At 39.4% G+C, this 288,358-nt stretch overlaps 9 protein-coding genes across 39 annotated transcripts in view; 5 read left to right on the forward strand and 4 right to left on the reverse strand.

Moving 5' to 3' along the window:
* The first annotated feature begins 259 nt into the window (after nt 1-259).
* On the forward strand, nt 260-2,550 carry LOC143724043 (2-oxoglutarate receptor 1). 2 transcript variants are annotated; one of them, XM_077217084.1, is made up of 3 exons: nt 260-406; nt 1,211-2,266; nt 2,393-2,550. In XM_077217084.1, the coding sequence occupies exons 1-2, from the start codon at nt 404-406 to the stop codon at nt 2,210-2,212; spliced, it is 1,005 nt and encodes a 334-aa protein (XP_077073199.1). In that variant the 5' UTR covers nt 260-403; the 3' UTR covers nt 2,213-2,266; nt 2,393-2,550. The 2 variants fall into 2 exon arrangements, with proteins under 2 accessions (XP_077073199.1, XP_077073200.1); XM_077217085.1 differs by having other exon boundaries at nt 1,217-2,266.
* Nucleotides 2,551-16,556: 14,006 nt separating this feature from the next.
* hs6st3b (heparan sulfate 6-O-sulfotransferase 3b) lies at nt 16,557-122,021 on the reverse strand. Its single transcript, XM_077215178.1, has 2 exons — nt 121,102-122,021; nt 16,557-17,680 (listed from the first exon to the last, which is right to left on the reverse strand). Exons 1-2 carry the CDS (start codon nt 121,644-121,646, stop codon nt 16,966-16,968), a joined length of 1,260 nt encoding a protein of 419 aa, XP_077071293.1. The 5' UTR covers nt 121,647-122,021; the 3' UTR covers nt 16,557-16,965.
* A 1,727-nt stretch (nt 122,022-123,748) lies between these two features.
* Nucleotides 123,749-160,092, forward strand: uggt2 (UDP-glucose glycoprotein glucosyltransferase 2). Of its 6 annotated transcripts, none has more exons than XM_077216204.1 (41): nt 123,761-123,853; nt 124,632-124,765; nt 125,554-125,636; nt 125,765-125,895; nt 126,101-126,213; nt 126,343-126,520; nt 126,694-126,790; nt 127,356-127,428; nt 127,576-127,676; nt 128,748-128,847; nt 130,022-130,082; nt 130,492-130,583; nt 130,718-130,871; nt 131,122-131,241; nt 131,477-131,562; nt 131,958-132,093; nt 132,392-132,523; nt 132,818-132,982; nt 133,152-133,275; nt 133,473-133,571; nt 133,921-134,015; nt 134,791-135,000; nt 138,567-138,698; nt 141,166-141,293; nt 141,393-141,488; nt 141,876-141,978; nt 144,031-144,110; nt 145,268-145,457; nt 145,778-145,936; nt 146,149-146,234; nt 149,260-149,344; nt 149,466-149,548; nt 150,460-150,483; nt 151,918-152,016; nt 152,104-152,188; nt 152,940-153,122; nt 155,643-155,803; nt 155,976-156,090; nt 156,187-156,303; nt 159,031-159,187; nt 159,298-160,092. In XM_077216204.1, the coding sequence occupies exons 2-41, from the start codon at nt 124,644-124,646 to the stop codon at nt 159,318-159,320; spliced, it is 4,578 nt and encodes a 1,525-aa protein (XP_077072319.1). In that variant the 5' UTR covers nt 123,761-123,853; nt 124,632-124,643; the 3' UTR covers nt 159,321-160,092. The 6 variants fall into 6 exon arrangements, with proteins under 6 accessions (XP_077072322.1, XP_077072319.1, XP_077072321.1 ...); XM_077216205.1 differs by having other exon boundaries at nt 123,770-123,853; nt 124,635-124,765; XM_077216207.1 differs by lacking the exon at nt 150,460-150,483 and having other exon boundaries at nt 123,749-123,853; nt 124,635-124,765.
* dnajc3a (DnaJ (Hsp40) homolog, subfamily C, member 3a) lies at nt 159,820-166,320 on the reverse strand. The gene is made up of 12 exons (XM_077216210.1): nt 166,110-166,320; nt 165,368-165,478; nt 165,095-165,219; nt 164,912-164,986; nt 164,069-164,221; nt 163,297-163,478; nt 162,937-163,056; nt 162,295-162,400; nt 162,078-162,198; nt 160,981-161,113; nt 160,728-160,876; nt 159,820-160,639 (listed from the first exon to the last, which is right to left on the reverse strand). The coding sequence occupies exons 1-12, from the start codon at nt 166,189-166,191 to the stop codon at nt 160,479-160,481; spliced, it is 1,518 nt and encodes a 505-aa protein (XP_077072325.1). The 5' UTR covers nt 166,192-166,320; the 3' UTR covers nt 159,820-160,478.
* Nucleotides 166,321-180,672: 14,352 nt separating this feature from the next.
* On the forward strand, nt 180,673-186,179 carry fdx1 (ferredoxin 1). The gene is made up of 4 exons (XM_077216891.1): nt 180,673-180,968; nt 183,102-183,226; nt 184,538-184,667; nt 185,742-186,179. The coding sequence occupies exons 1-4, from the start codon at nt 180,814-180,816 to the stop codon at nt 185,869-185,871; spliced, it is 540 nt and encodes a 179-aa protein (XP_077073006.1). The 5' UTR covers nt 180,673-180,813; the 3' UTR covers nt 185,872-186,179.
* A 207-nt stretch (nt 186,180-186,386) lies between these two features.
* arhgap20 (Rho GTPase activating protein 20) lies at nt 186,387-195,085 on the reverse strand. Its single transcript, XM_077216889.1, has 15 exons — nt 194,805-195,085; nt 193,698-193,774; nt 192,910-193,077; nt 192,079-192,228; nt 191,882-191,923; nt 191,676-191,760; nt 191,512-191,589; nt 191,355-191,421; nt 191,066-191,224; nt 190,515-190,696; nt 190,050-190,214; nt 189,386-189,516; nt 189,016-189,196; nt 188,790-188,901; nt 186,387-188,136 (listed from the first exon to the last, which is right to left on the reverse strand). Exons 1-15 carry the CDS (start codon nt 194,874-194,876, stop codon nt 187,028-187,030), a joined length of 2,778 nt encoding a protein of 925 aa, XP_077073004.1. The 5' UTR covers nt 194,877-195,085; the 3' UTR covers nt 186,387-187,027.
* Nucleotides 195,086-199,123: 4,038 nt separating this feature from the next.
* rnf17 (ring finger protein 17) lies at nt 199,124-264,222 on the forward strand. Of its 8 annotated transcripts, none has more exons than XM_077216952.1 (37): nt 199,124-199,231; nt 199,424-199,539; nt 212,415-212,524; nt 212,675-212,762; nt 214,924-215,004; nt 215,289-215,392; nt 215,507-215,675; nt 216,199-216,275; nt 216,423-216,497; nt 226,165-226,349; nt 226,471-226,575; nt 226,694-226,852; nt 237,261-237,432; nt 239,323-239,449; nt 239,750-239,916; nt 247,350-247,482; nt 247,567-247,720; nt 247,888-248,003; nt 254,216-254,330; nt 255,266-255,377; nt 255,534-255,758; nt 255,844-255,988; nt 256,067-256,179; nt 257,809-257,899; nt 258,005-258,117; nt 258,201-258,448; nt 259,936-260,099; nt 260,237-260,356; nt 261,066-261,146; nt 261,274-261,396; nt 261,473-261,529; nt 261,658-261,765; nt 262,113-262,236; nt 262,454-262,592; nt 263,234-263,420; nt 263,760-263,857; nt 263,943-264,222. In XM_077216952.1, exons 1-36 carry the CDS (start codon nt 199,177-199,179, stop codon nt 263,853-263,855), a joined length of 4,554 nt encoding a protein of 1,517 aa, XP_077073067.1. In that variant the 5' UTR covers nt 199,124-199,176; the 3' UTR covers nt 263,856-263,857; nt 263,943-264,222. The 8 variants fall into 8 exon arrangements, with proteins under 8 accessions (XP_077073067.1, XP_077073068.1, XP_077073069.1 ...); XM_077216953.1 differs by having other exon boundaries at nt 212,678-212,762; XM_077216954.1 differs by having other exon boundaries at nt 212,415-212,512.
* A 2,513-nt stretch (nt 264,223-266,735) lies between these two features.
* On the reverse strand, nt 266,736-275,640 carry cpap (centrosome assembly and centriole elongation protein). The gene is made up of 15 exons (XM_077215104.1): nt 275,521-275,640; nt 274,073-274,462; nt 273,689-273,803; nt 273,321-273,468; nt 273,142-273,223; nt 271,488-272,805; nt 270,872-270,995; nt 270,604-270,769; nt 270,238-270,492; nt 269,969-270,044; nt 268,003-268,184; nt 267,662-267,802; nt 267,372-267,456; nt 267,151-267,271; nt 266,736-267,059 (listed from the first exon to the last, which is right to left on the reverse strand). The coding sequence occupies exons 2-15, from the start codon at nt 274,436-274,438 to the stop codon at nt 266,867-266,869; spliced, it is 3,372 nt and encodes a 1,123-aa protein (XP_077071219.1). The 5' UTR covers nt 274,439-274,462; nt 275,521-275,640; the 3' UTR covers nt 266,736-266,866.
* Nucleotides 275,641-276,219: 579 nt separating this feature from the next.
* The window catches only part of mcf2lb (mcf.2 cell line derived transforming sequence-like b), a 21,314-nt gene continuing 9,175 nt past the window's right edge, over nt 276,220-288,358 (forward strand). For 9 of the 18 annotated variants that reach the window (XM_077216795.1, XM_077216805.1, XM_077216799.1 and 6 more), the window contains exons 1-11: nt 281,850-282,044; nt 283,080-283,163; nt 285,159-285,273; nt 285,351-285,441; nt 285,643-285,756; nt 285,852-285,968; nt 286,659-286,808; nt 286,916-287,040; nt 287,699-287,813; nt 287,922-288,041; nt 288,188-288,358. The exon at nt 288,188-288,358 is cut by the window's right edge and continues 21 nt beyond it. In XM_077216795.1, the coding sequence (XP_077072910.1) occupies nt 281,951-282,044; nt 283,080-283,163; nt 285,159-285,273; nt 285,351-285,441; nt 285,643-285,756; nt 285,852-285,968; nt 286,659-286,808; nt 286,916-287,040; nt 287,699-287,813; nt 287,922-288,041; nt 288,188-288,358 (1,296 nt within the window). In that variant the 5' untranslated portion in view covers nt 281,850-281,950. Of the gene's footprint in view, nt 276,492-281,849; nt 282,045-283,079; nt 283,164-285,158; nt 285,274-285,350; nt 285,442-285,642; nt 285,757-285,851; nt 285,969-286,658; nt 286,809-286,915; nt 287,041-287,698; nt 287,814-287,921; nt 288,042-288,187 lie in introns of those variants that run through there. The other 9 variants (XM_077216813.1, XM_077216811.1, XM_077216804.1 and 6 more) reach the window with 5 other exon arrangements.

Consider the following 288,358-nt stretch of genomic DNA (forward strand, 5'->3'; position numbering starts at 1 on the left):
CAAGGACTGCACATATTTGTTCACTGGACAAGACAGGCGTAGGCCTATGTCTGTGAGAAATGTTGAGAACTGCAGTTTTGTGAAATGATTAATCACAGACCTTCCACTGCCAGTATATTTGTATGTGGGCTATAAAGACTTTTTCTCATAAAATGTTTCAGGAAATGTGTCTGTATCAGGAGGTTACAGGAAATGTTAAATAGTAACTCAAGGGAAATGCCCACTGCTGTGGACAAGACTCATTTCACGCGCATGTGTTTCTTGGGAGTGTAGCAGACAATACTAAAACACATATGACACTTGATAGACAACCACAAATCACTGAAACTCTGCTGATGACTGTGTGTATTCATGATACTGCATTAAAGATTGAACAACTTGAGGAGAAAGTGAGCACTTCATCATGGTGAGTGAATATTAATGCAAAATGCCTTATATTGAAAAAATTCTAAATTTATAGGTTAATGGTTTAGATTTACAAAAAGAACCAGGATTTGACATTGTTTTTTTATGGTACAGTACCCTAATATCAGGATTAAACATGACACAATGGCAATGCTGCTGTATGTTTATTTGGCCATTTAACATAGTATTTCTGCAAAATGTTAATTTGGTCATACCGCCATAGTTTTTGGACAGCTCATCGGCTCGTCTTTCTGTTCGCAGCAAATTTGATTATGCTAATATTCGGAGAATATTCACGAGTTCACACTTACATACAATTAGAGGGGGTAAAGTATAATGCGTATTTGGCATGCTGTCCGGGGGGAAGGCTCCGAGCTCGGAGTTCGGCCCGAACCCACTCCCCCCCCACAACAAATACTGACATGATATGTTAATGATCTGTATTTTAGAACGAATATTGACAAAATATTTCTGATTCACTTTACTGATGTTTTTCATTTATTAGTGTTAAACTTTTTAAAGTGACTGTTTTCGTGACAAGTAGGCTATTGCAAATTTGGAAAATTTTACTATAGGCCTACATCTCGTTCATGAAGAAACATGTTGTTCAGTTCGTCATGTGAATTTGTTGTGTAAATGATTCAGTGACTCATTTTTAATAAGCAAACTGCCATTCGACTTCGTCAAATAAGGGAATGAATCTGAACACATTTTTTTGATGAATGGATTCAAAAGATTAGATCTATACATTTAATATACAAGATGATAGAAAAACTGTCACCTCTTTGTATTTGATTTTGAAAAGCAACAGAAAGCAATGGCAGGCCTGGAACTGAATTCAACTGACTGTCCTCCCATTGATGACTACATAAAGAGTTATTATCTGCCAGTGATGTATAGCATCATTTTTGTATTTGGATTTGTGGGAAACTTCCTGGCGGTCACCATTTACCTGGCAAAGCTTCGACCCTGGAAGAGCAGCTGCATTATAATGGTGAACCTGGCCGTAGCTGATCTGCTGTATGCTTTCAGTTTACCTATGCTGGTCCAATTTTACATTTACGAAAACTGGATCTTAGGGGAGTTCATGTGTCGTTTCATTCGCTTCTGCTTCTACTATAACCTCTACGGCAGCATCCTCTTTCTCACCTGTCTCAGCATCTTCCGTTACGTCGCAGTTGTGCATCCATTGAAGGCTGCTGAGATACGGAGGAAAAGATGGGGCATCTTGGCTTGTCTGGCTGTCTGGGCCGTTTCGCTGGTGGAGATCGGCCCAATGCTGGGGATGATTACTTTAAAGCAAGAAAACAACATGACACAATGCGTTGACTTTGCCAGTAATAATCCATTGGTGGTGTGGTGGTATGGTTGGATACTGACAATATTTGGATATGTGTTGCCATTGCTGGTGGTGTGCTGGAGCTACAGTCGCATTGCAGGTGCTCTGGGAGGCAGCATATCCAGAAACAGGCCGAGTCGTTCCCGAGTTCGCATGCTTACCATTCTGATTCTGGTGGTGTTTGTGGTGTGCTTCTTGCCATATCATATCATGCGTGTACTGAGGGTGGATAGCCTGCGCAGCGCTGGTGTGTCGTGCATGCAGAGAAGAGGCATCCATGCAGCCTACATCTTGTCACGACCCCTGGCGGGCCTCAACACCTTCTTCAACCTAGCACTTTATACACTGGCAGGAGACAAGTTTCAACAGGCTCTCTGGAGTTTTGTGCACAGGGAACGTACGAGCAGCGCCATTTCTGTGATCCACACACCAAATAACATGTCAAAGACAGACCTCCTGAGGATCTGATACATGGTGTCCTACATATTGTATGCTATACATTAGGGGTGTGTGTGTGTGTGTGTGTGTGTGTGTGTGTGTGTGTGTGTGTGTGTGTGTGTGTGTGTGTGTGTGTGTGTGTGTGTGTGTGTGTGTGTGTGTGTGTGTGTGTGTGTGTGTGTGTGTGTGTGTGTGTGTGTGTGTGTACAGTATTTACACGCACTATATGTTTCAAAATTTGGGGTCAGTAATTTCCCATTACGTCTTCAGTGTCAGATGTTCCTTCAGAAATCATTCTAATATGCTGATTTGGTGCTTTAGAAACATTTCATATTATCATTGTTGCAAACAGTTGTACTGCTTAATATTTTTGTTAAAAGCGTAAAAAAATTTTCAAGAAAAGTTCAAAACACCAGCGTTTATTTGAAATATATATATTTTGTAACATAAATGTGTTTTTTCTGTCACTTTTGATCAATTTAATCCATCCTTCCTAAAAAATATGTTTTTTTTATCTTACTGACCCCAAACTTTTGAACAGTAAGTGTATATATGTGTATTAGCATCTTAGTACATAGACTTGAACAAAATTTTAAGTAGTGGGTTATAGTGTTTTAACTATATTACAGCTGCTTTGTGTATCTTGAGCTATAAATATTAATAAATGTTTAAATGAACATAATACACTGTATATGTTACTGTCAAACAACAAGGTAACGTATGCAAAAAACCTATTTATTAAAATTTAAACTTTTGGATTTTTTGATTGTTGGTATGAGGTGCAAACTCAAAAATATAAGGACACATACATGAACTATAATACGATATAATGGGTCATTTGGGTCAGATGCTTTCTACTAATTAAAAACGTTTCTCCACTGGTCCATGAGCATTCCACTCTTGCTGGGAAATCTCCACTGACAAACGCCTACATAAAAAAAAATAATTCCTGAATGACTAATAATCTTCACAGACAATGGACACAACAGTTAGGGCAGCTATTCGACTTCCAGAAGTATATCAGTTCAGTAGGCATGAGATATGCAATAAGGAACTGTAAGCAGTCTAACATTTTTTTCAGTTCAATCAAAACATTGCTCTCTGTTCTTCAGTTGTGTTGCTCCATTGTGATGTTTGTAAAGGATTGTCAGAACCAACTCTTAAATGAGCTATTTTTTTTTTTTCATTTTTCCAATGCCAAATACAGTAGACACCATAAGAACAGACAGAAGACATCATACTGTAAAAGAACAACTTGTGTGCAGATGTCTAGTACTACTTTTTTTCCATAAACTACTGTTTTATAAACATTGTGAATTCGGACATACTACTTTTTTTCTTACTATATAGTAGGAAAGTAAATATATTCGGAAGCAGCCTATGACTTGTAACCCATGCAGAAAGGGCCACTAAACTAAACTTTTATACAAGATTTGAGTCACAAAGATCAATAAAATTTGCTCCACTGTTATCACAGTTAATCAAACGAACGAACAAAACAAACCTCTGCACCAAAACTACACACTTACACAAATGCCAGGTGTCTTTTTTTGTCCCCAGACACTAATAGCCTAAAAAAAAAAAGGTGTTCTGAAAATATATTTCTGACAGTTAGCCTACCTAACAATTAGATGACACAATTTCTGTCAAATACTTTGAAAGGCACTTATGCTTCTCAGTTGCCGATTTCCTTTTAGAAATAGGTCTACCTATAATCAGGTTTGTATTGCTCACCCATTGAAGGAAAAAAAATCAATAAAAATGTGAAAAGTATATTGTTTGCGTATTTTAAGTTTATGCAGAGTTAAATTAAATAAACCCTCATTTTATGAGTAATCAATGCAGAAATGCATTTTTAAAGTGTTCAAGCACAGTATTCTTGACACGATGCAAACAACTGGTAACATTATAACATTGGTGGAGCTTCTCTGCCCTCTAGTGGTTGAATCACGAAGACAGAGAATATGGCACATTTGAGATTTTACCCACCACAGTTGCCCCAACATGTATTTAAATGCCACACTTTCTGTAAAACACTTACATTACAGTAGATACAAAATATCAAACCAAATAGCACCTGCAAACAAATGATGCCAGACCTTTGAGCAGAGCTAAAACTTCACTGAAAATTCATGTGAAATGAACAAGCTAATTGCGCTTCAGCCCCGGGTCAATATAATTATGCACACTCAAAAAAATAATTCATTGGATGAACTCAATTAAGTTGTGGGCAGGATATCCATCCAATGAATATATGTAGCCCCAACTCAAACTGAGTACATCCAATTCAACAGAATGTAAATTAGTTAACCTAACTCATTTGTATCAAATAGATGCAAAAGAATATAAATGAGTAACTTGATTAACTTATTTCTATCAAATACTTATTACTAACCAGACTGACTTTATTTCTGTCAGATGTCTACAACAGTTTTATTGAAAATTAACAGGGGTTTATAACTATGTTTTCCATTTAAAGTTACCATAACAGTGATTAGTGTTTCTATTAGTTGGGCTCTTAACTCTTACTATATCTGTTGTATTTTTAGGCTGCTGTGACAGTGTGTTTGTTAAACACATTTGGAGCAGCAAAGTAAGCTAAAGTGAAATGAGATCAGCTGATGATGGTTACCTGTTGATGGTGTTATAATCATTATGAAACAGAATGATTTACTGAGGTTTTTATAATCTAACCATTATGTTTTCACGTTTTTTCACAAAACATACCTTGTGTTACTGCAGAATGAGATCAAGGAATATTGTAACACTAAGTTTGAAGACTTTAACGAACATGAGCACGAAAAAGTCTGTTTCTGATGACACACACAGACATCAACAATCAGCGTATGAATTTCAACAATGGTGACAATCAAAAGTACTTTGCTGCAATGCATGCTGGGTACCACGATAGTACAAAAGTCCCAGCATGCATTGCAACATGAATAAATTATGCAGCTGAACTGTCCTATAATTTTGTTTGATTCTAAATATTTGCTTTTATTTTCTGCTGTTGTGTTTGTTGTGAATTAGTAGCTTTTCAGTGATGTTCTGAATTAATCTGTTTATCTAAATATTTGTGATTGTCACCATTGTTGAGATTCATACGCTGATTGTTGATGTCTGTGTGTGTCATCAGAAACTGTTTTTTGTGCTCATGTTCGTTAAAGTTTTCAAACTTATTGTTATAATAATGCTTGATCTCATGCTGCAGTAACAAGGTTTGTTGTGAAAAAAACATAATTGTTAGATTAAAATACCTCAGTGAATCAGTCTGGTTCATGATGATTATAAAACGTCCTGGTTGCGTATGCAACCCACCGTTCCCTGAAGGAGGGAGCGGAGGACGTAGTCGACGGTCGACTGAATTGGGATATCGCTAGAGAGCCTGTCTTCTTCGAGTACTATTGAACGAGCCAATGTAATTGGCGTGCGTGATTCGCATCACACACTCCGCCCCCGCGGCGCGGGTATAAATACGGAAGTGGATGCACGCACTAGTTGCTTTTCGCTGAGGAGCCGAGAGTAACCCGGGGTCAGCGGTGGTCCAGCGGTAGTGGCAAGGGGACTACGTCCTCCGTTCCCTCCTTCAGGGAACGGTGGGTTGCATACGCAACCAGGACGTTCCCTTTCAGTCGAGAACGTCAGACGTAGTCGACGGTCGACTGAATTGGGATCACCCATTGAACACGCCACTAACGCTGCCACCTTCCAGTGCCTAAACCAAAGCCTCCTGATGCCCCCGCAAACTTAAGGCGGGGAAGGACAGGGCTTAGACCAGGGAAGTCACTGCTGTTCCTACAGGACCACTGGGAAAGCGTTCCCCGTACGTTGGAAGGAAGGGACGCTGCGGAAGCCACATCCAACCCAGAGGGAGGTAATGTGGAGAATACACATATGAACTGGGCGGAAACCGGGCAGTCTAACATATGGAATGTCACTGGGGTGGCTCCAGCATAAGACGGGGGGAGACACACCGGACAGTGACGGCAGAGAGACTCTGCCGAGGGAAGACACGGGCTCACCGCAGGGAGCCGTATCGTGGAAGAATACACATATGGGGTCACCGAAGGGACCGCAACATATGGACCCAGCCTAACACAGGTTCCACACTGCTTACGAGTGGTAGGCCTAACACCAGACGTTCCGCACGTCCGACGTCGGAGGGGTGTGGAGGAACTCAACAGGGTACAATTTTAAGGGAACTCAACTGGAGTAGAAAGGCGCACGTATCCGTCCATAGGAGGGGAATGGCGCAGCAAGCCGACACTTGAACCGGGCTCACGGTGAAACTGGCTTCATGAGAAGGGAGCCCACGTGAGGCAGTGGTTCAACTAGGTGTCGTCCAGCCCCCAACTCTAGAATCTGTTTTAGCAAAGCATATCGTCAACGCCCAGGCGGAGCACTTTACACTCATCATAGAGGAGCTCAACACCTAAGTGGACATGTTGCATCTCGGATCTTTGCCGAAATGAAGGCAAGCACTAAGTGCAACTTTGCATGGAAACAGCCTTCCCTCTCTGCTGAATTCCAACAGATATTTGAAGAGCTGGTCTGAGGTCTATGACTTGCATTCTGTACACGTCCAAGCGAACGGACAGAGAAGCCAGGGCTGGATCTGCCTCCTCCAGGGCAGCGCTTGCAGGCTCACCACCTGCTCCTATTACGGGAGAGGTAGGAACCTTGGGCACAATCCGAGCCGGGGTCTCAGCTTGTGAGAGTTAGCCGGCCCAGACTCCAGGCACAATACGTTGACCGAAAGCGAGCAAGTCCCTACCCTCTAGTAGAGACCACGCGAGCAGGAGAACTGATATAACAGAATTTTTAACTCACTGCCTGCAGTGGCTCAGGGGCGGTCTCTGCAGTGCAGTCGCACCAGGGACAAGGCCCAAGAGGATAAGGAGGGACACAAGGATTTACAAGACCTTGCTCCTCAGGAACCTGACGATAGAACGTGCTTCTGCATACTTCTGCAACACGATGAGCGTCGTTTAAACACCGAGGCAACATCATTTTGAGGGTGAAGGAAAACAGCCTACTGCAACCCATTTTGCAGGAAAGAGAGCACTGAAGTGATCGAAAGCTTTCAGGATCTCCTCTGGAGAGAAGACGCACTCAACGACTAGGTTCCACTTCTAAAGGCGTAAGCACGCTACCCAATTCTAGGGGGTGCTCGCAGAAGTGATGGTAACTATCACATGTTCTTGTAATAGCCACCTGAACCTCCGCGTTCAGATGTAAGACCGCCCGGAATCTCCGGGGGAAGAACGCGTGTGCCATCGTGCCCCGTCCCCGAAAGAGTTTTCAGGGGAAGTCAGGAAGGCTGTTGAAGGGAACCAGGTCTAGTTGGGCCAATAAGGGGCAACTATGAAGACCTGTTCCTCTCCTGACTTGGCACGTAGGTGCAAGCGACGGGAGCAAAAGACAGGAGCATTGCTCAACACAACATGTGAAGATCACTGGGCTTCAGGAGCATTTTCTGCTCAGCACTTGGGTGTGACAAGTTCACTGAGCTTCAGGAGCATTCCTGCTCAACACCTGAGTGTGATAAACTCACCGAGTTTCAGGAGCATTTCTGCTCAACACTTGAGTGCGAAGAACTTCACTGAGCGACAGGAGCATTTCTGCTCAGCACTTGAGTGTGACAAGTTCACTGAGCTTCAGGAGCATTACTGCTCAACACCTGAGTGTGATAAACTCACTGAGCTGCAGGAGCATTTCTGCTCAACACTTGAGTGCGAAGAACTTCACTGAGCACCAGGAGCATTTCTGCTCAGCACTGCGTGTGACGAATTCACTGAGCTACCTGTGATGAACTCACAGAGCTACAGGAGCATTGCTGCTCAACACCTGAGTGCGATGAACTTCACTGAGTTTCAGGAGCAATTCTGCTCAACATGAAGAGTGATGATTTCACTGACTTGAGCAGGCGCAAGGCGACCATGAGTCGCAGTCACTTTTAGAAGGCTCACTGGGGTTAACGCATTTCTGCGGGCCCCTGGGGCAGCTGAGACCCAGTGTTTGTCCAAGGGTAGTCCGCTCGGTTTACCCAAACACTGGCGGAAAAATAAAACCGGGGGGGCAACTGAGCGGCCCCGGAATGGTCATGACCCAGCCGAACCCAGGGGATGGAGTCTCCACTTGCCCTGGCTATAACTGTCGTGAGGCTCGATGGCGGCACGATTGAGTAAGCGGGAGGAGTGGAACAAGGCGCCCTCAGAAGCGTCTGACTCCAAGGAGGAGGTGACGGGTGAGTTTGTGACATGCAGGGGAAGCTTGCGCAACGGTCGCAATGTCTAACAACTCGAGGCACGAATGCCCGTGTAGTCAGGGGTCGCCCAGGCCCCCGTTAAAACACGCCCTTTGTACATGGCCCCTCTGTTGAAGAGGGTTTGGTAGCAGACCGGGATGAACTATAGTCACACAGGGTGAGCTGCTCTGCCACGGTCACCTTGGGACTCGATCGTGAAGCTAGCGCTGAAGCAGTCACATATGGAGGAAGCCAAAGGCTGCGACTACCATATACCCCAGGAGCCTCTAAAAGTTCTCTCAGTGGGACCCTTTCTGAAGAGGGTTTGGTAGCAGACCGGGATGAACTATAGTCACACAGGGTGAGCTGCTCTGCCACGGTCACCTTGGGACTCGATCGTGAAGCTAGCGCTGAAGCAGTCACATATGGAGGAAGCCAAAGGCTGCGACTACCATATACCCCAGGAGCCTCTAAAAGTTCTCTCAGTGGGACCCTTTCTCACTTCAACACCAGCTGAACACATTCTCAATGGAGAGACATGTTGGATCGAGTACCTCTCCAAAACTAAAAAAGAGATACTCAGCCCGTGGGCGAGATTACTCTCTTCCAGTTGACCTGAAGATCCAACGGGCTCTGGAGCACTCGAGGGGAAGGACACTGTACTGATACTCCACCCTTAGACGCAACACACAGGATGGCCTGCGGTGCGGGAGGTAGAGATCTGAAGCACATGTCTTTCAGGTCAAAGCTGCAGACCAATCTTGGGCCAAGATGGTCACGACCCACCACCTAGTAGCACGAAGAACGAGTTTACAACTGGCCTTCGTACCGGCTGGAGGAGCGGCTATATCAAATCCTTCGCCAGCAGGATAAGATAAGCACGCACAAGTCAGGAGCACTGCTCAACACTCGGTGTGATGAATATCACTGAATTTTCAGGAGCACGTCTGCTCAACACCTAATGTGATGACTATCACTGACTTGAGCGGGGTAGCCGAGCCTGAGGTGGGGCAGCAAAGTAGAGAGAGTGGTGTTAGTGTGCTGTGCAACACTTACCTGTCTCCACAAGCGGCAGGGGGCGCGTGAGAAGGCGGATGACCGGGTCCTCAAACGCACCAAGCTGCCTGCTGGCGACCAAGGGGGAGCTGAGGGGTGTAAGGCTATACAGGGTCACACCCGCCTGACTGGCCTACTTGGGACCCAGGAACAGATGAAATTGCTCTCTCTTTGAAGTGTGGGTACCGCTTGCTCCGCTTTTTTTTTTTTTTTTTTTTTAGGGAGCCAGCGGCGGAACAGACACACACACAAACAAAAGGCTCCACCCGGCCCTCACCCGGGGGGAGGGAGTGATCGTGCCACTCCAAGAGCATCTCCTCCATTCCTGGGCGGCCCGCTCCGGAATGCTTTCGCTGTCGCTTGCCACCTGGCTTGGCAGCGCCTGGAGCGGACTGGGCGTCTCTACTGCGGCCGGCTCCATGCTAAGGCCTGGGTCGAGGCTGCTGCGACGGGCCAGCAGGAGCGGCAGGCGGGGAACGGCCAAGGCGACGAGCAGGCGGAGGAGCTGCCACCGGCGGCGGGTGGAGGCAGCAGCTGGCCACCGGGGCAGGATGTGCCGGATGACCTCCGTCTGCGCTTGAGCGGCAGAGAACTGTTGGATGCAGTTCTCCACCGCGTCGCCGACCAGCCCAACCTGGGAAATTGGGGAGACCAGGAACCGAACCTTGTCCGCATCCGCCATACCAACCAGGCTGAGCCAACGAAGGCGCTACTGGACCACGAAGGTGGACATCGCCAGACCGATCACGCACGCTACGACACCCGCACCCCGGAGGGTGAGGTCGGATGCTGGGGCACTGGGGCGGCGAGCTGAGAACCAGCGCGGCCCGCCCCAAGATACCAAACTCCAGATTCCAACCGAGACTGAACGGGACACGGTGGAGGTTCCACTCGAGCCCGGCAGCCTCGGCGGCCCGTTTCAGCATAGCTGATAATTCTGGATCCGGCTCGGGCAACATTGAACTCCCGGAGGGAGACAATGCAGCCGAGTCATCATCTCTAGAAGTCAGCTCACCCTCCGATGCTGCAATCGGCGTCCTGTCCTCCAGGGGAGCCCCGAGTGAAATCGCTGGCCCACCCATTACAGATGGACCAGCAGACAACACAGGAGGCTCCAGTGGTTGCAGTGGAAGGGAGGAGTGAGGAGCCCACAGGGAATGGTTACCGGGCGGGACATCCAACACTATCCTCCGGTCACCCATCCCACACAGCACCCGAGGGTGGGGCATGGTAATGGGGACTCGCTCTCCGCGAATGAAGGCGAGTCTCGCCCTCAACACTGTGACAGTCATGTTCCCACAGTGAAAACATGAGCTGTCCACAAAAGCTGTCTCAGCGTGCTGTAAGCCCAAACACGTGACACAACAGTTGTGACCATCAGAGAGAGACAGGGAACGACCGCACCCAGAAACGCACGGGCGGAATGACATCTTGAAAAAGACGCAAACGCACCCGTGTTGCTCTTTCAGAAAATAGGACCGTCACCAGTGCCGGAGCACACAGGGGAATGACCGCGGCAACACTGAACAGAGAACTGAAACAGTGAAGCACTCACTTTTCCGCCCTCTAACCAGCCATCAACACACACAAACATTTAGAAATTTGTTGCTGTTAAAACAGCAGTTGAGAGCTCAAAGCTCGCGATCACCGCTGCACTCGCGCTGTAGAACACCAGCACTGGGAGAGTCTTCCTGAAGAACACCGACACACTCGCTCGTTGTAGACAACAGCACTCTCAGAGACATCAAACGATCGGCTCCGAAGCGAAAGGCAACTAGTGCGTGCATCCACTTCCGTATTTATACCCGCGCCGCGGGGGCGGAGTGTGTGATGCGAATCACGCACGCCAATTACATTGGCTCGTTCAATAGTACTCGAAGAAGACAGGCTCTCTAGCGATATCCCAATTCAGTCGACCGTCGACTACGTCTGACGTTCTCGACTGAAAGGGAACCATCAACTATTAACCATCATCAGCTGATCTCATTTCACTTTAGCTTTCTTTGCTGCTCCAAATGTGTTTAACAAACACACTGTCACAGCAGCAAAAAAAGACAATAGATATAATAAGAGTTAAGAGCCCAACTAATGGAATCATTGATCACTGTTATGGTGACTTCAAATGGAAAACATAGAGTTAAACCCCTGTTAATTCTCAATAAAACTTTTGTAGACGTCTGACAGAAATAAAGTCATTCTGCTTAGTAATAAGTATTTGTTAAAAATAAGCTAGCCTCTCTCGTTTATATTCTTTTGCATCTATTTATTACAAATGAGTTAGGCTAACTGATTTACATTCTGTTGAATGGATGTACTCAGATTGAGTTGGGGCTACATATATTTATTGGATGGAAATCCTGCCCACAACTTAACTGAGTTCATCCAATGAATATTTTTTTGAGTGGAGCTATTCATAATTTTTTAGTTAAACCAATTAAATATATTTACACATATGATCTTAAATAGATATATTTAAATAAAGCAAATTAGATTTAAATGTGTCACCTCTAAGAAAGGCTTGAATCATTTTTTTGCAGAAATATGAAATATTTATTTGAGCATCACTGTTAAATAAGGGGTCATAAGGGGTTATTTTTAATATCATATTGCACTTAAGTGAACAAAGCAATTAAAATACATTGCAACACTGATATTTCAGAACACGAACACATACACACAAAAACTTGCATTGTAAACCTCTTTTGGCCACACAATAAAGACTAAGGTAATCAAACAAAAAACACAAATAGCAGGACAGATTCAAGTTAAAAAAAAAAAAACATGGAACAGCATATACAGAGAAAAAAAAAATTCCACTTTACAGTCCTTTTCTCTCTTTTTTTGGTCTAAAATCATATATTTCTAGCATTCCAAAACTTTAATCTGTAAATGTAGCATTCCTATTTTCTCCATAACCACAATGAGCAATACAGACAGTTTATTTGCTTTTATGTATAGAAAAATAAAAAAAATGTGAATGTGTTTACATTATTCATTTGCACACAGCATCTGTGGATATAGTTTTTAAAAGGTGCTATAAAGTACAGACCAGAAAAGTTTTTTTCTCTTACCGCCAGTGGTTCAAGGATTTAAAGAGCATTTCATTCCATGTGACTTGGAAGTTCTGGCTTCAGAAATATTCTCCCAGACAGTAAAAGTTTTAATGAGGACTACAGAAATGTGTGAAACAGCACTGGGGACGAAACAAATACTGACCCATTGATTTAATCTTCCTGAAACTCTTTTGTAGCATAATGCAGTTCCATACTTGATTTATCTTGTGTACAAACATTCCTAAAGTCTTTATATTGCTCCATTCCAAGTCAAACATGAGCTGAAGTATTATAACCATCATAATTAGACAAGCAATTGAAGTATGAACAATTGGGTGCGATTTTGTGACTTTTTTTTGTGATTTTTATTTCACCATTAGAGGGCATACAAATGTGATGTGTTTTCACATTTCATCTGTTCATTCATTATTTGCATGGCCTCTCATGTTATTAGCATTCTGTTTTTATGTTAATTTTCACTTTTAACACACAATCTCAAAAAGAGTTTTAAAACAATTCATTAATGTGAAAATCATTAAGCTGATTAATGTCCACTGATTAAGTCCACTTCTAACAGTTATGGCAGAGGATGCAGGATGGGTTTATTTTGTTTTGGTTTGTTCATACTTTTATTTGCAATTGTACAACATGAAGAATACCATTCTCACTGTCTTTTTTTGTATAAAAAACAGTTGTGCAACTGATTCTCCAATAAATCATATGACAAAAAAGAAAACAATGAAGGAATTTTTTTTAAATATCTTACATGGTTTACAGTAGCAACTGCAACATTTCTCTGCTCATATTGTATGTCACAGATGAGGCTCTTGTTGTGGTGGTGTCTGCTAACCCTGAATTTGCACGACATTTCATTGAGAAACTACCAGAGACTACAGATTCTCAGTAAAGACTGTCTCCGTGCAGTAAGTTTGATTCTTAAAAAAAAAAAAGAGAGAGAGAGAGCTCAGAGAGAGAGAGAGAGCTCAGAGAGTGTCTTCTGAGAATCTCTACTGGCAACAGGCTTGGGCATTAAAACCCTGTCAGCATTTTTTTCCATTCACTATCTCTAGCTGTTTTCGAATGCAAGAACACAGCTTTAGTGTACACACCCCTCACATTGTAGTGTTGTACCTTTATAATACTCTTTATAATATAAGTGGTGCAGGGTTTGTTCCTTCAAGCACAGATCCACCTTTTTCAGCTTTTTCACCTTTTTCTTTTGGATTGCAGTCTATGTACATTGCAGTCTCGATTTCATTGCACAATAATCTGCAGAAATCTTGAGTAACCACACCGTAAAAAAAAATCTCAGTCAGTATTTTTGTCATGTTTTACAATAAAAATATTTAGACTCTCAAAACAAGATACAAATGCAAAATGTGTATACTTACTGTAATAAATAAATGTAATGTGAAAATGTTAGTTGCTAACAAGCTGCTGCATTTCATTGGCTCTGGACTTGTACTCTGCACAATGACAATAAGTTGAATCTCATCTAACAATTTTTTTTTCTGCTTAACTAAATAAAATAATACATTAAGATTTTGAGAAAAGATACCTACACTAAAGTTTGGGGAAAGTAAGATTTTGAATATTTTTTTTTTAGATAAACTTTTATTCAACAAGTACATAAATCATTGATCAAAAGTTTAAACGCATTTATAATTGTTAAAGATTTCTATTTCAAATGACTTTTTATATATCACAGAATCCATCATGTTTTTTCCCCGAAATTAAACATTTAAATAATGAATCAATACAACATCAATCCTTCTTTCAAAATGCGTTTTTGTCTTACCCTGACTCACTATGGTAAGCCTGTTATAAGTGTTTATATTTTAAACCGGTTTGAATGGTTTTTGCAGGAAATTGTGTATGTATGTCACTCATCTGCCCGTCTCATCCACTGATCTTTATAGAGAACATATACAGTAGATCAGTGATCTTGTCACATCCGTAAATAGAGAAAAGTTTCTCTAGCTATGGAGTGAGAGTGGCATAGGTTGTCGCAACGAACAAGAAAGGGTGACATGGGACCAGTCCCAATTCGCCTACTTATATTCCCAGCTTACAACCTAAAAGTATGTACTCTTTTTGTGAAGAAAAAGTAGCCTACATACTTTTGAGTGTGTAGCAAAACAGTAGGCAAGCTTTGGGACATACTGTCACGTCATCTTTAATGGACAGATCTGTTGCTTGCCGTAAACTGCCCAGTCAATCATCTTGTCACAGTTAAAATCCTCCATTCAATCTAATTTGATTTTCCTACCATTTCGGAGAGCACGTTCATCTGCCAGTCTTTAATGCTGAGACTCTCCTCGTGTGTTTGCAATTTGAATATAATGATGCATTTAAAAGTTAATGGCTAAACGTATCTTTACAAAAGTTCACAATGCTGCTGCAGATGCAATATAATGTAAACAACGTTGAATAGATACATCTTCGTCAGGTTAGATACTGATAATTAATCACTCAAACCCCTTTATCTAAACCTCTCTACATAACCACCGGACTCGCGCGTCCTTCATGTCTGTAGTTTTTTAACACTTTTCACTCGTGTTTGTAGTTCTAACCGAATCCCCGTCCAACGCGCGATGGGTTGTGGGCAATATTAGCCGTTAGAGTGTGCAACGATCTGCACTTCGATCGGATCTTGACCGGAAATAGTAGACCATCCAGGTATCTTTGGAACACTCATTTCAACATACTACGATTTGGGACGTACTAATTCTATTTTCGAATACTATTTAGGACGTATGCGAATTGGGACTGGGCCATGGACAAAGCTAAATCTCCAACTTCCGGGAATCACCCTTTAAAAAAAAAACAGAACAGAGGAGAGTCGACAGCTGGCAAAAAGAGAACGTTCCTCATAAAACGAGAATCAAGACTGGCTTGGCTTTTGGTGATGGCGAGACCTGGGGACTTTAAATGTTGTAAAAATTTCTCAACAGGCGAGTAATAAGAGCCAGAGCCAAAGCACAACCAAAACAATGTTCTTTTGTAAAATGCATGCAGTTAAAAGGATAGTTCACCCAAAAATGAAAATTAGCCCATGATTTACTCACCCTAAAGTCATCCTAGGTGTATATGACATTCTTCTTTCAGACAAATACAATGGGAGTTATATTAAAAAATGTCCTAGCTCTTCCGCGCTTTAATGGCAGTGAATCGCTGTTTCTGTTTTGAAGTCCAACAAAGTGCATCTATCCATCATAAAAGTGCTCCACACGGCTCCGGGAGGTTAATAAAGGCCTTCTGAAGTGAAGCGATGCGTTTGTGTAAGGAAAATACCCATATTTAAAACTTTATGAACTATAATCACTAGCTTCCGACAGACGGCTCATCGATTTACGGTGGAAGACTAACCCCTGACCCGACGCACAACGTAATGACGAACGCAGAAGATCAGAGGAAAGAGCAAAACAAAACTCTGGCCGTGAATAGACATTTTGAAGAGAAATGTCAGAGGATTTCTATATAATAGAAGAGGAGCTTCAGTTTGTTTTACAGCCCTATTTGTTTAAACCGCAAGAAGCTTATGATACTCCTACATCCTACGTCATATACCTATGCGTCACAGGTTACTCTTGTGGCGCAAGTCGACTTGCGTAGTATGCGTACGGTCGTCTGGCAAAGCTAGTTATTTTAGATTATAAAGTTATAAATATGGGTATTTTTCTAACAAAAACCCATGGCTTCTCTTAAGAAGGCCTTTATTATACAGAGCCGTGTGGAGAACTTTATGATGGACAGATGCACTTTTATGGACTTCAAAACAGAAACGGCAATTCACTGCCATTATAAGGCTTGAAAGAGCCTTACACCAAGGAGGACTTCAGAGTAAATCATGGGCTAATTTTCATGTTTGGGTGAACTATCCCTTTAATATTTTATATATATTATACAATATATATATATATATATATATATATATATATTAAGATAAGAAAAGATATAAGAGACTTCTTTCAAAAACATTAAAAATCTTACCAACCCCAAACTTTTGAATGGCAGATTTTAGATTTTTTTTTAATTCAACTTTGCCATCACAGGAATAAATTACATTTTAAAATATATTAAAATAGACAACAATTGCAGGTATGCATCTTCAAATTAAAGTTTTCTCTACCAATTTTTGCTTTGTCGATTTAAGCATAAATTATTATTCAATTTTGTTTGATTCTATGCTAAAAAACGAGAAAAGTGATTCATTCTAAATATATTCTTTAAAAAGAATTCTTTAGATCATATTTAATAAATAACACAAGACAAAAATACTGCTCAAGGCAATTATTTTTTGCAGTGCAACAGGCTTCACGATCAGAAATTCATTAGAATGCTAAAGTTCAAAATGTGACCTACTCTTCCTCAAGTGGTTCGTTATGTATTCTGTGTCCTAGTGCATGTTTCCAAGAGATATCATATCACCAACGAACCACTTGGCTGGCATAGTCCTCAGTTGTTGTGACCTGAGGTTGGTTTTCCACACTGGGCTGTTTGCTCTGGTTGACTCGTCGCTCCCTAAGCCAGCGTCTTTCTTCCCGCCTCTTCAATCTCTCCTCCTGCCGCTCACGCTGGCGGATGAACTGGTATCTCTGCAGGAAGAGGTCCTTGGCATACTCGTACAACTGCATATCCAAAAAATTAAGTCGCTCTATGCGGCTGCGCATGTCGTCGCGCAGCTCCACGTTGGCGGCGCGCGTGCTGTTGATCTGTGTAAAGGCTGAAATGAACCGCAGACGGAAAGTGCGCTCGAACAGGTACTGCGTCTTGCGCTGGAACTCCGTCAGGCCATAGAAGGCCATGTTCTTCAGGTTACTCTTAGCGCTGGCCAAGAGAATGGGGTTCCGTTCGCTCTCGTTCATGGTGGAGAGGTTGTAGCAGCCCACCAGGCTGAGATCGGCCAGCATGCGCACCTGCCGGTTGTTGGCCAGGTTTGAAGGGCAGTCCATGAACTCGTTTAAAGTGACCCCCGACCAGTCATCTCCGTTATAGCAGGTGGGCAGCTCGTCCTGTGTGGGAGAGCGGCCGTCACACATGTGAAGAGAAGTCTTCCAGGTGGCACCGCGCTGCACATGCTTCCATTCGCTCAGGTAACGTGACACAGGATCTCGCAGCATGGTGATATAGTAGAAGTTCCTGGAATGATAATCACAACGTTACTTCAATAAAGTTATCTTTTTATTTTGTAGAAAATGTTGTAGAAAAATGCATTAAAGTATCTGAGTAATGTTAAAGGTGCAGTCTGAAAGAATGTCGAAATAAGTGCTGCAGTCCAAATTCAAAATATCGGAGATCGTTGTTTCTCCCGCCACCTGCTCCTCATACTTCTCAGACTGGACGGCGCTCACACGGGTTACCACTTGTCAGTTTGAGCACACGCAACAAGAACGAGCGCAAATGACAATGAAAATTGGCAAATTGGCAACGTGCAGTATCCCACAGACCAAAACAAAAACAAACATTCCAGCCTGGAAACACACATTTCAAAGTAAAACAACTGACTGTAGAAGTGTTTTTCAGAGAAACGAGTATGTGAACTTATGTTTCCTCAATATATGCAAACATATTATGCTATTTGTATGCTTTAGTAGAGTGAAAAAAAGTTACAGACAGCACCTTTAACTTAACTAAAGCCGGTTAGGCCTGCAGGATTTGGGGACAAAATTAAAAATTTTAAAATTGTAATAAAAATAAAATAAAAAAAATCCAGATTTGCTGTGCTTTTTTGTTGACCTTATGATAAACACTTCTCATAACAAGTATGGGAAGATGGGTGCATTTCGCATTCCCAAATGTGCGTTAAAGCAAATTTGTCATTTATGTTTTAGGACAAAACATGAACGTCTCTTTGAGTAATGTTAACCACAGGTTTCATTTTACTTATAAACTGAAAAGTTTTTTAAGTGTGGGACTTAATGGACTAAATCGCTAAAAATGTAACGTAAATAGATACTTTCTTAATACATTGCTAAACTACAATTTGTCGTGTGTATACTTGGATCCTTGTGGTATTTCAAGTCCTTTTAGCAACTTGCTAGCAATTTAATTAGTAATTTATGTTGTAGAACAAAAGTTTCTTTAAGTACCATAAACAAAATACTGTGTGTTACTCATTACTGAAAACTAAAATAGTAAGATGAGTATTAAAAAAACCTACTCTAAAAACCCACAGGAAATTCCAGTGGGTATCAATAGAGAATTGGCTGTTCTGGTAAGCAAATTAGCATAATGAATAAAAAGCTCTATCCTGCAGAGCTTTATGTGTTATTCTTTTTAATGAAAATCTGTGAAAACTGTGATGAACCTTATCAACCTGTCATCTAACCTCAACATTTCAGTCATACAATGTAGACTAATCCAATAGCACTTCAAGCACAGAGCGGCTGCAAAATGGAACATTATTTTTACACGCATCACTGCATCTCTTACAGAGAAAGACCATATTCTCAATCCTTGTAAGCCAGAGCACAGCCACAGAAGAGTGAAAAAAATTAAACATGTCTCAATTAATTCATCTTCAGCAGTGCAGCATGGAGGGCATTTGTAGGTTAAATAGTGATATAGTGAATTGATTACTTAAAATTTAAGAAAGAAAAACAGTGTGAATACACTACTCACACTATTATACAACAAAAAGGCATTAGTATACAAATTAGGACACACCTAAAAGCTTATCCTACTAGTTTAGCATAGCACAAAATTTTCCATTCCCAACCCATTTTACAGAGACTACAATAGGCCAGATAGGCAACATCTTAACATGTTGTACCCACAACTTATTCATTTGTACCCTTTATTTTAGGAAAATTGTGGCAACGTTGTATTTCTTTGTTTCCTCATTTTAGTTTAGTTAAATCATGGCCACAATTTAACAAAAACAAGGGAACAAATTAATAGAATGTAGCCATAATTACAAAAGTTGTGTGAACTTATTCTTAATTTGTTTTTCCCTTGCATGTCATGTGGGGGGCTCCGTATATTGTACTGTAATAGTGTTCCCTTTCGAGGGAACTCCAACTGCGTCGAATGACACTTTGGGGGGAACGCCCCTCAGCGTAGCGCCTCTGAAGTATGAATGAAACTGAGCCGATCTCTGATTGGTGCAACGTCATGACGTAATGGGTGACGGCAGATAGGCGGAAGCTATAAAAGCAGCCGGCACACATAAGATGTCAGCTTTTCTGTTCTTCAGCAAGCGCTATCTGTGACTGTTTGTCTTATTTATTGTTGTCTGTTACTGAATGAGTGAAATGGCGAGTGTGAGCTTCAGGAAGTGTGTGCATCCTTGCCCTCGCTACATCACGGGCGGGGACACACACCAACTGTGCACACATTGTTTGGGAATGCAGCACGCGCAGGCAGCTCTCGAGGGGGCTGCTTGCGAGGATTGTGAAAAGTTGACAATCCGTGTGCTGCGTTCCCGGCTGGCTATCTTTGATGAAGATGGTCAGCCTCGCGAGCCCCGTGGTGCGGGACCCGCGTCCGCTGAGGCGGCGCGGCGACGCTCTTCATGGGGCTCGCAAAGAGATCTGTCCGGGGATCTCGAGGCTGCTGAGGCACCTTCTCGGGATTCATCGGGCAGTTCTGATGTCCTCGAGCCTCGTGCAGAAGCCCGCCCCGTGGCTTCTTCTGCGCGAGTCGAGGATCCGATGTTTGAGCTGTCTGCCTCTGAGGAGGTTGACGTGCTCAGCATCGAGGGCGGGGATTTCGGGGACGACTCGCCGCCCTGTGTCCCCCCGTATGAGGAGCTGATTGAGGTTGTTTCCCGTGTGGTGGCTCATTTAAATATCAGCTGGCCACAAGAGAGGCAGGAAGCGCAGACTAAAAGTAAACTGGATGAGCGCTTCCTGCAGCACAGGGAACAACCTCATCACCGAGGCTTGCCGTTCTTTCCCGATCTGCACAACGAGTTGTGTAGATCGTGGAAAAAACCACACTCTTCTCGTGTCTCCAATCCCCCTATTATAAATTATAGTAACATCATGGGGGCACGAGAGAACGGTTATGGGATGATGCCGCGCGTTGAACAGCCTTTGGCGAATTATTTATCGCCTGAGTCGGCATCATCCCTTAAAGCCCCGGTGCTGCCCACTAAGCCGTGTAGAGACACATCAGCGCTAGTGGGCAGGGCTTATATGGCTGCGGGTCGGGCTGGTGCGAGTCTTCACACCATGGCTATGCTCCAGGCGTACCAGGCCGACCTTCTTAAGGACATTGATGAGGGCGAGGGTCCAACTCCGGAAGATATTGCGGAGTTGAGGAAGGTCGCTGATTTGTCTCTCCGAGTCACCAAGGAGACGGCCCGCGCTGTCGGTCGCTCCATGGCAGCTATGGTGGTCTCGGAGAGGCATTTATGGTTAAATCTTACGGGCATCAGGGAGAAAGACAGGGCTTTCCTCCTTGATGCCCCGATTTCGCCTTCTGGCCTGTTCGGCAGGTTTCAGGAGGCGAAAAGACAATCAGCGGCCTTCAAACAATATCTCCCTCGCCGCTCAGTGTCCAAGAAGTCTGCCCCCAGTGGGCAGCCGCAGCCACAGCCATCAGCCAGCTCCTCCGCCTATAGACAGGCTCAAAAACAGAGCGTCGCGTCTAGAGCCCCCCCTCAAGGAGCTTGGGGGCATAGACAGCGCTCTCAGGCGAAGCCTCAGCCTAAGCAGGGCGACCTGAGGGCCGTCCTGCAGGCTAAAAAGGCTTCGTCAAAGAGATCTTAGCTACTCTAGGATCTCTGCGGGCAGCCCCACCTGTGGTGGAACGACCGAGGTCGTCTCCTTCACGGAGCCCGCAGGAAATCGATGTTGCTCTCCCGCCGTTAAACACGCTTCGGGACACATCGGTATCCAGCGAACGCAGGCTGCACTGTCCGCCCCACAGGCTTGCGGTCAGGCAGCATTCGCGTCCGCCCATCGAGAATCGTTTTCGGTTCAGCCCTGCCGGGAATCCGCTTCAGGGGGCCGAGAACGAATCCCGATTAATACCCGAAGCCAGGCTCGAGAGCCTGGTTCCCTTGGTAAAATATTTCGATGCATGGAAAAATCTGGCGAATATTTCTCCTTGGGCCCTGCGCACCATTCAAAATGGGTACAGGCTGCAGTTCAGTTCCCGCCCACCCAGATTCAACGGGGTGGTCTGGACTGTAGTCGACCCAGTGCAGGGTCGGGTATTGGAACAGGAAGTAAACTCCCTGCTGGCAAAGGAGGCTATAGATCGTATTCCTCCACCGGACAGGGAGTCCGGGTTTTACAGCCGCTACTTCATAGTTCCCAAGAAGGATGGGGGGTTGCGTCCAATAATAGATCTCAGGCACCTGAACCGTTCTCTGAGGAGATTCAGGTTCAAGATGCTCACTATTTCCATTATCGTGAGTCAAATTCAGTCCGAGGATTGGTTTGTCACGATAGATCTAAAGGACGCATACTTCCACATATCCATCCTTCCATCTCACAGGAAGTTCCTGAGGTTCGCTTTCGGGGGCGAAGCGTACCAATATCGGGTTCTTCCGTTCGGCCTAGCTCTCTCCCCTCGCACATTTACCAAATGTATGGATGCAGCTCTGGCACCGCTGAGGCTTCAGGGCATCAGGGTGCTCAATTATATCGACGACTGGCTGATTTTAGCACAGTCACAGGAGCTGGCGGTTCGGCATCGAGATGTCGTCCTCGCTCACATCCAGAGCCTGGGGTTGAGACTCAACACGAAAAAGAGCGTGTTGACACCAGCCCAGAGAACTACGTTCCTGGGAGTGGTGTGGGACTCGGTCACGATGCGGGCACAATTGTCTCCCGCGCGGATCGAGTCCATCCTGACCACAGTGTCCAGGATAAGGCTAGGCCAAGCCATCACTGTGAAGCACTTCCAGAGAGTGTTGGGGCTCATGGCAGCAGCGTCCAGTGTCATTCCATTCGGCCTGCTGCACATGAGGGCCCTTCAGTGGTGGTTAAAAACCAAGGGGTTCTCCCCGAGGGGAAACCCGTTCCGCATGATCAGGGTTACGCGCAGATGCCTTCGTTCCCTATCTATGTGGAAGAAAGCTTGGTTTCTGTCCCAAGGGCCAGTGTTGGGAGCGTCATGTCGCCGGAGAACCGTTTCGACAGACGCCTCCCTCACGGGCTGGGGCGCGGTCATGGAAGGCCGCTTTACGACAGGCCTATGGCAGGACCATCATGCCTCCTGGCACATAAACTGCCTGGAGATGTTGGCGGTGTTCCGAGCTCTGAGGAGCTTCCTGCCGGACCTCAAAGGTCATCATGTCCTTGTGAGGTCAGACAATATGTCGGTAGTGGCCTATATAAACCATCAGGGGGGTCTGAGGTCTCGCCCTCTATGCAGACTGGCGCATCAGATCCTCCTGTGGTCCCAGGGGAAGTTGTTGTCTCTAAAAGCAACATTCATCCCGGGGAGTCAAAATCAGGGAGCAGACATCCTGTGGAGACCCCGTTGTGGCCGGCCCGAGTATGGTTCTCCGACATAATATTGCTCCTGGACGGCCCTCCATGGGAGATTCCCATCAGGAGGGACCTGCTGACACAGGCAGAGGGCTCAATATTTCACCCTCGGCCCGAGTTATGGAAACTGTGGGTCTGGCCCCTGAGGGGGCACAGTACCTAGAGGCCGGCCTATCAGCTGGAGTAGTGGAGACCATACTCAGCTCTAGAGCTCCATCCACGAGGAAATTGTACGGCCTAAAGTGGAACGTCTTCACCGTTTGGTGTAGGGAGCGTGAGGTGGACCCAGTTAACTGCCCAGTGGCTTCAGTGCTGGAGTTCCTCCAGGATCGCTTTTCCACTGGTCTTACCCCGTCCACATTCAAGGTGTACGTGGCTGCCATTGCGGCTTTCCACGCTCCTCTGGGGAGACACCAATTGGTCGTACGTTTCCTCCGTGGGGCTTGGAGGATGAGACCTGCGGCTCGTACCAGGGTTCCCACTTGGGACCTGGCAGTGGTTCTCGAAGGACTGGCCGAGGCCCCCTTCGAGCCGCTGGAGTCGGCTGAGGCCAAGAACCTTTCGTTGAAGGTGGTCTTTTTGTTGGCCATTACTTCTCTGAGGAGGGTAGGAGATCTCCAGGCACTCTCCATATCTAACGAGTGCCTGGAGTTTGCTCAAGGCAACATTAAGGCCATTCTTCACCCTAGGCCCGGCTATTTGCCTAAGGTGCCGTCCAGTGCGGCACGGCCTACGGTTCTGCAGGCTTTTCATCCTCCACCTCACGTGATGGCGAATGAAGAGAGACTTCACATGCTCTGCCCTGTCAGAGCACTGAGTATTTACATTCAGAGGTCCTCTTCATGGCGGAAGTCGGACCAGTTGCTGGTGTGTTTCGGGTCGCCCAGAAAGGGGCTTCCCGCCTCAAAGCAGACCATCAGCAACTGGATTGTCCAAACGATTTCCACGGCCTATCAGGTGCGCGGTATGCCTTCACTTTTGGCCGTGAGGGCTCATTCTACCAGAGGCATGGCGTCCTCTAGAGCCCTTCTCGCGGGGGCCCCCATCCAGGAGGTCTGCGATGCAGCAGGATGGGCTACCCCTCATACCTTTATTAGGTTTTATAGTTTGGACATTCCGTCTACACCCGGCTCTCTTGTGCTCGCGTCCTAAGTGTGCCTGTGAGCAGCTTCACACTAGGGCAGGCAGGGCGCGTTGTGGCGTAGTGGGTACTCGTTCCCCCAAAGTGTCATTCGACGCAGTTGGAGTTCCCTCGAAAGGGAACGTCCTCGGGTTACGACTGTAACCCTTGTTCCCTGAGACGGGAACGAGAACTGCGTCCCTTGGCCACGCCTTCCCCTGCCTGGGAGCGCTTGCTTCATCACAGAAGCTGACATCTTATGTGTGCCGGCTGCTTTTATAGCTTCCGCCTATCTGCCGTCACCCATTACGTCATGACGTTGCACCAATCAGAGATCGGCTCAGTTTCATTCATACTTCAGAGGCGCTACGCTGAGGGGCGTTCCCCCCAAAGTGTCATTCGACGCAGTTCTCGTTCCCTTCTCAGGGAACAAGGGTTACAGTCGTAACCCGAGGACGTTCTTCTTAGTGAAACAATATGCATTGTGGAAACTGACTGAAGTGGTGAAAAGTGGGTTACAGTACATCATGCCAGAAGGGACCCAGTGCAAATCAAAGTTTGCTAAAATGATGTCTAAATAGTGTAGCGACTGAGACGGATCAGACACAATTATTTGTTATATTTATAAGTCATGTTTGAATCACACTTAAGGTTGTTTGTTGTTTTGCTCATAACTGGAGTCCCTAATCATGCAGATTTTGGCTACATGCTCTGAGTCGTACTGTACAGTAAGAAAGTTATTTCCCATACCACGGAAAGGATACTTTCTTAGAATTAATAAACAATTAACACTCAGTGTTTGCTGGACAAACAGATTTATTGATTGTATTAATTCTGCTACATTAAGTTAATTATATTAACTGATCCAAATATTTATAATTAATTATAACTAGGTTTTTTGCTATCTTACTAAATAGAATAGCCAACATGGTCTAATTTTGTGGCATCATTTTGATTAAAGGAAACCTATAATGCAAAATTCACTTTTACATGGTGTTTGAACATATATATTTGTAGGCGGTGTGTGTACACAACCACCCTATAATGGTAAAAAATCCACCCATTCCTATTTTTTAATCCCCATAAATCATAAGCAGTGTTTGCATAAACCGTAAACAAGCCGTTTGCAGATTCTAGCAGTGTGACGTCACAAATGACTAGGCCCCGCCCATGATTGCAGACAGACTCTGCCCTATTAGCATAGAGCCCTCCCTGAGTTAGCTGTACACACTCCGTCATTTTTATCTCCTCGCATTTAACAGCAGCATTCAACTAAGAAATGTATTCTTATTAAAGCTTCTTAAGTTATTCAGTCAAGAGCATTGAGTGATTTTCTGTTTTTCTTTTGTTGTTTGATTCATATTAACAGTACATATAGCAGTAAGTACTGTATATTACGCTGCTTTCACTTTAATACACAGATCTAATATACACATGCAATTTCTTTACTTGTTGTTTACGTTCAAAGACATAACTGTGTGTATGTGAACTTTGTGTGTTTTTGACATAACCTTAAGTGTATTTGACAGTTTAAGCGCAATAAGACGTGAAAGAGAACTTAGTTTAACACTCACGGGACACGCTGTCTGACAGCTAGCTTTCTGTGCGCGTGCTTCAGGTGTGTGCGCCCAACCAATAAATTAGAAGAATATCGAGATATGATAATCAAAACCATTGATAATTAAAGTTTTTGTTTTAGGCAGAGTATCATAGGCAACAGCTTTAAAGGGTCTGCCCTCTTCTGGAAAATGGGGTGGGAAGCTGCAGCATAATTGCATTTAAAGATATATGCACGAAAACAGCACTCCTTCCAATCAGACACATTCTGGGGACAACTGAGACTTATATTACATCCTTTAAAAAGGGGCATAATAGGTGCCCTTTAAAGATTATGAAGACAAATTGCTTTATTTGGAATAACATCCACAGTGAATCATTCACAATGCAGCATGAAAGTGCATTAAAAAAAGGGCAAAAAGGGTTCATTTTTATTTGTTCAATTTATTTAAATATGTGTTTCTATTAACAGAAGTTACAGCTGTATTTGTTGCTGTAAAGAACTGACAAAGGTATATTCAAAGATTCAGTAAATTAGATCACAACTGTTATATTTTGCGCTTACGTTTGAAAAACACGTGAGGGAACAGATGCCACCAAAGTGTTATTAGCAGCAGGCCAATGCATTAATGAAGAGAGAGGAACTAGGCACAGGCATGGCCTGATGGAGAATGGGACTGAAGCAGGTGGCGACTGCCTCTGCGCTGGGAAGAATAGTGAATGAGGCAGTTCTGATGTTCCCCCAGAGATGACAGACGCCTGGGATAGAGAATGCAGCTTCTCTCTCACCTTCTCTGACTCCAGAAGCTTTCAAGGGCTTTGACTGAAGTGTAGTCTACTTCTGACTACATAGTTTGTGTATTCTAGTAATCTGGAACTAATTTAATACCAGTTCATGTCAGTCAATAATCTGCAAGATTTGTATTACAGTTTAAAAGTGAACATTTAGCCCAATGTTGTTTAGTATTATTGCATATAGTTAAAGTTTTCTGAAGGTTCCAAAACAAAATCACCTAGCAACCATACCTTAAAATCCCTGGTAATAGCACTAAATTTGGCACACACCAAGTCAAAACTAAATATCAATAGGAAAAATATATTCAACTTTTTTCCCATTGTGGTGAGCAGGACGAGGTCAATGGCCGTGAGAGAGCGGCGCAAGGCCGGTGGCGTGATTACTAATGAGTGACACCTGCGCGACGCACCGGTCTCGTATCTCTCACAGAGGAGCGGAAGCATAACAGGAGGAGCGACAACAGTGAAGAACGAGAGAGGCCAGTGCCTAGATTAAATGTTGTGTTTTGTTATATGTGACAGCAGTCGTCCGTGAGGGGCTGCTGTCTTTACTTTCAGTTTGTATTAGTTTATTTATTTATTAAAGCTTGTTTGAATGTTTGCCGGTTCCCGCCTCCTTCTTCCAATAACATTGAACAGCGTTACACCCATGTTTACATCAGCATGAGTTTTAAAATCACATTTCATTGGTTCAGACTCATGCCATTAATAATTCGATATGAATATTCACAAAGTTGGAATGCTGCACTTTAAAACGATACCAACAAGTTTGGTATCGTTTTAAAGTGCAGCATTCCAACTTTGTGAATATTCATATCGAATTATTAATGGCATGAGCTTTTGGTTTTACCAAACTATGGTTTTGGTCTCTTTTGAAAGGGGACACGTTGAGGTTTTTTCCTAAACAGTCAGAATAGCTGTAAGTTTTACTGGTATTGAGTAATAGAACTTTGAACACAATAAAAAAGGGGGATAAAACGTTCCGCCTACATTGTTTTTGTAAACAGATGCCTGCAGATAATTAGCTGGGAGCTATTAGCAGGAAAACACAATGGGATCACAGCATGAAGTCTACCAAGCCCAAATTTAAAATTTGATAATACCTTAGAAAATGAGGGTTTTACACGTATATCTAAGTTTATGTCTAGGCGCTTCCCAAAAAAGGCCACTTGGAGACTCCAAATGACCCTTTGTAACCACAGACACGTAAAATGCTGCTATTCTTGAATGCTTTACTGTACAGTCATAATTTTGGGCTCTAATGAAAGGTTACACTTAGAGCTATTCTATTCCTTATCCAGATTCGCTGTTAATAATTGCTGACACATAGTAACGAACAACCAGGCATATATACACCAAAATATGTTATATAATACAATAAAACACTTGCTTGTCGAGAGTGATGTCTCCCAATTCACAAACATCTCTCAAAGAGTCACGTATGTATACCATGTACACTTTACGCACAACGCACGGGTCAACAAAAAAACTTTTTTCACGGTCTTCTGTGGTCGATATGTTGATCTGTCCCACTAAAACTGCATATCAATCTTTTCAGAAGTTCATTGGCTATCAGATAAGCCAGTCATGTGCAAACTCTGATGCAACTGGATCTATCCAAAGACATAATAAATACATAGACATATTTTCTAGTGGAATGAAATACTGAATAGAATTGCGAGCTTGATTTTATGTTCACAAATTTTTTAATGTCAAACTCACATTAGAGAAGGATCACATCCAGAGAGGAGCAAATTTTTAGATTTGACTAAGAATTACAAAGACCTTTTTTTTTTCTGTGGATAGATTTTCATGTTGGCTAGTGTTGAAACCAATTTTGATTTCATGCAGACTTTATTGGTGAAATATGTAATTTCTTAGCCACCTCTTCTTCCCTGTTTTCCTTTGTTTAGACAAACAGGAAAACTCACACCGTTGGCGGAACCAGTTGACATGCCGCACCATACAAAAAATAAAAAAAGTTCTTATTTGAAATCATGTTTGTAAATTAATCTAGATTGGAGAAATTATTCTAGGAAAGATATTCTATGCATTATGTGGCGAACAGGACGACCGAGGGACGTGAGAGAACGGCGCGATGCCGGTGGTGCGATTGCTAATGAGCAACACCTGTGAGCACACCGGTCTCGCATCCATCACGGAGGAGCGGAAGCATAAAGGAGGAGCGACGACGTTGATGATCGAGAGAGGAACAGGCCTGTATTTTAGTTGAGTTTTGTTTTTTGTATTTGTGTTTTATTTTAGCCAGCAGTCGTCCGCGAGGGACTGCTGGCCGTTATGTTTATTTTGGGTAAGCCAGCAGTCGTCCACGAGGGGCTGCTGGCGGTATTTTAGTTAGTTTATTTTAAATAAAGATTATTTTGATTGTTCGCCGGTTCCCGCCTCCTTCTTCCCTGAACATTGCTACACTGGTGCCGAAACCCGGGAAGAGGGAGGAACGCGCTGTCAGAGAGTCCTCGCCGCTGTGGGGAATCCGCGGTGCCATCGAGCATGGGGCGGGAGTCGCCGCCGCTCGCCGTGGGCCGGAGCCTGCTGCCATCTGCCGAACGAGGGGAGGAGCAGGGAGCGGGGGACTCGCGGCCATGGACGCTCGAGGCGGTGCGCTGGAGTGAGTTGCCGGTGGGACGGTCGTGCTTGCTGCCGGCCGCCTGGGTATTGGAGGGGCGGCTGCCATCTGGGAGGGAGAGGAGGAGTCGCCACCGCTCGCCGTGGGCCAGAGCCTGCTGCCGTCCACCAGCGAAGGGGAGGAGCAGAGAGCGGGGGACTCCTGGCGTCTGCCCAAGGCACCCGAGGAGCCGTCGCCGTCCACCGGGCGGCGGATGAGCGTCGAGCCGTCCACCGAGGGCTACCCAGCGTCATCGCCAGGGACCGCGGAGGAGATCGCCCAGCTGGTGGGGGACCAGATGGCAGCGCGTTGTGGGTACCCGACCAAATGTTTTTTTCCTCTCTCCCCTCTCTCGATCTGTCGCTCCTCATGCTTCCGTCTCCGTTTCCCTCGACTTGTCGGTCCGTACCCCCCAGGGATCGCCGCCGCCGGGGGGAGTAGGCACAGGCTCGTGGGTACCCCCCGGGACGTGAGAAAACGGCGCGAGGGCGGTGGTGCGATTGCTAATGAGCAACACCTGTGAAGCACACCGGTCTCGCATCTCTCACGGAGGAGCGGAAGCATAAAGGAGGAGCGACGACGTTGATGATCGAGAGAGGAACAGGCCTGTATTTTAGTTGAGTTTTGGTTTTTGTATTTGTGTTTTATTTTAGCCAGCAGTCGTCCGCGAGGGGCTGCTGGCCGTTATGTTTATTTTGGGTAAGCCAGCAGTCGTCCGCGAGGGGCTGCTGGCAGTATTTTAGTTTGTTTATTTTAAATAAAGATTATTTTGATTGTTCGCCGGTTCCTGCCTCCTTTTTCCCTGAACATTGCTACACATTACTTTTAAATTCCTATGTGATAATACATTAAACTACAAAGAATGGTAAGGAAATATACATAGAAGTGATGCTCGTATTTGTAACTGTGTCAGTGGAAAATCAGTAGCTAGCATTACATGATAATGTAGTTGTGTGGGAGAGGAGACGTGTCAGGATTTAGCGCACACACATACAGGCTATAGAGGGGTGTCGGGCTTTAGGGAGTGATTAGAACCCTGCCGGCAGCAGCTGTATTCGGCTCGTCTTTCAGAGTGGGTGGAGTGCAGACACTCTCTCATTAGCCTGTCCCAGGGACACAAGGACATGCAGGAACTGGTGTCAGAACAAGCCAACTGCAAAAAAGGTCATAGTGAGCACCATCAGTGTCATAATATATTAGCCTCAAATGGCTCCAGCCTGGCCCTTTACCTCAGCCAGGCAAAGCCCAGGCTAGGCGCAATTGTAGTGAGCCGTGCTTAGTACTTTCTGCTCGATAATACGCATTTGACTCATACCCCACACACATTTCACGAAGCACCCATTGCTGCCCACAAAATGTTACTGAATAACTGGGAAATGTCTTAGAATATACTGCCTGTCTCTCTTGACTTATAGTAGGAATAATTGAGAAAAAGTGATATTAAAGTTAATAGATGCTGAAGCTACGGCTAAAATCGGTCACTTGTTCAAACTATTTTCTACATGGTGAAGGGCATAGGGAACGATTCAGACAGTGTAAAAATGTTTTCTTTACTTTTAAGAAATAAAAGTTTTATTTCTCATAAATATGTTTAAACAATACTGTATGTCAATGTAAAAACATTAAATATATATATTTTGACTTTTCTGGAAGAAACAAAAGTCACTCAGGTTTGGAATTAACATAAGTATATAAAGTTTTGACTGAACTATTTCTTTAAGGAAAGTTTGCAGCAAACAAGCAAAAATAGCCCAGTCGTTCATCTAAAGTAGACCAAATGTGTTTAGAGATTACTTGAGGTTTACCAAATGTCTGAAATCAGAAGACGAGGGAAGCTCTTTAAATCCAGGGAGAGCGATCGTGGAGTGGAACAATGTGTCTCAATAACACTCGGCTGTCAATTGACTAGAGGCGACATGCCAAACTCAGCTCAGCACCGCAGTTTTCAGAGTGAACTATACAGGAAGCATGACAACAGGTGAGACTGAAGAGATGAAATGTCACAGAGCATTAATGAGTGACTCTAGAAAACTCCTCTGAGGATCTGCAAATAGACACGCTATGTTCAAACTAATCTGGACCCTTAGTTTCAAATGAAAACACCATATCATATCACATCAACTGCATAAAGTACAGCACCAAACAGGAACAAAAAAAGTACTTTCTAATAGCATTGTGCTAACTGAAACAGTCCAGATAGAGATCTACATTCTCTAGCTGTGTCAGTTTCAGACCTGTGTGTTTTGAAAGCCTGTAATTACCCACAATGACACAATCACACTGCTATTGTCTATCCAATTACATGCTACCAAACAGCCAAATATATGTAACCAACAGAGGTGGAAAGAGTAATAAAATATTCTACTCAAGTAAAAGTACTACTACTTCAATGAAATTTTACTTAAGTACAAGTAAAAGTACCGGTCTAAAAATCTACTCAAGTAAAAGTAAAAAGTAGCTCATTTAAAATTGACTCAGAGTAAAAGTTACTGAGTTACTTTTTTAACAGCGGGGGTGGGGTGGGGGACCCTCCCGTGTAGGGTTGTAATGGTATAAGATTTTCACAGTATGGTAACGTCTCAGAAAATATCACGGTTTACAGTATTAATCAATTGTTAAATAAATAAACTGTATTATTAAATCATGGGTATTATTATTATTATCATCAGTTAAAATGACAGTTAAATTAATGAAAACAGGATTTTTTTTTGGTTGAACAAATGCTTTTATTATAACAAACTTGAAATAATTTGTTTATTAAAATTTCAATAAAACATGTCTAATCAATTAAATTTGATAATTAATAATGAATTAGATTAACAACTTATTTTTAACATTAATAATTTATTAAAATGTTTAAGAATAATATTGTCCTATGAAATGTATTTTATTCAGAAAATTAATGTTTCTTTTTATTAGGGTGATATTCGAACCAAACCGAAGAACTGCGATACAGAACCCACGATTCGAATGGCGATACTCTCATGGCGTACCGAACACGCCCCGCCCTGCAAGCTACCCCGGCCCCGCCCAGCCCGGCTAATTGATTGGACCTGGAATCAGTGTTGCCAAGTCCGCTTATTATAAGCGACTTTGGGCTTGTTTTGCTGTAAAGTCGCTTACAAATATTGGTAGTCGCGGATCGCGTTTTTTTTTTTGGGCTTGTTTCTAAAGTGTAGATGCTTATTCGAGCTTGTTCTCAGCTCGTTGTCAAGCAGATATTTTCTATATGTTATTTAAACGTAGGAGTTTGTCTTGCCTGTTCCCTCTGTCTCTCCCCTTTCCCCACCCACATCCTGCTTCTAATTGGCTCTGACCCAGATGGCAATGAGTACTAGCCAATCAGAGGCAGAGCAGGGCAATCGTTTTTTTTTCTGGTTAGGAAAACGTCAGTGAGTGACGTTTAAATGAAAATACGTGCGAGTCGCGACCGTCGCGACTGATGGTGACTGGGCTGTAGGAGAGTTTTTATATATAAATTATATTTTAGATATTATAGATATAGATATTATAGTTTAATATTGTTTAACCCTTTAACTGTCACTCCCCCTTTTTTCGCATAGACATGAAAATCACTATTCAAACTTAAATGGTTGTAATTCAAGAATGCTTTGGAATATAGACCTATGGTTGGTCTTGTTTTAAAGAAGACATTTGGCAGATTAATGTTGAAGTGAAGTATTATGAAGTTATGAAAGTGAAACAGAAAAAAAGTTATACAAGTTTGAGTTTATGAAAATGAATAATGTAAAAATATAATTATTTATATTTTATATAAAATATATATATATATTACAAAATATATTTTACTCTAAAACTGCCAGAAAATGTAAGCCAAAAATCTGAAGAAGTTGTGTTCCAAATTTTAGGTTGATATCTCAAAAAATTGAGCTTTCAGTAAGATTTTATTTGGCCGCAGTACCAACATTTTTCACTAGATGGACAGCCAAGCTTCATTACAGAAGAAAAATAAACTACCGTGTGCAGTTTTACAAAACTAGGCACAGTTTAACAATCTGTCCACATGGATGTAAATTGACAATCTGTACCCACAGTTTAAAACTATCTGTCACCACGGATTGTAACAGTAGCGGCAGCGCGGAGTAAACGCGATCATCTCTTCCTCAGTTACAGAATAAACATGAATGGACACCTGAAGGTATGTTGAAAAATACAGTATACTTACTGAAAGGCATCACAACTCGTGTAATCGCTCAATCAGCGTTTCAGCAGCGCAAAGACGTCAATGCATAGCTTGTCACTAGCATTATATTTATTTACCTCAGCAGGCTAGTGATTAAGTGTCCACAACTTGTTGGTTCCTAGAGAAATTAACTCTTGCACTAAATAAATGCACAATATTATCCTATATATTATATTTTTACTTAACCTGTTAATTATATCTTGATTATTTAAAGTACGTTTAAAATATCTTTAATGAAAATGACAGCAACTGTGTAAATTATTATATTTCAATAACAAATTAGAGTAAAGTTAATGCAAAAACTGCCTTATGTTCAGTTTACATGTTTTCATACAATGTGTTGGGTGTTGATTATTATATCTAAAAAATAAATAGCATCTAAATTTAGGCTCTGTTGTTAACCTTTAATGTTATAGTAATGTGCGGCTCCCTATACAGCATTAGCAGATTTTTAATCCTTGCAAAACGTTTATTTGTAATTGAATTAATTTAAAGACAAAGACACAATTTTTTCATTAAACCACTGTTTAATTTTTTTTTTTAGCTTTCTAAACCGAACCGAACCGAACGTCAAAACCGTGGGAAAACCGAACCGTCAGTTTTGTGTATCGTTACACCCCTACTTTTTATGATTTAATCCAAATATATTATCAAAAACGGTGGTAGGCTAATCAAATGTAAATTTAAACTTGTGTCCTTTTTTTTTTTGGGGAAGCGCTGCAAAAAAAAAGATTTACTAAATTAAACCATGGACAAAAGAAAATATTCCTATAAATAATGTTCAAATAAAATGTATTATTATTGTTATTATTATTATTTTGAGAAGTAGGCTACGTTCTACTGTATGCCTACAATAGTAATATATTTATGTCATAATTTCTCCTAGTAAAACCGAACTTTTATTTTGACGGGGTGTGAAGACCTGTTAAAAGTGTATTTGACAATGGATTTTCTCAAATAAAATTATGAAAATGCTCATTAGGCGTTCTCTCAGAGCAGCTCTGGAAATGTTCATGTATTCCTCAAATTGTTTGTGAGACGCTGAAAACACCATGAATGTCACGAGTACTTGAGTATGTAGTAGACAAACGCAGCTCAGCAGAACAAATAGGGTTATATATTTACTTGCAGTATTTTTGTGCTTAGCTTAAATATCCACAGACCATGTCGCGATTGGATTTATTGCACAGTTCTACTTTCCATGTATTCATCCATCCATTATTTTGCATGTTTTACGTGACATCTGCATTAAGTGAATTCCATTTTCATGACTGGATTCTGGGATTCCCTTTGCATCACGTAAATCGGGACATACCTTTATCTGCAGGAGGGATGGTGTCCTATATCCTCTTTTTGCAGCCACTTTGTGTCCACATTTTTTGCAAATTGGATATCTATCCTCGAGGACAACCACGCTTTTTTTCTACTTTTCATACTGGCCATAATTCGCTTGGCGCTTAGCTTTCAGCTTCAGCTGGGTCTGCGTCAACTTTTTTGCGCGTTTGTTCTCCCGCCCTTCAATCAATTCAGTAGTTTCCGGAGTGTGTGATTTTTTTTTTCCCCCTTGTATTATTATTTTTTACTCAGTAACGGATATGATTTCAAATGTAGCGAAGTACAATACTTCAAAGAAAACGTACTTAAGTAAAAGTAAAAGTACAGATTTTAAAAACTACTTTAAAAAGTAGAAGTACACAAAAAAACTACTCAATTACGTAACGCGAGTAAATGTAATTCGTTACTTTCCACCTCTGTATATAACCCTATTTGTTCTGCTGAGCTGCGTTTGTCTACTACATACTCAAGTACTCGTGACATTCATGGTGTTTTCAGCGTCTCACAAACAATTTGAGGAATACATGAACATTTCCAGAGCTGCTCTGAGAGAACGCCTAATGAGCATTTTCATAATTTTATTTGAGAAAATCCATTGTCAAATACACTTTTAACAGGTCTTCACACCCCGTCAAAATAAAAGTTCGGTTTTACTAGGAGAAATTATGACATAAATATATTACTATTGTAGGCATACAGTAGAACGTAGCCTACTTCTCAAAATAATAATAATAACAATAATAATACATTTTATTTGAACATTATTTATAGGAATATTTTCTTTTGTCCATGGTTTAATTTAGTAAATCTTTTTTTTTGCAGCGCTTCCCCAAAAAAAAAAAGGACACAAGTTTAAATTTACATTTGATTAGCCTACCACCGTTTTTGATAATATATTTGGATTAAATCATAAAAAGTAGGGGTGTAACGATACACAAAACTGACGGTTCGGTTTTCCCACGGTTTTGACGTTCGGTTCGGTTCGGTTTAGAAAGCTAAAAAAAAAAATTAAACAGTGGTTTAATGAAAAAATTGTGTCTTTGTCTTTAAATTAATTCAATTACAAATAAACGTTTTGCAAGGATTAAAAATCTGCTAATGCTGTATAGGGAGCCGCACATTACTATAACATTAAAGGTTAACAACAGAGCCTAAATTTAGATGCTATTTATTTTTTAGATATAATAATCAACACCCAACACATTGTATGAAAACATGTAAACTGAACATAAGGCAGTTTTTGCATTAACTTTACTCTAATTTGTTATTGAAATATAATAATTTACACAGTTGCTGTCATTTTCATTAAAGATATTTTAAACGTACTTTAAATAATCAAGATATAATTAACAGGTTAAGTAAAAATATAATATATAGGATAATATTGTGCATTTATTTAGTGCAAGAGTTAATTTCTCTAGGAACCAACAAGTTGTGGACACTTAATCACTAGCCTGCTGAGGTAAATAAATATAATGCTAGTGACAAGCTATGCATTGACGTCTTTGCGCTGCTGAAACGCTGATTGAGCGATTACACGAGTTGTGATGCCTTTCAGTAAGTATACTGTATTTTTCAACATACCTTCAGGTGTCCATTCATGTTTATTCTGTAACTGAGGAAGAGATGATCGCGTTTACTCCGCGCTGCCGCTACTGTTACAATCCGTGGTGACAGATAGTTTTAAACTGTGGGTACAGATTGTCAATTTACATCCATGTGGACAGATTGTTAAACTGTGCCTAGTTTTGTAAAACTGCACACGGTAGTTTATTTTTCTTCTGTAATGAAGCTTGGCTGTCCATCTAGTGAAAAATGTTGGTACTGCGGCCAAATAAAATCTTACTGAAAGCTCAATTTTTTGAGATATCAACCTAAAATTTGGAACACAACTTCTTCAGATTTTTGGCTTACATTTTCTGGCAGTTTTAGAGTAAAATATATTTTGTAATATATATATATATTTTATATAAAATATAAATAATTATATTTTTACATTATTCATTTTCATAAACTCAAACTTGTATAACTTTTTTTCTGTTTCACTTTCATAACTTCATAATACTTCACTTCAACATTAATCTGCCAAATGTCTTCTTTAAAACAAGACCAACCATAGGTCTATATTCCAAAGCATTCTTGAATTACAACCATTTAAGTTTGAATAGTGATTTTCATGTCTATGCGAAAAAAGGGGGAGTGACAGTTAAAGGGTTAAACAATATTAAACTATAATATCTATATCTATAATATCTAAAATATAATTTATATATAAAAACTCTCCTACAGCCCAGTCACCATCAGTCGCGACGGTCGCGACTCGCACGTATTTTCATTTAAACGTCACTCACTGACGTTTTCCTAACCAGAAAAAAAAACGATTGCCCTGCTCTGCCTCTGATTGGCTAGTACTCATTGCCATCTGGGTCAGAGCCAATTAGAAGCAGGATGTGGGTGGGGAAAGGGGAGAGACAGAGGGAACAGGCAAGACAAACTCCTACGTTTAAATAACATATAGAAAATATCTGCTTGACAACGAGCTGAGAACAAGCTCGAATAAGCATCTACACTTTAGAAACAAGCCCAAAAAAAAAAACGCGATCCGCGACTACCAATATTTGTAAGCGACTTTACAGCAAAACAAGCCCAAAGTCGCTTATAATAAGCGGACTTGGCAACACTGATTCCAGGTCCAATCAATTAGCCGGGCTGGGCGGGGCCGGGGTAGCTTGCAGGGCGGGGCGTGTTCGGTACGCCATGAGAGTATCGCCATTCGAATCGTGGGTTCTGTATCGCAGTTCTTCGGTTTGGTTCGAATATCACCCTAATAAAAAGAAACATTAATTTTCTGAATAAAATACATTTCATAGGACAATATTATTCTTAAACATTTTAATAAATTATTAATGTTAAAAATAAGTTGTTAATCTAATTCATTATTAATTATCAAATTTAATTGATTAGACATGTTTTATTGAAATTTTAATAAACAAATTATTTCAAGTTTGTTATAATAAAAGCATTTGTTCAACCAAAAAAAAATCCTGTTTTCATTAATTTAACTGTCATTTTAACTGATGATAATAATAATAATACCCATGATTTAATAATACAGTTTATTTATTTAACAATTGATTAATACTGTAAACCGTGATATTTTCTGAGACGTTACCATACTGTGAAAATCTTATACCATTACAACCCTACACGGGAGGGTCCCCCACCCCACCCCCGCTGTTAAAAAAGTAACTCAGTAACTTTTACTCTGAGTCAATTTTAAATGAGCTACTTTTTACTTTTACTTGAGTAGATTTTTAGACCGGTACTTTTACTTGTACTTAAGTAAAATTTCATTGAAGTAGTAGTACTTTTACTTGAGTAGAATATTTTATTACTCTTTCCACCTCTGGTTATATATTTACTTGCAGTATTTTTGTGCTTAGCTTAAATATCCACAGACCATGTCGCGATTGGATTTATTGCACAGTTCTACTTTCCATGTATTCATCCATCCATTATTTTGCATGTTTTACGTGACATCTGCATTAAGTGAATTCCATTTTCATGACTGGATTCTGGGATTCCCTTTGCATCACGTAAATCGGGACATACCTTTATCTGCAGGAGGGATGGTGTCCTATATCCTCTTTTTGCAGCCACTTTGTGTCCACATTTTTTGCAAATTGGATATCTATCCTCGAGGACAACCACGCTTTTTTTCTACTTTTCATACTGGCCATAATTCGCTTGGCGCTTAGCTTTCAGCTTCAGCTGGGTCTGCGTCAACTTTTTTGCGCGTTTGTTCTCCCGCCCTTCAATCAATTCAGTAGTTTCCGGAGTGTGTGATTTTTTTTTTCCCCCTTGTATTATTATTTTTTACTCAGTAACGGATATGATTTCAAATGTAGCGAAGTACAATACTTCAAAGAAAACGTACTTAAGTAAAAGTAAAAGTACAGATTTTAAAAACTACTTTAAAAAGTAGAAGTACACAAAAAAACTACTCAATTACGTAACGCGAGTAAATGTAATTCGTTACTTTCCACCTCTGGTAACCAAACTATATGCTTGATATTAACAAAGGGTTTAACTTTCTCTTTTGACTTGGCAAACGCTTGCTGATGAGGAAAAGGGCTTGAGAAAGCCCAGTCTTTTGTCTGTTGCTTGAAGTGTTGTGACTTTTTAAGAGGCCATATCAGCTAAGAGAGAGAGAGAAAGAGAGAGAGAGACAGACAATTTTCTTTAGTACTCCTTACAGGAGGCATTTCGTAGCTTATTGTATGATACAGCAGTTTGATTCAGCTGCAGAGCACCTGTTTTTCTGCAGTAAAATCTCCTCAGATGTGCACATCTTCTGGCCTTGCTGCATCAGATGCAGTGAAGTTCACAGCCGTCACACACACGTGAACACCAGCAGAACACAAAAATACACACACAAACATCTGTAGGGCCTAAATACGGTGGGGCTTCAAAAGAGCAATACATCCTACCAAAAATCTGACTATTTTCACTTTTTGTACTGTTGAATTATTGAAAATGCATGTGCACAAAAGGTGGTAATAATACGGTCATGGCTTGGAGCAGACTGGCCATTACACTTTGGGTGGGAGATGAGCTCAATAATTTAAGGGTCTGTCTTATTCTATATTAATGTTATGATGAAAACTAATATGTTGGCCAATATCATAAATCAATGCAGTTTTTGCCTGTTTTTGTATACACATATTCAGAGTTTTATATGCTGCAAATCAGACATTAAAACAGTAGAGTACAATAGATAGACAAATACAAAGTTCTGTCATGAAACTCTAGATGGTGACGCAGGCTGATAGGTCCTTAACTCAATCTGCTTTCACATAATTCTCTATTGGGCACAGCTGGTTGGTTCCTGGATGTATCAGTAGCCAATGTGCTCACGTGCTCAACCTTCAAATACTTGGTCAGCGTTTGCTATGGCAGTTTGCAGCATGCTTTCAGAAACCTTCCCCAGCTCCACCTGTATAGATCTGCTACATGTATTCATGTATGCTATTGTTCAGCAACAGCATGTCTTGCTCACTCAAAGCAGCGTATCGTGTATGTATTGGCAGTAGCAAGTCCTGTACTTGCTCAGAAGCAGCATAGCAGATATATTCCGCCAAGACCAAACATATTAACATATTAACTGGTTATTACCTTTGGAAACCTGCCATTAAAAGATTAGTATCACTAAATACACTCACCTAAAGGATTATTAGGAACACCTGTTCAATTTATCATTAATGCAATTATCTAATCAACTAATCACATGGCAGTTGCTTAAATACATTTAGGGGTGTGGTCCTGGTCAAGACAATCTCCTGAACTCCAAACTGAATGTCAGAATGGGAAAGAAAGGTGATTTAAGCAATTTAGAGCGTGGCATGGTTGTTGGTGCCAGACGGGCCGGTCTGAGTATTTCACAATCTGCTCAGTTACTGGGATTTTCACGCACAACCATTTCTAGGGTTTACAAAGAATTGTGTGAAAAGGGAAAAACATCCCGTATGCGGCAGTCCTGTGGGCGAAAAATGCCTTGTTGATGCTAGAGGTCAGAGGAGAATGGGCCGACTGATTCAAGCTGATAGAAGAGCAACTTTGACTGAAATAACCACTCGTTACAACCGAGGTATGCAGCAAAGCATTAGTGAAGCCACAACACGCACAACCTTGAGGCGGATGGGCTACAACAGCAGAAGACCCCACCGGGTACCACTCATCCCCACTACAAATAGGAAAAAGAGGCTACAATTTGCAAGAGCTCACCAAAATTGGACAGTTGAAGACTGGAAAAATGTTGCCTGGTCTGATGAGTCTCGATTTCTGTTGAGACATTCAGATGATAGTCAGAATTTGGCGTAAACAGAATGAGAACATGGATCCATCATGCCTTGTTACCACTGTGCAGGCTGGTGGTGGTGGAGTAATGGTGTGGGGGATGTTTTCTTGGCACACTTTAGGCCCCTTAGTGCCAATTGGGCATCGTTTAAATGCCACGGCCTACCTGAGCATTGTTTCTGACCATGTCCATCCCTTTATGGCCACCATGTACCCATCCTCTGGTGGCTACTTCCAGCAGGATAATGCACCATGTCACAAAGCTCGAATCATTTGAAAAATTGGTTTCTTGAACATGACAATGAGTTCACTGTACTAAAATAGCCCCCACAGTCACCAGATCTCAACCCAATAGAGCATCTTTGGGATGTGGTGGAACGGGAGCTTCGTGCCCTGGATGTGCATCCCACAAATCTCCATCAACTGCAAGATGCTATCCTATCAATATGGGCCAACATTTCTAAAGAATGTTGAATCAATTGTTGAATCAATGCCACATAGAATTAAGGCAGTTCTGAAGGCGAAAGGGGGTCAAACACAGTATTAGTATGGTGTTCCTAATAATTCTTTAGGTGAGTGTATATATTTATATATATTTTTTTTAACAATGTTTCAAACATACAGTATTTTGCACAGTCAAAACATTTGAACACAGTTCGTCCAAAGACTTTTCAGTCGATTGTCTGTGGACAAAAGAACCTGACACATCCGTTGCAATTGTTACAGTAAAGATTTTTGGTTAGGGTGATGTGTCTTCTCCAGTCACCTAGGAAAGCTGATGTTTTTGCACAGAGACAGCATTATGATTGTGGCTGAGAATGCACTCAGCACCTCTGTTGACTTCTGCCCTTTCCTCATTCAGTTTTCTTCTTGTGTCTCACAGCCATCAGTTATCCCGTGGGACCTTTCCTCTAAAGGTTGCTGGATTAATCACGCCTCTGATTCTGCTGTATTTCGCACAAATCCGAACCCCCCCTCCACTTCTATCTCTTTTCTTCCGCTCTGCATTCATCTATCACTTATTCTGTCACAGTCCCCATCTCCGGTTCTTTTGCCTTAATTATTGGTATCAGATTTGACATTTTGTCTCAGTACAAGGATATTTTCTGTGAAATTATATTGGGCCAGAGGATAAACCTACGGATAAGGAGGATCTTTCATTGCTGTCTGAGGCAAAGAACAGAGGATAATAACTGTAGTGAAAATAAAAGTGATTTTCCTTGTAAATAAATTTGAGCTCAGATCTGTATCAGTAATTAAAGTGTTGCACATGAAGACACAGTAGCAGAAAAAGATATGCATTTTCATGACAAAAAAATAATACTCTGTGTATCCATTTTGTCAGTGATATCTTTCCTGTCTCCTTTACAGGTTTAAAGACCCAAAGAACCTGGAAAAGTAAAAAAAAATCTTAATAGTTTCTGTAGTATTCATGATTTGTACATTGTATTGTGTTGTGTTGTGTTGTGTTGTATTCAATAGATATTTAACAATCTATTAATTCTGCAGGTCAGTCTGGAAACTCAACATGCAAAAAGTTTCAAAATTGGAAGGCCTTCCATTAACAAAGTTCCCTTAAAATTCTGCATGAAACAGAAACTGATATAGTCTTTTATTCCCTATTGTGATATATCCGAAACAGCTTCTCGAGCAAGAAAAAATGTATAGGGTGTGACTTGATTTTGTCCATTGAAAATTGATTGTCAGATCTGTTTATCAAATCAAAGCAAAAAAGGAGACAATAAATAGTTTTCTGTTATCTTTCATATTTCACTACCAACAAAATAGCCCAAAAGCATAAATAAATAATGGGAAATGGGAACACAAAATTATCTGTAAATTATAGTATAAACAAATATAGTAAAAATAGTTAATAATATAGTTTTTGTAAAAATCTAACAGAAGCATATTTACACCACCAAGCTACAAACATCTGACTGAAGAAATTTCCCAGATAACTTAAGATAGCTTCCACAACTATAAAAAATAATAATTTCCGGTCCAGTTTGTCAAAATCTTTGTGCTTTGTCTTCGTCAAATGTTTAAGGGCTGTTGAATTTTCATTGTTCTTCTAAATGTTGTGTTAAGCAGTCAAAATGTTTTTTTTGATAGATCTGCACTTGCCTCTGGTAGATCCTCAGGCCAAACAGCAGCTGTAATCCCAATACAGTTCCCCAGCACTCCTTCCCTCAGGCCAGAAACTGCATTACCATCTACAGTACATACTCAACGAAGTTCAAATAATGAAGAAAACACAGTCCGAAGCAAACGAGGGCATACAAGGTATAGAGTCAACATAACCTGGCAATTGTAACCCATTTGACTTACACAATGTGACATATTTAGTGAAACACGATATACAACAACAAAAAATGACTGCATCATGAAAATGTATATAACATGTGGTCAGAGGGAACGTCTACGGTTACGTATGTAACCCTCGTTCCCTGAGTAGGGAACGGAGACGTTACGTCGGATGACGACGAATGGGGTTTCGCTTAGAAAGCCTATCAACTTCGAGTATTACAAAACGAGCCAATGGCAAAGAAATGCCATGGGTCTGCGGAATTTGCATGGCGTAACTCCGCCCCACCTCGTGGGTATAAAAGGAGGAAGCCGGCAGCAAGCAGATATGTTTCTTCGCTGAGGAGCCAAGACTGAGCTCAGGCGATCCCCGCGGTACAGCGGAAAGTGGCAGGCAGACGTAACGTCTCCGTTCCCTACTCAGGGAACGAGGGTTACATACGTAACCGTAGACGTTCCCTTTCGTTGTCACTCCGAGTTACGTCGGATGACGACGAATGGGGTTACCAGTCTAATCACGCCACCTTCTCAGCTGTCTTCCAGTGCCCTGCGTAAATCGAGATCCCTGTCAGCCTGGACAAAGGACTCCATATAACACAGGAATACCAAGGTACACTGGGAAGCATATCCCAAGCTTAGGGGAAGTATGCAATTAAAGCCAGCCCGGAGGGGGGGGACTTAGAGAATACACATATGACCCGAAGCATATGGGAAACACTGGGGTGTCCAGCCGCAGGTGGAATATTTCAACCCCAGGGGTGGCAAGGTGGCTTGCCAAGGGAAAGACACACGCTCAGAGGGGCTTACAGTGGAAATACACATGTGGGGGTCGCTCAGAGGAGGGACCATGCACACGGGAGGCACCTAGCCGACGCACAGGCAATAGACACTGGCGCCGACGTCAGGAGTGCTGGAGGAGCTCAGGGCTTTCGGAGAAGCTCACCTGAGAAAAATATCGCACGTATCCAGTCCGTGGAGTGGAATGGCGAGCAAGCGAAGACACCTGAGCGGGTCCGGTACTAGCTGGTTGAAGCGAGTACACGAGAGGACACAGGCTCCACTCGGAGATTATAGAATCTGGCGAATGTGTTAGGTGTCGCCCAGCCTGCAGCTCTGCAGATGTCTGTTAGCGAGGCGCCATGCGCTAGAGCCCAAGAGGACGCCACACTCCGGGTGGAGTGGGCAGTCACACCAAGGGGGCACGGTCGACCTTGCTGCTGGTAAGCCAAGGCAATGGTGTCCACTATCCAGTGAGACAACCTTTGCTTGGAGAGAGCCTTTCCCTTCAGCTTCCCACCATAACAGACAAAGAGCTGGTCTGAGGTCCTGAAACACTGCGTTCTGTCTACATAGGCGCGGAGAGCGCGTACTGGACAGAGCAGTGCCAAGGCTGGGTCTGCCTCCTCCGAGGGCAGCGCTTGCAGGTTCACCACCTGGTCCCGGAAGGGAGTGGTAGGAACCTTGGGCACATATCCAGGCCGGGGTCTCAGGATCACGTGAGAGTAAGCCGGCCCAAATTCCAGGCACGCTTCGTCAACGGAGAATGCGTGCAGGTCCCCAACCCTCTTGATGGAGGCCAGTGCAACCAGGAGCGCTGTCTTCATAGACAGGAACTTAAGCTCGACTGATTGCAGGGGCTCAAAGGGAGCACTCTTCAGGGCAGTTAGAACCACTGAGAGGTCCCAAGAGGGAACGAGAGGAGGACGAGGAGGATTCAGTCTCCTCGCTCCTCTCAGGAACCTGATGATCAGGTCGTGCTTCCCCACCGACTTACCTTCGATGAGGTCATGATGTGCGGCAATGGCGGCAACATAGACCTTCAGGGTGGAGGGAGACAGCCTTCGCTCCAGCCCCTGTTGAAGGAAGGAAAGCAAAACACTGATCGAGCATCTCCGGGGGTCTTCTCGGTGAGAAGAGCACCAGTTGACGAAGAGGTTCCACTTCAACGCATAGACGTGTCTCGTGGACGACGCTCTAGCGGAAGTGATGGTAGCCACCACCGCTGGTGGTAGGGTACTCAAACCTGCCTCGTCCCATCCAGGAGCCACACGTGGAGGTTCCAAAGATCGGGACGAGGGTGCCATAGGGTGCCCCGTCCCTGAGAAAGAAGGTTCTTCCTCAGAGGGATCGGCCAGGGAGGTGCTGTCGCGAGGAGTACTAGTTCGGGGAACCAGGTCCGGTTGGGCCAGTAAGGGGCAACCAGAATGACCTGCTCCTCGTCCTCCCTGACCTTGCGCAAAGTGTGCGCAAGAAGGCTCACTGGGGGAAACGCATACTTGCGGCCCTGCGGCCAGCTGTGCGCCAGAGCATCCGTGCCGAGCGTGCCCTCGGTCAGGGAATAGAACTGGGCGCAATGGGTCGAGTCGTGAGAGGCAAACAGATCTATCTGCGCGTCCCCGAACTGGTCCCAAATCAGCTGAACCGACTGGGGATGGAGTCGCCATTCTCCAGGGAGGGGCTGAAGCCGTGAGAGCTCGTCGACTGCACAGTTCAGCGCTCCGGGAATGAAGATGGCTCGAAGCGACCTCAGATGCTTCTGACTCCATAGGAGGAGGTGGCGAGCGAGTTGTGACATACGGCGGGAGCGTAGACCACCTTGATGGTTGATGTACGCTACAGTGGCGGTATTGTCTGAGCGGACTAGTACGTGTTGACCCCTGAGCAACGCCCGGAAGCGGTGCAGGGCAAGGCGTACTGCCAACAACTCGAGGCAATTGACATGCCACAGCCGCTGGGGTCCTGTCCAGGAGCCCGCAGCAGCATGTCCATTGCACATGGCGCCCCAGCCCGTGGTGGAGGCATCTGTTGAGACAACAACATGCCGGGAAGCTCGTGCCAGGGGGACACCGGCCCTGAGAAAATCGAGGTTCGACCACGGGGTGAAGAACTGACGGCAGGTCGGAGTAACTGGTACTCGGAACGTGCCGTGTTGCCATGCCCACCTCGGGACTCGGTCGCGAAGCCAAAGCTGAAGCGGTCTCATATGAAGCAATCCGAGCGGCGTGACCGCGGCTGCAGATGCCATATGCCCCAGGAGCCTCTGAAAAAGTTTCAGTGGAACCGCACTCTTGCCCTCGAATTGTCTTAGGCAAGTCAGCAGTGACTGCGCGCGCTCGCTCGTAAGCTGCGCGGACATGGCGACCGAGTCGATGTCCATACCGAGAAAAGAGATCCTCTGCACGGGGCAAAGTTTGCTCTTCTCCCAGTTGACCCGAAGGCCCAGACGGGCTAGGTGCCGGAGCACTAGGTCCCTGTGTTCGCAAACCTGATCTCGAGAGTGAGCTAGGATCAGCCAGTCGTCGATATAACTCAGGATGCGAACCCCTTGCTCTCGAAGGGGAACAAGGGCCGCCTCGACGACCTTCGTGAAGATGCGAGGAGACAGGGCTAGCCCGAAAGGGAGAACCGCGTACTGGTATGCCTGCCCCTCGAAAGCAAACCGGAGGAACGGTCTGTGTCGAGGAAGAATGGAGACATGAAAGTAGGCGTCCTTCAGGTCGATCGCTGCAAACCAATCCTGGGGCCGTATGCATTCGAAAACGCGTTTGGCGGTGAGCATCTTGAACGGCATCCGGTGAAGGGAGCGGTTCAGCACGCGCAAGTCCAGGATTGGCCGTAACCCACCGGTTTTCTTGGGGACAATGAAGTAGGGGCTGTAGAAGCCGGACCTCATCTCGGCTGGAGGGACAGTCTCGATTGCACCCTTCGCCAGCAGGGTGGCAATCTCTGCTCTCATGATAGGGGCATTGCCACCGACCAAAGTGGAGCGGACTCCCCTGAAGCGGGGAGGAGACCGTGCGAACTGAATCGCATAGCCGAGCCTGACGGTACGCGCGATCCAGTGGGACAGACGGGGAAGCTCTAGCCAGGCTCCCAGGAATTGAACCAACGGGATCATGCGAGCCACAGGCGTCCCCCCGGAGGGGCAGCGAGGCGGAGTAACTGGCCCAGATGTGGACGGCATAGCGGCCCGGAGAGGGGGCACAGTTAGCAACCGCACCCTGGCAGAGGGGGCCAGGGGAGGACCAGGCTGGTCGTCCCGCGGGGGCCTGCTCTGCCAGGGGTCTGGCGACAGAGGGGGACAGGGGCGAAGCGGTCCGTGGACGGCACGCCGTGTCAACCGCCTCTGGGACAGAGGGGGGCGAGGAGAGCACGGCTTGTGGGCGGCGCTCTGTGTCGCCCGAGAACTCTGTGAGCTCAGGGAAGAGGGGATTGTTTCTGTCTTTAACCACATTAGGGTGCTGCCCACCCGTGGGTGAGCAGCGGGGAGTGGAGAACAAAAGATTCTCCCCCGGCCCTCCACCGGGGGAAGGAGTGGTCCTGCTACCACCTCCTGAGAAACAATCATCATCCCTGAGCAGCCCGTCTCAGGAGCGCCGCTTGGCCCGGCGTTTAGCGGGGGGCGGGGCAGGAGAGGGCTGTGGCGCCTTCTTACGGCTTCCTCCGCGACCGGCCCTGGGTGGAGGCTGCTGCGTGGTCCGGGCGGGAGGGGCGGGAGCCGCAGGAGGGCGCCCTCGGCGGGAAACAGGTCGAAGCGTCTGCCCGGCCGGCAAGGTGGAGGCAGCAGCGGGCCGGCGGGGCAGAATGTGTTTGATGGCCTCGGTCTGTTTCTGGGCAGTTGAAAACTGTTGGGCAAAGTCCTCAACTGCACCGCCGAAGAGGCCGGCCTGGGACAAGGGGGCGTTAAGCAGACGGGTCCGCTCAGCGTCCCGCATGTCAGCCAGGTTCAGCCACAGATGTCGCTCCTGGACCACAGCTGTGGACATCACCAAACCCAGGGAGCGCGCGGTAACCTTCGTCGCCCGGAGAGCAAGGTCGGTCGCAGCGCGCAGCTCATCAAAGAGCCCTGGGTTTGTCCTACCCTCGTGCATGTCTCTGAGCATCTGGGCCTGGTAGACCTGCAGAGTGGCCATAGCATGCAGTGAAGCAGCCGCCTGTCCCGCCGCTCTGTAAGACTTCGCCACCAGGGTCGACGAAAATCTACAGGCTTTGGATGGGTGCTTAGGCTCGCCCCGAGAAGAAGCACTCTGAGGACATAGTTGCATGGCAACAGAGCGTTCAACCGGGGGAAGCCCAGTGTACCCACGGGCAGCTGCCTCATCGAGGGGAGGAAAGGCGGATGAGACCAGCGAGCGGTCCCGAGAAGACAGGGGGGTCTTCCAGGACTTCGAGATCTCATCATGCACATCCGGGAAGAAAGGTATTGGGGTTTGCCGAGGACGAGGGTCGGCGGCCTTACCCAAAAACCAATCGTCCAGCCGCGAGCGCTCAGGACAGGGTGGAGGCCTCCACTCAAGTACGATGCTCGCGGCTGCCCGGGAAAGCATGGCCGTCATCTCCGGATCAGACTCGAGCACAGCCGTATGCACACCGGAAGGTGGCAGCTGTGACGAGCCCTCACTTCCAGAAGAGTCAAACCCGCCTAGTGATGCTGCAACAGACATGGCATCTTCCTCTGTAGCTTCAACTGAAGCCCGCGGGCCACCAGAGGGTAGACCCGCGGGAATCAGCAGTTCACTAGCGGGCACCGTCATTGAAGAGGGGGGCTGGGGTCGCGGACACATAGTCGGCGCCTTGTTCCAGACCGTAACCCTCAGATCACCCTGGCCACCAGCCGCAGGACGGGGGGTGGATGAGGGGACTCTCACTCTTGCGAGTTCACGGAGTCTCGACCCTTAATGACGCGATGGTCATGTTCCCACAGAGAGAACATGAGTCATCCACGAGCGCTGCTCTAGCATGATCAATGCCCAAACATACTATGCAACGCTCGTGCCCATCAGAGTCCGATACCAATCTGCCGCAACCAGAAGTACACGGGCGAGACATCTTTAAAAAGACGTGCCACGTGTAAGCTCTTTTAGTGAGAGAAAACTCAAGTGTTGAAGCACCCGGGGAGAAACGCACCGACTGGCAGACCACTGCAACAGATCAGCAGGAAGCACGCTCTCGCCGTAGATCGCCGTCACACCAACACTCGAGGTACTCGTTTGTAAAGCTGACAATTCAGAGATGGCTTGTGGAGAGAAGAATACACTTGGCTCCGAAGCGAAAACATATCTGCTTGCTGCCGGCTTCCTCCTTTTATACCCACGAGGTGGGGCGGAGTTACGCCATGCAAATTCCGCAGACCCATGGCATTTCTTTGCCATTGGCTCGTTTTGTAATACTCGAAGTTGATAGGCTTTCTAAGCGAAACCCCATTCGTCGTCATCCGACGTAACTCGGAGTGACAACGAAAGGGAACTGATGACATCAGCCAAAACAGAAAATATTTCAAGAGGAAGAGCAAGTTATATCTTAATAAATATTTTTATGAAACACTACAAAGACAAAGATTTTTTTCTTTAGCATAACATGCAGCACAATCGCCCTCAATAGATTTAAGACATGAAAATGATTTTTAGACTTAAGTGTATGGATGATGGATACAAGAGGTAAGGCAAAAGTAATGCATATTAAATAAGTCATTGCACTTAAGATTTCACATTCTGCAGTGACATTATAATAGACATGCTGCCCTAACAGCAGAAATGTCATTCACAATCCTCTGCCTCAATATCATTAGTGCTCTTTCTGGAACGCAGATACAAAGGGAACCATATAAAAAAGAAAACTGACAGCATTTTTCCTTGCAAAATAAAGTTTGTATATATTAATGTCTCCTAAAAGCTCAAATTAACAGTTTCAGATGAATGTTGAAGAGACATCTTTACAAAATCGGTTCATCTTTTAGTGCATTTGAATTAGCATATGGTTATAATATATGGTTACTGCTGAGAGCTTGACTACTGTCACACATGAAACTGCTCTTTTAATTCTTCAAAATAATTCATATAATGTTGCATGAATTATTCTTGAACTGATTAAAGTATTTAAAGGGAGAAGGCCACATTAAAAACATCCATTTTAACATGAAATTACATGTTGATGTTAAATCCACTATTGTTCAATAAAGAATTGTTCAATCTATACTGTATTTAATGCCAATACATCAGAAGTAACTGTATTAAATTACAGAAAAATTAAGAAAATTCCTTACTTTACTTTTTACAATAGAAAACATTTATTTTATATTTGAATATTGCATTAGAGACTTCTATCAAAAACATTTTTTTTTTTAAATCTGACCCCAAACTTTTTAACATGTAATAATACATATGCATTTTAGGCAATGATCATATTTTAATCTTTGTGCAAAACTACCTGCAAATAATTCTATGAAATCATCCAATTAATTATGTGAGTTTATAATGAGAGGATCTAATGATGGATACCCCTTATCCATCATATTAGAACAGAACTGCATCATGTGTGCATATGTTGCCCAATATATAGTTCTGGCAGGTCACATTAGTCAAGCTCGCATCAGCTGACTCTCAGCTGATCCAAGTCTACATATACAACGCCTATCACAGCATCCCCATATATAAGGTCCATTCAGTATTACAGTAACAAGTACATTTATCAAATAAATATTAGTTGTGTTTATTCGAAGTGTTGTTTTATTAGGCTACTTTCCCCAATTATCAGGAAATTGTTTATTACACTATTTCAAAAGCAATTTGGCCATTCCATTAAATTCTCATAAATGTCTTGAAAAACCTGAATGATATTTAATAACCAAAAGAGATTACATTTTGCTATTAAACTTTCAAACTGACTGAAGGTGTTTTATTTTCTACTCGTACTTATCATCTTTATTGCAGTTTAAAATGGCATAACAAATCTAATGAGCCATCTGGCAAATGGAAAATGACACAAACACGAGAAGATATGGAATCTGTGCCCATCTGCAAAATAATGGTTGATCCCATGATGCTGTCCCTAAGTAAAAGTTTCCCAAAATAAAAATACTCTGCTAAACTACAGACACTTAAAAAAATGTTGTTAAGTACAGTAACAAAGTAAAAAATACTTTGTAACTGTTCACTACTGCTAAATATTCAACATTTTAATTAGTAATTGTAGATCTTTGCAAGTTAAATCATGACACAGGTCTGATGAAACTAACCTGACAAATTCAGATCGACTGAATTGTAGATACAAATGTACACAACATGCGCTCATCGGTTTCGTCTCTGTAGTCTTACACTGAAACAGTAATGCGCTCGTTTCTGCTGCTCTGCCATCTTCTCCTGTCGTTGCTCTTGACAGAATGGAGTGTGAGCCTGGAAACATGCATTATTTGTAACGGATATCATTCCCTCATGGTGCCTGTACTCCCTCTGGCAGACAATAATGGACCGTTTTCCAGACTCTCTGAATCTCCTTCTGTCTCTTTGATAGTGACGGAATGGGGACGGCATGTCACCTGGGAAGAAACAAGAGGAACGAGGGGTCCTTCATTTACTTGTCAGGAAGCTGGCATTAAGGTTAGTTGACATGGTGCGCATACTGAAAATGGCACTCGCTGGCAGTTACAATGCAGCAAGACAAACCTGCCCTTCGGCCCAAGAGCATCACGACAACCGCATCACTGTTTAGAGCACATAAAGGTGGATCGGGTACTCTTCTGCGGCTTTAAAAAAAACAACCTAAATATGTCTCAGCTTGCTATTCTTAGCGGATATCCGAGTCTGTTCTGGTTTGATGGTTTTTGGGCACTAGACCAGCTGGCAGACCAACTTAACCAGCTGAACACCAGCCAGACCAGCAAGACCACAGCAGGGCTGAAAGTCCATATTTTTTTACTCATCCTCCCTATTTAAGTCATAATTAAAGGAATAGTTCCATTAAAAAAATTAAACTGTGTTATTATTTACACATCCATGTCATCCCAAACCTATATGACTTTCTTATAAGAAAAATATTTGAGGGAATAATAATAATAATAATAATAATAATAATAATAATAATAATAATAATAATTTGACATGATGGTAAGCAAATGATGACAGATCTTTTTATTTTTCGGCAAACTGTGACTTTAAGTGTCTTTAAAAGCAATTGCCAAAATTTGTCATTGTCAAAAGGCAAAGATGGTAGTTCAGGTTTGTATTCCCTTACGAAAAAGAAGTTTATTCAAGTGTGCTATTAGTATACTTCTTATAAACTAAAAAAATAAGAAAAAGACCATTCAGCCTATTAAATATACTTTTTTTACATAGTTCATATACAGTCTTATGAAACTTACATTGTTTGAAAATATTGATATAAAACAGATATGTTTCTAATTCTGCGTATCTGAATTTTTGTGTAGGCTAGTCCACTGGTAGTGTATATAGGAATTTACTTAAATTCTACTTTACTCTTTCCCCACCATTGACTGAATTTTCCAGCTATCCATGTTTTCACTGTTATACGGTGGGGGCGCTATGACACATATTCTAGTACAGAATCTCCGGATCAAAACACAGGAGAAGAAGAAGCTGAAACGAGTGATAGAAGATTGCTCACTCAAATGTAAAATAACCAAGTGGGTAATCCCTCAGCCGGAAACTGAAGCCTCCCTGAGGGCCGCCATTGTAGCAGACCATCACCTGCTGTTAGCATTCCATTGACTCCCATTCATTTTGGCGTCACTTTGACAGCGAATAACTTTACATCTGAGGCGTCCAAAGACTTCATTTGTCCATTATTTATTTCTAAAGAAACACGACAATGTATAAAAGGCTCCATTACTTTGTATCTTATACGTTATGGCCCTTTAGAAGCCGTTCTTGTAAAAATAGGCTAACGATTGCGTCATAACCACGCGACTCTCTGTCGCACAGTAGAGAAATTACCATATAGACAGGAGGAGAAGCTCGCAGGCAATCTTTTACTGTCTATGAGGCAATCGGGGGGACATAGAGGCATAAAGTCAAAGGAGAAGCCCATAAATAGAGAGTCCATAAAAGCAACGGGACAAAATATTTCAACAACGTTTTTGAGGAATTGGAAATAATTTGGTGTGTGGCACAGCTACTAGAAGATATACAACTGTCAGACAGGTTGCTCACGTCACATCTACGTCGTCAAGCTCAGTTTGAGCCTGCGCAGTACGCTCAGCCATCAGGAAGTGAGTGCTTCGGGCTTCACTTTTCTCCGTTGAATTCAAGGGGGTCCCGTTGTCCATTTCTTTTACTGTCTATAAAAATAACATGATCATCAATCATTAAACAGCATGTAAATCAAAACTGCTTGATGTTTCCAAATGAAATGAAGCGTTGCAGATTAAGAGAAACCGACTGTGAAGCTTTGGGGGTGTTGGACTCAATCTACTCCATCTGTGTTTTGATCATCGTTCAGAATCTGATCAAGGCATAGTCTTTGACAAAAATGAGATTTTGTCAACTTTTTTGTTTAAAATGTTGCCTTTCTTTATGAAAGTAAACAACATTCAAGTGTTTATAAAAAAGGATGTATGAAACTAATAAAATGTTTTTAAAATTAAAGTACAGTTAAAGGTATTTTTCAAGTATTTAAAAAAATAACATTTGAACATAGTAGTATAGTAGTAATATATAAATAGTAAACTATCAGTATAATGTTAAGTTTTATTTCTAAACACTCAATTTCTAATAGCACTTCGTCAAAACGGACGAAAACGCGCTGTGGAAACGCGTTGGCTTAGTACTTTTTGACCCTCTCTGCTATTATAGTTTTTCGATATGGCGGAACTACATGGAAGCCTCCGTGGACCTACCCGTCACATGTATATAAAGATAATAAATTCTTCATTTACGAGGATAAGTCAGATAATTGGCTGAGGTATTTGTACAGCATTTAGGACATATTTAGGAATAAAAATATTGATTTTAGATAATAAAATACCTAAAAAACTACACATTGTCCCTTTAAGTATACTTCATAAAATGAACTTGAAGTATACTTCTTTTTCATAAGGGTTCTCCTACTCTTAGAAGCCCAGAGAAAATAAGACAATATGAATGCCTTCAGTTTATGCTATATACATAAAATATTGTGCTCCCTTTGAGAGGAAATAACAAATCTGCTTTTGTGTGAAACACAGGAAAGCACTCAATACATGGTGATGACATACTTTTAGTTCTGGAGGCTCTCAGCACCACCAACCCGTTTTTAGAGACTCTAATCATCTCAAGTTTTCAAAAGAACTGGAAATGGATCAGCCATAAATCAAGCCAAGTCAACTGAGTCCTTTTTTATATTACCATTACCCAATTAGCACATTACATGTAAATCATCAGGAGTGTCACACCCACTTCCAGTTGTAATAATCCACCAAAACCAGATCCTTAATCTACTTTGATCCACCATAAATGAAAAACAGGCATTTTTGTCATTACAACTGAGTAGTATCAAATACTTTAGATATAAAAAGACGGTGCATGCATATTACTTATAAATGGGAGAAAGTGCAATGCACAATATGGCGGAATAAGTCCCGTCTTAAAACTAAAAGAGCCAAAGTTAAGTCATCGCATCACTGCAGCTGCATGTTAGTTAATGAGTCCTTCTCATTTCTAATGTGTGCATCTTCGTTTCCTTTCCTCGCTTCCTTCCTTTCCTTGCTTCCTTTCCTGAAGTGACGCATGATTGATCAAGAATATTCCAATATAAAAATAAGCTTTCCTTCGATTCCTCCATCCTCAATTTCTTTCCTTGCAGCCTTCCCTCACATCCTAAGGGGTGGAGCTAAGATGCAAGGAAAGAAATTGAGGATGGAGGAATCGAAGGAAAGCTTATTTTTATATTGGAATATTCTTGATCAATCATGCGTCACTTCATACTAGCGTCATAAGCTGCGCTCAGAGGATCTACCCTTATGTTGTTAAGGTTTGGATATTTAAGAAATTCTTAATAAATAATAATAACGCAATATGCCCTGTTGAAATATGGTTGTATGGTTTATCTAAACTGCAAAGGAAAAGCATAAATTAAAATTATTTTGACAGATGTGAAGGGAGAGGAAAATTTATACGTGCATCAGGTTTGTACATGCAACTTTTATCACAGGTCACAGGCTGGAGGATGGAGGAACGAGGAAGATCAATTTGAGTATTGAGAAGCACCCAGTGTTTTGAGACGCTAGGCCTGCACAGAAATGCACATTTTACAAATAGTTCAAATGTATTGTTTTAGAATAAATTCTAACATGAATAAAACAAAACATAGTGAAAACATACAAAATAAAACATAAAAAATAATGCATGAAGCTAGAATAAAAAAATTTTGTTTAAAAGCAGAGGGTCTGTTTTTTGATATATTGCATGTTCAGATATTCATTCAACAAAATATTTTGACGGCCATGAAATTTTTGTGAAAATTATCAAAAATGCTAGCGGTGGCTTTTTTAAACCGCTGGCAGGGAAAGAATTAATCAAATTTTTTGTCTCGCCAATGTTTAAGACATCAATATGACTTTAAATCACAGCTGATATTTGCACATTTTACCAGAAAAGACTGTCCGTTTTGATTGTGTATATCTGATTAATGTTGATTTTGTTGGATTTTAGACTAGCATATAGAAAGTACATAAGCAAATAGACACCTCAAAGCTTAACACACATGGAACATCCACAAGAATTACAATTTTAATTTCATAGGGTTTTTAATGATGTCTCAAACCATTCTTTGTTGTGCAGAAACATGAATGTAATGACCTCACTGGTCATTTAGGCCCACTGAGGTCAAGGCAGGAAAATGAATGTGGCACATTTCAGAGAGCAGCAGGTACTTCCTCTGATTAAGTTTAGCTTCACTCAGCATCACCACAAAGCCGAGTATTTGCATTCATTGTATTAGAAGCATTCCTTCTGCGCAAGAATCAATATCTTTGCTTAGAGAGAGAAAGAGAAAGAGAGAGAGAGAGAGAGAGAGAGAGAGAGAGAGAGAGAGAGAGAGAGAGAGAGAGAGAGAGATAGAGAGAGAGAGAGAGAGAGAAACTAAGGATAAAAGAGGTTTAATCTGAGATCTGCGGCTCAGCCGCATGTCTCCGTTTCCTGCCAAATCTGTGGAACAGCAGAGCGCTTGGAAGGGGCTAATCTCCATCCTACTGTTAGGGAGGGGTGTGTCTCTGTGTGTGGCTTTATTAAAGCTACAGTTTGGGATTCCTCAGAAGTTGGGTAAATCTGACCAAACCTCTATCTGGGGACATCTTTAATTGAAAAAAAAAAATGTTTTGCTTAATCTAAAAAGCGAAGAAAAAAACTTTTCAATCAACTCAATAAAGAAGAGAATTACTCAACCCAACCACACTCACATTGACATTAAACGATCCCATATACAAAGAATGTCTAGGTTACTAATGTAACCCCCGTTCCCTGAAGGATGGCACAGAGATGTAACGTCGGACTGATGTCATGGGGTCCCGCCTGGGGACCGGCACTCCCTTTATTCATGTTTTACTGAGGAGCCGAGACAGGATCCCGGCCATTCAGCGGTGGTTCAGGGCTGTGGCAGGGGGGACGTAACGTCTCCGTTCACTCCTTCATGGAACAGGGGTTACATTAACAACCTAGACATTCTTATTCAGTCAGTCATGTTCAATGTTAAGTCGGACTGACATCATTGAATCCCTACCACCTGAGTTGATATCGTCTGTGACTTTCATCGCCTGGAGTCCTTGTCCTATGTTTTCATCATGGTCATGTAAATTCAGATATTTCTGTTGTATTTAGTATAAATTTACCTGTTTACATTTTATTCTGTCACTCTGATTGCAGTGCCATAGTGTTTATACTTTCAGTAAGTCAACTTAATAATGATGACTTTTTTACTATAGGAATGTCAAGATATTAATTCAAACTTGTGAACTTGAAGTGAACTTGTAGGTATGCTGATAGTTTACTAGTCAAATACTTTCAAGTATACTCTCAGTAAGACAGTATACAAATTACTCACAAATTACTAGTTTAGTAATTTTATTGTAAGTTTTCTTTATGTGAAGATAACATCATACTTATAGTTTACTATATTATTTTGTTCCTATTAGGTATACATGTTTTATACTTGAAATATACCTTCAACTGTACTTTAACTCTTTCCATTTAAAAATAACCATTTTATTCTAGCTTCATGCATCCTTTTTTATCATAATTTTAATGTGGATAAGTTTAATTTAAAAAAGCAACATTGAAACCAAAAACTAAATCACATTTTTGTCAAAGTCTATGTCCGGATCGAATTCAGAACAACGATCAAAACATACACTCAACAAAATTATAAGTGCAACACTTTTGTTTTTGCCCTCATTTTTCATGAGCGGAACTCAAAGATCTAAGGGTTTTTCTATGTACAAAAAAGGGCTATTTCTCTCAAATATTGTTCACAAATCTGTCTAAATCTGTGTTAGTGAGCACTTCTTCTTTTCCGAGATAATCCATCCACCTCACAGGTGTGGCATATAAAGATGCTGATTAGACAGAATGATTATTGCACAGGTGTGCCTTAGGCTGGCCACAGTAAAATACCACTTTTTTATACTTAAAATTAAGTATATTTCTGAGAAGGACATAAAGTATGGTATATTTCTGTAAAGTACTGTACTGTAAGTATACTTTCTTAATTTTAGTTTAATTATACTAATAGCAAAAACAAACTTCTTTTTCATAAGGGTGAGCAAACAGATTGATTCCTGGAACCGTTGCCACTGACCGCTTTAACGTCCGCAGTGGGGCTCGACAGCCTTAGTCAAACGGGTTGGCGCATATGGTCGGGTTGTGGAGAGGTTGTGAGAGATTGTGGTTAGGTCAAAGGAGCAGCCTCAGCAGCAGGAGGGATGTAAAGGTCAGTAAGCTGGGCTGAGTTGAGTGGGGGACAGAGGGGGTTGACTCTGGGATGCCAGAGTCACTGTCGAGCCCTCTTGAGGTGTCGTGGGCTAGTCGACGAAACACTGAGGACGGAAGGTGCCCACTTGAAGACCCTAGAGATGTCCTCTACTCTGCTCAATCCCGATGGTTGTCATGAGGGGACCGTACTGTGGTTGCAGCCGTTGTGTGTGCAAATACACTGCAGCTATTAACACCAGACAGAAGGAGATTCACATCACCATTTGGAAAAAAGCGTAAATGGATGGAGAAGCATAGGTTACTGTAAAGCTACGTCTTAGTTGGTGCTTATCTTGGCGAAAGCCGAGTACAAATCAGCATGAAGTTTTAACATCATGTCTCGTGTAATGGAAATCATGAAAATCTGGATACGTCCAGTGACTGCGGTGAATAGTGCTGCTGGCAACAAGGGAAAGACCTTCCGACAGCCTGGAGAGACAGCTGACAGGAGGAAAGAGACCCCAATGGGGCTGGTAAGGGTTAGCTACCCTTGTCGGCGGAATCCAGCTCTGTGTTTACAGGATGCTGGAGACACCCGCCCAAGGCTTCTGAGAAATTAAAGAGGAAAATACCCCTAGAGTCTGCGAGAGTGGGGGCGGAAGATGACTCAATGTTGGACAACATGGTTAACGACTTTGGAATGAAAACGGATATGAGTATGGAGAGTACTTCACAAAAGACTAGTTCAGGTTCTGCAGTTAGCAAAGTCATTGAACTCCAAGCTTGTGTCTGTGGCTGGAGCAAGGCGACAACGGTCAGGGGTTTGAAGATTCATCAAGGGAAAATTAAAGGCTTGATTAAAGACTGGTACAGTTGAAAAGAAGCTGGATAAATTTGGGGATATCATTTTACCATGGCAATGGAAGTAATCATTAGGGCATCAAAATGGGTAGTAGGAGGAGAGCGCTTGGCTTCTGGGATGCGACTACCACCAATCAGAGCATATATGGATGACATGACAACCATGACTACAACAGTAGCCTGCACTAATCAGTTATTGGGCAAGTTAACCGATAACATAGAATGGGCACGAATGCAATTTTAGCCCTCTAAATCAAGGAGCATCTCGATAATTAAAGGCAAGGTGGTAGATAAAACATTCTTCATTAATGGTGAGGCAATACCAACAGTTTCTGAGAAACCGGTGAAGAGTCTTGGGAGATGGTACGGCGGGGATCTAAAGGACACAGTTTGAGTGGGAGAAGTTAGACGACAAGCAGTGGAAGGGTTGAAGAGCATAAACAGCTGCGCTATACCACGGAAACTAAAACTCTGGTGCTTTCAGTTTGGTCTACTGCCGAGGTTGCTGTGGCCACTGACTGTGTACGAGGTTTCTTTGACAACAGTGGATAAGCTGGAAGCATTAATAAGTTCATATATCAGGAAATGGTTGGGAGTTCCACGCTGCCTCAGCAGACAAGGTCAGACTGGAAATGACCTTAGTAGAGTCACACGACAAATGTGTAAGGGAGGCAGCACCTGTGTTAAAAACTGGTAAAAAATGGTCAGCAAAGAAATCGGTGGAAGAGGCAAAGGATGCCCTTCAAATTGGTAATATCGTGGGGCAGGTACTGCATGGAAGTGGGGGTTTTGGGCTCAGTTTAGCTCCTCCTAAATGACACAAGGCAGCCCCTGCTCAAAGGAGGAAGCTCGTGGTCAACGAGGTGCGAAAGCAGGAGGAGAGGATGAGGTGTATAAAGGCCATTTCCCAGGCCAAGCAGGGAGAGTGGATGAGATGGGAGAGTGTGGAACAACGCAAGATGGGCTGGCAAGACCTTTGGTCAATGGAAGAGAGTAGGATCAGTTTCCTTATCAGGTCAACTTATGCTGTTCTCCCATCACCACAGAACCTAAACCTCTGGGTAGGAGAGGATCCCTCTTGTCCTTTGTGTTCATCACCTGCCACATTAAGGCACATTTTGACAGGATGTAAGGTGGCTCTTAGCCAAGGTCGGTTTACTTGGCGCCATGACCAAGTACTCCGATGTTTGGCTTTAGCATTGGAAGACAAGCGTAACATAACCAATAAGTTGCCACCTGTTCTAGCAAAACATTACTCACAGAAGACAATACTCCTCCCCCCAGGCGAGCAACCACCAAGAAAAGTTGTTAAAACCAATTCTCGCTCAGGACAACTGGAAGCTGCTAGGGACTGGAAAATGCTGGCTGATCTTGATCAACGGCTTATTTTTCCACCTGAGATTGCCACCACTAACCTCTGACCAGATATTGTTTTGTGGTCTGGATCAGCACGCATTGTTCAACTGATAGAGTTAACAGTGCCATGGGAGGATGCTGTAGATGAGGCATATGAGAGGAAGAATGCTCAGCTGGCCACTGAAGCAGAACAGCTAGGATGGAGAGTCCGAGCTTGTCCAGTGGAAGTGGGTTGTCGAGGATTTGTGGCACACTCCAAAACCCGGTTCCTCAGAGACGTCGGATTCAGTGGCCAAGAGTTGCGTCGCACAGTAAAGAACTTATCTGAAGCAGCAGAGAGGAGCAGCAACTGGCTGTGGTTGAGACGGAAAGAGTCTGGCTGGCTGTGTACAGGCCGCCATGCTACGGTTTCGAAAAATTCTTGAAAATTTGATGAGTCTGTTGGTTTATTTGTATAGTTTGCATAGTAATTACAGTTATTACGTTCCTGTGTATTTTGCGTGAATGAGGATTGGTGTTTGGACAGATATTGTGTTTTGCGGTAGTATGCCATACAGAACCGTTGCCACTGACCGCTTTAACGTCCGCAGTGGGGCTCGACAGCCTTAGTCAAACGGGTTGGCGCATATGGTCGGGTTGTGGAGAGGTTGTGAGAGATTGTGGTTAGGTCAAAGGAGCAGCCTCAGCAGCAGGAGGGATGTAAAGGTCAGTAAGCTGGGCTGAGTTGAGTGGGGGACGGAGGGGGGTCACTGTCGAGCCCTCTTGAGATGTCGTGGGCTAGTCGACGAAACACTGAGGACGGAAGGTGCCCACTTGAAGACCCTAGAGATGTCCCCTACTCTGCTCAATCCAGACGGTTGTAATGAGGGGACCGTACTGTGGTTGCAGCCGTTGTGTGTGCAAATACACTGCAGCAATTAACACCAGACAGAAGGAGATTCACATCACCATTTGGAAAGAAGCGTAAATGGATGGAGAAGCATAGGTTACTGTAAAGCTACGTCTTAGTTGGTGCTTATCTTGGCGAAAGCAGAGTACAAATAAGCATGAAGTTTTAACATCTACTCTCGTGTAATGGAAACCTGAATATAATTTCATTTTATTACACTTTATTCATTGGAAACAGCCTTTAGTGCTACTATGATACTATTGATTACTCTTTACATCTGATTTGATAACCACATACAGTATTTATAATTCATAAGTGCCCATTTTCTGACATGCACACTTTCAGCAAACATCTCTAAGATGATAAGCAGCTCATGTTCTCCAAAAAACTCACATTTGTAGTAGTATGGATGAAAAATAATGCCAAATGATTTTGAAACAAAAAAAGCCTGTTGAATTGTACTACTTGAAAAAAATATGCATTGCATTAACCATGCTTGTATTTGAATGCATTGTATTTTTAGGCCTTGCATTTTTATGGGCTGAAATTTAGCATTTAGGCAGTTACTTGAATAAACAAAATGTTCTGCACAAAAAAAACTAACAAACAAAAAAAACAAAAAACAAAAAAATGCACCCATAATAATAATAATAATTAGCAGAATATAACTTCAGGGCTATAAAAAGAGATGTTCACATGTGGCTGTCAAAACTACATGCAGAATAATGATCCTAACATACACACCCACTTCCTCAATCTCGCTGCTGAAAATAACAGCTTAAACCAGCCAAAGATATAGTATGCTGGTCTCCAAGCCAGGCAAAGCTGGTCTGGCTGGACATGTTGGTGGGTTTTAAAGAGGTTTTGAGTAATTGTTCAAATGACTATCTTAAACTATCTAACAGATAAACAGAAGAACAACCTTTAGTAGTTACAAAGTAAAAACAACATACACTCCGGGGCTTATTCTCTAATGTTATGGAAAGAAAAAAAAAACATCATTTGAGAAAGATTCCCTTCACTCTATACTTTTGAAATCCTCCCATCTGGGCGTAGACTCCAAATTCCTATGGCTAGAAAAAAAAAGTTTGTTCCAATGGAAACCGTCTTAGGCTAATTTAAGCTTTTCTTTTTCTTTTTCACTTAAGACTCTCGAACATCACTAAAAATGTATTAAAGGTTTTATTATATCCATGTGAGAACATTTCTGATGGCAGGACAAATGGATTTGGAATTTGGTATAAAAATTGGTGAGAAAATTGGTTCTTTTTGGTGCTTAAACTACAAAGAACTAAACAGATTTGTGTAGGATACACTAAAAGTTAAAATTTGTAAAGCCGGTATTGAAGTTCCCGACCCTGCATGAGTGAATTCCAAAAGACCTCAAACAAGTTAAACATTCACAGATAAAGAGTCCTAGACTGTGTCCCACAACACAAGTCATTGATAATGAGATGCTTTGTTAAACACTGCAGTTATTGATGTTGTGTGGAGCTGTTGGGATTCAGGGATAAGCGATTTATCCCTGTGAGCTTGTTGCCCTGACTGCACAGAATACAAAAGGCATGAGTGGGGCCAAGAGTCTGATTATGACAAATGAAGGCGGTTTCAAGGTGTTCGCTGACATTCCCTTTGGAGCACTCAGATGTGCCCGGGCTGGCCCTTGCTGTATGCTCTCTGAATGACGATCTGCATCTGTATGGCTTAATTCAAATGAAGAAAAAACTGCTTAAATGGCTAAGCAGATCTATGGCCACCCTGTTGATATCTCTGTATTAGAGCTGCATGATTCATCTAAATAAAATAAAAATTGTGATATGGCTTAGAGTGATTATCTAATCGCTGTGATCTAATAAATATATACACTGCATATTTTAAAGTAAAGCGCAGCGCTGTATTCTTTTACACACAAGCAGCTCATGATACTGCGTTTTCAGTGTCTCAGAGCGTCTCAGTTCACAGTAAATGCTGTAAACTCATTTCTTAATCTAGTCCGACTTTGGGTTTGCTCAACATGAATTTGCGAACGCAACAGGCAATCATCTTCCCAAACATGTAATGAGAAGAGCTTATAAATGGGCTGTTGTCTAAGAGAAGCCTTTAAGGGCTATGCGATTTTCCATCAAACTAAAACCTTGATGGTTTGATGTTTGAAAATGAAGAAATTAAGACTGCCATACATATTAGTAGCATACTTTTACAGTATGTACTGTAAATTTATATTCTTTTACTTAATTACTCAAATACTTTTTTATTTTACAGTGAAATATTATAATAGTTATATTTCTTATTTTGTTCAATACTTCAATTTGGTAATAATAAATAATATTTTAGCAATAATAATTGTTATATAATTTTATTTTACATAACATTTATTATTATTATTATTATTACATAGTCTTATTGATAATCACACAATCTCTGGCCAAATTGTGCAGTCATTGAGACTGAGGAAAAAAAGAAAATAAAGTACTAATAAAAAAGCATTTTAATAATATTTTTTTGCAATCACAAATTTGATCAGACAGCTGATAGTAGATTTTTCCCCAAATCATGCAGTCCTACACTGTATAATGATACATTACAGGGTTACAGGATTGATTGCATGGTTGAGATATGATACGATTCGTTGTAAATATATAATGTAAACAAAACCAAGGGGATTTACTGAATCAATGTAAAAAAAAAAAAATTCTTAAAACAAGTTATATCTATGCTTGCATCCAAAACTATATACACCCCACCCACCCACATGACACATGCCAACACACAACCCCAAAAATAAACACGTCTTCCTCACTGTCCTCTCCTCCGTGAGGAGAACTTTCAGTGGCAGCCTGCAGGAGGAAATGATGTCTGTGCTGCTCGGCTGTGTCCTTGAGCCAGACTGGATCTGACTCCTCCGAGCCTAATTACCTCCGAGCATCCCATGCTGCAGAGCACTTCTTTAACCGCCCGCCTCTCCTCTGTCTTTCTCCTATAGCACTCTCTGTTTTGCTTTGCTATTATTTTCTTGTCTTGACTAAGCTATTGTAATCTGTTCCTATGGGAAAGGTAAATGTTGTTTATCCCCACTGCGCAAATCCACTGCTGCACAAATGAATAACACAAATGAATGTTTTGTGAAAGGAATTATTTTGTGAAAGTTTACTTATTAGTAACCTCCGCATCTGAGCTGTCTCTTTATCTGTTTTTTTTTCTTTTTGTGTCGTGACTTGTGTGTTTTTCCCGTCTTTTTCCTATTTTTCATTAAACAAATGTCCAGTTTTCATCGCAGCCTTTCAAAATATGGACTACTAAATTTGCCAAAATGTGCAGTATGGAGCAGAGCACATTGCAAGGAATACTGTCTCCCACAATGCACTGCGCTTAACGGCCATTTCCAGAGTGAAAAATTAACTAAAGTAACACCCACAATGATTTTTACCATCATTCTTCAGGACACATTATGTGATCAGACTGCTAGTTGCAAATTTTTACATACATTTTTTTTTTTCAATCAGCATCTTTATTTCTGAGATAACAGTGCCACTCACAGAAATACACTAAAGAACAGCATTTTAAGATTTCTCGAAAGTGCAGTTCCCTTTCAAGGGAACTCGAGCTGCGTCAAAAGCTGTGGGAACGCCCCTGCGTTGTGCGTCATGAAGCACGTATGGAATCAGCCCAATGGAGAGATGGAACGTCATAGGCGGGTGACGTCATCGACCAGGAAACTGTAAAGCACCCCATAAACACAAGCGCAACAGCTTTTTGTGCCTTCAGTCGCGCTATATGTGAATCTGTCCCTGTGTGAATATTGTCTGTCTTTACATACTCTGCACCACACAAACAATTTATATATATATATATATATATATATATATATATATATATATATATATATATATATTTATATATATATATATTAAGAGAGATATGGCGAACGAACAGCAGTTTAGGAAGTGTGTCCTTCCCTGCTCACGTTATTTTACGAGTGGGGATACACACGTTCTTTGTGTTGTTTGTTTGGGAGTGTAGCATGCCCAGTCAGCTCTCGAGGGAGCTGATTGTGAGCATTGCGAGTGTCTGCCATTAAGGACGCTCCGCTCCCGCCGGGCGCTCTTCGAGGAGAGCGGTTCGGTGCACGCTCCCCGCGGTACGGGTCCCGCTCTTGCCAAGGCAGAGCGACGACGCGTATCGTGGGGATCGCAGATGGATCTCTCAGCGGGGTTAGAGACAGGCTCTGCCTTATCTCTCCCTTCACCTTTGAGATCCAGTGCCTCAGACCCGTGTTCGGAAGCACGCGCTGCGGTTTCTTCCGCTCGGGCTGAGGCACCAGTTATAAATGAGGGAGATGTGGAGGATTCGCCACCTTACACTCCCGAACGTGATGAGCTAGTGGAGGTATTAACAAGAGCTGTAGAAAAACTCAGCATTGTATGGCCAGTGACTAGACAGGAGTCTGTTTCTAAATCAAAATTAGATGAGAGATTTTTGCCGTCACAATTGCAGCCTCCACGCCGGTGCTTGCCGTTTTTTCCCGATCCCCACACTGAGGTGTCGAAATCGTGCAAAAAAAAAAACCGGTGTCATATAGAGTGTTTAGTCCCCAGACTTTAACATATTCTAATATTGTGGGGGCAAAATCATATGGTTATTCGGCTATCCCTCGCGTGGAAGAGACGCTTGCGAGTTTTCTCTCCTTCGAGGCTGCGTCATCTGTTTAGGCACCGGCATTACCCACCAAGCCTCTTAGAAATATTTCGGTTTTTGTGGGTAAAGCGTATTCGGCTGCGGGTCAGGCTGCGTCATGTCTGCATACTATGTCTATTATGCAGGCATACCAGGCTGACCTGCTGAGGGACGTGAGTGAGAGTGAGGAGGTCAGTGCTGAAGTGGTTCGCGAACTGCGTCAGGCTGCTGATTAATCCCTGCACGCAACCAAGCTCTGGTGGCCGCAGAAAGAGATCTGTGGTTAAATCAGACAAATATAAAAGAAAAAGAAAAAGCTTTCCTTTTAGACACTCCTCTCTCCCCCCTGGGTTTATTTGGCGATGCTGTAAATTCTGTCATCGATAAATTCCAGGAGAAGGAAAAGCAAACAACAGCTTTTAAGAAATTTCTCCCTTAAAAAATTCATGTCCCTGGGGCTGCTGGGCGGGAACAGCCCCGGCCGACTGCGAGCTCAACATATAGGGCGCTGAAGCAGAGTGTCGCGTCTCGTGCTCCCCCTGCTGGACAGTGGGATCAGCCGCGGCACTCTCAACCGAAATCTCCCAGTAATAGAACTGATCTGAGGACAGTTATATTAGCTAAGAAGGCTTCGGCTAAGAAGAAGTCCTGGCGCCACGGCGCGCAGGACACTGAGGGTGGTCCCCACCGAGGCGGAAAGGTGTTCACCTCTTTCTACGGTGCCCATTCTTCCTCTGTGCCCTCAGGGGCCCGTTCTGCCAACCCCGCCTTCATGCCGGGGCGCAGACGGTCCCAGCGAGCGATTTCCCGAGGGACGCTCGCTCCATCTGAGGAGGGTTCCAGAGCGGTTAGACCAGTTGTTCCCTGCCGGTGTGCCGTTACAGGGCGCTGTGTTTGCTGCTCAAGTTACACCGGAGGCCAGTCTCGAGAGACTGGTACCCTTATGGTGCGTTCACACCGGACGCGAATAGCGCGTCAGACGCGAGTGATTTCAATGTTAAGTCAATGCAAAGACGCGTTACGCGGGTAAAAAATTCCTGCGGCGCGAATGAGGCGTAGAGCGCGGTGCGGTAGACGCGAATTCGCCTCATTCGCACGTCAAGTTCGAGCGAATGGCGCGAATTAAGCGTCTGGCGCGTTAAGCGCGTTACGCGCGAATGATTTAGTTAGTGCTATTTGTGCATTCACGCGTTTGACGCAAATTCGTGTCTGCCGCCCGAGTTGAAAAATCTGAACTTCTGCGTCAATTCGCGCCGCGTTAACCAATCCGGAGCCTAGCTGCATGCTGCTGTCACGTGGTGAAGTATCTGGAGGCTTCAATAAATTATTTTGTAATATGAATGGTTCTAATGCACAACAAAGCAAATATTTTATCACATAAAACTTGATTTCAATATATAAGACATATTCATTTTGTATAGAATGCTATTTATTCCATATCTAGATTTATGAAATATTATTAATGTAAAGACAACCAACATACTGCATAAGTTCGTGTCTGGACAGTGTTGTTCGAGAGAGAGATAAAAATCACAGGACAGATTAATCACTTTTGGAGGCTGGCTCCATTTATCATCAAAACAAAAATAAATGACAGATTAGGTGGATGGGGGCGAGGGTGCTCCTCGCTCCGATGCGGGACAACAGGTCATCAAGCTGGGCGCGGGACAGGCCCGAGTATGGTTTGCGGACCTGATTTCTCTCCTGGACGGCTCTCCCTTGGAGCTCCCGGTCAGGAGGGATCTACTCTCTCAGGCGGGCAGCATGATATTTCACCCCCGCCCAGTATTGTGGGCTTGGCCTCTGAGGGGGCCCAGCTCATGAACTCTGGTCTCTCAACCGAGGTTGTTGAGACCATTCTTCACTCCAGAGCTCCATCCACGAGGGCCTTGAAGTGGAAACTCTTCACTTCTTGGTGTGGAGAGCACCTTCTCCACAGGGCTATCCCCCTCCACACTAAAGGTGTATGTGGCGGCACTGGCTGCTTACCACGTCCCTTTCAGTGGAGTTTCTCTTGGGAGACACCCGCTTATAACTCGTTTCCTATGGGACGTGGGTATTAGCGTTCCCACAGTGTTTGACGCAGCTCGAGTTCAACGTCTCGGTTACGTATGTAACCCTAGTTCCCTGATAGGGAACGAGACGCTGCGTCATTCCACCATACTCCCGGCATTCCCGCTAGCGCTTCCTTCAGGCCAATCAGAAATTGTTGCGCTTGTGTTTATGGGGTGCTTTATAGTTTCCTGGTCGATGACGTCACCCGCCTATGACGTTCCATCTCTCCATTGGGCTGATTCCATACGTGCTTCATGACGCACAACGCAGGGGCGTTCCCACAGCGTTTGACGCAGCGTCTCGTTCCCTATCAGGGAACTAGGGTTACATACGTAACCGATACGTTTTTTCTTTGTGCAAAACTTTTTTAATGAGAAAAACTTTAGTGAGTGCACCTTTATTTAGGAAATTATTGTGTTAAATTAAGGCTCTGGAGACAAATCATGTGATCCAGTAAACAAAACCCAAGCAGGAACAATGTATATACCCTATTCAGCTGTTAAGTATAATTAAAAACTTTATTAATAGTGGGATTACTGCGGAAGCTTCAGAAGACCTAATTACAATTCTTGTAACCCCAAATGAGTTTATCGTCCCTGAAACAATTCAGTACACCGTCAACAGTTCATTCAGGGAGCCAAACATTTACTCCCTGATGCAAAAACAGAATGTTTTTTTTTCTTCACAATGATGCAAAACTTTATACAAATTAGCAGCAATGCAGTAACTAACTACCAGTCAGTGGGAGTGCATTTTTGGGTGAACTTTAAAATGGATGTATGACACAATTTTAAAACTATTTAAATAACATTTTTTCTATTTTAATATATTTTAAATGTAATTAATTCCTGCTAAGGCAAAGCTGAATTTTCAGGAGCCATTTGGTCTTCAGTCATTCTTCAGAAACCATTCTAATATGTGGATTTGGAGCTCAAGAAAAATGTATTATTATTATCAACGGTCCAAAGAATAGCATTTATTTGAAATAGACATATTTGTGACATTATAAATGTCTTAACTGTCACTTTCGATCAATTTAATGTGTCCTTGATGAACAAAAGTTTTCTATTTTAAATTTTTTCTTTTTTTTAAAACCACAACTTTTCAAACAGTACATATAAAAGCTCAAAGCTAAGTGATTTGAGGATCAGACAAGACCAGTTATCTCCAGTTATGACCAGGAAAACCCTACCTGAGCCACAGACACCAGTTTCAGCCCACACTGCCGCCGTGTATTAAGAGTTAATACGCCTCATCTGTCTGTTGATTTGCTGGCCGTGAATTACTGGTCCAGCTTTGATGTCATTCTAATGCCACTGTATGAAAGATTTCAGATAAAATAATGGAAGCTTTGGTACATAAGCTCGTTATTTCAGGGGATTACTGGGACCGAAGCTGAACGATCGTTTTCATTCTCTGTTGCAAAAACTAGATTACCTCTATACGATTCTCCACCCTTCCCCGGCAAAATCTAGAACTCATATTTGATTTCCTATTGCGGTCGTGAACTCTCTTCAGTCTGCAAAAAAGAGAAAGCTGAAGTGTGCGTGTGAGTGAAACTAGGACTTCCCAACTAACAAATAACACTCCCCAAACAACTTCCACGTCATAATTAAAAAACATGTCAGAATATTTACCACCTGTTCTCATGTCACACATATGCACTGCACTTAAGAAGTGACTTTGTTTTCTTGTGAATAATGAAACAGCTTCCTCATCTGATGCTGTTGATTTACAAGACGTGGATTTAAAGAGGCTGTCATGACATTTTTTGTATTCTGGAAAAGATAATGATATGCCCAATTCCATACAATCTAACACACATTTTTCATTCCTCTCCCTTTTTCAAAGATCAGCCTTAACGGTTGTCAAAGTATGAATCATTAACTCTAGCCGCCTCAAATTGTAATTACTAGTAGTTAGTTCCAATTAATGATGAAACAGCCCAGTCTCACAAGGGAAACTTTTCTGTAGGGATATTTAACTGCAAACCCATCAAAATGACACTTGTATTTGGATGTAATGGATAAAATGATTACATAACATAATATTACTGTTAATTTAATTTTAGTGTAAGAAAAAAAAGCATACTCAATGTAGGAAAAAACACATAACTTAGTTGCTCATCATTATTCCAAAACAAAAATCCCTTTTTTGGGGAATGAACTCTGAACTCTTGAACTCTGAATGTTCACTTTTTAGGAGTTGTTAAGGGATCAGTTTTGCCACTCAGCTGATGTGTTGAAACACAGAAGTGTGAAAGCAGAATGCATAAATATACATAATTTGCAGCTCATCTGTATATTTGTGTACAGTGATGACAGAGGATGGTGCGCTGCCTGCATTCAAGTAAGGTTTGACAGCCTTGGGCAGTGCAGAGAACTGTGACGCCGATCCCCTCTCCTGTGAGCGGAAGATAATCCTGATGCATGCTGGAGACCTGGATGATTCCACAGCCCTGCAGAGCTGGACCGCAGCCCAAACACAAACTCATGCTCAAACACACCATCAAGAATGCAAATAAATACACAGATAAACGCTGTACACACGGTTTTTCACGTGCATGCTCACACCAATAAAAAATAAATCACATAAACAAACAAACAAAATGGTCCCACGTGCACACAATCTTGCACTTCACAAATCATGACATCAGGGTAAAATACTCGCTATTTGAGTGGGAATATAACACCGCTGTCTGTGCATCTGCCATGTGTTTCCATTACCGCCACATGAGGTGCCACAGTGTGATTCTCATGAGAGAGATTTGTGTGTGTGGGAAGCCGAGAGCCAACAGTGATGGTTCCTCCTTACCTCATTACACAAAAAACATCTCAGCTAACAGTCAGCAGGACAACAATGCCACTGCTGATATATTCTCCTATTTTCAGCTCTATCCTGCATCTCTCGTTCCTTCATATATTTATTTATTTACATTTTATTGCCGAGGTGACATTTAGTTTCCAGCTCCTGCCTGGTATGATTGTGATTTGTGTGTAATTATAGAAAATATGTGGGCCGAAATTGGTCTTTTCCACAAAAGTAACTTAAAACTGGAGATGTTTCTCTGATATTAATAGTTTAATCTGATTACTTCCCTCGAATGTTCTGGTAATTGATTTGAAACGTAATATCTTGCATCGAATTGATCCATGCTCAGTCCCGATGATGATGCCCTCCAGAAATTGTGTGTCAGTGCTGTCCTCAGAAACCATAATCAATATCAGAGAGGAATTTAATCCATTGATCTATAAAACACCTTGAGCAGGACTGGAATCGATAGTCCTCCAGTTGCATTAGAGGTTATACCACAGAACGGTCCCAAACCACTAAAATGAGCGCCAGTGAACAAGGACCAGAACAATCAACTGCATCAATCAACCAATTAATAATCAATCAACCTGTTACATATTCGAGGCGAATTAAATAAAATCGTCACACTGCAACAACCAGGCAAACGATTTGCCAGTGGTCGTGAACATGATTGTTTCCTCAGGACAAACATGACTGGTGCCCCGTTTACACGAAGGGAAGCCGCAGATATTTCCTTGCGGTTTGGCCTCTCATTTACACGAAACCCCTGTTATCATCACAGAAAACGATTATTTCTAAAAACTCCGGCCAAAGTGGAGATTTCTGATAACGCCGGTTATGTGTTGCCGTGTCAACTGGGTGAAACGGGGTTTTAGGTTCTCAAACATCACATTATGCGCCAGAAAATGCTTAACTTCATGCGAGCGCCCAGTTTGGCATAGTTATGATGGCGCTCGACGGCGTATTTAGGCGGGTATGTAGATGACAACTTTTTGAAAACGATGTTGTGTGCACAATGTTATTATTGAAAATGGAGGGGGGGGGGGGGGGGGGAGGGGGGGATATTCGTTTCTCTAAATACCCAGCTGTGTGTAAATGTGGCGTTCCCGTCTAAAGAGTAAAAACGCAAATCTGCTAACTGTGGCTCTCGTCGCGTACGCGTTTACGTCACAGGCATGCGCCAGTACAGGAAAATAACAACCAACATGTCGGATTATTTCCATACGTCGTACCTTCAAGTTGCCCTAGCAGCTCTGAAAAACGTACAAGAGTCTTTTCAGCAGTTGTAAAAAATATTCTCAGATATTTGTGTTGTTGTGTGGCAGTGCTTCACATTGCCACCTAACCGCCTGGAGTGCATACTACATCGAAATTTCACACACTTTTGCGTCACCATATGCATGCGGATTTCCTCCCAATAACGCTCGTCTAAACGCAGAATAAAGTGATAACGCAACGCCACTTTTGCGTTTTCTCCTCAGATTGTTTCCGTGTAAACATAACCTCAGTGTTCCATTTGATTATTTTACAAACAATCGTCTGGGGAGATTTACTAAAAATTAAACACACCTACTATTATAGTGATGGGAATATATATTTATTCATGGTGATTGTTTGTAAACCATGTTTGGACTGTTTTTTCGGTTATTATATTTAATATGTATTGTGCACATTATGTTTTTTATTTAATGTATGATGTTTCTTATGTATTTTGTTTAAGGTTACTCTACGTGACCTCGTAAATTTCCACTTATAATACAATGTTTGAATTGAATTGAATTGGGAAGATCAGATCATTTTCCATGAACAAATCTTTATTCTATTAATTTCTTTAATCAGAATTGAATTACAATGCTACAATGCTTTCAATAGCCCAAATTTCCCAAACAAATCTATGCATGTCAACTTTGATCATCATTCCTACGCTATTACCTCTGCTATTCGTCTGATTCCAAAGAGAAAGTATGTCAATCAGGTAACTCAAATGTTTTTTGAGGTGTTTTATGAATAAGGTGCAGTCCATAAAGAGCTTAATTTTTACATATTAAAAAGTATGACATGTATGATAGTTACTTTGCAAAACAGCTTTGGAAACACAAACAACCATTGTAATAAATATGTAAGCATTTAATTTGGAAGATGTAATTAGAGGTGAATTGAGACTTTTTAAAGATCGATTATGAAAAATATTAGTTTTGCATGTCTCTAACTCATGTGTCTTGAAAGATGAGTTTTAGTTTTGTGTGTTCTTAATCATTCAATTTTAAAGTTTTTGTTCTGAGCCAAATTAACCTGCCAAGTGTAAGCCATCACACCAGATGGACACAGACGGATCCTGCAGCGTTTGGTGCATCTGCTCAATTGAGCTTCAGACGGAACGTCACACTGAGGTCGTTCATTACTCACACTCGTCACTCATGTATCCAGAACCCAGATTTAGACCGCTTGTTTGGCCCGAGATGACAGATCTGACGTACATAGGCAGATGACTGGCCATAAAATTGGAGAAACTGAGGGGAGCAACAGTACCTCTCTCATGGGAAAATGCTGATGTGAACTTACCCATGAGTCCCTGCTTGCCTGAAGCCGTGTTACACCTATCAGATGTGAAAACTTAAAGGACAATTCCGTACAAAAATGAACCTAGGGCTAAATAACACATTGGTACCGAGTCGACCGTTCTATGAGATGCGTTCCCTTTCGAGGGAACTCAACACTGCGTCGAGAATCGACACTTTGGGGACACTCCCTTAGCGTGCGCCTCTGAAGTAAGAATGAAACTAATCCAATCCTGATTGGTGTTGCGTCGTGATGTAACATGTGACGGCATAACCGGATGCATAAAAGTGACGCTGACACACACACACATCAGCTTTAGCTCTTCAGCAAGCGCTCTCTGTGAAACTGTCTGTCTTATTTGGTGTTGTTTGTCTGTGCAAAGCTCTGTATTATGGCGAGTGAACAATACACTAAGTGTGTGCACCCCTGCCCAAGATAATATATATGCCACGGGTGGGGACACGCATCAGCTGTGTGTGTGTGTATTGTTTAGGAGCGCAGCACGCACTGTCAGCTCTCGAGAGGGCTGCCTGTGCACACTGTGAAGCACTTCCTATTAGAGTGCTGCGCTCCCGCTTGGCTATATTATTTCCTGATGATGGCCAGGCTCGCGATCCCCGCGGTTCGGGTCCCGCGTCCATTGAGGCGGCGCAACGGCTTAGATCGTGGAGATCGCAGAAGGATCTCGCGGATGAGAACGAGACTACTGAGGCACCTTTTCTCTCATCATCCGCAGATTCTATGACACTCGTTCACGACGCAGAAGCCCACGATGCGGCTTTTTCTGCCCGTGACGAGTGCCCAGTGCTCGAGCTATCTGTTTATAAGGAAGTAGATGTGCGAGCAACATGAGTCACACTCGCCGGCTTATGTTTCTGCTTATGTAGAGCTCGTGGAGGTTGTGATGCGTGCGGTGGCCAGACTAAATAAATTTATAAATAAATATATTTATATATATAAAATATATGAGCTGGCCACAAAAATAAGCAGGATGATCCCCGTCAAAATGAACTAGACGAGAGATTCCTGCAGCACCGTTCACAACCTCAGAGCCGGGGCTTACTGTTTTTCCCAGATCTTTATAAAAATATAAATATATATGTGTAGATCCTGGGAAAACCCCCATTCTTTACGTATCTCACCACATTCATTATATGTTTATTCGAATGTGGTGGGTGCGAGAGAATCGGGTTATGGCAAGTTGCCGCAGATGGAGGAAGCTTTAGCGTGCTATCTTTCTCCTGATCCGGCATCTTCACTTTAAGCCCCGGCGCTGCCCAACAAACCGTGCAGGGACACCTCTGCACTGGTTGGCTGGGCTTATATGGTGCAGGAAATCGATGTTGCTCTTCCGCCGTTAAAAACGTTTCGGGACACATCGGTTTCCAGCGAACGCAGGCTGCACTGTCCGCCCCACATTTTTGCGGCCAGGCAGCATTCGCGTTCGCCAATCGAGAATCTTTTTCGGTCCAGCCCTTCCGGAAACCCGCTTCAGGGGGTCGAGAACGAATCCCGATTAATACCCGAAGCCAGGCTCGAGAGCCTGGTTCCTTTGGTAAAATATTTAGAAAAGAAAAGGTCAGGCTGGTGCGTGCCTGCACTCTAGGACGATTTTGCAGGCGTACCAGGCCGATCTTCTTAAAGATCTAAGTGAGGCAAATATTTCCTGTTGGCCCCACTATCTCCTTCTGGCCTGTTTTCCAACGCTGTCACTACAGTCGTTGACAGGTTTCAGGAAGCAAAAAAAAAAAAAAAAGAGAGCGTTGCCTCTAGAGGCCCTCCTGCGGGAGTTTGGCAAACAGAGGAAGCACTCTCAACCGAAGTCCTCCAGCCAGAAGGGTGACCTGAGGGCCGTCCTTCAGGCGAAGAGGTCCTAATTGTAGGACCTCTGAGGGCTGCCCCCCACCCCAGGATGGCGGACTGAGGACAATTTTAGATCTAGGGCTTTTGAATCGTTCTTTGAGGAGATTCAGGTTCAAAATGCTTACTATTCCCATTATCGTGAGCCATATCAGATCCGAGGACTGGTTTGTCACGATGGATCTAAAAGACTCTTATTTCATGTCTCCATCCTTCCATGTCACAGGAGGTTCCTGAGGTTGCTTTCGGGGGCGAAGCATACCAATATCGGGTTCTTCCGTTCGGCCTAGCACTCTCTCCCCGCACGTTCACAAAGTGTATGGATGCGGCTCTGGCTCCATTGAGGCTTCAGGGCATCCGTATACTGAATTACATCGGCGACTGGCTCATATTGGCCCAGTCTCGAGAAATGGCAGTTCGGCATCGAGATGTCGTCCTTGGCCACATTCAGAACCGGGGGTTGAGGCTCAACACTAAGAAAAATGTGTTGGACCCAGCTCAGAAGACTACTCTTCTGGGCGTGGTATAGAATTCGGTTACGATGCGGGCACGTATGTCTCCCGCTCGTATCGAATCCATCCTGGCCATGGTGTCCGGGATAAAGCTAGGCCAGGCCATTACTGTAAAGCAATTTCAAAGACTGCTGGGCCTCATAACAGCGGCATCCAACATAATTCCTTTGGGCCTGTTTCACATGAGGCCCCTTCAGTGGTGGCTCAAAGCCAAGGGTTTTTTCCCCAAGGGGAATCCGTTCCATATAATAAAGGTTACGCGCAGATGCCTTCGTTCCCTATTAATATGGAAGAAACCTTGGTTCTTGTCCCAAGGGCTAGTGGTAGGGGCGTCATGTCGCCGGGAAACTGTTTCGACAGACGCTTCCCTCGCTGCCTGGGGCGCGGTCTCGGACGGCCGCTTTGCCAGGGGTCTGTGGCAGGACCATCATCATTCTTGGCATATAAATTGCCTAGAGATGTTGGCTGTGTCCAGGGCTCTGAGGAGCTTCCTCACAGACATCAAAGGTTACCACGTCTCAGTGGTAGCTTATCTAAACCGACAAAGGACACTCAGATCGCGCCCTCTATCCAGATTGGCGCATCAGATCATTTTATGGCCCCAAGGGAAAATATTATCTATAAGAGCAATATATGTCCCGGGGGTTCTGAATCAGGGAGCGGAGATCCTGTTGAGGCAGGGGCTGAGGCCCGGGGAATGGAGACTCCATCCAGAGGTGGTGGAGTTCATATGGCAGAAGTTTGGACCAGTGGAAGTGGATCTGTTTGCGTCTCGAGGGACGTCCATCCCACTGTCCACTTTGGTTCTCCCTCACTCATCCAGCCCCGCTGGGGTTGGATGCCATGGTACAGGCCTGGCCGAGGCTTCGCCTGTACGCTTTTCCCCCCGATCGCTCTGCTCCCGGGGGTCCTGGAGAGGGTCCGTCAGGAGGGCATCAGTCTTCTTCTGATAGCCCTGTTTTGGCCAGCCCGAGTATGGTTTTCAGACTTAATTTCACCCCTGATAGCTCCGCCATGGCAGATTCCTCTGAGGAGGGGTCTGTTGTCTCAGGCGGAGGGCACTATATTCCATCCTCATCCAGAGCTGTGGAAATTGTGGGTCTGGCCTCTGAGGGGGCTCAGTACCTAGATGCTGGTCTATCATCAGGGGTGGTCGAAACCATACTTATCTCTAGGGCTCCGTGTACTAGGAGATTATATGGCCTCAAGTGAAATATTTTTCTACTTGGTGTAGAGAACTTGAGTTAGACCCAGTTAACTGCCCAATGGCTTCAGTTCTGGAGTTTCTTCAAGATTGTTTCTCTGCGAATCTCTCCCCTTCCACACGTAGGGTGTACGTGGCTGCCATTGCGGCGTTCCATGCACCACTAAATGTTGGGCCTTTAGGGAGGCACCAACTGGTCATACTATTTCTCCATGGTATTGGAGGATGAGACCGACAGTCAGGTCCAGGGTTCCTTCCTGGGACCTGGCGGTGGTTCTCGAAGGGCTATCCCTGGCTAGGTCCATGGTCCTGCAAGTATTTCATCCTCCACCTCATGTGTCGGCAGAAAAGGAGAGGTTCCTTGCTCTGCCAGTCAGAGTTCCGAGTATTACCTTGAGAGGTCCTCTTCTTGGAGGAGGTCGGACCTACTGTAGTGTGTTTTGGATCACCTATTAGGGGCTCCCGGCTATACAAACCATAAGTAGGCCCACAAGGTGCGGAATTTCCCTTCACCTTTGGCCGTTAGGGCTCATTCTACTAGAGGCATGGCGTCCTCTAGGGCCCTCCTTTCGGGAGTTCCCATCAAGGAGATCTGTGAGGCAGCCGGTTGGGCTACCCCACACACTTTTGTTAGGTTCTATAGTCTGCACCTCCCTAGTACGCTTGGCGCACACGTGCTCTCGTCCTAGCTGAGTGCCTGAATCAGTTTCACTCCGGGCAGGCCTGTTTTCGGTGCGTGGCTTAGTGGGCATTCGTTCCCCAAAGTGTCGATTCTCGACGCAGTGTTGAGTTCCCTCGAAAGGGAACGTCTCGGGTTATGACTATAACCCTTGTTCCCTGAGAAGGGAACGAGACACTGCGTCGTCCTGCCACGCCCCTCGAGGCCTTAGAGCGTCTTGCTTCATCGCGGAGCTGATGTGTGTGTGTGTCAGCGTCACTTTTATGCATCCGGTTATGCCGTCACATGTTACATCACGACGCAACACCAATCAGGATTGGATTAGTTTCATTCTTACTTCAGAGGCGCACGCTAAGGGAGTGTCCCCAAAGTGTCGATTCTCGACGCAGTGTCTCGTTCCCTTCTCAGGGAACAAGGGTTATAGTCATAACCCGAGACGTTTTCATGATAATCGAATGTACCAAGTTTTAAAGTTAGTTTTAGTTTAACCACAGATTAGTTTATAATGCTAGTGTATGGGGCATCGAATAAGTAAAAATAAAAATCGCTAGTTAATACCACTAACAAGGTTCAAAATAGCCCCATACTAACACGGTAGGATAATTAGGGTCTCTGTCTGCAAACCGAAGCATTGACAACTTTGTAAGCGTACAGACAGTTTAATAAGAAGATACCTTATAAAGACAGTACACTTCGTGTATACAAGCATGGAGCCATCTGTGGAAAACAGTCTCGACCAGTCGAAACCACGAAGGCCATGTTACGTCCTGGTCAATAGAGTGCTGAAGTTATGACGTCACTTTGTAGGCCAAAACGCAGAAGTGAGTTAGCATTTTAGCATCACGCAACATACGATCTCATGACTCATGTAATCATATGCATGTAAAATAATGTGACCATCAACATTAAACAGCATGTAAATCAAAACTGCCTGATATTACTTAATGAAATGTCGACCCAGGATATGCTACAGGGCTGTGCAAGCATTAGGAGTTTTGATGAACTCAGTCTATGTTTTGATCATCATTCTGAATCTGATCTGTATGTAATCTTTGTCAAAAAAACATGATTTTCTCAGGTTATTTCCAAAATGTTGCTTTTTCATGAAACTACCCCATATTCAAGTGTTGATAAAAAAAAACATGAAGCTAGAATAAAAAATTCAAAATCTATACTAAAAAAAAAATTTAAGAGCAGAGGGTCTGTTCTTTCTTTTGATATATTGCATGTTCAGATATTCATACAACAAAATATTCTGGGGTCCATGACATTTTTGTGAAAATGATCAAAAACACTGATGGCAGCTGGCAACTTTTTTTTAAAAAAAGCTGGCGGGCAAAGAGTTAAAAAGAAAAGCTGAACATTATTTCACAAATAATATATATATTGTTTAAATTGTAACTACCTTTAGTTATAATTTTGGAATAAATGTAAAAATGCGTAAAAACACTAACTTTATTAAATGTATACTTAGTTTTAATAAATAGAAAATTACATAAAAATACAAAATCCTCATTTTAAAACACCACCACACACCACTGAGGATTATATATATAACACACATAACTGCCTCCAATTAAGTAATCCAAAGGGATAAATTATACATATATATATATATATATATATATATATATATATATATATATATATATATATATATATATATATGCAGCATAAATGAGCTGACTTGCGCTGAGAGGAACTGTCATAATTACTGTCCTCATCAGTGCAGGATATTGATCAAAAGTTGTGAAGAGAAGCTTCAGCATTACATTCTGCAGATTAGTTAATTATATCTAATCCATTAAAGTGGCCATATCATACTTTTCAGGACCCCTATAAGAGCAAAAAATAAATAAAATAGGACAGACTGCATTCAATGAGACCATCACCTAACCCTATCCACTGCTTAAATTGAGGTACTAACCCTGGCCCAATCAGACATTGCATATTTCTAATAGTGCATGCTATAGCACATGTGAGCTCCTGAAGCTTTACATTTTTCATATGAGCTAATCAGGGCTAAGCATTAAAGGAGAACTCCGGGCAATTTTTAAGTTAATCTTGATCGTTAGACCTTTGTGAGTACTGACTATAGAAAAAAAACGAACCGGATTGGTGCTTGCTACGCGGAGCTGCGACCGCGAATGCCCAGAGCTCCCACCCAGCTAAAACGGCAGTTATGGGGGCATCGACATAAAGAGCGTTTTTGAGCCTCTTAACAGACACAAAATGCAATTAAAATGTCTGTCCAACATGAACAGGGACCCTACATGTGAACAAGATGCGTTTAGCAACTTAGCCATTGTTTCAACTCACCTAAATAGTCTTTTAGACGGCAAGCTGTAGTCTCGCGCTGCAGTCCCGTGCTGTAGCCGGAAAAGGTAAACAATGTCCATGTGGGAGGAGCGTTGATCATGTGCGACGAGTCTTCGTACATGGAATGGCATTTTTCTTCAAACGGCCCCGCTGTGTTGAGTGTGTGTAGTCATCCTTGTCAAAGTGTTCACTGCAAATGTGGTAATCTTTAGCGCGTAGTACTTCTACGGGAGTTTGCACATCAAGTTGAAATACAACTAGCCACAAACTGCAGAATCTCGAGGTCATGGAAAGGAAGACGATGAAAATATAAGCTCTTATATTTTCGCATTCTGTTGTCACAATTCGGAAAGGCACAAACACGAACCATTTCTTCTTCACTTGTAAGCAACTCTGATCATAACTCGTCGCACATGATCAACGCTCCTCCCACCTGGACATTGTTTATCTTTTCCGGCTACAGCACGGGACTGCAGCGCGAGACTACAGCTTGCCGTCTAAAAGACTATTTAGGTGAGTTGAAACAATGGCTAAGTTGCTAAACGCATATTGTTCACATGAAGGGGCCCTGTTCATGTTGGACAGACATTTTAATTGCATTTTGTGTCTGTTAAGAGGTTCAAAAACGCTCTTTATGTCAATGCCCCCATAGCTGCCGTTTTAGCTGGGTGGGAGCTCTGGGCATTCGCGGTCGCAGCTCCGCGTAGCAAGCACAAATCCGGTTCGTTTTTTTTTCTATAGTCAGTACTCACAAAGGTCTAACGATCAAGATTAACTTAAAAATTGCCCGGAGTTCTCCTTTAATAAAATTTGAATTTTAAGATTTTTGCTTGATACATTACACCGAGGCAAACTTAAAGTATGATTCTTTTCTGGGGGAAAAAAGTGAGGTGGGGGAGACTGGGGCGGCTGGGGAGACGCCCCAAGAGCATCAATTCAAACACTTGAGATGCAATACAATTTTAATCTCTTATCAATTATCACCATCCAATTTTCATCTCTGACACTATATACAGATTCACAGTCTCAGCTGGGTTATGCAATGCTTTAATTATGTGGCATCTATTTATTTATGCTGTTATTTGTAACTCATATATTTTCAATTTCAACTGTTTTATAATCATTTCCCCCGCTATATGCAAGACTAAAGAGGAAATTGCATTTTTAATGCCTATGAAGGCCAAGTCTTAATATTAATGTAGGAGAGAATAGACATATGAGAATGAAAATAAGGTGTTTGTGGAGATGCTGCTGTCACAGAAGACATTCAAACTTCATCAAACACTCAAGTGGAGGGGATAGACTTCTTGCAGGTTTGTTGTGATGTTTTCTGAAAAATCAAAGTTGTCTCTACTAATGATCTTAACAGACATGACAGGTTGTGATATATAAATGCATGTGATGCTAAGCGTTTATCAGTAAGATAAACATTCCACTGAAGCAATGTTTCAATTTCCCATCAGGTTTTTCAGGGTATTAAAATTTCAAAAGCCCATTAAATTGCCTTTACTGGTGCTTGGCAGTATTTCCTCTACATAATTATCCTAAATGTTTTATTCCTCAAATATTTCATCAAAGAGCCACTCTACAAAACTGTCTTCAAGAAATGAACAGCAAAGGGATGAAAAGTGTTAAAAAGAAGATGGTTTTATTTCCTGAGAAGAAGCTAGATTTACTGAACGTCTCGGTTACGTATGTAACCCTAGTTCCCTGATAGGGAACGAGACGCTGCGTCAAACGCTGCGGGAACGCCCCTGCGTTGTGCGTCATGAAGCACGTATGGAATCAGCCCAATGGAGAGATGAAACGTCATAGGCGGGTGACGTCATCGACCAGGAAACTATAAAGCACCCCAAAAACACAAGCGCATTAGCTTCTGATAGGCTTGAAGGAAGCGCTAACGGGAGTGCCGGGAGTATGGCGGAGCGACGCAGCGTCTCGTTCCCTATCAGGGAACTAGGGTTACATACGTAACCGAGACGTTCCCTTTCAAGGGAACTTCGAGCTGCGTCAAACGCTGCGGGAACGCGAATACCCACGTCGCCATAGGACCAAATGACCGTCATGTGAGACTAGCGCACAGAGGACGAGAGCACCTGTGCCCCAGGGGTAGAGCTTAAGTCTAGGTCATAGAACTTAATAAAAGTATGCGGTGAAGACCATCCAGCCGCATCACAAACATCACTCAGGGAAACCCCCGACAAAAGAGCTTTAGAAGCAGCCATACTCCTGGTAGAGTGAGCTCGGACAACCAAAGGTGAAGGCTGGCCAGCCGACTCATAAGCAAGTGAGATAGCCTCAACCACCCACTTGCTCATTCTCTGTTTAGACGCCGGACACCCTTTCCTGGGTGGCCCGAAACATACAAAAAGTTGTTCTGATTTCCTCCACAGGGCAGCTCTGTGGACATAAGCGTCTAATGCCCTAACAGGGCAGAGTGAATTAAGTTTCTCCTGGTCCGATGACATAAATGGAGGAGGACAGAAAGCCTGCAGAACCGTAGGTCTAACAATATTAGTAGGAACCTTAGGAACGTAACCTGGTCTAGGATGCAGAAAAGCTTTAACCATGCCAGGTGCAAATTCCAGGCACGAGGGTGAAACCGACAGAGCCTGCAAATCTCCGATTCTTTTTAGTGAAGAGATAGCAAGCAAAAAGATAGTCTTAAAAGTGAGAAACTTCTCGGGAACTTCTTCGATAGGTTCAAAAGGAGCTAGGGAAAGACCTTCTAATACAATGGCCAGATCCCAAGTCGGCACCCTCGTACGAACTGCTGGCCTCAGCCTCAAAGTGCCACGGAGGAAACGAGTTATAAGCGGGTGTCTCCCAAGAGAAACTCCACTGAAAGGGACGTGGTAAGCAGCTAGTGCCGCCACATACACCTTTAGTGTGGAGGGGGATAACCCTGTGGAGAAGCGCTCCTGCAGGAATTCCAGCACTGCACCCACTGGGCAGTTAACTGGGTCCTGCAGGTGTTCTCCACACCAAGAAGTGAAAAGTTTCCACTTCAAGGCATAAAGCTTCCTCGTGGATGGAGCTCTGGAGTTAAGAATGGTCTCAACAACCTCGGTTGAGAGACCGGAGTCTATGAGCTGGGCCCCCTCAGAGGCCAAGCCCACAGTTTCCACAATTCTGGGCGGGGGTGAAGTATCGTGCCCCCCGCCTGGGAGAGTAGATCCCTCCTGACCGGGAGCTCCAAAGGAGAACCGTCCAGGAGAGAAATCAGGTCCGCAAACCATACTCGGGCCGGCCAGAACGGGGCTACTAGTAGTAGACTGACCCCGTCCCGGCGGACCCTCTCCAGAACTCCTGGTAACAGAGCAATCGGGGGAAAGGCGTACAGACGTGACCTCGGCCACGGCTGCACCATAGCATCCAACCCCAGGGGGGCTGGAAGAGTGATGGAGAACCACCGATGACAATGAGTGGTCTCCTTGGAAGCGAATAGGTCCACCTCGGCGCGACCGAAACTCAACCAAAGGAGCTCCACCACCTCGGGGTGGAGTCTCCATTCCCCTGGCCTCGGCCCCTGCCTCGACAGGGAGTCTGCTACCACATTCAAATACCCAGGGAGATACATTGCTCTCAGAGATAGTAGCTTCCCTTGGGACCACAGGAGGATCTGACGGGCCAACTTGTAAAGCCGGCGAGACCGCAGGCCCCCCTGATGATTTATATAAGAGACCACCGACGTGTTGTCTGATTGAACTAACACATGATGGCCTCTCAGGTCTGTTAGGAAGTGTTTCAGAGCCTGAAACACAGCCAACATCTCTAGACAATTTATGTGCCACGAAAGATGATGATCCTGCCACAGACCTTGGGCTGGGCGACCACTCATGACCGCCCCCCACCCTGTGAGGGAAGCATCCGTCGTTAGCGTTATGCGACGACAAAGAGCCCCCAGCACAGGACCTTTGGATAGGAACCAAGTTTCTCTCCACATGACCAGAGCACGAAGGCAGCGCCGCGTGACTTTGAACGTGCGGAGCGGATTTCCCCTCGGGGAGAATCCCTTGGTCCTGAGCCACCACTGTAGCGGTCTCATGTACAACAGGCCGCAAGGTATAACGTTGGACGCTGCTGCCATCAGACCCAACAGTCTCTGAAACTGCTTGACAGTGAGTAGCTGGCCTAGCTTCACTTGTTTCACAGCTGAGAGAATCGAAGCGATGCGGGTCGGAGAGAGTCGCGCCCGCATCGATACCGAATCCCAAACGACACCCAGAAAAGTGGTCTTCTGGGAAGGAGATAATACACTTTTCTTTGCGTTCAGCCTCAACCCCAACTTTCTGATATGAGCGAGGACGACATCTCGATGCCGAACCGCCATCTGCTCGGTCTGAGCTAAAATCAACCAATCGTCGATGTAATTGAGAATACGAATGCCCTGAAGCCTCAGAGGCACTAGTGCTGCATCCATGCATTTCGTGAAAGTGCGGGGAGATAAAGCTAGGCCAAACGGAAGAACCCTGTACTGGTACGCCTCGCCCCCGAAGGCGAACCTCAGGAACTTCCTGTGTTGTGGAAGGATGGACACATGGAAGTATGCGTCCTTCAGATCTATCGTGACAAACCAGTCCTCGGACCTGATTTGAGACACGATCTGCTTGATAGTGAGCATCTTGAATTTTAGCTTCCCTACCGAGCGATTCAATATGCGCAGGTCTAAAATTGGACGCAACCCCCCATCCTTCTTTGGAACGATGAAATATCGGCTGTAATAACCTGACTCCAAACTGGGAGGAGGAACCCGTTCTATAGCCTCTTTTTGAAGGAGCGTTTTCACCTCTTGTTCCAATACCAGAGCCTGCTCGGGGCCCACCACTGTGTGCAGAACCCCTCTGAATTTTGGTGGACGACACCTGAACTGGATAGCATAACCCTTTTCTACTGTCTGCAGGACCCAATGAGATATTTTTGGAAGGCTTTTCCACTCTGCCAGAAATTCTACTAAGGGTACCAGCCTCTCGAGACTGGCCTCTGGTGTAACTTGAGCAGCAGACGCAGCGCCCTGTAACGGCGCACCGGCAGGGAACAACTGGTCTGACCGCTCTGAGACCCTCCTCAGAGGGAGCGAGCGTCCCTCGGGAAAGCGCTCGCTGGGATCGTCTGTGCCCCGGCATAAAGGCGGGGTTGGCAGAACGAGCCCCTGAGGGCACCGAGGAGGAATGGGCACCGTAAAAAGAGGTGAACACCTTTCCGCCTCGGTGGGGACCACCCTCAGCATCCTGAACGGCTTGGCGTCAGGACTTCTTCTTAGCCGAAGCCTTCTTAGCCAATATAACTGTCCTCAGATCAGTTCTACTGGGAGAAGGCTTCGGCTGAGAGTGTCGCGGCTGAGCCCACTGTCCAGCAGGGGGAGCACGAGACGCGACACTCTGCCTCTGCTGCGCTCTATGTGATGAGCTCGAAGACGGCCGGGGCTGCTCCCGCCCAGCAGCCCCAGGGACATGAACTTTAAGGGGAAGAAACTTTTTAAAAGCTGCAGTTTGTTTCTTTTCTTCTTGGAATTTATCGATAACTGAATTCACAGCATCACCAAACAACCCCATGGGAGAAAGAGGAGCATCTAAAAGAAAAGCTTTTTCTCTCTCTTTAATATTAGTCTGATTTAACCACAAATGTCTTTCTGCGGCCACCAGAGCTGCCATAGAACGACCCATTAATTTGGCCGATTCTCTGGTGGCACGCAGGGATAAATCAGCAGCCTGACGCAGTTCGCGAACTACGTCAGTACTGACCTCCTCACTCTCACTCATGTCCCTTAGCAGATCAGCCTGGTATACCTGCAAGATTGACATAGTATGCAGACATGACGCAGCCTGACCTGCTGCCGAATATGCTTTACCCACCAAAGCCGAAGTGTTTCTTAAAGGCTTGGTGGGTAATGCCGGTGCCTTAAAAGATGATGCTGCTTCGGGGGAGAGATGGCTCGCAAGCGTCTCTTCCACACGAGGCAAAGCACCATAACCATGAGCCTTGGCTCCCATAATATTAGCGTATGTTGAAGTCTGGGGACTAAACACTCTATATGACACCGGTTTTCTCCATGATTTCGACACCTCGGTGTGGAGATCATGGAAAAACGGCAGGCACCGGCGTGGAGGCTGCACACGTGACGGCAAAAGTCTCTCATCCAACTTTGATTTAGAAACAGACTCCTGTCTAGTCACTGGCCATTCAATATTAAGTTTTTCAACAGCTCTTGTTAACACCTCCATAAGCTCATCACTCTCAGGAGTGTGGGGTGGCGAATCCTCCACATCTCCCTCAACACTTACAACATCAAGTTCCTCAGAACTGGATAGCTGCAGCATTGGTGCCTCAGCCCGAGCGGAAGAAACCGCAGCGCGTGCTTCCGAACCCGGGACTGAGGCACTGGATCTCACAGGTGAAGGGAGAGATAAGGCAGAGCCCGTCTCAAACCCCGCTGTGAGATCCATCTGCGATCCCCACGATAAGCGCCGCCGCTCTGCCTCGGCAGAAGCGGGACCCGAACCGCGGGGAGCGCGCACCGAACCGCTCTCCTCAAAGAGCGACCGGCGGGAGCGGAGCGTCCTTAACGGCAAACGCTCGCAATGCTCACAGTCTGCTCCCTCGAGAGCAAACTGGGCATGCTGAACTCCCAAACAAACAACACAAAGATCATGTGTATCCCCGCTCGTTAAATAACGCGAGCAGGGAGGAACACACTTTCTAAACTGCTGTTCGTCCGCCATAATCTCTCAATATATATATATATAGGGATAAATTGTTTGTGTGGTGCAGGGTATGTAAGACAGACAATATCACACAGGGACAGATTCACATGTAGCGCGACTGAAAGCACAGAAGCTAATGCGCTTGTGTTTTTGGGGTGCTTTATAGTTTCCTGGTCGATGACGTCACCCGCCTATGACGTTTCATCTCTCCATTGGGCTGATTCCATACGTGCTTCATGACGCACAACGCAGGGGCGTTCCCGCAGCGTTTGACGCAGCTCGAAGTTCCCTTGAAAGGGAATTTGGCTTGCTGGTCTTCGAGCGAGGAATGTTCTCGGCCAACAAAAAACAGTGTCAGAGAAAGTTCATCCAGCCATGAAATTGATTCTGTAATAACAAACAAGGGGGATCTGTTTCTCTCTACTGTTAATCAAATCATTTCAGAGATGATGAAAGTAAAATCATTAGCTTCCAGCAAATACATTTCATTCACTACCAACCTGTTGTCCCATTAACCCTGAAAACTATTCAATAGCTAATTAAGGCAATTACTCTGAGCATGACACAGCACTTAATCATGAGTGACGGAACCATCTATATCGGTGGCTTCATTATCGTCGGCAGCTTTCAGCTGGAGCCATAATACAAAGACTGTGAAAAAAACGAAGAGAAATGAATCCTTCTTAGCTTTAGGCCAAACAAGCAGTAGATGAAATTTTGGAACGTATCTGAATATGCATCCAATAAGATGTAACCTAATTTTCTAGCAGCCAGTGTATAATCTGAACATAATTACTTTAAAATCCTCAACTGGGACATCAAGAGCTGTATTTGCAAAGAAAATGCATCTAAATCAAGTTCAAACATCCCTCTCCTTGGTCCTGAAGAATCTGGTGTCGTCTTTGTATCGTTCTACTATCTTACTATCTAGCATGCCTGCTGTGGTCTGGCACCTATGTGGTCAGCACTTCCTCTGAGAGCACAGTGTGACAGACACCACTCAGGGAGGCCCTTGTACAAAACATCCACAGTAAGAGTATTGATTTTTTTTTCCCTCCCTCTGTCGTTCTCGCCAGGACTTGAACTCTGCGTTGCCCTTCATACAACAGCCCAGTGCACAACAAACCAAATGTGTGCTACAATACCAGTACAGGATTTTTTGTAAATATCAGTGCAAACCAGCAAGTACTTTTGTTTTTTGGACAATATTTTGGTTTTTGGTCATTTTAATGATATAATGGGTTGACAAATTTCTCGATTTTAAACGATCTTCATTGGTTTTGACGAACCAATTGATCTTTCTGTTTATGTGGTTTTTAATTGAAGCGTATACAAAACTTCACTAAAAATTATTTGTACCGCACCTCTCACTAATCGCTTTGTGCTTTGTATTTGAAAGCCCTGCTGAAATACCCATCATAAATTCCATGCTGTTCCAGATTATAGTGTTGGATATTGCTGGTCAAGCTGGTAGACCAGCATAGTCATGCATGGTTTGATTGTGAGTAGGCCAGTTGTCTGTAAGCAAGCAGCGTTTTTGGGACAAATATTGTTTTTGCAAGCACATTTCTATGTTTAACACATTAATAATGTAAAGGAAAAACAATATAAGATTTAAACATGATTCATCGTAATATGATTATAACTTTGTAATTTCTTGCACTCAAAAAAATTACTTTTGCCTCTTGTTAAATTTAATTAATTCAAATAAGCAAGAGTAACACAATTGTTTAATATTTTGTGTTAATCTTTAGTTTTTAGAAAACTACATGAATCATTTTTGTTGACAACTACCTGGGCAGTGGATCTGTAGTTCCCAGCATGCTTTGCAAGGGACTGCATTAGGAGGGTAAATTTAGGGATTAAAGTGTTATTTTATGTGTTTTTCTGTAAATGGAAAGATGTTGTTAGTTAATGTTAATGTTTAATATTCAGTAATGTTAGAAACTTAGAAGACTTTCTGTAATGTTTTTGAATTTTGTGGTTAACATTATGCAGAAGAGTGGTGACTGTGTTTAGTTTAGGGCTGTGGCTGCTAAATATACTCTATACATGCATTAAACCTCATTTGTGGACCTACATAAGTAATATGCAATATTACTCTGTAAAAAAGTGGTTTTAATTAAAACTTAACACCAGTAGCTCCTATCATTGGAAATAACTGTACAGAGTCAAATTAGCCAAAATTATAATGATTTTTTTTCCTGTTTCAAAGGATCCGAACACAAATCAGGTAAAAAGAGTGTGCATTTAAAAAAAAACATTTAGAGATATGAAAACAAAGATGAATGCCAAATAAAGAAATAGTCATAAGCAGTTTGTTCAATAAAAGGGGTATGAGAAAAACTCTTTCAATACAGTTAATAACAACTTGATAATGAAAGTTCAAAATTTAAAGTTGTTTTTAAAGACTTTCATTTGACAACTCAGTATCAAAATCTAGCTGTGCACATAGTAAAAGGTATGTCATTGCAGTCAGGAGAATTGCACTTTCAAAAATTGGTGAAATAACTAATTTAACCAATGTAAGGGGCCAAGTGCCCAACTAAAGGGAACACTAATCACCACAATGGTGACTCAAAACTGACTTCAATTGTGCATGTACCATATAAAAGAAATAAATACAAACTGGTTTGTAATAAGTGAACATATTATTTCATATTATTATAGGAGTTGTTTAAGCATCCTCTGGTGAGATATTGATTTTATTTGCAGTTGATTTTATCTAAGGCTATGTGGCTGTGAGTCAGTTTCTCTCATCTTCATTGATTCTGATTCTTAACCACATGGTCACTTATCAATTGTATAATAAATCTACTTTATTTCACTATATCTGCAACACTACTACAGGGTTACTTTTACTCTCTGTAGATTATGTGAAAAGTAAGTGTTCGTTTAACACTGAGGATTTTGCAGTACACAAGTAACCTGCAACATGCATTTTACTTCATTAAATTATTTATTAAAATGAATTGGGAATTCGTAAGAAATATGATATGTAATGTAACACATAGGCTACTGTACGCAACTTTTGTTGTGATCTTGTTGAGATGATTCCAGCGCTCAAAAGACAACATATGCTTGTCCACCAGCACACCTGCTTCCCATGCTATGGACCAGCAACCAGTATCCCATGCTGGTCCCAGCGTGCAAAACATAGCTTTGGTGACTAGCAATGCTGGGTTCAGCAGGAAATGTCTCAACTTTCAAATTCTGTCAATTTGATCACAAAATGCAAACAATAAATGTTGTTTTTGTGCTCATTAATGTGGTGGGACAGATTTCAACAAAGAATTGGAGTAGAAACCTGTATATCATTAAAAAGTATAAAAACTGCTGTTGTATGAAACTCTTAATTAATTTTATAGTAATGTGCCAAGTGAAAGGGTTCCGTGTATAGATTTCAGCATTAGTTGAGAGATTTTTTTCCTTCAGAAAAATTGGCATGTATTGTACCTGATATATATCCAAAAGAATCAATTTCAAATCAAGATCGGAATCATATCAAGAGCTTGTGAATGAAAATCTAAATTCTCTGCCGATACTTGAAGTACCTTGGACCAACATATAAAAATCATTCAGTACTACATAGTTGTCACACTACTGCAAGGATGAAGACACAGAGAATGGCGTTAACAGGTTTTATTTTAGACACTGTATGCAACTCCTGAATACAGGAATGAGCTTCGAGATCCACACAGGCAACACAGGGAGAAGACTTGAACTTGAGTCCGTCTTGTAGATACTGGAAATAGCTGACCACTGGAATCCTGGTAGAGATCCGCGAATTCCAGTAGATATATTGAGGATACTGGAACCAGACCGACGGGTTTAGGAACCGGAGAGTCACTGGCATCAAAAGACGAGACCTGACAATGAGCTGTAGACTGACTGGGGTTTATATGCAGAGCTGGCGTGGTGAGTGAAGTGATGAGGGTGCAGGTGAGGTGAATCAGAATTCCGGTGATTGCGATCGGGACCAGGTGTGTTGGGTTGAAGCTGGCTGGGGTGTGTCGTTGGGTGAATCCGTGACAGTACCCCCCCCCCCTCCAGGGCCAGCTCCTGAGGGCCTTAGACCCCGACGACGAGGGCGACCTCGTGGACGGGGGCCTGGACGATCCGGGTGGTCACAGTGGAAGTCCTGGAGGAGCATGGGGTCCAAGATGTCGTCCCGATGGACCCAACAGTGTTCCTCAGGTCCAAACCCCTCCCAGTCCACGAGGTACTGCAGCTGGCCCCCCCGTCGTCGAGAATCCAAGATGGTGCGGACCTGGTATACGGCTTCGTCTGTGGGGTCCACTGGAGGAGGAGGGGGTACTTCGCCAGCTTCAGCTTCTGTGGAAGGGGAAGAGAGAGGTGCAGTGTAGGGTTTTAATAAGGAAACATGGAAGGTGGGTGCAATCCGGTAGTGATGGGGTAGTGCAAGTCGATACGTGACGTCATTGACCTGCCTCAGCACCGCGAATGGACCAATGAACCTGGGACTCAGTTTACGGGAGGGCAGTCGGAGGCGGATATCCCTTGTGGAGAGCCACACCAGCTGACCAGGAGTGTAGTGGGGTGTGGGTCCTCGACGTACATCGGCCTGTTGTTGGAACCTCCGTACTGCCCCTTGTAGGTGGACGTGGGCTGAGTCCCAGACCCTCTCACTCTCGGTGAACCAGTGCTGGACCGCTGGAACGTCCGAAGGTTCGCCTGTCCATGGGAACAGAGGTGGTTGGTATCCCAGAACGCATTGGAACGGCGTCAAGCCTGTAGATGTTTGGCGTAGAGAGTTCTGGGCATACTCTGCCCATGGGAGGTACTGGTCCCAGCGGTCCTGTGCATCATGGCAGTAGGTTCTCAGGTATCTCCCGATCTCCTGGATCTTACGCTCCACTTGGCCGTTGGATTGAGGGTGGTACCCCGACGTCAGGCTGACCGATACTCCTAGAAGCTTAAAGAACGATTTCCAGACTCTTGATATGAACTGTGGCCCCCGATCCGATACTATGTCCTCTGGGATTCCAAAGTGGCGGAAAATCTCGGTGAATAACATCTCTGCTGTCCTGAAGGCTGTGGGGAGTCCGGAGAGGGATATCAATTTACAGGACTTGGAAAATCTGTCAACGACCACTAGAATGCAGGTCTTGGAGTTGGACGATGGTAGATCGGTAACAAAATCCACGGCGAGATGGGACCAGGGTCTGTTCGGAATTGGTAGGGGCATGAGCTTCCCTTCTGGGAGACGTCGAGGTACCTTGGCCATAGCACAAGCGGTGCACCCCTGCACGTATCGGGAGATATCCTGGGCCATGCCGGGCCACCAGTAGCGCTGTTGGAGAAGTGAGAGGGTTTGTTGGCTGCCTGGGTGTCCAGAGCCCGGAGAGGTGTGTACAGAGTCCATGAGGTGAAGGCGGAAGTTGGTAGGTACGAAAACCTTCCCCTCAGGACCCCCCGGCGGAGCAGGTTCGGTAAGGGTGGCGTCGGCAATGAGTTCGTCGATGTTCCACTGGATGGGACTGACAAACATGGCTGGAGGGAGTATGGTTTCGTTGATTTCTGTGGAGGTTTCGGATTGATAGAGGTGTGATAGAGCGTCTGCTTTGAGATTCTTGGAACCCGGGCGGTAGGTAACTGTGAAATTAAAGCGTGTGAAAAAGAGAGCCCACCGAGGATTTAATCTTCTGGCCTCCTGGAGATACTCAAGGTTGCGGTGGTCTGTAATTACTTGAAATGGGTGGTTGGCTCCCTCCAACCAGTGTCTCCACTCCTCTAAAGCTAATTTAATAGCCAAGAGTTCTCGATTACCGACATCATAATTCTGCTCTGCCGGGGACATCTTGCGTGAAAAGAAGGCGCATGGATGGAGTCGTGGAGGGGTCCCCTGCTGCTGTGAAAGAACAGCTCCAACTCCGTTGGTGGATGCATCCACTTCCACTATGAACGGGAGATCAGGGTTGGGATGATACAGCGTAGGAGCAGAACAGAAGGCTTTCTTCAAACCCTCAAAGGCCTCGGAAGCTTCAGCAGACCAGGTTAACCGTGTGGTACCCTTCTTCAGCATGGAAGTTACTGGAGCGCAGATCTTACTATAATCGCGGATGAACCGACGATAGAAATTGGCAAAGCCAAGAAAACGTTGCAGCTCCTTCAGGGACTGGGGTTTAGGCCAGTTGATCACCGCTTCTACCTTATTTAGATCCAAAGAAATGCTGTCTGGCTGAATCACGTACCCCAGGAAGTGCATGGATTCTTGATGGAACTCGCATTTTTCTAACTTCAGGTACAGTTGGTACTCACGGAGGCGTTTAAGGACTTGCTTCACCTGTAGTACATGTTCATCGAGGTTGGAGGAGTAGATTAGGATGTCATCAATGTAGATGACCACAAACCAATGGAGCATGTCTCGGAATATCTCGTTCATGAAGTCCTGGAAGACTGCTGGACTATTCGACAGCCCGAACGGCATAACCCGATATTCATAGTGCCCAGTAGGAGTGATAAAGGCAGTCTTCCACTCATCGCCTTCACGTACACGAACCAGGTTGTAAGCACTTCTCAAATCGAGTTTGGTGAAGACCCGAGCTGAATGTAGCTTTTCCAGAGCCGAAGGTACCAAGGGCAGTGGATATCTGTGCTTGATGGTAGAAGCATTAAGGATGCGGTAATCAATGCATGGGCGCAGTCCTCCGTCCTTTTTCCCGACGAAGAAGAAGCTCGAGGCGGCAGGGGACGTAGAAGGTTGAATGTATCCTTGGCGTAAGGCTTCCTCCACATACTCCTCCATGGCCTTCTGCTCCGGGATGGACAACGGGTAGATCTTCCCATGCGGTAGAGTGGCCCCAGGCAGCAGGTCAATAGCACAGTCCCATGGCCGGTGAGGTGGTAGAGTGGTGGCGAGTTGTTTACTAAACACGTCCTGGAAGGCCCAGTATTCCGGAGGGATCTGGTGGGAAGACTCGGTGACTGGACTTTCGACGGAGGTTGAACCCAGGACTGCTGAGACAGCGGATAAGGATTGTTTCTTGACAGAACGTAGACAATGCTTTTTACAGTGATCACTCCAACGACTTACTTCTCCAGAAGTCCAGCAGATGTCAGGCGAGTGTTGAGTATGCCACGGGCGTCCCAGGACGATATCTGCAGTGGAGCCCTCCAGTACCAGTAAAGAGCATCTTTCTTGGTGAAGACAACCGATGGACAGGTGTAATTCGGGACTGCAGTGCTGAATACTTCTTTTACAAAGGGGTTTTCCAAGGATGGAGTGTATATTCAGTGGTTGATTTAATCGTCGACGGGGGGTTTGCAAACGGTTGAGTAGAGAAGCTGAAATGAAGTTCCCCGTCGCGCCGGAGTCAATCAGAGCGTTCGCTGGAATAGAGTGTTTCAGATATTTTATTAAGACTGGAGTTTGTTTTAGGTTTAACACGGGAAATGGTAGATCTACAGTACTCACCGCCGAACGGCTGGGACGGACGGGACATTCGACACGATAATGTCCAGAAGCACCACATTAGAGACATAGATTATTAGTTCGACGTCGGTTACGTTCAGATGTAGTTAAACGTCCTGTATCGACTTCCATTGGCTCAGGTACTGGAGGGCTTAAGGACGAGGAGATGCGAGTACGAGCAGGGAGATTAGACAAACATGCAGTGCGACGTTGGTCTATGAGGATCGAGCGTTGGATGAGTTTTTCAATCCCAATGGTGTCATCATAGATGGCCAATTGTAGCCCGACATCTGGGTTGAGTCCTTGACGATAAGCCCTCAAAGCGATTTCGTTCCATCCGCTGCTTGCCGCGATCGTCCGAAACTTCAAAGCGTATTCTGAAACAGAGGAGGTGCCTTGTCGTAGGCGAAACAGCTGATCATGAACGGAGATGGCACTAGAAGTTTGAGCGAATACAGTGTGAAAATGTTCAAAGAATCTATTTAAAGTCTGTAATGCGGGTGCATTGGATTCCCAGAGAGCTTGAGCCCAGTTTAATGCGTGACCCGAGAGCAGAGAAATTATAAAAGCAATTTTGGCTCTTTCAGAAATAAACTGAGCAGCGTTTACCTCCAAGTAGAGTTTGCATTGAAGAAGAAATCCGTTGCAATCCTCCCCGCCTGCATATGAAGCTGGTTTGGCCATGGGACTTACTGAGGCAGGTCGGTAGTTCTGAAGAGCGTGACGGAATTCAATGAGGGTTTCTTGAAGTGATTGTTGCGTAGCGACGGCTGCATTAGCAGAGGCATCCATCAGCAGCTGGGGTGCGGCGGCACCCCGAGGGGCTTCGGTGGATGCAGCGTGGATCTCAGAAGCAGAGGAAGCTTGCATGGTGTGTGGTCAGGTCTTCTGTCACACTACTGCAAGGATGAAGACACAGAGAATGGCGTTAACAGGTTTTATTTTAGACACTGTATGCAACTCCTGAATACAGGAATGAGCTTCGAGATCCACACAGGGAACACAGGGAGAAGACTTGAACTTGAGTCCGTCTTGTAGATACTGGAAACAGCTGACCACTGGAATCCTGATAGAGATCCGCGAATTCCAGTAGATATATTGAGGATACTGGAACCAGACTGAAGGGTTTAGGAACCGGAGAGTCACTGGCATCAAAAGACGAGACCTGACAATGAGCTGTAGACTGACTGGGGTTTATATGCAGAGCTGGCGTGGTGAGTGAAGTGATGAGGGTGCAGGTGAGGTGAATCAGAATTCCGGTGATTGCGATCGGGACCAGGTGTGTTGGGTTGAAGCTGGCTGGGGTGTGTCGTTGGGTGAATCCGTGACAATAGTATTAATTTATCAAACTACTGTACCCTAATATCACCACAGTACATTTTTATGGCATGAGCTGTTTACTACATCCCTGCCATGGATGTCAACTAACACTCAGGAATTATTTGTAATTTAATTAGTTTGATATGTACAAAAAGTATGAACATGGGGAGCTGACATACAACCGCTAAATAGGATCTTGAGACAAGTCAGGCATCATTTCATAAATAAAAATTATCATCAACATCAATAAATGTATAATTTGATATAGAACACCTTTCTCTGATTCCCATCTCCACTGGTAACCCATGAATGCAAATTTTGGGGACAAAAACATATATTTGTCATTTTAGTAGGCCTGAGTGACAGTGTACACGGGCAATAAATATTTCCGACAACTCCCAGACGAGCTAAATTAGCAGAAGGGAAGAAAGCCGACAGCTTTAACTTTGATCTGCCTTCATTAAACTGGAGCGCTGGACAGGTTTATTGCTGTGATTGCAAGTACTGTGCAGTAATTAAACGCAGCAATAGTATTACCCTCCTCTGCATGTTGTTTGTTTTCTTTACATAAAGTGAGAAACCATTTATCACAGCTAAGTATAAACAAGTGTCTGTCTATGTCATTTCAGTTTTCAAAACTCATAGGAACCATCTTGCAGTGCCAGAGTCGATGAAAAAATTTGTTATTGCTGGCGGAAAACTAGACAACAGAGCGAAAACAAACTAATTTTCTTAAAAGTGATGTTTATTATTTTATGAGGTTAAAATTAAAATTTAAAGCCCAGAAAAACTGTCCATCAACATAACCTATATTTTAATATTCATCAGATAAAGTATGACTTCATAAAGGCAATTTGCATCACTTCTTTGGAAGTGGAAAAAATGTCAATTGTTTATTAAATTAAAGGCACAATAAGTTTTCGCCACCAGAGGGCGCATTTTCAAAACAATAACAAAGGTGAAGCTTGATGACGCTTTGAAGAAGAGTGGAACGATGGGAGATGTTGTTTTCACCATCCAGAGATATATGGCATCCACGAATCATGGTCACGGATGAGGTAATGGATTTGTTTTTTTAGTATTACCTGTACGTTTCATCACACTATTTTATGTCATTGTAATGAATTACCTGCAAGGAACGTGAAATGTAATGCTATATTAGCCTGTTACTAAAATGTGACAATTTGTCAAAGGATTTGGTGGGTTAATGCTGTTTTTACGTGTTGAAAACAATCATACAAAAAGTATACATTTGAACGAACCCACAGTATTTGCAAGTTATGGCTAAATATTTTGTCCTACATACACTGTTGACACATACAAGTCCAATTTTGTCACGAAGGTCTCTCCATCTCGAAAACGCTTGCTTGTCTGCTTGCCTTATTTGATCTACGTATACGTTTTTTGGATCTTCTGTATCACCAATAAATAATCGTGATCGTGCTAGATGCTGTGTAACAAAGATTCCGGATTTGTCTGCGGGTGTTGCCATGGATTCTATAAGCGGAAACCGAGGATAGCGCGGATATTACGTCATTGATAGGCAACGACAAGGGACGAGATTTTAAAATTGGAATTTCTCTGGATTTACAAATCTTTGGGAACTTTTGGAATGATGTCAGTACACAACTGTATGAAATAAATCACACTGTGTAAGTGTTTTTTGATTATTTTATTACAAATATCTTACATATTGTGCCTTTAATTTAAGCTCATTTTTGTAGATCTACACTAACATTCACAAGATGTCTCTTATGCTTACCAAGCCAGCATTTATTTGATCAAAAATACAGTAAAAACAGTAATATTGTGAAATATTATTACAATTTAAAATATATGTTTGTTATTTGAATATAATATAATATGTAATGTATTCCTGTGATGGAAAAGCTACAATTTCAGCATCCAGTCTTTAGTGTCTCATGGTCCTTCAGAAATCATTCTAATATGGTGCTTAAGTAACATTTCTTATCAATTTTGAAAACACTTGTTCTGCTTAACATTTTTGCGGAAACTTTGATACACTTTTTGCAATATTTTTGATGAATAGAAAGTAAATCCTTATGTAAGGATAAAAATAAATTCTTTGTAACATTATAAATATATTTACTGTCAATTTTGATCAGTTTAATCCATCCTTGCTTAGGGATTTTTTCCGCCCAATTCTTACTGATCCCAAATGTTTGAACAGTAGTGTATACTACATCTGAAAAAAGAGAAAAAAAACTGATACTTATGACTATGAATTCTCCCGAGCTATTAAAAAGCTGGAACAGTATTAGAGATCTCCATAACAATTGCAAAACCTGTTACACAGCTCCAAAACTGAACACAAGCTCTATCTGATATCTTGAAAAAATATGATTTTTATTTTATGATAACGAAGCAATGTTTGAAGGGCTTCTTTATTTTCATGCTACTTATAAAGAAAGCATCCTAATGTTGACACCTCCTAGTCATCAATGTGGCAAACCTCAGGTGGCCATCTGCAGTCTTTCATGTATACCTTCAAATAAGTCTGTATATGAGTCAAACTGGAATTCTATGCACGTCTGCTGAGCTAAAGAATGAATTCATCACACAATTAAAAACTAAACACATTTTGCAAGACTGACCATGCAGCAGGAAAGTGGCTTTTAACCGCTGTTCCCTACAGGACCCTGACACTCCCTAGTGAGATATAGAGCCACACACACAAAATATTTTCTTATCAGGCTGAATGTCTGTACACCAGACTACACTTCCTTTGTGATTATTACACAACACTGATTAGTCCACAACACTGTGCATTCCATGATAATGAGGAAGCTTTGCATTGCTCAGCAATGTTAAAAATGAACTGGTACTTTTTAATCCATCAGGCTGTCGTTTTATATGTCATTAGCCTAGTTTCATTCTCAGATGCCACAGCCACACTGCTCATCTAGCATCTGATGTAAATTCCCAGATTAGTGGTGGGAATTGTGGGAATCAGTTCACAAAAAAGATTTGTTCAGTGGGCCTTTCTGCAAGTTCAGATTCATTCTGGAATAAGGAAAAAAAAGGAAATTAACTTTCATTTAGCAAAATTAATCAATTATATACAAATTAAATTTCAGCTGCAAAGCAGCTCTTCCGAAGACAATTGTGTTGAGCTCAGGGCTGTTTCTCCCACAAGCATCGTAAGCCTAAGTTTATCGTAGAGACCATTGGTGGCAATTGTTCAACGATCAACTGAGGCTTATGATGCTTTTGGGAAACGCAGCCCAGTTTAGTTCAGTTCAGTTCAATAATAGTGTAAATGTTGCATAGAGACTGTCAATAATTTTCATACAAACAGCTAGTCAAACTGTGTTTGCAAGCACATATCATCTCTGTCACAGGGTCAGACAATAAATTGATCACAAAAGTACTATGACAATATTTACAGTTGCTAGACATATAATGTCGTAAAACATTCTAACTTTTGATTATGCATTATTTCACAAATAATTCACAGAATGCAGGTGAAAGCCAAACGTCTGTATCCCGGGTTTCATTTATTACCCCAGCAAATTAGTCAACCAACGAAGGAACACCAACCAAGCAGTACACCTTAGCAACTGCAAAGCAACATGCTTAAAAACACTTGATAACCACCCACAAACCTGGTCTCATCCTATTGGTGGTATATTGTTGGCCACAGCGCAAATGTTGCCATAATTTTATTAAATAAAGTCTTATGTTGTAGGCTAACTAAAATTCCAAGCAAACCTTTGAAGATCCCAAATGAGGTTATACAGTATGTAGCCTTCACAAAAAGCAGGAAAAAACAAAAACAATTAATTCCAAAAATAAAAAAGATCAAAAAGCTTTTTTTATTTTTCAAATAAAACATTCCCACTAATTATTATTATGCAGAGATAAAAGTAAACAGATCCCAGAATACCATGAGCAGGAATTTAGCTATTAGTCTTGTCTATTTAAGCCCTCATGCTTGACGCGTATCCTGGTCAAGTATTCTGTAACGAGGAGTCCACTGGAGGAAAGTTGCAGAACCCAAGTGCAGTATTTATTTCAAAAACAAAATCAGACATAAAACAAATCCGTGGCGTGGTATGGTATGGTATGAAACTAAAGACTTAAAAATAAGCATGGACTTTCCAACAGTGGTTAGACGAACAATACTTGACCAGAAGACGTGGCAAACATGAGGGCTTAAATACACAAGACTAAATTACAAGACAAGGGACACCTGTGCACAATGAAACAATGTACCAATGACAGGATACAATCACATGGGGAAAACATGGCAGGATCTGTTGAACTGTGACTGACATGAAACATGAACCAAAACAAGACGTGACAACTTTCTCTATGTGGAAATGTTTTTTTATTTAGCAACATATTTCTGAGTTGCCAAACAAAGTTATCCATAAAGTTATCCTATATAATCCAAATTGCATTTCCTTAAATTCTCAGTTGTGAAAAACTCTAAAATGAAAGTTCATGAAAAACTTCATGAAAGTTTGTGGACTTCATTGATCAGATTATCAAACAACTGACACAAACTCAAAGATACAAATCAGGTACATTTTAAGAAGTGCTGTGCTTAGTTCAGACAAACATATCAAAAAGTCATGCAAGTGTAAGCTGTGTCACATAAAGTTGCCTATTTATAAACATGCAAATTTAAGATGCAATCTGGACGGAAATCTGCTTACTGAGATCATACCCTGTTCTCAAGCTCTCAGCTTTTGACACCACTCAACGCACATCATGAAAATATTCAAACACACCAAAGATATTTTAGAACAACCTTGTTGGTCCCACATTCAAGTGACAGAGCTTCCAGATGTGATGCAGAAAAGGAGAGAGCCCTATAGGAAATCAAAAAGGAGATCTCTTTAATATCTCATATATTTCTCCAAGCACCTATGAGACTATATTGAAAGCAAATGGAGACTGAAAGCTTCTGCTCCTCACACTTCTCTATAAGGCTATTGTTAGACTTGCGAAATTATAAAATGCCGGGCAGTCAGTTTGAGGAACAACCACTCTACGAGAAGACAAAGGACTTTTCAGGAAATTAACATTTGAACTCTCTCTTGTGAAATTAGCATCACCATTCGAGACGCAAGTCTCACCCCAGGCAGTATCATCCTAAATCTACATCTCTTTCCCTTGTCTTCCACTGTTCCACCGTTCCTTCTCTCTCTCATGCTGAGATTACCTGAATTCACCCAAAAATCTATGTTTTTAATGTGAACAATTATCATACATATTATACATGTTTGGTATCATTAGAAATGTCTCAGTGCGACTGGTACCATTGTGATAACCCATTGTGAACTGTGAACTCATGTTTACATTTGAAAAGAGGTTTCTGCCCTGGTCTGAGTATTTAGGGAAATGCTGAAGAGGGTTCAGGGCGCGATTTGCTCAAGACACTCAGCCTCATGTATTTTCTAATGTCAGGTTTGCATCTTTTCTCTTCATTCCAGAGCATTTGATGTTATGTTATTATCTTTAAACTGATTATGTAATTGGCATGATACATTTACCTGACATCATAAATTGTTACATTTGGATTTATTCTGACTTGCTCTGAAATTATTAACTTTAGTAGACTTCGCTGTATCCATTGTTACTGCAAATCTGCGTCAGATTATTAACAGATTTACGTCCAGTTTTGAGTGGAGCATAGGGCACACCAACAGCGATCTTAGAGTTCTGGCTAATATTTGGCACTAAAGCCCTATTCACATTGTCACGACGCACACACAGGGAAACAGTAGATCCAGTAGCAGTATGTTTATTGGGTAATCCGTAAAGTGTAATCCAGTCCAGGCAAGGGTCAAACACCGTATAAGCATTCCAAGAACAAAACAACAAGAACGAGAAAAGAGCAGAAACAAACCTCAGAAGTGTGGGGACATAAAACAACGACTCTGTGACAAACACTAAAACAGACAGGGTATATATACACACAGAACTAACAAGGTGATGGGAAACAGCTGTGTGCAATGAACAGATGAGTGGCAGAACAGAATGCTGGGAAATGTAGTCTATTGTGAATGACACCGTGAAAACGAGGACCTCTAGTGAACCCCAGGGACACACAACCAGACACTGTGACAGAACCTCCCCTCTACGGAGCGGCTACCAGACGCTCCATGACAGAAAACAAGACAAAACAAGAGTCCAAGAGGAAGGTGGAAAGGTGGAGGACCAGGGGGAGGGATGGGGGACCAGGTCCGTGAAGGGGAACAGGAACGGTAGGTGACGACTTAGCCGGCGGCCCGGGCGAAGCAGACGACAGTCCATCGGGCGGCCAGGGCGGTGAAGACCCCTCGGGCGGCCAGGGCGGTGAAGAGCCCTCGGGCGGCCAGGACGGTGAAGACCCTTTGGGCGGCGAAGACCCTTCGGGCGGCCATAGCGGTGAAGACCCTTCGGGTGGCCATGGCGGTGACGACCACTCGGGCGGCCGGGGCGGAGATGTCCCCTCGGGCGGCCACGGCGGAGACGACCCCTCGGGCGGCCATGGCACAGGAACAGACACCGGCTCAGGAACAGACACCGGCTCAGGAGCAGCAGACACTGGCTCCGGCTCAGGAGCAGCAGACATTGGCTCCGGCTCAGGAGCAGCAGACACTGGCTCCGGCTCAGGAGCAGCAGACACTGGCTCCGGCTCAGGAGCAGCAGAAACTGGCTCCGGCTCAGGAGCAGCAGAAACTGGCTCTGGCTCAGGAGCAGCAGACACTGGCTCCGACTCAGGGACAGCAGACACTGGCTCAGACTCAGGGACAGCAGACACTGGCTCCGGCTCAACGGACACGAAAGGTCTGAAAGGCATCTCCAGGATCTGGGCTAGACATTCTAAATAGTCGGTCATTGCCCTCGTGGGCACAAGAATGGGCATCTCCTGATCCGTCTCCGACTGGGGAGACGTGGCCTGAACCGTTTCTGGATCGGCAGATGTGACTTGAACAGTCTCTGGATCGGCAGATGTGACTTGAACAGTCTCTGGATCAGCATATGTGACTTGAACAGTCTCTGGATCGGCAGACATGACTTGAACAATCTCTGGATCGGCAGACCTGACTTGAACAGTCTCTGGATCGGCAGACGTGACGTGAACCATCATTGACTTGGCAGACGTGACCTGAACCGTCTCTGACTGGGCACAAGGGACGTGAACAGTCTCTGACTGGGCAGATGGGACGTGAACCATCTCCAAATCAGCCTCCAGAAAAGCGGCGGGCTGCTGGGACACGGCCTCCGGGCCTTTGGAGAGGCTATAGGTCTTCCTCCTCCTCCGCCGTTTCCGCTGGTGAAGTGCGCGCTCTGGGCTGGATGGAAACAGCACCGGATGAAACTCTGGACTGGATCGCACCAGCCCAGGGTCGAAGAGGGTCCTGAGTGGAAAATGGTGTTGGAATTCCTCTCGACCACCTCCTCCATTGCAACCTCCACAAGTCCCGCAAAACTTGACCAACCGGGTCCCCTCAAACAAATCCCTTCTCTCCCGCTAGGTGGCTGGGGAAGAGATATTAAAAAACATACTGCTGGATCTTGATGACGGAGTCGTTTTGTCACAACGCACACACGAGAGAGACAGCAGATCCAAGTGCAGTTAGATCTATTTATTTGGGGTAATCCGTAAAGCGTAATCCAGTCCAGGCAAGGGTCAAACACCGCATAAGCAATCCAAGAACAAAACAACAAGAACGAGAAACAAGCAGAAACAAACCTCAGAAGTGTGGGGACATAAAACAACGACTCCGAGACAAACACTAAAACAGACAGGGTATATATACACACAGAACTAAAAAGGTGATGGGAAACAACTGTGTGCAATGAACAGATGAGTGGCAGAACAGAATGCCGGGTAATGTAGTCTATTGTGAATGACACCGTGAAAACGAGGACCTCTAGTGAACCCCAGGGAAACACAACCAGACACTGTGACACACATGGGATAAGTATTACCTGGTGACCTCTAGTCATTTGTAATAATTGCTGAGGTTGTCTGTGATCTTAATCCCGTGCGAATCGGCCATGTCTGTAATTTGTAAAGTAAAAATTCCCCCGCAAATGGCCTACCATATTTCGCCGAACACCGAGGTCCTGTGATAATATTAGTCCCGTGCGAACCGGCATCTCTGTGATTTGGCGGAGCCATATATAATTTTTTCAAGGTTTTTGTTTCCTGTGCACCTTTTTATCCAGCTTCGCGAAGAATGGAGGCTGCGTTGGAGTGTTTTGATAGTATTTTGGGTGCTGGATCATATTGTTATACACCATACATCTATAGCTACAATTTGCAGAAAGAGAAAGCTGCGACCATCAGAAGAGCAAAAACAAAAAGAATGATTAGATGAAGATGAATGACATGTAGGCTATAGCAGCATGCGGTAAGCAACATTTTGCTGTTTATGATATATCATACAGTTAGACCTATAACGACAAGACATTTCCAAGATTGCTTATTGAAATCATATCCGGGAGATAAGTCAGTAAATTCAAGTAAAATCACAGGCTTCACTTATCCGGTGCGAATGTGCCACACGAAATTCAGATGTGGGGGGGGGGGGGGGGTATGGGGTAATTTCTAAATCACACGAGGTCCCAAGATAATACTAATCCAGTGCGAATAGGGCTTAATTCAAGTGTACTTGGGATTAAAACAAAAAGGGAATTTTAGGACAGCAAAATGTTGGTCGACCAACCTAAATAGGGTGAGTCTTACCTGTTTACTGTAATGTTAGTTAAGTGTACATGGGAAACCATGGCTTGACCAAACCAAAGCTACTATCAGAGAAGTAATATTCGTCGGCTTATATCTGTAGTCAGTGTTCGAACTATACCGCGTCCTTTGGGGGAGTTTGTGTAAGATGTTCGCGCACTAGCGCGTTCCGAGCACTGAAGCGCCTTTCAGACAGGACGTGGAATACGCTGCGCTATGAAACCCATTCATTTTCAAGGACTTCCAAATTCATAACAGCTACAAGTGTATGCACTATGCAAGCACTATATACAAGATTCACCCTATTATACTTTATCGACACAAATTGATAATTCAAACAGCAAACAGCCATCCACAAATAGCCTATAAAAAGGCTGTCTTTGAGTTCACTTGAACAAGGGTTAAATTACTCGTCAGGCTACTAGCCTACAGAAGAATACCATAATTCCTCCGTGCAATTAGGCCTAAGACATCGAGAGTCATGCAGATATATAACAACCCAGCCACAAAACATAACTGGGAATAACATGCCTTACCTTAACACATCTGCACGCAGATCAATGGCCTCCAACGTTTATATTTTTTCTATGAATTTGAGTTAACATGTACTAAACATGATTGGAACTTGCACCGCAGCGCCACCACACCTTGATGCTCATGACAAGAATGGCATGTATAGTTATCTTTATTGAAGTGAATTAAGTTCAAATCGCCGTCATGCATGAATGAATGACATTTTTGCTATTTTACACATAATACTCCACGATGATCACATTACACAAAACTGAAATTGCACGTCAAAATAAAACATTGTCAATATTTTTTGAGACCCCCCAAAATTTCACGAATCACGTTTTCCCATGTCTTATTAAGGGGAGCCGAGCTCCCCCGTGCTCCCCCGTAGTTCGCACCCTGTCTGTAGTAGTGGTCATGACCTCTGTCTAAAGAAAATGTAACTTTAATTCAAGTGTATACAACCAAGGGGGCTAAACAAAAATATCTTAGATTAAGCGTGAATGCGACCATCTAAGGTATTAGCCAATTACCTCTGTTTAGTGACCCAAAACTGATGAGTTTGTGATCGTGGGCCCACATAATTTGAATGGCCGGTGTCAGGACTCTGTGCGACTTTGGCATCCGAGTGAACGAAGATTATAAGAGTAAAGAGTTGAATAGAATAATCAAATGTGCTGCTAAACTATTATATAAATGAACAATAACTAATTGGCATTCTAACCTAAATTCAAGGTTGTGATAAAATGGAGTCAGATAAAAGCTAAATTGGAATCAAATTACTTTGCCACATGGAAAAGTCAGTAACACGCAGTAAACCTTCACCCGCCTAACGGAAACTGTCGTTGGACCGATTGGGCGGGCCTTACACTATAAATTATAAAATTTGAAATTATAAAAATAAAAAAATGCAAATATCACCAAAATTGGTTGCCTGAGAAATTTACACCTGTCTCAGTGACAGGGATATTGATGTTTAGCCAATCGGAAGACTTTGAGATGCTCTAGGTCTGTTATTTAGGGTTTCCTGCTTTTTTGACATATTGGAAAGCAGAATTTTGAAGAAAGGGGGTGGTCTAATTCACTGGCTCACTTAAGTTAGTGAAACAGCTAACATTCAATTGAAGCACCATTAAATAAAACAAAATGAATACTCATCTTCTTGTTGTTCCAAACCTTTCCCTTTAAAGGTATTATCAGTGTTTGTGTGTTGTTTTTGTTTTTTTTAATTAAAATAGGTTTTACACATAAATTAACAGACTGCACTTTTGACAAATACGGTTTAAAAAGTATGTCCACTCACATTACGTAAAAATTTATTTCAGCCACCAAGTAATCACATATCTAAAAGAAGCTATTTTAATCAGTTTGGAGCAGGTTGCCACTTCATGGGAGCCACCATGTTGAGATCTCATGACTAATAACTGCGTCTTGAAATTCGACTAAGTTACCTAATATTCTTTGCCAAAGTATTATGCACATGAATAATATGATGTTCACATGAACCAAACAGCATTTCATAATAAGTACACAAATATTTGTAACTTATCGGTGAGGTACATCCAAATTGTCAGATGAGCTGAACAGTACACATCATCTATAATTCTGCTGATCAGATTAGGTGTTATGAAGGGGACTCTATTTTGGACCCTTCCCTATCATTTACCTGTCAGCGGGGCAACGCCAAATAAGGAAATATGACATTTCACCATGTGGCAGTGATTAATCACGCTTGTAGTGACTTACTTTGTCCAGATACCTTTGGTCAGGCCTGACTGATCACAGTTGAAAAATAACACGCAGGAAGTCTCTGAGCTGGCATTTTCTCTGTCACAGTTTGATTTGTCAATCTGTCAAATAAATAGGACTTCAGGAAAGTGGTGGAGAGTGAAACACTAAATTTGCACTGCACTGGAGTCCATCCAAAATAAAAGAAGATAAAAATAAGACTGACTTGTATAGACTTATGTTACCACGCAAATTGAGTTATTATCGTGTGACTGACTTGAAGAAAAGATTTTTCCTCTAGCATCAAGTCATAATCATTACTGAACGAGTACTGGTTCTTTACCATGTCTGTTCTATTGCTAGGAAGATATCTCAGATCTTGTTTAAAAAAAATTAGACTTTTGTAAGCAGTTCTGGTAGATCCCAGGAATAGACTCTGAATCTAATCACTAGACAGCTCTGAGAAATCTTTTGGCTTCAAAATACCCCTTTTAACACAGGAAATAATTGTAATCCACAAGGATATCAGAAAGGGACAGTTTCACAGAGGAAAATCCACCCAAAAGATTTATGCTGGTAACACAAAACCAGATATTTATTCGCCTAGAATAGCAGTCCCAACACACACAAAAAATAGCATAAATATCACTTTTGAATGTCTTGCCCCATAGTCTTCCATTGTAAGTGTATTTTACTATTAACACAATAACGCAAATCATTTTCAGTGGTATTCGGCAGCAGAATCTACAAAACTGTATGACAAACCTGGGGAGTGCAGAACAGTAATTACTGGGGGTACATGGTCTTCTAACAAATAGCAGTACAGTAATTGCAGCTTACAGTATAAAGGCCACCACAGTACAAATAAACATATAGTCTATAATAAGGGTTCAGATTCAGGAATAAACAGTGTGATTCCCAGCAGATTTCACCTCCATGTGAAACTCATCTGTTATTAAATAAATGTCTATCACTCTGTGCTCAGCTTGATCCTGCAGAAAGCCTGCAATAAAACTTAAACTTCTGCTACATAATTATGAGAACATTTAAACATTCACTTTCATTAAGCTAACATATAAACCATGGCTTATTCCAACTGATATGACCCACGCTAAGTTGTCGAAACAAATAAATGATTGAACTTGCCACAATGCCGCCAAATTAACAGGTAGCTATACACTCATTTAGGATTTCTCTTTTAAAAGGGGTCCTATTATGCCCTTTTACAATGTCTTGATTTTGTTTTTGGGGTGTATTATAATATGTTTTCATGCTTGATTTTACATTATTACAGCACCTATCTCCCCAGTCTGTCTTGAACGCTCCGTCTAGGTCCTGTTTCAATGAAGCCCCTCCTTCCAAAAATACGAAATGTGCTGTGATTGTTTAGCTGGCCCAGTGTGTCATGATTGGCAGAGTGTAGCGCATGTTCAGTAAATGTCCCGCCCCTCTACAACTACGAGTTCTGCTCGAGTGTAAATATTAAGGACGGCGTCATTTTCAAAGAAATTTTAACCCGGTTCAGACCCTGACAATGTTAATGAACAAGAGGATCATGCAGAATGGATTTCTTTGCAAGCATGGATTTCACAGGACATTTCAGAGTGATATGTTTTTTGAACAAAAACATTTTGTTCATTGTAGTTCTTGAAAAGTGGATTCTGTTATAAATAAAATATCTCTCTTTGGAGTAGACTTTGAGCTTTGTAACCTTGCAGATCTTTGTTATGCTTTAACAGGAACATTACACAATAGCTAAACTTGAAAAACTGGAAAAGGTATTCTTGACTCTCCGGGCGATTAAAATGACCATATATAGAGCTGACAATATTTAGGCAAACATGTCGTGAGTCACGCAATTTCTGTCGGATGTTTACAATTAATCAGAAATAACTCTGTCCGATTCGCGAATGAATGGTATCTTTTGAGTTAATCGGTCATTTTGTAACACAGGAAATAAAATAGTGCTGGATGAATTTACCTAAAATCCATTTAAGCAAAATCTGTCTGTCATTCTGTTATTTGACAGCGACGAAGAAGGTATACTTTAAAGGTATACCTGCTCGTGCGATTGTAGGAAAAAAGACTTTACGACATAAAATATATATCATGTACTCATTTTACGTGTCCAATAAACTATAATAATATTTCCTTATTTCTCAATAGTTTCTCTAGACATCATCAATAAGTCGAGGCTAAAGTTATGACTGCAGCTAATAAAAGGCCAAGACTAGACTATTGGAGAGTCATATATGCTATAGCAGCATTTTTTTGACAGTGGTGTCAAAAGAGCTAAGAGTTTGCTCTGGCAAGACCTGTCTCATTACACTGAGTAGTTTTCACAGTGCACGCCTCAGCCTCTCGAGATTTAGGCCTATACAGATTTGTATCAACATTAGGAGATGCAGCTACAAATCCTGTCCTGAGGACTGGTGTCAGATCTGACTTAAGAGGTAACAAAACGGTAAACCTGTGGTTTGTTAACCATTTTATGGGAAGAAATTAGGCTAGTATGACCTTTGTTTAACAGAAAGCACACAATGAAGTACACTTTTCAAATCATTCTGAGCTGCTTGACTAATGATGAACATTTTGGAGATGGATCAATTACACTGTGCTAAAAAAAAAAAACTAAAAAAAAAGTATAAATTTCCCAGATAATTACAGGCTGTATGATAATAATCATGAATATGAAAAATAATTATTGTTAAAAAAAAACACACAGCATAGTCTTTCTCTGTATGAATTAAATGTACATTGATTCTTATTAAAGCTACTAAAATTATTCAGTTAAGAACAGTGGATGATTTTCTCTTTGTCTTTTGTTGTTTGATTAATTAGTGACTTAGACAGTGTATTAACCTACTGTCACTTTAAGACCTAATGCACAGATTTTCTTCCAGCTGTTTGCATTCACTTAGACATAATCGACTGTATTTACATAAATATTCGCCATGCCTGGCATTTTGACATAATTTTGTTAGTAACTGACAGTTTTGGCGCATACCTGATGCCTAGTATAGGCTACTTTCCTTGTCCATGTGTTCTGCTCCATCTCGGAGCGAGTGCACAGAAAGCCACCAGGAGAACAGTGCGTTCTCTTGTAGCACAATAATCGTTTTATCAAGATTATCGTGTTTTTACAATAGTCGGAATTTAAATTGATTTATCACACAGCCCTACTACAGTTTTTGGCAAAGGGATAGTACAGTCTGTTCTTTAGTGGTGAGGATTTTTCAGTAACTCTGAAAATCTGAAAAGTCTGAGTCATTAAATCATTGGCTAAATTAGAAATCGCATACTTCCCTACTATATAGTAAGCGAAAAACTATAGGCCTCTGTGGCAAAAGACATATGTCCGAATTCACAGTACTCATAAAAGAGTAGGCGAAAAGCACCCAGATGACCTTCTACTTCCGGCGAGATTCTGAAGTATGCATGCACCATGGACACTTTACTATCCCATGAAGCTACGGGAGAGGATTTGTGAATGGCAGTAAAGCGATATAACTGATGTGTCACATGATAATAACAGCTTGGGAAACATAGTATGTCCAGATTACATTCATACTACACACACTCATACTAGGTCATGAAATACTTATTCAACATAAGTACCTGCACAGAGAGTATGTGATTTCGGACACAGCCATTCAATGAGCTGGTTTGTTCAAAAACACTAATTCGTTCAGAAGCGATACAAGTTGCTATTTATAGCTGTGTCCCAGATCAGATACTGCAATCTTCGAAGGATGCAGATTTCAAAGGGCACGCCTTTGATGGCCATGAAGGAGTGTTGTTAAATCGGAAGGTCTAGCCTATGGAGTGCTGTTCTTGTCGCCTTGCAACTGTGACAGCTACCGTTGATGAGTACCAGTAATGTTTACTGGACTTTTTTGAAAGTTTTATTAAACTGTCTGAAAACAAAACAGGGTTCACAAACTGTCTATATGTTCACCATTGTCCATTTCTGTATATAATAAAATATAAACTATATATAATAATGATCGTATCTTAAGATATAAGTCAACATTTGAAATGCTTTAAAGGGTTTTTGTTTATTATTTTTAAATTTGTATCATTAGATATTTGAGAGAGTGAAACTCAATACTTATGTTTAAAAGTGTAATTTGAAATTTCTCTCAGAAACATTCTGTTGTAACTGGAGTGCAATGAATTCTGGGGCAGGCAAGGCTGCGAAGGATCCATCTGCCACATTTGAAGGAGCCTTCGAATTGGGGCAGCCTTCGTCACCCAATGGTGACATAATCGGCCTTCAAATGCGTCAGTTAACCAATCAACTAATGTGTGAGTATTTTAATCGTTTATTCAAATGATTCGTTCAAAACAACAATTGATTCCTGAATGAAACACCACGTGCTTTGCTTTTTGTTGACAGAGCAAACTTTCAATATTGTGTCCAAAATGTGAGTTATTCTATATTAACTCCTTTTTTTATTGCACTTGTATGAAAACTAAATCAAACTAATAATCATGCTGTTTAAAGCAGCATGGATTTGAAATAGCAGCACTTTTGCTTGTGTGATTTAAATATGGCATAGCCTACTGTATTTTTCCCCCCAAATAAAAGAATTTTAACAATATGCTGCTTCGAACACCACATTGTTTTTCATAGGGCTTTTAGCCCTTTTTATTTATATTATAGACTCTAGCTCAAAAAGAAGCAGTCGACTCAAAAGACGCACCAACTTTCCCTTCCCTGTTAGCACATAATTATCATAGCAACTGGATTACAGCTTTTGCTCCAGAGAATATAGCGACCTGGATTAATGACACGTGAAAGCAATCTCCAGACCCAGACCTGTCTAACCCACAAGGGCATGCTCAGCCCTGCACCTAATAAACATCCCATACCAATGAGGATGCACAGGGCTTGAGCAAGTCCCTTCAGCCTGCAAATCCAACAAATTTAGTTCCTGCAGTCCCATGCCAGCTCACAGAGAACCTGCAAGAGCTGACAAATCTAGCTGATAGGATCTGAACATGACAACAGAAGCCATCTAACAAGTGCAGTGATGTGTGGAACATACAAGGAAAAACAGGAAGAAGGTGACCAGAATGCTGACAGTAATTATATGTCTCTGCATTGACTATAATGAATAAAATATCATGCAAAGAGTGTTATTGTGCCAAGAGGATGTCATCACTTTCTTCGTGTGAGTAATAATGGCCCATTAGTGCAGCTGCAGGTTACTCATTACTGTGATTGTCAGGGAAATGAGGAGCTTGTGAAACTATTTGTACTCTAATTGTTGAGGGGGAGCGAAGGACCTCGGCTGTTCAGAGCCCTGAATGTTTGTACTGCCATAAAAACAATTGGAGATTTTTCTAGGTCTCATTAGATTAGCTTGAAAACCCCAACCAAAATTTAACACACATTCAGGCGCACACGCAAATAGACTGTTTTAATATAAATGAGGTGATATGTTAATAGAAAATGCAAATCTGTTTCACTATATGCAGAGGACAATATAGGTAAAAACAAACAAACAAAAAAATTTACACAGAAAAAAACGTTCTAGATGTGTACCTGTTTAGCACAAATGCCCCTGTGGTGAAAAACAAGTTTTTAATGTTGGCAATATGGCTATATGGTGTTTTTAATATGCGTTAATATAATTTATGCTTACCATGTGCAAATTCATAAGTCAACACCCTTGCTGAGTATTTTCTCTTTAAAACTGCGGTGAACAAAAAGCAGTCTCAAAAACACGGTTTGAAATTGCTGGTGTTTCTGACGTCACAAACTACTTTGTAACCAATCACGTCAAGGTGCTGGGGGGCTTTAGCATATCATTAACGGAACTAGCAGGGGAGTCTCGAGAGATGCAAGGTTATTCCGGTATATTTTTCTGTCGATATGAAAAATCGGGTTGATTTAGCAATATAGCTGGTGTATCATGAATATTACGATGTTATGATGAACTATATGCCTTTCTCTACTGACGTTCTCAGTTGTTCAAAGCGTTTCTAAGGATTCTGAGGCAGCTGTCAGACTCTGAGATGGCGAACTGGAACATGGTTCTTGTAACATTAGCAACACATTATTAGCTGTTTGATAACATAGTTAAGCAAAAGGCTATAATCATATTAATTAAGGTTACGTGTCCGATGTTGTAAAGAGTTATGCCATTGTGTAGCGTTTACCTCTGTAACGATCACCAAGCTCTGTCATGTAGTTTGAGAGGGAATGGCAATATTCTGATGTGGAGTGCCCTCTGGTGGCTCTCAAGGGCACTCCACAACAGAATATTAACATTCCCACTCAAACTACATCTCCCATAATTATCTGCCTGGACTTATCAGTGCTCATTGTTTTCACCTGTGTCTCATTAACTTAACACACTAATAGCCTGGTTTTCACATTCATTCCCTGCAAAGTCTTGTTAGGTAGCATTAACGTACTGGGCAAATTTAAGAGGGCATAAGGAAAGACACCCTACTCAGAAGGTGTTACAACCATGTCAAGAAAGGGAAAGACGAAAGATTAAGGGCTCTGGTTGGATAATAAGGTATGCAGTTGATGAGATAGGGATAGTAGATATGATGGAAAGTCCAACTGTGCCATTATCTAATGTTCCACCTTGGCTATTGGGGGAGTTTGAGGTAGATTTCCAACTTTTAGAGTGGAAAAAAGAGAATAGTATTGATAGGAGTCAGGTTAGTAGATATATAGAGGAGAATTATTCTCTTTGTAAAGATATATAGAGATGCATCAAAAACAGAAGATAATAGAGTAGGAGCTGCGTTTATTATACCAGAAGTGAATGTTATGTTAAATAAGAGAGTAAATGATAAATTATCAGTGTATACAGGATTAAATGCTGGCCATTCTCTTAGCCCTTGAGTGGGTTGAAAATAGTAGGTCAAGGGAAGTGTTAATAGGGTCAGATTCAAGTAGTGCGTTAACCAGTATTAAGAACATGCAATCAGAAGCAAGACACGATATTTTGTTGGAAATAGCCCAAGCTGTTTATAGAATAAATAGAGTAGAATAGTAGTAAACTTAATCTGGATTCCAGCCCATATAGGAGTAGAAGGAAATGAATTGGCAGACAAATATGCCAAAAAAAGCAACCAAAAAAACAGAGATAGATATGGTAATAAGTTATAGTAAGGCGGAAATTAAAAGCATAATCAAAGTAGAAATGAGAAAGAAGTGGCAAGAGGAGTGGAATATAGAAACAAAAGCGAGAATGTACTACAGTATCCAGAAGAGGGTAGGAAGTATGAGAGAAAATAATAGGAGTAAAAGGGAAGAGGACATTATTTTCGAGAATGAGATTTGGGCATACTGGATTAAATGGTACGCTTAAAATAATAGGGAAACATGAAACTGCGATGTGTGAGGTCTGTAATATTAACGAAACAGTAGAACATGTAATTATTAATTGTCATGGGTATGAGGAGGAAAGGATGAAGCTGAAAGACTGGTTTAGAAAAGAAAAAAATAGATTTGAAATGAAGGAAATATTACAAATGAATTCAGGGCATGTAGGGTATAGAGTGATGTTTGTGTTTTTGAGTAAAACAGGGCTTATTAGAAGGATGTGAGTTTAATAATAATGATAATGTATGAATATTAATGATATTAGATATTTATGAAGTTATTTATTGGTTTTATTTATTTATGTAGATATTGTATTTATTTATGTCAAGGGTAGTGAGAAAAGGCTATTGTGATTCACACTCCATATCAGAAGGTGGTGGTAATGCACACTTAAAAGTTGTTTGCCAACCGCCATTAAAAGAAAGAAGAAAGTCTTGTTAGGTGTTACACTACAATTCCGAGCATTCTCTCTGGTTTCATGTCTCTTGGTTTTTGGATTTCTTGCCTGTTTTGTGGATTACTCTTTTGCCCATGTTCCCTGCCTTGTTGTGTTTGTTTGTATGGACCGCCTGCCTGCCTGCCTGTGTTTGACCCTGCCTGTACTTTGGATTAAGTCTTTGGATTACCCTGTTCAATAAATACTGCATTTGGATCCACAACCTGTTGTAATGTCTGTCTGTGTTCCCCCGGTCTTTGTGCTTTTGGTTCAGTCCTGTTCAGTTTTCCCGCTCCTCGTTTGTGTTCATGTATACCACGCCCCCTTGTTATCTTGTTTAGCTTGTTTGGCCTTGTATTTAAGCCCTGTGTTTCAGTCCAGTCTTTGTGAGTTCTTGTTGTTGTACCTTGATGTTGGTGGTTCTGTTCCTGAGTCTTGTGCCCTAGCCAGAGTCTTTATGTAGTTTGAGTTTATTAAATAAAGTGTGCTGCAATTGGATCCTGCTTCCTCCTTGCTTCCACCTCATCGTGACAGAAGAACTCACCGCCAATGGATCCAGCAGTTGTTAGCAACCAGGCCTTAAGGAAATTCCTATCATCTCTGTCTCAAGATGGCCAGCCCTTGGAGAGGTATGTGAGGGACTTTTTGGCGTGTTGTCATCTGGGAGCGCTAAATGACGCCCAGCTCGTGGACCTGTTTTGTAGCGGGCTGGATTGGCACATCGCTCAAGTGATGCCGGAGGATCATACTGGCTGGACCCTGAAAGGGTTTGTTGATCTGGCCCTTTCCTTGGGCGGTTCGGCACTTGCAGAGCCTAAGTTTCCCCGCGTCACGCCAGTCAGCGGGTCTGACACCGGATCGGTCTATGGGCGTTCAGGGCTGATGTCCAGCTTGGCAGATTCCCCGCTAAGGTCCGTACGGTCTGCAAGGATCACCGTCCTGCCTGAATCTCGTCCCGTCAAACCAGTTCCAGAGCCCGTCCAGCCAGAGCCCGTCCAGCGAGAGACCGTCCAGCGAGAGACCGTCCAGCGAGAGCCCGTCCAGCCAGAGCCCGTCCAGCCAGAGCCCGTCCAGCCAGAGCCCGTCCAGCCAGAGCCCGTCCAGCCAGAGCCCGTCCAGCCAGAGCCCGTCCACCCAGAGCCCGTCCAGCCAGAGCCCGTCCAGCGAGAGACCGTCCAGCGAGAGACCGTCCAGCGAGAGACCGTCCAGCGAGAGACCGTCCAGCGAGAGACCGTCCAGCGAGAGACCGTCCAGCCAGAGACCGTCCAGCCAGAGACCGTCCAGCCAGAGACCGTCCAGCCAGAGACCGTCCAGCCAGAGACCGTCCAGCCAGAGACCGTCCAGCCAGAGACCTTCCAGCCAGAGACCGTCCAGCCAGAGACTGTTCTCGTCACGTCTTCCCAGTCAGAGACTGATCACGCCACGCATGCGCCGCCTGAGCCCTCAGTGACCGCAACACTAGCCATTATGGCCACAGCCATGTGGTGTGTGTGGGCTACGCACACACTTGAGCCGGTGTCCGCTGATCCTGCGCCAGAGCCCGCTGATCCTGCGCCAGAGCCCGCTGATCCTGCGCCAGAGCCCGCTGATCCTGCGCCAGAGCCCGCTGATCCTGCGCCAGAGCCCGCTGATCCTGCGCCAGAGCCCGCTGATCCTGCGCCAGAGCCCGCTGATCCTGCGCCAGAGCCCGCTGATCCTGCGCCAGAGCCCGCTGATCCTGCGCCAGAGCCCGCTGATCCTGCACCAGAGCCCGCTGATCCTGCGCCAGTCCTGTTCAGCCCAGAGTTTCCTTCACCGCTGGTCCTGCCCAGCCTAAAGCCCTCTTCACCGCTGGTTCTGCCTCTTTCTCCTGAGCCGGTGCCTTCTCCAGGCTACGACCCCGTAGCTACCCCCAAGAATTTTTTGGGGGGGGGCAGTAGGCCACCACCATGGCCACCCGAAGGGTCCTCTCCAGCATGGCCGCCCGAAGGGTCTTCACCGCCGTGGCCGCCCGAAGGGTCTTCACCGCCGTGGCCGCCCGAAGGGTCTTCACCGCCGTGGCCGCCCGAAGGGTCTTCACCGCCGTGGCCGCCCGAAGGGTCTTCACCGCCGTGGCCGCCCGAAAGGTCTTCACCGCCGTGGCCGCCCGAAGGGTCTTCACCGCCGTGGCCGCCCGAAGGGTCTTCACCGCCGTGGCCGCCCGAAAGGTCTTCACCGCCGTGGCCGCCCGAAGGGTCTTCGCCGTGGCCGCCCGAGGGGTCTTCACCGCCTAGGACGCCCGAGGGTCCGACAGCTTCGCCCTGGATGCCCGAGGGTCCACAGCCTGCTCCGCCGTGGCCTCGCCCTCAGCCTGCTCCGTCGTGGACACGCCCACAGCCTGCTCCGCCCTGGCAGTCTGTTCGTCCAGCTCCGCCCATGTTCCATGGCCCAGGTCCGCCGTCGCAAGACCCCGGTCCCGTTCCCTGCACGGACCTGGCCCGCCATCCCTCCCCCGGGACCGCCTCCGCTCCACCACCCTCCCAAACCATGTCTCTAGTTTTGATGGGCGTCGGGAGCCGCCCATAGAGGGGGGGCTATGTTGTAATGTCTGTCTGTGTTCCCCCGGTCTTTGTGCTTTTGGTTCAGTCCTGTTCAGTTTTCCCGCTCCTCGTTTGTGTTCATGTATACCACGCCCCCTTGTTATCTTGTTTAGCTTGTTTGGCCTTGTATTTAAGCCCTGTGTTTCAGTCCAGTCTTTGTGAGTTCTTGTTGTTGTACCTTGATGTTGGTGGTTCTGTTCCTGAGTCTTGTGCCCTAGCCAGAGTCTTTATGTAGTTTGAGTTTATTAAATAAAGTGTGCTGCAATTGGATCCTGCTTCCTCCTTGCTTCCACCTCATCGTGACACAACCTTTGTGTCTCAGAGCAGTTCATAACAACCTCAGTAAGTTGGCCGAGTGGATCTCAGTGGGTGGAGGCGGAGCTAATTTGCATATTATTCATGCTTCTGCATATACTAAATTAAGCAAAATTGTTGACTACAGGGTGACTTTAAGTATAGACTTATTTTTTAACTGTTCCCACAACATTTGTGCTACACTTAATATTCAACAATATTATTGATTTGACTGGACTGACACTATTGGATGAGAACTGAACTGAGATGGACGATGATGGCATCACTGTTGTCTGCAGAACTGCTTTATAGATTAAATGAATTGATGATTTTTACAAAGAAACAACATCGAACAGACTTCAGCTGAACAATAAGAGAGCTGCTGTACAACTGAAATGCAATCTGTTCACATCATTGAATGATCTTCCTCTTTGACGCATGTAAAGCTGCTGAAATAATCTGTATTGTATAAAATGCTATATAAATAAAGGTATATTGACCTGACAGACCAGGGCTGTGTGCTTTTCAGAACTGAATTGAGAAGGCCTTTTAAATTCCAGTTCAATTCATGAATTTGTATTGAGATGGCAAATAGGGTTTGAATGTAAGGAAGTAGAATTACAATAAATTGAAATTTAAAGTAATGTATACAGTTTAACTAATTTAAAAAAGCAAATTTTACCAATATTACATGTTAGTTTGACAAAGCATTGTTTGAAAGTTTTGGGGAAAAAAATGGATGGTTGGATGGATGGTAGATAGGTAAATAGATCCTAAATTCTGCAAAACCTTGCTACAAACAAGAATGTTACGCTTCGATATTGATGAAATCAATTACATTTCAATTTTCTATCTTACAGTATGAAAGGAATATTACAATTTCAAAATAGAAATAAAACAATGCCTCCTTCTCCATAATGTGCACTACAACTTTGTAAAATGCCTTTTTACCTTTATGCCAGTAAGCAACAACACCATGAAATCAGTGTTGGGCATTTCTTAGTTTTAATGCTTTTGTGTTCCTAATTAACTTTCTGTCTTGGTGTTTTTTTTTTTGTTGTTGTTGTTGTTCTGTTTTTTTTAACTGCAAACTAAGAGTCTGTTTCTGTAAACATGTGCAGATCGTTTGCGGTGACTTTATTCTCAGAACCTGTGTGCAGTTGGCTTAGTTAACTGCATCTCATTTCACAGATTGCACATTTGTGACTGCCCAAAAACTCCATTTGGTTATAATGTCAGGGGACTTGGCAAATTTAATTAGTGCTAAAATAAAAAGAGGCAGAGCTATGAAAGAACAAGAAATGATGGTGAAAATAACGAGTCAGGATTTTTTTTCCATATCAGGGGGCTTTATCATCTGAACAACATAATTTAAATTGATGTGATGCCTTTGGGTATAAAATACGTGAGGATTGCACCCATATAAAACCCTGTTGGGTCTGAAATTGATCTTAATTGCGGAGTTTTATGGTTGGTCAGTTATCATAAGATTAGCATCTTTAATTAAAAACAAACCATTTTACTTACGCAATAGGTTGTTTTCCTGAGTGAAATAGCATATTAAATGTGGAAAAATTTAGTGGGACTTAATTTTACTAATGGGGAATTGATTGGCTCTTGAAAAGTGGCCATTACATACCATCTGGAATAAAGGTGCGTTCACACCATTACGAGATTGTGACTTGCAAAAAGCGTTCACGGCCTCGTAGAACATGTAAGTAGCCTACAACTTGTAAACTGAATTTTCTGAGAGCCCCAACTTGTACTATGTGACCGCTGTACCACATAACCACTCCAGATTCATTTTGACATTGATAGCGTTGCCATAGAAATGCATAATTCTTAGTCCAAGGACATAAACAGCTCAGAGTAGAACATCACGGTCACAGGTTGATCGCAGCATAACGTGCACCAATGCATCCTGTACAAATAGACCAGCAATGTGAGCAATGTGCATTAAAATGGACTAATTTTACTTTATTGTTTCAAACCAGCTCAGCGAGATTCTTTAACTGTTACTTCTTTGACAGTTTTGACCTTCAAGAGAAAACCTTGACCGTAGAAGACAATCAATCCAGAGTGAGAGACAGAAGAAGAGAAGACTCTCTCTCCCTGAAGAGATCGCTTCAACTCTCCCTTCCCATTGACTCTTACAGTGTCTGTTGTTCCACTCTGACATGACTGACCTTTCAAGCTCCTGCGATGTGCCCGCACTGCTCCGTTCCACGCTGAAAAGGCCACACCATGCCTGAGAAACCAGGCTGCCACATTACCAACCAATATCAACTGTATGCTCACTATAAAAAATTGCACAATATCTTTACGCTACTGCACTAATCTGGATGATTAGATTATGGAATACTGTGAGTGCAGCAAGTTTCAAGTGGAAGGTGGCACTTAAACACAGCAAAAAATGTCAATCATTTGTCTGATAAAAACCTCCTCCAAGCACACAGTGATCCATCTTAACTGAAATAAACAGAGCGGGTTATCAGGATGAAATTTTCATACAGTCACCACTTAGCACATGCGCTTCAGAGAGCAAAAGCGTCTGTTGTCAGAAGAGATTTATTTGCATCTCATGGTGTATCTTTAGAGAAGCAATGCGAAGCAGCATTTTGAAAGCACAGAGAGAGAGAGCCAGCGTTGGATTTATGTTTCATTTGGGCATTGGTTCTCTGTCACGTTCAGGCTGCGAACTCCCGGAATGAGCTGGCTGATTCTGCAGAGATAAATCATATAGCATGGTCTTGCAGGTTTGGGGTACAAGGGTGAATTTCTCTTCATCCAATGAATGTTTCCTCTTTCAAAACTTTCTTTAGCCGTTCCTCACATTTAGTATTAATTGCTCAGAAATTGTCAATTTTCATTCATTACAATAGATTGAACCATATAAACAAACACCTAATTAACTTGATCCATTTGCTTGGCAACTGTTTAATGAATGACTGCCAAAACTGAGATTTTTATGATAATAGAGCAAAACAGATATATACACAGTCAGTTGTGTTAAAGATAATTCATGGACTAACGTTAGATAGGCAAGTAGCCGAAGGTGACGACAAAGCTATTTTATATGCCATTTACAAAAACAGCATCGCAGGCAATAAAAAGACATGTGTCTTTTATTTGCAGGCACTTATAAAAGTCAAAGTCTGCATTTTTTCACCATATTAAGCCATCATTATACTTAGTAAACAACTAAAATAACTTTTTAATAGCTTGCTTGTCCAGACTGGCACTGTCAGATTTATAGATGGGTTTGCTCGACGGCTCGGCTCGGCTTTATGATACCTCATTTAAAGTTCATTACAGCGCAGCTTCTACATCATTTAAACGGGAAAACAGAATCTGAGAAAAGAGAGCTGTGTTCACAGAGACTGTACAAAATAGCATTTTAGGCTTGCCATTTGTCATATTGACAATCTCTTTGTTGTGTATTTTAATGTGTTTACCATAAACCATGTTGGGTGATAATAAGTTAATAATATCACTGTCACATTAATAATATCACCGTCACATTAATAATATCACTGAGTGACACGCAGAGGGGCCACAGGCAATGAAACCCCCAATTAGTGCATTTTCTGACAGGGTAAAATTAAAATTGCATGTGCAGTAGATTAATCTTTACAGGTAGAGATGACTAAAATACCTTCTAAAAAAATTACAGTCTATATAAAAAACTGCATTTCAGACAGGAGGGCATAATGGATTTCTAGGAGTCTAGAAAATTACAAGGGACTTTGATTTAGTAAAGGCATCACAGAATTCATAATGCAAATATCTATTTTTGTAGACACTGTATTCTCACAGTGGACTATGATCATAACGAGTGATTGATTGGCTTCTGTTGTTAAAATATTTTCTCATTCAACTGGTCCAGAATTAGTAACACATCAGTATATGTCAGAAGAAAAATATTACCTTTTAGTTTACCTTTACGTATTGTTTCAGGGGTCCAAATTTGGTTGGCACAAATGTCAGCTTAGCTTGTATGTGAATGCTCCAATTGAACTCGAACCACTTTAAATCAAACCGGACTGAGAACCTGACTCTCTGAAGGGAGTCCGAGTGCATTGTGGACACAAACTTTATTATTTCACACTAATATTCCCCTAATAATGATGATTGTAGATCCCCAAAGCAAGTTTTTTACAGAAAGTAAACTGAGAACTCATCACAAAATGGACAAAAATAGGATTTGAGTCGACTTTTTTTAAGGGCATGGACATTTTGAGTGCAAATAGAACTGGGTTATTGTTTTAGAGCTACTTAAAACTACTCAAACTACATTGCTCAAAGACTTAAATTAGCCTAAAAGTAAAGAAAAATATGTCTGAAATATATTACAGTTGAAGCCTACACTGTAAAATATAATGTACTTATTTGAAGTAAATAAAACAAATATTATTGGAGTATTTATTGAAATCTATTTTAGTCTTTCTTCAAAATATCTTCTTTAATTCAAATTTACTTGTTGCCATTTCTTTGTAATTGTGCCATTAGGGATTTCGGAGTAAAAATTGTTTCTACAACATTTTTTCAGATTATTTCAACATATTTACAATAATTAGTAGTAGTAGTAGTTGCAGCAGTAGCCGTAGTAGAAGTATTATTATTATTAGTTAGATCTGAGCCCACTTTTCAAAGAGTGTGAAAACAATTTTGGTCTACTTAAAGAGGTCTGAGTGGACTCAAGTGTGAAAACATCCTCAGACTACGTGTTACTCTTCATCATTACCTTCATTAGATGCAACAGAGCGGCAAATTAATTCCCCGAATTAGTTTATGAGAGAGAGGGAGGCGCGTTACCTCTTGCGCTTTGGAGACTGCCTTTGGTCCATAATCATCGGCACGCAGTTGGTCAGTTCAGTCCAGTCTGCGTGCAAACCGCAACTCCAGCCCGTGGAGAACCTTGAGAAGAGCCAGGACTCCTGCTTACCGGGCCGGTGGCACGTGCATTTCTTCTGTCCCGCTTTACAGTCGCACGGCTGCTCCAAGCGAATATTCCTGACCAGGTGCCTGCCAAAGGTGGTTCCTCCTGTCTTTTGAATGTGCAGGAACACAATCACATCATCTCCCCTGATGTTGAAATCGACATCGCGTGTCAGATCGCGCTCTGTGAAATTGAATTTGGACGCACATTTAGGTGGGCTGTCTTCCTCCGGGTCCAACTCCCGGTACAAGTCATCGGTGGTCGGGTCTGGAGTGGGCAGTGCACCGATCCTCACGAGTTTCTCTCCTGTCCTGAAATGGCAAGCATGACCGCCAGCCGGACAAATATACTGGTACCCAATCATGACAAAAAGAATGGCTAAAATTGGGATGAAAATCCATTTGTTGGGTTTATCAGTCATTTTAACACAAGGAAATTGTTCATGCAGTTAGTGTGAATCATGATCTGCTCTCCTGGTCTTCTCCCAGGACGTTCGCGTGGGATCCAGCCCAAAAGCCCCATGCCACATGTTGATATGGTAAAAGGACGCGCGAAAGTGTGTCATCCAAGTCTTCACATCAAACTCTCACAAAGTTGTGAAGATAGTGTAAGTCACCAAACATAGGCTAATAAATTACATAACCAATGCTGTTCAAGAACCGAACATCGTGGTATTGTAAAGGATAAGACTTAACTAACGTCCGGTCGCTCTGTGGAAATGAAACGATTCGTCTCGTTGGTCTGTTTTATTCTACGGAATCTCCACGCACTAGCGACGAGTCTGTGTTTTCCATCCATCCCGCGACGCGCATCAGCGGGATGATGCGAATGATGTCAACGAGACGCGAGCGCCTGTCGCGCCAGTAGAATAGAGCACGAGCTCTTTCGTAGCATGAACAATTTCATCTGCACCTGGTCCCACTCCAGTGCTCAGGTATATTCAGCAATAAAGTGGCACCAGTACTGAGATAATTCATTGTGCGCATTTTATAATTTCTTCACAGTTCTTTGCACTGTGCAATCTTTGTACCATATAACTTTGGGGGAAATAGGCTACTAAACGAATGCTACGGGAATTTTATCATAATTTGAAGCCAATCCTATTTGATCGAGAAACATGTAGGCTATAGGCTATAATCAAACAGATTCTACTGTCTATACTTAAATATTTTTATTGTTTTTATTTTATGCTGCTTAATTTGAGCATGTTCTACCTCAATAGACAACATATAGTCTACATATTGTCAGCGTTTATTGTTAATTTGTAGAATCTCTTGGTCTGTACATCCAGGGAGGAAAATTACAATGAACCAGCCCACTTTGCGTAGGCCTACATGTCAGTTAATTGTCAAATTCGATTTTGGTCCTATATCTTTGCAGATTAATGTAATATTTAGATTTATCTACCAACATTTACTTTTTTGTCATTTCATTTTTTAACAATATGCTAGGTATCATTTGGTAATAACTGTCATTTAAAACGTTATTTTTCTTATAACAGCATATATTTCACAATTTTTTCTACAAATTTACTATAGCCATGCAGTATTTTATAGTCGATTTTTTTAATGATTAATAAGGGTTTTGTATTTTACATGTGGGTTTAACCATTTGTTTAGCCAGGAATCTACTCGGGCAAATTCACCTTTTTTCTCATGCAGCGCCCCCTTTGGTTTATTAATAACAGTGTGAGCTGAATACTATTGTTGAGTTCTAAAGAGGAAAATATTGCAAAGTATGAATTTGTTTCGGAGAGAGAAGCATCCAGTACACAGAGACAACAGCACAGATAGTAAAAATAAAAAATAAAGATAAGCCTATATGTGAACAAGACACATGGCTATGTGAACAATATAGGCTATAGTTCTCCATATTGTACCCCAAATGTGCAACTACCACTTTCTATAAAGAAATTGTTTTAGCAACCTATAAGGCCTATAGCAACATAAATCTAATATCTATGATGTTGATCTAAAGTATCAGTAGGCTAATCTCTTCAATAAATATTAACAACATTAAATTAACAAATTAAAAATGAACTATTCAAAAATATTTACACATAGGCTTCATGTAAATACTATTTCTAATTTATATCTGCAACCCCAAGAACTAGGCATACTAGCCTACAAGCTAAAATCATAAACAGTAATTCCAATCGAAACTGATTTTTTTCTTAATCCAAATAAGGCTATATCTGAAAATTGTAGCCAAATAGACTTTGTGATTTGCTTTAACAGATAAGTTTGTAACATGTAGCTATATCAATATTTTATGTTAAATTAATCAAACCGGGGGAAAACATCAACATGAACTTCACATTCAGAAGATTTCCCGTCACATTTATTGCTAGTTGCCCATGAAAATGCCTGAACAACCAACTCCTGCATACAACTTCTAAAACATGCTAATCCTGTAAGATATTTTACTGCTATAATAACTATTCAGTTTTTTTTTTTTTACAATATTAAGCCTATCAGTCGCTGAAATGTTGACGCGTATTTCCTGAAGCGGAATGAATGTGTCGCTTTCCCATATGTGGAAGAGGGAATTAAAGATGCAGGACCCCCTCAATGGCGGCGTCCTGTGAAACAGACGGGTAATACTGCGGCTCAGTGTCCTATGAATTAGGTGTGTTTTTAAAACATATTCATTGTGTATATCACAGAGGCATGTAGCGGTTTATTGTTGTTGAAAAATATGTTGCTTTTAACCCAGAAAGAAACGCTAATAGTGGTTGAACAGTTTGTGATGCATGTCTTTATGCCCCCCCCCCCCCCCCCCATCTTATATTGTTTCTTCATTCGTAAGAATGACCAGTCACAATCAAAGTCTATTACATCTGATTTGCATAAATTGTATGCAACGGGAAGTGATGCTGATGTCTGTGAAAGAATAAAATAATGCAACAATTATACATTCAATTGACACATAACGTTACATTGTAGGTATACGTGGCGTTTTACTGGACAGATTAGACTGGCTGTAGGCTATCTTCTTTAACTGAAAAATGATAATTTCCTGGTTTTTGCTCCTGTGAATATGGAAGTTATTTTCTGTTGAGACATTTTATTGTCTGTTGTCACGTTATTGTTTTGGGGGAAAAATATTTCGTTTAACCAACATTTACTCTAGTGAGGGTGTGTTGTCTTATTAGGTAGTGATTTGTTACAATTGAAACCTGCTTTTTATTGACAGTGATTTAAAAATGTTGTCTGAAATTTGAAGCACTAAACAATTAATAGTAGCTCTTATGACAACTTTTCCTTAATTTTATGATGTAGGCTATTGACATTTCTAGCTATTCTGAAATGTATGCAAATTATCCATCAATCATTGTGTAATGGACCGATTTATCTTATTATTAAGGATTAAAGTTATAATAGTGTTATCTTTGATGTGCTTTTAGCAGTGTCTGATCATGAGGGTGGTCTTTATTGTGCTGGTCTTGCTGAGGTTCCAGCATGTGAACTCAGCATCTAAAGGAGTCATCGCCAGTCTTCAGGCCAAATGGGACATGACCCCTCTCCTGCTGGAAACAAGGTGGGCTGGAATTGTAATTGTTATCCTGTAATTCAGTATCTCGCTAGCTACTCTTCCTTTTTAAATGGCTGACTTCATGCATAAAAAACTGTCTGTTTTTTTTTATGGAAAGTGAATATTTTAGCTCCTTTAACTAGTTACCAATTCTTCTTGTTTGACAAAGTGTGACAAATTCATTTTCAATGTAAATATTCCATGTGGTCTCTAAACTATTATGGAATTATAGCGATTGTAGGTATAAGAATTATACAAAATTAGAATATATTTTTAAAAATGGTTTTAGATTGTGCTATAAGTCGGCATGAAACGTAAGGTGTAAAATAGTCTTTTCTTCCCTATTGGGATGTATATGCACGTAAAAATGGCTTCTCGAATAAGATAAAAGATAAGGCAGTTCTTGATTTTGCCCATTGGGAATTGATTGGATTGTTGGATGATGGATGGTTGCGGTTTGCCAATGCTTTGATCTCATGTAAGTGACATGTTGTCCCGCCCTCATGCTAGTAAACACGTGATTAAAGAATACGAGGGCTCATAAATTTAAACTAAATCATGTGCATGGATAAATCATTTATATTATAAATGCTGAAATATTCCATAAAAAAATAAGAATTGCCCATTTTGATTTCATGGTGACTTTAATAGCTTTGAATTAGATCAACACAGACCATTTTTCTCTTGCTATGATCTCTTTGTCAGAAAACTTAATTTATTTACTTTTAGTATGCATTATTGTGTTTCATGCTTGTCTTGTGTCTTAGTTGTTTTGTAAACCTAATTTTGTGCAGCGAGTTCATCCGAGAGGATGGCGACGAGAAGTTCTGGCAGTTTGTCGATACTGTGAAGGAGTTAACTGTTTACAAAAACGGAGGTAATGACTGGCTTATTATCATCTCTGCAATGATTCATAATTCACTGAGTGGTTGGTATGCATGATGATGTTTTGTTGAATTACACATGGATTGGAAATAATGCAGATATTTACTTTCCTGTCTTTAGAGTCTGTCCGGTCATATTACAACCTGATCATCAAGAAAGCTGGACAATTTTTGACGGATCTTCAGGTCAACCTGCTGAAGCTGTCTCTGTCTCTCAGGACTTACTCACCAGCCGTACATGCTTTCCAACAAGTGAGTTCTTCTCTGGATAAAATAATGATTTCAGACAAATACAACTGCTTGTCACCGTGACACGTCTGTTTTTCCTAGAGTATACCACCACCAACATAACTGATATTTTTATTTTAGTTTACATTTTTGGTACATTTGAAATGACCGTCACTATGTGGTTTAACTCATAGACAGTATTGTTAACTCTTTCTTTTTTATCCTATAGATCGCAAGTGATGAACCTCCTCCAGATGGATGCTCTGCTTTCACAGTTGTCCATGGTCAAAAAGCCTGTAGCACCAAGGATATGAAGAAGCTCTTGAAGACAGCAGCAGGCAGGTAACGTTAACCAACAATATATTCTATTCAGAGATATTGGGGGATAATTTAAGTCCATACATGGTTTCATGAAAATAAACCAATTGGTTTCTCTTAACATTTTTACACACTTTTGTGTGTCCTATGCAGGCCAAGACCTTACCTATACAAGTCTGACCACCAATACCCAGGACTCAATGAGACAGACCTGCCTGTAGCTGTTCTTTATGCTGAAATTGGCACCAAGGAGTTCAACACTTTTCATAAGGTTCTGTCAGAGCGGGCGCAGGAGGGAAAACTCATCTATGTGCTACGACACTTTGTGTCTGTGAGTATTAGCAGTGTAGTGTGACTTGTATACATGTCTTATTGTCAGCTGTGCAATGGAAATCTTTATCTTGATTTTATGTATTATATAGTTTATATACTATTTATGAATTTATTAAAGTCTGTGCCATATTATCAATATTTGCTGCCCCACACACTGATTCGTCACCACAGGAGCCGAAAAATGAAAGGATGCTGTTGTCTGGATATGGTGTTGAACTGGCAATTAAAAACACAGAGTACAAAGCTGTTGATGACACACAGGTTAAAGGTATCGTACAATGTCAAATTGCCTTTTGTGTAACAGAATGGATAGATTAAGGTAATAAATGGCTAAACTCAGTAACAGTTTTATTATAACAATAGTCAGTGTTAGGAAATAGGCTTTAAATTATGAGTAGCTTGACAAACTATACTACGGTTCAAAGCTTTGGGGTCAGTAAGAATTTTATTTTGGAAGAAATGAATATACTTTTATTCAGCAAGGACACTTAAATCAAAAGTGACCGTAAAAAGACTTTCATATGCTGTTCTTTTGAACTTTCTAAAAAATCTATCACAGTTTACTAAAAATATTAAGCAGCACAACTGTTTTCAACATTGATAATAAGAAGAAGAAATGTTTCTTGAGCACCAAATCAGCATATTAGAATGATTTCTGATTTGATCACAAAATGAAGCCTTGGTGAGCAAAAGGAACTTCTTTCAAAAACATTTAAAAAATCGTACCGACTCCAAACGCTATTTAATTGAAAAAGCAGTTAGCTATAAACAAAAGTAGCTAGCAATATTGAAACGAATAAATTGAAACTGACGTGATCTGCATTTGTTTGCAGAATCCAAATCAGTCAGCACTGATAAGGAGGATGAAAATGATGAAGTCCAAGGATTTCTGTTTGGGAAATTGAAGTAAGCACGCTGATGATTTTTTTCTCTCTCTCTCGTACCTTTATATCTAGCCATAGATTAAAATGAATATCGTTGTGCTTACTCACAAAAAAGTACCATGGTGCTGTACTGCACATTATGTGAAAAAGTGTCCTCCTTCACCTCCAGAAAGTCTCACCCAGAGCTTCAGGGGGAACTTGGAGAGCTGAGGAAGCATCTACTGGAAAGCACCAATGACATGACTCCACTCAAAGTGTGGGAGCTCCAAGGTGGGCTGGCTTCTGTTATTGATGGTTCTCTCTTACGGTGTTCTGGACTCCGTGCTGTGCTGCGTCACTGGTCACCCAGTGCGAGTAAACCGATCCACATGGTTCCTGGAGAGAACTGTCCACTTGATGAATTGGGAAGCAGTAGAAAGGTTGCAGTTTGTACCCTTTGCTTGCTGCAGCGATCTGTCCTACTCCTGTTCGGACTTCTGAACAGATGCTCATGTCCACAGCCAAGTTCGATTTTGCCCTGTGAGATCTCCAGCAAAAATGGCTAAATAAGAGTCGTTTTAGTTTTGTGCTGATAAATGAAGCAATTTATTTTACTTGACATGAAGTGCTCTCCATGATGGCTATTGAAACGGTCGGTTGATTTTTGTAATAACTTTGGAGTGGAATTGTAAAATCCGGTGGAATTATTTTAGCTGTTTGCCCAGACTCTTTAGACTACTTTAAAAATGATGCTCTATGTCATAACACTTTCACTCATCAAACATACATCAAACACTTTCTTAATTGTCTCACCCAAAAATCTAAATTGACACATTGTACTCATCCTGATGTGTTTCCAAACCTGTATGATGTTCGGTTTTCTTGTAACATGAAAAGAAATGTGGAGTCTCTGTTTTCTATGCCATAGCAATGGATCTTAATTATTGTATTACAATTGTTATTAATTATAATGGAGCTCAATTATTATTAATTATTCAATGGTAAAATTGTAGAATTTGAGATCCATATTCATTCACGAATCAAGAATTGCTGCTTTTGCATGAAGGAGAGTTAGGGCAGACTTTTTTTATGACATCCCTTAGAATTCGATACGTTTCTCACAAAAATGTAGTCATATGGACTGCTTTCTTTTCATGATGCCTTTGCATTGTAAAGCTTGAAAGCTCCTGTCCCCATTCAGTGTAATTGAATAGAAGAGAAGAACTTTTTAAATCACCCTTTAAGATTTATATATATTTTTTATAAATAGTTTTAACTTAATCTTATATTGCAGACATTCTTCATGGATTATTGGCTTCTTTAAAAAAAGATTTTGAAATGCCTTCTCTGTCTTTCCAATAGACCTCAGTTTCCAGGCAGCCTCTCGGATCATGACTGTGCCAAAGTTTGATTCTCTCAAATTGATGCAAGACCTCAGCCAAAATTTCCCCAGCAGAGCAAGGTAAAAAGTCTGAAACTCAGTCTTGGTGTCTTGGTCTTGGAATCCTAGGCAGAAATCATTACCTTTGTTATAATACCCTCCATCAGAACTCAAAAAGAAGAAAAGAAATATATTATATAAAAGGGTAATCTTTAAAGGGTTAGTACACCCAAAAATGTACTCACCCTTAAGCCATCCTAGGTGTATATGACTTTTTTCTTTCAGCCAAACAAGAGTTATTTTAAAAAATATATCCTGAACCACATTCATCCATCATAAAATTAATCCATACGGCTCTAGGGGGTTAATAAAGGCCTTCTGAAAAGTGATGCATTTTCATAAGAAAAATATCCATATTTATAACTTAATAAACTCTAATCACCGGCTTCCGGTAACGGCCGTACATAAGTCTAGTTCCGGTGGAAGAGTGACCTCTAATTCACCGCATGACATATTGATGAACGCGTAAGTGCAGAGGTCAGAGTTCACTCTTCCCCCGGAACTCACCTTGCGTACGGCCGTTACCGGAAGCCAGTGATTATAATTTATAAAGTAATTGGGGGGCCTTTATTAACCCCCTGGAGCCGTATGGATTACTTTGGTGATGGATGGATTTGCTTCAAAAAAACAAGGTACCATTCACTCCCATTATAAAGCTGGGAAGAGCAAGGATATTTTTTTTAATATAACTCTGATTGTGTTTGGTTGAAATAAGAATGTCTTAAACATCTAGGATGGCTTGAGGTGAAGTCAATTATAGGATAATTTTCAATTTTGGGTCAACCCTTTAATGAGTCCAATAATTTAACATTTTTTTAAATTATTTTTTACAATGCTTCCATTTAGCCAAATTAAAGAACCTTGGGAACAGGAGTATCAGAGTGACAGTTATTGCTGTAGAATATGCCACTATGCATTTTTTGCATGTGTAACGGCACAGAATGCATGCATATGCATTATGTCTAGGTCATTTTTAATCTGTGACTGTGACTTTCGTTCACTTTTGCTCTAGACAGCTTTATGTGCAGTGTTCAGATTTTGCTGAGTCAGACTTACTGTGGTTTACTGTTTGTCAGCATAGCCGATATGGCATCTAAGAGAGAACAGGTTTTCTGAGATTAAAATGGGTTTTATGACTGTTCTGGGATGTTGGCTAGGGCTGATACTCACTGTACATGTTTTACTGTCCCCACAGATCACTGACAAGAGTGGCCGTAAACCAGAACATGAAAAAGGAAATAGAAGATAACCAAAAGGTAAGGTTTTTTCAACATCTTTTCTGATGAGCACTCTAAAAACGGTTCCCAAATTTTCTGATTTATTTTTAGAAAATGAAATGGGTCCACACTCAGGAGTGTCTTGAGTCTTTCAGATGATATATCCATTACAACAATTTTAGGAGAGTTTTAGCATATCATATGTCCATAATAAAAATTAAAATTAAGTCCATAAAGTGGTGGTGTAGCTTAATGGTTAAGGCTGACTGATTGAAGCCACATAAGAAGCGAGCCATGACCCTTGATCAAGACACCCAACCCCAGGTTACTTCAGAGGGACTGAACCTGTAATGTATAAACAGGAAGCTGCTTTGCATAAAAGCTAAATGCCACTAATTTCTAGGTCACGGTATAGCTGTCTTAATCTGACCTGATATTTACTTTGCAGAGGCTGAGTGAGTCGATGGGAATCCATCCTGGAGATGCCAGTCTTTTCATAAATGGAATACATGTTGACCTGGACATTCATAACCCATTCAGGTACCATCCCAGCACAAGATTCTCTTACTGACTGTTTTTTGTCAAAGTAGTAGTGTGTAATTGGCACCACTAACATTCCCCAACATGTGTTATGTGTGTTAATCACATACTGTACATTCTCAACTGCTCTGTAGCATCCTGGACATTCTCAGAGGTGAGGCTAAGATTCTTGAAGGTCTTCATAACCTTGGCATCAGAGGAAGCAGCATTAGTAAGTTCCTGCATTTACCAACATCAACCACTGTAGAAGACAGCTACGCTCTGGACATCCGCCATTCATCCATTATGGTGAGACGCTAATTATTTAAATGTAGTTGTAGAGCTCAAAAGTTCTGAAAGTAAATGCTATTCCAAGTCTATTTAGCGAAATTGGTTATATAAAGTAAAAACCAATTCAACAAAATTCAACTTCGAATCAAATGACAGAAAATAGATGGAAAAATACTTCTGGAACCCAAGTTGCTGAAAAAATAAGCTTTTACTGTTCACATGAAGGCTTTTACAATTTAACAAATGCCTGTTGTTGTCTGGTTTCTAGTGGGTTAATGATATTGAAAAGGACTCCATGTATCGTCACTGGCCCTCAAGTCTACAGGAGCTCCTCAGAGCAACATTTCCTGGTGTTATTCGACAAATACGCCGTAATTTCTTTAACCTGGTGAGTCAACTTGCCTATGAGTTGATTATAGTCTAAGCTCAAATCTAGCTGTGTGCACAGGTTTATGCAGGGATGCTTTTTATCCTCTGATATCCCCCTTTTTTAGGACTGCAGCAGACTTATCTTAGTAAATAATGTTAATTAAATTGTATTTTGAAAAAAAAAAATTTTTAAAGTACTGTTGATGTTTTGAGATCAATTGAAAGATTTAAAAAAAATTCTTTGCTGTTTGCAGGTTCTGTTACTTGACCCTACACAAGAAGAGAGCGTTGAGCTGGTCAAATTAGCAGAACTATTTTACAAACATAACATTCCCCTTAGGTATGTGTACTCAACAATAGCATTTAATACATTTTACCTGAGCCTTTGTATTTTTTTTAATTATGTGACTTTCTGAACTATGTGATTCTGATATAATGAACTGTATAATGGACCCTTGTCACAGGCAAGTCTTTACATAGCTGTGCTAGTTTTATATCGCTTCATGGTTTCTTATTTATCAAATACAATTTAAACTCAAACCAATATTTTATGTCCATTTTTATTTGTTAAGTAACTGTGTAATAAACAGCTGACATTATACCTACTTAACATTCAGCAAACAAACATAATTATCGTATCATGAGCCTACTGTTCATTTATGTTTGATGATATGTTAATTGTAAATAAGAATGGATGTCAGCTTTGATATGCATTTATGTTTCTATGTCTCTTAGGATTGGGTTTGTACTGGTTGTCAGTGTAGATGATAAAGTGGATGGATATTTGGATGCAGGTGTTGCTCTCTTTAGGATGTTAAACTACATCTCAGAGGAGTATGACGAAGCTCAGGCTTTCACGTCCATGGTGTCAGTGAGTATCTTTGTGTTTGCTGTGATGCTCTTTTAAATCAAAATGACTTAAATGTTACTTTAGGTTTCTCCTTCACTTTAAGTATAATATTTGAAAGCTTGGCCCATATCATAAACTATAACAGATATATCCATTTATAACGTACAGTTTTTTTTTTCAAGATATGTGTTTTATGGATGTGAGTGGAAAGATATCCAGAGACTTTAGATTCTTCTCCAAAGACTGAATGACTGTGTTCTGTGAATGGAATGCACTATTTTGCCCATGATATACTAGTGAGCCCTTTTGTCACATGCAGATATATAACAGGGTGGAAGTTGGGGAGACTCTTTCTGTGAATACAATAACTGCATATCTGAAAAAGAAATTTCCAAAAGCAAATGCTGCCAAAATTCTTGGAGTGGACTCAAGCTATGATGACAACAGAAAGGTAATGCAAATATATAGTGTTATGTGCTCCATAACAAAGATAGCAGGTAAAATTACAGTATGTACTTTTGTTAAAATGTGCCAGTTTAGTTAGCAGAGAATTATATACAAAATAATTACAGTGCACATTGCATTTTTGTCATTTAAAATGGAAAATCACAGATGCTCTTTATAGCATTGGTAAATATAAACTGCTGCTCATTGAATATTCCTAGGCACACATGGACAGAGACTTTTTTTTGAAAAGCCATATGTATGCGTCTTTATGAACATTTGATATTATGTGTTTTTTCAGGCTGGAGGAGTGTTTTACAGGAAGAGTGGATTAGGAGCCCTACCAGTGGGTTTGTTCAATGGTGTTCCACTCAGTAGTGAGGAGATGGACCCAGAGGAGCTCGAGACTGTTCTCCTGCAGAGAATCATGGAAACTACCAACTTCTTCCAGAGATCTGTCTTTATGGTGCGGTATTATTTTTGCTTGCCAACTATTACTTTTAAAGCTTTTCAAACTTTTTCAAAATTGAATTGTTTTCAAATCTTGAACAAAGGCAGTGAGGACCCTCCTGACTGTGCATGTGTCTGTAATCTGGTTAGTTAGCAAATTCTAAGGAGATTTCTGTCATATACAGGGTCAAATAACTGAGAGTGGCGATGTGGTGGACTTCCTGATGGAGCAGGCCAATGTAGTTCCCCGTATTAACCCATTGATTCTTAGCTCTGAGAGACGATATCTGGATTTCACTGCCTCACCAGGTAGCCCTTTAATGATCACCTTACCCAAACCAGGGCCATTGTTAATCTTAGTCACCTCACCATCATCACTGTCACAATCACACTGCAATCTCTATCTCAATAACATTGTCACAATAATATCAACATTTCATTACCAATATCTTATCAATTTTCCTTATTAACTGCCTTAATCATTTCTGTTATAATTAAACAAATAGTTGCAGATGACTGGGATGACACAACTATGTTCTCATACTTGGACTCTAGAGACAAAACGGCAGTTGTCTCTAAGAGAATGAAGTATTTAACCAGAGATGGTGAGTCATATCTTTTTCATATAGATTCTTTGGTGGGGCGATTTTATAGTTTATAATGTTTATATATATATATATATATATATATATATATATATATATATATAATTTTATAATGGACTTTCATTCAGATTGCTTTATTTTATAAAATAGTGTAACAGTGGCCATCAGTGAAGTGTTTGACAATGCACTGCCAGTATTGCTAGTATAATTAACATCGCATGTTGGTTTAATAAAGGGTACTTTCAATAATGTAAAGCACATTACAAGTACCCTTCTTAGCTCAAAAACTATCCAAACTGTGTTTTCCTAAAGCATTATTCTTATGTAACATTTTTTTCTTCTCTCATAGAGGAGGAGATGTTGTACGGAGTGACTGTGTGGGTTGTAGCAGATATTGAACAGCCCTCTGGGAGGCAATTGCTCCGGAATGCCTTGAAACATATGGTGAACTACTGCAGTTTTTATTTCCAATTAGTTGTATCCACAGGAATTGCATCTTCAGAGAGCAGAGGCACATGTGAATCTTAGAAATTAATCTGAGAGCAATTAATCTTTGAAAGCATTCTTGTGGTTTTGGTTAATTAACAAAATCCAGTGGTAACGAACCAATTATATATATATATATATATATATATACATACACACACACATATATATATATATATATATATATATACATGCATACACACACACACATATATATATATATATATATATATATATATATATATAATAAAGGAGATTAAGGAGAAAGGATAAAGGAGAGACCATCATTAAGAGCAAGCTGAAGGCAGACATTATTAACACATTATTTATTTTTGACCAAAATCTAATCTCTGAATAATCTGAGAAAATAATTGCTAAATACAATGCAGATTACATATTTTATCACAGTTTTGAATAACAATATATTTTACAAATTACAGTGTTATTGTATCAAAACCCAGATATTGATTCTAGTTTATCTTTCAAATCATTCTTTGAGTTCACAAATCCGTTCTTATGTTTTATATAGCTGAATAACTGTAATAACATACTAGTAACATTAAGAATATCATAAATCTTACTCCCAAAATCTGTGTATAACGATCATTGCTTTAATTTAGTAATCCGACCCAGGTCCTTTACAAAATTCAGAATGACAATGTCATTTGCCATCATCTTGTTTGCTATAATCTCCTTTTCAAGAGAGTCTCTGATCCACAGTGTTTGTTTGCAGAAATCCAGCAGCTCCAGCTGTCGTGTCGGGGTGATCAATAACCCAATTGGAAAGCCCACGGAGGACAACAGCGGTCTGTACAGAGCTCTTTGGGCTTCTCTCCTCACCCAAAGCAACAAGAACACGCTCGACTTCACCCTAAAACTCCTCAAAGAAGAAAATGTTGAGCTCTTCAAACAAGGCACCAAGATTAAGCACTTACTTAAACAGGTCAGTGGAGTGTGAAATACTGTGTCTGGGTAATAGGGAATTATGTGTAGAGTTGGATTTATCTTTACAGACCTGTTCTTTTCTTGCCTGTCTGTCTTTTTTTTTTCTGTTAATTTATGTAACTTCAGTTCAGCTGGCAGACAATGCAGTACACACTGCAGCTCAATTCGGTTGTCAAGTCACCTTTTAGTGCTTAATCCTGTTCTTTACATACACAGTTCAGTAATTTACAGGAGTGACAACCGAATTAACTCCCGAAAAATGCAGGTAGTGACAACCAGTGTTGGGCATGTTACTTAAAAAAGTAATTAGTCATAGTTACTAGTTACTTCTCACAAGTAGTAACTGAGTTAGTAACTGAGTTACATCATTATAAAAGTTACTAATTACCAGGAAAAGTAACTATTGCTTTACTTTAAAAAAAGAAAGATTAACATATGTAAAATAACTTGGATCCCCAATAATATGTTAAATGAATGAAATGGACACTAAATACAATAAATTATTATAATAAAATATTGTACACTAATCTGCACTATTTTAATGTTGCTGTGGGACAATGTGAGAGACACCTATTAAATTCGATATATTATTGTAAATATTATCATTACTATAGTGGAACAATAAAACACAATAGATGGTTTAGGACTTTTAATATTGCTTTTTAATTAAACTTTTAACAGCAAATAAGTCTAAAAATAAATTATGCTTCTTAAATGTACCAAAAATGAATAAATAATAATAAAAAATATACATACACTCTTTGTAGTGCAAATTAAAATTATAAAACTGTCACAATTTCACAACTGGTAGACATACTGTAGCCTACTTGAAGTATTTTCTTCCTCAGAAGTAAACAGTTTAACAAGAAGTGCTCTCAATATAATTCTGAACAATGTACCAAAAATAAATAATAATAATACAAATATTATTTTTGGGGTTTTATTTTTGTAACCTACAGAGAACGTCATCATCAGAGGAATTTCTAAGCGTGTTTGCCACACGTGTTCACAACCGGTCAAACAAAGATGTTTTCTGTAAACGTTCCCTGCATGTTATTCTTGGGTTTTATTTAATAACCTAAAGAGAACGTTCCGTATTATTTTTAGGTTTTATTTTTAGGTTTTATTTTTATAACCTATACAGAAATTTCTCAGAACGTTCCCTGCAGGTAATTTTTTGATTTATAAACAAACTATAAATGCTCGGACACCCTCGGTCTTTCTTGCGCACTATCAAGCCCGCTCGTGGCGTTCGCTTCGCTTTTGTGCAGTCCGGCGCCTCATAAACACACACACACCAGATTAAAACTTTGCAGGTCTTATGGCGGAGAGAGAGTCTGCTCGGATGAAAACCGGTTCAGAGAGCTCAATTATAGTAATGCTGCATTTTTTTTGTCATTCAAAAAGATAACGCCGTTAGTAAAGCCGTTTATTTATAACGCCGTTATTCCCATCACTGGTGACAACCACATTTACAAAAGTTCTATGACGTGTGTATGAAACCAAACTGAACAACTAGTTGTGAATGACATATTTTAACGTGCATCAGAGATGTTTCTCTCTTCTATAAGTGCGGTGCCCTAAATCACAGGGAAAGTGGTACAAGCGTGCACTCATTTGTGTTGCCAGATCTTGATATAAAAACAGAAAACAAGAACAAGTACATAATAAACCGAAATAAATTCAAATGCTTTGCTGAAAAAAGACCAAAATATCATGACCCGCACCTACTCACTTTAATAACTCCATAAACTCAATCCCTTTATGAGCCAATCTTAAACAACAAGCCCAAAAACTCTTTAATAAGTCGACATGGCAACACTGCAAGAGTGCGCTCTGTGAAGCAGCCTTACAAACATAAACAAAACACGATGCCTCGTTCAACATAATTGCAGCTGATCATAAGTCTTTTGTCGCTGTAATATTACTTCAGTCAGAACAGTGGATACCAAACATGCGAGATGCCAGACCATTGCTATGGTTACCACTGTGTCAATCATTGCAGTTTCGTGAGTGAGTCGTTTTCCGTACACTGAACAACAGTTTAGGGGACTCACTTCTGCATTGAAATGCGGTTTTCACTCCTGAAACTTTACAGTGTGTTTGTGGCCAATATGTCTTCCGCTCCTGTCAGTCTGTATATATTTATATAAAACATCAGCACCCTTTTATTGTTAAAATCATAGTAATACACTGTCCCTTGTGGCTTATTGCTTTCATTTAAAGCATTTTCTTACCATATAGTAGTTTGTGTCACTTGTAGTCTACCTACTACCATCTAGATCTTATCTCTATTAAAGCACCTGACATTAAATGCTACTTTTATTGTTTTCTCCTGTCATTACCATGATAAAATTGTAGAAGCAAGACCTCTCTTCTTTTCCATGGTGTCTTCACCCCATCGCCACATCCAATGGAAACCACATGTCATTTTCTCAGACTTAGACAACTGCATTTCTGGGAATGGCTGCCCTATAACATGTTGTATAACCACAATTTATGTCTAGGGTCTTATTGACAGAGTATTGCAATTCTCAGAAAGACAGTTTGGTCTATCAAGCACATGGAGAGCTTTTCTTTTTTTGTTTGTTTTTTTCTTTCTTCTCGTTTTTTTCATTGTCTCTATCCCTTCTGCTCCTTTTATTTATTTCCATCGTAAAGTATTAGGTAAGAGAAACTGTTCCATCCTACCCAGTTGGAGTTGGGGAGATTTTTGTTGAAAATAGTTGGAGAGGAGTAGTTTTTTTGATTACCTGAAAGCTTGTGCCTGAGACCTGTAATGGCTCTATTATTGGATGGAAAGGAGCGGTGTTGTGCTGAGATTAGCATTTCCTTCCTTTTCATAAGGTCCAAATGATGGAAACACTAATAATCTGACTCTATGCAGCTGAAACACCCGAGATTTGTTATCGGCAATGAAGCCATTTTTTAATTACATGTCGGATAAATGAAAATGTTTAATGATTGATTCATGAGACACGGTCTCCAATGACAGCACATTTTTCAATGGTCTAGCCAATTTAATATTCCTCTCAAAAATACTCTAATGACTGCACTTGCACAAATGTGCCCCCCTTAGTGGTCAATAACACATTGATTAACTATTTCCTCCTTGCAGTGTAATCAAAAAAACAAACTAATGAGCCAATCAATTTGTTCTTTCCAGATTTTTTTACTACATGTAGTTCAAATAAGTATCGTAAATAAATATTTATTATGAAAAGAATAATTCCTTATTCTGTGACTATGAAGATTTCCTCTGTCTCTCACTCACACACACACACACACACACACATATATATATATAGTATATGTGTGTATATATATATATATATATAGTATGTGTGTGTATGTGTGTATATATATATATATAGTGTATATGTGTGTATATATGTATGTGTGTGTGTCTTATGAAATGTTTCTTAAGTATGGAAGAATTAATTCTGAAGGATCATGTGAGACTGGAGTAATAACAGCTGAAAATTATACCTTTTTCCACAGTAATAAATATGTATGTCACCTTTTCCAGGTATTTAAGTGTTAAATGTGTTTGATCTCCTGTAGGGTATGGACCATGATGCATTTGAGAAGAAGTTCAACACAATGGAGTTGGACTTCTTGCACAGCCAGCAGAAGTTCTGTAAGGAAGTTCTGAAGCTGAAAGCTGGACATGGAGCTGTGGTCAGCAACGGCAGGGTGAGACTCATAAAACACCCCCTCCACCTTTAGACTCCTCAAGACAAATTCCATAGGCATTTTGAAATAATGTATATCCTAATGACCTACGAGACAGACTGATGAATTGGATGATAAATAGTCTGAACCGTAAGGTCTCACCAGTTGGTCTCTCTGGGGCCGTTTTTTTGTTGACTCAGTATTAAGCCGTTTGCTTGGCCTGTCCTAACCTGTGAGGAGAGGTAGAGAGAGATGAAGCCTGGCGTTAATTCACCAGCGTCCACTCAGAAACCTCTGCTGCAGGGGTCATGGGTTATATGGAACCGCCGAACTGTCATATTGCTGTGCTTTCTCAGCACAGAGTCTTTGTTGACAGACAAGCACAAAATGGGCTAGACCCTGAAACAGCAGTGACACATACCATCATTCTCCAACACACCAAAGTAATCCCCAGAATTTATTCTTGTCTTGAAAGAGCTATGGTTTCATAATTTCTGCTCTTTTGTTCCCTTTGGTTTTATAAGATAATACATGTATTATAAAACAAGACTAATATATATAATATAATATATATATATATATATATATATATATAGATGTGTGTGTGTGGAATTCATGCACAAAAATCAGAAGCGTGTGCACAGATATCTGCGTCTCAGACAGCATGTGAATACTGAATTGAGCTCTTTCACATCTTCTTGCACTTGAACATATATATTCAAACAAAATTGTCAAAATGCCCATCTTGACAAATATCCTTGTAAACATAGAACACAGTTATGTATTAAATAAACGCAAACTGTTAAGAAATAAAACGCATGCGTAACAGTATATTCATTGGATCTGTGCATTAGCTACTAAAGTGACAGCAGCTTAATAGTCCTGCTATTTGTTTTAAATGCTAATCAAACAACAAAAGACAAAGAACATTCACTCATCGCTCTTGACTGAATAACTTTCGTAACTTTAAGGATTAATCTGTTTGATGACTGTTAGAAAATATTGGTTACACTTTATTTTAAGTAACGTAGTTACATTGTTCTTACTCAAATAAGTACTGAGTAATATTAATAAACTACATGTACTTACTATAGTTAGGGTTTGTTACCTGTAAGTATGCATAATTTACTGTTATTACTATAGTAAGTACATGTAATAACATGTCACCACGTCACCTTAAAAATAAAGTGTTACTTCAGTCTTCAGTGTCACATGATCTTTCAGAAATCATATTATCATTGTTGAAAACCGTTTTAGTTGCTTTTTTTTAGGAAATCATGATACACTGCCATTTAAAATTTGGGGTAAGGAAGATTTAAAACAAGTTTTTATGCTCTAACTTTTATACTTTTATTTAGCAAAGGCACATTCATTTGATTAAAAAAAGACACTAAACAAATTTATGAAATATTACAAAAAAGTTTTATTTATAATAGATGCTGTTCTTTTGAACTTTCTATTCATTAAGGTATCCTGGACAATAAATCACAGTTTCCACAAAAATATTAAGTGGCACAATGGTGTTTAATATTATTAATAATAATAATAAGAAGAAGAAGAAGAAATGTTTCTTTAGCACCAAATAAGCATATAAGAATAATTTCTGAAGGATCATGTGACACTGAAGACTGGAGTAATGGTAAATTCAGCTTTGCCATCACAGCAATAAATTACATTTTAAAATATATTTCAACATAAACCAGTTAATTTAAATTGTAATTATATTTCACAGTATTACTGTTATTACTGTATTTTTGATCAAATAATGCAGCCCGGGTGAGATTAAGAGACTACTTTCAGAAACATTAAAAAAACTCAATGTTTACAAACTTTTGACCGGTAGTGTATATATGTTGTATTCATATTATTGTATGTACAATTTAAAATTTGTATATCAGCTACAAAATCATTGAACGTATATGTTCACCTTTTATCAAGATTTTTTTTATATATATAAAACAATATATTACTGTAGTATTTCATAAATAATGTTTTATGCATAAATATATTCATTTTAGATTTTATGATATGATGTATTTATATTAAATTTTAACAAGAAGTATTTATAAATCATTTATTTTAGCTGGAGCTTAATTGGCTTTAAAGTGCAAAAGGGTAAATGTAACTCTAAAAAATGACATTAGCCAAATGAAAAATGAAAAGATCCAAAGCAAAATTAGCAAGAAATGTAAAACTGGTTAAAATTCAGATTGTGTGTTAAGAAAATCAAGAGTACTTTCAGGGTGAAAACACATTGATATTAAAAGCCAGAATGACAGTCTGGCAGTTGGCCTTGCTTTGATTAGCTTTATAAAGGGATTGACATTGGCATACATATGAATGACTGTCTCTCTCATATGGATATAAGGGTTCTGGGTGTAGAAGTTTGAGGTGGTAAGCATACACGAACTGACACTTTGGAGTCGTGGCCTGTGATGTGGCCCGAACGTACAATTGTAACTAACAATGTGGTTAACGTCTTCACTAGATCCTGGGCCTATTGGTTGAAGAAGACTTCGGTTTGGAAGATTTTCATCTGTTAGAGAAGATCACACTGCGAAGTTCAGCAGAAAAGATTAAATCCAAGATCAAGCAGATGAACTTGAATGCCCAGAAGTATGCCGTTTTTGTTTCTCGTCCTAAGCCGATATGTCTGTATATGTGAAATTATTTGTTTGTGATAGGAAAACAGAGTCCTGTTATTTCTCTTCACAGGGCCAGTGATCTTATCATGAAAGTAGATGCTCTTCTCACTGCATCACCTAAAGGAGAGTCCAGAAAAGACGTTAAATTTCTGAAGGACAAACACAGGTGCGGTATTGCTAACACTGAAGATTTTTTTACAGTGTTTTGATCGAGTTTTTGAAAAACAAAGGATACATTGCACCAGACCCTCTTGCTGTTTTTCTGACTGCAAACCATAGAAAATAACAAATTGCATAAATAAGCTGTATAAAAGTATCTCAGTAATGGTGGTGTCTGCTATTGTACCTTTAAGTTAATTTTGTTTTTGTTTCAATGAATCATTCTAAAATGAATGGGTCTAAAATGAAATGGCAAGTTTGTCCAAATTGTTCTGTCAACTCACTCAATGAAAGTGAGTCATCTGCATATCCAAACATCCCATCCATTCTCATTAATGCAACACTTATTTTCACTACCAAATGTATCAAGCTCACCAGATGTGTCTTTCAACAGTGTTCTTCAACTGGCACAGCGTGAAGATGAGGTGTTCTATGATGTGGTTGCCATTGTGGATCCTCTTACCAGGGATGCACAGAAGCTGGCTCCTTTATTAGCTGTACGTACAACTTTGGTCACATCTAAGAGCTTATTGTAACTCGGGCATGTGTGTGCTGTGATTCAGCTGAGAGACTGTGCTTATGCTTTTAACACAGTCATAGTATGTCATTGCCAGGGCTTCCTGTATCTACACCAACATCAACTGGACAGCAAGAGTTACAAGCAAATAACCGTTTCATATGAGAGAAAGTAGTGGCACTTGATGTCTCAGATAGCTGAAGATGTCTCAGATAGCTCAGATTGGTCTCTTTTAAATTACGATGTTTTTTTGTTGATTATTGAAATCTGCAGTGGCGGCTGGCAATAAGACAATATAAATATAAGTTCACTCACCTAGTCCTAGCCTATCATTCGAAGCAAAAATCCATCTTTCTGTCCTTTGAAATGTCCGTGTTAAAAGAGCACGTTCGACCGTTTAGTGAAGCTGATTGCTGTAGCCTATATGCAACTTAGGCATGGCATGGGGTCCTCCTTCATTTTTAATTTGTTTGCTATCAAATATTTAATATTTCTACTCTCCACAGTTACATCAGCGATAACTGGTCAAATTAATATCACGTAATTTACGTCTCGTCGATGATTGGTTGATATACCAAGGGAAGCTAGCCTCCTCTGCCATATTACTTTTCTCAACGCTCCTTATCGCAATACTCAATGGTGATTGGCTAATTTATTTTTTTACCAACGGAGGCACAAGTCTCCAGAAATTCTAATATGGTAGTACACTTACATACTACTACTACTACTACACAAGTCTCTGGCTTTGGATTTGCATCCCACTCCCTTTCTCCATCCCCTCAGCCTCACGTTTCGCAGATTCGGCACATTCTGGGAAGCGGCGCGTGGTGGTTACACTTACAATGGTGAAATTACAAACAAGAAATATACATTCTGAGATAACATGATGAAATGAATTACTGGGGATTTTATTAACATTAAATTGCCCTTCTCCCATTTTCACCTCAAAATTTTGGGTAGGCTGAGCCACCACTGGAAATCTGTTAATATCAATGATTAGTTCCTGGCATAAAAATGGAAATCTGCCCCTGGAATCACTATAAAAGGATTTTTTTCAAACCATTATCCATTAATTGAATGAGTTTCTAAGCCATGCCTATATTTAGATTTCTTTAACTAAGTGCAGCGTTTATTCAAAGCAGCTTGCATTGCATTCAAGGTTAACAAAATTTATTAGAACACCTGTCATAATAAAGAGAAAACGCAAATATTTTAGGAGTCTGTCAAACTTTTTGTAAAAAAAACTTAATTGTCATTTATTAGGAAAATAACAAACTGAAACTGTCCGATAAATAGTCTTTATTCACAAATAATAACCAAAAAACGTAATATATTGTATGATGTCCTTTGGCCTTGACCCCCATTCTTGCTGGTATTGTTTTTATGTACAGTACTTTTCCACAGTCTCTGTTGTTATTGACTTCCAAATAGTTTCTAGTTGTTCCCAAAGACTTGCTTTTAATGAAACCTTTGTGCGATCTATCTTTTAATCCACTAAATCCCAAAGTTGTTCAATAGGATTCAAGTCCGGACTTTGACTTTGCCAACTGTGACTAAAGAGCTTACACATACTGGTGGATTAACCATTACTCCTGCATAAAGCATAAACAAATATTTTGGTAATCACCAATACTGTTAGTTTAGGGCAGCTGTGGCACAAACCTTATATTGTGCGGTGGTCTAATACATTTGTTGAGCACTGTACATGTCATCAGTTCAAGCGTTCTCTGGGAATCAAACTCATGACTTTGGTGTTGCTGTCACCATGCTCTACTCATTGGGCTACAGAAATGCACAGCAATCTTTTCATGTAAACCCTCGTATTGGTTTCAATATTTTTCTATGGTATCTATGGTAAAGAGCGTTTTTGTATACATAAACCATTGTATTATGTCCTCTAAAGTCATAAAGAACTTGAAACATGCTCCTCTGTATGTGGTTCTGTGGAGCGTGACCTTGAGCATTCCCTCCTGAATCCTGTTGTTTGTGAGTAGGTAATAACCTGGCCGTCTCCTATGTGTGTGTGCTGCAGGTGCTTGGTCAAGTGGTCAATATGAAAGTGCAGGTGTTCATGAACTGTCGAGCCAAGCTGTCTGAGATGCCCCTGAAGAGGTGAGAGCAAAAGCTTAATTAAACTTCATCTCTGAGAGTGTTGGGGGACACGCACACACACGCACACTTTCTCACACTCACTCATACACACTCATACTCATACAGCAGCCTGGTGCTGTTCTGCAGATATCACCTTGTTTTGTTTTTCCTCTCTCTTTTTTTCTTTAACAGAGTTTGATTGTTAAAATTGTCAGAATGGTGGAAAATATATGCTTTTTATTAATAATATCACTAAAATGACGAAATGATCCCGAGCTCTATATCATTTTAGTGTTATTATTAATATTTAGTAATTGTATTGTTTTTAGTGTTATTAGTGTCATTAAACGTTTTTTTAATGTGCTATGGAAACAAAATAGCACTCTTTAGTTCACGAACAGCACAACTCTGCCATCTGTGAAAATAAAAAGCAGCTTCAAAAACTTGTTTAAAAAGAAATATTCTTCTAATTTTTTACTGTCATTAATGTAGGTCCACAAGAGAAATATTAAGCCAGTAAATTAAGATACTCGCTATACCGTTATATCCATCGTCGTCTCTGAGAGAACGCGGCGTTAATGCAGCGACAGATGCTTAAAGCTCCATCCGTTTCTACTTTCACTTTTGGGGAATGAGTGCGTTTACATGCACGTTCTTAACGCGATTATGCTGAATAATAGTGCATCCAATCGTACAACAACTATCTGGCATGTCGTTTACACCTCAAAACACCAACTTTTGTATATTAAAACTGCCGACGTCCTGGCTAGATCCTTGATTAGTTTACTGTGTTTCCTTGCTAGAGAACGACGTTCTTGCCCGCCAGCCAGCACTTGTGACGTCACGTGCAAAGTATGAATTGGCAGAAATGGATGCAGTAATGTAAATAATAATCAATGACAGTAAATTTGTTAGCCTGTACTTCAAAATCAGCATGTCCATTCCATGATCTGCTTTTTTATTTTATTTATTTATTTATTTTCTCTCATTAGTAGTATATAAAATATTTCATTTTCAAACATTATTTGATTAAAATTCCCCCCAAAAAGGGCAGGATTAGAAGTATATTTAAATATTTTGTTATAGGATTCCTAGCTATTCCCAACTTAAAATGGCAAATTACAACAGACCACCAGTTTATTTTACAAGTGATGTATTTAACTTTTATTTTCTGGCAGCTTTTATCAATATGTTTTGGAGCCGGATGTTTCCTTCTTTGGTAACAACTCCATTTCCCCCGGCCCTATGGCTCGATTTACGGAAATCCCAGAATCCCCTCTGCTCACTCTTAATATGATCACCCCAGAGAGCTGGATGGTAGAGGCGGTCAGGAGCCCATATGATCTAGACAACATCCACTTACAGGAGGTATGAGTTCTAACTCTGAGTTCAGTATTTATACTGTATATTTACCAAAGCTGAGTTGTGCACTTGATCAGTTTTTTCAGTATTTCATACAGCACAATAGCCACAGTAGTGCTTTTAAATGTTCACATTTTTATGATACATAGCTGCATTTGCTACACCAAGTATTTTGTTCGTTCATGTTTCACTAACAAATTTTATTTGTTACTTTTAACAGGTTGAGTTGTCATGCTCAGCCAGGCCTCTCTGGAAAGAGATGTTTAGCGTCAGTATTACGGATCTTGATGATTTAAATGAGTCTTCTCTTACTGTATGTTTGTCAGGTCAGCGGTGTAGTGAAGGCTGAGTATGAGCTTGAGTATCTACTGTTGGAGGGCCACTGTTTTGACCTGTCCACAGGTCAGCCTCCCAGAGGACTTCAGTTTACACTGGGCATGAGACAGAAACCTCTCATGCATGACACCATCGTCATGGCCAACCTGGTGAGTTTGTCCCTCTTCTTGGCTTTGTCCAAATATATGTTATTTTATTATTTTTTAATCTCTTAAAGTAATTTTCCTGGTATGGTAAGTGTTACATAGACCCAAAATGAGAATTCTTTTATTATTTACTCACCCTCATGTCATTCCAAACCTGTTTGACTGACTTTCTTTGTGAAACACTAAAGCAAAAACTAACCCACTGCATTGTACAGGGCTATTTCCAGTTGAAGGCCAACCCCGGCGCATGGATCCTGAGGCTGCGCGAGGGCCGCTCAGAGGACATCTATCAAATACAGGCGTGAGTGTTTTCACTTCACTGATTTACATTTACATACTACCATTCAAAGGTTTGGGATCAGTAAGATTTGTTAATGTTTTTGAAAGAAGTCTCTAATGCTTGCCCAGGCTGCATTTGTTTGATCAAAAAATACTATCACAAAATATTATATCATATTATTAAAAATGTTATTTTAATATCGTTTTCCATTATAAAACGTAATTTATTCTTGTAATGGGAAAAGCTGAATTTTCAGCATAATTACTGCAGTGTCTTCAGTGTCACATGATGTTTTAGAATTCATTCTAAAGGCTGGAATACACTACGTTTTTTGCCTAGATTTTTGACTATATATATATATATATGTGTGTGTGTGTGTGTATATATATATTTAGGATTATATATAGTTATAAAGAACAGCATTTATTTGATATGTATATCTTTTGTAATATTATAAATGTCTTTACTATCACTTTTCATCAAGTTAATGCATCATTGCTGAATAAAGGGTGTAACAAAGCTCAGATGATATGGGAAGAAGGAAGCGGGAACCGGCGAACATTCAACACTTTAATAATAAAATAAACAAATACAAAATGAAAGTAAAAGACAGCAGCCCCTCACGGACGACTGCTGTCACATAATAAAACACAAACAAAACAAAACAAAACACAGGTTCAAGCCTGTTCCTCTCTCGATCTCCACTGTCGTCGCTCTTCCTTTTATGCTTCCGCTCCTCCGTGAGAGATACGAGACCGGTGCGTCGTGCAGGTGTCGCTTATCAGTAATCACGCCACCAGCCTCGTGCCACTCTCTCACGGCCCCCGGCATCGTCCTGGTCGCCACAAAGGTATTAATTTATTTTCTTTTTTTTTAAAAACATTACACCCCAAACTTTTGAATGGTAGTAGTGTACACTTGTTTCCACGCTGATGTAAAATCCTTTCAAGCTGTGAATTTTATCAGTACATGCATTTCCCGGGAGTCAAACCTGCCATGGTGTATTTGTTAGCAATATGCTGCACCAGGAATACAGATGCTATCCAAAAAAAAGGGCTAAAAGAAACAGCCACACTCAAATTAATGGTAGACATCAAACTCTCCAAAATGTTTTGTCCTCAATTTTAATTCCTTTTTCAGATTGTACATATTTTAGTTGTTCTTTAAGGAAACAGCTGTGGTTTCTTATAGCATTATGGGAGACAGTAAAATATTTACCCCATTCATGCAGGTTAAAGTTAGATCGCAATGTAATTTTTCACACTGCTAGTGCGATTATTCATACAGTCTGGGGTCTGGCACACAAAGAAACCAAAAGAGAGAAAGAGAGTTTGTGTGAGAGAGAAAAGAAGTAGCCTATCACACACACACACACTGCTGACTGCTAAATGAATGGGAAGGCAATGTTCCTTCAGTGTGTAATTCCTTGATATGCTGCTCTGAGGAAGTGCAGGCTGGTGGATCCAGGGTTTCATTTAGGATGCTGAAGCTAACAGCACTGTGTCCTGTATCGCTGGACATTTATCATCCTTTTAATGTCATTACAACTTCCTACTGAGACGGGAGGAATTTGACAAAAGGAACACTCAAAATAATTTCAGTATTCAATTGTGAGAAATTGGTGAGAAATCTGAATAATTACAGGGATTGCAAGGCAGCTCTCTGTTGGTATTCCTTAAGTGTTCTACACTACTAATTGTTCTTCATCTTCTTTATTGTTTTCTTATCCTTATTGTTGTTCTTCTTGTCCCTCTTCCTTCTCGTCATCTTCCTTCATAATCGTGTTCTCTTGAATTTCTTCTTCCTCTTCCTCTTCCTCCATCCTTCTTGTAGTCTATGGCAGCCCATAGAACTGTATGATTAAAAGTTGTGAAATTTGACACAGATAAAGGACAGTCTGAAAAGTAACCACAGTGTTTTGGTGTCTCCAAACTCAATCCCAGGCGCCACCAACTGTCCAAAGTTTCACTTAGCAAATCAATCGCAATTCTAATAGTGATTCGATTGCACCCTATGATGTCATTTTCCGATATTAAAATTTTTCCTCCATTTTGAATTTCTCATCATAGACGGTTGATCCGATTTCCTCCAAAATTGTCTCACATTATCTTCAGACCATGCTGGCAAAAAATTGTAAAAGATGATTGATAAATCAAACCATTCTCGAATAACACGCAAACAAATTCAACAAAGTGTACATCAAAATGGATGTACGGCTTTATCTACACAACGCAGTGGCGTATTCAGACCAAACATGGTAATGAATGCTACATGCAGCATTTCATCACAGTGTCACCTACTGTTCAGGAGATATGAAAAATTGCAATTTTTGGTTATAACTTCTGAATGGATTGCCGAAAAATAATAAAACACTTTTAATTCAGCGCAGCATACAGGGTCAGTCAAATAATACCCAATTTTCTAAAATTGGCCATAATGGGCGTCAGCCAATTAAACTTTTCTCATAATTTGCTGAATTTTATGAATGCATTGGCGTATTGTTGCGAATCTTGGTTTGTGTCATCAGGACCATGCCACCATATCAATTTTGACTAAAATCATGTAACTAATCGTTGTTACAGTTGGTCTGCTGCTATCAGCCGTGCTTGCATAACTCTTAATGCCTTTTTTTGTGCTTGGCCCCATTAATTGCTGCTTGCTGCTATATTTTTGTCCTTGTTATTGTTGATGTCCTAGTCCTTCAGTTTATATTGTTCTTGTTGTTCTTTTGTTTATCTTGTCTTTGTTGTAGTTCTTACTATTTTTATCTCATCCTCTTTTTCGTGTCTTGTTTGTCTTGCTTATAACCTTTTCCCCATTTATCTTCTTTTTGTTGTTGTTTGTTGTCTTCATTATTTTCTGTGATTTAATTCAACTGTGATTTTAATTCGACTCTATTCAAACTTTTTGTGAATAAAGTAAGCCTTATAGATATATTGTTACAGGTCTTTAACTTTTAACATGCTTTATTTGCTGTGTTGTGAGCACTGGTATTTCTTTCAGGGAGTGCAGAAATAGTGTTTATATAATGTTGTGTATGTTTTAGGCATGATGGAACGGACTCTCCTGTCGAAGCTGGTAATGTCATTGTGGTGCTCAACAGCTTCCACAGCAAGATCATCAAAGTTAGAGTAAGTGTTGAGATGTAATTGTAGTACTTGCAATGTATTAACAAGCATATACAGACTGTGCCTCCATATAAAATATCAGCTGAAGGAACTAATGAAAAAGTAACATCTGTTCTAATATTAGGTCCAGAAAAAGGCTGACAAACTCAATGAGGATCTTTTAAGTGAAGAAACCGAATCAAAAGGCATTTGGGACTCAATAACCAGGTGAGTCTGATTCTTGAAGCACTAATCACATTTTGGATCACATCTTTATAATCCAGAGTTGAAAGACATTTTGTATTTCTAAAGTCACAAAAATATCACGACACAAGTAAGATCTTTGTGTACGGATATACCTGCATAGAATCTGTGGCTGCAGATTTGTACAGAATATGAACGTCCATCATCAATTGTCTATAAACATCTTGCATGTTTTTTTAGTAAATATTTTTGGCTAATTTGATAACAGAAACATTCATCAAATCCACTCTGCAAAATTCTTCACAATCAGTGTGGGGAAAAAAGGGCAGATCCTGGGTAGACCTGTCCGTGACACTGTAAATACACAAACATCATAATTCAAAAGTTTGGGGTTGGTCAAATTTTTAAATGTTAAATTTCTTATATTACCTAGGCTGCATTTATTTGATCAAGAATATAGTAACAATAGTAATATTGTGAAATATTATTACAGTAAAAATAGTAATATTGTGAAATATTTTTACAAGTTAAAATAACTGTTTTCTATTTGAACATTTTAAAATGTACTTTATTCCTGTGATGGCAAAGTGATGCAGATAACTTTCAGTATCATTACCTCTGTTTTCAGTGTCACATGACTTTCTTCTGATATGCTGATTTGTTGTTCTTATTAATATCAATGTTGAAAACAGTGGTGCTGCATAGTATTTTTGTGGAAACTGATGCATTTTATGCGGGGCTCTGATGAATATCAAGCATTTATTTGAAATGGATTTTTTTTTTATCCATTGCTGAATAAAAATATTAATTTCTTTAATTGTACTGACCCCAAACTTTTGAATGAATATTTGTGTAGGGCGTTTGCATTTAAACTAACAGCTCTGTTGATGACGTTTTATGATCTGTCTCCTTTGCTCATTGCTGTCTTTGTGAAGTGTGTGGAGTTCTTTGGAGAAAAGGTAGGGAACTTAATCTCTACTTGTTTTCACTCTTCTTTTTATCTCAATTTTTCTTGCATCTAAGTGACACAGCAGAATTTCGGTTTCGTAAGCGGTGATCTAACTTTTTCATTCAGTTTCTCTACTTAATTTTCACACATATCGTTCTCCACATTTAGAAATAGTTTGCTCTTTTGGAAGTATGTGGCTTGGAAACGGGGGACTGAAATGTTCCTATGGTGTGATGCTTGCTTTTTTTTTTTTTTTTTTTTTTAAATGCTCTTATGTGTAATATCTGTGCAGAGCCAGCAGTAGGTGAGATCTTGGCTAGGGAGGTTGTTGAAAGCTACAGATGGCACTTGTTTTATTTTGTGGCAATGATGGAAATTGAGATCTTCAGGAATCTCTGAACCTCCTCAGAACATACAGTACATACTGTGAGTTACTTAAAAGATCAGCAAACTGTCTGTGAAATCTGTGTTCTTCGTCATTAACTTATTAAAAGAATAACTTGTGCTGTCTCAAAACCTTGTAGGTTGAACCAACAGAAGTTAGTGCTGAGAAAAGATCTAGCATCATTTGCTTGCCGATCCCACTTACTTTGGTTTGATATTTTGTTACCAAATTCAGGACATTCATACAGTAAATGGTAAACATACAGTTTAGCAATCAGTCAGCAATGAGAGTATGCTCAATAAGATTACCTTTTTCAGTCATTTATTTTAACTTGGCATGTTTTGTTTGTCAATTTGAAGGATCAAGCTAATAACCTGCTTAATATTTATTTATTTATTTTTTTGCACAGTATCCACAACTCTGACATGTCCATGTTGCAAGTGGACTGTCAATACATTTTAGTTTTTAGTTGTTGTTTTTTATTAAGCTAGGATGCATTAAATTGATCAAAAGTGACATTGAAATACATAATGTTAGAAAATATTTCCATTTCAAATAAATGCTGTTATTTTAAACTTACTATTCATCTGAGAATCCTGAAAAAAAAGTAGCACTGTTACCACAAAATATTAAGCAGCACAACTATTTTTAACATTGATAATAAGAATGTTTCCTGAGCACCAAATCAGCATATTAGAATGATTTCTGAAGGATCATGTGACAACAAAGACTGGATTAATGGCTTCTGAAAATTCAGCTTCGCCATAACAGGAATAAATTATATGGTAACACTTTAGTTTAGGGTCCAATTCACACTATTAACTAGTTGCTTATTAGCATGCATATAACTAAGATATTCTGTTTTTAATACTTATAAAGCCCATATTAATTCTTTATTCTGCTTGACCATATTCTACATCCTACCCAATGCCTAAGCTTAACAACTACCTCACTAACTATTAATAAGCAGTAATTAGGAGTTTATTGAGAATTAGACCCTAAGCTATATTTTTGAACAAATCAATTGATGCAGATTTTGATGACTTGAATGTCTTGCAGCTTTACTGGTGGACCAAGTGTGGATGATGGCAATAAAAAGAAAGACGTTCTCAACATTTTCTCAGTGGCTTCTGGACATTTGTATGAGCGCTTCCTGAGGTAGGATCACCACTTGTATGAACGCAACCACATCAGTGTTGTATTTAGCTCCTCATGTTTCTTCTGCTTCCCTTTTTCCCTTTATAGAATAATGATGCTGTCTGTCCTTCAACACACGTCATCCCCTGTTAAGTTCTGGTTCCTCAAAAACTACCTCTCCCCCTCGTTCATGGTAAGACTGCTATCATTCCCAGCTTGTTCTCACCTAGCCGTTCACTGACTGACTGATGCGTTTTGTACACAAATGAGTGATTGGCTGAATACTAGGTTATTTTTGAAAGACAGAGTGCACAAGTTTTATATATATATATATATATATATATATATATATATATATATATATATGTATGTATACTGACAAATTTCAGTCAATCAATTCAGTTGCAAATAAACATTTCTGAGGAATACCTTGTTGCTGGTTTGACCAACTTTACAGTATAAAGACTTCAAAGTTTATAGCATAGTTATGGCATCAGATCATTTTTTTATTTTGTTACATTTTATAAGATATAAAAATGTTGTGTGTGCTGCTTTGATCTTGGAGTGAGGTCAGATTTCAGATTTATTTATACATTTCTGTGCTGGTTTGTAGGGCCAGTTTGGCAAAAATTCTGATAAATAAAGAAAATTGCTATTTTAATATTTCACTGTAGAATAAAAATTGATCAGTAAAGAAAATATATTAATAATAATGATAAAGTTCATTTTATTTTATTGTATAACTGTAAAATACAATACAAATATTTCATTTTCAAATGTTAAACAATGAGCAGAGCAGAAGTCTATGTAATATATGCTCCGACATAAATCATTAAATTAATGGTTTTTCCTAATCTTAACCAAAGTAAATGAAAACAAATTATCGACAAATACATACTTCTATAGTGTATCCTCCTCTATAGTTTATCTTCATGTGTGTTCAGGACACAATCTCACACATGGCGAAGGCATATGGTTTCCAGTATGAGCTGGTCCAGTATAAGTGGCCCCGCTGGCTTCACCAGCAGACAGAAAAGCAGCGAATCATCTGGGGTTATAAGATCCTCTTCCTGGATGTGCTTTTTCCCCTGGCCGTGGACAAGATCATCTTTGTTGATGCTGATCAGGTGACCTTACACATGAGAAAAACAACAGTGGTTCTTTGAATGGAATGCTAGCCCGCTGCATATTTGTAAAAATAGCAAAAATTACAGTTGTTTTGCTTTTTTTTAATCCCATTTTATATTAAATGTTTAGTTCACTCAAAAAATGTAATTCTTTCATCATTGACATATCCTCATGTCATTCCAAACCCTCAAGACTTTTGTTCATTTTCTTCTTCTGAGCTAAGTACAGTCAGTACAGTTGAACTTCTGTATTTGATGTGCCTTAAGTATATGCAGTATATGAAAATAAAAGCCTAAATTGAAACTGTTCATCTTATTAAAAGGATCATGTCTCTCGGAAGACTTGGATTAAACCGTTCATATGTTAATACGTTTATAATGTATTTATGAATACATCAAAAAAGTTTTGGAGAAATTGACTTTCAATAGGAGAACTGAAATATCTTCGATTTCATTAAAGATATTTTGTGTTTTAAAGATGAACGAAAGTCTTATGGTTTAGAATGACGTGGATGAGTAAATAATGACAATCTTCATTTTTGGATGAATTTTCACTTTAAAACGTCTTGACTCTTGGCAGTCTATGATATATAATATACAGGTCCTTCTCAAAATTAGCATTTTGTGATAAAGTTCATTATTTTCCATAATGTAATGATAAAAATTAAACTTTCATATATTTTAGATTCATTGCACACCAACTGAAATATTTCAGGTCTTTTATTGTTTTAATACTGATGATTTTGGCATACAGCTCATGAAAACCCAAAATTCCTATCTAAAAAAATTAGCATATCATGAAAAGGGTCTCTAAACGAGCTATTAACCTAATCATCTGAATCAACTAATTAACTCTAAACACCTGCAAAAGATTCCTGAGGCTTTTAAAAACTCCCAGCCTGTTTCATTACTCAAAACCGCAATCATGGGTAAGACTGCCGACCTGACTGCTGTCCAGAAGGCCATCATTGACACCCTCAAGCAAGAGGGTAAGACACAGAAAGAAATTTCTGTACAAATAGGCTGTTCCCAGAGTGCTGTATCAAGGCACCTCAGTGGGAAGTCTGTGGGAAGGAAAAAGTGTGGTAAAAAACGCTGCACAACGAGAAGAGGTGACCGGACCCTGAGGAAGATTGTGGAGAAGGACCGATTCCAGACCTTGGGGGACCTGCGGAAGCAGTGGACTGAGTCTGGAGTAGAAACATCCAGAGCCACCGTGCACAGGCGTGTGCAGGAAATGGGCTACAGGTGCTGCATTCCCCAGGTCAAGCCACTTTTGAACCAGAAACAGCGGCAGAAGCGCCTGACCTGGATTGTTGCTCAGTGGTCCAAAGTACTTTTTTCGGATGAAAGCAAATTTTGCATGTCATTTGGAAATCAAGGTGCCAGAGTCTGGAGGAAGATTGTGAGAAGGAAATGCCAAAATGCCTGAAGTCCAGTGTCAAGTACCCACAGTCAGTGATGGTCTGGGGTGCCATGTCAGCTGCTGGTGTTGGTCCACTGTGTTTTATCAAGGGCAGGGTCAATGCAGCTAGCTATCAGGAGATTTTGGAGCACTTCATGCTTCCATCTGCTGAAAAGCTTTATGGAGATGAAGATTTCATTTTTCAGCACGACCTGGCACCTGCTCACAGTGCCAAAACCACTGGTAAATGGTTTACTGACCATGGTATTACTGTGCTCAATTGGCCTGCCAACTCTCCTGACCTGAACCCCATAGAGAATCTGTGGGATATTGTGAAGAGAAAGTTGAGAGACGCAAGACCCAACAATCTGGATGAGCTTAAGGCCGCTATCGAAGCATCCTGGGCCTCCATAACACCTCAGCAGTGCCACAGGCTGATTGCCTCCATGCCACGCCGCATTGAAGCAGTCATTTCTGCAAAAGGATTCCCGACCAAGTATTGAGTGCATAACTGAACATAATTATTTGAAGGTTGACTTTTTTTATTGGTTGGATGAAATTGCTATTTTTTGGGTTTTCATGAGCTGTATGCCAAAATCATCAGTATTAAAACAATAAAAGACCTGAAATATTTCAGTTGGTGTGCAATGAATCTAAAATATATGAAAGTTTAATTTTTATCATTACATTATGGAAAATAATGAACTTTATCACAATATGCTAATTTTTTGAGAAGGACCTGTAGATATACTCGCATATTAAGTCAAGAAAAAGTATTAAAAATCATGGCTCATATTACTTCCAGTTTATCCATTGCACTTGAATGGCAAATTGAGCATTGCATTGTGAGATACAGTATTCTCCACTGTGTGCTCTGTTGTATACTGCACATTTTGACAGATTTCGTAGTAAAATAGTGGTATTATGTTAATGCATGGTGATATGCATCAATTTCCAGCCTGTGAATCTGATTTAACAATACGTCTTACAGTTTGGCATTTTGTACGTAACACCAGTCAAAATAATTCACAGGCCAACAATTCATTGTTAGCGCTTTAGCAAATAGTGATACCTTCTAATTGCAAAACATGACCCTGTGAATGCTTTATATTTAGATTGTCAGGGCAGATTTGAAGGAGCTGAGAGATCTGGATCTAGAAGGCGCCCCGTACGGCTACACGCCATTCTGCGACAGCCGCAAAGAAATGGAAGGCTACCGTTTTTGGAAGACTGGCTACTGGGCCTCCCATCTTGGACACCGGAGATACCATATCAGGTTAGACTTCGACAAATCACATTACTGTACATTGTAAATAGAGAATATCACTTTCATTTTCAAAATTATAGATACATTATAGAATGGAATAACATTTTAAAATTTAGTATTGAAAGAATATCTGATATAATGAGAAATTTACTATTCAATAAATGTGGCCCTTATCATCCAGTGCATTATATGTGGTGGACTTGAAGAAATTCAGAAAGATTGCAGCTGGAGACCGGCTCAGGGGGCAGTACCAAGCCTTGAGCCAAGATCCCAACAGTCTGTCCAACCTGGACCAGGTATTAGCTTGACATCGCTCAACAGCCATATATTCACACCTAGGGAAGGACTTTCATGTGATTTGAATGTTTCTCTTTGGGGTTTGATTCAAACAGGACCTTCCCAACAACATGATCCATCAAGTAGCCATCAAGTCCTTACCTCAGGAGTGGATGTGGTGCGAGACCTGGTGTGATGACAATTCCAAAGCTACAGCCAAGACCATAGATCTGGTTAGTATGCATTCACACCACACTATCTTTTAGCACTAGCAACATGCTATATCTAAACAAGAATGGGAGACCCATTTGGAAGGTGAGGGGAGTAAATAAAAAAACTATGTCAACTACTGTCATGAGCATTTAAGTAAAACCAGGAAACTTTAGCATGGTATGTAAAAGGAAACCAAAATGGGAATGGTTTATATAGCTATTTTTAATTGTGAAGGTGCTGTCATATTGCTGACATTTTGTGGGCAAGAAATGGCAAGAACACAAGCAGATGGTCAATGTGGTGAATATGACCAACAATACACAAGCTCAAACTGCATGAGGAACTTTTTCGCCCTCACGTAAAACTCACAATTGCACAGATTCCTATTTAAATGAATGGGTATCACCTGTGAAATTTCACCCAACTCCAGTAAGTGTGAACGCACCTTGACTGAGATTTAAATTGCATTTGTTATTGATTAAAAGGGTTAACAAGTTGATGGGTTTGCATGGGTTTTATATACATCTAACAATTCTTATTAGAACTTACAATAAGGTCTCATTTGTTAACATTAGTTAATGTATTCGCAAACATGAACTAACAATGAGCAGTATTTTTACAGCATTTAGTCATTGTTAATGTTAATAAATGTTCATGTTCACAGATAGAACTTTGGTTTCTTTATTTTAAGTAACGTAGTTATATGGTACTTACTCAAATAAGTACTGAGTAATATTAATAAACTACATGTACTTACTATAGAGTTAATGTTAGGGTTTTGGTTTAGGGTCAGTTACTTGTAATTATGAATAATTTACTGTTATTACTATAGTAATTACATGTAGTAATGTGTAACTACGTCACCTTAAAATAAAGTGTTACCACATCTTTTGATTGAAAAAAATTTAATAGAAAATGTCGGAATTTACTAAGATTAATAAATGCTGTAGAAGTATTGTACATTGTTAGTTCACGATAATGAATACAATTAATATAGATGACTAATGTTACCAAACATAACAAGATCTTATTGTAAAGTGTTACCAATATACATTACAGAGTTTAGATATTTTATATCTCCCAGCATAACCACACGTTTTTGGCACTGATTATAATTTTAGCAATAAGGATCAAATTACTTGGTTTCATTTTACGAAAGATTGCAATGAAAACGATATGAGAGATGATATCAGGTTGAAATGCCTGCAGTCTGATCATACCCAGATTTCTTCATTCGCACCATGGCTAACGCACGCACACACACACACACACACACACACACAAACACACACACACACAAACACACACACAAACACAGTTGGTTAGAAATAGAGTCTCATTTACACCCTCTTCCTCCCTGCCGGCTGCTCCTGGGAGGTGGAGAGGGAAACGTCTCATTAGAGACGGCAGTGTGGGAAATGTGTGCGAGGGCTGCAGCTCACAGCACAGGCTGGTCTCACTCGTTCAGCTTCAGAAGAGTGCTGACCCCACTGCATTCCATTCAGTGCCCTCACCTCATTAATGTAAACCAGGTTTAGTTGTGAAAGTCTTTTGCTTCAGTGGCATGTGGGTTTATTTTTACCATAGGTGTAATTTGCAGGTGGGAGGAGTGGTATATTTTTTTGCCGGGGTCTATATTGTCCCCACCACTTTTTGAATCGTCTCGTGGCACTGATGTACCCAATACAAATGAACGTCTCCAGTTGACCAGCAGGATTCATTTTATCCATTTCCTTCGTTTGGTAAATGAGAGTCTAGCTGGATCCTCTGATAAAATTTTGTTGCCACTTTTATCAAAGGCTGAAGGCAGCAGTGTTTTCTTGTTGCTGTGTGGATTCACACAGACGAGCACTTCAATCTATCGCGTAACGCCATTGCGGAAACTCTATTTCGTCCGGGGAAATCACAAAACAAAATGCACACAAAAGTGTCCCTGCTCTTGACCTGCAATCATGGATGAATATCTTTGGGTTTTAATGAGAAAAAACAATATACTAAGGCGAACTAGAACCCAGAACTTAGGACACGCTTAACAAACCATTAGGGCTCTCGGGATTTTTTAGCATCATTACTCCAGTTTTGAGTGTCACATGATCCTTCAGAAATCATTCTAATATGCTGATTTGGTGCTTAAGAATAGTTTCTTATTATCATCAATATTGAAAACAGCTGTGCTTCTTAATATTTTGGGGGAAAGCATGATGATACATTTTTTTTCAGGACGAACCAGAGAAGCATTTATTTGAAATCGAAATCTTTTGTAACATTATAAATGTCTTTGTCAAATTTACTAATATATATATATATATATATACACTATTATAATTAAGCCCACAGCCTTACCAGTGAAAAATGTGGACACGCTTGACAATGTATGGTTCTCATGATCTGAACCATTTGAGGATTATGCTTAAATGCTAAAATGTCTAAACTAGTGGGTTCAGACTAAGTTAAGTAACCATTTTGAGCTCAGATGTGCAGATGTGGTGCTTTTAATTTTGGCATGATTTCTTAATTTATGTAACTTTTTTTTTTTTTACTTTCTGTGCCACTGGCACAACGAAAGTGCCATTATGTTGTAAAATTTTTCTTTGTTGATATCAAGCTATATTATAGATGAACGGCATTGGCAGTTTTCACTTGAAGTGCTCAGAAAATTAAAGGCCACTCAAGAAACTGTTGAAAAAGCTGGAAGGGAGTGTTTTACCACCACAATTGACTGTTTTGTTTGGGTTGATTTATTGCAGTGCAATAACCCAAAGACCAAAGAGCCCAAGCTGAGTGCAGCCGTGAGGATTGTTCCAGAATGGGCTGAGTATGACAATGAGATAAAGCAGTTTCTGAAACAGGTGAAGGACCAGGAGGAGAAAATTACCCAGGGTAGACCATCACCACAGCACACAGGTAAGACACCTTATAAATAAAGGTGACTTAGTCATTACTAAAATGACAATATTTTTTTCAGTAAGCCTTGGGATTAAATAAGTTCATGAACATCATTTGTATTTTAACAGGCACTCGACGTGATGAACTTTAGTACTTGACGTTTGCACCAAAACTTCCTGTGAATCTTGAACTCTACCATACAGAGATGTTTTCCACAACAGGAACACTGAGGAAATATAATAACGGACTTAAGCATTTTTTTTATCCTTATAATTTTTTGAATTCTTTCTGACTTCAAGATGTAAACTGTATACATGACATACCTTTTTATTAATTGTTGACAAAAAGTAGTAAAGAAATTGCAGTGTTATCTGATATTTTTGGCCAGTCTACGAACTTACAATGGCTCTGGTGTATATCTGTAGTATTTATAAGAGGAAAAACATGCCAATATTGTGTACATTCCTCCAGAGAAGACTGTAAATGCCTTTTTTTGTAAAAAAAAAAAAAAAAAAAAAAAAATCAGTAAATATTCCATCACCATATTTTATCAGTCAGTGTTTGCAAATAAAGGGTACCTGATATTTCAAATGGTTGCTTTATAGTAAAGGTCTCATAAAATTTATTTTGAAATACTGAATACTACAAAGTAGAGTTCTCAAAGATATTTATTTCCAAAATAAACCATACACAATTGTAAACTATTATGGGAGATTACTTTGTTCAACTCTGTTTGTCAACTCTGCAGATACAAAAACAATCTCTGTATCCCAAGTAATGAGGCAGATCTTTTACATTACATTTTACATCCTATTTTATTTATATTGTTTAATCACATCATTGTCTCTGTACATGTTTGTTTCTATGCCTTGATGTTCAAGGATGTGGATTTTCTCAGGAATAAAGTGGTATTTTTATGTCAACTTGTCTTTTTTACAGTGTGACTAAAACCAGGCAAAAATAATCTAATCATTTAAATAAGCATTCATCTCTCTTTATTTAATTATTTACAGCATTATTTGATTCATAGAAAAATAGTGTCATTTTCTATGTACATATTACACTCAGGAATGAAATGTTCAACACGTATAGACGTTGCTTGGAGAATAACCTTGCGTTCTGGATTCTAAGATCCCTGAAAGTAGAGGAAGTGCTTCAAAGAACAACAGTTAGCAAGCGGGATTCCTTGACAGCCTGTTTCAAGGCGCTTGTCATGTCAGAACCGTGCCTGTGGGAAGGTTCAGAACGTGCCACTTCCTATTGGCTGATTCCAGCCCATATTCAGGCTCTAGGCCCTTTTAGCCAAGCCTTAGTTGAAACCGAATTTGAAATTAAATGGCCCAGAACCGAAAGGATTGAATCCCTGGAAATTGTCCCAGCCACCTTGGAAGTGATGATGGTGATGTCCCCCACCCTGCTGACCCTCTGGATCCATGGGATCCTCGCCCTGGTCAAACTTACTCCTCATCTCTGCAGAGAAACACAAGAACAGGACGTAATTACAATAGAACCGAGCAACAACAGTGTAAAGTACACCACATGTGGCAGTGAAACAGACCTGGGTTGGAGAGAACTTCTTTGGCTTGAGCGATGTCTATGAACTTCTTCTCTGCCTTTTTCTTTTCTTCTTCATCCTGGAAGTTGTCTGGATGCCACTGCTGCGCCAACTTTCTGTATGCTTTCAGGATCTCTTTCTTTTGGGCAGTTCTGCAACCACAGCAGTTATAAGAATGTTTACTCATTTAGAAATGAGTGTTAGGCCTCTGCATTGATAATACATACTAAAAGTCTCCATCATCTGTTTATCTAACCTCTTCACACCCAGGATCTTGTAGTAATCCCTCTTCTTGGACTGTTTGAGGAGCCGGTGTGCTCTCTCCAGACCCTCCTTGATCTGCCGGTCATTCTCACTATGTTCTTTAGCACCCTCAAAGTCCTTAATGGCTGCCAAAAGAACATCACCACACCTGATCATTTAAAACCAATCTTGAGAAAGAAGCCAATTTGTTGATTCTTTAAACAGTGAAGTTAAAAAAAAAAATACTGCTGAAAATGAACATACAGCAACCGTAATTAAAAGAGCTTATCTAAAGCCTTTACAACTCTTCAGATCTTAGTAAAATTATAAATCACAGAAAATACAGATAATTGCTGATATGAATGAGTAATGCATTTTATTGTATTTAATTTAATTAGCAAATTTATTATATTCCATTATCTATTAAAGGAGTAGTTTACTCACCCCCATGTCATCCAAGATGTGGATGTCTGTCTTTCTTCAGTCGAAAAGAAATTAAGGTTTTTGATGAAAACATTCTAGGATTTTTCTCCATATAATGGACTTCACCGAGTACCAAACGGTCCATGGTCCAAGTTACAGTTTCATTGCCGCTTCAAATGGCTTTTAACGACACCAGACGATGCATAAGGGTCTTATCTTGCGAAACGATCGGTCATTTCAAAAATAAAAAAGTTTAAGTTTTATAAGCACAAATGCTCGCCTTGTTCTGTTCGGTGACGCACGTTTGTGACTCTCCTGTTTGAACTCGTTCATCAAAATGAACAAATCTTTTTTCAAGTCATTTCGTTCATTCAACGAACGAAATGACTTGAAAAAAGATTTGTTCATTTTGATGAACGAGTTCGAACAGGAGAGTCACGAACGTGCAAAAATCCTAGAATGTTTTCATCAAAAACCTTAATTTCTTTTCGACTGAAGAAAGAAAGACATGGACATCTTGGATGACATGGGGGTGAGTAAATTATCAGCAAAAGTTTTTTAAAAAGTGAACTACTCCTTTAATATTTCAACTGCATGCCCTATGTATTGCCCTTATTGATAATATATAATTACAATTATTCAATTTTTTTAAAGAAGTGTGTTTTTTTTTTTAAGTAACCATGCTACCTTCTTCATATTGGTCATCCTGGAGGAGGGCCTCTGCTCTGTCTTTCAGAGCATTCACATTATGAGGGTCCGCATTCAGAACTTCACTGCACACTGAGATGGCTCTAGCAGTTTGTTGGTCCTGTGGAATAAAACCAAAACATATTCACCTTATTCACAGATGCAGTGTGAGCTTTGGTAGACGGCGACACCTTGTGGTCGTGGAGCTCAGTCTCACCTTTGACAAACAGTGGCACATGCGCTCTTTGGCATTATGTGTGAACTGAGGAACATTTGGTTCAGTCTTCATAACGGACTCATATTTATTAACTGCATCACTGTACCTGTGGATTTAGAAAAACAACCATTTAGTCGTCAATCGATGAATGTGCATTCACAAGTTCAAATAAAGTAACTTCATTCTTTAAATCAAAGGGGGGGGGGGGGGAAACTTATTTAGCCAGGACCCATTAAATGTATCAAAAAGTGACAGTAAAGACTATTCTATTTCAAATAAATGCTGTTCTTTTCAAAGAATTCTGCAAAACAATGTATAAAGTTGTCCACAAATATTAATCAGAACCCTTGATAATAAGAAGAAATGTTTCTTGAGAGCCAAATCTGCATATTACAATGATTTCTGTAGGATCATATGACATAGAAGGCTGGAGTAATGGAGTTTTGCCATCAAAGGACTAGACACTAAACCCAATACTGTTTTTATTGTCTTTTTATTCAAATAAATGCAGCCTTGGTGAGCAAAAGAGACATCTTTTCAAAACATAAATATTACAGATCCCAGACGTGTGTGCGTGTGTGTGTGCGCGTGCGTGCAGTCTTATTATTGATGTTTGTTTTAGAAATGTTTTTTGAGACATACTTCTGCTCCTGGATCAGTTCTTCAGCACCCTGTATCTGTTTGTTGAGCTTCTTAACTTGCTTGTAGTGACTGAAGCACTGCTTATGATCCGGGTCCAGTTTCAGACACTCCCTCACCTCACTGCAGACAAAAATTAAACCCTTAAATCTGGATCCAAACGTTTATTAGACATTCAAAATAACCAGGATGTCACTCACTTTAGACATAGTGTGGCAGCTACAGTATGTACATTCATCTTTGCATTTTGCAGTTCATTTCAAATACTATTATTAAAACAATGTAGGTAGTTTACAGTGCAGGCCTATATTGTGCAATCCAAACTCCCAGACTTAATGCATTAATAACCACATGTTTACTTACTTGAGGGACATCTCATGGTCTCCCAGACTATAATAGATGGTGCTGAGCTTGTAGAAAGCCTGAGTGTTGTCACTTTTGAGTTTTGAAGTGGCCTTGAGGTCACTGATGGCTTTGCCCATTTCACCCAACTGAATGAAACACTCGGCCCGCATCTCTCTGGAGTCCGCATCCCAAACACACGTCTGAGAAGATGACATGCAAATGTAATCCATTGTTAGCTTTGTATTTTAAATATGAATCCTTTGCTGTTGACATTTAATGTGGTATTTGTTCTGTTTTCAGTTCATGCAAAGCAAATTTTCTGAACAAATAGTGCTCTTATTGAGCACAAACAATCCTTTTCTGCACCAGGACAAAACCAGGATGGATCACCTACAGTAACCTCTAGGGCCAAAACAAACTATCATGTTTATAAAAGGAGGGGCATTATTACCCTGGTCACTGCTATTTCAGTATCATTGATATACTATTATAATGTTTTTAATATATTGAATGAGATTTTATGTTATTTTACTTTAGTTAAAGTTTTAGTAATTTTGTTCTGTATCACTGTGTCAGGCGATTTTTGTCACTCACTCACATACATATATATATATATATATATGCGCACACACACACACATACAAATTTACCTACATATACACATCCCTGGCTACTAGCTTTTTATTTTATATTTATTTCAGTTAATGTTTATTTTGTTTCAAGTGAAAGTTTTTTTTTTTTATGGTTTCAGTTTTTGTTACGGATAATAGCTTGATCCAGGTTAACTTACATCAATGATGATGTCTAGGTGTGATGTGGCAGAGCCGTAGTCTTTGCGGTTGAAATCGCTCTGTGCCTGGGCCATCAGTCTCTGAATTTCATCGGATTTCTTCAGCTGGCTCTGCGCCTCCTGCTCTTCCCTACTGCTTGGGTTTGATTTGAGCTGGATGAAAGAAAGAAATAATATGTCATCAACAGGTAGTAAGTATCCGAACAACACAACAGTTCAAGTGTGCACTGTGCAGGTTTAATGAAGCCTTTGGAGTATTAGACTGGTAATATACCCCACTGACTGGCCCAACTAAGAATACTCCAGAGAAGGATGAGGGCACTTCAGGGAGACTTAATTAAATATTATGTTTCCTCATAGGTGATACAGTTAATGTATTAATATGTGATATAGAACACATAGTAATTTTCCAAAAATTTGGCCAAGATGAATCTCAGAACTTATGTGGCCATGGTAGTTAAACGTGCACTGATCAGAAAATGTTATGCCAAAACCGATAACCTGTATTTTAGCATTATGTTAACAAATACTGACCTTATCTGCAAAATTTATTTTCATAGACCCACTTTTACCACAATTTTACAAATATTAAACCATATGCTGTCTGCAGCAAAATGCACTACGCTGTAAAATTACAAAAAACAATTCACATTTGGGTGAAATGTCAACACATGGCATTATTAATAAAATAGGTGTGACTTCCACAATGTGTGTGAATTCTTGCATGAAGCTATTTTAAATATACACCCTAAAGCACTGCCCTTCATCACAAGTTAAAGACGGCCGATAATGATCAGCTGTGTCTGATTGGTGCATCTCTAAAGCTAACCAAATGTCACTCACCACTCTTTTGAAATCATTTTCTGCTTCATCAAGTTTGCCGTGTTTCAGCAGTAGATTTCCTCTCTGAAGCCTAGCCTGTGGATTAAGAAGAAACAATAGTTTATTTCTGGGTAACAGGTTTTGGTAAATAATTTAAAAATACTGTACATATTTTTACAGTGTGAAATGATTCTGAAAACCCACCGATGTGAAATCTGGTTTAAGTTCAATAACTTTGCTGAGGTCTGGTAGTGCAGATTTCGACTTTCCCATTGCTAGGTACACAGTTGCTCTTCTATAGTATGCCATGTAATTTTTGGGATCACCATCTGTAAATAAATCAAAATCAAAATATATGAATAACTCTAGACACACTGCTTACATCAAAGTGGCATTCTGTGGAAAACAATGTGACACATTGCATCATTACACACAAGATTTAATTTAGGTTGTCATGTAAAAAGACCCAGTACTCACCAACAGCAGCGTGGAAGTGAGATAGAGCATCAGCCAGCTGTCCTGCGGCCAGAAGCTTCTTCCCCATCTCCAGATGATTCTCAACACCACCATTCTTCCCACCATTAACTCCTGCAATACATGTGGGAAAAAATATGTTGGAAGTCTAGAATGAACCAGGCAGTATAACAAGGTATACATGCAATACTTGCATCATGTATTCAATAGTAGACAGTAGACTACACTTAAAAGTAGTGTAGTGCACATTAAAGTTATTATGGCATAGTATGTCCACTAGAATGGAGTAGATTCCACTTGAGTAAATTACAATAGAGTCAAGTAGACTAGATTAGTAAACATTTTAGCATATATAAGTGCAACAGTGTCAACTTATTGCAGTGGAAGGAACCACAGTGTTTCAGCAACAGAAATAAAGACTTTAGAGAAAAAAAATATATACTATAGAATGAATAACCCACAACAACCATCATTAAGGTTTAAAAAAAAAAAAAGCTCGACGTGTGACTGGATCCTCAGCTGCGTTTCTGGACTAATGTGACAGTTCTCCATACTCTCTCTATGAATAACATCTAAACAGCTGGGATTTTTCATCTGACTGACTTTGTTTTGAGTTCATTTTTAAGAACAACGAATAAAGTCACTTTCTCTAAACAACTGTCATGAAGACGAACGTATAGTTTATTACAACCCTGGTTAAAAAAACATTACTTATCATTAACCAGCACTAGCATTGATCACTTACCTTCGTATCGAAGATCGATCAAAACTAGTAAAAAAGGAACGTAGCTTAGCAATTTGTGCGCCACTGGGCTTATGGCAACCATGTTTTCTTCTTTTCTCCGTCAAATCACTGATATAATGTGTAAAGTTCCTAAAGACACGCTGGACATTCGTATAGCTGTCAGGCCAGCAGACATCATGCCCACTGATCGTGGGTCCCTCTGATTGGCTGATATTACCATAAACCCCGCCCATCAAGTACTGTTCAACGGAGACTAGCCACGGCATCATTATCTTGATTCTGTTTGCGCATGCGCGCGCGACAGTGAGTGCGCAGATTGGTGTGTGGGAGGAATCAGATTTCAATAATAAATTTTAACTTCTTATGTAGCACTGTATTTTTTTTTTTAGAGTATTTAAATAATATGCGTTAACTGGATACAACTAGGCAAGTCTTTTTACCACGATCATTGGAATAAACTGTGGTTAAGATTTTAGTGATAGGCCTATCTAAGCTATATCTAAGCTTGTGATTTTATATTATTTTTCAGTCATAGCCATAGGCTACATATCTATACCGTTCAACAAGTTGTACCCGTGTTTGCATGCCTGAGGTCACTATAAAAGGAATTTTACAACTCATATAGTAGTCTCGCTCAATTTCTGACCTGGCAAGTAGAAACATAAACATGACATGTACCAGGTCAAATATCTTGTCTAAAAAAGAGAGACAATTTAACACATTATCAAAATAATACAGGAACATTGGGAAAATATTATGTGGGATTCCTCTTTGTCACACAAAACATTTTAGAGAAAATCAGGAAGGGTTTTTTTCCCCAAAAGGAAATCAAATAGCCTACAAAGATTGAAGCATTATGCAATATAGAAGACAGCTGTAGGCTACTGTACTAATTGGTAGAATGCATAATTTATCTTTGACAATGACATTTTCGCCATAATAAATAAATGTAATGACAGTGTTTAATCAGTCTCCTCATGCTTAGTAATGGCGGTTTTCCTGTCTGGACAATATAAACCACTTTCCCTTTTAAGTGACATGATGATGCACACTATAAAAAGAGGATAACCATTAACAGCTCATAATCACATATTGAGTCTTGTAAGAGGATCCAGTCTAATTCCAGGTAAGATTGTGATTTTATGAATGAATAAAACCTAAAGGCTGACTGCTTGTTTGCTACACTTTGAAGTCTCGGGCTTTCGTTTTGTTTTTCAGAAGCTTATCAAAACTTCTTGTTAAAATATGTTATCATCTGATGGTGCTTGCCGGTATAATTATTTAGAGTCTTGTACATACATTTCAATATCAAGTGAATAACCCATTTACACCACACACACACACAGAGAGAGAGAGAGAGAGAGAGAGAGAGAGAGAGAGAGAGAGAGAGAGAGAGAGAGAGAGAGAGAGAGAGAGAGAGAGAGAGAGAGAGAGAGAGAGAGAGAGAGAGAGAGAGAGAGAGAGAGAGAGAGAGAGAGAGAGAGAGAATTCAAATATAATATTATAGTTCAGTATATATTCTCTAAAGAAAATAAAAAAATGACTTGTAAAAATAGTGTTTGTCACTAGTTATACATTAAAATTCAAGGTTTTGTCCATATGGTAAAAAAAAAAAAAAAACCTTTTTTTTATAACATATAATATAAGAAGTGTTTACAACTAAACATTCAATGATTTGAAAATACTACTGTGCAGTTAAAGTTTAAAAAAAAAACTATATATTTATTTAAAAGGAATTTGGGGTATTTCTTTCAGGTCATTTTCTGAGAAAACTCTCCAAAGTGATGTTTCACTAGTTCATTTTGACTGTTAAAGTATGTTAAGGATGTAATGCATCATCTGCAGTGGTGTAAGTAGATCTAAAGTCTGATTTCAGGTAAGATTATGATCATGTGTGAATTGTCACTGAAACTGATAGGGCTTGTATTGGACACCAAGTGACAATTTCAGTCAGAAATTAGTTTTGTATGTAAATACCAAAAAATATAATAAGAAATGTTTCTTTTCATAGTAAAACTAATGTCCCGTTTATTATTATTTCAGTGCCGACTGTCAAAACTTGACACAATTCAACACCACCGGCTCTGTAGAGCGGAGCATGCCGAATCAGTATTTATCTGGATTTATGTATCTTTGTGATTCCAGTCGTCCTCTTAACCCTGTTTGAATTGTGTTTTCACATCAAGTCTCATCGTGCTGCTTTGGTTTATATGATAGTTGATTCTTTCAGATATGTTACAGATCATTCTTGTGTTGATATCAAAAACCCAATGGGAGTCTCAGGAATTGAAGAGGGCATATAAGTATTGTTTAATTGTAGGTCTGTATTCCATGGTCATGATCTGGTAGATCTCACCATTCAGTCAGATTGTCCTGTTTTGTTTCTTTCATCATATGGTTATTGTCTCTGCCCTTTGTAGGGATAAAAGCCAGCAGCCATATCACCCTGTAGCACAAGACTGGTTGCCCACTGAAGCTAAGCAGGTTTCAGGCTGGATAGAACCTGGATGGGAGACCTCCTGGGAAAACTAGGTTGCTGCAAGAAGAGGTGTTAGTGAGGCCAGCCAGGGGTGCTCACCCTGTGGTGTGTGTGGGTCCTAACACCCTATAGTGATGGGGACACTATACTGTCAAAGAGTACCATCCTAGATGAGACATCAAACAGAGGTCCTGAAACTCTGTGGTCATTAAAAATCCCAGGATGTCCTTCGGGAAAAAGAGTGGTTTAACCCCGGCATCCTGGCCAAATTTGCCCATTTCCCTCTGTCAGTTATGGCCTCCTAATCATCCCCATATAGCCTACTGATTGGCTTCATTTACCGTATAGCGGATCAGAATCCAGGACAATGTGCAACCAGTATTAACACTCATCATAATAATGTGCAATAACTAACAGGGGCCAGCTGTATAAACATCTAAGACTAGTCATCAAGTTAGACATCAAATTTGTTTCTTTTAGACTGTTCATAACTTTTTTAAATCAGTTACGTAAAAACATAGATTGGGCTAATTCAATACCGAAAAGTAAGACTGACTGGCCCTGACTAACTGCTAGTGGGTCATACTAGAACTTAAGACACTGTCTTAACGTAATGGCTATGTTTATGCAACCGGCCCCAGGTGTGCAAGGGGTTTTCTAATAACCTTAGGGCCGTTTACAACGGAAAACCTTTTATGCACTTTAACCATTCATTTACACGACAACGTGTTTTGGAGGCATGAAAACGCAAACATTTTAAAACTGGTTTCAAAGTGCAGTTTAAAAAAAAATGATAGCATTATCGTTTCCACTGTAGTGGGCCATGTAAACGTATCCTGAAATCATCAAAATGTTTCCTTTAATACGCTCTTTCAGAAAATTACTTTAAAATGTGGAGAGGAAGCAGATAAGCATGTTTTCAGGATCAGAATGTTCGGCATAATTAAAGATCTACCATTTGAAATATACATCTCTGCTTCTGTAAAATTGAAAAATTGTTGATTCGCTGAACCATTCAGGACAGGAAGTTGATGCCTTATACAGGGAATTCTCACCAGTTTCTGAGGATAAAGTGATGTTAAAAATTAAAGTTAAGCAAGCATTATCTAGGACGAATACTTCCTGACTAAATGCCGTTGATGGCCCACATATGTTGACATTGCTAATTTAATACATTTGGTACAAGCTTTTGCACAGTTGTCGGGGAAATGGTTTAAAAGTCATTAGAATAGTTAAAATCATACTCTAGGAAGATACAAAGTGAAAATATTCAAAGGAGTAAAAACCTTTCAGAGAGGTATGTGTGATGCAAAGTCAGAGGCGTTTGGATCCATGTGCAGATACTTTATTGAAACACAAGCAAACAGAGCAGAGAAGACACAGTAATGTTTAATACTCAGGGACAGTCTAGAACTCAGAGTCGTTACCAGGCAAGGGTCGTAGGCAGGCAGCAAACGTTCATAAAGAGTCCTTGGAAACAGGCTAGGGTCGAGCAACCAGGAATTCTTAGAGATTACCAGAAGATCGCTCAGAGTTGCACGCCGTGGCAGAAACAAGACTTCGCAGGGAACAAAGGGGAGCGAGGTCCAGATAAAGAGGAGCTGAGTAAGAACAGGTGGCAGAGATAATGGGAATGAGACAGGGATGAAAGGAGATGAGTGATGATGGGGATGATGGGAAGTGGAGTAGAACTCAGGAGAGAGTGATCTGGAGAGGCCAGTAGGAGGCGTCGCGGAGCGCATCTTGACAGTAGGTGACCTGACCTGGTGTTACTGTATTGGTATGCCTATTGCACCCATATTGAGATCATACTCTAATTCAATTCTGCGTTATAATGTGCAGTTTGGACTAACATGTGTGCAACGTGTGCAAGTTTTTTGTTGTTTTTTGCACTGTATTTGCAAATGTCCGAAAATAAATAAATGCAGATGTAGTGTTACAAATTTATTAAATGTTTTCATTTAGGTTCCAATACAATAGTATATAAACTGAGAAAGTTTATAAGTGTGAATTTTGTACCTAATGTAAATGATGTCACAAACCTGCCTGTTCCTGTCTGTCCTGAGCTCGCTATTGGGTTAGACTCGAGACGAGCTTGGAAGACTACAGCGACGTACAGCTCGTGTTCTCAATAAAAAAAAAATATCTTAAGATACAAACCCAAGTCTCCTGGTCTTCGCTTCTGAGTTTTCAAACACTTTAGAAGAAAAAGTTCACAACACAGACAATGCAGTGGACTAAAACATCAGGCTGCTAATGTACACTCTTAACAAAAATGGATTGACCAAATTAGGGTTCTTCGGCTTGTAACAATAGCAGAACCCTTTTTTATAAGGTTCCATAAAGAACCATGCTTTCAAAGTGCTATATAGAATCTTAATGGTATTATAAATAACCTTTTCAACAATATTTATTTTCAATAATATTAGTATATTATCTTCATATTATTAATATTACTATTATCAATATTATTTTTTATAAATTATTTATTAATATTTTTTTAGCCCTCTGTTTTTTTTTTAAAACAGCATGTTGTGTAAAATTAGGTACTTTCATTTTTTATTGACAAGGCAGATTGTAGAAAAAAATGACAGTGCTCTTACAACAGAGGTTAGCTGAATTCATTAATAAATAACAATTGACATTGAACGCGATATATAGTAATGAAGACCAAGTTCCAGTGAAAAATCTTCACAATCCCTTATGATGTCTTTATACGTCCTTCATTATGTGTGTATTTTGAGCAGTTTCTCTCTGCAGACGATGAGGTTATGATGTGTGACAGCATCTGAAATACACAATTAAGTTTAGAGTTACATTGTGTCTCTTCCATTTGATTGTGTAAAAACAATAATGTTTTTGAAGGCCAAAATTAGCACAAATTGACAGTATGAGTCCTTTACCATGTTAAAAGGAAAAAGTGATATGAAGTCATGGTATAGCTTTAATGTTTTTTTGTGACTGTGTATGTTTAAGGATAAAGTCATAATTAAAAAAATCAAACAATTTGGATCATAAATTCCATATCTCTCTTACTTTGTGGAGAAGAGAATATGAGTATCCTTAACTGAACAGAGCTGCTCACACTTACATGTTCTGTTAAACTAAAAAGAGAAAAAGACATGATTGTTATGAAATGATTGTTACAATTTTTAAAGTTATAATTTTAGACATTTTATTAAAGAAATCCTTTACCTGTTGAGAGTAGCCTATGTTGGCAGCATGTGTAGTAACTGTAGTTTTATAGCTGAGCTCCAGAAAATCAGTCATGAGGAGGCTTTGAAAGTTACAGATTTGAAAAACAAAAAAAACGGGAATAATGAACCCTAAACTCTAACACAAAGATCCATTTCAGTATATAAAGGTTTCTTCAGGACGATACGATACTAAATAGAACTGTTACTACGTGTTTCACCTTTAAAGAACCAAATTTTTTTTAGAGTGTATATAGGCAACAAGAAAATGCCACTTGCTGCACATTCTCATAATCCTTATCAATATATTTACAAAACACCCCATTCACACACACATAAAAAAAACATTGCAGTCCACGCCATGCAGGACACCGAAGGCGCAACCCTACCCACTCACACTCCCCAAATACAATAGCAGCATATGAGATAACTGACAAACAATGCACATATAAAATCATAGAGAGCAATTTAAAAACACTTCCCTTGTCCCAGATCAACAAGACCCATCACGGGGTGTAAAACGAGGGAGAAGATTATTCCTCACAATCAGTATCGATTGTTGACAAACACATAAAAGTTCTCTCAAGACATTCTTGTTCTCTCTCGCGTTGTCATCGTCTCATGTTGGCGGAGCAAGCAGTCCTGTAACCAGCCATGGAGCTGCAGGTTGAACACAGAAATGAGTGGCAGTGAAATGACTCCACAGAGTTTACAGTGACACTAAATGGCATACAGCCCTATACCTCACATTTACCACCCAACTATCTTTCTATATTCATCTCCGGTGGCCTATTCCCCCTGAGGGCTTTGAGATCCCTTTACCCACATTAGTCACCACCTCTCTGTGTCTTTTCAAAGTCTCTCCCATCTGAAAACTTCTCCTCCCAATAACCACAGGAAAAAGCAATCAAGTCCAATCAATTTACCACTCTACTCAGGAAGGATATTTTCCGGGCACCTTAGGCCACTTTATTTGCTGTGGTTGTGAAATTATTGCAGTCATCCCCCACCCCCCATATAAACGCAGCTGTTTGCATATTCTCTTTATTAACTGATAAATGTCTAGAAACAAATTCTTTTTTAAACATTTTTTTTGTTTAAAAGCAGAGGGTATCTTCATTCTTTTGATATATTTGTACATATGTGGACAAAATGGTCAAAAATGCTGGCGGTGGCTGGCGACTTTTTTTTTTAAACACTGGCAGGGGAAGAGTTAATGGTGTATCTAATGAACATGGACTGATGAGATCAGAGATGTGCAACCACAATGTAATCAATTGATTACATGCTTTTAAGATTTTTTAAACAGGCTTTTAGGATGTAATGGGGGAAATGGATTATAATCGCAGAGACCAGAGCAATTTGCGTGAGAAAGTGCAATTATACTCGAGGGATGTTGAGCAAAAACACTCTATGGTTTAGAATGGAAGTCTTACAGTATTCTAATGCTAAATCTCTTGGACCTTCTTCTTTTTTATCATCAGCTGATGAGCAACATCTTCAGTGCTGTGTACAGTCCTATTCCAGGTAAGATAAAATTTTAATGTCATTGAAATTGTCTTGACTTTGTTCCTACTTCTACAAACACTGCAGTTAACACATATTCCGCTTGATTTTTGTAAAAATATTTATTCTTATTTTATATTAAACATGTTATGGATAAGAATGCAACTGCTGAAATAAAAGTTATTTTGTATTTTTAGGAAATAATTCTAAACATTTAGAATCTGTCTTCTTAACCCTGTTTGTAATGTGTTTTCTCATTAAGTCTCGTCTTGATGCTTTAGTTTATAATACATTAGGTTCTCTCTTATCTGTTACAGAGACGTATTAATTATATTACAAACAATCTAAAGGGAGGAAATTGCATTGGTTAGAGCATATCAGGACTGTTTGCACGTGGGTATCTATTTTATGACATGCATTGTTTTTGAAAGATACATTGGTAACACTTTACAATAGGGTTTCATTTGTTAACATAGTTAACATTAGTTAACATGAACTAACAATGAACTTCTACAGCATTTATTAATCTTAGTTAATGTTAAATTTAATATTAATACATTATTAAAATCAAAAGTTGTATCTGTTGACGTTAGAAATGCACTGTGAACTAACTGTGAACTTCAATGTGAATGCATAAATCATGCTATAAACTATCTGTATACAAATACAGATGTGCAAAAATACAGTTTTTAGTCAAGGTTATCTAAATTAGCTTGATTCGTGAATATGTAAAGTGAAAGCTGTTGAGTCCCTGAATTCAGCAATTTTTTGGTAAAAAGAGAAAATGAGAGAGAGTGCTATATGTAACATAGGTATATATGTTATATATGTATATATGTATGTTATATATGAAGTTATATATGTAACATATTTTAGACACAACATTTTCAGTTACTTTTGTGTATTTTTGCTCAGCTAGCAAAAAAAAAATAGTGCAGAATATATCATTATGTGTCTCTGAGCAACACACAGTGGCAATTCTGAGTAAATCTGTGTTTTTGAATTAATCGATTCTGTTGAAGAAATGATTTAATGACTCATTGTTAAACGGAATGAGTTCATTTCAGTCAAACATAAATCTGTGTGATTCTGTTTCAGACATTTTAAACAGTAAAACTAATCTCAGGTTTGTTGTTGTTTCAGTGCTGACTGCCAAGATTTTGTGAGACCATGACACAATTCAACATCTCCTTTGATGGATTAAACAAGTCAATGAACAACCCTAATAAAGTAGAGCATGCAGAAGCAGTGTTTATCTGGATTTTATGTATCATTGAGATTCCAGTCGTCCTCTTAACCCTGTTTGCATTGTGTTTTCTCATCAAGTCTCATCGTGCTGCTTTGGTTTATGTGATAAATTTGATTCTTTCAGATCTCTTACAGATTGGTTTTATATTTGTATTAACAACCAAGTTAGCCAATGCCACATTATGGAGTGCATATAAGTATTGTTTGGTTGTAGGCTTGTTTTTCATGGCATGTATTGCTATTGAAAGATTCATTTTAGTTTCTTATCCTCATTGGTACAGATCTCACCATTCATTAAAAATATCCTGTTTTATTTCTTTCATCATCTGGTTAGTGCCTTTGACCTTTACAAACATTAAACAGCAAGATATCTTTAGCATGTTTTCCCAATGTCTAGCATGTTTTATCCCTTATTCAGTAATCCTCCTATGTTTTGTTGGTACTTGGAGGGGTCTTTCTCACGCAATATCACTTACTGCTCATAAGCGGAAATTAATTTTGGGTAGTCTGTCTCTTGTGCTGTTGAACTACACATTTCTTATCCTCCCCCTCTCAATTACAAGTTTTTGTTTAGTGTTTTTGGAGCACAATCCACCTTTCGCATTTAAGGTTTATCTGTTTTGTCACTGTCTCTTGTATCTCAACCCACTTGCTGACTGTTTATTGTACTTGTTCATGAGGAGTGATGCTGAAAACATACTGAAGTCTCTTTACTGTTGCAGCTCACCAGAATCCTTCACAGCCACTACCAACACTCAAACAATAGCAGCATTATATTCAGTACGCTAACGAATGTCTTCATATTTTCGTAGTAGTTTTGAAGAGGTTGTGAAATCCTTGTTTGCATTTTTCTGTTTTGATATTTCACAAAAGAAATTTAGACTTTTTGTCCTTTCAGTCTTTTCATTTTCATTTGCATAGGCCTACTTATATAAAGATCAACTTCTCATGCATGATTGTTAAAGTCCATTTACAAGTGGATTCTTAGATTTCTCATTAAATGTAAGCTTTAAAGTATGTCAACCATACTGTAAATGAAACCCAACAGCTTCTCAAGTGTCCTCTTCCCTGCATGTATTTCCAGGGAATAATCTGAGAGGAAAGCCTGGAAAGAAACAAGATGAATCTCTCAGTGCTTGTTCTACCAGCAATTTGGACCTTAACACCACAAAGACTGTAGAAATGTTTATGAACTTTAGAAAGCATGCTTTAGCACTGGTCTATTGCTCAATTAGTTAGTTTGTAACTTGATACTGTAATGGTTATGTTGTTTTACCTCGTTTTTCCTGTTTCCTTTGTTCCCCATGCTAGGCTCACCATTTGTTTCCATAGCAACCCATTGTGTTCACCTGTGCTTGTTTAGCTCCATTGTTTAGTCTGTGTAAACCCTTGAGCCCCTGCCCCTTTTGGTCGAATGCGTTTCCCCCCTGGAACGCAATTTCTAGAGGGGGAGACTAAAGGGAATATGTGATATCGACTTGCGTATAATCTATCTATCTATTAACATTTCAGTTGTATCTGACTCTTTGTGATTTTTTGGTCATCTCTCGCCACCATATGCATGAATTTGCTTGGCAATGTCGAAAACGAAAAGGGCACACGTCACTCCTCTCTTTACAAAATTGCACTGGCTGCCAGTTGTGGCTTGCATCAAATTCAAGTCACTGACCTACAGAACAACCACTGGCTCTCCACCCTTTTACCTAAACTCATTACTTCAGACTTATGTGCCATCCAGAAACTTGGGCTCTACAAGTGAACGTCGTCTTGTGGTGCCATCTCAAAGAGGCACAAAATCTCTTTCTCGGACCTTTACCTTGCTGACTGTTCCCTGCTGGTGGAATGATCTGCCTAACATTTTCAAGAAACGGCAGCACTTGATCCAGTAATAATAACACTTTCTCTTCTCTACTATTCTATTTATAAAAAATAAAAAATTACATGTACTTTGTTAGATTAAACTGAGAAGGGTAGCACTTGCATATTGTTGTCCTACTGTTAGTTTAACTGCTTCTATTGTTCTCATTTGTAAGTCGCTTTGGATAAAAGCGTCTGCTAAATGAATATGTTTTTCTCCAGGGTGTAGGTTGCCAGGCCTTTCCACAACCCTCCCCCACTCACATCCAATTTTGCATGTCCAAACAACCTAAATTTCATTGCTTTGAACTGTGCAGGGGAAACCAGAGCACCCAGAGGAAACAAATGCTGAACTTAACACAGAGAGGACTCCTAGCTCAGCCGGGGCTCCAACCGGGAACCTTCTGGCTGTGAGGCGACCGTGCTATACACACTGAACCACCGTACCTCCTGAAAAGCAGTCATATTCGCTTTAATTTGTGGCCATTATTTCCCTCATGGGAATGTGAGTGAGAAGTTGCTTAATGGGTACATGCATTGCGTATTGCTGGACATATACAATCTGAAATCTGATCGGGATGCATGGCTATCTTGAGTCTCAAGAGTCATGAAAATGTAATTAATGTGACTAAATGCACATTCAACATGCAATTTGAGAAATTAATATCTTGCTTTCTGATTCATTGCTGTGAAAGTGAAAGCTTTAATTGTTGTAAAACAATGATACACAGAATATCAGCCTGTTAAATAATTGAAACATGCTGCATCATTCTTCGGGGGCCTTAATGGCACACACATCTCTGGTGTCTGAACACAGCCATTACAATAATGCGAGCAACATTAAGCAGATTACATTTTACAATCACAGAATGTAAAATCTATCCGATCAAATTGTAAGAATTGTATTTGTATGGTGATGATGTTTGAAAAGTTCTCTGTATCTTGTTCTTTCTGGTGTCCAGCAATGATATCGTCCTCATCCCAATGCGTCATATACGACGCTTTTGCCAAAGCGTACATAACCTACGCACATGGCATCCTTTAGCGTAAATATGAGACGCAGATATATATGGGGCAGAAGGCGCCTCCTAGTGGTCTAACCCTAACCCTACCCCAGACCTAAACCTACCCATACTCTGTGCGTGTTATATTTACGTTAAAGGGTGCCATGTGCGAAGGATATGTACGCTTTGGCAAAAGCGTCATATATGACGCATTGGGAAGGGAAACCTTCGTTTAACTTTGCATATAAAACATCTAAAATGATGTGGAAACACCAGTAACTAGAGGACATGGCAAGTGCTAACTTTAGCTCAAATACTGTAGCCTATGTTAACATGTCCCATGATATATTTTACTGTATATTTTTTATACGTTTTAATAGTTTAATTAAATAATTGTAAACTTTGTAGTCCAAAACAATGGTTTTATATTTGTGCAGGATACTTTTGCAATGTTGCATTAATTTTTTATTAATTCAGAATTATATTACAGTTTAATTACTGAAAATCCATCAAATAAAACACTTTACAAATGCGTATGATGTGGAAGATGACTTTATTTAGATAGCATTCCATATTTCAAATAAAAATGTGAAAATAACACACTTTAAATCCAGAAGAACTATTCTTAAAAAAGAAAAACATATGGGTGCTTCTCAAAATCGCTCCTCGTCTCCTCGCTCCTCCGTCCTCCATCCTATGACGCGAGGAGGCGAGGATCGATGAGTGAGGAGTTATGAGCGAGGATACACAGGTTTATCCTTTGCGGAAGAGCTTTATTGACTTTATTCTCCTCCCCCTTCACATCGGTCACAATAATTTGAATTTATTCTTTACCCTTGCAGTTTATATAAACAACACATCTCACATATTTCAAAAGGCTATCTTGCTTTATTATTATTAATTATGAATTTTTAAAATAACCAAACTAATACAACATAAGGGCAGATCCTTTGAGCGCAGCTGATGACGCTATGAAGTGAAGCTTGAGTGATCAAGTATTCCAATACATTCCTCCGTCCTCATTTTCTTTCCTTGCAGCCTTTCCTCGCATCATACAGTGGGTGGAGCTGAGACGAGGAAAGGAAGCGAGGAAAGGAAACGAGGATGCACAAACCATAGACATAATAAATACATAGACGCCCTATTGGCCGCTTTGCAACGTTGCTGCGATACGTCAACGCGTCCGCCATTTTGCGGACGACAAGACTGCGCTGTAAACAAATACAAGTAAACGGGTGAGCTGCGGTTTTTCTGGATAAAAACAAAAAATGTTTTTACATTTATCAGCCGATTTCAGTGTGTAGCATCCCTTGGCATCAATAAACCAGCGTAGAGTTCGACCGGTGCAAATATCTTTTATTCTTTTGTCACGCACCGTGAAACTAAAACACACAAAGTCACAATAAAATCTTACAATACACGCAAAGACACATCTTCCATTGATTTAAAATTATACAATCAAATTTTCATAATCTCAACAACAACAACAACAAACACACCTACCTCGCTCCGCTTACCAAGGGTACAAACATCAAACAGAGGGTTGGGAAACTTCATTTAATCCTCGCCATTCCTTTAGACAACATGCTATACGCGCCAAACACTTCCTGCTCCGGCATGGATGTCTCTCTAACAAACGGAACCACTAAGCTTGCTTATATCCGGGGCGCGTCTGTTACCCGGACATGACTAAATCACACGAACAACACAAGCAAAGCAAACGGCCACTTACACAGTGGTTTGTATGTGGTGTACAAAAAGTTTCATCTCCAGTTATTTAAAATCTCGATAGACTTATAAAAAAAATGTAGCCTATTGTCAAAGCTCAGGCTTGTCATGTAGGATTTGGCTTTTTATTCTTGGATAAGAATTGTGAAGACCCCCATACTGAGATTTAATTTAATGTTCACATTAAATGAAATAAAGTTTTCTTATAGTGGAAAAAACATTTTCTGTGATTGACCCGATTTTAGCAATAACAAAGATAACGAATGGATCCTTTATGGTAATACATATGATATGGTACAACTACAGTGAAATGCAAATAGTAAATATAAGATAAAGTGAGAAGTAATAGTAAATAGTTTAGTCAATAAAATAAACAAACAGTATACAGCAAATAAAATAGTAATGGATAGTATAGTTATATAATATCATAAGTACATTAAAACAATCATACAAATATTGATAATAGCATATAGTTTATGTATAATACTATAATAATAGCAATATAATAAGAAATATCAATTACAGTATATAGACAGTACAAATAATAAGTTAGTGACTATGATAGCATAACTATAATAGATTGATAATCGCAAGTGGTATAATATTATAATAACAATAATAATAAGAACAGCAAATACAATGTAATATCAATTGCAGAATAATATAGACAATATGAAAAAAATATGAAACATTTTAATATTGATCATTAAACTGACATTAGATTTGTCATTTTATTTTATGTGGGCCTACATACAGTGAAGATAATGTATACATATGCAAATATAATTTATATATTTTAAAATATTCCTACATAGGCTATATAAAATAAAATGACACAACCCTGTCTCTTTTTTGTTAAATTTCAGTTTTATTGATCAGTAATAGCCATCATAACAGTATAAGTAGCCAAAAAGGTATAAAAAGCTATACAAGACAAGAAATAAAGTAAACGATTCAGTCAAACACACAGTAGGATACAACGTTAAATAGTCTAAATATAAAGTTATGAAACTTTAGAACGTCAGAAGCACTAGCCGAGGTAAGGCTGTTCCAGGCGGGGTACATGAGCGCTGAGCGCCCGGTGATCGCCTGTATCTCACAACTCCGAAAACGTCCGATTAAATTTTTAAATAGGCGCTATATTTTTAAATAAACCACAGATCTGAGCTTTAAACAACTACATTGTCGACTGAAAAACTATTAAGACCACATTTCGTGACACAATAACAGTAGTATTTTTAAATTTCGCGGACTTTCTCCTCTGAACGTTACTATTACTAATTATATCATGACCAAATACAACCATAAACAAATGTTCAGTCTTGCTTGTGAAAGGTAATTCCTCGAGACCTGTTTTGAGTTGTTTTGCGATTTGTGAAGCACACGAAAAGTGCATTTTTCTCTATTCCCGGTATGAGAGGTATGGGAAAGTTGCCCTCCGCAATATGGCGGCGCCGTTGACGTACGCTCCAGTGGCCAATAGGACGTCTATGTATTTATTATGTCTATGGCACAAACACTATTCCAGCAGGAACACATGACGAATTATTTCCGGGTTAGCATACAAATTGACGTCACGGCTGAAGAGCTATATTTCCTCCGCATATAAAGAGCCGAAAGTTTCAGTCTATCACACATTCAACGGTGATAAGTAGTTATTCTGTGGTCTGTCAACAAAATATATTACAATGTCGGCATGTATTTTGAGAGTGTTTTTCCAGCGAGCGGCTGTTATGCGAAAGGCGGCACAAAATACATTCAGTCAAACGAGAATGATTCCTCAATGCGTGACCGAGAGCAACACACACAGTAGAGGAATAAACACATTCACCAGTTCACTAAGGTAAGAAACTGGCATTTGACACAGATATTGAGTCATAAGGAGCAATCTTTGTTATTTTGTCAGCAATGATGTTTAGTGTAGCAAGTTAAGTTACATATAACGTTAGAGTCCCGAAAAGTGTGTGGCTTGCTTGCATAACGTGTGAACGTCCTTAGATAATATTAAAACGAGTTGCACGTCTGTCAAGTAAAACATGTCACCAATCAGTTTCTGATGGTTAGGATCATAAAATAATTAATATGGTGTTGAAAATACAAGCGTGCAGTTTTTATATTTTTTTTATGTAATAGGACATGTTCAGTTAATGTGATGAACTACAATGGTTACCAGATAGCAAACGTAGAAGATCACTTGATCAGGAAAGCATCTGCTGTTTACTAGCTGATTTTACATACATTCTAAATCATAAACATCTTAAAGACATGTTCTAAACGTCTTTTTGACATCTGAAAGGAAATGGCTTATATACGTTTTGCAGATGAGCAAACACTCTAAAAAAAGTACGTCTTCCAGATGTAAACATGCACATCAAATAGACTTCTCCGTGATGTACGTGTGCTATCGGGACAGCTGTGTGAACTTGAGAAGGACTGATTACATACTATCTTTAAAATGACCTTGGGATCATGTTGGATAAAGTCATTGAAAACATGCTTCAGATATGCTTTGAGTGGTCTAGAATAATCTGTTTGCATTGACACTTGGTTTGATATTTTATATATTTATATGATTTTTATCTTACACAGCCACATTCATGTATTTTATGTGTGGCTTAAGTGTTCAGATATGTATTGGGTTCACTGTATTTTCCAGTTTATGCAATAGGTTGAACAAGTTGTTTAGCTGTTTTTTTTAGGCCAAGGGCAAGGCTATTGGGTCACTAGTATATTGAGCATGTGTGCCATGGTAGAAATAATAGTGTGTTCTTTATTTTACTGCATACTTACCTTTACTTTTTATGTTATCTAGGCTATCCTTATCTCATTTTTATCTTTGGATCTGGTGTTTTAAGAATGTAGACTATTGTTGTTGCTGATGCATTGATAACTGAAGATTGCAAATGTGTTTAGTGGTCTCACCAGTTGCCAATTCCACAACTAATCATACAGTAGGGGTATTTTGGGGAAACATGATATTGGATTCTGTTCAGTATATCTACATTCATATCTTTCTGATTTTACAGCTCATTTTTATAAATGCCTCCAAACTTTTGAACAGTTTTGTGGCCTAGACTACTTGTCTATTGTGTAACTCTGGTTTCTCTCTCATTTCATAAAATCAAGTTTTTCCATCACAAATGAAAAGGACATTGTAACCTGCATGTCTGACATGTGATGTGTAAGAAACATAAAGGTAAATATTACAGAACATTTTAATTGCCGAAAAATGTGTGTGAAAATATTATTTAATTGTGACATTTCTTAATGGAGAAATAAACTATGGAGTGTGTGTGTGTGTGTGTGTGTGTGTGTGTGCTTGTATATGATTTATGAGGACACAAATTTGTATAGTGACTTCCATTGTATAAAGGCTTCTGTATTACTTACTACAAAACAGAATTGTACAGTATATGGACAAAATAAACAGACATTTTTTCAAAATATCATCTTTTGCCTGCTGAAGACTAAATCAAACCCTATCCCCTCTTTTTGTTTAAGCCTCCATGCATAAATTGTCTTTTCTCAGGGCTTAGGTGAATCCTTGCTCAGGGTGTTGTTGTAGTTGTGTATTGAACCATTATTCTTTATTCCATTCAGCTTAGAAACTATTGCTGAAATTTACTGAATATGAAGAACAGCGGTGCGACAGGATAGTATGAATGAAATGGAACAACAACGGTTTTTGTTAATATTTGTTCATTTAACAGAATAACGAAATCAATCCTAATGTAGGTTGTTCAAAGACGATTTTTATTTAAAAGTGTGCATTTTTCAGGGATCTACATTTCAAGGGAAATCCCTTGGCTTCTTTAACAATGGTCTGTTTAACTACAACAAAAGGTTTGGCCCAATGTTTCAGCGAAAGGTGCTTAATGATACAACAAATCATTGTTGTAGGTTTTTCATATAGCACTTATAATGGTGATGATGGCTTCATCTTTTCACTTTAAGGCATAGAAATGTCTCTGTGCAGGGCTGAAGAGAAGGTGACAATCCACTTCCTAAATCGTGATGGAAAAAGGATTTCGGTGAAAGCATCAACTGGAGATTCACTACTTGATGTCGTTGTCAACCATGATCTAGATATTGATGGATTTGGTAAGTTATTAAAGAATATTGGACATAGTGTAAAAATATTTGTTCAGACAAATATGCATATCTCTTTCACGCACTATAAAAAGTGAAAATGTGCCGTTTTTACCTGCTCTGACCCTAAAAATAAATCAATGGAATGTAATAAGTAAATGTAAAGTTGGTTCAGTTATATTAAAGGGCTATCAATTTTAAAAATGAAAATTCTGTCATTAATTTCTCACCCTCATGCCATTCCAAACCAGTGAGACTTTCGTTCGTCTTTGGGACACAAATAAAGTTTCTTTTTGATGAAATCTGGGTGCTCTCTGTATTCTCCACAGACAGCTATGCAACTACACTTTGACACTTTGAAAAGTTCATAAAGAGATCCTAAAACTAATCCAAATGAATTGAGCGTCATGTCCAAATGTTCTGAAAAAACTCTATCGCTTTATATTATGGACATTTAATTTATGCTTTTATTCACATTTAAACATTGATCAGCGAATTTAAACAGAAGCTTAATCGAACCTGCTTGATGTGTGAGAACAAACCTCTTGAGGAAGCTCAAATGTGCTGTGTAACACAGTAGAATGAACCTCATTGGTTCTCACACTTCATGTGAACATGCTTGAGCTTCCATTTACCACTACTGATGTGTGAGTTGATGAATGTTTATATGTGAATAAAAGCCTTAATTAAATCTGTTCATCATATAAAACGATCATGTCTCTTCAGAAAATTTGGACTAAACCACTTGATTCATATGGATTAGTTTTACGATCTCTTTATGATCTTTTTAATCATCAAAGTGGTAGTTGCGTAGCTGTGTAGAGTACAGAAAGCTCTCCTATTTCATCAAAAACTATCTTCATTTGTGTTCCGAAGATGAACGAAAGTCTTACTGGTTTGGAATTACATGAGAGTCAGTAATGAATGACAGAATTTTCATTTTTGGGTGAACTATCCCTTTAATAATATGTATCCCAGTTAATATCCCAGTTAATTTAATGTTACTACATGAAGCACTTTTTAGGGTTCCTGATGAAACAATTATTTTTTTACAGTGCATATATGTTATTACTGCAGAGTGACTGAAAAATAGTAAAGGTAAACATATGTGAGTGCATAAACGTAAAAATGATTTGCTTATTGTAAACTGGGCTGTGTTGCCTTTGTGAATGTCCAAATCCAAAGGTAAACCAGGTCAACAGCTACTCCTTTAGCCTGGAAAAGTATTTTAATGCTTGTCACCTGATAAATTTAAGTAGATTGCGAGTGTTACTAGCTTGTAGGGTAATACGTTAGTGTGTCTGTTTTGGGTTTTTGAACTAGGTGCATGTGAAGGAACTTTGGCCTGCTCTACATGCCACCTTATTTTTGAGGAAGCTGTTTATAAGAAGCTTGGACCTGTTTCTGATGAGGAAATGGACATGCTGGACTTGGCTTATGGGCTTACAGACACGTGAGTGAACCCCAGGCATTTCTGGTTTATGCTGTGAAACTTAAAATCACTGAACTACAGGAGATATGTTTTAAAAATTATAGTTTTTGTATTGAGAAATTTAATGAAGAAAGTGTCTTTTTTGTTTGTTTTTTATGTTGAAATGCTATGTCCTATTCCATATATGCAGAGAAAACAATTAGTAAGCCATTCATAGGTTGATTCCCCTGTAAATGTAAACACTAAGTCTTCCCCCAACCATCAGAAATTGATTTGAGTTTCAGGGCTGAGAAAGAGTATTCAATGTAACATTGCTTGTTCTACATTACACAGGATTAAACTATAATAATAAGCCTTTAAAATATAAGTGTTTAAGCGCATGCATTAAGCTTGCTGCAGCGACACCAATTTGCCTGAAACAAAGGAGATGGTCTGAACATTTTAATAATTTATCAAAAAACTGTTTTCTGAGTCAGTGTCAGCTGCGAGGATGAAGTTGATGACGCAGACTCGTTAATCTCCACAGTATAGTTTAAAAAGTGCAACGCAGGATAAGTCCTTCCTTTTAAATAATAGAGCCAATAACGAATTGGTAAAGTCACTGCACCTGTCTTTATAAGCGATGGTAAGAACAGTCAGTGTTCTGAAACATGTGCTTAAAACTGCACATGTGCAATTGTGCATTGGCTGGTCCAGCCTGAAAAACGCAGTGTTTTTTTGTTTGTTTTTGTTTTTTTCTTCATAATTTAAGTGTTTAGAAGCAAAATTTATGAGACAGTTGTGGAAAGATTTCATTGGTGATTTGATGTTTCCCAATTCAGAAAGATGGGAGCTGTATTTGCATGACTGAATTTACTGCCTGAGAGGCGTTTCAAAGATTGTCAAAGAGTGAAATGCCTTGCCTTAAAGGGACTTTGGTATAGTGTATGCGCCTATCAAGATAAATGTATGTTAGCAGCTAATGTTGGCTATTACTTGCATGTTTTAAATGATAAGCCATGCGGTCTGAATGATAGGCAAGCGTTTGGACTTCCTGCCCAACATAACAACATGGACCTTGTTAAAGAGTTTCTTTTTTGCATACATGTCTTTTAGATCTCGTCTGGGCTGCCAGGTGTGTTTGAGGAAGGAACTAGATGGGATGATTCTGCGGGTGCCAGACGTGATATCTGATGCTCGAGTTGACAGTGAAAAAGAGTCCTCCACAGCCCCACCCAAAGTATAATCTATTAAATAAAGCCCAGCATATCTCATAAACACTGTAATATGGAAATATCTTTAATAGCAGGTATTTTAATATGTACTATTTTAATAGAAACCTACAATTTAAATGATAACATTTATCGTTTAATGTTATTTACATTGCTGCCGTAAGTGCTTTTTATAATTTGGTGATTGTAATTTTTTAATTGTGCAGATTCTGCAATTCTTTGTGTGACAGTGAGAGCTGGGAGCATCTTGTTGGAATACATTTTGAATGCAGATTTAATTGTAACTGACTTGTTGCAATAAATTAGATGTTTAACTTTTTAAGTTGTCTTATTTGTTTTTCGTCTTTTAAAGCTGCAACAACATCCTCAAGTGCATGAGTTTAATTATATCTTCGAATTGACAAAACAGCAAAATACTTTCAAAGTTATATTTGTGTGTTAAAGAATGTTGACATGAGCACATTGTGAAATATCAAGCCGAAATATGTTGTAACACTCGCGTTGAAAAATAAACGAGGTCACACTCAGATGGGATTACTAGTTTTAATAAGATTTAAAATTACAAAAATGAAAAGTACTTTAGACCTATAAGAAATAGTATTCTTTAAAGAACAATAAAATATTATATTTACAATCTATTTTTATTACAGTGAAAAAGTATGGTTATATTTACAAGGCATTACAATGCTCACAAATATCAGCTTATATGAAATAATCTTGGACCTCAGAAATGTGGCATTCATCTTTGAGTAATTGAGTTTTAGGATCAACAAGCTAAATGGCTTCTATATCTCTACATATTTCTGAAAAGGGGATTCTGTGAATGATAGTGTTCTGTGTCTAAATCCTTTAGTTTCACTTTCATTAGGTGAAAAGGTAAAAAAAGAAATGTAATTAAGTAAATGCAATCTCATAAATATTGTTCTTATGCGCATGACTTTTACTAATATATGCTCATGAATATTTACAAAAAAAAGGCTCAAAAACACTTTGCTTTACTTAGGATTTAAATAACTAAAATTAGCAAAATTGATCAAATATCCCTAAAAATGCAATAATTCTGTAATATGGAGCATGTTATTGTTGATTATAAGAAACTGCAGGTTGTTATAATTAGTTGGTATCCCAGTGTTTATGTGCTGTTTTTAAACATAACTGTTCCAATTGGCTTCACACAACCCACTGGCTGCTACTGCAACAGCTGAGCCTGCGGCCTCTCCCAATAGCCTGGTTGTCTGTCAGTCCCTCTCCGAGAGGGGAAGTATCCATAAAGCAGTCCCCTACTATTTTCCCGGAGGAGGGGTGCAAATCAAGTGCTTTAAACCTCAACTGCTGCCCATTCATTTTGCTAGACTTCGAACCTGTATTCTGTCCCTTGACACTTTGCACCGTCAACTTGCAGCTCTGTCCATAAAACACACTCTGTGGTAGCTTGACGACCTCTTCTGTCTTGGTTTGATCGGCAAACCTGAAGGTCTGAGGAGCAGGGGAAACCTGGTGGTCTCCTAAAGAGCCGTGTGAGGGGCTCCCGGGCCCCTTGTAGAAAAGCCCTTTTCCTTTATGTAGCTGCCCTGTGGTTTTCACAGGCGTTCGAGTGGGAGTCTGTGAGAATAGTTTTCTGTTCAGCTGTTGTAAGGCCTGATGATAAGGAGGAGGGTTTTTGGTCACTTTAGGCTGTAAAGCCCCTTCAATTTCAGCAACGTTCCTCTGATGATGTGGCGAGGTGATTGGGTGTTTGTAATCTGTGTTGTTTAGAGCAAGCCAATCAGACTGTCCCCTGGCTGCAGAGCTCTGAGAAGAAAAGGGATTGTCCATTGAACTCACAGATGAGACTGTTGGTGACATTACTGGGGATGATACATTGGAGGTCGGTGAAGTTTGTTTTTCTCTCATGAAATTCAGTTGCTTCAAGTTGTGGTCCAAAAAAGTTGTGTTATCATTGACCTCATCAGGGCTTTCAAACTCTTGATATTTTCCACTTTCTGAGGTGTCTTTCTGTTCATGAGGAATCAAAGCAATGGAAGGCATGGAGTGCCTGTGTAATATAAGGGGTTTGTGTTGACGCACAGCTGGTGTAAAGTTCCTGATTTGAGCCAGTGGGTTGAAAGACGCCAGGTTGTTTTCTGGACATTCGAGGTCACAATCACTCAGTGACATGAGTGAGTCCATACTACGACTGTCTTTAAGAGGACGGGTCTTAGAAATATCGTCCGTGTCAGTATTTACCTCATTCTTGATACTCTCATAACCTGAGTCCGACATCTGCTGCAGGGACCCAACTAGAGGCGGAATGAGAAGAGAAATGTAAAAAGTGAAAATGTGCCATTCTTACTTTAAGAAGTTATTTTGAACTGATTTGAACCTTGTTCAGATTTTCAGGTCATTTTAGGTAAAGGCAGTGTTGATAATGTTTACTAAAACTAAAATGATTCTTAAAAAAATTTTAATTGAAAGCTGACATACAATAATAATATTTATTATTAAACTAAAAGTTATTAGTTATAAGTAAACTAAAATTACTAAATTTAAAAATAAATGAAAGCTAAATATAAATATAAAAAAGTAAAACTAATTAAGATGTTAAAAGTACATACAATTAAAACCTAAACTAAAATGAAAATATAAAAAAAGCTAATTCATAATAATATTAATAAATAATACTAAAACTGGAGCCAGAATTTGTAATATTAATGAAGAACAACTAAACAAATGCAACACTTTTTTTATAAATGATTTTAAATAGTTTTATTTTTTTAAACAAGTGTTAAATCTTCCTTTCCAGGGTGATTTAGTCATATTAACCAATATTGTCGACTTAAAAGCAGTTACTTTAGCTAAAGCACTTTTTTAGGCTGACAAACTATTATAGTGTAGTTTTGAGTTTTTTATTGGTGTGTATGTGATTGTGAAGTATGATTGTATTTATAGTAACCTGATCCGTGGTTGCTTCTATTATCTTCAGTCAAATCCTTTAAGAGGGTTATAATTTCATCGCCAAACAACGCACAGCCGTTGTCAATCAAGACACGCACAAGGTCACACACCTGTGTACAGATTCAATTTGCTATTACATTTACATTTTCCTATGTTCTTTGCAGTATAATAATGATGATGTAAGCAGATATTACAATAAATTGGTAATAATAAAGCATGCTCACCTTTTTGGCGTCTTTTTCCTGAGATTGTTGATTGCTATTCCACAGACAGCTATGTGCTATACACACAGCCAGATTAAAAGAGTTCATCTGGTTGTGCTCAGCACTGAGCTGTATATGGTGCAGCATCGCTATGATGTTTCTCAGCAGCAGGACATTCTCTTTAGGCAAGAGCTGAATAAGCCTGTGAATGTGGGCAGAATCAAGACATCTAAAAAACCCATACACCTAAAGGAAATTGGCAACTAAACCTTAATCTGCTTAAGCTGTGCAGTAATAATCATGGCCCTGATCCATCATTATCAAGGCTTTATCCTTATTAACTGAGTACACTAGCATTACAAAAACTAATCTAGTGTTACTAGAACATTACCTCTGAACTTCCTGAACCATGTTCCTCTCCATCATGAGACCATCTCTTTCTCCATCTTGCTCCACTGCTTGAAGCCATTGCTCATAGAGATCCTCACACAACAGGCTGCCAGGTATATTGCGTAAGAAATCCTACCAATCAGATACACAGATATGAGAACACAGAGTTACCATAAAATAAAATCAATGTTTATTCTTGAGTTATACTTCTGTTAAAAAGTTTGAGGTCAGTAGAGTTTTTTATTTTTAAGAAATTAATACTTTTTATTCAGCAAGGATGCATTGATTTTATCAATCATGACAGTAAAGTCATTTAATCTCATTTCTATTTCAAATAAATGCTGCTCTTTTGAAATGTGATTCATCAAAGAATGAAAAAAACCCGCAAACATTTTGTTGAGCAGCAAATCAGCATACTAGAATGATTTCTGAAGGAACATGTGACACTGAAGACTGGAGTAATGGTGCTGAATTTTAGCCTATAAGCAGTAGTAAATTGTAATAATATAATATTTCACAACATTACTGTTTTAATTCTATTTTGTATTAAATAAATGCAGCCTTGGTGAGCATAAATGACTTTTCTTTCAAAAAGATAAAAAAAAATTGTACACACCCCAAACATTTGAACAGTGCACATACATTCACACCTTCCCCTTATTTACCTTAAACACTGCAGCGGTAACCAGTACAGATTCTCCACTCAGTGGCTCTCCATAGTGACCAGAATCCAGTTTTCTCCTCAATTCTCGGCAGGCCTTCGCTCCGGCAGAGCGTCGGAATATACCACGAGTCACGGCCCCCTCACTGCACAAACTCTTCAGCATGTCCTTTAAAAAGAGCATGTGGTTTTATTACTATTAATACTATTATTTTAATACTATTATTGTAATTATGATATTTCAATAAGAACTTTTCTTATTCTAGTTCTGTTCAACATTATTTAATAATAATGGTATACAGCTTTTCACTTATATACTGTTTAGTATTATACTGCTCCAGTCAATCATTCTCAATGTTATGAAGTTTAAGAATTGGTACAGTATATATTATTAAAGCATATTACAATCAGATTCACCCATCTCCTTTTTAACTGCCTAAAATTTGAGGGTTTTCAGTACAGTACCTACCACAATGGGTGATGGCAGGGTATTGTCAATTATCACATCACTGAGCGGCCGACCAAACAGATGACCAGGAGCCGGAGTAATGGTGTGGACGGGAGATTCTGACTGGACAGCCTGTTCAATGCTGGAGCCTCGTTTAAATGCCCAGCTAATAAGAGACATCCTCCTCCTGCTGCTTTTCTGCTCTGCTAGGAGAAATGTATGCAAGAGAGACCAGCAAGAAAAGAGGCAGTTATGTTTCAAGACATTGTGTGTGTTAGTTTTGGGGGTGAGGGATTGGTGAGTATGATCAGAACACATGATGGGAAACAAGCTGTTGATTTGAAGCCAAATTTATTCCATAAGGTAGGTATTTGGGCTTAATGTTAATGGTCAGACTTTATTTATTTTGACATAGATGTGTGGGCTTATGTATACAGCCATTACTGCAGAGGGAAATCCTCACAGTAGTTAAAACTACTGTTTTCAGTAAGTAAAATAGAGTTGGTTATTTCATTCATACAAAAATAGCATACTAAAAAAACAGAACAAGTAGTATGGAGGCCATATCTCACCTGTGAGGGTGTTTTTTATTTGACTACGACTAGGCCTCAGGAAGAACTGGCAGTGAGCATCAATAGGCACAAGCGCCACCTGGCTGTAGGATGATGTCACTGCATCTTGCTGCAGCAGGCGAATGTGGCTCATCTTTATGCTGTAAGGGAACTCGTGACCTGGTGGAACAAAAAGCCCCTTACAAACAGGTAGGCTACTGTCCGGGAAAAGTATCATATTTAATCTAGTTAAAAATGTTTGATTGTTTTGATAATATGAGAATTACTAAAAAAAAAAAAAAAATCTTACCAATTAACGGGTATGGAGTTTCATCTTGTTTTGAACAGACCCACAATTTATAATCTTTCATTCCACCCTGTGTACAAAGACAAAAGCAATCAATAAGTTAAATAATAAAACAACATTTTCTTATTATAATTGTAAATGTAGTGCAGTGTTAACTTACAGAAAGACCAAACTGTTGCAGTGCTGTGCTAATGACATCAGAGGTGCAGTCTGTGTTGCTGATCAAAAGAGTCTTCGCCTAGAGAGACAAAATCAAATTCTCGTTCATTTATACATTAAAGCTACAATGCATAATTTTAAGAGCACAAGACAGTCAGTACTTACATATGCACAGTTCCCAACATCCTTTGCAAATATCTTGAGTGGAATCATCTTTGGATCGTCACACATTTTCTCTTTTTTTATACAACTTATTAAAAAAGAGCGGAGAGAAATTTGAATAAAAGTGTTTATTTCTTTTTTTTATTATTATAATTAATTATTTTATAAAGTAAAGTAAAATAAGTAAGCCTAAAATAACAATAACTGACCTTTCAATGAGAGACAGCCACCTGTCTTTCTCTTCTGAAGTGCTATAAACACACACACAAACAATTTTTAATAGCAAAATCATGTGTGTGTGTGTGTGTGTGTGTGTGTGTGTGTGTGTGTGTGTGTGTGTGTGTGTGTGTGTGTGTGTGTGTGTGTGTGTGTGTGTGTGTGTGTGTGCGCGTGTGCGTGTGCGTACCTGAAAGTAGCCACACAGTTGTAAGTTGGCCAGCCCATGACGAAGCTCCTCTCTGAATCAGTAATGGCCTCACACACCTCATCCACACAGCTGGCTGTCCACATCTCACTCACACGCACACATGCCTTCTGCTTCACCTGCATTACTGACCTGAAAAAAAGCATGTCAAATTATTCCAAGACCAAATTATCAGAACTATACACCATTCACATTCATTTTATAGCTCTGTACACTCAAAAGTTTGGGCTCAGTAGATTTTGTTGTTGTGGTTTAATAAATTAATACTTTACTTAATAATAATTTAAGTATGAAGTATTCCATTTAAATGAATACTTTCAATTTTATCCAGCAAAGATGCATTAAACTGATCAAAATAGCCTAAAAAGTCAAATTGAGTAAAGTCATCGTACAATGTATTATTTCTATTTTTAAATAATGCTGTTATTTTGAACTTGTGAATTCTGGAAAAAAATGTATCACGGTTTCCACAAAAATATAAAAAATATTAAGCAGTGTTTTCCGCATTATAACAATAAGAAATGTTTCTTAATTGTCAAATCAGCATATTACAATGATTTCTGAGAGATCATGTCACACTGAAGATTGGAGTAATGCTGGGAATTCAGCTTTGCCATCACATGAATAAATTACATTTTAAAATGTACTATTCAAATAGAAAACATTTACGTCACAATATTATTTTGTTTACTGTAGTCTGATAATTGCATCCTTGTAAGTATATGACTTCTTAACTTACTGCCCCCAAACTTTGGAAGCATTTCAAAAAAAAAAAAAAAATTATCCTCAGTGTATTATTTTCCTCCTCCGTACTTGGCCTTGGTGATGATGAGGAGATCTGTGAAAAGGATGAGGAATCTGTCCTGGGTCTGAAGGCCTGTCTGCAGTAGAACATTGCTTTGGGAAATGAACTTTCTCGTCGGGGTGAGCAGTGACTGGATCAGGGCGTAAGTGTCATGGCTAACCTGAGATACACAATCCCTGACACAAACATGAGAGAAAAAGAGACATTACTGACAACATCAGAAAATACACACAAAATACAGGCAATTTCCCATGGCCAGACATCATCCCGTAAATGTTTGCAAAAGAAAACACGCTCAATTTATCGATCTGTCTGTAATTAAACATGGCTTGATTTCTCTTTCACATGCTTGATTGATAAATTAGCTCTAGTGTTGCAGCTGAACATCAGACAAAAGTAGACTTCAGAAAGTACACATACTCTTCTGACAGCCTGTCTGACGGTATACAACTCTGTTTCTCTGCGTCTCTCTTTCACACACTCACACACGTGCAGATGCTGGTTGTGAGACCACACACAGGCTGGTTTTGGTAGCATCTCTTCATTGTGTTCTTTCAGTAAAATGCAAATATATTCAGAAGCCTCTTGCATGCACACAAGCGCTGACTGTGACGTTGTGAAGTGAGAAACAAACTGCTCACTGAGACTGAAACAGACTGTAAAATAATATATGGCCATGCAGTGTGATATTTATGTTTACTGAAAACATATGCGTTATATACGCATTTTTAGTTTTAAAAGATTGTAATGTGGTATTGTGGAAAGAAGTTCAGGAGATGAACCGTTGGTATCATACCTGGAGACAGGTTTTGACTTTGTAAGGGCTTTGCTGAGAATAATAGAGGGAGCCGACTGTCTGCGCTGAGAGGACTTCTAAAGAAAGAATAAGAGAGAGCAATGTAATACAATAAAATAAAAGAGTGATAACCAGCATTACATAACACACGGGTAATCACACAGCCATGCTGATATTCAAGTGTTGATTATCAATTGATGATTATATTTATATAATATTTTAACAACCAAGGAAGCTAATATTGAGCAACTAAAAAGAAATATGGCCATTGGTTTATCTGCTTAGTTTTGTAGAGGAAGAAGATCATGAAGCTTGATCATTTGTGTAGCACAATGCATGTTGATGATATTGCATTTTTTGTAAAACCTCTAATTTTTTCAGTTAATTTCTGAATTTAGTAATTTACTTTTTATTGGTTTAATTATTATTATGTTTATATATACTGTATACACAGTATAAGTTATGGTTATTGTTATTGATTTTCTTAAAGTTTTATTTTTGATCAGCAGTCGCCCAAGGCACTGGTGAACGGTATACTGTATGTCGAAGCACTACAGGGCTATGGCTCTGATATTATTACTATTATGTAGTTAATGAAAATTAGACAATCTGGCTAAAACTTGCACATTGTAAAATTGTATCCATGTATTATTAATGTGTATTACCCCAGACCAAATAAACCAATAAACAACTATTTTAAATTATTTATATATTTATATATCTTTTTAAGTTAATGGCCGACTTAATTCTTAATTCAAAATATGTTTTTGAAGGTGGTGACAACTAGTACACTAGTAATTAAAGGTAAAAAAAAATTAAAAAGTGTTGGTTGCATGTCTTATTTATCAAAATCACAGCTGTGTATGTGTTTTGCAATCATAGAAATCTCTAGATTCATAGCTGTGCATCAGACCTGGTGAATGGATCTGGCAAAACAATGTGATGGTAATAAAATAAATCAATGTCATTATGTATGCTGCAATGTATGCTGCATTAACTATTAGTTTACCTTTATTTATAACTTCTCTAATTGCAGTATTGGTATGATCGTTGATGATTGTGTATACAGCCATCAAACACCATCTTACAGTTTATTGCTTTACTTACGGAGTGCTGGAATTCCCCACAACTTTTTGTTCGGCTTCTCTTCTGCCATCCCGGTTCATGCAGTGGTCCCATAGTCAAAATCCAAGTAAAAAGATTGTGGAGGTGATTTAGAGGACTGATCAGATCAATGCTTCCACATCATCACCTGCCCTATTGGGGTAATCCTCACTTAATGCTCTCCGTTTAGTGAGGAAGAAATACAAAATCCAGTGGTGTGTTCAGCTGTCCTGTTCTCCTCACAAGCTCCACACTTTGATTTATTATACAATGTATTTGTCTTTCGTCTCTGAAAGATGGAAGATTATGTCTGTGTCTCTGAGCAGCAGGGGGAGGATTTAGGAGGCGGGATCTTGGAACATAATGAGATCTGTCTATACAACATATGACTGTAGTTTTGACAGAGGAGAGCATGTTTATACTGTGTTGAAAAACGTCCTGCAATTATAGCTGTTTGTCTTGAGGAAATAAGATATTCTGACAAATATTTTCAGAAGAATCCATTGAATATTTAGTAATTCCTAAGCCAGTTTATCCTCATACCCTGCCCCCTCCTTATTTGGATGAGTAAATGGTCAGACAAACCTAAGCCTCTTTTCTAACCAGATGTAGAGCCAGTTTGATTGACGGTTGCTCAAACCGTAATCGTCCTGTCCTCACTACTCCATCAGACTGTCCATTTTGTATTCTGATTTTTGTCTGATTTTGTCCAGCTACGGTTTATACTGCTGCATTTTGTAAGCCTGGAAATTAAAAAATAAGAAAATGTCATAAATGAGAAATGAGGCCTTCATACACTATTGCTGACCTGTTTTACTGATTCTAAAGTAAAACATGCAGTCCTATGAAGTCAAAAATGCAGTAACTATGCCAACATCAAAACTGAGAAAAAAATTATATATATTATGTTAATTAATTAATAGATTTTTTATTCATAACCTGAGAATATTTAAGCTACACATGTCTGTCACAAAATTGTATTCACTGCTTTGACTGTATAGACAGAAACAGCTAGATTAGAGTGTTTTCATCTGTCAGATTAATGAACAGTATGAGTTAGCGACCTAGGATCATTGTTTTGGAAAATTCCCTTCCTGTTGGTGAAAATCATTAACATTTATCATCATAAAATTCTTCTGAAATCAGCAGATATATAAACATGTCAGATATTTCAGTCATTCCTAGAATGTATTTAAACAAATATGTAATCAGACAGAAAGAACAAAGAAAAGAGGGAGTTGTCAGGAATTGTGGACAAAGATAAAGAAGAGATGGAGAAAGAATGTGAGAATTTCACGTGTCTAGGTCCAGGATATAAGGTGTTCCCACTTGTACGTGACATTTTACTGTGACAATTGCATTTTAATGCTATAACATTTATATCAGTTTATGTTGAAATACACAGAGAATGCAACTTCAAACTTCGATACTCATACAGAGAAAGTACACTAATAACCATACATATATCAATCAATCAATCAAAACTTTTATTACAGACTCAGGGTCCAATTTTTAAAACACACCCAACATAACACAACAACAGTAAAAAACAAACAGACAAACAAACAAACAAACAAAAAAACATAAATGGGTATGAGTACCAGTGTTTCCACAATTTAGACTGATATTGTGTAAACCTATTTGAGACCCATCATAATCTCAGATTTAGAACCAATAAGTTGGCAGATAAATTTGTACAAGATTCCGTAATACAGCTTTAAATGTGTTAATTCCCACACTTACAAACATCTCACTTGCACTATGCCAGGTTTCCTTAATATAATTCTCATTGCGTCATTGTACGCTATACTTGAAGCCTCTGTAAAGCTAGATGTTCTATAATTTGTCCACAACTGGGCAGTATAAAGTTGTGTACAATATGCTTTAAACAGTGATGACTTCACTTTGTCTGAACAAGAACTAAACTTAAGCAAAAGTATATTAGCCTGCATATACAACATGCGACTTTGCCGTTCAATGTCCTCATCATCTATCATATGCCCAGTTGGTGATATTTTACTTTCGCACACACAACAAGATCCTTATCATACAATTTAAAAACAGAATTTCCTCCTTCGTTCTGCAAATCATCACAACACTCTTACTAGCATTATAAAACATATCATGCTCAAGACCATAAACAAAACATATGGTTAGAAGATGTTGGAGACCAGCTAGGGTGAAAACCACAAGATCATAATGTGGTTCACTAAGATATTCCCAAACATACAACCAGTTGTATAGGCATTTGAGCATTTAAGTCCTCCATGTAAAGATGAAAAAGAACTGGGGACTAAATTCCTCCTTGTCGCACACCATTGCTAACCCCAAAAGGTGCAGAGACTTTATTGCCCCATTTTGCTTGCATCATCTGGTGGGCGTGTAAACCAGAATTCTCATAATATATTCTGGCACCCCTCTTTGTCTCATTTAAAAAAAAATAATAATAAGTCATGGTTAACTCTATCATAAGCTTAAGATGCATCAATAAAACACATAAAAACTTAAGTTTTTATCGCTATACTTATTTGCTATTTTCTTTAAGGCATAAATGCACAGATCGGTTATAGCTTTAAAAACAAACTGGTTATCTGTAGAGTTAATAAACACATTTTCCAGCACAATCTTCTGGCTACTGCTACAGCCCTGTAATTATCTAAGCTACCCAACATACCAGCTTTGTCCTTAATATCTGGTACATACAAAACAGACAACATTTAATCTGGTAAAACACCATGGACCAGACAAACAAACAGCTAAAAGGGGAGCTAACTCTTACTTCCATATTAAAGATGTTCAGCAGAGATATGATCTAAACCACTTGCTTTGTTGTCAGCCAATTTGCTTATAGCTTGGTACACCTCATGTGCCATAATCATTATTGTATCATTACCTTCAATGTAGTCAACATAATACAATTCATTTTGCACACAATTAAAAATATTACAATAATGCTCCAGAAACGCCATCTAGACGGAAGAGATATCCTGCAATTATTAGAAGTTCTCACTTCTTTCCAAAAATCAGCAATATTATTATTTAACAACTTCATGGCCATAGAATCAGCCCTCAGGGGTTCGTCATTTTTACAAATAAAGCGAATAGTACTTATATCTAGCATTAGCAAGTTTCTTATACTTAAACTCAGGCCCTTGCCCACCATAACCCATAATTTGGAGGCTTCCCATTCCCATTCCCATTCCCATCACACACACACACACACACACACACACACACACACACACACACACACACACACACACACACACACACACACACACACACACACACACACACACACACACACACACACACACACGAATTTGCTAGTTAAAATTTCAGAAGAGAAAGACAGGTGGCTGTCTCTCATTGAACTAACTATATATATATATATATATATATATATTTATATATATATATATATTTATATATATATATATATATAATATGCAGTGTAAATATATAGCCCTGAATTGTGATGATGATGGGGGATATACTGAGAAGAGTTACTGACCCATATTTCAATTAAACAATATCTAGCCTCACTCCCAAATCACTTTATATTAACAAAATTCATGTTTTATGGAGACATCCCACAGCCGAATGATTTTTATGCTGTACACACTGTTCTATCCTCTAACCATACCCATCACAGAAAAGTTTCTGCATTTTTATATTAAAAAAATAAAATAAAATAAAAAAAACATGAGTGTCTCTGTGTGTGTGTGTGTGTGTGTGTGTGTGTGTGTGTGTGTGTGTGTGTGTGTGTGTGTGTGTGTGTGTGTGTGTGTGTGTGTGTGTGTGTGTGTGTGTGTGTGGAAATTTCCCCACAAGGACAAGGATTTTGGATATTACTTCTTTGGATATTATATCTTTGTGGGTACATTTTGTCCCACTGACCGACTGACGTATAGTAGTCTATACCTGAACCACACACATAGAACTTTTTTATTATTTATTTATTTATTTTTTACCTTTGTTCATTTAGAATACTGCTTAAAACTGATATTTGGATTAATTAAATAGAGTCTATGATATGATATAGGATAGCAAAATAGGATAGTAATAGCAAAAATATTAACTTTAACCTTTTTTAATTTACAGTAAATGATGCAATACATTTTTTTAATCGAACAGGTGACATCTCAGATATCTTTTTTTACAGTCTATGATCGGCACTCAATTAAAAAGGGAACTTCCGATTGGATTATACGGCTCTGGTCGAAATAAGCAATACAAAAGTAACGAAGGCTCTGATTGGACACACCCAGCGATGAGAAATTCTGATTGGACGATTGGCGAGCGAGCTCATCAAGTAATGAAACAGGTCAGAGACAGAGAGGAGAGAAACTCCAGAAAGTTAGTTTAGTGGAAAATGTCGGAGACGGCGGTTGCTTGTAATATCTGTGGCGCATCCTACACATTACCCGGTAACAAACAACAAAACTTGAATGTTATGATAATTCGAAAGTGTATTTTACGTTACTAGACTTTTTATTCTATCTGATCCTACACGCGCATGTTTGAAAACAACGTGACTAAAGATTTTCTCATGGTTTAGAAAATCTAATGTAAATATTGTGGGTTTATTAATCTGGTGGATTATGCTTTTTATTTTTCAGAAGATGAAGCTGTGGGGAATCTCCCGCACGTGCTGTTGTGCAGTCATATCTTTTGCTGCACATGTCTGCGCGCGCTCGAGTCACCTCAGAAAGTCATCACGTGTCCGGAATGTCAGGTAATTTACATGGACGAGGAAAAAAGGCCAGGGGAAAACTAGATTGTCAGTGAATAATGACTTAAATTTCAGTTTCTTCCTCTCCCAAAGTTGTATCCCTGCAGAAGACATGCATTTTAGCGTTATACGGCCCCCTTGCATTTTATAATGTTCTAACATGGCTTGACAGTAGTGATCATAGACATATGATGTCTATGGTAGTGATGATGTTACATTCGTGAACGACTCATTCTTTTTGAACGAATCTTTTAGGTGAACGAATCGTTCTCGTTCACTTAATCCATTGACTCATATTTCTTGTTCACTGAAATCCCTCCCTCCACAGCAGCGCGGCGCTATCAGCAGCGCATGCGCAGCTCAGTGTACCGGGTAGCTCCGTGCATAGATGCGTCATGTCTATTCCTCTGTGGACTAACGTTAGTATTGGGAATTTCGGATCATTTTACCTCGGATCTTTGAGTCTTGTCAGCAAAAAGAACGAATCTTTTTTCGAGTCATTTCGTTCATTTCAGCGTAATATAATTAAAATGACATGTTAAAAATCCCAACACATCTAGTACTTACGAAAATGTTGATTACATTTGTAAAAAGAATAAAAATAAAATATAGGGTAATGCAGCCAAAGCCAAATTATAAGAAACCGAAATGTTTTATTAATTGATTAGTTGTTGGGTCTTAAGTTCAGACTATTGCAGTCTGATTCTGTTAATTCACCTCACCTCCTGATCCGAGACGTTCTTGGCTTTGCAACTTCATATTTTTCAGGCTACTTTAGTTCTCCTCTCGTGTCTCAAGACGTTAGTTGTCAACTCGTGTCTGACTCTGATCTGTCTGCTGGGCCGACCGTGCCGTTTGTGATACAGCAGGGCCGGAAAGAGAAATGATTAGTTCCATCTTTCGAGTCTCGAGTTCGGGTTTGGCCGGGTTTGAGTCTTTCGTTCTTCCTGTCAGTCCATAGAGGCTATGCTGTCAGTACCGGAAAGAGAAATAAGTTCATCTTTCGAGTCTCGAGTTCGGGTTCGGCCGGGTCCGAGTCTTTCGTTCTTCGTGTCAGTCCATAGAGGCTATGCTGTCAGTACCGGAAAGAAAAAATTAGTTCATTTTCTTCGAGTCTCGAGTTCGGGTTTTAAATCCTTTGTTCTTTTGTCACGTGACCGCTGGTATCTCGCATCTAATACAACATTAGATTGGTATTATTGAATGCGTCTGAATGTATATTGTTTTATATTTAGGAATTAAAATACAAAATATGTGCAATAAACATTATCTGAAAAATAAAAGTTCCATCTTATTAGCCTCTTGTCCCTGTCCGTCTCTTTTCTAAATGTTTCTTGTGCATCTGTGGTGTTTTATTATATATTATACATTAATTAACTACTATTATATTATACATTAACTACGTGCTTGTTTGTAAAAGGATTGTGAATTAGTAGGCTATTTAATACGGTGACAAGTCACGTGACAAAAGAACGAAGGACTCAAACCCGAAGACTCGAAAAAAATGAACTAATCATTTCTCTTTCCAGTACTGACAGCATAGCCTCTATGGACTGACAGGAAGAACGAAAGACTCGGACCCGTCCCGAACGACAAGACTCGAGAGAGAGATGAACTAATCATTTCTGTTTCCAGTACAGATTTAGAACCCATATGTTGCGCAATGCGCATGCGCGGTCAACACAAAATGAACTCTAACTCGAGACTCGAAAGATGAACTAATCATTTCTCTTTTCGGTACTGACAGCATAGCCTCTATGGACTGACAGAAAGAACGAAAGACTCGGACCCGTCCCGAACGACAAGACTCGAGAGAGAGATGAACTAATCATTTCTGTTTCCAGTACAGATTTAGAACCCAAATGTTGTTATCAGGGCCGGCGCTAGCCATTTGGGTGCCCTAAGCACAAATGCTTGGTGGTGCTTTTTCAACGGCCCTGTCCCAAATGGCACACTTCATGTGGACTTTAGTTCTAGTACATGTGTTCTTGTGGATTTGTGAAACGTCATCAGTATTGTTCCAATACGCTGATTTCACGCAGCCGTTATTTTGAAATCAAAAGCGAGGCTCCAGTGGGAATAAAACCAGAAGTGTCGTCTTTAATCATAGGAGAGTCGCGAATGCGATGGCGTATTGTTGTTTAATGTAGAAATTAGTTATTCTAAAAATTTACATGCATTACTTTCATACTTTAAACTATATACAGTGAAAATCATTTATAAAATTGTTTGTTTTTTTCAGATAGTAAAAAAAGCAGGAACGAACTATATACATATACTATATTGGATATTAACATCCAATAGTGTAAATTGCGGCAGCAGCTTCAGGTTGGTAGTCCAAGACATTGTTGTTTAACTTTACCTCCGGGGTTCTTCCCACCGGAGCCTCGCTTTCGATTTCAAAATGGCGGTGTAAAATCAGCGTATTCAAAGTTCACTGTTCGCTGCACAGACGACAAAACTGATGAATGAAGTAGGGGTGTGCCATATCATACCGTTCACAATAATACCGGTATACATTTTTACATGATAAAAAAGTTTCATATCGCGATATCAATGATATAGCGACGCGATGACGTATGGCGCATTTACGTTCCGTAGCACGCACAACAAAAACACCTGTCTGAGCGCGAGAGCAGCCTGTCAGCCTCCGATGACGATTTAGCAATTTCACAAACAGCTTGAGTGTCCAGCGGGCTTGCCGACGCGCGTCTTCTCTCGCGCGTGTTTAGGAGTCGGGACATGACTGAATGGTCTCTTGCACAATCTAGCCATCAGTGCATCGTAACTAAAGTTTATAATTTTCAAGTCTTCTTAATTCTTATCAGTTTAAACATTCAAGCGGTGTTAAACTATCCAGTAAACTACTCGCGCACTCTCTGAGAGAGTTGCATTGCGTGCATACATAGAGTAGGCTACAGCTTGCGAGAAACTAAAGTTATTTTTCGCGGATTATATCGCTTTAATGGGGGGAAAAACGCAAAATTGTGTGAAACTTCCGGTCTTGGTAAGTATACTCATAAACACTAGGGGTGTAAATCGGAGCCTTCATGACGATTCGATACGATACCGATTTCTTAAGCCAACGATTCGATTATTTTCGATACTTCAGAATTCCCCGCGATACGATTCGATACGATTCAATAATCGATATTTTTACATGATATCTATTAAGTTTCAAATAAATCAACAAAAAGTTTATAATTTGCCTTTTATTGAGAATACAGGAACAGTATTCTATTCACATAATGTGTATGTTGTGCTCAATGCACTGCAAATAGAACAGCAAATATAACAGTTACTGCATTCAGTTCAAAACTTGATTCTATCGAATCCTGGTGCGTTTCCGTGCATCTTACGTCATCGCAAACGTGCACGACGCATGATAGAAAACAAAACGCGGGTCAATATATTGTGTTTTTTATTTTATTTGGTGCTATTATGCACAGCTGAGTGAACAACACCGGTTTACTGTGTGCCGCATTTGGCTTTTTGCTGATTGCAAACGCAGGAGACAGTGGATTTCCATTAATGTGTTGCCCTGAGTCCACGCGCTATGTGTGTGTGAATACACTGCAGACTCACTCTCGCTCTTATCCAAGGTAAATATCAACACTATCAGCCCTTACATGTGTTTTATTTAACTAAATACATCATAATCAGCTAAAAAGCATGCGCAGGTCACTTACTTCCTGAACAAGTGCGCACCCGAGTCCGTGATGCTTTCACATTCACGTGAGCCGCGGCACGGTTCGAGTGCAACCGAACTCAGCGCACCTCCTCCAGGCAGTCTCGGGTTCGGTACTCCAGTGCGCACCAGGGTCAGCGTGACAGACAGCGTTTACATAATTAGAGATTTTTCATGCGAACCGTGCCCGTTCCGTTCCGTTCCGAGTTGGTGTGAAAGCACCCTAGACTTTTCAAGAAAGCTGTTGAAGTAGCCTTTTGTACACGTTAGCGCCTGTTTGTTTACGTTAGTAACTGCTAGCTTGGAATTCGCTGACTAAGTGACTGACGGTGCATTCACACTGGCAGTTTAGTTGCGTTAGCCCAGTGCATAACAACAATCGTTTGTACGCATATGAGCGGATGCTGAAAATAGACAGGCGGCAAAACAAACACATTAATCGATACTCTTGCGGACGCATCGATGCATCGAATCGTCGGCTGTATAATCGATGCATCGATACGAATCGATTAATATTTACACTCCTAATAAACACAGTCGGTTATGTATAAAACGTATGTGACAGTGTGACAGACAGTATAATGAAAACAGCAATGGATCCGTGCACTAGTTGTAAAAGTGACAGCAGCCATAGGCTATGCGTCTGTCATTAATGTTGTCGTCAAAACAACAAAAGATAGCTTTAATTGTAATGAATGAGAATTATTAGCCTATGTATTTAATTTAATCAGGAAACAGAATAAAAGACTGTGTTATTTTACATTTGATTACTTTATTATTTTTCTGTAGTATTTCTGAATACTGGTGTTAGACCTACACACATTTAACATTTAATTCAAAGATTGAAATCAAGCTTCCTTGTGTTGTGTAAACTCTTAACAACAAAATTACCACATTGTAAAAACGCAATGAGTGAGCAAACATTTAGGCGAGATAAACATAATAAGAAAATTTTCAACAACAAAAAAAAATTCTATATCGTCATAAATATTATCGCAAATATTCTTGAAATATCGTGATAGAATTTTGAGGTTATATCGCCCACCCCTAGAATGAAGATTGTCAGCCGATCACGTCAGAAAATGAAGAAGCTCGTCTTTAATCTGCTAAATTATTGTTTTGTGAATCATTCACGAAATTGAGATGAATGACAGTGATACCCGGCCATAGTAACGGTGTAAATTTTTTAAAACAGATCCATACGTTGAACAAATCAGAAAAAGACTGATTTTGTTGACTTGGCTTATTACAGACTAACTAAATAGTATTGCTTTCAATATAAAAACCAATGAAAATGTAAAAGAACACTAAAATTAATTAAGTTTAAAACCCCATCGCACATTTCAAGTTTTAAATAAAGTATCGGGACAGTTTATTTATTTAAAACAGGGTTGCATCGCGTTTAGAGTTCATTTCCTTTGCGATACAACATTAGAAACACAATCTTATTCTTGCAACATTTTAAATTTGTATTGCTTAGCTAAATTAAACAATTAAAACAGTACAAAAGTAGTACAAAAGTAGTCCAAAGCAACATAAATTAAGAACATAGGTTTTTCTTTTCATCTCTCTTGCGCTGGATCTCTTTTTAGCAAGTTTATTTTTAGGGATGCACCGATATGAACATTTTGGCCGATATCGATGACCGATAATTCTTTACATTTGAAAGCCGATAACCGATATATTGGCCGATAAATCTAAATTAAAAAAATGTATATACTTTGATAGCCTGTATACATAAACAAAAGGCTCACCATTAAAAGCCTTGTCTCAAACACTTTTAACATAAATCAAACATATACAATACAGTACAGCCTATAGTTTGAACCAGTGTAAGATTCCTTAACTTTTAAAATAAATTTTACACTCCTATGGGCAACTTTCTTTATTAAAAAAATGGTAACGCTTTATAATACGGTTTAATTTTGTTAGCATTAGTTAGCATGAACCAACAATTTTATAAGACATTTTTAAGAAAGTTGTATCTGTTAACATTAGTCAATGCACTGTGAACTAACATGAACACACATATTTTATTAACTACTATAACAAAGGCTATTGCTCTCTGTTAGTTAATGCATTAACAAATGAGACCTTATTGTAAAGTGTTATCAAAAAATCTATTGCCTAACAAAAAATAAAATACCTAAATAATGCAAACAAGTCATTGGATAACATTGGGCTGCATATAAAGAAACAAAATGGATCAATAAAATGGAATCGCCTCTGCACGGACAATAAGGAAATTATTTTTATCAAACCATATCGTTGATGAAAATAATACGAGAACAAAATAATGGTAGTTATTAATTATAACACAATATTTTTTAAAAAAATTAAACATTTTTAATATTACAGTGATAGTAAAAATCTTTAATAGCTTAGTTACTGTTTCAAATGACATTGCTGTGTGAGCTGCACGCGCTGAAGCTGAAGAGAACGAACGTTAAACCAAATCGCTTTGCTAGAAGGTTAATCAACTCAACGGTTGCTGAAGAATGCAAACCCAAAGAATTTACAAATTTATTACAATAGTGAATACAATTATAATTATATGACAGTCCCAATCATAGCTTTTAATGTTTTGCATTGTTGTTCAATCTGCGCGTGCTTAAGCTGAAGAGAACGAGCACCGGGAAACTGAAGAACTTTTCTAGCAGGCTGTTTAAATCCACGAAACGCATCATATGTGAGATTAATCAGATATTTATTTTACATCAACTTTATATTACGACTTATCTGCACAAAATGACGTGAATGCACAATCGAATTTGTGCTGGTCACAATGTTGTAGTAATCCCTGTTCTGGACGCGCTATTCCCACAACAACGCGCTGAAACACGGCAACTAAACCCAGAGAATTCACAACGTTTTATTACAATAGTGTTCTCATTATAATGGCATGTATATGACAGTCCCAATTATAGTTAGGAATGTGCTTTACTGTTTGAGCTGCGCGCACGCTAAATAGGCTATAAAGATGATCACCGGTACAATGAAGCGCTTCTGCATCGTTCATTAACTCAACCAAACGCATCCTATATTAGATTAATAATATAGGATAATATATATAATTATATATAATAATACAGATATATATACACAAAATAAACATATTACAACTTACAATGGCACAGAATGATGCGAATGCTCAAGAGAACTTGACTGTGCTTGTCATGAAGGCTTAACTCCATAGATGCGCTCTTTCCAAAACAACGCGCTCGTCGCGCTGAAACACTGGCGAACAAGAATTCACAACATTCTTTTACAGGCGTTTTTATTATAGTTTTATGAAGCCTATGTGACAGATTTGTGCTGCACATGTTGCACTGAACTGTATCTTCCTTTTCGAAGTGAATCCAATCATTCAGAACCATCATGGCGAACAGCGCGCATCTCTCAACTGAAGTAAATAATCTATTATCTATCGGCTTTGATATATCGGCCAAATTTTCTTATCGGATCGATAACGATAACATCAAAAAAGACCATTTATCGGCCGATATCGATATATGGTCGATATATCGTGCATCCCTATTTATTTTGTCTCCCTCTCTGCACGTGCCGGGTCTTTTTCGAAATTAAACATTTCAGGGTAAAAACACATCAGCGCCGATAATACTGTATATGTCACTGCGTGTGATCCATACAAATCACGAAAGAAAAAAAAACTGTAACAAATTATTTAGCCTTTGTTGCTTCAAAGACAGCATGCCTTGTTGATTTCACCTTACAATAAAACGAAGTTGATAGCGAATTCAAGAGCTCTGTATATACGGCTCACTCCCATTCGTTTCTTGGCATGAACGCATTTCGTCAACAGTTCATGTTTAGATAATGCCAGATTGTTGACAGTCATACACACTGCTCAAACATTCTAAAACTCTACAAAATCAGTGAAACAACTGGATTAAACACTTAAATTGAAATTTTGTGTGAAAACTTTAAATACAATAAATACACTACAATATTTATGATTTAATAAGATATGGGGCCTACATTTGGACACATCGAGAGATTTATCCTTAAAAGAATTTTGCCTTTGATTTTGCATGCTCATCAGGCTGGCTATCTGACACTCTCCCCATGAAAGACAGAACATTAACACCTATTGTCCTGCACACACGATAAAGCAACTGAACTGTCCCTCCAACTCCAGACTTCTGAGTTCGAGACTGACTTAAAACAAAGCGAAGTGTCAATTCACACACTATTTTAGACATTAGCATTAGGCTATTAAAGTGTTGATAATGAAGGAATTAAATCATTTAAGCTACATGTAGTGATATTTCTGTCATAAAAAGTTTATTACTAAATATTTCATTATTTCAATAATTGAAAAAATAAAACGTTACTTTGGTTTGGGCCAGCTTTTTCTTGGCAAAACTAAATACAATCTTCAAACTCATGTTCATTTGTTGTCATGAACAAAATGTTCAACTCAATACTAAATTTCACATGGATCTTTGGATCCTTACAACCAGGGTGCATGCAATTTGTGAATTTTTTTTCAGTTTTTTTTTATATATATATTTTTTTTATATCAAACCACAGTGCTATTAAGTTATTTTAGCTGTTATGAGAAAAATAAATCCAAATGAATGCGCGTTTGTCGAACACTAATTCAACAGCCCAGAATAAAACCCGCCTTTAGAACAATGCATAGCACCACATATTTCATTCAAAATAATCTCAAAACGCTTTGTGAGATTTTAAAAAGCTGTGCATGCATTAAGGCCACTGGAACCATGAACGTAACTGAAATGCTGGTTTGGATTTTATTGTTTGTCGTTTAAACGTGCGTGCCTGTTGCATATCTTTATTTTATATGGTCTATTGGTGAAGTAGCCTATAGCATTGATTACTGTGGAGCAGGGTTCCAGACTAGCCTAACTTTTTTATTTAGGTGAACCAAAATTTTTCCTCAACTCGCGTCGCCTTTAACGCTACAAGTTCAAGGTCACCTTTTTATCACGTTCCATATACATTCATGTATATTATGTAAATTATTTTAAACAAGAATAAGGTGTAGGTAATTTTTTTTAATTTGAAGCAGAATTATACTGTATATAAAAATAACAATCTTTTTTTTTTACATAAATGTTTAAAGTGCTTCACTGAGCTGCCAAACTAAAATATTTGAAGCAAAATAAAACATAGAAATAGAAAGTGCTACTGTTTAAAAGTGTTTCCCTGAACTGATGGCTGAAGTAGCTCCATGTCTGGGCTGTTGTCGGAGCATTGACCGGGGAGAATGTTGGGGGAACGTCTGAAAGACGTACAAAAGTAGGCCTTTCTTAAAGAAAAAACTCTCTATGGGTCTGTTTCTTTTTATTGTTCGTTGTCTGTTTTCTGGCGTTTATTTTGCTGATGCTGATTGCCGTGGACTCGTTTACACTGCAACCCAATTCTGATTTGATGCCTATATCCGATTTGTTTGACCGTCTGTTTACATGATCTTTAAATTGTGACCCATATCTGATTCAGGTGTTTACACTTGACATTAATCTGAAACATTGCGCATGTTTAAAGGGGGTTCTTCTTGCACAGATGGACGAACGCACAGCAAAAGAGATCTCAGGACTGGTGCCAAAAATAGTTCTTGCGTGCTTATGATGCGCACTGTAAACGTACGTATTACATACCATAAAGTGTGTATCATATGCACGCAAAAGCGATTTTTGCCGTATATGGCACGATAAATAAAATTCGTGCTATAGATGCGCTTTCATGAGATCGTGGCGGGCTTTAACGAGGAGCAGTGGGTCTGAAATTTTAGGATGAGCAAGCCAACCTTTGATATGTTGTCAACGTTTGTCCACATTCCTCTCTTACGGCGACACAACACGGTCCCTTTGCAGATGCACGTCGGGGTTGCTCTTGTCATTGAACCGCGTAGCCTAATGCCTCAGAAAATCCGATCTGCTTGTTTACATGAGCCGCATTGACACATATCGGATTTATATCTGATTTATTTCCACATATGAATGAGGCCTGAAACCGATCTCGAAATATCCGAATGCATGCGTTTTTTGTTTTGTTTACACTCATAGAACACATCCGATTTGTCGCATATGAGCAAAAAATCCGAATTGGATTTCATTTCACATTTCACTGACAGTGTAAACGAGGCCTGATTCTCTGGTGCTCAGATCGCAATTTCAATCACACAGCATGGAGCACGAGCAGTGTAGGCCTACAGGAATATCTGGACCACAGCCAATCAGAGGCAAAGACCCGCGCCATCTCCGTCTCTGATTGGTTTAGACCACGATATGATCCAACCATGAGTGGAGTTCCGTCAAAGGAGAACAAGCACTTAATTCGTGGAGAGGCAGCGAATGCGAGGACATTAGGTGCACCGGTGCGACCTAGGAGAAATTTTAGTTTTTTTAGAAAATTTAGTGTACCAAATTGGTCGCACTCTAGAGTAGAGGGCTGCATTGGGATTGAGTCCCCCCGGGTCCCGCAGGACCCAACGCAAATCTCGCGGGAGCGGGCGGTTTGAACTTTGCTGCGGGCGGGAATGGGCGGCTAAAAAAAACCCTTGCGGGATCGGGAGGTAGCCTAGTGGAGAATGAGATGTCAATAAATGACGTGGAAAAGAACCTCAAACGAGGTATTTACTGCACAAAACGCAAGCAAGGCAAGTCTGACATTTGGAGAAGTTTCTCAATTGTTTGTGACAAATATGGAAAGGAACTGGACTTTGTTCATTGTGACAAATGTACATAGGATATATATATATTGACATTGACAATTGATGTATTATCACCGATTCCGACTTGTCAATTACAGCGATGTTTTTGAATGTTTTGTATACTGTATTTTCTTGTGGTAGGCTATATTTGTTTCCCTCTCGAGGTGTTGTTTTGCTTTGCGGCATCATATTTGCTGTGATAGGTCCACAACAGTGCGTTTTTACCTGTCCTCTCATTATTTAAATTATTGTAAAAAGATGTAGACAGTGGTACGCCTGCATTAACTTCACTGTTGTTGAGATTTTCCCAGAAAACGACGGCTCATTAATTTAAGAAAGAAGTTGAAGAGGGACCCTCATAAGATCTGCAATCATGTATTTGTATGTATTTATTTAAATCTATTTATCTAAATGTATTAGAAGATGTAGAAGAATAGCTAGAAAAACAGCAAATAAATAAATAATAAATAAATACATTTAAATAAAAAAATCTATTAAATAAAAATACATTTAGATAGATTTAAATAAATACAAATACATGATTGTATTTGATCCTAAGATACGACTATCTTTTAATGATCAGTGCGTCAGATGCAGGCCAGGGAAACGAAACAAACAACCCCATGAAGCTCTTTAATATTAGCAATACATATACTGTACGTGTTTTTTCCTGCGGGACGGGAGAAGACACAAAATCAATGCATCTCTATTATTGTGCGGGAATAAATTCTAATCAGTTTTGCGGGTGCGGGCGGGAGTGGACATACATATTGCGGGAGCGAGCGGGAGTGTAACACATACATTGCGGGAGCGGGCGGGAGTGGACATACATATTACGGGAGCGAGCGGGAGTGTAACACATACATTGCGGGAGCGGGCGGTAATGGTCAGAAATTCGGCGGGCGGGAGCGGGATAAAGAAAACAGTCCCGCGCAGGTCTCTACTCTAGAGCCCTGTATTCTGACTCTAAATTTAATTGGATTGGATCTTTACTAAAATAAAATATTTGTGATTCAACTCCACTTAGACATGTGCCGGTATTCGGTAATGCGATAAATCGCGGTAATGAATATGCACGATATTGTTATCGCGGGGACTTCGAAATACCGTGAAAAATAATAGATCCGAATTTAGATTTTTAGAACGCGCATCAGCTTATTTTCCATCAACCGCTTAAAAAACAATGCGTATATGCTGCGCAAAACACATGTGCACTTTGATGTAAACAATCCCCACATCACATGTATAAGCACTGTGTGCATGCAGTGCGCACTCTAGTCTAATGTAAACAATCCTCACATGGAGAAGAAGCACGGCGGAAGGAGGAACGCTGCCGACTATTTATCCCCCGCATGGCTGCCAACTCTCACGCATTCAGCAGCTTGAGACTCACGCAATTGACACTTTCACACGGTCTCGCGCCACACATCCATTTTCTCACCCAGAGAAAAATCGCGGAGCAAAGAGGACACTGACACCGACAGACTAGACAGAGCAGGTTACTTTTGATATGAAAAAATATCAGCTCTCAGGTTTTATAACGAAATTCAGACAATAAATACTGTTTTGGTGCTTGTAAATGTGACGTGACAGATCGCGCGCCTCAGTTCAAGTAAACAGATAATCTGTTACTTTTTATTAAAGATACAGTACAACCCACCGAAAGGTATACGTACTTTCGATCAATCAGTGTTTTTCAACCACGGAAAGAGGTCAATAACACTGCAGGAGAACAATTATGTCACAGAACGTTACATTTACCTCAGGAAAGCCATTTAATGTTAGTTGACTATAAGAAAATAGCTATAGAGAGGAGTATTTTACTAAATATGTGCACTATATTATTTTAATATATGTTTACTTGTCATTATATAATTGTTATTATAATGAAAATTACGGCATATTACATTTTTATATTTATATTATTATTATATTTATATTGTATGCATTATATTTAATTTCTCTCTGTATGTTTACAGCATTATGTGAGATATATTTTTTCTTGAGAGACATTTAAATGCAGGCTATCTACTGTAGCCTACCTAATATTTATCCAAATGAGTCAATATTGAATCAAGATTGAAATTAAATCCAAGAATTTAATTGAAATCATGAAAATTGTGTTAAGCAATAATACAAACAGTAGCCTCAGTAACTGTACCATGTAAATATTATAACATGTTGTCACTAAAAAATAAAATTAATGTTTTGACAATCACAATTACACATTGTGATGCAAGTTTTTTTTTAGATACCCCCAATCCGTCTGTTTCTCTTGTGCAATTAAAATATCGTGATAATACCGTATACCGTGATAAAAGCTCAATCAATTAATCGCAGCATGAAAATTTGATACCGGCACATGCCTAACTCCACTGCTTTGCAGTGTTACTGAAGCAGTAATATTTCTTTATTAATGCTGCTATGGAATGGGATTATATAAAATTGGTGTTGTTAATTATGGAAGTCTTTTTGTTTGCTTTAATATAGATGGAAACCCTAATTGGTGAGGAAGGAGTTGATGGGTTAGAGGTGGACAGCAGAATCATTGGCCTCATCTATACAGCACGGATGAACGCAAAGAAAGAGTATTTAGTGATGTGTTCTTAAATTCCAATATCTGTCATTTTTTTTCCCCAAATGTATATTTTTCATAACTATATGCAAAACATTAGACACATTTTTAGAACTATATTTTAATGAAACATTGGTTCAATAAGTTGCAATTGCAAAATAAACATTATTGTCAGCAGGCACTCTGGAGACCGGTGGAAATCTCAAAGGTATAGGAGCCCACCCTCATATGCAGCCGTCCACGCACAGGAGAATGCTGAAGGGGTACACACACTTTCCACTTGTATGAGATTGACCTGTAGTATCAACCCTCTACAATGCGAGTAAATCACTCACGTCTGCAAGTAAAATTCACTCTAGGCAACTAAATAATATCTATCATTAGCATTGGCTAATAAATTCTTCGATTTCACTCGCTAGGGTGTTTGTTACATCCCAAGTATAAGTTTAACATAGATATATTTCCACTCGCTGAACACTCTAACTGAGCGCTTGAGAGTTTCACTCTCCGTCAAGCGATCTGTACTAATATTTCAAATTCAGCTCAGCGTACCTGCATTTGATGTACCGTAAACTCTAGTGTGAAGGCGCACCCTCACCATCGCGTTTCTCTCACACACGCAAAGAGAGAGCTAGAGTCTTGCATAGCACACAAAATGGGCGCGCTACATGTAACCATATAATTGTTTGTATTTTCCTGTCAAAATAACAGAGTTCATCTGAAACTATTCAGCTTTTAAGAACAAGCAGAAGATATGCCGGTTTCTCCGGGGGTGGGCAGAACTAATGCGCAAATGGCAATCTCTTTGGTTGGCACTCATCCCTGTTTTAATTTCAGCAAATCAGTTCGAGCGAACGCTGACAACTTGATTAACATTCATGAACCCAACAGCTCGTGTGTTGTATATTGTCATTATTAGTAGTAGGATTATTATCTTTTAATAACTATTATGAATTACTATTCTCTATTTTTTTTTACAGAAACACTGAATGACCAACAATATCTTAAGCACCACCACCAATCATAAGTTCAGTTAAAATGACAAATATGCATGCATGCATGATTATCAAGTTTTAGTTCTAATAACTAAAGTTCTATCATTAAATAATGCTTCATTATCATAATATAATGCGTGATTGACTGTGTTAAGAGTGTACATTTAGATATTTAAAAAGCTGTCATTTTACAAAGATAAGCTGATTTGGTGGAATATTTAATAAAATATATAGCCTATATATATTTTTATATATATATTAGGGGTGTAACGATATTCAAACCGAACCAAAAAAACGCGATACAGAACCCACGATATGAATCGCAATACTCTCATGGCGTACCGACCCTCACCCTGCTACCGGCCCAGCGGACCTCATGTCTTATGTGTACACAACGAATTCAGTTTTGTAGCCTAACCACCATTTAAACCATATAATAGCAAGCTCCGTGTTTTGTTACTTTCGATAATAAGCAAGGTGTAATCTTTCAAATTCTGTCTATTTGATCACGAAATTCAAACAATAAATGCCGTTTTGGCACCCTTTGTTGTGGCGTGACAGATCTCTGTTCTAGACTCCTCATTTCAAGCAGCAGCGCGGAGCGCGAGTAAACGCGATCATATCTTCCTCAGTTACAGAATTAACATGAATGGACAGCTGAAGGTATGTTGATAGATACAGTAGTATACTTAAAGGCATCACAACTCGTGTAATCGCTCAATCAGTGTTTCAGCAGCGGAAAGACGTCAATAAAACAGCTTCGTTTGTCACATAGCATTATATTTACCTCAGCAGGCAAGTCATCCAAATTAACTCTTGCACTAAATAAATGCACTATATTAGCCTATATATTAGGCTATATTTTACTTAACCTGTTAATGATATCTTATTATTTAATGTATGTTTAAAATATCTTTCCTGAAAATGACAGCAACTGTAAATTATTATATCTCAATAACGAATTACAGGTAAAAACACAAGTTAATGCAAAAACTGCCTTCTGTTCAGTTTACATGTTTTCATACAATGTGTAGATTATATCTAAAAAATAAATAGCATCTGAATTTAGGCTAAAAGTCTAGGCTCTGTTGTTAACCTTTAATGTTACAGTAATGTGTGGGCTCCTTATATAGTTTACAGCATTAGCAGATTTTTTTTTTTTAATCCTTGCGAAACGTTTAATTGTAATTGAATTAATTTAAAGACAAAAAAAAAAAATTATATATATATATATATGATATTTAATTATATAATAGTATATCAGTCTGGCGAGTAACCAAAAAATGTACTAGCCAATGGAGATTCTATTGCCAAGATGTGTAGAGGGTTGAGTGTATATAGTCTCATCCTTTCATTAAGATCAGGTTCACTTAATATTCTCAACTGAAGGTTAGAGCTCAGTAATGTGTGTGTTTGTTTGTTTGTGTAGAGGCCAGATGTAGTTAAAGTTTTGGATGAAGCTCTCATTAAAGCAATGGAAAACCTGAATCAACTTGATACACTTCACCAGGTAAAATGAGAAACTACAAACAAACTTCTGTAACCTTATTTTGTAGGAATGTTTTCCTGTGTAGGAATCAGTTGACTGGGCAACTGATTTTTGTCAAGAGATGTTACGAGAGACAGTAATGTTTTTGATTAAAGATTACAGACACGTTTTTTAATAGTAAATGTGTAGAGATAAATTTATAATAAACATTGTCTTTTGTCATTCATGATTTCATGGTGATTTTAAACCTCTTGAATAATATGTGATATTACTGATTTGTGAAGCTTATGTTTTGTGTATTTAAGACTCTTGCCAATGGTATTCATGCTCAGCTGAGAAAAGAAAGAACTCGAATTGTCAGAGAAATTGATGAGGCCATTAGCAAAGCAAAGGGCATTCTGCTGAAAAGGTATGTGGACAGAATTTTTACAGGCACAAACTGAGATTAAACATTCTGTGGAGTTTTATAGGTCACAGACTTGGCAAATAATGCTTCTCATCATGAACTTTGTGGAATTTGTAGACGGAGTACGTTGGTGACAAAATTGAACGCTGTTGATCATCTCTTCTCGGATGGTTGGAAAGAGTGTAAGAGGATAGAAGAGCGGGTAAAGGATCTGCGCACAGCCATCCAGAAAGCTCGACATGTTCGTCAGGTTCCTTCTCTGGAGACCTATTGCAACTTAGACAAGGTAACGCTGTACTAGACGCCATACAGAGTTCTGCTTAATGTTAAATGATCTCAATGACTCAGTTCCTAGAATTTAAAACTAACCTTAATAAATTAAGGCAAGTAAGATAGTGAGTAACTACTAGTTAGAAACTCACAAGAGAAGTTGGAGCTTTCACAAAATTCTATGTGTGAAGTGTAATTTTGTTATAATCCTTGTTACCTAGTGAGCTTTTCTTTTTCTTAAATGTTTTGCAAGAGCGTATAGGCTAAATGTGAAATGTGGTGATGTATGCATTTAACAACATCAATAACAGACCCATTTAGAAATGTTTTTTTCCTTTTTTTATTTATTCCACATTTATTTCACATTCCAGCTCAAACAAACATTTGTATCAGATTTATTTCAGATACTGTATACAGTATATCATATTTTTGTGTTTACTATACATCTTAAAATAAGACATTTTCAATTTCTAAGGCAACACTGTAGTATCTTAAACCTTTCAAATGTTTTACTATATTTATTTTTTTATTGTTTTAAGATTTTGGAGATTCTACAAATTCCAGTGGATGTGGAGTCATATGACATGAGCTGTCTGTCATTGCGTTCAGGACTCAGGTAGATGACCATCATACACAATTAGTTTCAGAGCTCCAGAATGCAATTAATATTGTCACAAAATGATTGCACACAACTCTGCTGTTTTTACATGAATAAAAAAAGAAAGGGAAGAATTTACTATTTAATTTTGTTTTTTATTTATAGCTGCAGTCTTCAAATAGACAATCTTACTGAAAGTATGAGAAACTGTCTTAAAATCACGGATGTCGATGATAGTTGGTAAGTGTTTATAAAATGTGCTTCATTAATTGTGTAAAACCTATTGATATGATTTGTCATTTTATTAACATGTCAGAAGGGATGAAAGGATGACTGGTTTCACGATAAAATGTCCAGACGACTAGTATTATCGGTCAAAATTTTATTATCATGAAAACCTGTTTGATTATCATTAGGGCTGTGTATTGGCAAGAATCTGGCGATACGATACGTATCGTGATACATGGGTCACGATTCAATATATTGCGATATATTTCGATACTGTGCATAAGGCGATATATTGGGATTTTTTTAAAAGTATGACTATAATTTTAGAAAATATTATTTAAAAAAAGACATAATGTGCATAAAAGTCAAACAAGTTTACTTTAGGTAAACAATTCAGTTCACAGAAAATCAAACTGCCAGTTTGGGATTGTGGTTCACAGGTTCTTAGTGAGCAAATTTTTATATGCTCAAGTAGGCCATAATAAAAGAAAATGCATAGCCCCTGTCACAATACATAACACGTACACATTATGTGCAATCTGAAAAAAAGAAAAGACATCTGTCTATGTCAATCAAGAAAAAAAATGCTAGCACTATTCCTAGTACACGGCGTACATCCAACACGTTTTGTGTTGCAAAAACACGAACACGATTCCTAAAGGAAACATTGAGGAACAAATGTAAATTGTCAGTTAAAGAAAATACATAGCCCCTGACTGTGACATCTAGGCTAATGTAGGGGTCAACCGATATGTGATTTTCAGGGCCGATACCGATTATTACAGATCAAGTAGACCGATAACCGATATTTTAAAACCGATATATAGCCTATGTCTGGTGTAAAAATGTAAGTTAATGTCAAAATTAAGAATAACAAAGAGTTTTGACAAATACTTTCTTTAAATTATTTTAAACATATCTTTAAATCTGAGAACTGTTAATAATAACATTATTATTATTATAATTAATAATAATAACTTAAAAAAATGTGCAGGGAGCACCCAGCAGCGTTCTGTAAAACTTAAAGACACTATTTTAATGGTTAAATTAAATTTTAGTAATCAAAAAGCATTTCTTATTAATTTAAATCATCAAACTTATTCAATTTATTTACAGTTTAACAAAAATTACATGTTTAGGGCCCTATGAAAAAACAAACTTTTATTTTGACGGGTTGCCGTGGAGATCTTTGAGTTTTTGTGCGTTTATGATATGACGATAACTTTTCTCAGTTGAAGCTTTAAAAAGCTCATGAAGTGACTAAGCAGCTCTGGGGGTGATGTTTATGCAATCATGTCCTCATATAATGATGCGGCTGAGGCTGAAAACAGCGCAAGCTTCACGCGTGCTCCTGTGTGTGTGTGTGTGGTAAATGAAATCACGCGTCTGCACCATTCATTTAGAGACACACAGGATTCATATTTAAATAGTCTTTTTGCGGTTTGAAATTCGTTTTAATTTGTACTGACCTGCTTTTTATTAATTCATCAAGAAGTTGACAAATTCCGTGACATTCTGCTTTATAAAGTAAATTCCTTTTTTTTTTTTGACTGGTTTCCGTGATTTGGTTAGAGTTTTCTGCATCGCGGACATCACAGGACACTATTATATTGAGGTGTTTTGCAACTTCAGTGTAGTAATTTATTGCTACTTCAGCAAAATCTGCTGCTGCCTTAACTTTGAGAGACAAGACAACTGATCAGTGCAGCAGCTCCAGTCAGCGAGTGCTGTCGGTGCGAGGGCTAAACTTTCAGTGCCTTCAACTTTCCGCTTTGATTGGCCGGACTCGTGACTCCCAACAAATCAGATGTGCGGGACATTGCATTGGTCTAGTCTACAGAGTGGTGAGTTCCGACAGAGGTGGCTGCGTCAGAGCCAAATATAGCACATTTCAAAATTAAATTATTTTATCGGCAAATCGGTTTTGAAAATGGCCGAGACCGATTACCATAAAAATGCTCAATATCGGCGCCGACCCCTAGGCTAATGCATAACACATAAGGTGCAATCTGTCATTAAAAAAAGGATCCAATGTTTGCACCATATAACGGAAACCTTCGTTTTCAACAACACTGAGCGGGCGCATGCAGGCTCAGATCCTATTTAAAATCGTATTTGATTGCAGAGCGCCGTAGCGCATTCGCGCAGCACTACCTCGCGCAATCTCTCTCCCTCACGCGTGCTCTCTCAAGCTCTCTCTCCCTTGCGCGGTCTCTCTCCTATCCTATTTTTGCACGTAAAATAAAAAAAACGATATTGCATTTTTGAAAATCGATACAGTATTCCAAAATAAAAAGTGTATAGATTTTTTCTTACACCCCTAATTATCAATATTTAAAAAAAAAACTTGCGGTAAATCCTGTCCAGGCAGCATTAGTCTGACGCAGGTGCGCAAATAAAACGTTTTTTTTTTTTTTTGTACGAGAAGACATGGCGGAAGGCAGTGACAGCGCGCTGCGCTGTGCACATCTGTGCCGTTTATTCACACTCGCACCTACATTAGTAAACATGTTATTTTTACATGAACACATCCAAACTATATTGCTATAGCCTACTGAGATGAGTAAAAATAGATTGAAATAAGTTGAAAATGTCTTTGTATAAGCAACAAACTGCAAATTAAAGGGACAATGTGTAGTTTTTTAGGTATTTTATTATCTAAAATCTGTATTTTTATTCATAAATATTTCCTCAATGGTGTACAAATACCTCTGCCAATTATCTGACTTATCCTCGTAAACAAAGAATTTATTATCTTTATATACATGCAGGGATTAAAGTTCTCCGTCGCTACGACGGATTTCCGTTAATTGCAGCGAGTCTATGACGGTTTTCCGTCAATTGACCCTTCGCAGGGAGCTTGATTGACAGGTGATCTGACTAATCATACTTCGCCATCCGCTATTTTTTCCGACAAAGCAGTCAGGAGAGTTAGTAGATTAACATGGGAGGATTTGAACTTGAAAAACTGAATATACTGACGCCTTTCTGCGGTTAAAACAACATTCCTTCTTATGTTCATTCATATTTATTTGATACTATAAATGAACTAGAAGGAAGAGATGATCGGTTCACGAGCAGCTTTAACTGAGGCTTTACAGCGATCTGTCACGACACACTAAAGAGCCACAAAACGGTATTTATTGTTTAAATTTCTTTTTAAAAATGACCAAATTTGAAAGGTGAGACTTTGTTTAATATGTTTAATATCAAAAGTAACCGAAAAGTAACCTGGTCTGTCCTGTCTGTCCGCGTATTGTCAGTCTCCTCTCTGATCCACGATGTATGTTTCACTGCGTGAGAACATGGTGTGTGCGTGAGAGCGGCGTAGCTTGTCGGACATAGCGACAGTAACTAAGGGGGGCGGGTCTTTGCGAAGGGTCAATTGCAGCGTTCCCGTCTCTCCTTAATGTCTTAAATTCACTTTTCATAATGTTAAGGCCGTAAATAGGCTTTAATTTCTCAAATAATGTGATAAATGTCTTAATTTTAGGTTGAATAGGTCTTAAATTAAGAAAAGACGAGGTGTATTCACCCTGCTGAGGGGGATGTGATAAAGCCTGGATTGGAGCGAAAGCACGCTCCTCTCTCCACTCTAAGCATTCTGTAATCACTTCGCTTATGGTCCACTCTTTGTTCTCACTTCCCTATCACGGAAAAACTGCTCCGTGTTCACTCAATTAATCTTAGTTTTGGAGAAGTGCATGTCAGGCTAGGCTACAGCCAGTTTGGCTTCGGTCTGAATCCGAGCTTGTTTGTTCCCGGCGCCCCCCGCAGCGTTGGTCTGGTTTCACATTCAACATTCGTGCATATTACCTTATCGCAAACATGCACGGCGCATGATAGAAAACAGAACGTGGGTTCATATTGGCAGTTTCTCAATACCAAGTACGCAAACTTCGTACTTGCGTCCTTGGTAATTCGGACTTGCCAAGTTCGACTCAGGAGAATGAACTCCCGAGGACAAGAGGACACGAGTCCAGTTATTCTGCAAATGGAACAGTCCGTTCTTGATTGCGTCACTCAGCTCGCTCTGGCTACTCCGGTTATCTCTTTATGTATATTTTAGGCAACAATAATAAAATACAACCTCTTTTCATCAACAATAAAACGAAATATATACAAAAAACCTTTTCATTTATAAATGAACATATTATCATAAACATATTAATGGCCACACAAATGTGGTTCAGACAACGCACATTGATTATCTTCACTGCATATATTTATAACAACACGAAATAGAAAACACAACCCTGCTTTTTGTTTTCATTTTAAAAATATTAAACCTTACTGATCATTAAAACTGACATTTAACAAACATAGACAGGGTTGTATCGTTTTATTTTATTATGCATGTACACATACAGTGAAGAGAATGCATAGTAAAATATATAAAGAATATTTTATATATTTTAGAATATATAACATTATACAACCCTGTTAATTTTTTGTTAAATGTTAGTTTTAATGCTCAATAATATCCAGTATAAAAGTATAAGTAGCCTAATAGGTAGGCTATAAGAAGCTATGCAATGAGAAATAAAGCAAACAATTCAGTCAAACATTAGTCAGCTCTCTAATAGGCTACAAAGTTAAAGTTAAATAGCCTAAATATATAAAGTTATGAAACTTCACTTTGCCCTCAGCCAAAACGATTTGCCATGGAACAAACTATATATTAATATAATTTAGCATTGTTTAATCTTATAAGATAAATAAAAACATGCACTGAAAAGTTGTAGATGTAAACCATGTAGATGGTTGATTATTTGTCAATTTTTTTTTCATAGATTAAAATATCTTTTAAAATACGCAAACTGGCAATATTAAAGCGGTTTAAAACATCTCCCCTTAAAACGCTATTGGTCTCGACTATTTAAATAAAGTTAAAGGAATATGACTTGGCCGAAAAAAAAATTCGGTCAGAAGAATTTTTTTTCACTTTAATCCCTGTACATGTTACTGGTAGGTTCATGGAGGCTTCCATGTAGTTCCGCCATTTTGAAAAACATTAATAGCAGAGAGGGTCACAAAGTACTAGGCCAACGCGTTTCCACAAGCGTTTTCGTTCAGAGCCAGCGTCACGTAACTGAAAGCAGCAGAAACGGAGGAGCAGAGCAGTGAGAGGCGCTTGTCACTGCCCCGGCAAGTTATTCACAGTCAGTTATTCATACTGTAACATTTGTTTGTCCGTTGTGTCAAGTTGCAGTGTGTCTGAAATTACAAACCTGTTCACCCGTAGGAAAACTCGACGAAGTGCTATTAGAAGACATCCTGTCATAGCTTTTTGGTACATAACAGCTACCGTAGATGCAACACGCATTTGAAAAAGCGAGGTGCTGAAGTGCACGTTTGAATGCAAAATACAATTTCACCGCTAAATGGGAGAAATTCCTACACAATGTTCCTTTAACATTTATATTCTAATATATCATAAACGCGATATGTTACAGACTAAATTTAGATGTTTAGACCAGATTTCGTTGATTAGTTTTGGATAGATTATAAAGTTTTATAAAAAGATTATAAAAAAAAAAAGGGAGAGGATACATATTTCAAAATTTTCTGAAAATATAGTATGAGAATGAACTGCACAATTACTAGAAATGTTTACCTTGGATATTATACAATTTGCATGCATACAATATTTGTGGAAAAAGAAATTTTTTCAAGACGTTTCCAACTCTAACTTTAACTTTAAAACAATTCTGTAGAATCTACAGAATTGTTTTGAAGTTAGAGTTGGAAACATCTTGAAAAAATGTGTCTTTTTCCACTGGGTACCACAAGAAAGAATGCGAGGACAAAAGAAATGTGTGTGTGTGTGTGTGTGTGTGTATATATATATGTATTTATGTCTCTTTTGTCCTCGCATTTTTTGGTACCCAGTGACACACCTGTGTGAAAGGCTCATTATGCGGTCATAGGCAATATGCGTGGCATATGACCATTCCAAACAAAAAGTGTCTTGCAAAATTTAAATCAATGTATTGTTTTGTGTAAGTTATTAGGCAGGATGGTTTTCAGATAATTTTGGAGCAAAAACTCTAGGTGACAACATCCATTAGTCAAAAGTCTTGTGGACACATATTTAGTGTGTGTTTTGTGGCCTTATTTCAGAAACTTTAAGTTTTAGTTTTTTCAGTAACCATGCATAAACAATATTCTCTCAAAAGTACAAACGTGTACATACATGTTGCTCACATATTATGGTAGCCCTGTTTGTGCTAAATAGAGTGTAATTACACCTTTGCCATTAATGTTTATAAGCAACTGAAAAAAGCACAAATGTCAGGGTATGTCAAAACATCCCAAGGACCCAAAAAACACCTTAGACCCCAGAGGGTTAAATACATTTTGAAATAAAATAATAATAATAAACGAGGCTCAAAAATCAAAATTCTTAACATACATGCGTGTTTATTTGAGCACTTCCGTCAATGAAACATCACACTAAAGCCTGTTAAGCATTGAAATAAATATCAGTAAATAATATTAACTTAAATATAATAAAGTTTAATAAAGACATAGCCTAAAGCCTTCTGCTCTACGCTTTGAGAGGGATTAGGAATGTGAGTGTCTTCACTTTCAAAGTTCAAAGTTAAATATTACCTGCTCGGTCCTGTCTGTCAGCGCGTTGTCATTGTCCTCTATTTTTCACTGCTTGAGAACATGGGTTGAATCCAAAATCCGCCCCTAAACCCTCATTCACTAAGTTAGGCCTATTCCCTACGTTAGTCCACTAATACTGTTCACTGAAGGAGTGAATGAAAACGAGTGAGCGAATTTGGAAAATGTTAATTAGTTAATTAAAATGCAAAATTAGAAATGTTGCTGTGCAATAGACTGAAATAAGTTTTAAAATAAAACTAATTCAAAACTAATTAAAAATGAAAATATGATTAATACTTAAAGGGTTACTTCAGGATTTAGCATTAAGATTTGTATTAGTAGAAAACCAGTAGTATTTTCGAATTACCTTGCTTCCCCCCCTCATTTCCCCCTGATATGAGAGATTTATGTATTTTTAGTCTGGAAAAAATCCTCCGATGACGCAAAAATCGTCATTTTGCGTCATCGGAGGATTTTTGGGCCAGAGGCTTAAAACTACAGCCAGTACTAGTAGCTAGTTCCGCATGTTTTCACTACGCCCATATGGGGCGGGATCTCACTCACAGAAAGTAAGATATTGTCAGCCATCTTTCTGTAGAAGCTAAGCTAACAGGCTCTTGCTCTGTGTATAAAGTTTGTATAGTGGGCTAATCACGATAGCGGAAGGTAACGTTAGTTTAGAAGTTGAAATGACAGAAGGGGATTTCGAAGTTGCGCGTTGCGCGCAATCTGATGCTCGCGGCTACCTGTACGAGCCGCAATACAGCGATGAACAGTTGCGGGAGATGGAGGAACAAGATGCGGCCGGAGCAGCTGCTGCAGCAGGGGAGCAAGACCTGACTCGAGCCCGGCCAGACTCCAGCTGGGGCGGACTGGAGCTGTCAGTGCTCACGCTGTGCGCCTATGGAAACAGATAGAGAGTCCTATTGCTGTCGCGAATTTCAACGATCCCATTTTCTTCTGGACGAGATAAATTGGAAACGCCAGCCAAAGCCCGCAGGGACAAACGGACGGCTTAGTGTAAAGTGAGTAACGTTATTTGGTTTGTTTTTCTTTTTTTTACCAAGACGTAATGTACAGAGTTTGGACACCCGGCATTATCACAATGTTCTTCCCTCGTAACGTTAGTCAGCTGAGCTATTGTTGTTATATTTACATCTATGATAGTATACTGTGTGCAAATAGTTCGCATTGCTAACGTTGTGCTTACTGTTTTGTAGACAATATCGCCTAACAGCCTATCGTCACTTTATGGAATGGTTCCAGCAAGGCGAGCGACTTGGTAAAGACTATCGTCTCGTTTTGCCCACCTGTGTTGTCCAGGACATCAGACGGAAATATCCAGCTCCTGACTGACAATACTGTGAATGAATATAAGGAAACAGCCGAAGCTCTGGAAGAGCTTTGAGTGTAAAAGTGTTAATATTAATTTTAAGTTAATATAAAAGTTATAACTCCCATCGGTTGTGGTTCTTTTTATAAACCTTTAAACCTTTACTGTTACTAGAGTATGTATTAGCCTAGAGAATGTGTGGAGAAATTTTTCGGATACTGCCGCCTGTAACCGGTAGGCGTGGTTTGGGAGTGGCCTGGCCTCGTAAGGGCAGCAAAGCAAGTGCATTCTGGGAGTTGTTGTCTTTCAGCCACATGAGTAAAAAATACATTTTCTGCCTTTTCTCAGTCTAGAATGCTTCAATTTAAAAAATTTCACATTTCTACTATATAAATGATCACTATTAAATACACATTCATGTTCCCAGAGCTGAAGTATCCCTTTAATAAAAAAATGAAATGACACTCCAGGTCTCCGCACCAGTCACGTAACTGAAAACTATGAAAGCAGTGTGACTGACCAACTGGTAAAAAATAAAATAAAATGCATTTAAGAAATTATTCCCTCAGATTGTATGTTTCATTAATAAAGTTTTACTACTCGTAGCAGTCTCGCATGCACGCTTAGATCTCATGTGAATTGCACGTATAAAATGAAGTTAATGAACAACCTCAATCCATCAGGAAACGCCATAGGTCGCTGAATTTCACTGTGCTTCATGAAGAGTTTTTCTTTTGCGTGAAGAAGCCGTTCGCCGGAGATGTTAAAAGATAGCGGGGTGCATTCATGATTATTAGGCTGTATAATAATCCTCCTGGCGCTGTGTCTGAGAGTAATTTACTCTTTGTTCTTGGATTAACATTAATGACACTTTAAGACCAGCCGCTGCTGACAGAGACGTGATCTGACAGGCGTCCCATTTTCTCACAAATCTCTACGTTCATTTAAGACTTTATTTAAATAATTTAAGACTGCTCTTATTGAGGACACTTGACAAAACGGACATTTTGGAATAATTTGTGTTATGGTTTGTTCAAGCCCGAAAGAGAACTCGATACTGACGCGGGTCCTTTCTGTGGGTCGTGTGTGTGTGTGTATAATAGGCAGGACTTAACGGTACTGCATAATTGCGTTAAATATTTTTAACGCTTTAAACCTTTTTTTTTTTTCTTTTTGCGGGGCCGCGGTGGGCAAGTGATAAAACAGGTGTTGCGACTGAATACTGTGTAACACCGACTATCGTAGCAAGCCTAGCAGTATGTAACATTTGCATGCATCTTGCAGAAGAACATTGTTGCTGGAGCTACTTCAATCTGTTTATGTCTGATGAATCACGCAGGTACTGGGCTACTACGCAGTTTTACAACCCGTACCAGCCTAAAAGTGTCTGAATATAAACCCTTATTATATGTGTACCGTAGTATAATACAAAAACACGGTTTGGAAAATGGATTCATGATTTACTCGCTCATTTTATAAATTTGTAACAAAAAAAGTTACATACTGCAGCTTTAATGTTTATGCTTAAAATAAGTGCATAGTTGATCACTCTATTTGTTGTTTGTTGATTTTTCAAATATAAAATTTGTTAATGTTTTCAGTGTGTATCAGTTCTTTTTGAACATTTTCATCTCATTTAAATAAAACCGTGATAATCTTGATAATCATGATAACTTTGGTCACTATAATTGTGATATGACATTTTCATACCGTTTCATCTCTACTTGCCAGTATCAGAGAAGTTACTGTGGAGCCTTTCCATCATGTTGTAAAAAGTGCTGAAGAAGTCTGGGACAGCTCCAGTCAGTCTGTTCCGAGAAATGCAGACCCCATTCCCATAAAACAAAGCACACACAGCCCAAGTTTTATGGATGATACAGATAAAGGAGATACAGGAACAGAGAAAGTGGAAATAGGTGCGTGTTTTCAGGGTAGGGTAAAAATATTGATAATGATAGTTGTTGTTTTTTTGTCTGACTGAGCATTTTCTTATGTTTTTATAAAATGTTTAATGTTGAGCTCGTTTTTTTTTTTTAGCACGCAGTTACCCGGTTGCTGAACCAAGGTGCAATGAACGGAACAGAGGACTTAGAAAACATCGCAGGCAGCATTTTGAAAAGTCCTCAACTCTACAACCTAAAAGTATGTGCCATGTCTGTTGATTAATCAGAAGAATGAATAAACATGAGAACTCCCTTTTTCCTTGTGTTATTGAAGTGCATTTTGTGCCAACCGTGTGTGTTTGTTTTTTCTTCTGTAGTGGTGCACTATGCACTGGCAACACACATTGTGAACCCTGGACATTTCTACGTACGCTATTTGCTCGAACACAAGACAGGCCAAAAGTTGGCCAAAAAGATCAACGAATTCTGCTCAGGAGAGAATGGCCACTTCACGTGCAGGGATGAAATCAAGACGGGTATGTGTATGTAATCCCTTAATGTTAGTGATGGTTGTTTACTTATCGTTTTTTGTTAGTGTTGATTACACCGTGCTTACTTCATAAGTAATCATAATTTTTCTGCTACAATATTTGGATTCACTGTTAAAAATTTGCATTTTACAATTGTTTTCAGAAGGTTTTATGTTAAAATACATTTTCTGACCATGGCTGACGCGTTACATGGTAAAAGGCATTCAGCTTTGGTGACAGAAGTGCAAGCCAAATTTCACCTCATTCAGACGTTTAAAAATGAAATTGGTTATGAACACTCTAAATCGAATGGGTCATTGCGATGATGCTTGCTACAACGGATGCTGTAGTACCATACAGCATCAGCATGCACCTGTTCAGAAAGATAAATGTTCAAGTTTATAATGTTTACTTTGTGTCCAGTGTTGGCAGCTTCACAAAAATGTGCCCAGTGCAGATACGTTGGATGGGTTTATTATAGTGCTGGGCGGTATACCGGTTCCTACCGAATACTGGTGTTTGTTTAAGATAGAATTTTGAATATACTGCAATATTGGTACGTCACTTAAACAACGTTCGGAATGCGTCGCAACACTGTTTGAGAGGATCCCTTTTCCCTGTTGCACTGTGGTAAGGTCACAGCTGTATGTGTTACCAAAGTCCTTTTATGCAAGTCATGCCACTCGGCCGCCATCTTGGCAACGCCTCCGGGCAGCTATTTCGGACTAACAAGACCAGGCTCCTATCTAAATGAATGGGCAGAGAGTCAGAACTGAACTTTCACTGGTCACCGGGACATAAAAACTGCATGTATAGAAACAGCAGTAAAATATGATAAAAATCGCTTGAAAAGTTTGATGACTCTGTCCCACAATAAGGTTTAAAACGCCTTTTTCCCCACAGGTTATACTTTTACTACGCATGCGCAAGGGTTCTTCTCCTCTCTGACATGCGCTTGCTACGCGGTTTGAAGCACAGTATGTGTGCGCCAGAGTCTCCGCTAGAAAAAAATGGTGCGGTCAAAGTGACCGGCAGAGGTTTCGTTTTACGGACATTTTGATGATATGGCGGTCAAATATCGCCTCTTAATTAGTCAAGTTGAGGAAAACTGGAGGCAGGCTATGTAACTTAAAAAAAGACATTATCAGGCCGTATAGAATGCAACATGTTTATTAGCCTTTCAAATAGACTGAAAAAAACATGAACGTCCGATTGGCGTCAATCAACGCCAATTGTTTTTGCTATGGTTTCACATTCATAGTTTAACAACCAATCCCCCTTCCCCACATAAAATATCTGAATAGTAGCCTATTGTTTTTACTCAAGCGAACTTAATTATACACTCTCAGTATGTCTCACTTAGCTGGTAACATTTAAATTGGCCACCGTGAAATGACAAACGAACTGTAACAAACAAATGATGAGTAGGGCTATAACAGTCTTGCGTCATTTTAGGCTACTTTTTGCACTGTTTTGCAGTGCTGAATTGTGCAGCTGCCGACTTAGTCAAAACTTCCCAGTGTCTCTCCACAACTTGCAATGCGCATAAGCCGCGTAACCTTGTTCTCTGCAAGGCGACTTCGCTGCTTCATCTTGAACCCATTCTGCAGCGAGAACCCCCTCTCTGCAGGAACACTCGAGACAGGGATTAACACAGGCTATCTTGGCGAGCTTGGTCCACTCTGGATACATTTCGTTCAAATCACATATGAGGACTTTGCAGGCTGTGGAGAAATGCAATCCTCCATAGCCACGGAGCGCTGTCATGACAGCGAGGGCATCACGTCGCAGGATTACGACATCGATACGAAGAGCGGTTTTCGCAGACTCTATGCTTGTAAAATGCCTAATAATCCTTCTGATTGCTGGTTCTGCATATTCTTGAAGAGCTATAAGATAATATAATAGGTGAGAACGATGTTAGAATTATAGGCCTACAAAAGAAAGCTGCTCTTATTATAAATAGGCCTGTAGGCCTATGGGTCATTCTATGGAAATGTCCATTTTTCTGTCCCTAGCCTTTACAAAAATATTACACTTAAACACTTTAGGGTTACAATTTCTTTACATTTTAAAATAAAACAATGTTATTTAAATTACACCACCTTGAGCCATCAATGTGGCAATATTTGATTTTTATTAATTCTATAGAATTCCAACACAGAAGTGCTCGTCCTCACAGTCATGTACAGAGGGAAAGTGCTTTATTTTGAGGCCAATAACAAGTGTTTACACCATTTAAAATACAATAATGTTTACATAACTATCAAATATATTTAGGTGTTCAAGCACAAAGTGCTGAAAACCCATTGTAATTGCTATTTGAAAAAAAGAATTCCCCTAAAACGCATTGTGCAGCCCAAACCGTAAGGCCCAGAGACTTGAAACTCAGCCAGATGGTAGGCCACACTTTTGGGGAGAACCTATCAGAGTATGACCCCGATTGGCCCATAGGTGGCGCTACAGCAACCAAAAGTACTAAATTGCTCATAACTCCTAGACCGTTGGTCCTAGCCTCAAGCATTTTACACCACTGTGTTCCTTGCCTCAAGACGGACAAAATGTATATCCAATTTCGATTCAGGCAAGAAAAATTTTCCGCTATGTCGAATTTTGTCCAAAACCTACTTTTGCGAACTAGTCCCTGGTTTTTCGCCCGATCGGAACCAAACCAGTCCAGGCCTACTCTCTAGATCAATAATTATCGGGAAAAATTGAAATTTTGCATTTAGGTGGCTGTAACAGGGTCATTTAAAAAAGGGGCGGGGCAAAATACTCTCAAAAGCCTATAAATCCTAAACAAAAAGTCAAAACTTCACTAAAATTGATGCGCATATGTGTCATAACATGGTGAAGAAGCATGCAAAGTTTCATGGAGATTGGACCATAGGTCGCGCTATAACTGTCAAAAAGGTCTAATTATTATTAGGTGTTCAAGCATGAAGTGCTGAAAACCTATTGTAATTGCTATTTGGAAAAAAAAAATCCCATAAAACGCATCGTGCAGCCCAAACCGTAAGGCCCAGAGACTTGAAACTCAGCCAGATGGTAGGCCACACTTTTGGGGAGAACCTATCAGAGTATGACCCCGATTGGCCCATAGGTGGCGCTACAGCAACCAAAAGTACTAAATTGCTCATAACTCCTAGACCTCCTCCTAGACGTTGGTCCTAGGCTCAAGCTTTTTACACCACTGTGATCCTTGGCTCAAGATGGACAAAATGTATATCTCCAATTTCGATTTAGGCAAGAAACATTTTCCGCTATGTCGAATTTTGTCCAAAACGTACTTTTGCGACCTAGTCCCTTGTTTTTCGCCCAATCGGAACCAAACCAGTCTAGGCCTATTCTCTGGACTCTCTAGATCAATAATTATCGAAAAAAAGTTGAAATTTTGCATTTGGGTGGCTGTAACAGGGTCATTTAAAAAGGGGCGGGGCAAAATACTCTCAAAAGCCTATAAATCCTAAACGAAAAGTCAAAACTTCAAAAAAATTGAGCATATGTGTCATAGCATGGTGAAGAAGCCTGCAAAGTTTCATGGAGATCGGACCATAGGTGGCACTATAACTTTTAAAAAGCTTCAAAACCATGTATTTCCTATGGTAAATTGCCTGTATTAGCTGTAAATGGACTTTTCCATCTACGATCATATAATGTTCATATCGTAATGTTCAAAACCATCATAAATCATTCTAGAATGTGGTATATCATGGTAAATCATCCTATAACATGGTGAATCATGCTAGAATCATATTAAGTCATACTAGAATGTGTTCAATTGTGGTAAACCATGCTAGAACAGGGTAAATCATGGTGAATCATACTGGAACTTGGTATATCATGGTAAACTATGGTAAATCATGCTAGATTCATAGTAAATCATACTGGAACATGGTAAATCATGCTAAAACATGGTCTATTCCATCTATGATGTCAGTGGTTAAATGCTTGCTACATAAAACTTAATGTCTTTTGATGCTTGTGTGGTTAAAAATCTTAAATGCCTTAACTGCTTGAACACCGCTAAATGCTGCTTGCAGCTTTAATTGATATTATTTTTATACTATAAAATATAAAAACAAATTGTCACATTAAATACAATGTCACATGTGACATAATAATAATTTTACATCCATTTAATTCTGCTACATTCAAAAGTTAAGATTTAAAGGATTACATCACTACTTAATTTTAACCAGTTTTCAAATATTTTCATTGTTTTAGCAAATACATGGTTGTGCAAACGAACTAACCTCATTCAAGTACACTTTTAACAAACCTGATTAAAATAAATAAAACACATAATCTCCTTATTTGTTGTATTATTATTTTTCAGGTAACTCGGACTACATTATGCTGAAGAAAATTAGAAATAATATTTCATAAAAACCTTTGAAATTGCCAAAGTAAGGTAACACCAGTGACAAAAAAGGTACATGCTGTCTTTAAATAAATGCACAAAAAATATACATTTTTAATTGGCGTTCCTGATTCACCATCGTCCGTCGCGTCTGGCCTCTGAAAAAAGCTTTTAAGGCCAGTCTGCCTGGGCCTGGCCATATTTGAAACGTCTCACTCAATTGTTTGTTGTATTGGTCTATATTACAGCCGTTTTAGGCGTGCGCTTTATTTGAAATGCCACATGCGATGTTTAATAACTTTAAAACGGTAGAGCCTGTTCCTTTATAACATAACAAAAGGTCGGTGTATTTTTGCTTTATACATTTTAGGCTTATTCTCACATTCAGATTGTGTTAGGGGGGCGGGATTATTAGGCAATTTTAATCTGACAATTTCAACGCATTTCAACACAATTTCGGACTTTCAACGCAAAGCTTCCTTAGAGCACTTACAGCGCGGTGTTCAAACTAAACGGACATTTAAGAGATACAGTACACAGGTATTCATATTACTTATTACACAGCATTTCGTATTTTTCATATTTTTTTCATATTTCACCGCACATAAATAATAATGGGGATAGGATGCATTGATTTCAGATTAAACTATTTTAAAATCATACCTGTTTGTATCTCATAATCCAACAGTGTAGGCCTACAAAACAGTAGTCACAAAATGGCAGCAGCTGCGTTTGTATGAAACGAGAGTGCGAGTCCATGTTACTGGTGGCATAATTAAATAACTACACAAAATATTGATTCGACTGAGTTTTAATATTTTATTAGCTCACCAAACGAAAAACTTCTACGAAGACAAACCGTTCCTAGCAGGCGTATAGCACTGCTGACTTCAGTGACCCGGATGAGCCCGTGTAATCCTGGATGGTTCTATTGAGCAATCAGAATCAAGTATTCTATTGACCAATCAGAATCAAGTATTCCACAGAGCCGTGTAATAAGGAGAAGTTAAACTATGATAGTTATAAAATTAAATTAGTGTTTCCCATACATTGGTTCACAATATCAACACAGCCTTTTGGAAAATCTATTTGTGGCAGGCATTGACATCGTTGAATAAACATGAGCACTGCATGTTTTGAAGTCAAAAGGTGGCACTGGTGTTTTTATATGAATGCATCTTTAAAGGGAACTAACTGTCTTTAGAAAAGTTTCAATGTTATTTTCATTTAATCTTTCTTTATCTTTCCTGATAAAGTATTCAGCATTTATGAGCGCTGCATTGACACATGAAAAGCTGACCCGACTGAAGGAAGGCGGCCGCGCGATTCACATACATCCGCAAAACCCTGACAGGGGAAACAGTATGAAGGTAAAATGATGACAAAGAATCGCATGCGCAGGGTAAGATTTGTGAAAGTGTACATAAGATTGCAAGCGTAAATTAAATTTGCATGTGCAAGAGAAGATTTGTAAAGGTGTAAATCGCCCTTCAAGTGTAAGAAAAAAATATTTGCAGCATTTAACTGTTATTCGTAAGTGTAATTCATGTATTTTGGAGCTGCAGCTTCATGCTAATGCAAAATAAATAGGATCTGTATTCTTCAGACTTTCATTTTTCTGCGCTTATACTTTTGGCACGGTTTTTGCGCACAAATGCGGCCAAAAGCACTGCAAACCTGTGAACAGCAATTTGCAACCGAAAACAACAGAGGCAGGAACTGCAAAACAGATTAATTGCGTAAAATCAAACTTTGTGTAAAGAAATTTGAGGCAAAAAGTTTCTGAAATAACCAGATTTGTACAGTTGCGTCTTTCTTTTTCCTCCGCTTCCAGTTTTGGCACGATTCTCTCACTCACTGAGTTTTGCAAGCGCGAAGAGGAGGGCGGGTCCACCTTCATCATGTAGCCAATCAGATGAGCTTCTCGCTGACTCTCGTTTTACTCTGATCTGATTGGTTCAATAAACATGCCAATCACCAGAATACATCTTTATCTTCATTTGGCTCAGAAATGTTCTCATTGCCGAAATGGTACTTTTAATGCACACATACATGTTAACTAAGTAAATAAATTAATAGATTAATAAATGAATAAATCATGATTTCTTAATAAGCTGTGCACCAGGCTGACTGACATTCATATTGAATTTCGAGCTGGTGTTAATATTATTGGATTGAAATTTTATATATTATATAATCTGTTACACCACTGAGCTGATGTTAAACTTTACAATCAAAACATTTAATACCCAGTCTTTATGTAATACCATTCTGATGCAGTGTTTTTCACATCATGTCTCTGTTCATGGTATTTAACACTCAATTATATATGAGTGTTTTATATATATATATATATATATAATATTTGAAATATTCTCTTGCACTGTCAATATTTATTCTGATTACTTCCGTGTGACTGATCAAGCTATTATATGTAGATAGTATGACTAACAAAATGCTTTCTCTTTGTCCAGATTTGACTGTGTAATGAAAAACTGATACTAAATCAACATGAACTCAACTTTGACAAAAAGTTACTAATTCTGTCTGAATAAAAACCCAGCAACCAAGGAATACACAGCATAGATTTGTTTATATATAGGGCTATACAGCCATGTAGTGGTTACACGATGGCATTGCAGGTGATAAATGGTGCATCATTCAGAGATGCTCTTATGTTAAAGAGAAAAAATATTATTGTAACTCATTTTAGTAAAATAATAATAATAATTCTGGAATCCCCCTGATCAGTAGACAGGTGAAATTATGCATGCAGTAGTGCAGATACTAGGCCCACATTAAGCTTTAAGATTACAAACTGATATGGCCTTATGAGGAGGAGGATGATGATGAGCAGGATACATGAACTGAATACACAGAAATTTCCTTTCTTAAAACACCAGCTCGAAATTCCGTTTTGGCTCATATAGTCAGCCTAATGGTGCACAGACTATTAAGCAATCATGATGTATTTATTTATTAATTTGTTCATTTAATTTATTTATTTATTTATTTAACATGTATGTGTGCATTAAAAGTACCATTTCGGCAATGAGAACATTTTTGAGCCAAATGAAGATAAAGATGTGTTCTGGTGATTGGCGTGTTTATTGAACCAATCAGATCAGAGTAAAACGAGAGTCAGCGAGAAGCTCATCTGATTGGCTACATGATGAAGGTGGACCCGCCCTCCTCTTCGCGCTTGCAAAACTCAGTGAGTGAGAGAATCGTGCCAAAACTGGAAGCGCAGGAAAAAGAAAGACGCAACTGTACAAATCCGGTTATTTCAGAAACTTTTTGCCTCATGCACACAAGTCATGTAGACATTAGCAACAGTTTATTTTTTTACACAAACTTTGATTTTACGCAAATAATCTGTTTTGCAGTTCCTGCCTCTGTTGTTTTCGGTTGCAAATTGCTGTTAACAGGCTTGCAGTGCTTTTGGCAAAAACCGTGCCAAAAGTATAAGCACGGAAAAATGAAAGTCTGAAGAATACAGATCCTATTCATTTTGCGTTCGCATGAAGCTGCAGCTTTTAAATACATGAATTACACTTACAGTTAAATGCTGCAAATATTTTTTTCTTACACTTTCACAAATCTTCTCTTGCACATGCAAATTTAATTTACGCTTGCAATCTTATGTACACTTTCACAAATCTTACCCTGCGCATGCGATTCTTTGTCATCATTTTACCTTCATAAAAAAGCGCTCTTGAGCGTCAGCGTCACGTGAGGATGACAGCTCAGCAGACAAGCGAAGCATCAGACAGAGAAACATCCTGTACTTCAGTCACGTAGCCCCGTCTTGGCCGGAGAGTAACACTGCAATTGCTGGTCTGAAACGGATAATATCACCATCCATGAGAACACGTGCAAGTCTCCCAACAGCAAGAAAAAACTAGAGCTAGATCCCACAGCGGCACTTAACGTGGCTGTGAAGGACATCTCCTCACATTCCTGAGAATCTGACCAGAATCACCAGGCTTGCGTTTCCACTGCCGGGCCAGTAGCCCCGCAACGCTGCCCTAAATCCCGCCCCTAACACGCCTTTCTGGATCAAACGTCATATAACCCAACCCATTTCAGTGGGTATTAGAATTTATTTATTTTTTAAGTTAGGAAGATAGCATGTATATTAACTCACCGGCCGTGGCTGCAATAGTGTCCCGACTTGTCTCGCGAGTCGCCACTAACAGAGGGACTGTGACCCAGCACACCGTCCATCAAGTCGAACCATGGAAAGTTTCTTCTCTGAGCTCCGCTTTGTCCATTTTGCGTTTTAATCGCCTTGTACAATACTGTTCATTACGGTTAATTTTCCCGACCGACAACTGCCGCTCGTTGTCCGAGTATTAACCGTTAACTGATAAGATTATAATATTGAATTGGCATTAAATAAAAATAAAATTGACGAATGTCTGTGACCTGTTAAAAATACAACAAAAAATTCACGGGTCTTTTCAAGCCTTAAGAACAGATCAACAAAAGAACCTGGATTCACATCACATTTTCACTCACCTGCAGCATTTCTGACAGTGACAACAGAGAAAAACATAAAATAGGCCTACACTAAATATATATATATTTTAACTTAAGTGGCTAATTCACAAATTAAGCTGACAAAAAGAAAACACTGAATCCGTTTGAAGCTTTGAAAAACCGGCAATTTGTTTTCCGTCAGACTAAGGCCTACCTCAATCCACTCCTTGTCTAGTTTTTTTTTTTTTTTTTAAGTAACATCTCTACATGATGTGGGGTTAGTCTGGAGGGCAGCCTGTTGACAGTTAGAGCCGCGTACTGTTTGCTTCGCCAGTGATATTGCATTGTACTTGTACTAATGCTGTATTTTAATACCGCGTAACTTCATCGCCCTTTCTGTCGAAATGGTCCCAAACAGTACTTTTCGCTCGCTTCATTTTGCTTGCTCAGCGAAATATGTCTGTAGGCACGTGTGGTTGCGCGTCGATGCGCCCCATGAGTTAACAAATATAGGCTAGGCTATATAGTATTTTTTTTAACCACGCAGCAAACAAAAAAAAACGTACAAATATATATATATATATTTTTTTACTTTTAAACCGTTTAACTGGTAGTATTAATCGGTTAATTTTTACTTTCGGTTAAACGGTCAATATGAGCATCCCTAGTATGGATTTTTGCTGATAACGATAATTCCACCAATCAACTATCGGTACCGATATTTCGGCAAAACCGATGAATCGGTCGACCTCTAGTCTTTGCTGTTACTTTGGTCAATACAGCATTTCAGATGTGCTAAAATACACAATCAGCTACCAGTATCATAACGGTTTTCTATATTATGGCATTATGATATAAGGCTGTCAAAATGGCTGATTAGCTAAATTCGAATTTCTTAAATATTAGCAAAATTCTAATTATATTCAAGTTAGAGGAAACAAGTACTGTATTGTCTCCTATGCCCACAAGAGGGCGTAAGCGAGCGTAATAGGCAAATATAAACCAAATCAGGCATCGCATCTTTTATTTAAATCTTTTAAGTGACATTCACTTTTTAAAGTGCATTTTATTTTAAGAACAATGGTTTCAAAAGTTAATGTAATTTCCTTAATGTGCATGCAAGGAAAAACTAGGTTACAATAGTGCATAAAATTGTGTACCGGTAAGTGCATCAACACATGAACACGAAATGGCAAACTGCCATTCAGAAAACAATCCACTTCTACTCACTACACATCTACATATTGTTCGTCAAAAACACGGTCAACTTGATCTGCAGCAAGTGCTGATGAAAACAAGTGCTCAGCTCTGAACAATGTACAAGGTATGGTCAAGTATGTAGTTGCAAAGTTTTTGCCACCAACTGAGAGGGTTTTTTTCAGCAGGTAGACTTTTAAAAATTAAGCCCTATTATGATATAAACATTGTTTTAGTGTATGTTTGCAAATGGAATGAACAAAATGTTTGTTATATTTATATGGATGTCAACCACACACAGCTTCATAAAAAAATGAAAACAAATGAATGTAAGTAAACTTGCATATGATGTGTGTGTGTGTGTGTTCACAGGCTCTATGATCTTTGTCTATTGGAAGGAGGATGTGTGGTGTAGAGTAACAGTGACTGAGCTCTTTCAGAAAGAGCGTTTCCAGAGTGTGACCAAATGCCTTGCTTTAGAAGTCTCCCGTCTATGCGTTTACTTTCAGGACTATGGCTTCTCCAAGGGCTTCTCAATCCCAAGGTGAGAATGAAATGGTGTGTATGCGTAAGCACTGTAAAAAAATAAATAAAATAAGGTTGTCATTCGGGCTGTCACGATAACCACAATATTGTAATACCGCGATACTGACTAGCCAACCGCAGAGGACTGCAAGTAACTGCAGCAACTGCGATATTCACGTGTTTTCTTTTTTCATAAGGCTATGCCCTTCTTGTTTTGCACTTCGTGCATGATTATTGTTTGTTAAATAAGTTAATAATTATAAGACTTTGTACCATGGTGATTTATTCAGAGGCTCTGTGGATTTGCACGTAACAACCCTAAACAAGACAGTGAATGAGAGAGATCGACTGAGCGCGTGTAATTACCTGCGTCTGTCTTTGAGGTTAAGTCATATATATTTGTGAAAGGGTTGCCGTTAGGGATGGGCATTTTTTTAAGAATATTGTATTTGAATATTTGGGCTCATAAAAATCAAATATTCTTTAAATTGTTTTATTTAAAGAAAGATGTTATTTAAGTTAGTTTTTGTCACCATTTATGAACAAGCGTACGATTAGGCAATACACACAACAAGCTCACATTATATCTTGGTTTTCTTTTAGTTGAAAACATTAAACGATATGTGTAAACAAAAAATATAAAGAACAAAAGCATTTGATTTAAGCTCAAGTAGCACGAACGGAAAAAAAATTAATAAAGCAGACTGCACCAATTATCGTACAGAAAGTACATATACACTCAAGTCGGCATAATGTTATCGTGTTTATATTGTTTCACATGTTCATGTTGAGAAAAACAATATCCACATGCTCGAGTGAATACTGCGCTGACAGACGTTGCTCAGACACAAAGATAAAGGTGTACTAAGCCAAGTTTCTAACAGCACTTTGTGTGTTCTGATCTTAAACCCGTGTCCCTCGACGAAACTTAAAGGAAGCATGTCTCAAATCATTTTGCTATCTGATAAGGTATCTTGGTGGATAGCTGTCTTTCCTCATTTGACTGTTGTTTGGATTTTATGCGATTTCTCTTTGTGGTTACGATATGATAACTCCATTTTATGAATCTGATTCAAAGTAATTCCATTTTGTAAGATCATTTTCATCTAAGTAATTCCAAACTTCGTGAAGCAGATGATGACATTGTGATCAAATACAATAAACATGCTCCACACATAGCATTTAATTATAACTGTGAGTTAGTGCTTGCGATTTATCATGGATTTACTGCATTTACAGCCAGCAAAGCAATGTAGTAATATTTGAATAGTATTTTGTGTTTCGAATAATAATTACAGAGCAAATGTTCGTGCACACCCCTAGTGGCTGTGTCCAAGGAAAGTGAAATCTTTGTCGTATCCTTTTAACGTTTAAGGGTATTTCACATGAATGGCGTCAGCGCTGGTCAATGTATTGAGTCAATGGAGATTCGAGGATCGGAACTAACTGTTATACATAAAACAATAGCCTAACAAGCTTATTGTCAGCTTTATGTTCTGTTATGTGGACCCTTATTTTGACATTTCTCTTAACTTCACTTCCTGTTTCAACGCTGTTTAGTTTCGGTTACATTGGTTACTGAATATGTCCTGATTTTTGTTCCTGCTGACCACATTTTAACACTTGTTTATATAGCTATAAGTTTAAATAAATCTAAAATAAATAAATGGTGATAATACTGTGTATCGCACTATTGAGGCACTCAAAAATTACCACAAGGTAAATTCCTTCACCGCGACACCCCTTGTGGTCATTTTTAAAGGCTTAAAATCCTCTTTATTTCTTAGTTGTGTGCATTTCTGGATATGGACCTGAATGTTATATCTTCAAACAGTGAATCTGCTCATGGCATTAGAGTTGACTGAGATTGATCTGTTTGCAAATCATGTTTTCTTTTTGTGTGTCTTAGTGATGGAGGTTTAAGCTCGTTGAATGAGTGTCTGCGGAGACCTGATGCGGCTGCTCTAATGGAAATAAACGGCTGGGCTCCTCTGGCCATCAAATGTTCCCTTCAAGATATTATTCCTTCAGACCTGGTAAGAGCTGTGGAGATGTATTTACTCTAACAACACAAGCAGTTATTAGTGTTGTAATTGTATAACTTCCTGTGGTTGAAATGAGAAAACTTGTTTTAACATGTATTTTGTGCACTCAAAGGAAATATTCTGCCATATGGGTGCCATCTAGTGGTGGAAAACTTCTGTTTCATATCTATTTCTGTTTTATGGATGCTATTAGAGAATATTAAGTGTTTGAGCGCGGCTTGTGTCCAGGCACAATTGATAACTGAGAAGACATGGAAAGGGATGAGTTGTTTGTGTTTTTATGTGTATTAGGTGAAAGGGTGGACTTCAGAGGCAAGTGACGAGATGAGAAGACTGCTGGGCTCTGAGGCTGTGGAGATGCAGGTGTTCGGTGAGGACGGAGACACGCTGTTAGTGGATATGAGGAAAACAGCGATGGTGTCTCTGCGGGAGCATCTGGTGTTCATGGAACTGGCCAGGTGTGTAATAGTTTCATCTGGGGCTTAACTTCATCCTTACAGCACACTAATGGTGGGAATCTTTAGGCACCTCACAATCCGATTTTGAGAGCTACAATCTTCTATTGTGTATAATGTTTATTATCTTCATCTGTTCCACTTTACAGCACGAAAAAAATCCCCACCTATTGGTTTATTGTTTAAAGGTATCATTGATGTTTAAACAAATAATAAAAAAATAAAATCAATCTCATAAAATGATTAATTACAGTTGTAATTTTGCAGTGTAAATTGATTAATTTGATTGATAACACAGGGTGTCCGCGGGTCCTTAAAAAGTCTTAAATTAGATTTAAAAAATGTAAGGCCTTAAAAAGTCTTAAAGTCTTATTTTTACTAATGAAAGGTCTTAAATTTTCAATGGCAATTTGACTTCGACATATCTAAATGGTTTCCAAAGCACTGCAAAGATGGATTTTGATTTAATGATTTAATTTAACTGGTTAATAGTGGTATTGTGTTATTATTCTAATATAATTTAATTTGAATGTTAGAATTTGATATAAAAGGTGATGCATACCTCTAAGTAAAAAAAAAAAAAGTCCATATATGGGTGAAAATGCCCCTGGAACTCAATTTAAGGATGCAAATATTGCCCTATAATAAAAAAAAAAAATTTCTTTCACTGATGTGAACTGACCACTGCATAGAATATGAAAAATATGAATATCTTCGTGAGTCAGCTGTCAACAACAGGCCTAAACCAACCATGGTACCAGTACACAAACACAATCAGTAAAATATCATCTAATTATCATCAACAAAACTTTGAAAATATTGAGAAATATTTCTGTCAATATTGCGCACCCCTAATGTAAGGTATTAATTTTGATTTCTTCATCTTAAAAAGGTCTTTAAAAGCCTTAAATTTGAATTTAAAAAGTGTGCAGATACCCTGCCTGCAGCACACATGCATTTCCTTCTTTGTCTATTTCGTTCCATCTAGATTTCATCTGCTATTATCAGTATATTGAACAATGAAATCTTTTAACAGATCATTTTTGTCAGTCATGCATCACAAGGGCTGGAGATGCACCGATTGCAAATTTCTTGGCCTTATAAAATATACTTTTCTTCAATGCAACAGTAAAAAGTCAGTAACAAAATAAAAACAAATTCCGAACAACAGCACAAATAAATGCAATAGAATAAATAGAGGTATGAAATAACACTGCTTTACATTTTTCAGGTGCTTCTATCATTATATTCAGGTGCTTCTAACATTATATTCAGGTATTAAGATAACAATGGATAGTCTTTATTGTAAAAATTAAATACAGATTAATGCTTACAATTAAAGTTACAAAAGTTATTCAGTCAAGTAATTTTCTTTGTCTTTTGTTCTTTGATTAACATGACAGACAGCAGCAGAAATATTAGACTGCTGTCACTTAAAAGAATTTATGAATGGATCCAATATATTTCTCAACTATTTACGATCCAAAACTGACTGTTTAACTGAATACTCTCCAAGACGGAGATTTTGACAATTTTGAGTGTATTAAATGAATGAATGCGGTATTTTGAGTTTGGATTTGTCCAGCGGCATGTTTATATGCGACTGTGAGTGTGAGCTTGGCTGTGACGTTATTTCCTGTGTCCTGGCAACAAAACGGACCAGCTCAAAATCGAAAAGACGTGAGACTGACCGATCGACCGGTCAGGAACCGGAACCAGCTGATTTTCTGCATGCTCGGCCCATACCGTTGACTGCCTGTCGATCGGTGCATCTCTATTTACAGGGTTTGTACGGGTGCTTGAAATCCATGCTTGAATTTTGATGTGTTTTCAAGGTTTGAAAAGTGCTTAAATTTTGGATAAAATGCTTGAAATTGTAACTCTTCTCTCACAACAAATACCTATCTGACTGAATAGTTTGTTTATTAAACGGAGAAATAAAATGTAGCCCTAGATGCTAGATTTGTGCTACGCTGGGCAGAGAAAAAGTAGGTTGAGTTTTCATTTTGATTTCCGCGCTTGTTTGGATGTAAGCCTTAATTTGTTGCATTTTCTTATTTGTTTGGTTTTTATTTTCACAAGGAAACATTTCAAAGTGTAACAAAATGTGTTAATGCAAGTCACATGAGTAAAACGGTTTGTCATCTTATTGGTCAGAGTTTCCTCTGTCATCCATCAAGATTGATTGACAAGTTTGTGCCGTGAGCTTATGGCTGTAGCTGTCGAGACATGGAAACACTACACTAAGGCCACGTCCTCACGAAGCCAGAACTTTCCCTATCCGATCTTTTTTTTTTCCTCGTTCCAAAAAAAAAAATCCGTAAACACGGCGCCGTCTCAAGAAATATCTGCGTACACACAAAACCACTGAAACCGCCTCATACTGGTCTGGCATGTATACTACATCGGTTTCAGTCGCTGTATTTCTACACAGATACACTAAAAACAGAGAAGAAGACTTGCGCATAAACCTTGCGCGCTGTATACAATATTAGGAACAGTAGCTTCTTTTTTTTCTTTTTAACCAAGAACTTTATTGAACAATATGAAAAACCATAAATGGCCTGGTACAAAATAGGAATGAGTCACAATAGGGATGCTCCGATCGATCGGCCGGAGATCGGTATCGGCCGATATTCACATTTTATGACTCGATCGGTACTCACTAAACTTGGCCGATCTCACAAACCGATCACAATTTGATGAAGTCAAAACGTGAGAAGGTACATGATGCGTGGGGACTTAAAGGATTTGGCAGTCATGTCATCACCGGTGTGGAATTACTATGATGTGTCGAGAAACAATGAAAAAAATGAGCTTTTTGCCATGTCTGTTTCAAAGGAATCTCACGCGCAGGAGAATTGTCCTCCAGAGACATCGCCTTTCTGAAGAGTTGCTTCGCTCGCTCAGTCCACACAGCGCCGCTCACTCAGAACGCCCGCAGTGACGTGCTGGTTAGGAAATATGTGAAATAAATTGGGCTGCCCGTGCACGACTATAGTTTTTTTCTAGTTGACTAGTACAGGGGTTTTCAAACTTTTTGTGTGTGTGGACCACTATTTGTAATCAAGAATTTTCACGGACCACCTCATAATACACATAATAAAATATATCTACACACAGTCCTTCCTGAATTAATCCGCACCTCTAAATAGGCTTACTAACATTAAAACTATAACTGGTCATCACATCAGTACAACAGCTTGTTAAAAGAAAGTTTACTGCACACAACGGCTGCCACAGATTTAATTTATTTATTTACTCAAGCGCCCGAGGGCATAATCAGGTTCATTTCAGGGATGCAAACACGTATGGTCAAAAAAGAGAGAGGTAATCGAAGCCCTCGCCCCGCGGCAAATATCCAGATACTTACATTGACGCCAACCCCTGCCACCCCTATAGGCACATATAGTAAAATGAAATTCAAATAAAGTTTTAACAAAAAAGGTTTTATAAAAAGATAAACCTCACATATTTCAGCCTTTAAATCATTTTTATAAAAAGAATGAGTCAAAAAACATGACATTTACATCGATGCACATTAGCTTATCTTTTATTATTAGCTAATAGTAAAATTCGGTCCGATTTTCCCGTGCTGTCTGTCGTTGCTATGCGCGCTCTCCACAACTTAGTTGTGCTTAGTAGCTAATAGATTTCCACCACCGAAAAACGCTTGCTGTAGCTCTGCTACAAGATTAATTTACGGAGAAGAGAAAAACACCCCTAGTGTTTGGGTGCACGTGCATTCTTACATTCTTCATTGACTGAGCTTTCAATGTTTACGGAAAGGATGAAGCTGATTTGTTTGTTCTTGTCACATGAACTGCGGTGCGTTTGCGGCATTATGAAAAGTTGAGGTGTTTCATCTCGCTGCGCCGCGCGCCTACATGAAATAATGAGCTTGAGAGCGCAAAAGACACGATATGTGAACGGCCCCTTGACGAGCTACCTCCAATCGAGCGACGTGTTGGAGACCCCAGTAAAAGATACGCAGCAAGAAGAAACACTTCACGTTTCACGCTTGCGCGCATACTGCTGTTTTGGCGTGCAGTATTCTGATTTGCTTATTTCCTATTTACTTGTTTGGTGGAGGCAATCCAGAATTACTGTTGGTGAAATTATAATCAGACAAATATTTTATATAATGGCAAAATATTTGCCTCTGCCGCTTTCCTCTTCAGAGAACCTGTTGCTATCCACCAATCCATGTTGTGGTTCTAACGGCACTGAACTTGAACGTCACGGCCGAGCACCACTAGCCTATTTTAGTAATCCCACAATAACCTGACAATTTAATTTAAATTTTATATCAATATAGGCCTACATATTCTTTTTACTTTTTATTTTTTTTATGGGGATTCCTGGTAAAATGAAGGTAAAAAATATTATTTTACATTTTATTTTGCCTTTCCACGGACCACCTGCAGTACCCTCACGGACCACTAGTGGTCCGCGGACCACAGTTTGGGAACCACTGGACTAGTAGTTCATTTAAGCCTAGTAGTTCATTTAAGCATTAAGTAATTACTTAAATATATATGGGAGAAAATACTAAACCATAATGAACGTTATTGTAATATTGCATATTCCGCATATCAAGCGCATGCATAAAGCTTGCAATAAAGAACCGGCAAAAGTAATGTTTAAGCAGCATGGTACATTTGAATTGTTTATTAATAAACTAGTGTTTTCTGGCTGCAAAGATACAGTTGGCGATGTTGACGCCATCTTCGCATGTAGTGAACGCGCCTATAGAGGGAAATGCACACTTCATACGGATCAGCCTACATAAGCAGAGAGTAGCCCATTTCTTATCGATTTGAATTTTTTTTTTAAAGCATTTCAAGCTTTCTATACGTTCTCACGTCTGTGAGGCAAAGTATCTTATACGCTAAGTTGATCGGTTCATTTATGAGACGCGCTCCAGTTCACGCGCGGGTGCCTCCGTATCCTATATTGTCTGCTATATTTCGCTTCTTATTTATTAACTCCAGCCAATTGTTTGATGAAACATTGATTGAAATTAAGATACAATTTTTACAAAACGAAATTCACTTTAAAGAAAGGCTTTCTACAAAACAAAACTTAATTAAGTGGTCGAAATCATGTCTGACCCACTCGTCTCCTGATATATTGGGCATCTTATGATCTATCTTACCCATCTCATGCGGTTTCTTTTTCATATAATCAACAATGATGAAACTAAAAAAAGAAAATTATATTATATAAAACAAATATGAAATGTTTACGTTTTTTAAGTTATATTTAAACGTCAGAACACTCCGCTTTTCTCGTGTGTGGCCTGTACATGCATGTGTGCGTGCATATGGGGGAGGGGTGCGATTTTCGAATAATACCCAGCTATCTTCGAATATTATTTTTGCTTGAAATGCCCATCCCTTCTAATGAGTAGCATCAAACTACTCCAATTTGTTCTTTTAGGAGTTTATTTATTTAATTTTTGTCCTGCTCAGACTTGTATTGGACAAGGTTTAAGTTAGATCAGACTTCTCTATTTTAGGTGATTAAATGTATGTTGTCCTCCACAGTTTACTATTGGACAATGTTTAATTTAACCTTGTGGGCTGCATCAGACTGCTCCATTTTGTTTGTATTTATCTTTGTCTTATATTAAGTATATTAAGTATCGGGATCGGTATCGGCCGATCACCATGACAAGAAATCGGCTATCGGTATCGGCTGCAAAAATCCTGATCGGAGCATCCCTATGTCACGATATTCGATTAGTTAGCAGACGCATAAAGCTTGCCACAAAGAACCGGCAAATAGCATTATGAATGTGTCAAATATAGCAAGTAGACATTTTAATTTATTAATAAGCTAGTGTTTTCTGTGACGATGCTGACTCACCACCTTCGCAGTAGGTGAAGGTGCTTATAGAGATAAATGCACACTTCATACGGATTATAAGAGAGTTGTCTGTTTCTTTTCATGTTGAATTGTTTTGTTTAAAAGTAGACATTTCAAGCTTAGATATATTTCTGCGTTTCTGTTCATTTATGAGACAAGCTCCAGTTCACGTGGGATGCATGTTATATCGCGTCGGCGCCTCCGTGTCCTGATGGCTATTGTCTGCTATTTGCTTATTATTTATTAAATCCAGGCAATTGGTTGATGAAACATTGATTAAAATTAAGATACAATTTATACAAAACGAAATTCACTTTAAAGAAAGGCTTTATATAAAACAAAACTTAATGGAGTGGTCAAAATGATGTGTCTTGATATTGCGCATCTTATGATTAGGCTACTCACGCTGTTCACTTTTCATATAATCAACATATATGAAATGGAAAAAATAACATATTATTTAAACATAAATATGAAACTAACTTTTCTTTAATGGCTACAACATGTAGGCCTACAGTACAGAGAAATTTAATGTCGGAGCGAACGCCGTGTCACGGGTGAGCATGAGGGGCAGAGGTGTGTTTTTTTGAATAATAATTAAATTATTCCCAGCGATTGTCGAATATTATTTTTGATTGAAATGCCCATCCCTACAAAATACGAAATGTCTTAATCAGACAAAATACAAGCATCATAGCATAAAGAAATATAAACAAATAAAGAAGTAAAATAAAGAAATAAAATAAAAATACATTTAAGTAGGCCTAAATAATAAATAAAGAAATAAAAGAGGCTCAGTAGCTTCTGAAGCATGAACTCAAGCAAGTAGTCGCAGTTGTTGTTACTGATTTAGCGTGTCTGACTAGTCGACAAGTGGGGTGATGACATCATCGTTTCACAGAATATACGGATTGGCCGTACACACGAAGACGCAAGGGTGTCGTTTTCAGATTTATCCACCCTGGGACCCGGTTTCAAAAAATAGCGGTTTCAGTCTCCCAAAACGCCGGATCCGTCTGGACGAAACGCCGATCCGATAAAAAATTTGTATGTATACAGCTAAACGCGTCTCCGTGTGGACAGGGCCTAATACAAATGCTCTAATATTCTAATTTATGCTTCCCTCTCTAACTCTCTCTCTTTATCTATCTATATCTCTCTCTATCTCTCTATCTATCTATCTATATATCTATCTAATGTGGTTATAATGCATGTTGTATGAAATTTAAATATGTATAGCAAATTATAAATCTGATGCTGTTTTAAATTGTTTTGTTAATAAATATAATTTAGTTTAAAGTTTAAAAAGTGAGAAGATTTGAACACATAGTTTTGGCAAAACATTAAATAAAATGTAAATGCAAGTGAAAATAAGAAATGCCTGGAATTCCAAACAGAAAAACATGCTTATTGGTGAACCATGACACCAAGCTTAATGAAATGATAAAAAACAGCACATTAACTTTGCCAACCTTAGTAAACACAATGAGATTGTCACCTCTTTTTTCTTATTGTTTTGCTATTATTGTTAATATGAACAGTGCTGATCTGAAACTTGTGTACAGATTCTACTCTCCTATAGTAGCTCCTGGCAGTGTGCCCCTGCTCTTCTACCCTCCAGTTACCCCTAAAATCAATGTTGAGTTCAACGCTATGGTTTCTCATGTAAACTCACCGTCAGACTTCTATGTTCAACAAGTAGGTGTAAAAACACACATTATTATAAATTCGATAATTATTAAATTATTTAAAATGTGATTAACTCACTCTTGGTGAATGCAGGTTGAAAATATGGAGTACCTGCTGTTGCATTCGAAGCTTCAAGACTGTTACAGTCATCCCAATGCAGCCCAGGAGTTCCAGATCTACTGCCCTTCAATCTCACATGCCTGCGTCGCTAGCTATGACCAAGAATGGTGCAGGGTTCAGGTCACAGGTGTGTGTGTGTGTGTGTGTGTGTGTGTGTGTGTGTGTGTGTGTGTGTGTGTGTGTGTGTGTGTGTGTGTGTGTGTGTGTGTGAGATATCAAACATATAAACATTCAGTAAAGGAAGACTCGCTCTGATAAAATGCATGAAGGTTAAGGCCTCTGTTTATCTCTCAGGTTTCCCTGGTGGTCGGATGGTCGAGGTTCGGTATGTGGACTTTGGCTACAGAAAGACTCTCTCTGTGAAAGATCTGAGACAGATAAAGGACGAGTTCTTTGCTTTGCCAGAAATGGTAAGATTTAGGCTGTAATACTCAGGGTTTCGCGCAGTAAAAATAATCTCAAATTAAGGCCTTAAAAGCCTTGAATTGGGTATACAAAGTCTTGGATTTCGTTACAAAGGAATTATATATTTTTTGCCTTTAATAGGATTCATTAGGATTAAGTTCATACTATAACAAAATTAACTGTTACTAAAAATTCATGCAACGTTGAGTGCACCTCGCACTCCACGTCAGATATTATTGGAAGCGTGCGCACCGTTATTAGGCAAGTGAGCAGTTACACAGAACGTAACGTTAGCCAAGCGTAGTTTGTCGTCTGAAATAGGAAAGTTTCAGTTTAATCGGCTGTGGCCACAAATGCCAGAATTCAATAATTTAACCCCCAAATCAGAGCTTTTCTGTTAAAAGAACTTGTTTTCTACCCGGTCTTTTCAATAGTAGCTGGCAACCATGCGCGCGCTCTCTCTACACTGCTCAAGAAGCGTGGATGATCTGAAAACAAAGACAAGCTGGAGTTCAGCAATCTTCATTTGAGATTTTCAACTTAAATTGAAGTGTCATTCAGTTGGTCTGTATTCTGTCACGAGCCGCTTGCGCGAACAAAATGCAGGCTGATATCCAGCAGTGTTTTTAATGTTGATGCAATGTTTCCTGAATATCCACACGATTTCAAATGTGACATTTGATTTTATACAACAGTTAAAAAACAAAACCAAAGGGTAACAAAATGATTTACTACATTTAAAACAGTATAGTCAGGCTTATTGCTCTATTTTGCAACGAAATCTGTGGCTTTGAACGAATCGCGAGATTCAATGAATGACTCGATCACTCGCACATAAAGACAATAAGTTACCGCCACCTACTGGCAATTTTAATATAATATCTTTATTAATATTAAACGATTTTTAACATTGCCTATTTATTGAACATTGTTTTATTTAAGGAATTGATTATTTTTTAAAGGTATTACAAAGGTAAAAAAATGGAAATGTAAAAATTGATTAAATTCCAACCCCCACCACCACCTTAACTAACACATTTTCTGTGGGAAACCCTGAATACTGGTTATGAGGGACAATACTGGTATGAAATTTTATTCTTGTTTAAAGGGGGGTTAAATATGAATGAAACTTACTTGACAACTACGATTCCTACATCAATATCCAAATGAAAAGAATTGTCTTAAATAATAATTACTTGCCGGTGCATGGCATGTTTTTTGTGATTGTGCTGCCTCTCATATGTACAAGTACTTTTCATATTCGCATACTTTTCATTTTAATGCCATGGTAACAAACATACCTGAGAGTGCAAATATCCTGTATCTAAGGGTGTACTCACACTAGACACTGTTGCTTTGTACCGTGTCCTGTTGCGATTTTCCTGTTCCTCCAGAAAAACGCGATTATCCGGTCGCATAATTCAAAGCATAATCAGCCAAAGTCCACATATTTATGCAGGGGATGCATTTTTTCAAATATGCCAAACTTTCACTGCATAAATTGCCGATTTCCGCGCAAAATATGCGGGGCTTGCATGATTTCATAATCCCCGCATTTTCGTTGCAAAAAAGTCACGTATATCTTAGCAGAAAGTTGAAAAATGTTGCATTTACTTCACACAAGAGCAGCCATTTTCCCCTGTTGCCATGGGAACATTATGAAGTGATGTAATTACGTGTCGGGAACATCATCGAAAAGCTGTAAAACAGGAAGCACACATTTTATTTTTTTATATTTTATTTATTCATTTTTACAGAAGTTGTAGCATATTCCTTTTATAAAGCTACAGAACTTGTTTAACTCACTGTTTTGTATGTTTGAGCCATGTTTATTAAGGTCTGAAATAGGGATGCTAACCGATGGTTGACCGTCTCAACGTTAACCGGTCAAAGTTGTCGGTTAAAAAAAAATTTGTTTTTTAAAAATTTACTTTTTTAAAATTAAAAAATTAAAATCTCTAAATTAGGCTATTATAGACAGTGGACTAAACGCTACTACAGTTAGCCATCTTATTCGAAGATATTTTTGTGTGAAGTGAACAAATCCCTCACACTCAATTTTTCATAACTCGCCTGTTTGTACTTAATAAACCAATAAAAACATTTGCCGCGAGGTCACAGCGTTTGGGTTCGCGCGCTCACAAGGATGCGAAAAGTAAAGGCTACAGGCTAAACACTGGAGGTTAGAGCAAGGGCAGACGACAGGATGAAGCGTGCAAAGAAACGTAACGTTAGTGTGTGGGACCATTTCACCAAAAAGAATGACACAGTAAGTTGCAGCTTGTGTGATACAGTGCTTAAATACAGTAGTAATACTGTAGAAATACATTACATCTACATTTCAGTGGTAACAGATAAGGTGATGATGATCATCATCTTTCTTTATTATTGTTAGCACTAACGTTACCTCAAACTAATCGGAGTCTCTTCGGAGCTGTCATTTTCTTAAATGAGACGCTGCAATGTTTCAAATGAGGTTCTAACGCTAGACCAACGCCTTTATTTTCAACGTGATCACCTTGTACCCAAACCATGTAACCAAACCATTTCGAAACTAAGGAGCCATTTGTCCTCCGATTACATACAAGCCCCGCGTTTGCGGGACTCATGTTTCGCGCTGTAGGGGATTTTAAAAAAGTGACGTGAGTGGAAGCGCGGCGCCGGGGCAGTGTGTGTGTGTGAGCGGGAGGCAGAGAGAGATGCGACAGAGTTACGAAATTGCAGGCGCGGCTCGAAATGGCTGTTATTTCAATTAGCGTGGCATATTTTAAACTAATCGGTTAACCGGTTTCAACCGGCTAATGAGGCTCGGTGGTCGGTCAAGAAATTTTTTAGTTTTCGCCATCCCTAGTCTGAAATAAAACAAGATGAGAACTTCAATATTCCCAGCACTTTTATGTGATGTAGTATGCTTGCTTATACAGGGTTCTACGCTAAGATTTTTCCCAAGGAGCACATGTGCTCCTAAATGAAAAAATCTAGGAGCACACAAAAACATTTTGGAGCGCAGTGAAAAATGTTCAAGTAACAGAGTTTAACAGACTGTTTATTATATATATATATATATATATATATATATATATATATATATATATAGAAACAAAACGTGTGTGCTTCTCTTTCTGTTCAACTATGGTGTGAAACCGTCGTTTTGACGCAGAAGTATAAATCACACTTTACAATCACTTTAGTAAAACAGAACAAGGGGAACGTGTTGCTCTCAGGAGGAGGATCACATCGGCACACCTGTGAATCTGCATCTTTCACTGCAGAGGCTTTTTCCACAACATGGAGGAGAAACTAGGTTAAATGAGAGTAGTTTTAGTTGACTAATACTAGTAAATACTAATAGACTAAAAAAAAAAATTCAGATGACTAAAATATAATGGGTTTAGTTCAATTGTAATGCATTCATTTAGAATTTCTCTAAAATGTCCAAACCCATATACTCCCGGAGAAAACATCTATTAACCTGTTAATATGAATGATTTTAAAGTTTGAACATATACATATACAGACTTAACTACTGTGACTTAAAAAAATATCTTAAAATTAAATAAACCCCCTTTTCCTAAAGTAGAATAGTCTTCTTTCAATGAATGAAATATGCATTCTTTATAACTACTTGCATACATCATTCTTTATTATTTCAAGCAGCAGACATATTTATTTGTATGAATTAAATATAATGAATCCTTATTAAAGCTATTAACGAGCAGTGAATTCTTTTCTCTTTTTCTTTTGTTGCTTGATCAATATTAAGGACACAGACTGCATTAGGTTTATTACTCACTGTCACTTTAAGACATCGTATCATGTCCAATGACATGCGGATCCATTTGCACTGATGCACATCTGATACACTCAAAACTGTTTAAGAATTAACCGACACAGTTTACGTGAATACTCTCCAAAACGGACATTTCGACATAATGTTGTGTATTTGTCCATTCAGACACGAAAGAGAGCTAAATTCAGTCCTTGCGCGCTGTGTGTGTGTGTGTGTGTGTGTGTGTGTGTGTGTGTGGTGTGTGTGTGTGTGTGTGTGTGTGTGTGTGTGTGTGTGTGCTGCACGCTTCGAGTCGGGTGTGTGCGCACAGAAAACTATGCGTCGTCGTCACTCTTATTCAGATCTATATGACTGCTCTACTCATACTCCCTGACGTTTACATTTTTTAATATTTTATGAGACATGCAGCGCATGTGAACCAGTGTGCCGCTGGTAGATCAGCACGTCCCTACTACAGGACAAATATGCGCATCTACAAAAGCAGGACATCAGTTTTGACTGGATCGCTTCACAAATCGTCACTATCTAACATTTTTGTCTAGTTTTTATTCGTTGACTTAAATGTCAATAGATTTTCGTCATAGTTTTTGTCATTCAAAACTAGTTTTTATTTAGTTATCGTCTGGTTTTCGATTATGGTAGTTACTCGCACATTGTGCTCGTAAGTCATTTTTCCGGTTCGCACGGATCGATTTTTAGGGGCATATGCGAGCAAAATGGTCGCACTGTAGAGCCCTGTTATAATAGGAAGTAATAAGAAATGACTCTTTACATTAAGGTAGTAGCCTAGTGAGAACAGAGGAAAAAAAAGTGATTCCCCCAACACTCTTTTTCATCAAACCGCAGTTTTTGCAAGTTCCTGCAATTTCATCACATAAATTTCCCGCATATTCCATTGCATTTAAGAAAATGTGCCACATAATCAAGGATTTTTGCCCGCAACAATCACAAAAAAACTCTGCATCTAACATTCCCGGGCTGGCAAGCTTACTTAATTTACGATGAAACTTTTTGTTTTGAAGAAAACGGGAAGAAAAGCGCTTTTGCTAATAGACTGCCTAATAGATTTATCATTTATGGCAGGGGTACCCAACCCTGCTCCTGCCGATCGACTCTCCTGCACAGTTTATCTCCAACCCTATTTAAACACACCTGCCTTTAATTTTCAAGTGATCCTGAAGACCTTAATTAATTGCTTCAGATCCTGAGGACCTTAATTGGTTGCTTCAGGTGTGTTTGATTAGAGTTGGAGATGAACTCTGCAGGACAGTCCATTGGTACGAGCAGGGTTGGGCACACCTGATTTATAGGGTGCAGCGATTTTCACTTGATTGTGCTGCATGAATCAGAAGATTAAAATATAAATTGGTTACAGGTCTGAAATTATGAATTATAAATTTAAGTAGCCTGCACTAGTCAATAAGGAATATTATGCAGACACTCAATATGTGCAAGTATGAAAATGGATGTCAAAATAGGGAAAAATGTGTTAACATTTTAAGAACAACGCTATGCAAACATACTATTTTTATATAATTTGAAACCGCTACAGAAGCGGGGAAGATGCATGGACATTAATCTGCGTTATTTTAACGTTATGTTTAGTTTTTACCTAAAACCTACACTGCAATACACAAATATGTACATGTCCACATTCAAGCACTTCATATAATGGGCTTAAACAGCTCGCCCTTTTACAGCATATTTAGTTCACAAACAACTGACTCTCATGACCTAAATATGATTTTCACTTACAACAATAAACGTTCATGATTTGGGCACCGCTCTCATGTCCCTATGCAGGTGAGGATTTCTTCAGTTCAAAATCAAGAGGGACTACATGTTTTTATGAAATGTAGTGGGGTAAAAAGTATGATATTATGCTTTGGAATGTAGTGAAGTAAAAGTTAGTTTCCAAAAAAAAAAATACTCATAAGTACAAATATTTTTAAAATGTACTTAATAAAGTACAGTCCACCACTGCTAAATATTGCAAATAAAAATAAGAAAAATGTTTAAGCTCGTTCCAGATCATGCATGCTCCAGTTGTTTCTGTTAAAGGACCCAAATAGAATATATATCGGCTGTTTCTCAATCTTTCCTCGCCGACACTCTACTCTGACACACCACTGCAAATGATTCTTTCAATTTTGGTTGAACTTAGCTACATCTATGAAACTAATCCTTCAAGTGTGTCAATTTAATAATTTCATTCCCCTTATGTTTGTTTCATTTTGATTTTATTATCATAAAAATAAAATTCAATATTCAAAATCAAATGTGCCGTGAAAATTACCCCGCAGCACCAGAAAACATCCCACTAGTAAGACTGATCCTGTCAAAGCAGGTCTTACAAGCTCAATCATCAGCATGAGATCTCTGATATATAACCGATTTAAGGAAGCCTATCTGTCCATCTATTTTCAGGCCTTGTGGTGCAGTCTGAATGATGTGGTCAGTTTGCAGAAAACCTGGAGTGATGAAGCCTGTGATATGTTTAAGGAACTCGTGGAACATAAACTTATCACCGTTATGGCAAAACGTAACTTAACACCTACAGACATAAACACTAGGGGTGTAACGGTTCAAATTACAAAAGGTTTGGTTTTTATTTTTTAGGTTTGTGGTTTCGGTATGGTTTGGTATGTGCTATGTTTAGGGAAAAAGGACTACTGTCAAATAAAAATAAAGAAAATATGAAACTACAAGCAATAGCACAAAATAAATACAATGGAGCAAAGATAAAAATAAAATAGTTAGTCCACTACATATGCACATACACTGATACATGTTGTCTTTCTTGACTGTTTACAATATTTTTGTGAATTTTTCCATACAGACACATAACTTGAAATAGAACAGAATATTTGGGCACCGTCTGAGACGCGGCTTTCCGTGTGTGCGCTTCGGATGATTGCACACACAAATCTTCCTACAACGTACACAAGTTCTTTCACGTCTACTTGCTCTTGAATGTTTAAATTGGCAAGGCTTAAATGAGTTAAGTTTAAACACAGATAGCAATGTGTGCTGTTCAGGTCTCACCTGCACTCACGCACTATCAACACCTGGGTGATCACGGGATAAATGACTGGTCATATTAGAGCATACGGCACTCCTATTGAACTAAGTTTGGGGGAAGATAGAATGTGTATCCATCTACAGAAACCTACATTATCCTTACTCTCTGTCTGTTTTATGCGTTATTTTCAACAAACCATATTATAGATGCATCTGCGTCGTCAGATTTGAGAAACCACGGTGCACGTGGGTTGAGAACTTTTATTTTATCATATATATATATATAAACAGAGAACCGTTACACCCTTTATAAACACACACAGACATCTGATGTGCATCAATGCTTTTAAGCAAGTTTAATGTTTGCATTTCTGTAGTTTATTTAAAGTTTCCATTATGAAATTGAAGGTAATGTGGTACACTGTACATTTTTGCTTGTCACTCACGTTTATTCAGAGTCCAACACTAGACCTGTGCCAGTGTGTTTATATGAGATTGGGGACGTTTTTCCAGGAACCAGTATTGAGGACATACTGGTCAGAAATGGCCATGCTGTTTCCAGTAAACAGTAAGTAGTAAAAAGACCAAAGAAACATCTGGACCATCTTTTTTTCTGTTTTTTGTTCTTTCTGTCCCCTTTTATTTTTTCCCCCTCTTGCTCGCTCATTCAAGCAAAGCTGTAAAATGCATTCCTTTCTATGTTCATTTTCTCCTGCTTTATCAGGATCCAGGTTAAAGACACCCAGGCCTTGGAGACGACTGTTTGGGACCCTCCATTTGAAGAGGAAGTCCGGTCTGTTGTGCCGACTCCCCCTCCTGCTTTAGAAGAGCTGAAGCCCAGCCTGAGTCTGCCTACCTGTCTCAAAGACATCAGAGTTCGTGTGACGCACGTCACCTCCCCTGGAAACATCTTTGTGCAGCTGCTGCAGTTTGACAGCCAGCTGAAGAGGTGCCTGATTTCCTCAGTCCATATTCTATAGTCATCAGATGCATTTGAAGTTGTAATGCTGCCATTTTGCTCACAATGTTTGCAGAATCCACGACACGCTAAAGAGTCTCTTCTCTAAGTCTGAGATGCAGGAGATGCACTGGGAAGCAGAGATGTTCTGTGCTGCTAATAACACTGGGGTTTGGGAAAGAGGAAAAGTGTGCAGTGTGTGCACTAGTGGTGTTGCAGAGGTATTCGTTCACACACTTATTGAATAAAAGGGAAAGAGTTGGAATCTGCTGTTTAATTGGACTTGTGTGTGTTTATAGGTTTTGCGTTGTGACTTTGGTAATAAAGTGAATCTCCATGTGAACAATCTCAGACCCCTCTGTGCGGATCTGATTGGATCTTTCTTACTGGAGTGTAACCTCAGTGGTATAAGGTAAATTATCTTTTTCCCACAGTAGTGCATACACAGTTGCATTCATAAGTTTAGTTGCACCATGTAGAAACATTAATTCAGGGATTAAAGTTCTCCGTCGCTACGACGGATTTCCGTTAATTGCAGCGAGTCTATGATGGATTTCCGTCAATTGCAGGGTTCCCGTCTGTCCTTATGTTCCTTAATGTCCTAAATTCACTTTTCATAATTTAAGGCCGTAAATAGGCTTTCATTTCTCAAATAGTGTGATAAATGTCTTAATTTTAGTTTGAATAGGTCTTAAATTAAGGAAAGACGAGGTGTATTCACCCTGCTGAGGGGGATGTGATAAAGCCTGGATTGGAGCGAAAGCACGTTCCTCTCTCCACTCTAAGCATTCTGTAATCACTTCGCTTATGGTCCAGTCCGGGTTTTCAATTCCCACTCACGGAAAAACTGCTCCGTGTTCACTCAATTAATCTTTTTGGATAAGTGCATGTCAGGCTACAGCTGGTTTGCTGCGGTCCGAATCCGAGCACGATTGTTCCCAGCGCCCCCCACAGCTTTGGTCTGGTTTCACACTCAACTTGATTCTATCCAACCCTGGTGCGTTTGCGTTCATACGCATGATAGAAAACAGAACACGGGTCAATATTAGCCGTTTCTCAATACCAAGTACGCAAACTTCGGACTTGCCAAGTTCGACTCGGGAGAACAATTCCCGAGGACGCGAGTCCGGTTATTCTGCAAACGGAACAGTGTGTTCTTGATCGCGTCACTCAGCACGCTCTGGCTGCTCCGGTTATCTTTTTGTATATGGGTTAGTTTAGAATATATAACATTACACAACCCTGTCTCTTTTTGTTAAATGTCAGTTTTAATGATCAATAATATCCAGTATAAAAGTATAAGTAGCCTAATAGGTAGGCTATAAGAAGCTATACAATGAGAAATAAATCAAACAATTCAGTCAAACATTAGTCAGCTCTCTAATAGGCTACAAAGTTAAAGTTAAAATATGCAAACAGGCAATATTAAAGCGGTTTAAAACATCTCCCCTTAAAACGCTATTGGTCTCGACTATTTAAATAAAGTTAAAGGAATATGACTTGGCCTGAAAAAAATGTCTGTCAGAAGAATTTTTTTCACTTTAATCCCTGTTAATTGCTGATAAAAAAATGATATGCTGAGTAAATTGTACCTATTTTCTCTTCAGGGAATCATGGAAGTATCATGTTTAGCTTCTAAAGGGCAGTATTAAATGGAAAAATAAGATATTTAAACAAAATAAGAGCCGGGGTTTATTAATGTTTTTTAATGCGTTTTGTTGCACCTTTTGTAATGGTGGTTTGAGTCCCTCAATTATCCTTAGTGAGAAAAGATGTATCTCAAAACCATACAATCACTGTTGGAGGGTTCAAATATGCAGAACATGCTGGAAAACCAATTAATGTGCAGGAGGATTTTTCTTAAGAACAGTGGGCAGTTAACTGCTCGGGACGGACAAGGGTCTCTATCACAAAACAAAAAAACTTTTCATGGATCATTTGGCATATGTTAGAGTTTTTTTATTATGTTTTTTTGTTTTTTTAATTCAGCCATTTATGTCTTATGTAGGACTAAACGTATTTCTCTTCCTCTAACTCTCAGGCCAGCTGGTGGTCGCGCTACGTGGACAGCCACAGCGTGTGACTTTATCTCTCTCTACTTGACCGGTGCCATGGCTGTAATGGACATAAAGGTTAGAATGAATGTAAAGAAATGAAAAAACTTCATCAACCATTGAAGTTAACTCTATTACAGCCAGTTCCTGTTTCTGATTCTGTGTGTGTAATTTGCCTCTCAGGAGCCAACCGCCAGGCCAGTGCTTGTGTCTCTGTTCTGTTCGAACCGGGCCGGTCAAAACGTCAATTTTGCTGATTTTCTCATTAGTGAAGGGCTTGCACTAAAGGAGAGAAAGTAAGAAAAATGTCACTGCAGGAAAGTAGTAATTCAGACAAACATTGTCAAGCCCTGCATATACTGAAGTAAACTGTTCCCAGGACTGCTTCCACATTTGAGACGGTCTTTTCAGGGGAGTGTGTGTTGAGCGAGGAGGTTCCTGGGCCACAGAGAAAAGTGAGTCCATCTCAGACTCCGCCCACATCCACCCCTCGCTTTAACTCACCACCAGAGAGAGTGCAGACACGCTCTTACCCCCCTCCAGAGCTGCCTCCCTGCGGAAACACGCTCATGAGCATCTCGGCCGTATCTGAACAAGGTGTCATTTACGCAATGACACACCAAGCAGGTGTGTGCAGTTTTTATTGGTAGCTAAAACAAATAAAACTTTTCAGCATCTCTCTCAGCCTTAAACATTTTGTGTAAATTACTTCTGTTATGATTGGTTAACCTGATATTTTTTTATGAGATTGCCACTGGCTACAATATAAATGTACATGTTATGAATTAAAACTGTGCATGTAATGCCTTTTTACCTGCATGTTCTGTGATGAGTAGCCTATCAAATCTTTTGTTGTGTTGCCGTAATAAAAATTAGACTGTGCTCCGGTTTCACTCACTGAGTTAGGGGTGCAAAATATGCACAGGGAAAGCAAGGGTTGGCTTCATGCGACAGAAAAATGTCAACAAAAACAAATATCTGACTTTTTCAAACAGTCCTCATCGCTGTTGAACAATTTGTAGGGCTTTATAACTTTTAATGTTTGTTCCTTTAATAAACAAATTCTCAGCTTTCAAATTCTGCCAATTTTCCCCCCGAAATACAAGATATGGTTTTTGTGCTCTTTAATGCGGCGTGACAGATCACTGTAGTGCTTCAGTTTAAGCGGCATGTGAACCGATCATCTCTTCTTCTTTACTACTAGTTATAGGATGAAATAAGCATGAATGAAGATCAGAAGGTATGTTAAAAGAAATAGTACAACCTCTGAAATGTATTGTCTTATGTAATCGCTTAATCTGTGTTACAAATGGGGAAAGACCTCAATAAAACCATTTTTAAACTGTCACATACCATTACATTTGCCTCAGAAGAGCCATTCAATGTCCATAAACTTGTTAGTCAGCTAGAAAAAAAGAACTCTAGAGGAGCATTTTGCTAAATGAATTCAATATATTACATAACCATTCAAATTTTACTTAACCTGTTGTCTACATGATGAGAAGGAAAAGAAGCTAAAAATAAAATCCAACACTGGCTATATGATTGCATGTGTAGAGCTTCCATTCACCAAATTTACCTCTCAGATATTAATAATGAAGAAAAATGGACTGGATGTGTGCAAGATGTATGACATTTATAAGATGCATTGAGGCAGTGGCCAAACTATTTTTTAGGCATTGAACTACATTCAATGGCTAAGTGATGTGGCACCCAATTATGGGTGTGTTCACACTTTTTGTTCGGTTCGTTTGGTCTGCAGTAAACGTTTACATGTCTTTGGTCCATATTGCGTTTATATTTAATTAGAACCACACCAGAGTTCGTTTGCAAACGGACCGAGACCCATCTTTTCAGCAGTCTCGGTTCGTTTGTTTGGTGCGCCCCAGGGTTCAGATGGCAGCGTTCACACTTATTCAAATTTACAGCACTAACAGAGCAATCGCACTAGGGTTCGTTTTAATTGAAACAAACATGGCGTGTGTGAACACACCCTATGAAATAATTCCCAAGTTGAAAAAGATGACCATAGTCATATGTTGAACGTGCAAGGAACATTTGTTTCTTGTGATATGTCCTCTCCCAGTACTCATTTTCTTTTCTGCTGTGTTTAGTGAATGAGTTTGATCGCTTGCGGGAGCGGCTGCAACAGCACATTAAAACTCTGCCGAGACAGAAGAACTACAACTGGAAAGGAGTTTTGGGCTGTGCTGTCATGGGAACCGACATGTTCTGGTATAGAGGTCAGGTGCAGGAGGTAATTGGAGGACACGTGAAGGTCAGTGTGCTGTCATTGCATTACTTCATTGTGAAAGTGAATTTATTTAAAAATCCCAAATCCTCTGATCAAATATAATTGGCTTAACACTTTGGGTTGTATTGTTTTGTTACCAGTTTGTGATGTAATTGTTACAGGTCAGATATGTGGATCAGGGACTTGTGGAGAGCATCCCGGTTTGTCACGTGTACCCAGTGGTTCTCTGTGAGGATGTGCCGCAGCTCTGTGTGCCTTGTCAGATAAATGGAGTCATACCGGTACGTGTGTGTGGTAATTTGAATTTGATCACTTGGAATGTAAACTGGGCAATGTTATCATCCTCGTAGCGGTGCATCCTTTAAACCAGGGATTTCCCCCCAAAAAAACCTCTTTGACCTAAAAATATTTACCTCAGGTACCATCTGATTTCCTAAATAAGTATTTCAAAAATTAAACACATTTACGGTTCTTGGCAGTTAATGGTCACATGACAGGCAGGTCGACATACACTTTTATTTAAAAATGATTTTTTTTTTATTGTAGTTTTTAATCAACTCATGAACCCACAGGGGTTCACAAACCCCAAGAAACCCTGTTTTAACCTTGTAGCTGCGAGATTTCTACAATTATTTTGTGTATGATCATATTTCATCCCAATAACCATTATAAATAAAATGCACTACAAAACGTAATTTTGCATACAGAAAATGAAGCCTATTTTAAGCCATTTAAAGTGGTTTTGCAATCTGACATTATTTTAATGAATATTCTCACAATGCAAAAATACATAAATCCTATAAACAGGATGTATTTTATGTATTACACAAATATTTCGTTTTAATGGTCTTGTGAAATAAGACCAAGACCTTTCTTTCTGAGATTGAATTTACATAAATTAATGAACTAATGAAAGGATCAAAGTAATTCTTTGAATGTGATTTTAAATAGTCTGGTTTTCAGCAAATCATCAGGCTTTAACTGTTACAGATCGGGAAGGGATGGCAGTGGGATGCTGTGGTGCTTATGAAGGAGTTGCTACTTGGACGTTCAGTTAATGTCTACATTATGGTAAAGTAAATTTACATGTACTTATTTACATCTACACCACTTCATGTATCAGCAGAACTCACTTATAGGTCAAATCATCATGTTGACAAGCAGTCAGCTCTCTCCCAGTAAACCTGTTGTTTTGCAGGAACACCCAGAGGATCCATGTAACTGTGTTACGGTAGAGATAATGGTGGATGGCATGGCACTTAGCAAGATAATGGTGCACCACCAATATGCCACTTTTGACCCTGCCAACAGCAGCCATGAGGTCTGATCAGTGGAGATTAGAGGGAGGGGGTTTGTTTTTCTTGTGTGAGGTGTAGATATTGACTGTTTCTTTCTAGGATTATGTGGTTAAGCCTCCTGTCCTTGATTTGGATGACTGGGACCTAAACACAGAGGTAGAAGTTTCATTTCTGTTGACGTTGTACAATTCCTAAATTTCTGGTAAAATAAATTTCATAGCAATCACTTAGTTTGCTTACTAAAATTTCAGAGCTGGTTTAGTAGCAGGGTGTTGTGTTTTTAGGGATTGGAGGAGCCCCAGCCTGTTTTAGGGGTCTATAAAGAACTCCAGATTCCTAAAGAAAGAAAACATTTCCCCGCCAAGGTCAAGCATATCCGCACCCCTAATGAGGTATGTGAGCTGATGGGTCTGTGTTCAAACCATCCGTCACATGTTTATATCTGGCCTCATTCATCAGACATTCATGTAGAAAAAAAACACTGTATGAATTTATCTTCTAAAAGAGTTGTCTGTTGTCCCGCACAGCTTCCATAGAGGGTGCTTTCTGTTGGTCACCGTGGCAAATCTGTGACCAACTTGAACCTGTTGTGAAATTAGCATGGGAAAATCTTAGACCCTCACATGAAATTCCAAATCAAATAGATTGCTATTGAGCTGCAGTACAGCTGTAAAAACGACTGCTCATTTACAGTCACTTACTGTACATTGCTTTCATTGAATCGGATGTGTGCTTGCAGGTGTTCCTGTGTGTTTTGGAAAAGACTCTGAGAAAACTGGAGCAGGGAGAGAGTTTGGAGGAAGCTCTCAAGCATGTGAATGAGAGTGTTGAAAACCTGAGCCTGCTGACAGACTTCCCCATTGGTACTTATGTTTGATCACCTTGAAATGAACCTTAACCAATTGACAAATACTTCAGTGGTACTGTGTGTGTTTGCATACATGCCTTTTGTATAAGTTTATTTGAGAAGCTGAAATCTGAGACCATATGTTTTTCATTCCTCACCTGTGGCCCGTAGAATAGGCTCCAGCAGAAAACAAGCGATTTGTTGAATGTTTTTCATTGTGTGTTTGTGTGCAGAGTGTCCCTGTCTGGCCGAATACAGTGATGGTAAATATTATCGTGCAAAGCTAATGGGCTTTTCTGAAGTCACTCCCTCTGTTAAGCTCCTTGTGAGACATGTGGATTTTGGCTCGGATGACATTTTACCAGTAAACAAGTAAGACTGTAGATTATACAACTATTGGCATTGCAATACTTTGTGCAGGCCATTTTTGTAATTGCATTAAGGCCTCGTTCTTGTAGAAATCTAAAAAATATTTTGAATTTGGCTAATTCACTTTTAATTAAATCAGTAGTTCTCAACCTTTTTGTCCAAGACCGTGTTCAAAGGATCCCCCAAATATTACTAGTACTTCTGCTGTAATGGAAAAATCTCATCTTCAAACTTTTTTATACAGAAACTTGGAGTGGATATACATTGAAATAAAAATAATTACTAAAGTTACATTTTGTATATATTGGAATAAAAGTAATTATTAAAGTTACATTTCGTAATAACAGAAGTTTAAACAACTGAATGTCCTTCAGGATTTACTCTTTTTATTACCAATGAAATTACATGACTTTTCTAGGTGTTCATTATTACAGGGATTTTTTTAATGATTTATTGCTTACAAATAGCAATTTCTACTCTATACAATTGCAATTACAAATGCCCATGGCTTTTTCCAGTTCTAGAAGTTCTTTTATAGGTTTTTCACAATTTTAGTAAGGTTGAGAACCACTGCATTAAAATAACTAATTTATTACAACCCTATTCAAAATCAAAAAACATATACATGCGTGTTGTCACTGCAGATTGCGGCAGCTCCCTGCATCCCTCCATCATTATCCCTGTGCAGCTGTTTACGTCAAGTTAGCAGGCTTCAAACCAGCAAACGTGAGCTTGGAGATGGAGCGGATACCTTATCGGCCTGAGTGGACCATGAAAGCCATGCTGGAGATGATCGACCTGTTGAACGGAGAGCTCACTGCGGTGGTCACTGTACGCCTTATTCATAGTTGCAGAAATGTGTCCCCTTTTACACTTGGCATAACATGCATTTTTGGTGACTGGATCATAATCGAAACGCTCTTGACCACATTTAAATGTTGGAGTTCACATTCAATGAAGGTGTAAATGAAAAGCTAAAGTTGAATTTAACTTGTGACATTTTAATGCAACTGTGAATTCTCATACTAATCAGACAACCAAAGGTGTAAAAGGGGACAGAATTTTCACATAGCATTTAGGCTCTGTTTAAACATGGTATTAAGAATTGTTCTGGTCAATTGGAAAGCAGTTGTATGAATGTGTGTAAATCTATCCAAATGTGCAATTCAGGCAACGGAACCACAGCTGACAGTGTTGCTGTATAATGCAGATGGAACACTTGTCCACACACGTCTGGTGGAGAAAGGCCTCGCTGATTATGAATAAAGGTAAGTGTGAGATTAAATGAATCAAATGGAGAGAAGAAAAAAAAACTTTCTCTAAACATTTGTGTCTGTCATGTTTTATTTTTAGTTTCAGTAGGTTGTGGCAGTGACGCTGAGGATCGTCCGAAGGCAAAACTTATTATGTTGGTGTAGTCATTTCATTTTATGTTAAAAGAATTAGGGGGTTTATGCTAATTTTATTTGTGCAGTTGTTAATATATTTGGCCAGTTTTATGTTTGTGCAGCTATGCTTAATTTTGTTTAATATTTTTATTCAAATTTAAGGCTGCTTCAAAGTAGCAGAAAGATTTTGTTTATGTTTAAGATCTCCATGTTCTAGCAGAGCTGAATAAAAACTCTTGACTTTTGCCGGCTCACAAGTCTTGTGATTTATTAGCTCACAAGTGTTTGTACTAAATCATAACTGACATTTTTTGCAAATTTTGTAAATCCTTGCACATCATTTATGGTCAACAAAGGGCTGAATTGACCTATTGATGCAGTTTTATCTTCAGACCACTACCTGAAGCATCCTGAAGAAATTTTCACTTTACATTCTCTTAAATCATTGTCCTTTAAAGGTACACTGCAACTTTTTCTTCAAAATTATCAAGACTTGAAATGAATACATCAATCCTTCCGAAATGTGTTTTTGTCTTAACCTGATTCACTATGAATCGGGGTATGCCATCCCTAGCGGGATGGTTTTTGTGGGAAATTGTTTACATGCGACGCATATATGGTGTGGGAGTACGAGTAGCCTAGTTTAGTTGTCACAATGAGCGAAAAAGGTTGACATGGAGCAGCTAAATCTCAAACCTCTGGGGAGTCACCCATTTTATAAAAACGGTGAACAGAGAAGAGTCGGCTGGCAAAAAGAACATGACAGCTCTTAATAAAATTTTGAAAAAGTGGCTTGGCTTTTCGGAGATGGCAGAAACTGAGGGATTTGAAATTTTGTAAAAGTGAAGTGACGTTTTTATCACTCAACAGGGGAGTAAGGTATTTTATTGAACGGATATATTGCCATATGTAGATTTCAAACAACATACAGTCTATTAATGGGTATAGTTACTGTTATGTGTTCAGCTAGTCGCCTTGAGATCTAAACTGGTTATATCTCTTAAGCCTATTAATGAATGTTTTATGAGCAGTATGACAGCCATATTCACGCAGAGCCAAAGCACAACCAAAACAATGTTCTTCTGCAAAATGCATATTTTTTTTTAATCGCTAGAGTGCCAAAAGATACATAGTGACCCTTAAATTATCTTAAAGATGGTTATGAACCAAATATGTCCATATTCTTTCTGAGGAATTGCGTAGAATGATGCTAGTCTAGTAAAAGGTACTAGTAGAGTTAACTAATTTCTTTATCCTCTTGGCCATAGGGAATTATTTAAAATTGATTTATTATAGAATTATCTAATTTTAATTTACAGCTGTGGCCAAAAGTATTAGCAGTGACAATTTGTTTCGCAAAGTTTCTGCTTCAGTTAATGTGTTGATTCCCATTGTTTCTGGGTTTTTGTGCAGAGTGATCAGATGCATTTTAAAGACTGGTAAAAAGCTTTATTGGTTTGTTTTTGTTTTTATTTTGACTAAAACCCAATTTCTTTGGGCATGACACAAAATGACCAGCTAACATTTCACTAATCATGTTATCAGCACATGGGAAAGTGTGAACAAGTACGAGTCGGGTAAAATCATCATTCTAATCGGATCATAAGAGCAGACTAATTGCTGTAAAAGGAGGGATGAAGTGCTTCCGGTCATTGTGTTCTTGTATTAGTAATAGTTACCTCCAAAGAAAGAGGTGCAGCCATCATTGCTTTGCATCAAAATGGCCTTGCGCACCTGAAATAACCTTTTACTGGATCAAGAACTTCAAGGAGAAAAGTTCAACTGCGGTAAAGAAGGATTCAGGACATCCCAGGAGTGTCCGCAAGGAAAATGACAGAATCATGTCACCACCAGTGCAGAACTTGCTTTTTATTGGCAGCAGGTGGGTGTGAGTGCAACTGCACGCACAATGAGGCAAAGTCTTTCAGACATGACCTGTTGTAAAGAAGGGCAGTAAAGAAGCCACTTCTCTCCAAGAAAAATATCAATGACAGACTAAAATTCTACAGGAAGTACAAGGATTAGACCGCACGTACAAATATATTTTTTACTGATGCAGCCCTCTTTCAACTGTGGGACATCTGGAAAATTGTCCTGAGAAGGTAAAAGCTACCATGATTCCTGTCATGCCAACAGTGAAGCATCCTGAGACCATCCATGCGTGGTGGTGCTTTTCATCCAAGGGAATTTGGTTCTCACAATTCTGCCATGAATAAAGGATGGTATCAAAACGGTACAGGAGCAATTTGGTGATGATCTGTGCCTTTTCCTGCATGATGGAGCACTGTCACAAGGCAAGTGGATAATGAAACTGGCTCAGAGATCATTATATTGAAAATTTGGATCTGGCCAGGCAACTCCTAAAATCCAAACTGTAAATCTTTTAATCCCTTAGAAAACCTGTGGTCAATCCACAAAAATGGGCAGCCTTCAGTCAGGATTTGACCCAGAAGCTGATATCCAGCATGCAAGCGTGAATTGCAGAGTGAGGTTATGAAGAAGAAAAAGAATCAACACTGTAAATGTTTTTGCCAATAAAAGCCTTTAAAGACTTGTTAAATTATCAGTTACACTGACATCTTTGCGAAACAAAATGTAAATCACTGCCAATACTTTTGGCCAAGGCTGTAGTGACCTATTCTACTGATACCCACATTGATTAGGCAATATATCGTCATTACAAATCACTGAATAGCATCAAGCCCATTTTATTTCTCAAAAAGTATCATTTAGAACTATATAACTTCACACACAAAACTGAAATCAACATAAGATTTATTCTTTACAGAAATAAATACTTGACACATTTACAAAATGCACACACATTCTTTCATTTAAGTTCATTCAAAGCCATGTTTTCCTTCCTTAAAACAGTGTATTGTGGATCATTCATGTCTTAGTGTCCATAATTACATGACCCTGTGGATCTTTTAACCGCACACGTCCTGTTGGGTATTGTGTCTCCTGCCGTCCATCTGAGTAAACGGTTTTAACTGTACCATCTGGATATTCCCGTCTTTTAAAATCTAAGGTGTGGATCTCCCGCTGGCCAGTGTTAAACTGGATCACCTTACTACCATCCCTGAAAGAAAGCAGAATAAAAATGCTTTGACTTAAATATATTAGGTCTCTTTATTATAACACTGAGGTGGAGGGCCATGAGTTGTACTCACGGATTCAGCTGTATTATTGTTCCATCTGTCAGTACACTTTCCTCTCTTCCATCAGGGTAAAGAGTCTTGACCGTCTGATCAGGGAAAGTGATTTCCTTACGACCATCTGGAAAGTGTTTCTCTAAAATAGGGGGGGGGGGGGGGGGGATTAAGATTTAAAATGTAGTCTGGACATAATACTGGACCTCTAAATATTAATTTTGAAAGAAATGCAGGCCCACCTGTTTGATTGTTAGGAAACTGAAGCACTTCCATCCCATCAGGGTAGGTTATGTGTGTGGTCTGAGCTTCAGCGTAGTAATAAATCTGAAAGAGAATGGCATTACTAATTGAAACACTATGCTGATTTTAAATTCACTTAGTTTTAATTGTTAACTGTCAAAACACCATTACACCAAAAAACAGCATTTAAAATGGATGAAAGAACATGTTTTCACACAAATTATTGATCATTACATGGTGTAAACTTCCTAATAAGAGATGGAAACACTCTTCAGAGTCCATGCCTCACCACTCTTTGATCAGGCATTGTATGTTTAACATCCCCGTTGAAAAACATGACTTTGACAGTCTGTCCGTCGGCAGAGAGCTCTTTCCTTGTGCCATTTGGAAAAACAACAAGTCGACCTCCATCAGGAAGAACCTTCTCAATCTGAAACATACATGAATATGAGTTAGACCCCGAATTCCATTAGAAATTGGGCATTTTGATAATTTTAGTAATGTGACCATCATTTCTACACTTCCCTTATGGAAGGGTGTGGATCTGTTTTGTTTGAAATAGCATTCCCTCAAATGTCAGAACTATTTGAGCTTTGAATTGGATACACAAGACAAAACAAGACACATTACCTTGTTGTCAGACTGCGTGATCTCTTCCTGTTCCTCCTCTGACTGTCCGATAACAGCTGTGTTAATCAGTGGAGCATCATGGTTCCTCTGAGTCATAACCAGTCCACCTGTACACTGAGTTCCCACTGGACTGTGCTCCCTTTTGAAGCTTATACCCTCTTTCATTTGTTCAGGGAAAAAAGCTTTGGCAAAATGTGATTGATTATTTGTGAGTAATGCTACATGGTAATCACACTAGGGTTGGGAATCAAAAATTGATTCCAATTCTAGAATCGGATACACGTTATAAAATTTAAATTTAGATTCCTCTTATCGATTCCTTTGTGTGCATTTTAATATGACTTTAAACCATTCAAGCGCAAGAATTCTCACATGGTGTTTTCTAGCCTGGTTAAAACCAGACCATTCTCAGTTGTAACTGAGTTAGGGTCTGGCAAAGCTTTATAGACAAAGCATTTCCAAAGGGGCGTCACTAACGGACGTAGCTCAAATGCCTCTGGGCGCAATTGGATAGACCTAAAACCAATCAGCGCGATGAAGGAGATGACGTATGCAGGGCGACGTTATAGAACAAACTTTTGAATACGAGCACACACTACTTGCTCTACATTTATTTAAAATTAACAGCAAGATAACTGGAAGTGAATGTGCTTTCCATTAAATAAATCACACACAGTAAACAAAAACTTAACAAAAAAAAAAACTTTGCAATGAACTTTGCAATTTACACGCAATCTGGGTGCCGGTGTGGTGAGACGTACATGCTCGGGCTATTAGGCTTGAATTCGTTCATCCTCGGATGCTGCGCCGCGCTCGCTGTTACAAAAAACCTGTGCACACAGGCAAGCGAAATGGGGTCTTGCCGGTCTTGCGCACCGAACGCGTCATTTTTGCGCACCTTCGCGCTCGTCCGGACGCGTCGCGTATAAACAAGGCTTTACTCCGTGTCATCGCGCGCTCTGATCGGTAAAGGGGCACAGACCCCTCCCGAATCTCTCCAGCAGTAGCAACCTCCGATCACACCACTAACTAAAGCCTGCCCCAACGTTTCTGATTGGTACCACGATTTCGACGGATTGGAAATGGACTTCAATGAGCTCTTTGCCAGACTAACTTTCAGAGCAAATCTAAATTTGCCGGAAGTTGTCTGGGTTTTCCCAGGCTAGGTGTTTTCTGTACTACACCCATATCCAAAACGTGCACAGAAAGCAGTTTAATAGTGCGTGATACCTAACTGAGTCCTCTTCTATGTCTTTTTGAATGGACAAATGCACACAAAAATATGTCGAAATTTTCATAAACACAGTCGGTTATGTCTTAAGTGAATGTAAACAGTTGACAAAGAAAACGCACGTGTAACTATATTGGATCTGTGTAGCTCTTAAAGTGGCAGCAGCCTAAAATGTCTGCTGCCGTCGCTATAATAACGTTTTGTACAAACAACAAAAGAAAATGTACTCGCTGTTCTTGACTGAATAACTTTTGTAACGATATGTGTAATGTACATTTTATTTATAAAGTCCAGTGTTATTTTACATTTGATTAGTTTCTGTACCTAAATACCTGAAAATCTTAAAACACTGTTTATTTCAATCATTTCTTTGTTCAGTTGTATTTATTTCTGCGATTGCCAATTTGTTTATTTGTCCTTTTTTATTGTTTACTTGTCTTTATTAATGCTTAACAATGTATATTAGTTAGGCTAGTTGTTTTTGCTATGGAATTTTTAAACAATAGTCAAAAGTTCCTTCTGTAAGTGTTCTTTAGCCTGTTGATTTTTGTTCATGGTATTCAGCTGCAATGAAATATTTTGTAATAAGACTTGAATGATATCTACTTTTTTTTTTTTTTCAAAATCAGGAATCGATAAGCAGAATCGGATTCATTAAAATTGAAAAGATACCCAACCCTAAAGCGCGCTAAAAAGCACTAATATGCACTGGTGATGTTGATAAATAATACCTACCCGAGTCTGTGAGAGGAATCGGTGTCTCTGGACTTCCCTTTCTGCTGCTGTTGCTTTTTGCACTCAGGGAGGGACTCTAGACACAGAAACAAACATACTAGTAAGAGTGTGAAAACTTACACAAATTAACATGTTTATAAATATATTTAAGTTATTTAAATAAGCAATCCTCTGGGAATTATTGTTTAGTTTTATGCATGTAAGAGAAAAGCGTTGAATCTACTCGTCTATGAAGGGAAGGACCTTCAGACCTGCCAATCCACACTTACCCTAGAATCTGTACTTTTGGATCCAGTACTAGCTCTCTTGCTAGATGCAGAGAACCTTCCTTTTTCCTTCTCTTTCTCAGCACTCTTCCACACACTGAGACGCAGTTTCTCCAGTGTCCGCACTTGGTCTCTGAGGGACGCGTTCTCTGCACTCAAAGCGTCTACCTGCTGCCGAAGACGGCTCTGTGTGTTGCTCCAACGAGCCTCTCGTTTGCGCAGATCCTCTTGCAGCATGTTTAATTGCTGCTTTAGAGCCTGATACAGACATAAACCACCAAATTTAAAACACATCAAACAATTCATTACAATAACAAATAGTGTATTGTCCAAATGATACTTTTCCAATAGACGATAATTAAACCGGACCTGGATCTCATCTCGCTCTTGTTTGTCCGGTCTTGCTCTCACAGTTGCTGCATGCTTTTCAAAAAGCTTCTTTTCACGCTGCAGTTTCTTATTTTCCTCCCTTTTAAACTCCTCCCACTTTGCAATTTCCTCCATCCTCTTCTTTTCAAATTCAGCCCTATCTTTCCTGTATTGGAAAGTTATTTAAGTTTTCAACAATATTGAAATATATATCAAATTACACATTTAGTATTTTGAGTATTTAAAGAAAAAAGGTAAACGGCCATACTTGAGATTATCTCTTGTTTCCTGGTTCTCCTGCTTTAGTTTGACCAATGACACATTCTCAGATTTGAACCTTTCAATCTCTGTTTCCAGCTCCACCAAACGCTCACGAAGAAGTCTCGATTGAGCTAAAAAAAAAATGGTTTCAGGATTTAGTAGGATCATGCAAGTACTGTATGTAACCACTGCATTACATTTGTGCACATTCAGGAAAAGAAGTTGAGATGTTTTTCCTGAAATGTAATCATGCATGTATCCCACAGTTTAAAACTTTGGGGTTAGTAAGATGTTTAGTAAATAAATTAATATTTTTATTCAGAAAGGATGCATTATATTGATCAAACTTGTCTGAATTTAATCGAACTGTTTTCGACATTGATAATAAGAAATGCTTCTTGAGCACCATATCAGCATGTTAGAATAATTTCTGGAGGATCATGTGACACTGAAGACATCCCTAGCAAATAATATTTTTTTGTTTTAGTTTTACACAGCATTGATTATGCTCATTTCTTCATTCGGAAGCAGGTCTGAAGATCTTGCAATGATAATGATTTAAAATAAAGAATTTCAGTAAGCAAATAAGCACATTCAGTAGCTGTATGTACTTCTACCGTTACCTGTTCCTTCTTCACTGGGCATGTTCTGTGGCTCCTGCGCAGTTACTGGAGGAGAAGGTTTATCCTTTAGCACTGGAAACAGCTTTGATACCAACTGGCATGTTGATGAAGCTTCTTTGTGATTTCCAACTGCATGTGGACTACCACCTACTGGTTGTACCCCCTTGGAGAAGGCAACCTTCCTTTTTAGCGCCCTCTCTGATAAGGATTCCTCTGCAGGACAGCAGGACTCATCCTCAGGTTCATTCCAGGTATCATCGTCATCAAACTCTAACTGGGCCCTTGATTCTACAAGAGTAGAGTCTCCATTGTTACTTAAATTCCTTTCATCCCCCTCTGGACTGCTGGCTCCGTCCCTGTCTTGATAGGTGCTTTTGTCATAAGGCAGAGTGGTGGGCACTTGAAAGCAGTGGCTTATGGGTGGATTGGACATGTTGGGAAGGGGTTGCAAATCTGAGTTACTGCACAATTTGTTGTCATCCAACTTTTCATCGGTTTCCTTTTCAGAGAACCCTCTCATTAGTTCGTTTGGCCTTGTGCCAATGACGTCTCTCTGTATCGATGTGTTTATAGGAGGGACTGGTACACTATGACCCAACGTGGGACCAGGAGCTACTGTGGGCCCTTGTGCAGATTGATAGGTTGATTTGATGGGTGTGGAGGAGAGACGTCTACGATCTTTGTGAAGGAGGGTGCTGATGAAGGACGAGTTGCTGGAAAAGGATATTTCATCTGCTGCTCTTTCTAGCAACTCAAACTCTCCGAGTTCGGCACATTCAAGCTGGTGATCTTGTTCCCAGCGCTCCCTACGCTCCGTAAACCACACCTCAAATGAGTTTTCTGCAACACAGGCATTATCCTCCACACGATTACATGCTCTTCCTTCATTGTCGTTTGTTGTAGTGACACTGTTGATCTTCTGCTTGGATAAGGGATAAGGTTTTCGCTGGAACAGAGCTGAGATGGAGCCCATATTCTGACCCTGGTGTGCAACAAGAACATGAGGTTGAACTGTCATCTTGGTCACTGGTGCTGTAGTTTTATTCTGAGGAAAATTTTCTTTGTTGAGCACAGCAGTCTTGCGTTGGATCACATGGTGTGCCGATTTTGAGCCTTCGGTTTTGTTTACTTTGGACTTCTTCTTGGACTTCATGTCCGGGCCTTGGGAAACGTTTGGATTTGGGCACAAGGAGGGATTGGGGTTAGGTGGACTATTTCTGTGTGATTGTAAAGCGGCTTTCCCCCCAGTAAACCTGGCCAGACCTTCTCCTCGTTTAAGAAAGGGTCTCTTTACCTTCATACTTTCAGCTGGAGCATTCTACATAAGTAAATATGAAAAAAATATGAGAAGATGAGACATGGATATAAAGATAGATAAGGCCAATCCACATTACATAAGATGAAAATGCTACAGATGTGCTTTGTACTGAACAGATGATACTTATATACACTTAACAGTTACAGCTTATCAAACTCTGTTTGGTCACATCTACTGAAAATAAAGATATTGAGAAAAACGTATTCATTACTGATTCCAAACATCATTGACATCATCTCCTCAGTCTTCAGCTGCACACATCATTCTCAACATGAAAATTAATTTGTATGTCGTCTAAGGTTTATACACCAAGTAACCTCATGTTCTGTAACTGACCTTGCCCTTCAGTCTCTGGTCTTCCATCTTGAGCTGCTCTTCCAGTATTTCCTCAAATGTTTTCAAACCTGATTTGATTGGTCTAAAACAAATACACACATATCACGTCAACCAGACTGACACAATACATTTGTCCATTGTCAAAGCAATGTATTTCATCTTGCAGTTTTGAAGTTTACCTGTCCCGTGGCTCTGAGTTACACTCTTTTCTATATAGAGTTTGATCTTCTATCGTTGACTGTAAGGATTCTTCAGAATCAGGATCATTGTCATTATGTCCAGTGTTCAACTCCACCACACTTTGTTCCTGGTTCAACATACTGGTCTCTAGAGCAGCATATGGAGAAAGTTAGAGAAATCTCATCCTGTCTTGATGTTATTGACCATATAAAGTGAAGTTTAGACCAAACAGTGTTTTGTATATTTAAAGTGTGATGCAATGCCTTAACAGCTTGCAGCTCAATTTTGTTATTCAACGAAGGTTACATGTACTAAATAAGATCTCTTAGCATACAGACGAATGATACATGCACCATAAATCATGTACCTGCAGTATTCTGTGGTTTTCCCAGAAGTCTTTGTGGTTCATGCTGTAATCTAAACAGCTGTTCCTGCTGATGGGTTTTTAGCTGCTCCTGCATGCGATGTTGCATTTGCTTCAGCTGAATAAATAAACAAGCCATTAAATCATTTACAAAACTAAACCTGAAACAACACATTCTAAATAAGAAATCTAAATTATTAGACTTATAAATTATTCCACATAAATGTGAAAAAAGTAAAATACCATGAAGCAATTCTAACAGATCATTCCTTTATCTTGGCATATGAGATGAAATTAACTAATTAAAATACCCAAGAAAAGAAGCAGACAAAATTTATTAAAGCAAGATCTCTGCAAAATTCACATTAATTGTGCACCTTAACTCACCTGTTCAAGCTTAGCTATTAATGGGAGATCCCGTGTGTTTCTTAAAACATCTTGAATACTTTGCATCTCACTGTTTAAAGATGCATCAAACAACTCAGTTTCCCCGAGTGTCTTGCCACTTCCACCTGGACTGCACACATCCACGCTGGCACAGCTGCTGCTTCGAGAGATAGGCAGCGGGGCAAACTGGCAGCTGAAGGAGTCATCTGGATCCTGAACCACCAGACTGCCACTACTCCGGACTGACCCAGAACCGGCTTCTCCTGGGGAACCGTTTAATATCACCCCAGCGCGGGAGCTTTCCGGGATCCACTGAGAGAGGAAGTGAAACTGCCTTTGCGGGAGTCCAGCTGGAGATGGCATCATGATGATGTTGGCCGAATTCAAACCCTAAAAAGGTGGGTTGACAAATTCATATTTAAACGGTTGGTCATGTTAACTCCACTGAGTGCAATTATTCAGACAGAGAGAGATAAGAATATAAGGGAGTAGAGTACTTTATTTATATGGCCTGTTTTCACAGATAGGATTTAGGATTACGCCTTTAGTTCAATTAGGACATTTAAGTAGAATTTTTTATTTTGTTTACATTTTCTTTAGAAAAAATTACTGGTGTGCATCTTGTGACAAAACAATGGGACTGACATATTTTAAGATGTCAGAGCAAGTTGCTTTCAGTTAAAACAGCTCAAACGTGCATTTTAGACTGGGACTAGGCTTAAGCCTTGTCTGTTAAACTGGGGGTATTTGTAGTGGTGTAAACTGTGCCACCTTTTGCTTAAATTGTGGTCTAAAGAAAGGCAAATGGAAAATACAATTTAATTATGCATAGTCCCATATCATGGTGTTATTTTGCTACACACTTTTCACGTTTTCATAAACCAGCCTGTAAAAGGTTTAATATTTATCGAAGAGTAATATTATAATATTTATAACAGTAATATTATTTCCTGCAATTGAATGGAAAGCTCATCACTATCAGTTGAGTAAATGGCTCACTTCAACCCATTTACTTTTTTGGGGGGAGAAATGCGTTAACTACTGGGCATGACCAATTGTAAGAGATGGGCTATTACTGCATTAAAATTAAAATCCATAGCATCTCACTTTTATCAAATTCTGTACTAAAATAAGCTCTCTATTTCACACACAGATAAACAAAACAATCAATTAAACAATGTCTGTCTGTCCGTGACTCTGAAGCTGCAATTGACATAAATGGAAACTAACGTAACTTAACGTTACTGAAACAAACTGCCAGTGACGACCAAAATCCTGTCTAGGTACCTTAGGCAGCGCATTTAAGTTTTAACACTGGTTCTGTTCGGCAATTATAAAACAGTATTTTAAGGCACAGAAAGATTGCAGCATTTTCTGATATAAATCCAGTTTTCGATACAATATCATTTTTTAAAATCGTTAAAGAGCTGTGAATGAATATGTCATACCTTGGTCTGGGTTGCCAAGGCGGGTATTTAAAGATTTCAGCAGTTGACGTCTGAACTTTGGTGAGTTTCGAACGATTCCGCCATAACAAAGCAAAGCCCGCGAGACAGACGAATGAAAACGAAAGCACCGGTGCATGATGGGAGCTGCAGTTTTCCTATGCTCCTCCCCTCCGTCGTGTACTTCCGCCACGAAATAATGAGAATAATAAAATAACATGCACAGGTAAGCAGCATCACACACATTTCTCTCAGAAAATGTAAAAATGCATTTTATATTGTATGCAGCATAGTAGTTCTATGATTACGATCATGAAACATGCTCACTTATAGAATCTAAAGCAGATTGTATAGCAACAGACAAATGCAATTATATCAATTTCGAACATAAGGTTTTACTAAATAATGCTTATCTCTATATTTCTGCTGAAACACTCCTATGAAAAGTTAATTTCCTGTAAAGTTCTAAAAACCCAAACCCATAGCATGCCTCCTTTCTGATCAATGTGACAAAATATCTAAACATCTTTTGTTCTCTTATACTGTTTTTCTGTATATGGAATTCAAGTAAATCACTGTGAATTAAATTCTTTCTTTCAATCTTGCCCTCTTGCTTCCACTCCAGGTTGTGGTGTGCTGTAATAGCAGAAACAGTACAAGTGATGGCGCCAAAGTCCAAACAGCAGCATGTCATGTCATTCTGCGTGCACATGCGTGTGAGGTTTCCACTGGTTATATTCATAGACTGTCTGACTGTACATGTGTCATCAGAGAGCCCCTTCCCCCGTCTCTCTCTGTGATGCTGATGCTGAATTGCCCATCACTAAAGGACAGAAGGTGATATTCTCCTCATATCGTCCACTCTCCGTCCTCCTTCCCTCTGGAGTGAAGGATGGCGATGATCTGGATGCAGACAGAGAAGACAGTCGTGCAAGAGCTACAGCGCAGATTGAGCAATGTCTCTCACAGCATTGGTAAGAAGAACTGTAGCCTAAATGAGTATGTTTGTCACTCATCTTGTTTTTATTAAAGAGCTACTTTGGTGAAATGCCTCTACACACTGAATGGCTTATTGATAGCTTCTGTAATGTTTTTGAGTGATAAGAATTACTCACCTTTGGAATATTACAGCAGTACTGTCTACATTATAATTTTATATGTGGCCACAAATTTTGGTCACTTAATGGTCAAAGTATTGGCCAAATCATAGCTGAGTTGATATTTGATGTTACAGCACTTTTGCTTGTGTGGTATTGTTTAATTAAAATATTTACCCTGACATGTGAAATAATAGTTTATTTTAAATATATATATATATATATATATATATATATATATATATATATTTTTTTTTTTTTTTTATTTATTTTTTTTATAAACTAATATTTCACATGTCAGGGTAGATATTTTAATTAAACAATACATTATAATTTTGTGGCCAAACTTTTTAAGGTTTTCATTTGATATTTGATATACATCAGGCTTTTATGGCCCACGCAGTGAGAATATGGAGCTCACACTCCAGGAGAAAAAAACGCCTTTTTTTTTTTTTTTTTAAAGGCCCAAACTGAGCAAAAATATCCAACTGGTGCATTTGTTGTTATTTAAATGGACAAAAAGTTAGATGAAATTCTGATTGCTTGTAACGTAACTCAATGAGATTTTTGTAAATATCTATCAATAATATGTCATTGTAAGATGATATTTAAATGCTGTAGTATTGATTGTAGGGGGCAAAACATATAATGCAATGCAACACGATGACTGAGAGATGTTTAAATAAACATTCTTCAAAAGCCTGTTGTATCTTTGATACATTTTAACAAAAATATGTTTTTTGATTAAATATAACAAAATATAAATAATCAAGTAAATATAATTTACTTCAGTCCTGTAAATGTTCATCTTGAAATATTAATAACATTCTAAAAGTAATTATTATGTTCACTTTATAAAAATGTAAGATTTCATTTTTCAGCAGACATTTTTAGGATGATATTAGAAGGCTTTTTACTTGCTAAAAAATTATGAACTATTAATCTGAGGGCAGAAGGTATGTAGAATATTGTGTACAACAAAGTTTTGATCATGTTGATAATTTAGAGGCCGTAGAAATTAAAGTATGATTCAGAACATATTCAGAAGCCCAAGGCTGCAAGAGAAAACTGTCATGTGAGATTCATGCTGGGGGTGACTTGTGTGTGTGTGTGTGTGTGTGTGTGTGTGTGTGTGTGTGTGTGTGTGTGTGTGTGTGTGTGTGTGTGTGTGTGTGTGTGTGTGTGTGTGTGTGTGTGTGTTTGGCAAAGTTACTGCTGAGTACAAAAACAGATACCATAAAAACACAGTTTTCCACAGTAGCAGCACGGCTTGCTGCAGTAGTTAGTACACAGGCTTTAGGTAAGCATGTATGTCGTTTAACTATTGGTGTTCTGAAATTGAGTTTAGCTGAGGCTTTAACAATTGCAGTCAACTGTTTGAGGTTTACTGTAGTATCATAAAGCATAACTGAAAGAACACTGTGAGGTCAGGTATCAGACGGCAATAAAGGGGAAAGTTATGCTGAGGAAATCCAGGAAAAGGCATCCCAAACAAGGCAGTGATTGTGGGCAGCTTCCTCTGGTCCCGCTGGCACAAGGACAGAGTGAGTTAAAGCATGCTAACACTGGCAAAAAGTCATCACTTTTATATGTTCAAAAGGTCTTTAAATGATTGTACAGAACAATATGATTCAGAATAATAAATATTTCAAAATATTTTGAAAGAAGTATCCATGCTTACCATGGCTGTATTTATTTGATCAACAATACAGGAAAACATTTTTTTCTATTTTAATATATTTTAATAATATCTATCACAAAAGTAATCCTTTCTTTAAAAAGAAAATCTGACTGAACCTAAATTTTTGAATAGTATGTACAGTGTGGTTAAAAAAGTCAAATTTTCTAATTTAATGCAGTTTTATTTATTACAAATTATATTATCAGCATAATAAAAATGAGTTTGTGTAAAACCTTATGATCATGTTCTCCAGTATGATTTGAGAATGATCCGAAGAGGATATTGAGCTTCAAGAACATCTAACTATCTGTACAAAGAGTTCACATGATCAGTGTCACAAATTTGCTTATTTGATTAGTAATCTATCGAAATAGTGCCAAAGCTTAGATTTTTCTTAATATTTAGAATCCTATTTTTTCAAAATAGCCTCTGATTTTTGGACCCCACTTGTTATGTATTCCCTGGCTTTGTGTTTCGTGTGTTTTGATAATTGGACTTTTAGTTTGTATTTTACCCCGTTTCTGTTCCTGTTTCCTGTCCTGTGTTCCATTTTTGTAGTCCTTTTGCATTTTTGTTGTTTTTGATTAGTTCTGTGATCATTCCCAGATGTGTCTTGTTTGCCTATTAACCCTCTAGTATTTAAACCCCTCTGCTTATTGTGTTCCTTGTCGAGTCTTGACCTACACAGATGTATGTTTGGTGCTGCTCATTGTGTTCCCTGGTTCCCTGGTTCCCTGGTTCCCTGGTTCCCTGGTTCCCTGGTTCCCTGGTTCCCTGGTTCTCTGGTTTATTTTGTTATTAAACTCTTTTGCTTGTGGATCCAGCTCTCCCTTTGTTTTTGAGTTCTATAACCCAGTGTTATTGAAGAATCGACCAAGATGGATCCAGCAAATAGCTTAATTTGGCTCCGGCAAGGCAACCATTCCCTCAAGGACTACACCAAAGATTTTTTGGATATCACCTACCTTACAGACTTCCCAGATTTTGCCTTTGTTGACATTTACTGCCACAGAGTCCATAACCACAACCAACACATACTCATTTGTGATGGTCCTCGGGGGTCACTGAGTGAATTTATAGACTGTACACTTTTGTTAAGTGGTTCCCACTTCTCTGTGGGCTGCCTTGGAGCTTGACCCATCACGGATTCCTGTGCTTTCAAGTCTGTTGATCTCAAGTCCAGAGCTTTTTGCTTCCGAATCCGATGGTCCCAAGTCCAGAGTCTCCAGCTGTCAAGACCACCATGCCAAAGTCTCGGGCCTTCTGCTGATGTCAGTGCGAGCAGCCGGGATCCAAGTGGTTCCAGTGCACCCAAGTTCAGTGGTCCCCAGACCAGTCATCTTAGCACACTTTAGCCCAGTGGTCCCAAATCTTTCAAGTCCAGTGATACTGAGTCCGGGGGTCTCCGAGGTCTTTCTACCATTGAGTGCGTTTCTTGTGATGATGGTGGCTATATTGTGTGTTTGGGCCACACACACCTCTCCTGGTTCTCCTGAGTTGGTAGCGACCTCTACAGCTTCTCCTGAAGTGGCAGTGACCGCTAAGGATCCTCTCGAGGTGGCGGTGATTGCTCCCAAACTTCCTATCTGCCCTGTCACGCCCACAGAGGTCGAGAGTGAAATCTCTCTGCCCAGATACGACTACGAAGGAGTCCTAACACTACCATGGAGTTTGTCCCTAAACTTCCTATCTGTCCTGACCCTTACACAAAGGTCTTCTATGAACTCTCTGTGCTCCACCGTGGTGGTCTGTAGTTCCGCCTGCTCAGCTGTAGTGGTCTGTAGTTCCACCTACTCCGCTCTGGTGATCTCTAGTTCTGCCTTCTCCACTCTGGTGGTCTGTAGTTCCGCGTGCTCCGCTGCAGTGGTCTGTTGTTTCACCTGCTTCACTATGGTGGTCTGTAGTTCCGCCTGCTCTGCTCTGTTGGTCTGTAGTTCTGCCTGCTCTGCTGGGGTGGTCTGTAGTTCCGCCTACTCCGCTGCTTTGGTTTGTAGTTCTGCCTTCTCCACTGGGGTGGTCTGTAGTTCCGCCTGCTCCACTGGGGTGGTCTGTAGTTCCGCCTACTCTGCTCTGGTGGTCTGTAGTTCCGTCTGCTCCGCTGTGGTTGTTTGTAGTTCTGCCTGCTCCGCTGTGGTGGTCTGTAGTTCCGCATACTCCGCTGTCGTGGTCTGTAGTTCTGCCTGCTCCACTGGGGTGGTCTGTAGTTCCACCTACTCTGCTCTGGTGGTCTATAGTTCTCCCTGCTCCGCTGTGGTTGTTTGTAGTTCTGCCTGCTCCGCTGTGGTGGTCTGTACTTCCACCTGCTCCACTGGGGTGGTCTGTAGTTCCACCTACTCTGCTCTGGTGGTCGGGAGTTCTGCCTGCTCCGCTGTAGTTGTTTGTAGTTCTGCCTGCTCCGCTGTGGTGGTCTGTAGTTCCGCGTGCTCCGCTGTGGTGGTCTGTAGTTCCGCATGCTCCGCTGGGGTGGTCTGTAGTTCCGCCTGCTCTGCTGTGGTGGTCTGTAGTTCTGCCTGCTCCGCATGGGTGGTCACCTGCTCTGCCGGCACCGCCCTGGCTCTCTAATCCTCTGATCCTGATTCCATTTTTGTAGTCCTTCATAGTTTTTCTAGTTATGTTTTCATTCCCAGGTGTCTTGTTTGCCTATTACCCCTCTAGTATTTAAACCCCATGTTTTCTTTTTGTGTTCCTTGTTGAGTCTCGTTCTGCACGGATGTACGCTTGGTGCTACTCATTCTGTTATCTGTTCCCTGGTTCTCTGGTCTGTTTTTACACCACTATGCGTTACACCACTATACAGTATGTGCAATGATAATCCTAATATTGTGTACTAAAACGTTACAGTGATAGTTAAGCTCCAATAGTTGTTTCTTTTACTTAGAGCCATTTATTGTGAAACATCATATGTGTGTTTTCGTATGAGCTTTAGTTTGACTCAGTCTGGACTGGAGCAATATTTTTGCCCACTGAGACTCCTAAGGAAAGTGTGTATTTACATTTGTATGTGTCTGAAAGAGAGAGAGGTTTACCAGTGCTAGATTGATTTACCAAACTAAAACGACTCTGTTTTCTACTTTTAAATGTTATCTGTTGGTTTGAATGGCTACTGAGTAACTTGGTTTGAATTCAGCTTTTATATTTCCCTCCCCAGTAAGATTAGATGGCACTCTGAGATTCCTCTTATACTGTGGAGAAACCAACCAAACACAGACACACACAGGGTCTCATTCATCCACCAATCTGATGGGGGAAGGGTCTCCTGAGGGGGGCAGGAGACTCTTTTTGGGGTGATTGTGCCGACACAGACAGACATAGAGAGAGTGTAAACAAAGGAAGTACAGTGCTTTACAGTCAGTGATCCATGATTGTTATCATTTATAAAAATGTTGCAGGTGAAGGGAACTTGTGTATGTGCGTCAGGAGACCAGTTAATTCCAGGAAGTCTGGAAATAGAGAGAGAGAGAGAGAGAGAGAGAGAGAGAGAGAGAGAGAGAGAGAGAGAGAGAGAGAGAGAGAGAGAGAGAGAGAGAGAGAGAGAAACAACAGGAAGTCATTAACTGGTGCACCTGTCTCAGGTAGCTCATTCAGAGATAACTGCTTATGGTTACAAGACGGCCGAGGATTTAGTGAGACATTAAAGGAAGAGAGAAACAGAGGGATGGATGTACAGAACAGAGGGAAAACTGTGTGCATTCCTCTAGCTGAGGTTGAAAAATATTACCATTTTTCCAGATGTTGCCACTGGCTCCAAAGTAAGGCCTTATCATTTTATCTTATTTTAAAATGTAATGTTTTTAAAAAATATTTCATACAATTATTTGATTTGTTAATTTGTTATTTACTCCATTTGCACTATTGTTATTTTACTTTCATATACTTATTTCTGACAAGTTTGGCAATGCAGTTTTGCAGTTTTGTCATACAAATGAAGCTCAGTAAATATAATTGATTAGAACTGAAAGCAGGAGAGAGAGAACAAGCGAGCGCTACCTGTAAAGCTCATTTGAAATGTGACAGATGATTTTCTGTCAAGTGTGTGTGAATATCCTAAGGGGATAAATCTGACTCCAATGGGACAACACGCTCTTATTTTAGAAGAACAAAAGAATGCAATGGATATATTCTCCCTCTTTTCTGGCCTCTTCTGTCATTTCCTTTTAAATACCGCTTATAATATTTGATTGCCGTGTAGGTTTTAAAACAAAATGCATTTCTTAATCCTGGATTTAAAAAAAAACATTTAGACCATGATATACAATAGAAGGTGTGGACATGCAGATAATTAGTTGTACGCACTTTGAGGCACTATATCCAGAGGTGGTTTTGGTTGAGATAGATAGGAAATCACCTACTCTTTTCTTTCTAAACATATCTGATGTGCCATTGACCAGAGCATGGGAATTGCTTTGGGCAAGATTCACCTCCCTCAGATGGTAATATACACCAGCCAAAGACACAATACATTCAAGACAGCCAGTAATATATTAGTGTGTGTCGACTCTGTAGGCTCTACTTACCTGTGGTTAACTTCTTCACCTGTGGTTTATTTCATCTTATCATCATCAATAACAACAATAAGAAACGTGCTTTTTTCATTTTGTCATTTGCTATTGTGCAAGGCACTGCAAAGATTTTCTGAAGAGTTTTAAACATATTTTAAAGGGTAATACTGCAGGATTGTCTTGCCCTGGTTACAGGGAGAACTGGAATGCTCCTGTTATAATGAACGATGCTGTCAGCGTTGACTGTAGACGAGATGTTAGTGTGTCTCTGTGTGTTTGTTACAGATGAGATCATGCAGAAGGAGTCCAGTCCTCTTTTTGCTGCTGACATCATAACTGAGCTCAAGAGACAGTTTTCATTCCTGTCAGGTAAATATTCTTTATATTTGCATTTCTTTCTTTATCCATGAAACTGAAACATTATCCAGGGACCAACTGTAAAGATCCAAAGGGAAATAGAAAAATAAATGAGATCACTCAAAATAGATCTAAATTGTGTCACATAGAAAGCAGATGGATATTTTTGCTTATGGGTTTTAATTCTTGGATATATTTTCTAAAAAATAAAAAAAAACAGTATCATATTCATATGTGTCTCCTTAAGAGTTTCAAATCAGATCTCAACAAGGTCTCCATGGTTCCCAACATACTAAAATCTGGAGTCTGAGATTTCAATAAAAACTCGAACATTTCAAATTCCTCCAAGACTTAAGTTATGCCATCCACATTTTTATTTTAGGAGGAATTTTACTCATACAACACATTTCTAGTATATTGCTATAGAAACACTTTCCTTTATCTCAATGAGGGAAATCACATTTTTTACATAAAATATATTGTAGAAATATAGAGTTCTTCAATTAGAGCACAAAAAACTATGTATTTGAATACGTAACATTACGTTTGGGCACATGTGGGTATGTGTAGATTTGTTAGTCAAAATTCACTTCCCATAATTTCCTGCTTCTCTCTGTAATGGGTGGTAGAATAATTTCTTTAAACTGAATGTATTTCTCTGTAAAGCATGTAAAAAAACTATGTAGAAGAAAACGATATTTTGTTTAGAAACACTTCTGTGAAATGCAGGCATGTGCATACACTGCAGCTTTAAGGATTTAATCTGAATATGTGTTGCTTTTGCTGACAGGTTGTTACCGTTAAACTGAACTGAGTAAACGATGCTTGCACAATCTCTGTCCTGTTGTCATGGAGACAGGGAGAAGAAGGCATGACTTGCCAAATTTATATTTTTGTCACATTGGGATCTTCACCCAGTGTCTCTCTCTCTCTCTATCTCTCTCTCTCTCTCTCTCTCTCTCTCTCTCTCTCTCTATTTCCATTCCATCACCACTGTCTTCTCTCTGTCTTACCACCGATGTTTAACCTTGTATTTTCATCCTGATTTAAAGGAGCGAAATAGATAGGAAGAATAAAGTGACATTTTTGAATCTCGCTTTACACATTGGGGAAATCAGTTTCTATCCTGAGGAAATACTGAAAAAACATGTCTTTATCTCTTCATTTGATCTTTTTTATGATTATATTTATTAATGATACTTGGTGAGGAGAGGATGACTCGCTGTATTAGACCAATTGCTTTTCAATCACTTTTCAATCACTGTAAAATGGGCAAAACAATCTCACTTGCGTGGGAACGGAAACTAGGATTCCAGGACTTTAATGAGACTTGGTCTCTTTTGACAATAAAGTAACAAATAGATTATGACTAACAATATGTCAATTTAGTAACAATATACATTACTGTTCAAAAGTTTGGAGTTCTTAAGATTTTATTTTATTTTTAAGAAATGTATTATTTTTTTCAGCAAGAAGGCATTAAATTGGTCAAATGTGACAGTAAAGTATTTTACATTGTTGCAAAAAAAGTAGCATTGATAATCATAAGAAATGTTTCTTGAGCAGAAAATCAGCATATTCTAATTATTTCTGAAGGATCATGTGACACTGACTAATAAAATATAATATAATACATTCAACCAAAATCCAACCCCAAACTTTTGGACGGAAGCTACATGCAAAATACCACTCAGAACACCTTGACGCTAACTGCCAAACAGATGATATGAACACTAACAAGCCGATCCGGTATTATCACTGTTGGGCTGTTGTTCAATAGCAGCAGCACACATATTTAAACTGTAACATAGCATACAGGTGGTGTGAGCAGGTTTTTATTGGTTTGGCTGTGTGCTAATTTAAGATATGTGATGCATGCCAACACGGACAACAGGACAGCACGGTTTCTGATGTTTAATGCCCCCTGCTGTTTGCCTGTGTAAAAGATAATAGGAGCAGGATTTTTCTCTTTGATTCTTCATATTTCTGTCTATCTGTCTATTTTAGGGGGGAGAGGACAGGATGGAAGCCCTATCATTATCTTCCCAGAATTCCCTTTGTTTAGTGAAATTGGAGACCAAGAGTTTCGTAATGTTCTTACCTACCTGACAAGTATTCCCAGGTAAATTCACACATTAACACACATTTGAATATCATACATACTGACCACAGTAACACATGTGCATGTGTCTTCATCAGTCTGAGTGCAGCAGGCGTGGGCTTTATCGTAGTGATTGATAGGCGTGGAGATCGATGGGCGTGTTTAAAGGCAACATTACTGCGTATCTCAGTAAGTCTAACAGTACCTGTGGCTTCTGAATCTCTCCAATATAAATGCATGTGAATATTGTCTTCAATAATATTTTTGCAGATACTTCACACACATCTGGATATTTTGTTTTATTGTCTATAATATATTAAAAAATATCTCTTTAATATATTTATTATGTATAATATGAATTTGAGTGCTTTCTTGTGTGTTTGTGTGTAGGGCTGGTTTCCCGCTAATCTTCGGCTTGTTCTGGTGCTGAGACCCAGTGCTATCCTACAGCGAACGTTATCCGATGTGTTCTTTAAACTCCACAGAGATGACTTTAAAGTACCGGTACGAAACCTGAATGCGTGTTATGTTTTATACAGGCCACATCTCTTTGTGTGTGTCATGTCGTTGTAAATAATAAAGCCTGTGTTGTATTGAAGGTCATCATGCTAAGCTCAGTGGCTGATCTGCACTCTTATATTGAGCGTAGTCAACTGACACAAGACCTGGGTGGCTCTCAATACTACTGCCACAAGACCTGGATTTCTCATCGCACCGTAAGAACGAATACATATCTTGAAGTCGTACTCTGTATTTTTTTATACTGACAGTGGTGTGGATGCAGCATCACGTGAATTCAAATTGTTTATCAATTCACTTGTAGAAATGCATAATTTGCAGTCAGCCATGATTCATTTATTTTATGAGGACATTGCCAAATATTGGATAAAGGTTAAAGTAAAATTTTTATTCATAATATTTATAATACATAATATTAATAATACACGGCTTTTCGTGTGATTGCAACATTGCAGCCTTAATTAGACAACCTGCTTCATGTAGTGTAAAGGTGCGATAACATGAATGTAATTACATCAAAATGGTGTAGCAAAGAAACACAACTCACACACAAGTCAGCTTTCTGTTGGTCAACGTGGTGACTTCACATGGACAACTTAAAGCTGTTGCGAAATGGGAAAAAGTGGATTCCTTTTGAAATGACTGGATTTTTTTGCTGAACAATCTTAAAACATCTTTCATTGGGCTCTTGATAAAACTTTCTGGCATTTAATTGAATATGATCGAAACATATTGTAAAAGTGATTTTAACTACGTTTTATGTGTAATGTTTTTAATTGGAGAAAAATGATTGAGTGCACATTAAAAACCTATGTATAAACGAAATGAAACAAGCTACACCAGTGGTATACATCATATGTGAAATTATGAATTCTTTGTGCCGGTAGGATCTTGAAAGCTTCGCTGCATTACTGAAGAGGATGGCTCAGAGACTGCAAATGTTCGGCAGAGAGCTGGCTGAAACAGAGCTGCCTAACAACCACCTAACAGCCGGCAATCTGCACAATGCACACTCCAGCAGAAAAGACCGTTTGAAAGTATAAAAAAAAGCATTCAATATGTTCAGTAGTATTCAGTATGTGCCACCTCACACATTCATTTGGTTTTTACAAAATTATTCTTTGCTTCATTGTTTTCTCTTTAGGAAGAAATGGCAGAAGCTCTCAGCCAAGGACGTAAACTCTTGGAGAACATCAGGGAACCGGTCCGCAGAGATCCGGACAGCAGTCTAAACCCCGATCAGCTTGAGAATCTTGCTACAGTGCACAGGCAAATCTCAGACTCTTTCTTAGTAGAAATCCTCTAGAACTTTTCCCTCTTTGTTATTCTGCATCGAAATCTAAAAAATAAATAAATAAATAAATATATAAAATTCTACATTTATTAATTTAAATTTAGCATGAGGTAACAGTGAGATCCAAGCGTAGAGTCACGTTAATCACTCTGCCAATGTGATAATGCTCATATATAGTATTTATTAATATTTTGAACTCAAAAACACTTTTTGTTTTCTTTAGTATTTTCAGTCTTTTTTTATTAGTGTTTTTAAAATATTTTTTACACACATTTAATATATTTTTATTTTAGTTTGAGAAATTTTATTATTTCAACAAACTTATTTAGGCTATTTAATTTAGTTGTCAAACCAACATTTTTATAAAAAATATATATTTTATTTAATTTTAGTTTTATTTCAAATACAGGCAAAAAAATGTATATAGTTTTAAGGTTGCAATAAAAACACTGGTGGTTTATACACTATTTCACATTTCATCTAAATATACATGTAATACACTGTCAGTTACTTACTCATTCAGATTTCTGAATGAAAGTCCTCTCATATATCCCTCTCTCTCTCTCTCTCTCTCTCTCTCTCTCTCTCTCTCTCTCTCTCTCTCTCTCTCTCTTGTTCCCTGCCAACTTGCAGGCTATTATCCCAGTTGAATGAGAGCTCTACAGCATTTGATGAGTTCTGGATTCAGCATCAAAATAAGCTGGAGCTATGTCTGAAACTCTGCCAGTTTGAGCATAGCTTTCAACAGGTCTTGCTTTTAAAATACACTCATATTTTACAGCTTGTTCTTATTACTGAGTTACATAGCATTTACTAATAATATTTGCACTCTGTTTCATTTGCGGTGGTCTTGTAGTTGCAAACAGAGCTGGAGCAGGCAACAGAAACGATGAATGCCTTCTCAGATATTGGAATAAGCCCCGCCCAAACAGAACACCTCCTTCAAGAACTGACCAATCACGAAAGGAAAGTCTTTGTGAGTCTCAGCCATCTGAATAATCTTATTGTGTTATCATGCATCCACAGACATATGTATATTCATGGTCAGTCTAATTGATATGAAAGCTTTCAATAACCCTTGTGATGAATACCTCCTCTCTAACACACTTCCTTTTTCTGCAGGAAGTGCTGGACAGAGTAAGATCTCTGGTTGCCGAGGGCCAAGGATTGATTGACAGCTCTCAGAATGTTGATGACAGTGTTGCAGTAAAATGCAGTGAGCTACAGAAAGCGAGAGAGAATCTCATCCAAGAGCTAAAAGACAAGAAGACCATGCTGACACAGGCTATAGAG

This window comes from Siphateles boraxobius, unplaced genomic scaffold (assembly GCF_051911475.1).
Source record: "Siphateles boraxobius isolate OS27281-9 unplaced genomic scaffold, OSU_SipBor_1 7, whole genome shotgun sequence".
In the NCBI taxonomy this organism is placed as follows: domain Eukaryota; kingdom Metazoa; phylum Chordata; class Actinopteri; order Cypriniformes; family Leuciscidae; genus Siphateles; species Siphateles boraxobius.

Coding starts and splice junctions, on each gene's coding strand:
- hs6st3b (XM_077215178.1), bottom strand. CDS start 121,646: ATGACTGATAAACCCAACAAATGGATTTTCATCCCAATTTTAGCCATT. Junction 17,681..121,101: donor CAGTCTCCAAAGCGCAAGAG/GTAACGCGCCTC, acceptor TTATCATTCCAG/GAACTTCTACTATATCACCA.
- uggt2 (XM_077216204.1), top strand. CDS start 124,644: ATGAGGGTGGTCTTTATTGTGCTGGTCTTGCTGAGGTTCCAGCATGTG. Junction 132,094..132,391: donor CTTTCACGTCCATGGTGTCA/GTGAGTATCTTT, acceptor TGTCACATGCAG/ATATATAACAGGGTGGAAGT. Junction 134,016..134,790: donor GGAATGCCTTGAAACATATG/GTGAACTACTGC, acceptor GTTTGTTTGCAG/AAATCCAGCAGCTCCAGCTG.
- dnajc3a (XM_077216210.1), bottom strand. CDS start 166,191: ATGGTTGCCATAAGCCCAGTGGCGCACAAATTGCTAAGCTACGTTCCT. Junction 165,220..165,367: donor TCACTTCCACGCTGCTGTTG/GTGAGTACTGGG, acceptor ATTTATTTACAG/ATGGTGATCCCAAAAATTAC. Junction 164,222..164,911: donor AAAATGATTTCAAAAGAGTG/GTGAGTGACATT, acceptor TCTTTCATCCAG/CTCAAATCAAACCCAAGCAG.
- fdx1 (XM_077216891.1), top strand. CDS start 180,814: ATGTCGGCATGTATTTTGAGAGTGTTTTTCCAGCGAGCGGCTGTTATG. Junction 180,969..183,101: donor ACATTCACCAGTTCACTAAG/GTAAGAAACTGG, acceptor GTCTCTGTGCAG/GGCTGAAGAGAAGGTGACAA. Junction 184,668..185,741: donor GCTTATGGGCTTACAGACAC/GTGAGTGAACCC, acceptor CATGTCTTTTAG/ATCTCGTCTGGGCTGCCAGG.
- arhgap20 (XM_077216889.1), bottom strand. CDS start 194,876: ATGGGACCACTGCATGAACCGGGATGGCAGAAGAGAAGCCGAACAAAA. Junction 191,761..191,881: donor TGGCTGTCTCTCATTGAAAG/GTCAGTTATTGT, acceptor TTTTTTAATAAG/TTGTATAAAAAAAGAGAAAA. Junction 190,697..191,065: donor AATAAAAAACACCCTCACAG/GTGAGATATGGC, acceptor TTCTCCTAGCAG/AGCAGAAAAGCAGCAGGAGG.
- rnf17 (XM_077216952.1), top strand. CDS start 199,177: ATGTCGGAGACGGCGGTTGCTTGTAATATCTGTGGCGCATCCTACACA. Junction 261,147..261,273: donor CAGTTAATGTCTACATTATG/GTAAAGTAAATT, acceptor GTTGTTTTGCAG/GAACACCCAGAGGATCCATG. Junction 261,530..261,657: donor ACTGGGACCTAAACACAGAG/GTAGAAGTTTCA, acceptor TTGTGTTTTTAG/GGATTGGAGGAGCCCCAGCC.
- cpap (XM_077215104.1), bottom strand. CDS start 274,438: ATGATGCCATCTCCAGCTGGACTCCCGCAAAGGCAGTTTCACTTCCTC. Junction 272,806..273,141: donor ACCAGAGACTGAAGGGCAAG/GTCAGTTACAGA, acceptor TTACTTATGTAG/AATGCTCCAGCTGAAAGTAT. Junction 270,493..270,603: donor AAGAGCGAGATGAGATCCAG/GTCCGGTTTAAT, acceptor TGTCTGTATCAG/GCTCTAAAGCAGCAATTAAA.